This window comes from Erinaceus europaeus, chromosome 8, assembly GCF_950295315.1.
Source record: "Erinaceus europaeus chromosome 8, mEriEur2.1, whole genome shotgun sequence".
Taxonomy (NCBI): Eukaryota; Metazoa; Chordata; class Mammalia; order Eulipotyphla; family Erinaceidae; genus Erinaceus; species Erinaceus europaeus.
The window spans coordinates 109,200,112-109,488,469 of record NC_080169.1 but is presented as its reverse complement, the minus strand read 5'-3'; the positions used below and the strand labels follow the sequence as shown (position 1 = coordinate 109,488,469).

The following is a 288,358-nucleotide window of genomic DNA, read 5'->3' as shown; positions in this document are numbered from 1 at the left end:
CAGCAGGTGACTTTAATCTGGTTTAAGGAGGTATTATGACCCCTGAGGTGAAGCCTACATCCTCACCTGTTTGGAACAGTCTCAACTTGGGTAATCAATTCTATGGTCCACCCAATTATAGGGTTCATGTACAAAATGAAAGACTACACAAGCAGGACATTTAATGCAACATTAGAAGTGAGATGCTTGGGAGTTTGGTGGTAGACAGCAAGCTAAGAACAGGTGGCACAAAATGCGAGGACCAGTGTAAGGATCCCAGTTCAAGCCCCCGGCTCCCCACCTGCAGGGGAGTTGCTTCACTAGTGGTGAAGCAGGTCTACAGGTGTCTATCTTTCTCTCCCCCTCTCTGTCTTCCCCTCCTCTCTCCATTTCTCTCTGTCCTATACAACAACAACATCAATAACAATAATAACTACAGCAATAAAACAACAAGAGCAACAAAAGGGAATAAATAAATATTAAAAAGAAAGAAGTGAGATCAAGGACTCCATGGAGGAAATGTGTCCAGCTGATGCAGGCTAACAGAGTAAGGAAGGATGGGGATGACTGAAGAGAAGTGGCGGAAGGAGGACATTTCAAGCAGCGCTTACAGATTGACTAGATGGATTAATTAAAAAGCAAAACATGGGGAAGTCACAAACTCACAAAACACTTCATTTTCTACTGAATTATCTATAAACATTTGATGTTTGTACATAATGTGTCTTGCTGGTATAATTTCCTGGGAAATTACATGAAATAAAGAATTTTACTCATTTCTAAAATATAGAGATTGGACTATATGATGTCTATCATCTTCCTTTCCCTTCTCTTCCCTCCCCTTCCCCTCCTTCCCCTTCCCTCTCTTCCCCTCCCCCTTCTCCCTTTCTTTCCCTTCCCTTCCTTTCCTTTCTATACTCTCCTCTCCTCTCCCCTTTCCTCCCCTCTCTTCCCCTCCCCTTTCCTACCCTTTCCTTCTCACCAGGATTATCTCTGGGGCTCTGTGCCTGCCCAAAGAACCCACTGCTTCCAGAGGCTATTTTTTCTCTTTTTCTTTTAGTTGACATAACAGAGAGACATTGAGAAGGGACCAGGAGATAGGGAGAGAGAATGAGAGACTCTTGAAACACTGCTTCACCACTTGTGAAGCTTCCCCCCTGCAGGTAGAAACTAGGACTTGAATCTGAATTACTGTGTATGGTAACGTGTGCACTTTACCAGATGTACCGTATCCCAACCATTCTATGGTTTTAACATGATACTGCACAAAAGCCCACCCCAAACAATCTTGGAGAGACAGTCGTTAATGATCCCCCACTCCGAGCTGACAAAATAGATCACTTGGATAGTGTATTGCTTCGTCATGCTTGCAAGCCAGGATTGAGCCTGGTCCACATTGCATTGAAGGAAGCTTCTGTGCTGTGTTATCTTGCTCCTTCACCCTATCTCTATCTCACTTCTCTGTCTGAAAAAAAATCAGCCCTGAGTGATCCAGTAATGACAACAACAACAACACCTCACTCCTCCTTTACTCTTCCTCTAAATCCTCTTTCTTCCTATGTAGCCACTTCTTACTTCTCACTCTATACTGACTTTATTTCTTTTACTTGATTCACCATGCTTCTTGAAGTGCCATTATTCTTCTGTATCTTCCATTCTGTAGATATTGATGACTGGGAAATTGATTGATGAGCAGAAAATAGGGAAATTTTTTGAGGGGTGGGGCAGGAGGGTTGGTTTTATTATCTCTATCACAAAATGATTTTTTCTTCCTCATTTTCCAAGGCACTACAATTCTATGACTATCCATTTGTTACTCTTGTTGCTAATGGTTGTTTTTTCAACTTGTCTTTAATGGGTATCTTTCTTTTGTCTCTCTCACTCAGGACCTTCTGAGTTACTGGATATGACGGACAGCGAAACGTGAGTTTTATCTTTTTCTCCATAGTCTAGATTATTTTCTTCAAAACAGACGTCGAAGAAGAATATATTCCTTAGGGCGTATGCTACATTATCTAAATGTCAGTGATAAAAATTCCAATTTTAATTGCATTTATAACTGTGCAGGGAAAAATCACCTAAATAAAAAAAAGGCATGGTAACACATGATGTTACATATCATATAACTAATAACAAAAGTTCTAGAGTATTGATAGGCATGCTTATTGTTAGGCATTATCTAGAGTTTCCCAGATTCTTTGATCTCCCAATAAGTATACTTACTTTTCTGTTAAATCATCACAGTGACTCTTAACCAAGGCTTCTGAGAAAACTGAGCCCTGGTGCTCTTGGGCATCTTTTGCATGTAGAGAAGAAGATTCTCTGCTAAATCTAGGGTGATAGAATTGTGTATAGCATACACCCACTGGAAAGCTGAATCATAGTCACTCCAGGTATTCTCATGGTCTCTGGTTCAGCAGAGGCATCCTTCTTGAGATGAGAAATTCAACCATTCTAGAGAGACCTTCAAACTTATGATTTACTTTCCCATTTTTTAGTTTCTACGGCAGAAAAAATAACTAAATTTCCTCCAAAACAGAATGAAGAAAGCCTTAGATGTCTAGTCTCTCAAAACCATTTGAACCACTAGAGAAGTTCAAAGAAATTCAAAAAGGGGTGATGATGGGTGGAAAGGAATGGAGTAGGGATTGGTGGAGAAGGTAGAAAGAAGTAGTTATCTGAAGAAAGGGGTCTTGCTCTGAAATATTGGAAGTGCCCATGACTGCACAGAGCTTGTGCACCTACCACACATATTGTTGTCATCATCTCCCCAGCTTAATTTCACTGCTTGTTATCGGGATATAGGGAGGTATTTCCTCTTTGTCCAGTTCCTCTCTGTTTTTCTGGCACCTCTCACACCAAGTGGCTGATCTCAGGTCTGCTGTGGCTGTGGGGAGCATGAGCTCTTGAACTCCCCCAGAGTCTCACTGTGACTCTCTCTCTTCCTTCATCCCTCCTCCTCCACATCTGTCATTAGCTTTCTACTTGCAACTAGCGTAGACTCAAAGAGGAAGTTCAGAGTGGGTATTAATGGGATTCCTATGAGCTCCCAGGAACTATTCACTAAGACCCAGGGCTTGGTCTCCCCAGTACTGTGTAAACACAAGTGCCTGAAGGACAAGTAGTTTCCACTGCAGTTTCTCTTGCTCTGCCCAATTGTGACTCAAAAGGAAATACTTCCGTGTTCAGGTCCAGTCACACACACACCGGTCTTTGGAATAGTGCCACTGAGTATTGTGTCAGATATCACTGTTTCAAAGCAAGGTCACTCAACCCAATCAAGAACACTTCAGAAAAGACTCTGGAGTCAGAAATGATAGTGGTTGGGGTGTATGTAGGGGAATTGCTTTTTGGTAGAGCACAGAACTTTCATGTCTGAAATTCCTAATTTGATCCCCAGTGTTACATGTATCAGAATGGTGCTCTGGCTTCTCTCTCTCTCTCTCTCTCTCATGATTTAAGCAATGATAATAAATCATTAAAAATAAATTATGTTCCATGGGTAACTAAAAACTCAAGGTATTTTTTTAATGCAACCTGGGAAATGAACCCAGGATTTTATATATGCACAATATCACTGAGCTACCTTACCATAGCCTTTCTTTCCTTCCTTTTTTTTTTTTTTACCAGAGTACTGCTCAGCTCTGGCTTATGGTAGTACAAGGGATTGAACCTGGGACGTTGGAGCCTCAGGCATGAGAGCCTCTTTGTGTAACCATTATTCTATCTATCCCCAGTCTCCTTCTTTCACTCTTTCTTCTTTCCTTCCTTCCTTCCTTCCTTCCTTTTTCTTTCTTTTTCTTTTTTGTTAAGTATGTTTTTCATGTTAAAGATTTATGTAGGGCCTGTATGATGGTTCACCTACTTTGTCATGTATACACCCAGGTTCCTGTATGGCCCTCAACAAACTGGAGGAAGCTTCAGTGCTGTGGTATCTTCTCTACTCTCTGTTTCTGTGGTCTCTCTCTCTCTCTGTCTCTCTCTCTCTTCCTACATGAAAAAGTCTTTCTGGACTTTACTTGGGTAAAACTCAAGTAATGAAAAAAATGGATATATTCTGATAAAGGATGGGGGGGTGGGAGAGACAGATTGAAGACCAGAGCATGCTGAGCTCCAGCGTTAGGTGATGTCAGGGATTGAATTTATGGCTGCTGGAGTCTCAAGCAAGTTCTGTGCTTTAATAGACTGAACTCTCATGTCTGCTTTATTGTTTTTCAAAGATTTCTTTTACTTCATATGAGATATAGAGAGTGCTACATGTGAGATAAAGAGCAACTGGAACACCACACCAGTACATGCAATGCAATAATAGAACTGTGGTCTCAGTTTCTTTCAGTTGTGGACCCAGAACAGGAATATCTGCTTTTGCAAACTGCTTGTTACTGCCTGAGCTCTACTGGCTGAGATAGTTCCCTAGTAACTTTTGGGGGGTATCCTTTCTTTCTTCCTTTCTTTCTTCTTCTTCTCCTTCTTCTCCCCCCCCTCCTCCTCCGCCTCCTCTTTCTTTTCCTTTTTATTTCTTTCTTTCTTTACTTTTTCTTTGAGACAGAGAAGAGGGGCAGTGGTGCACTCATTTAAGTGCATATATCACCATTTTCAAGAATACAGGTTTGAGCTCCCACTCCTCACCTGCAGGGAAGATGCTTCATGAAAGGTTAAGCAGTTCTCCAGGTGTCTGTTTTTCTCTCTCCTGCTTTATCTCTCCTTCACTTTCAATTTCTCTGTCCTGTCAAATAAAAATAAAGTAGGAAGAAGTGAAGAAGGAGGAGAAGAAGAAGGAGGAGGAGGAAGAGGAGGAGGAGGAAGAGGAGGGATGATTAGAAGAAAATGGCCATCAGGAGCCCTGGATTCACTGAGCCCCAGCAATAACCTGGTGGCAATTTAGAGAGAGAGAGAGATATTGAGAGAGAGAGAGAGAGAGAGAGAGAGAGAAAGAAGGAGGAGGAGGGGGGAGGGAGAGGGAGAAGAGGAGGAAGAGAAGGAGGGGGAAGGAGGAGGAAGGATAAGAGGGTAAAGGAGAGACACCAAAGCACTGCTCCATCATCCAAGAATTATTTCTCCTCTTTACTGTGCATGGTGCTCCCATGTGATGCTGGGACTTGAACCCAGGCTTCCCCCTCAGTACAGTGTGTGGTTCCTACAATGAGCTCCCTCCTGGTCCCCTCAAGGCATTTTTAGACTCTCCTTTCTCACTTCTCTCCCCCCCCCCCCCCATTTTAAGGTTACAACCTCAGCTGCAGGCAGTTAGGGAAAAGAAGCACTTAGCTTCAGTATCAGGAGTAAGTGCTTCCCTGCACCACCATCTCTGACCCCTCCACCCATGCCCCTGCCCCCTCATTCCTCCCCGCAGCTGATGGGTGGTTTCCCTTTTCATCTTTGATTTAGGGGTGAGACTGCACTGCACAAAGCTGCCTGCCAGCGGAACCGGGCAGTGTGCCAGCTTCTGGTGGATGCAGGAGCATCTCTGAGAAAGACGGACTCCAAGGTAACTGGAGCAGCAAGCGCAAGCATCCCTGTACTCAGAGGGGTCACCAGCCCCTCTGCCTTCCCCTGTGCCCAGAGTAAAGGCATCCTTTCTGTGCTCATGGAAGTGCCTGGGGCTCTGGAAAAAAGGAGGAAAAAATAAAGTGCTTCATTTAAGGAACTACATTTTCAGTGTCTAAGTACAAAGGGAGGGTGTGTGCTTGCCTATGGGACTTTAGAATCCTCTCCTCACACTGGCCTTGGGACTTCAAGGCTGGACCCTGCAGAACGCCAATCCAAGTTGTGAGGAAAGTGAAGTTTAAAATACTGAAAGCCAGGGGTCAGGGTCCTATTCAGATGACGTTGAGCTGGTTACCAAAAAAAAAAAAAAAAAAAAGTCCCTCTGGAATAGCTGATATGATGTTTGTGAACCATATATAGATGTCAAAGTCATCGCCAACTTGCTTCCAGGATGATGATAGCTTTGAAATGGTTGCAAACCTTAAATCTAGTATATTTTGGTCAGCTATATTTTTTAAAGTTTTCTTTCCATTTTACTTCACACACACACACACACACACACACACAGACACACACACACATACACACACACACACACACACACACATATATATATATATATATATATATATATATATATATATATATATATATATACCCTAAATGTTAACCCCAGAATGATGGGAACTACTCTCATCAATATATGTAGAAATTTAAACCAGTGTGGAATTCTGTAACCTTAGACATGTCAGTTGCCCAATGGAATTTCATTTTTTCATATATATATATAGAGAGAGAGAGAGGGGAGAGAGAGAGAGAGAGAGAGAGAGAGAGAGAGAGAGAGATCTGCTACACTGTTCCACCCTTTAGGGAGATTCTCTTTTGCAGGTAGAGAATGGGGCATGAGCACAGGTCCTCACAAGTGGTAAAGTGTGTATTTTACTGGGTATGCCACCATCTAACCCCTTAAGGAATTTTAAGTAATATCTCTAAACATCCAAACAAATGGAAACCCTGTCTTTTTTTTTTTAACTCCTATAGTTTGGCTCATTTGAAGTATGTGTGTATACAACAACATTATAGTAGACTACAAGAGATTATATGGTCATTAAAATGACCATGTAGAATGTTTAATGGCAAATATTGACATATTCCTAAGTGAATAAACATATTATAGAATATGAAGTATGTTTTATTTAAAAATAGTCTGTAGCATGATAAAAGGCAAAATACTACTCTATGGAAGGTTTTCTTTAGGGGAAATTATTGATGGTTTTAATTTTCTTTTTTATGCTTTTTCCTAAAATTACTTTAATCAAAATCTATCACTTTTATAGTCAGAAATTAATGTACATTTGGAGAAGAGATCATTCTAAATGAGGGAGAACTTAACTGAAGCCTTTGGAGCCTTTTAGAATCTTTATACTAAACCCTTCCCCTTCATTTCTGCTTGGTAGTTCCCAGAGATTAGTGTAATTGAAAGCATCCTAGACTTGAATGCCTGCTTTCCTATTTACCTATTTGGGTAAAAGAAAAATGAATTTAGGTCCCAACATTCAACTGTGCCCGTTTTACTGCTGTATGCTCAGAACCCCCTTTCCTTAACTCACAGCCTAGTCTATCAACAATGTTCATCTCCTTTGAACATATCCAACTCAGTTGCATGATGTGATGCTCATGGCAGACAATAGGTGCACAGTGTCTTGTAAACTCTAAAGCAGTAAACATGAGAAGATTCTCACTGGGGAGTATAGGAACTCTTTCTGGTGTGTGTGTGTGTGTGTGTGTGTGTGTGTGTGTGTGTGTGTGTGTAAATAAGCTCCAGTTACTTTATTTCATATACACCCATAATTGGATTTTCATGTATAAAGAAAATTAGAATGTAGGAGCTGGGCTGTGGCACAGCCAGCTGAATATACATGTCATCATGCAAAAGGACTCAGGTTTGAGCCCCTACTCCCCACCTGCAGGGAGAAAGCTTTACATGTAGTGAAACAGACCTACAGGTATCTATCTTTCTCTTTCACTCTCTGTTTCTCCCTTTCAATTTATCTGTGTGCTATCAAATAAAATAGAAAGGAAAGAGAGAGAGAGGAGATAGATAGATAGATAGATAGATAGATAGATAGATAGATAGATAGAGAAAGAGAGAACAAAAGAAAGAGAGAGAAAAAATGGTCACCAAGAGCAGTTTATTTACAGTGCTAGCACTGATCTCCAGTGATAACCCTAGTGGCAATTAAAAACAAAAAGAAAATTAGAGTCTGGCAAGTATTTACAAACAAAAAAAATTTACAAAGAAGACACTTTCAAATATACTTTATGTATTTTAGCTTAGTGTGAAGTAAATCGCAAAATGTACTGTTATATTGAAGTCAACAGAGTCTGCAGTGTCTGACAATTGGCCCCACCTTTCAACAAACAGATAACAAACTTATTATAAATTCCAGGTTATGTTTGTGTCCATGTGTAGACAACAGTATCCTTCATAGAACCAGGGCTAGATCTTATAAGAAAAAAATAATGAGCTGATAAATGAGGGTCTCAGAAATAAATATTTACATAGATTTGCATTTTTTTCTTTAAAAAATTTTTTATTTATAAAATGGAAACACTGAAAAATCAGTAGGGAAGCAACTACAAAAGCCAGACCTTCCACCTTCTGCAAATATTTGTATTTTTTGCAACAACGAATGCAGTCTAAAATTGTCAGATTTTACTTCATCTTACCCAAAGTGTCTTCCTCTTCCCCTGTCTCCTTTAGGGTAAGACACCTCAAGACAGAGCACAGCAGGCTGGGGACCCTGAGTTAGCTGCTTACCTAGAAAGTCGCCTAAACTATAAGATCATTGGCCACGAGGACCTGGAAACTGCTGTTTGACTCTGGTGGACAGGCTAAGAGAATCTAATGAAGCCAATCACTTCTGCCCTCCCAGTGGCGAGCGGGCAGCTCCCCTGGAAGAAGCTGATGGAACCGGCACATCCGTCTCTCCTGCAAGAATCTCTCTGAGACCGCACCAACTAGTTTTCAAGGGCTAACGGAGATGTACCACTGAACAAGATAGCCCATGGAGGAAGAGGCAAGATACCTGGAGATTTGTGGACTAGGAGTCCCGCCAACATGGGATCCTTTTGCTTTCAGCAAGTAGCATGGACCTCTATGTTCACCTGTATAATTTATTTTCAATATTCAAAGGATGTTTGTGTAAAAGGCACTGCCTCAGTCCACCACCCCCCTGCATTTTTCTGAATCCCTGTACTACCCATCCATTTAAAAAAATATACATGGTATGTTCTCTTCCCATTCAGTTTTTTGAAGACCACCACACTGCTGAACGGTCTTTTAAAACCTCTCTGGATACCCTACAGAGATAAAACTGTAAAACCACTTCCATTTCTGAGATGAAATATACCATGACTACTTAATGACATTTTTTTTTTTTTGCATGTCTCTCCCTCCCCCCTGGTCCTCTTCCTTCTGTAGGACCTGGGAAGCACCACATGGATATTATGCCAACTCTGTGTTCTATCTCAAGGTATGGTAAGGTGGCATGGGCATTGTCTGCTTAGAGGTGGTTCTCAGAGTTGTCACCTAGGGCTCAGCCCAGGTAGGAAGCTGTAGCCCCTAGCCATGAGAATTGGTTCAGCTTGAGCTGCCTGCCCAGCTCTGTACTGCCTACGTGTAGCCAACTTTGCCTTTGGCTACAATCAGGATGAGCAGTCGATTAGACAAAGGCCTATAGCTAGCGAACAGAACCACTGGATCAGAAGTGCTGTTTAAATCACAGAGCAGAAAAGAAAAAAAAAGTGTGAAAACAGTGGTCACAGGGGATGGGATGCCATGATGTGTCTTTATTTCTAAGGTTTTTTTTTTTTTTTCTCTTGAATGAGAATAGAATGCTGGCTAATCAACTTGAAATAAAACAGAAAAGGGAGAAGCAGCAACACGTCAAAAATCACACACTTCAGCAAGAGAAGCAGTCACTGGAATGCAGCACAGAGGCTATTAAGTAGGGGCTTTGGGGAAAAGTGGTACAGGAGGGGCCCCATTTAGATTTACCTTTTGAGCATTTGGTTTGCATTACCCCATGTTAACCTTGTCTCAAGGACAAAGCCTTGTTTTATGGATTCCACTGCCAGTTTCCAGGATGCCTGGATCTTTCAATGTGTCACCTATTACTTGGCAGGTCCCAAGGTCATATCTGATAATGCTTCCTAGCCCTGTTTTCCATGTGTGGACTGGCTTACTATATTGTTATCTCTGTTCCCCTTATTAGTGCAAACCAGTGTGAGAACTCAGCTAGAAATATCTGTCTGGCAGTAAAATTGCAACTTGCAATCTTACCACTGATACTTATAGGGACATCATCTAGCTTTCAGTGAGATAGGCTTGACATGAGTATGAACCCAAAATGCAAGTGGGCAGTTGATGAGGAAGGGTTTTGCTTCAGACTAACAGTGCTGTCTTCTGAGCCACTACTTCCATTTGGCTCTTAGATACAAGCAGAGTGCTACCTTAGAGTGTCTGCATGTGAACATGACTGATTGTTTCTTTATGTTTAATGTAAAGGTCCAGTGGTGGCATGTTGCTTTTCTGAGTCCCATTCTCTTCCCATGTTGCCATTTTGAAAAGAAAGATACTATACACCATGTTAAGAAGGAATGGCCTCTCACTGGATGGGGAGGGATTAAGTCTCTTCTTAGTCATTTCAAAATCAAGCTGTTGGCATTATTTCCAGCTGGGGGGAGAATGGGTTTGTTGTGAGTAATCTATTTCCATACATCTGTCCAGAAATGAAGCTCTCTTTGAGATTTTGCAGTAAGGAAAGTAGGGAGGGTAGTAGATTGTTTCCAGAAGCTGAAATGAAATACGCTCCAGGAGAATTTAATCACAGGGAATTCTGCTGGGAGTTTTGCAGTGAGTGGGACTGTCAAGGAGATGTTATGATGACAGAAATATAATCCTGAAAACAGACTGGAATTTGACTTTGAGTGGTGCCTTCCAATACTTAGACATAGCCAAACATTTGGTCACTCTGTCATTTACTTTTCTGCCCTTTATGGGATGAAGGACTCTTTTTCCCCAACAAACTACCATCTCATATTTCTCTGGGATGCTTCAAAGCATCCCAGAGAAAAATTAGGGTAGAGGTGGTTATGGGCCAATTCAAACAGCTCTAAGTGAAGTCACAAGTAAATCCCTGGTATGAAAATAGATGAGGTACCGACTACTTCATGGATCCTGGTACACTTGGAAATGGTTCCAAACCAAAAGTAGAAGGGGAAAAAAAGGCATTAGGATCTTGCATTATTTATGGTGAGCAATGTTATGACCAAGAAGTATACATTGCTTTGGAAAAAAAAATGCGCTTAGGACTTAGGCTGTAAAAAAAAAAAAGTCAAAAATGAGCAGGAAAGTAACATATTTAATGGTTTCAACATTAAATCCACCTCCCATAGCAGCATTTAAATTGATCACTGCACGTGACAGTCCTGAGCTTTAGAAAGAGCTAAGACCTTATACAGCAGGAGATTCCAACCCAGCTTAGGCAGATAGTCTTCTGTTAATGGACGCCAGAAAGAGTAAAAACCACAAGGTCTGATCCCTAGTCTGAAAACTCATATAACTTTAATTTTAGAGACATACAATTATACATTCGTAGAAATATCATTTTCTCCAAAGACTGGCTTACTTAGCTGACGTCCCTCTGTGTTTGACTCAGAAAAAAAAAAAAAAAAACCTTCTACTGAGATGGTGGAGGCTCTGGGGTTCCATTTTTAGACTAGGCTGGTAAAGGAATGAAAAATAGAGAGTTATTAAAAGACAGCATTTAACACCTTCAAGGTAGTTCATATTTTCAAGTCTTATGTTCCAATATTGCACACTTAATGAAGTAGAATCCCTTAAAGCTGCGCTTTATCGCACCTGAGGACTTGATAAAGAATAGAAGCCAAGCAGGGAATAAACACCACAGCTAGAATTTCGCCTGGAGGGCTCTGTTTAACCTCCAGAAAGGGGATAACCTGAAACTAGGAAGGTTTTTGAAACAGAATGTAGCTGGCGTTTACACAGACTTGACATTTTGGCACAGACTTGACATTTGTAACAATTGAGGGAAAGTTTCACATGCCCAACTTCTCAGTGCCTTTCTTTTCTCCCTCCCTCCCTCCCTCCGTCTTTCCTACCTACCTTTTCCTTCCTTCCTTCCTTCCTTCCTTCCTTCCTTCCTTCCTTCCTTCCTTCCTTCCTTCCTTGCTACCTTTTTTCTTTCTTCCTCTCTTTCTTTGTTTTCTTCCTTTCTCTCTCTTTTTTTAAAAATATTTATTTGTTTCCTTTTGTTGCCCTTGTTGTTTTATTTTTGTAGTTATTGTTGTTGTTCTTGATGTCATCGTTGTTGGATAGGACAGAGAGAAATGTAGAGAGGAGGGGAAGACAAAGAGGGGGAGAGAAAGACAGACACCTGTAGACCTGCTTCACGGCCTGTGAAGCAACTTTGCTATAGTTGGGTAGTTGAACCAGGATCCTTATGCCAGTCCTTGTACTTTGCACCACCTGCCCTTAACCCGCTGTGGTACCACCTGACTCTCTCTTTCTTTCTTTCCCCTCCCTTTCCTTCATTCCCCTTCACCTTCTCCTTCCCCTTCCCTTCCCTTCCCTTTCTTTCCTTTTCACCAGAGCACTGCTCATCCTGCCTATTGTGTGTTAGGAGTTGAACCTGGGACCTTTGGTGACTCAGGCATTAAAGTCTTTGTTTTTGTTTTCTTTTGTTTTGCATAACCACTATGTTATCTCTCCAGGCCTTCCCTTGCCTTCATATTAGTGCTTCCAACAACTCTGTTTCCATGTAGAGATGTGTGACCGGTGGTTAATTTTCATTTGGATGTCATAGCAGTTTCTTTGCAGAATGGCTTTCTGACTTTTTTTATGAGACTCTTCATAATATCCAGGTCCCCAAAAATGTGGGGCACATGGTGATTTTATTATTGAAAATGTTTAGATTTTAAGTGGGAAAAAATAGGACTTCTGTTTGATGTGTGTATATTTGTTAAAGTTCTGTTGTCACATGCACAAACTAACTGCATCTTTGTGCTAGAGCAAGTGTGTTCTCAGCCACACTCACCGAACAACAACAGTGGTAGTTACACTGGTAAAGGCTGCTGTTGTTAGGTTACTTTGTTACGTTAGAAATGTCTTTTTCATACATCATACTTCCCCACATATAGAGAGAAATGCATTTATTTGTGTATACGTATTTTTACACACATAGAGTGAATCAGTTAAAAAAAACTTTAGAAGCATGCAACTCACTTATATATGTAGACTTAACATAAATAGACAAAACACAGAAAGTCACAACAACGTTTCCCTGTATTGTGATAGCCACCATTGCTAAGTCTAGCTCTGTCATGGCACTCCGGTTGCACTTGGCCTTTGGTTTTCATGGCCTGTGTCATAGGACTCATGAGCCAGAGGTTTTGTTGTATTGTCTTACATCCCATGAAATATGAGACGTACCTGTATTTTGGAGACATAACCTGTGTCATTTCTGCATCTCATGTGGCCCGTTTCTTCCTCTGTGATGCCCACACCACGTTCCAATGCTGAGTTTCCAAGGCTGACACTCAGTAGGCTGCCTCCTGGTATTTAATGAGGGCAGGTTACTGCAAGGAAGAGGTAATGACTTAGTTATGGGCTGAAGTCTGAGTAGCTTGGCTTCCTTCCAGTAAGAGTAGCTAATGAAATCCTGGGGAACAGTGTGATATTTTATCCAATTATGTTACTTAAAAATAAAAATAGATCATAGTGAAAATGGCTCATCATAAGCATCAGATGAAGCCACTAATTGCTCTGCTTAAATGGTTTGTTTTCATTTTAGGGGAAGAACATCTGTTAAATTAAGACAGCTTTCTGATTAATCTTTAACATTTATTAAGCATAGGATTTCTTCCACCCAGGTCTTAACAGAATCATATATGAACCTCTCTCATTTTTCTTATTTTCTGAATTTAATAGTCATCAGATTATTAATCCTTAAATCCTACACTTTTTTTTTTCTCTGCCAAGTCACTGTTAGGTTGACTTTAGTTTAGTTTTTTTTTTTCTCTTTTCTGTAACCTAGTATGCTTCTAATAAGTTTTCTGACAATGACAATCATCCTATCTCTGGACTTTTGGTCATTACCATTAGTGATTTTGCCATTTGGCTGCTAAAGTCTTCCCCAGATAGTTATGCTCAAAATGAAATCATGCTATGGAACAAGTGTTCACTTTCTCCACACCACTGGCCACTGACACTGATCTTTTGTTTATTTGTGTGTCTTAATTTTCTTCCCCTACAAGGGTTATGACAGGCATTGATGAGGACTCCATCACTCCTGCTCTCCTGCTGGCCATATTTTCCTTTTCTTTAATAAAGAATGAGTGAGAGGAGGGGAGAGATAAAGGGTAAGAGACAGAGAGAAAAGAGATAACTGCAGCACTGCTCTGCCAGTTGTGAAGCTTATCTACCAGATGAGCCGCTGCCACCCACCTCCTGACTCTGATCATCTTATAGGGTCATAACAAGCCATATTCTAGGGAGGGATTTGCTATATAGGTTTAGGCATAGTCCATTCAAGAAATCTTTCTGAACTCTAAGTCATTTTTACTTTTTTGTTTTGTTTTTTTTTATTTATATATATTTTAATTTTTATTTATAAAAAGGAGACACTGACAAAAAAAACATAGGATAAGAGGGGTACAACTCCACACAATTCCCACCACCAGAACTCCATATCCCATGCCCTCACCTGATAGCTTTCCTATTCTTTAACCCCCTGGGAGTATGGAACAAGGGACATTATGGGGTGCAGGAGGTTGAAGGTCTGGCTTCTGTAATTGCTTCCCTGCTGAACATGGGCATTGACATGTTGATCCTACTCCGAGCCTGTCTCTCTCTTTCCCTAGTGGTGTGGGGCTCTGGGGAAGTGGGGTTCCAGGACACATTGATAGTGTTGTCTGCCCAGGGAAGTTCAGTTGGCATCATGTTACCATCTGGAACCTGGTGGCTGAAAGCAGAGTTAACATATAAAGCCATTTTCACTTTTATGTCTTAGTCACATCCTGATAATACATAACTGTAATGGTTCCTTCCACAAGTTGTAAGGAAAGCAGTGTGCCACTCGAAGCCACCTGATGACTTGGGTTTATCCATGTGTTAAACCCCCTGGCCCTCTGTCTCCCCATGGTTGAATGAGAAATTCAGGCCTAATGTAGTGTTGCTAAGGATATAAGCTTTGATATAATAAACAAAAATCTTAACTCCATGGAGGTATTAGTCTCAATCCAAAGTGTCGGGTTGTGTACAGGAAGAACCGGAGGCTAGTAGCAGGTGTGTGCTAGGTATTCAAGCAAGTCCTGACTATGCCAGTCACTCAGTCAGCAGGTTTTCATTCTATGCAATATGAAATGAGATATAATATTTTGCATTTTCTTTGTCTTGGACTTTTAGTTATTGTTCTTACCAGTTTTTGAAACCAAAACTTTAAAATAGACTTAGAATCTTGGCTAGAAAAATAGCTCACTTGTTTCTGTTCTCCCTGGTCTAAGCTTTTAGGAAAGTCAACATTTCAAAGAACAAGTCATTATTAGAAGTGTAGTAACAATTTGAGACCACTGTTAAAATTCAGTCTGAGTACACATTTGAAGCCATAAGTGCCTAGACTGAAGGAACATATATTCAGCTTATGGTCTGTGCATTAAAAAATTTGAGACATTCAATCAGTTTTTACCCTCTCATATTAATTAAATAGTGATTTATGAAACTCCAAGTTAATAGGAGTGGACATCAACACCATTCCCACCACCAAGGGACTGTATCCCAACCCCCCTCCCCCCAGTGAAGCTGAACATCTTCTTTCACTCTCCACCCAGAGATTTTTACTTTGGTGCTCTACTCCAAACTCAGATCCTGCTTTGAGTTTCCCTTTCTGTTTGTCTTTCTCAACTTCTGCTTATGAGTGGGATCATCCCAGACTCATCTTTGTCTTTTTGATTTAGCTCAATTAACATAATTCCTTCTAGTTCCATCCAAGATGGGTCAGAGAAGGTGGGTTCATTGTTCTTAATAACTGCATAATGTTCCATTGTGTAAATATACCACAGCTTTCTCAGCCATTCATCTCACTTGTTTAGAGCCCTTGCTTTGCCATGCATTTGATCCAGGACTGAGCTCAGCCCCCACAACACTGGAGGAAGCTTTCTGTGTTGTAGTACACTTCCCCCTCTATCTTTGTCTCTCTCTATCTGAAGAAAAAAAAAACAGAGTAGTAATACCCCAGTAATGATAAAAAAAAAAAAAAAAAAAGAAAAGAAAAGAAAAGAAGGGAAGAGAACAGAACAGAAAAGGAATCATGAGTAAGGTCAGAACTAAAAGTATTTAATCTGTATCTTGAGGACAGGACTAGAAACTATAGGCAGAATTTACAGTAGGGTATGACTAAATATAAAATTAAAGCTTAGGGGCTGAGGCTACCTCACTGATAGATTACACACCTTACTATGTATAAGACCCTGATATGCACAACATGGGGAAGGGGCTTCATGGGTGTTGGTGGGGTGCAGTGGCAGTGGCGGCTTCTCTCTCCTAAAGCTGAAAAATACAAAGAAAAAATTCCGCCTAGAGTAGTGAAACCATGGAGGTATCAGACCCTCCCTACCCTCTAGTCCTACTAAGGTGTTAAAAAATGAAGTATAAATATTATTCAACTATGGAGTGGACACTCTTATAGGGTTGTACATTTTCAATCAGTGGAGTATTTGAGAGATGTTATAAGGAGGGATATGTGATTTGAGATCCTATGAGTTTTTATAATTATATTTTCAAATGACAGTTCATTAAAAAAATTTCTGAAACTCTTGGTTTCTAATCTTTCACACATTTCTTTATGGTAAGGTTTTTTTAAAAAAAATCTTTATTTATTCCTTTTTGTTGCCCTTGTTTTTTATTGTTGTAATTATTATTATTGTCATTGTTGGATAGGACAGAGAGAAATCGAGAGAGGAGGGGAAGACAGAGGGGGGAGAGAATGATAGACACCTGCAAACCTGCCTCACCGCTTGTGAAGCGAACTCCCCTGCAGGTGGGGAGCCTGGGGCTCAAACCAGGATCCTTTTGCCGGTCCTTGTGCTTTGCATCACCTGTGTTAAACCCACTTCACTACCACCTGACTCCCTATGACTCCCTTCAAGACTTCTAACCTTAAAGAAAGAACGGCTTTTGGTTACTGTTTAAAATTTTAAACCAACTAAAAATGAATTTAAAAACTAGTGAAAGCATTCAAGAGGTAAATCTTTACTCCAAAACACTTCTAGAAGCATTATGGATTTTGACAGATAGTCTCAGGCATTCCTAAATAAAGACTTATTAGGAATTTGTTTTAGTGTCTGTCTAAAATTTAAAGTGCAGTGATTTGATAGTCTTAGAATTAAATGTAATCTAATATAACCACAGAAGAAAAATCTGCCCAAAAAATACTCAGGAGCCAAGTGAAAGAACAGGAAAGGCAATCATGGAAAATGGTTAGTTTCAGCTATTGGCATGGTAATTGCAAGGAAGAACTTACCCATGGAAATAAGAAAGTAACGACTCTGGTTTCTCCCTATTTTCCAAAGTTTCAATATTTTGAGCCAAGTGGCATCTGCAATGGAACCTTTGGGGGAGGGAGTGACAATTGAAAGTATCTTGTTTCTCAGTCCTCCAGTGAAACACATACACTTTTCTACAGAAAATAGACCAAACAACTCAAATCTACATTGTTTAATGCTAACAATTTTAGTTTATTTTTAACTGTTAGTGCTTTAGCATTCCCCTTGCATTTGACACATTTTTAAAGCATTATTTTTTATTGCTACCAGGGTTATAGTTGGGGTTCTGTGCCTGCAGAAGCAATCTACCACTCAAAGTGGAGTTTTTTTTTTTTCATTTTTTCTTTTGTTTCCTTTTTCCCTCTTTCTTTCTCTCTCCCTCCCTCCCTTTCTCTCTTTATTTTCTCTCTGTTTCTTTTTTATAGAGACAGAGAAATTGAGAAAGAAAGGGGTGGATAGAAAGGGAGAGAGTAAGAGAGACACCTGTATCATTGTTTCATCACTTGTGAATCTTCCTTCCCTCCAGGATGGGTCAGAGAAGGTGGGTTCATTGTTCTCGATAGCTGCATAGTAGTCCATTGTGTAAATATACCACGACTTTCTCAGCCATGAAGCTCACTTGTTTAGAGCCCTTGCTTTGCCATGCATATGATCCTCGTGGGAACCTGAGGAGCTTGAGCCCAGGTTCTTGCACAGGGTAACGCCTGTGCTTTCCTGGGTGAGCCACCACCTGGTACCACACTTGACACTTTTGAGCTTTCAGTACAAACCCACCAGGTGAATAATTCATCTTTGATGAGTCAACAGAATCCCAGAGAAGTGAATTTGTGTAGTAAGCAGAACAGCAGCCAGAACTAGTATTATTAGGAATTATAGATTAAGTCATCTACAATAGATGTTTTCTACCATTGCTTTCATTGTTACTTTCCATCAATCATCCAGATTTCCATAATTTAGAAGGTACTTCTTAAAAAAGTATTTACCTAAGATATCTCAACAAGAGCTGGTTAGAACTGAGGGAGTATAGGAAGTAAGAAACTCGGACATTTTTGCTATCAAGTAGAGACTTACCAGCTTGGATTTATTTCAAAAGGTATGAAAATGTTTTAGTGCCAGGATTTCTCAGGGAAAATAAAAATATTTAATAGCATAGCAAGGAAGGTGACTTTCTGACTGCTGAATCTTAGCAAAAAAAAAAAATGTTCTTTTTTTTTTTTCTTTTAGAAAGCACGATTAGAACATTATTTCATAATTCTGGAGCAAGAAAGTGTTGAAAATGCACTTAGACTTAGTAGTCAAGATTTTCTTGCTCTGAGTCAAGAGGGAAGAGAGGGGGCAGGAGGGTATGCAAAGAAAAGTAGATTAAGGACAGTCACAGGCAGAGGGGCCCATTACACCTATGGGAAGTTATGCTGCACTTGAATGGAAAGGGGAAAAAGGGAACAGATTTGAGATATTCTTCAATTCTCAATCTCACATTGTAGAAGGCACCTATTTGGACAGATTGGTGACTATGTAGAAGAGAAATGTTTGATCTGCAGAAAAGGCATAATTAAGATTAAGAGAGACTCTGATTAAGAGTGCTATTTGTAGAGTAAGACAAAGAAAGAAGTAACAGGAGCATACAAGAAAAAAAATGAACTGTGAAATCGAAAGTGGGCTCATTACCCTTTGGCAAACACTGTCACCAACTTAGACAAAAATGGGATGGGTCATAGAATCTCATTTATTGCTGTTTGAGCCTGCAGTGGAGTCAGTAGTTATTACTCAAATCAAACCACCTTCCCCATCTACAGGAAGGTGATATTTATACAGGTAGGAAGAGTGGAGGTAGAAAACTAGGAGTTAGGTTTAGGCCAAAGCATATAGAGGTCTGCTTCTTCCACAGACTACAGGTTCCTGAATCCGTCTGTTAATTTCCTCCTAAAACAAACCTATAATCGGTCTTGATTTCTCTTTCCTAGGACATGGCAGAGCAGGAAGGAGTGAGGGATAAAAGCCCTAATGGGCGTCCTTTTGCTTCCCAAATTCAGTTTTCAAATATTAACCAATGGCAGAGTTCTGACAATTAAGTTCAATATAATTTATCAATTTCATGTCACTCCTCTCTCCCAGGGTCTGATTTCATGTCTGATTTCAGCTTTATGACGTAAAGAATTTTTCTCTCTCTCTCTCTCTCTCTTTTTTTTTTTTAACAAATTATATCCAGGGGAAAAAAAATGGATTGCTCTTTCTAAAAAGCCAAGTGAATTTTTTTCTTTGCTTTTCTTTTCTTCTTCTCCCCCCCCCCCCCCCCAGTAACTTAAGGAAAATGAAGGCACCAAATCAGGGTGTAGATTAGGGATCATGTTAAAGTAATTCTTTAATTGTGAGGGAGCTTGGGCTAAAAGATTTCTGTGATATTTTCCAGATTTCAATGTCTATGATTTTAGACTGGAACAGAACTCAATTAGAGCCCCTTTCCCTTTAGCTTCCTGCCATATAAATGGTTGTAAAAGCTGACTTGTAAAAACACTAGTCATTGCAAATATATTCCAGATCACGTGGAAGCAGATATTTCAGGACATTAACAAGGTTGTTCACTTTCTTGATTGAGTTCTCTCTCTCTCTCTCCCTCTCTGTCTCCACTTTGCCCATTGCTTGCCAAGCCCTAAATTATCTAAATAACACATATGTTTCTACCAAGAATGGTCACGAGTTCAGGCATTAAAGTGAAAACAAAGACTCTAGTGTTCACGTCTCTACTGTCTTACTCATTAGTTGAGTGTGTAGTTTCAATGAGGACTTGGAGAAGGGATGAAAAAATCTTAATATTCTCTGTTAATGATTTATGTCACTGCCATGAAAAAATAATCATTAGTTTCATATAACTAGAGTATATTTCTATTTGTGTGGGCTATTGTGTCAATCATCCATCTCTCCTTGCTTTTAGACTGATAAAGGTTCCTTGATGGAAAGTTAGGTGGTGAAGGAAGTCACTCCTGAGTTAAACCCTTAGAAATGCGGCAATATCTAGCATTTTATTTGGAAACCACGTCCCAATCATTTTCTCCCCCCATCCCTCCATCCTCTTTTTGAGAAAAAGGAAAGAACAGAGTTATGAGAGAAGGAAAAAAAAAATCTTAGAACTAGTATAGTAGGAAGAAACTAGTCTTACAAAGTGCCATAACAACCCATGAAAGAATGACACTTACTCACAGACAATTTTTGTTCAAGCAGATTCAGAAAAAGATGGAATGTGTTCAGAGTGGCCTCAAGTCATATTAGTTCTGAACTTTTCAATTTACACAGAGTGGAATTAGACTACGTGTAGAAATAAGGGAGAAAACAGATACAAAGAACTAATAGAAGAAAAAGTCACTAATGTAACTAAAAGAACTAATAGAAAGAACTTTCTATTAGAGCTTACTAAGGCTTGGGTTGGTTTTTAAAGGTTTGTTTGTTTGGGTTTGTTGTTGTTGTTACCTGTTTGTTTAGCATTTAGAAGAGTTATGCTGGTTTATGGTAAAATGTGACCAATATAAGGAAAATGTAGGAAGGTTTTCACAAACTGATAAATTTCCAATCCTTACAAATTCTGAGACTATTTTTTATTTAGGGGAGTTTACATTTAACATTTTACTTAAAAAAAAAAAAGTTTAAAGAGAGATGTTGACAGTGTTTTCAATTATAAAATAAAATAGATGAGATCCCTAAATTAGATTACCCTATTTTTGTTGTGGCTTGTTTTAAACTTAGATGTAATTCACTCAAAGATGTTGGCAAGATGTTTCACTTTTGAAAGAACTTCTAGATTTACTTTTCTGTACCTTGTTTCTGGCCTTTGGCGGGGGTGGGGGGGTTCATTAACCGTAAAAAATTTAATTTGCGGCTCTGTTCTCCCACTGACAGTATAAACAATATTTCCTACATATCTAAAATCTATGCTGATACTAACATCTGATGTGGATGGAAAAACATTAGCTTCTTATCAATCTGGGGAATAAGATTTGGAACTTTCTTTTTTCATTTCTAACGGTGTTTATTCATAAATTTTTATAGAGTCATAGGGAGTAACACAGATAGATCTCTTAGAGAGGAAACATTCTGATACAGTAGAATATACTACAGAACACATTTTTGAATAATTGGGGTCCAAATTCACCTCAGTAAAGGTAAGCCAGGCTGTTTTTATTGATTGGTTCTAACTCACAGTGGCTATATGGGTAACCACAAATTGGAACGTTATATAGACTCCAGCTGATTAAAAAGAGGGGAAACCCTTCCTGTAATCAGTTAAGAGAAAGATGGCAATCTCTGTTCCATAAGAATGCGTATATTTCATTTAATTTGATTTCTGAGCAGTAGAAGGTTCCTGGGAATCCAGAGTACCAGTGGTTGTGGGCCACCCACTCTCAAAGGATACATCTGAATGAGAAGTTGCAGTCAAGTTATCAAGGGCTCCCTCATGACTTCTAATTCTGCCCTATTACATACCAGAGCCATACTTTTGCAAAGCTGCCAGCTGGCAGGTGGAATCCTCAAAGTAAATAATAAATAAATAAGTAAAACAGCAGCTGTGGCAGTAGCATGATGAAGTTTTATTTCCAGGTAGAATGGGATGCAGACCATATGAATTGGAGGGAGTGGGAGGGTGGGTGGGAAGGGTGGGATGGGGAAGGGAAGAATGGAAATTTTTTGTAACAAAGTCATAAAGTATTTTTCCCTAATTTTCTTGCATTTCCTATTTATATAAAGTATCTTGATCACTGTGTTGCTCTACAGAGATTTCAATGGAATTCATTTGGGAGATTACATAATCTCTGAAAAAGAAATTGACTAGCTGCAGTTACTTTTTGGACACTTTTTCTGTATTGTGCATTGTGTGGAGATGTACAGAATAAAAATTAATAACTATAGTTGACATTCTTCTATTACTGGTTGCTAGCTAATCTGAATGCTATCCTTAAGAAGGCTTAAGAGGCTGGTGGTGGGACAGCCAACAGAATGCACATATTGCCACGCACAAGGACTTGGTTCAAGCACTCCTTCTCCACCTACAGAGGGAAGCTTCAGAAATGAAATAATAACTAATGAGGTGCAAGGTGAGATTTGAGCTGAGAGGCAAAAAAATCAAAAATTAAAGTAAAGGCATTGAAGTTATGCAGTATAAGGAACAGAAAGAAAGGGGGGAAAGGCAGCTTAATAAAGCCAGGTATTGACAGAAGTGAAGAGAGGCCATATAACTTGTAGAGGGGCCAGTTTGTGGCAACCTGGTTAAGCACACATATTACAATGCTCAACGTCCTGGGTTTGATTCTTCACTCCTCACCTGCAGGGGGAAAGTTTTGCGAGTGGTGAAGCAGTGTTGCAGTTTCTCTCTCTCTCTCTCTCTCTCTCTCTCTCTCTCTCTCTCTCTCTCTTTCTCCTCTCTCTCTCTCCCTACCTCCCCCTTCCCTTTCGATTTTGGGCTGTCTCTATCCAATATATAAATAAAGATAAATAAAATAAAACACTTGTAGACTCTAGGAGTTCACTTTCATTAGTGAATAGTATGAGAAAATCAGTAAGCAAATAAAGAACTTAAAATCAGTGTAAAACAGATTTAACAGACATACAGAACATTTCAACTAAGAACAAGAAAATACATTATTCTCAGGCACATATGGAGTGTTTTCCAGAGTAGCATATATCTTAGGCCACAAAATAAATTTTAACCAAATTTAAAATACTGAAATCATGCAGACTATCTCATTATATTACAAAAAGTATGAGGAAACTAGAAACTATGCATGGAAAACTCGACAACATATATCCAAGTCTGCTGAATATGTTTAAAGAGTGATGGAAAGAAATCACAAGAGAAATGGTAACTGGACAGCAATCAAAACAAAGCAACACAACATGTAAAAAAAAAAAAGTATGAAATACTAGAAAAAAGTGCTCAGAGGAAAACTTACATGTGTGTGTTACAGCAAAATTGAGGAGAATTGTAATGAGATAAAACAAATCCATATATTACTGGAGATTTCAATATCCTCAGACCAGAGAGATGATATGTTTATTTTACAATCAAATCATCAAAACCTTTCACAACACTATACTTCTTTTCTTCACTAAAACTAAGATGTTACATTCTGGGGTTAAGAGAAGCAAAAAAAATTGACAGTTGGCTTACCTGGTAGAGCACATGTTTTACCATGCACAAGGACATGAGTTTGAGTCCCGGGCCACCATACTGAAGTGCCTACAGGACAGAAGCTTAGTGAATTGGTGGTGCTCTAGTATCTCCCCTGCTCTTTATTTCTCTCTACCCATCTATATCTCTTTCTATCTCTCATATTTTGTCTGAAGGAAAGAAAAATAAATGGCCTGGATTTGTGGAATCTTGCAGGCACTGAGAAACAGGGATATCCCTGGTGTAAAAAAGAAAGCACTTATCTGAGACATGTAGTTTCAATGATGTGATATCACCTCTGTAAGAGTAGCTACTTGATTATATTTTTGTAACTATGATTGAACCACCACAGAACCATATTGACAAGGACTCCGGGGCTGGGGGAGGGGGGTGAGCCAGGCAGTAGCACAGAGGATTAAGCACACATGGTATGAAGTGCAAGGACCAGAGTAAGGACAAGGACTCCAGACCCACCACTGAGCAGAACAAACAGGTTAATGTAGCCTGCACAATGGAACCCTTTGTGACCTATTGTGTATGTTTCTAATAATGTTTTTCTGCCATTTTCTGTACATGCACTCTGTAATCATTGTATATCCCTCCACTGACAATGCCCACCTATCTCCTTCATTACTATGCAATATTTCCCAAAGACAACTCCTAAATATTCATAGACAATTATGTTATCTTGTCTGCAGTATCAGAACAGAACCCTAATTCCTTTTCTTTGAATCTTAAACCAGTCTATGCTATTTACAAGTTTCTCAATTCATTAGTAGCTTTTTCACCAATAAATCTCTTCTTTTCTATGTAGATGCTTTTGTGATTTATTTTTTTGGCATTTTAAAACTTATACACGGATGCTCATACTAACTTCATTTAAAATATCCATAACCTAGAAGAGATCCAAATGCCAGTCAACAAATTAACTTATTGTCAAACTGTGGCATATTGACAAAACAAAACAAAAAAGACCCAGAAACATAAATGAATAAATAGCAAAACAGAAAATAATGCCATAAGAAGGAATTTCAAAAATAATTATGCAACAAAGAAATTAATCTGAAAGTTTAGTGAGTACATGTTTTATGATTCTGTTTGTACTCTAAAAATAGAAACAATTCCACAATGGCATAAAACAGATGTGTAGATTATATGGGTGAAGCATGATAGAGACTAAGTGTGGAATTATACAGGAACACATGACCCCTTGCTAGGAGTAATGTGAATATTCATTGCCTTGGGTTTTTGTTGTTGTTGTTTGTTTGTTTATTTGTTTTTGTTTTTTGCCTCCAGGGTTATCACTGGGGCTCAGTGTCTGCACTACAAATCCATTGCTCCTGGAGGCCTTTTTTTTTTTTTTTTTCATTGTTGCTGCTGCTGCTGCTGCTGCTGCTGCTGCTGCTGCTGCTGCTGCTGCTGCTGCTGCTGCTGCTGCTGCTGCTATTGGATAGGACAGAGAAATTGACCTGCAGACCTGCTTCACCGCTTGGAGCCTGGGCTCAAACCAGGATCCTTGAGTGGGTCCCTGCACTTTGAACTATGTGTTCTTAACCCAGTGTGCTACTGCCCAGCGCCCTCCCAAACCAATTGCCTTGGTTTTGATGATGGCTTAATGAGTATCTCCATACTGTATAAACAACACTGTTATCCTTAGACCTGAGTTGTTCCATCCAGATTGACTATAACCTAGAAATGTATCAAAAATGAAATTTCTCAAATCCGATTCCAGATCAAGTAAATAAGATATATTGGAGGTGGGATCAGTAGTTTGTGTCCCAACTATCTTTCCAGGAGATTGTTGGGAATGTGAATATCTCTAAACTACTTCCCTGAAATGAAATGATGCAAGTAGATTGGTTCAATGTCACATTTTTAATTATTACCCTGCTTTTGAACAGAAAGTATGTGCTCAATTAAATATAGTTGATAAAGAGGAGAAAAAGGAGTAACTCTTGAAACTTGATTTTGTTTGCCTTTTGATTTTATTCAATGTCAGTTTGTCCTTGTTTATTTCCTCAATATTAATCCCTTTCACAGGTTTGCATTGGTACCCCTACCATCTACTTAAGACCATAACTTTTATTTCTTAACAGGCTATTGCAGTGTATTTTTGTCTTACCAACATAGTCTGGTTTCTCTGCTCTCAACAGCAGATACTAACATGGCATTTCACATGTGTGTCCTGTGTGCTATCATTGCACAATCTTCACAGTCCACTATGATCATTTTGTGTAAATCTTAGCTCATCTAACCTTTCTTTGTTCTCTCAACTTCTGTTACCAATATCCCTTGTCACAAAACTAAGCATCCCCCATTCAGCTCAGGGCCAACATTAGAAGTTCTGTGGGTTGTCAATTTTTTTATTCTTATAGAGGCAAAAGCCAAGAACTTGGTTTTCATGCCTTTAATGTGCTGACATTCATGTCAATAATAATACTAGAGAGGCAGACATTGTTTTACAGTTGCATTTCATTCTGAAATCTTTCAAGACAACAACTCCTAAACCAGTAGAAAATGACTTTCTTGCCATCGGAATCAAATCTTTTCATACATGTATTTTTTTATTTTTCTGCTTAATATTAGACCCTGAGATAACCTTGTTTTACTTGATATCTTCCATATGCTTCTTTGTTTCTGTTGAAAGATAAAGCATACACATTGTCCAACATAACTTTTTTTTTCCAGTATGTCATTAGTGTCAAAAGTAGCTTCCTACTCTTTCTTGGACACTATTCCATTCTTCCCCTGAAAGCTTTCTTCTCAAAGTCTACTCCCCTCCTCTTCTAATTTCAGTGAAATATTTCTGAGGCATGATGTACAATTCTCACATTAGCATTTTCTTCATTAGACTTCTGTGTTTGTTTTGGAACTTCTTGACTCAAATATTTCTTAGTCTCTTCTTAATATATTTTGTTTTCATGAGAAGGATTTATGGAGAAAGCCACAGAATAAAAGACCAGATCATTGCTCAGCTCTAGTTTATGATAGTGTTGGGGTTTGAACTTGGGACCTCAATGCCTCGGGCATGAAGGTTGTCTGTATAACCATTTTCTAGCTCCCCAACCCTTCTTAGTTTCTAAATTTACTAGAGTATAGAATAGACAATGTTTTCTTAAAACATAATGTCGAGTATATGCATGGCTGAAAATACATTTTTATTTTTTATTTTTGTTTATTTAAATGTAGAAAAGAGAATCTCTTCAATAAATAGTGTTGGGAAACATGAGTTGAAATGTGCAAAAAATGAAACTGAACCACTATATTTAACTAGAAACAAAAGTAAATTTCAAGTGGATCAAGGACTTGAATATCAAACCTGAAACAATCAAATACTTAAAAGAAAATATTGGCAGAACTCTTTTCCATCTAAATTTCTTAGTCATCTTCAATGATACAAATCTAATTGCAAGGGAGTCAGGTGGTATCACAGTGGGTTAAGCACAGGAGATACAAAGCGCAGGATACTGGTTTCACCCCCCCACACCTGCTCTCCACCTGCAGGGGAGTTGCTTCACAGACCGTGAAGCAGGTCTGCAGGTGTCTATTATCTTTTTCTCCTCGTCTTCTCCTCCTCTCTCTATTTCTCTCTGTCCTATCCAACAATGATGACATCAATAACAACAACAATAATAACTACAACAACAAAACAACAAGGGCAACAAAAGGGAATAAATAAATAAATATTTTTTAAAAATCCAATGCAAGAAAGACAAAAATTGAAAACCTTCTGCACAGCAAACCAAACTACGACCCAAACAAAGAGACTCCATACAGAATAGGAGATCTATACTTTTTATTTTTATTTTAATTTTTTAATTTTATTTAGAGTTTGTCTCTGGAATTCTGGTTCCAAAATTACTTTACTTAAGAAATCTGTATATTTCTTTTTCTTTTTTTTCAACAAAATATTAATCCTAACATTGTTTTATACACATGGTAGATTTTTTTAGACATATATTTTAGAACCATTTATGTTTTATGAGAAAGAAAAGGCCAGAGTTCTGTTCAGCTTTAATGTAATGTGGTGCTAGGGGATTGGATCTATAGCTTCAGGGACCTCAGGCATGCAAGTTCTGTACTCTCTATCCCTGAAATATATCCCTGGCATTAATATCTGGAGACTGGAAAAAAAGACACATGTGCATGGTCCAAAATAGAAGTTAATTCACAAATTTCAATAGATTAAGAGAGGCCTGGAAGAAGAGGATAAGGGTTATGCAAATGTATTTGGTGTCTAAACCTCTGAGATCTCAGATTCAATCCTCTGCACTACCAGAAACCAGAGCTAAGGAGTACTTTGGTGAAAAGGAGAGAGAGACAGAGACAGAGAGACAGAGAGAGAGAGATGGAGATATTAATTGACAGAGCTACATGTTCCATGAGCTATATGACTCACATTCAATCACAGAATCACAAAACAATGCCAGAAATTGTCTCAGAATAATCTCAGTTTGGTTCAAGGAGGCTAGAACATTCAAGATTTACAGCTACCTAGTAACAGGGAGACGTCAGCAAAGCTCAAGGACTTCTCAGCTGTAATTTGTTTACCTTAATATCATGCTCAAATGCTTTACATCTTCTTAAGATGCTATTAGGAGCAAACAAAGACTGTACTAGAAGAGAACACACTGAACCAGACAAGACCTGATTTCAGCCCTGGCTCAATTTCTGAGGAATTGAGTTTGTCTCTTGATGCACAGGGGTCCAAAATTTCTCATTTGTAAAGCAAGATTGTAGAACCAGTGAACAGGTGTTCTTTTTTTTCCCCTTTAAATGGTGGGATTTGTAATGGAGATCTTTTTGTAAGAGATACCTTAAAAGTAGGGAAAGCTTCAGAGTGACTTCCACTCAAGATCCTGACTGATCAAATAACTCCAGCCCCAAAATACATTATTTGATCAGTATTTGCCCTATCATTCATTACTACCTGGAGGTTTTTTGTTCCTAATGCAAAATAACTCTCAAATAATACAATTATAGTTTTAATTCTTGAGAATTTTGTGTGTGTTTGTTTTCTGAGATTTGTGTAGTGTTCCACTGATGAGTATTAACTCCCAGACTCTACAGACTATTACCTCAAATGTTTAAAGTGATTTCTTTTTTAATTTTCCTTTTTGATTTTTTAAATGATCTTTATTTATTTATTGGATAAATACAGCCAGAAATCAAGAGAGGAAGGTGTGATAAAGAGATAGGGAGACAGGGAATAAAAGTAAGTGTAAAGAGACCTTGAGAGAAAATGTGGAATAGTTTTTCCCTCTCATATTGCTTAAATAGTGACTTATATGACTACAAATTAATAGGAGTGTACATAAACATCATTTCTACCACCAAAAGACTGTGTCTCATCTCACCCTCTCTCCCTCCCAGCCCCATGAAGCTGAACAAACTTTTTAAAGCACATACTGAGTCTTTTTAATACATAGGCTGAGTCTTTGATATGTTGACTATCTTAAAAACTTAGTCCAGGGAGAACAAAAGTAACCATGGCATAGCTATCTGCAAATAATGTCACAGGACATAAACTATGGTGATGGTGTGTATGATACAGCAGATCCTAACAAAGGGATTTTACAAAGTTAACCCAGTTGCCAAACAATGTGATTATTGAAATAACTATCTATCTTCTTCTTAAACCCTAAGACAACAGGAATCCCCCACCTCCTCTATAGAGTCTATGTTTCTCCCAATTCTGTAGCCTCTGGGGTGGGGCTCACTTCCCTGCATTCTTCTCTCAAGTCACACCAAATGATATTGCATCTGCCGATTTCAACCTAATCAATGCAACAAGAACCACCTCAGCATGCTTCACCTCAGACTGTGTAGAGAGACGTCAGGCATGGAATGCCAACCCTTCACCCTCATCACTCAGGTGAGACCTTTCTTTTCATGGTATTCTCTAATTCCATTCCAGGAGGTTCACTTCCTAACAAAGTCCCAAAACCTAGATATAGGCCAGGTCCCATTAGATAGAGCATATGTTTACATGTATCCATAAATTAGGGCAAAATATATACCTGAAAGTAAAAATACACAATAGTCTGTAGTGAGACAGTATCAAGTTCATAATAAAATAGCATTCCCTTAGTCTTAGATACTCTCCTCACCTACTTCCTATTAAAGGAAATAGACCCCATAGGACATTGCCCTCAACTTGAATCAACAATGGTATAGAATGTTCCATCCTCTGAAGGGAGGATGGACAACATACTCTATGCTACTACACCTGAGGAAGATGGGTCAATACTGGGGCAGCATGGAATGTTTCTACTCATGACCACAGAATGTGAGCTCAGATCTACAGGGATGCAGAGGACACACAGACTCCTAAGCTAATTTTTGGGCCCCAGATCACATCAAATAGATGGAGTTTACAGTTAACAATATTTACACCCTTTTCCCGTATTAGGGAGCTACTCTCTTCCCTGATCCAGCTTTCTGGTCCTTTTCCAGTCATGTCATCATCTCCCCAGACAATAACTTGGATCCACCTGCCCTGCAGATCAGATTTCAGGCTCAGGCAAAAACAAACAAACAAACCCCACTAGTATAGCTACAGGCCCTTTGAAATATAACTAAAATATGCCTACTAGCTAACTACAAAATGGAGAATTCCCCCCAACACTTCATCTGCACTATTCCACCCTTATGTCCATGATTGTTCAACAATTTGCTTGGCTTTGTATGTTAACTCTCTTTTCAGCCACCAGGTTCCAGATGCTAGGAGGATGTGACCAGACTTGCCTGAACAGACAACCCCACCAATGTGCCTTGAAGCCCTTCCCCACTAGGGAAAGAGAGAGACAGGCTGGGAGTATAGATTGACCTGTCAACACCCATGCTCAGCGGGGAAGCAATTTCAGAAGCCAGACCTTCCACCTTCTGCATCCCACAATGACCTTGGGTCCATACTCCCAGAGGGATAAAGAATAGGAAAGCTATTGGGGAAGGGATGGGATACTGAGGTCTGGTGGTCTGGAACTGTGCGAAGTTGTACCCCTCTTATTCCTATGGTTTTGTCAGTGTTTCCTTTTTATAAATAAAAAAAAAATTTTTTTAATGTGGAATAAAACACCAAAAGTTTAAAAGTAAAATGGGGAAAAAATCTTTAATTTGGGGGCTTGGATATAGTCACTCAGCACAATGTGCATGTTACGAATGTAGAAGGCACATGTGCACATGACCATGTGCAAGGATCCAGGTTCAAGTCTGTAATTCTCACCATCAGAAGGAAGCTTCATGAGAGGTGGAACAGTGCTGTGGGTGTCTCTTCTTTTCTCTCTCTAAAAGATAGGAAGAACAGAATGAAAGAAAGGAAAGAAAGAAAGAGAGGAAGGAAGGAAGGAAGGAAGGGAAGATAAAGGGAGGAAGGGAAGATGAAAGGAGGAAGGGATGGAGGGAGGTGAGGAGGGATAGAGGAAGGGGGAAAGAAGGCTTCATAAGCCAGCATCATATTATGTTTGTTTGGACATTTCTGATTGAAGAAACTATCTTTTGCTTCAGAAATGCACCAATAGCAACCCACAGTAACTGAAGTCTTTTGGTAGTTTTCTTATTTAAAATTTGTCCATTTTAAAACTACCCTCAATCCTCCATGACTCACCCAGTTTCCAAACTCTGATGATATAGAGCCAGTCTTTTGGATGCTTTCATAATGTTCTAACCTCTGACAATATTTAAAAGATTGAAGTGATAGGTTCTATGCACTCCAGACATCCCAGAGGGGTTAGCTTCACTTTCCATGACTGGTTCCACTGCTGGAAGCCTCTCTTCAAATTCCCTCTACCCATAACTTTCAATTTGAACTCTGAAATTACACTTGGCCTGGTTTCTTGGATTTAGTGGATTTTTTTTTTATGGTACTTCACCCAAAAGGAAAATGCTTCTTCAGCCCAAATCTAAGGTTTTGCAGTGAGGAGCATGATACATTCATATGAATAAAGGTCTTTTCATTGTCACTGGTGATGGGTATGAAATACAGGCCTGTGAGCTGTTTTCAATTATCTGTATAGAAAAATCAATGGCAGTAGTTTGAACTGGCTGAGTGAGCTGCTGGCTCTCTGCAGGAAGAGGTTGCAGATGTTCTGCCTGCCTATGACACACTCCTCCCCTGACAGGAAACCAGCAGTGCTTCTGTCCCCATTAGCAGAAGCTTCTGGTAAAAATTTTCATAGTTAGCCACCAAACATGAAGTGACTGTTTATTTTTTAATATTTATTTATTTTTATTAGAGTTGTAACAGTGATTTATAAAATTATAAGGTAATAGGGGCATAATTCCATACAGTTTCCCCCACCAGAGTTCTGTGTCCAATCTTCTCCACTGGAATCTAGAAGTTCTCCCAAAGTAATCAGTATAGGCTGGTTCTATAACTGTATATACACATATATTTTTATTTTGTCAATGGTCTTGCCTTCATTTCCTTTATTTCCTTATTTTAAAAAGTGTATTAATGATTTAATATTGATTTACAAAATTACAAGATAAGGGGCCAGGGTGTGGTGCACCTGATTGAATGTACATGTTACGATCCTCAAACTCCTGGGGATGTCCCCACCTATGGGGGGAACACTTTGTGAGTGGTGATGCAGGGCTATAGGTTTCTCTCTATCACCCCCTTCCTTCTCCATTTCTGGCTGTCTCCATCCAATAAATATGTAAAGATAATCAAAATTACAAGATAACAGGGGTACAACTCCACACCATTCCCACAACAAGAGTTCTGAATCCCCAATCCTTCCGCTGAAAGCTAACAGCAGTTCTCTTAAGGTTGCAGATACACGTTAACTATTATTTATACAACTATCTGTCTATATTTGTTTATATATGCCCGTTTTTCTTTTCTTTTAAAAATATTTATTTATTCCCTTTTGTTGCCTTTGCTATTTTATTGTTGTAGTTATTATTATTGTTGTCATTGTTGGATAGGACACAGAGAAATGGATAGAGGAGGGGAAGACAGAGAGAGGGAGATAAAGATAGATACCTGTAGACCTGCTTTACTAGTGAGTCACTTGTGAAGTGACTCCCCTGCATGTGGGGAGCTGGGGACTTGAACTGGGATCCTTATGCCTGTCCTTGTACTTTGCACCACCTGCACTTAAACCACTGTGCTACCGCCCAACTCTGGCAGCACATTTTTCTTTTGGTCCCATATCTTTTTTCTATGGTCCCATATTCTCTTCCTTTCCAAGTCACACATACACCCATTGTTACATCCAAATGTCCCTCCATTTCCCCTCTTCTTTCTTTTTTTAAAAAAAATATTTTATTTATTTATTAATAAGAATGATAGGAGGAAAAAGAACCAGACATCTCACTAGTACATGTGCTGCTGGGGGTTAACTCGGGACCTCATGCTTAAGAATTCAGTGCTTTATGCATGTGCCACTTCCCGGATTACTTGTCCTCTTCTTTCTCTGGGACCTGATGGAGTTAAGAGTTCAGTCAACTTCCTGCTATCACTTCTCCCCCACTAGGAGTATGGATCAAAATTATTTTTGGGGGTGCATAAGGTGGGAGTTATGGCTTCTGTAAATGCTTCTTCACTGGACATGGGTGTTTGCAGGTTGATCCATACACCCAGCTTGTTTTATCTTTCTGTAATGTAGTAGGGCTCTGGAGAGGCGAGGTTTCCAGGACACATTGGTGAGGTTTACTGCCCAGGGAAGTCAGATGGAATCATGATAGCATCTACAACTTAGTGGCTGAAAGGCAGTAAGATATAAAGTGAGACAAACTGGTTAATGAACAGGAACCAAGAAGGAGGAATAGAACGGATGGGAATAAGGATCTTAGGGTGGAAAGAAGTCCCACAACTATTGTAGTTTTTGCTTGAGTGTCCTCATTTCTTTTCTAGTTCACCCCTACACCTTTACTACTTCCAAAGGTCCTTCTTTTTCCCCTCTTCTCTTTCAAATAAGGGAAACTGTGCCTGGCTCCTTCTGGTGTTTTCCAGATTCACCTCCCTTTCATTGATGCAATAAAAGTAAGATTCCTGGTGATCAACTGCTTCAGATTCTGGTGGATTGAGGATACAGAACCTTCTGGTTTACTTGCCCTATTGTTTATCCCTCTGGGAGTATAGATCAGAATTCTTTGGGGTACAGAAGGTGGGAGTTCTGGCTTCTGTAATTGCTTCTCTGTGGGACATGGGTGTTGGCAGGTTGATCCATATCCCCAGTGAAGTGATCACTTAGATAGTTAAGAACAACACTAAAGGAAGGGAACTTTCTAGGTCCAACCCAAATATGATTCATGGCTTACATTTTTGTGGATAGTTTTACAATATTTGTGCTATTATTTAAATAATATAAGAGCATTTTATCAGAGAGAGATAGAGACAGAGAGAGAGGAAAAGGAAGAGAGAGAGAGAGAGAGAGAGAGAGAGAGAGAGAGAAGTCAGGACTCCACTTAGGCTCACGTAGTGAAAATCAAGTGTCTTGAGCATGCAAGTTACGCATTCTACCAACTGAGCTACCTCCAAGATCGCTAAATTCATTTTTATCATACAATATTTTTCAACTAAGAAAAAGAAGAAAGGAGGGCTGGGAAGTGGTGAACCTGGTTAAGTGCACATAGTACCGTGAGCATGGACCTAGACACTGGTTCAAGCCCCCATTCCCCACCTGCAGCAGGGACACTTCACAAGCTGTAAAGCAGGTCTGCAGGTGTCTACCTTTCTCTCTCCCAGTATATCTACCCCTCCCCTCTCAATTTCTCTATGTCCTATCCAGTAAAATAGAAAAAATGGCCACCAGAAGTAGTGATTCCTAGTGTTGGCACTGAGCCTCAGCAACTGGAGACAAAAAAGAGAGAGAGAGAGGGAGAGAGAGAGAGAGAGAGAGAGAAGAAGAAGAAGAAGAAGAAGGAGGAGGAGGAGGAGGAGGAGGAGGGGGAGGGGGAGGGGGAGGGGGAGGAGGAGGAGGAGGAGAAAGGAGCAAAGATGATGAACAACAGATATTAAAAATTATAGCTGTGCTTCTTACTAGAATGATGTGCTAATCAGTGGCTTTAATAGGTCCACTCAAGGAAAAAAAAAAAACTCAGAGAATTATTGGTTCTGTTGTGATTTTTATTTTTAGAAGAAGGATAAAGAAAGATAGACTGGTGCCTGGCACATAGCTCTAGTAAAGTGAACACTTTACTATATTCAAGGACCTGAGCCCTAGACTACCATGTGAGAGCACCTTATCAGAGAAGCTTCACTAAAGTTAGAACAGAACTGTGACTTCTCTCCTTCTCTCTCTGCCTCTGCCGCCTGTGATGCTCTTTTCCTCTCTCCTTCTTGACTTCTATCTTAAAACATTAAATTGCATTAAAAGATCTTTCAAGATCAAAAGAATCATACAAGCACAAAGCCCCAGTGATAACTCTCATGGCAAAAAATCAAAGGAGAAGCTGTCGAAGTCTGGGTTGAAAGTTGTTCTACTGTACTCTCTGTTACTCATTATTAAAAGCAGAAATTCCATATCTGTGTTTCTGGTTAACTGTTATTTTTTATGGCGTCAATGAATAGACATTGAGGGCTTGAGTTGTCCCTTTCAATATTTGTCTTTCCTGTTGCTAATGGAACTTTAGTCCATATGAACCAAACAGTGATTTGACAAGGCATTTAAACCTTGGGGCTTGTATCTTTACTGAACTCCTCTTGGAACCCAGCACCATTACATAAGGCAGATCCCAAGCTAGCCACATGGAGAGGCGTGCAGAGAGACAGCTGTCTGGCCTGTCTCCATCTGTTTCAGTTGCTCCCTTGGAGGCCCCCATCAGGCATGTGATTGAAGAGGACATTTTGGATACACTAGCCCCAGCATGTGGTAGTGTACAACTGCTCTGAAAAACCTTGTCCAAAATTCAGAATCATAAGCAAATAAATGGCACTAAGTTCAGGGTGGGTTTATCACACAACAGTAAATTGAATGAGAATCTCACTTTCTGAAATTAGAAAACCTTACTGGCTTGATCTTTATATATTTTTATGTTATTGTTGTTGTCGTCACTAGAGCTTCACTGCTCCTGGATAAAGTTTTTAGATAGAGAGATAAAGATAGACATGAAGAGACTAGAGAGAAAGCCAACACAGCAGTGAAGCTTCCTTCAGTGTGGTAGAGGCCAGACTAGAACCCAGGTCATGTGCATGCATGTTTGAGCAATATTTAAATCAGCATTAAGAGAGTGGACTAACTCCCTACCTTCAGAGGGAAGCTTTACAAGTTGTGAAATGGGGTTCTCTCTCTCTCTCCACCTCCTCTTTCTCTTTCAATTTCTCTGTCTCTATTCAATAATATATATATATATATATATATATATATATATATATATGAGAGTAGATACACTACAGTAAATAATAATAGAACTAGAGTATTTGAAAGTCCTCTAGAGCACTTATTCACACTTTGAAGCTTTTGATTTTGTAGGTTAAAGCTAAACAAACAAACAAAAAGAAACAAGAGTCCATAAAAGGTAAGTTTGTAACAGAATCCAAATTTCTTGACTCCTCTTGTGATTGTCAACTAAGTTGACACCAGAAGTTTCCAGTACTTTTTTTTTTCTTTTTCTTTTTTTCCCTCAATACTTTTGTGGAAGGAGATCATGGCAAACAACATCTGGAACACTATAAATGCTAAACTGATATGAGTTAACTTATTTTTCTTGTGCTTTTCCTTCAAATAGTAATCTAAAGCTGCCAGAGACATGGCTCCGTGCATGTTGGAAAGCATAGTATATGCTGATGGTCAAGCCTTAGCTAGAGAAGGGCTGAGGGTCTAGCAGCAGAAAAATGGCTTCCAGCCACTCCTCTCTTCATCAAAGAAACAGATGAGATGGCCACTTGTGACTAACTTAAGTGCACATGTTATCATGCATAAAGACCCAGATTCAAGCCCTTGACCCCCGCCCACAGTGGGGAAGCTTCATGAGCAGTGAAGCAGTGCTGCAGGTCTCTCTCTCTTTCTCTCTACACTTCCCTACAAGAAGTACTTTTTGATAATTTCATTTGATAGGTAAGAAAGTCAAGGTTTAAAGCCTAAATAGTTTGTATAAAATCAAATAGATATTATATGAAGGGAATCGGGCAGTAGTGCAGCAGGTTAAGTGCACATGTCACGAAGCACAAGGACTGGCTTAAAGATCCAGGTCAGAGCCCTGGGCTTCCCACCTGCAGGAGAGTAGCTTCTCAGGCAGTGAAGCAGGTCTGCAGGTGTCTATTTTTCTCTCCCCTCTCTGTCTTCCCCTCCTCTCTATTTCTCTGTCCTATATAACAACAACAATAACAACAACAACAATAACTACAACAACAATAAAAAAACAAGGGCAATAAAAGGGAAAATAAATAAGTATAAAAAATTAAATAAAAAAGGAAATTGAAAATGTTGCTAACACGCAATATAGATAAAGCTGAACTCTACTTTAAAAAACAACAATGATAAAAATCGAGGTAGATGCAAATAGCTATGTTCATTCCTTGGGGAAGAGATCACACAGTTCTGATCTGTTCATGATGTCCACGTGGAAGGGAGTTTTCTAAGAGTCCTGTAATAGTTGTAGCAGTCTGTATGTTTGCTTGCTTCTCAACTGAGGCAGCAAGACAGAGAGAGAGTGACAGAGACCACAGTACCAGTTTCCTCCAACAGGGTAAAATCTAGGTTTGAACCTGGATTGCATATATGGCATAGTAGCATACTGTCCAAGTGAGTTATTTAACCAGCCTTCACTGTATTTATTGACTACCCAAGAAGGTTTCTTGCTCCATCTCCTTGGCCTGCCAGTTGGAAAGCATCATTAGTTTGCTTAATTTCTCTTCCTAATATGGTCACATATGACCCTGTGATGGCTAATAGCATGTAAGGAAATGACCTCAAGAAAGTTTTATCCTTTTTAAGTGAAAGAGACAGAGACATATTGGAAATATAAGGAGCAGGACAACAATATGGCAGCAACCATGCTTTTCTGAAGCACTGGACCACTGCCATCAAACATTTCTTCCCCTAAGTCTTACTGTGCTAGAGATAGGAAAGCAGGTTTTTGTTGCATGATTTTCATCGCCTTCTAAACTATTCCTAGAAATGGCTGTCAGTCTTTAGGAAATATGTTTATCTTCACATATGAATTTTATTATGATGATTTGACAGTTTCAAAAGTTAATAACCATATTGATTTTCTTCCCATGGATCAAAATGCTATAAAGTGTGACAAAAATACAGAGAAAAGATGAAGTCTAGAAGCAGTCAGCGTACATTCTGAGTCAAAGAGACACTCAAGCAAGAAACAAATGAAAACGAAGACACAAGTTATCAAAATATTTGGGACACAGCTAAAGCAGTACTGAGAGGGAAAGCCATAGCCATACAATCACACATTAGAGAACAAGAAAAAGCTTAAATATACGACCTTACCACATGCATTAAGGACTTAGATGAAGAGAAACAAAGGAACCCTGAAGTAACCAGAAGGATGGAAATCACTAAATTAGAGAAGAAATAAAGACATCAAAAAAAGAGAACCATACCAAAGATCAATGAAGCCAAATGTTGGTTCTTTGAAAACTTAAACAAGACTGACTAGCCAGACTCACTTAAAAAAGGAAGAAGACCCAAATAAATAGAATTGTAAATGATAAAGAAGATATAACAACTGACATCACAGAAATCCAGAAAATCATGTGAAACTTCTACAAAGAATTATACGCCACCAAGCTAGAGAATCTGGAAGAAATGGAAGAATTCCTAGAAATATACGCCTTTCCAAAATTGAACCAAGAAGTACTATACAATCTAAATGCACAAATCACAGACAAAGAAATCAAAACAGTTATTACGAATCTTCCAAACAACAAAAGTCCTGGACCAGATGGCTTTAAAAATGAATTCTACAAAACGTTCAGGAAACAGTTAATACCTATACTTCTAAAGCTCTTCTACAATTGAAGAAATAGCTTCTATGAAGCCAACAGCATCCTGATACCAAAAGCAAGTAGGGACACACAAAAAAAGGAAAACTACAGACCAATATCTCTGATGAACATAGATGCCAAAATATTAAACACAATGCTGGCCAACTGGATACAGCAGTATCTTAAAAAGATTGTTCATCATGACCAAGTGGAATTTATCCTACTAATGCAAGCCTGGTTTAATATATATAAATCAATCAATGTCATTCACCACATCAATAAAAGCAAATCCAAAAACCACATGATTATCTCAATAGATGCAGAGAAAGCCTTTGACAAAATCCAACACCCATTCATGCTCAAAACACTACAAAAGATGGGAATAGAAGGGAAATTCCTCAAGATAGAGCCCATATACAGCAAACCTACAGCCAACATCATACTCAATGGACAGAAGATGAAAGCATTCTCCCTTATATCAGGAACTAGACAGGGCTATCCATCATCACCATTACTCTTCAACATAGTATTCTATGTTCTTGCCATAGCAATCAGGCAGGAGAAAGAAATCAGATTAGAAGGGAAGAAGTCAAGCTCTAAGTATTTGCAAGTGATATGATAGTATACATAGAAAAAACTAAAGAATACAGCAGAAAACTACTGAAAGTTATTAGGCAATATAGCAAAGAGTCATGCTACAAAATCAATGTACAAAAATCAGTGGCATTTCTTTATGCAAACACTAAATCCAAAGAAGAGGATATGCAGAAATCACTCCCATTCACTGTTGCAGCAGAATCAACAAAATACCTAGGATTAAACCTGACCAAAGATGTGAAAGACTTGTATACTGAAAACTATGAGTCACTACTCAAGGAAATAGAAAATAACACCCAGAAATGGAAATCCCATACTCATGGATTGGAAGAAATAATATCATCAAAATGAATATTCTCCCCAGAGCCATATACAAATTTAACATGATACCCATCAAAGTTCCACGAAGCTTCTTTAAGAGAATAGAACAAAACTACAATCATTTATCTGGAACCAGAAAACACTTAGAATCACTAAAACAACCTTGAGGAAAAGAAATAGAAATGGAAGCATCACACTCCCAGATCTCAAACTATATTATAAGGCCATCATCATCATCATCATCAAAACAGCCTGGTACTGGAACAAAAATAGGCACACAGACCAGTGGAACAGAATTGAAAGCCCAGAACTAAACCCTCACACCTATGGAAATCTAATCTCTGATAAGGGGTCCAAAGTATTAAATGGAGAAAGAAAGCTCTCTTCAGTAAATGGTGCTGGGAAAACTGGGTTGAAACATGCAGAAGAATTAAACTGAACCACTTTATCTCACCAGAAATAAAAATCAACTCCAAATGGACCAAGAACCTGGATGTCAGACAGGAAACTATCAAATACTTAGAGGAAAACATTGGTGGAACACTTTCCCAACTAAACCTCAAGGACATCTTTGATGATACAAATCCAATTGCAAGGAAGACAAAAGCAGAAACAAATCAATGGGACTACATCAAATTGGAAAGCTTCTGCACAGCCAAAGACACTAACACACAAACAAAGAGACCCCTCACAGAATGGGAGGAGATCTTCACATGCCAAACATCAGACAAAAGACTGATAACTAAAATATACAAAGAGCTCAGCAAACTTAGCAACAAGAAAGCAAATGACCCAATCAAAAAATGGGCAGATGATATGAACAGAACATTCACTACAGAAGAGATTCAAAAGGCTAACAAACACAGGAAAAATTGTTCCAGGTCACTGATTGTTAGAAAAAAGACAACACTGAGATACCACCTCACCCCTGTGAGAATGGCACACATCAAAAAGGACAGCAGCAACAAATGCTGGAGAGGCTGTGGGGACAGAGGAACTGTTCTGCACTGCTGGTGGGAATGTAAATTGGTCCAACCTCTATGGAGAGCAGTCTGGAGAACTCTCACAAGGCTAGACATAGGCCTTCCTTATGACCCAGTAATTCCTCTCCTAGGGATATACCCCAATGACTCCATAACACACAATCAAAAAGATGTGTATACAACTATGTTCATAGCAGCACAATTTGTAATAGCTAAAACCTGGAAGCAACCCAGGTGCCCAACAACAGATGAGTGGCTGAGAAAGCTGTGGTATATATACACAATGGAATACTACACAGCTACGAAGAACAATAAAACCACCTTCTCTGACCCATCTTGGATAGAGCTAGAAGGAATTATGTTAAGTGCACTAAGTCAGAAAGATAAAGATGAGTATGAGATGATGCTACTCATAACAGAAGTTTAAGAGAAAGAACAGAAAGGGAAACTAAAAGCAGGATTTGACTGAATTTGGAGTAGGGTACCAAAGTAAAAACACTGGGTTGAGGGTGAGGGTGGATGTTTGGCTTCACTGGGCTGGGGAGGGAATGAGGATGGGATGAGACACTGTCTTTTGGTGGTGGGAATGGTGTTTATATATACTCCTATTAATTTTTAGCCATATAAATCACTATTTAATTAATATGAGAGGAGAAAATTGATTGAATATCTCAAACTTTTTAATGCACAGACCATAGGCTGAGTCGTTGATAAGTTGACTCTCTTAAAAGCTTAGGCCAAGGAGTCTGGCTGTATGCAGCGGTTAAGTGCACATGGCACAAAGTGCAAGGACTGGTGTAAGTATTCTGGTTCAGCCCCCAGCTCCCCACCTGCAGGGGAGTCTCTTCACAGGCGGTGAAGCAGGTCTGCAGGTGTCAAAAAAAAAAAAGAAAAGCTTAGACCAAGGAGAACAGAAGCAACCAATGGCTAAGATACAAATAAATAATGTCAAAGGACATACATTATGGTGATGCCATGTATGATACAGCAAATCCTAACAAAGGGATATTTCAAAGTTAATCCAATTGCCAAATAATTTGATTATAGCAATAACTATCTGCCAGGATAGCCTGAGGGTGCTTCTTCCCAAGCAAGTGCTCTCTGGGTTGGAGAGAACTCAACTAGAGCCAACCTAGGCTGCTATGTGGGAGAGGGATCAGGAACTCCTGCTGGGCCAGCTTCGCAGGAGAGAGACTCTGGGACTCTCAGAACCGGAAGGCAATTCCAAGTGTGTTTAATAAGAAGAGCAGCTGTATTTATACTAGCCAAGTAGGGTGGAAACAGGATGCGACATAGAGAGGGTGGAGCAAAAAGAGAGTGGGGGAAATCAGGGTGTAACTAGGAGAGGGGTTGGAGCAAAAATAGAGTATGAACCAGTGGGGATTAAACCAATGCCTTGTAGGCAGGGCGGTTCTTAGGTAACAGTGGTTATGTAAATAGACTGCAGAGTTAAGCAGGGGGAAGCTTGTGTACTGCCCAACAACTATCTACTGACTTCTTAAACTTTAAGGCAGCAGGAACCTCTCACTTCCTCTATAGAGCCTATATTTCCCCTAGTCCTGGAACCTCTAGGTTGGGGCTCACTTTCTTGCATGCTTCTTTCAATTCATACCAAATGATATTGCATCCACTGATCGCAAGCTAATCAATGCAAGTAATACCACCTCAGTATGCTTCACTTCAGACTGTCCAGAGATGTCAGGCATGGAATGTCAACCCTTCAGTCTCATTACTTAGGTGAGACCTTTCCTTTCATGGTATTCTCTAATTCCACTTCAGATTGTTCACTTCCTAACAAAGCCCCAAAACCTAGATATAGACCAGGTCCCGTGAGATAGAGCATATGTTTACATGTATCCATAAATTAGGGCAAAATATATACCAGAAAGCAAAAAGTACACAATAGTCTGCAGTGAGTCAGGATAAACTTTAGAATGAAATAGTGTCAATTTAAACATAGATACACTCCTCACTTACTTCCTATTACACTTCCCTCACTCACTCCAAAGCTAACCTTACCAAAGCAAGAACTGCAAAAGCTGAATAAGGGCAAGAGACTGGCATACTTTAATGATGATTCTTTTTGTTTTTAAGTTTTTTTACGTTTATTTATTTCCCTTTTGTTGTCTTTTTTTTATTGTTGTAGTCATTATTGTTGTTGTTTTTTAATTTTTTTAAAATTTATTATCTTTATTTATTGGATAGAGACAACCAGAACGAGAGGGTAGGGGAGATAGATAGGGAAAGAGAGAGACACCTGCAGCCCTGCTTCACCATTTGCAAAGCTTTCCACCTGCAGGTGGGGACGGGGGGCTTGAACCCAGGTCCTTGAGCACTGTAACATGTGCACTCAACCAGGTGTGCCACCACCCAGTCCCAATCATTATTGTTGTTGTTATTGATGTCATTATTGTTAGACAGGACAGAGAGAAATGGAAAAAGGAGGGGAAATCTGAGAGGTAGAGAGAAAGATAGACACCTGCAGACCTGCTTCACCACCTCTGAATCGACTCCCTGCATGTGCTTGAACCAGAATCCTTATGCCAGCCCTTGTGGTTCACCCCACATGCACTTAACCCACTGAGCTACCACCCGATTCCCTAACAATGATTCATTAGTCATTCTCAGGCCACCCCATCAGCTGGGGCCCTAGTCAGGGAGTCCTGAGATTTCAAAACAGACATGATGGGTCTAGACTTCAAATAAATCCCTCTTTCCATTGTTATTGGTCATCTCTATCAGGAACAACAAAATAGACCCCCTTTGTGGGCCCCCATAGGACCTTGCCCTCAACTTGGATCAACAAAGGTAGAAAATGTTCCATCCTCTGAAGGGAGGCTAGACATCATACTCTATGTTCCACCTGAGGAAGATGGGTCCTGAAATTGGGGCAGCTTGGAACATTCCTACTCATGACCACAGAATGTGAACTCAGATACAAGGATGCAGAGGTCACATAGGCTCCCAAGCTGAATATGGGCCCCAGATCACATCAAATTGATGGGGTTTATAGTCAATGATATTTATAAGCCTTTCTCATATTTGGGAGCTACTCTCTTCCCTGATTCAGCTTTCTGGTCCTTTTTCCAGCCATGACATCATCTCCCCAGACAATAATTTGGATCCACCTGCCTATCAGATTTCCAAGTCATGGGAAAAAAAAAAAAACTAGTATAGCCATAGGCCCTTTGGAATATAACTAAAACATGCCTACTAGCTATCTACAAAACAGAGGACCCCCCCCCCCAACTCTTTATCTGCATTATTCCAGCCTTTAGTTTCATGATCAGTCAACAATTGGTTTGGCTTTATATGTTAACTGTCTTTTCTTTTCAGCCACCAGGTTCCAGATGCTAGCATGATGCCAACTAGACTTCCCTGGACAGACAACCCACCAATGTGCTCTAGAGCTCTGATTCTCCAGAACCCCACCCCACTAGGGAAAGAGAGAGGCAGACTTGGGAGTATGGATCAAACTGTCAATGCCCATGTTCAGTGAAGAAGCAATTACAGAAGCCAGACCTTCCACCTACTTCATCTGACAATGACCTTGGGTCCATACTTCCAGAGGGTTAAAGAATAGGAAAGGAAAAAAAACATATATATGAAAGAAGACTCAAACCCATGCACCAAAGGTAGAATATAAGATGGTAAGGTGGTAAATTTGTAGATCTGGGAATAGCAAACATCTGTTTGAAGGTTAACTAGATATTCATTGGAATCATTATCTGAATGAGTAGGAAACAGGAAGGAGAAAGGAGAGGAAGATTTGTATATGAGCTCCCAAAGTTATCACATGAGTAGCAGACGACAAGCTTTTTATTTAAACAAAGAGATGACTTTCCTTTTCTTCAGTTACTCTGATAGAGACAACACCAAAATAAGGTCAATTTCCAGATTAGAAGAGACATTAAAAAGTAATCATCATGAAAGTTTCTCCTTTCACTCTGGACACAGAATAGAATCCTCAAAAAGATAAATGAAACATCCCTTTTAAAAGGGCAAGCTATAGACTTGAAAGAATTTTATTTTAAGGTTGAGAGATCTTTGCACAAATCGATTTAGGGAGACATAATAAATGAACTAATTAAAGCAAGTGGTACATGGTTTTGGATCACTCTTTGAAAATACATAAAAAACACATAAAAAGTGAGTTTAAAATTGTCAGTTTGTGCCACAGAACATACTTCTTCTACATCTTGTTTAAATGAAACATTTCCCATTTGCATACTTCATAAACCTCTACATTCAATATTTCTAAAGGTGGACTCTTTTTCTCATGGTCCAATCCTCTTCCCTGTCCCAAAGTATGACATCATCATATACACAGTTCAAAACCTAGGATTTACATTTGATCCTTATTTTTCACTATTCCTTTACTCTGTTGTCCTTTCATCAATGTCACTGTATTTATTCAGAACATTGTTATTTCCCACCCCCATACTACCTCAAACCGCTTTGCAAACTTCATTCTCACCCTTTCTCCTCAAACTTCTCAATATAGGTAGACTCACATTTTTTTATTTTAAATTTATAAAAAGGAAACATTGACAAAACCATAGGATAAGACGGGTACAACTTTGCACTATTTCCACCACCAGACCTCTATATCCCATCCCCTCCCCTGATAGTGTTCCTATTCTTTAACCCTCTGGGAGTATGGACCCAAGGTCATTGTGGGATGCAGAAGGTTGAAGGTCTGGCTTCTGAAATTGCTTCCCTGCTGAGCATGGGTGTTGACAGGTCAATCCATACTCCCAGCCTGTCTCTCTCTTTCCCTAGTGGGGAAGGGCTCTGGGGAAGCAGAGCTCCAAGGCACATTGGTGAGGTTCTCTTTCTAGGGAAGTCTGGTCACATACTCCTAGCATCTGGAACCTGGTGGCTGAAGAGAGAGTTAACATAAAAAGCCAAACAAATTGTTGACCAATCATGGACCTAAAGGCTGGAATAGTGCAAATGAAGTGTTGGGGAGTCCTCCATTTTTTAGATAACTAGTAGGCATATTTTAGTTATATTTCAAAGGGCCTATAGCTATACTAGTGTTTTATTTTTTGTTTGTTTGTTTGTTTTTGTTTTTTGCCTGAGCCTGAAATCTGATATGCAGGTAGATCCAAGTTATTGTCTGGGGAGATGATGTCATGGCTGGGAAAGGACCAGAAAACTGGATCTGGGAAAGGACCAGAAAGCTGCATTAGGGAAGACAGTAGCTCCCTAGTATGGGAAAGGGGTATAAATATTGTTGACACAAACCCCATCTATTTGATTTTATCTGGGGCCATAATTAGCTTAGGAGCCTGTGTGTCCTCTGCATCCCTGTAGATCTGAGCTTACATTCTGTGGTCATGTGTAAGAACATTCCAGGCTGCCCCAGTATGGACCCATCTTCCTCAGGTGTAGCATAGAATATGTTGTCCATCCTCCCTTCAGAGGATGAAACATTCCCTATCATTGCTGATTCAAGTTGAGGGCAATGTCCTATGGGGTCTCGCAAAGGGGTCTATTTTGTTGTTCCTGATAGAAATGACCGGTAACAATGGAGAGAGGGATTTATTTGAATTCTAGGCCCATCAAGTCTGTTGGGGAATCTCAGGACTCCCCAATGAGTTCCCCAGCTGGTGGAATGGCCTGATAGTGACTAAAGAGTTATCCTTAAAGTATGCCAGTCTCTTGCCCTTATTCAGCTTTTGCAGTCCTTGCTTTGATAAGGTTAGCTTTGGAATGAGTGAAAGAACTTTAATTGGAAGTAGGTGAGGAGAGTATCTAAGACTAAGGGAATGCTATTTTATTATGAACTTGGTACTGACTCACTACAGACTATTGTGTATTTTTACTTTTAGGTATATATTTTGCCCTAATTTATGGATACATGTAAACATATGCTCTATCTAATGGGACCTGGCCTATATCTAGGTTTTGGGACTTTGTTAGGAAGTTAACCTCCTGGAATGGAATTAGAGAATACCATGAAAAGAAAGGTCTCACCTGAGTGATGAGGGTGAAGGGTTGGCATTCCATGCCTGACGTCTCTCTACACAGTCTGAGGTGAAGCATGCTGAGATGGTTCTTGTTCCACTGATTAGGTTGGAATCGGCAGATGCAATATCATTTGGTGTGACTTGAGAGAAGCACGCAGGGAAGTGAGCCCCACCCCAGAGTTTCCAGGATTGGGAGAAACATAAGTTCTATAGAGGATGTAGGAGCTTCCTGTTGTCTTAGGATTTAAAAAGACAATAGTTATTTCAATAATCACATTGTTTGGCAACTGGTTTAACTTTGAAAGATCCCTTTGTTAGGATCTGCTGTATCATATACAACATCACCATAGTTTATGTCCTGTGACATTATTTGCAGATAGCTATGCCATGGTTACTTTTGTTCTCCCTGGACTAAGCTTTCAAGAGAGTCAACATATCAAAGACTCAGGCTATGTATTTTTTTTTTATTTAATAAAGAATTAACAAAACCATAGGATAAGAGGGGTACAATTCCACACAATTCCCACCACCCAATCTCCATATCCCACCCCCTTCCCTGATAGCTTTCCCATTCTCTATCCCTCTGGGAGCATGGACCCAGGGTCATTGTGGGTTGCAGAAGGTGGAAGGTCTGGCTCCTGTAATTGCTTCCCCGCTGAACACGGGCGTTGACTGGTCGGTCCATACTCCCAGTCTGCCTCTCTCTTTCCCTAGTAAGGTGGGTCTTTGGGGAAGCAGAGCTCCAGGACACATTGGTGGGGTCTTTAGTCTAGGGAAGGACTCAGGCTATGTATTAAAAAGACTCAGTCTGTGCTTTAAAAAGTTTGAGACATTGAATCAGTTTTTCCCCTCTCATAATACTTAGTGATTTATATGACTACAAATTAATAGGAGTGTACATAAACAACATTCCCACCACCAAAAGATTGTGTCCCATCCCACTCCCCACCCCCACCCCATGAAGCTGAACATCCACCCTTACCCTCCACCCATGGTTTTTACTTTGGTGCCCTCACATTTTTAAAAGTGAAGATTTGACCCAGCAGTTCCTATCCTGCGGATATATACAAAGTAAGTAAAGACAGCCATCTGAAAAGATATGAACACCTATGTTCATAGCAGCACACTTTGCAATAGCCTAGAAAACTAGGTATTCAAAGACCAGTGGAAGGCTAAGAAAGCTTATGGAATTCCACGAAGCTGTTAAAAAACTATGAATTCATACTTTTTGCCTCATCATGGATAGAGCTTGAGGCATTATGTTAACTGAGATAAACCAGAAAGAGAAGGATGAATATTAGATGGCCTCATTCATGGATGGGACAGGACTGGGGGGAGGTGGTGGTGGTGGTGGCGGCGGCACACCTGGTCAAGTGCACATATTACAATGCACAAGGACCTGGGTTTGAGCCCCTACCCCCGTTCCCACCTGCAGGGGGGAAAACTTTGTGAGTGGTGAAGCAGGGTTGCAAGTGTCTCTCTATCTCTCTCCCTCTCTGTCACCCCTTCCCTCTCAATTTCTGGTTGTCTCTATTCACTGAGTAAATAAAGATAATAAAAAATTAAAAAGAAAATAAAAGAAACAACAATAGGAAAGGAAAACTTAAAATGAAACTGGGACTGGGTGTGGTGTATTGCAATAAAGCAAAGGATTCTCGGGGAAAAGAGAATGAGAAAGTGTGGAGAGGGCACTGATATACTGATGCAAGATGATGTCAGGTGAACTATGTTGGGGAGTAAGAGTGTTTTGCAGATGTCAACATAGGGGAGATGAGAAATTGTACCCATGTGTCAACAACTGTTTTGTAAGCCATTACTCCTTAAATAAAGTATCAAAAAAAAAGTGAGTATGTTAGCACACAGAGCACCTCGGTTTGAACCAAATCTCAAGGAATACTTCTAACCTTAAAATGAACTATCACTTCTAAAGAACACAGGCAAGGCTATTTGCAGTTCTGACTTATCCCTTAAGATGTACTAATCTCCTTCTGAATATGACATGCGATAATAAAAGCAGGTAAACCTATAAGTGTCCCATTGTATTAGTTCAATTTTGGTTGTCCTCTCACATAGACCACAGAGATAGAAAGGAAAAATTATGGGTCTACATATTGCTTCTCCCTTCAAACAAAGCTTTTATTTTTTTGTCTAGCTATCTACCAAAAGCTCTGCAAACATCAATCAAAAATGTCAATGCATTAAGTACCAACCAATTAGTGAGAAAGAACAAGAGTGCTAGGAATTTGTTTTCTTAAAGCAATCACTATTCCTTTACAGTCTGAGAGAAAGTAAGATCTGAAAATGACATGCTATCCTACATTAACGCTGCATAGAAAAGTGAGGATGAATTGTGATTAAATGAGGTATTTGCAATTACAAAAAAATCGTGTTCAACTTAGTAGGACTTACTTTGTATTCTAGCTATGCATTATATTAAACCCAAGTCTTAGATATTATATTTCCCTGCCCCTCTCCCAGCATTCAAAATGAAAACTAACAAGTTGCAAATTATGTTTTCTCTAGTTTCTCGAGAAGAAGGCTTTCCTATACATTGAATGTGAATGGACACCGGAAGGCCAACATTCAGAAAGCAGCTGATTTGAGCATTGAGTTCCCAATAAATAATTCAAAATCTCTAATGGAAATCAGACCCAATGCTTCCCCTGTGGAGTGGCAGCCCATCTTGGATAACCAATATTCAGCTAACTACTCAAGAATTTTAGAAGCACAACAATGAAGCAAAAGGTTAAAACACATATGTGTATTTTAATGGTGCTCTAATTCTCCTGGGTTCTTTCTTGGCATGAAGTCCCCAACTTCCTGACAGCTGCTACCACTGTGAAGGGGTGTGCGGGGTGGGGGGGGATCAATATTTAAATCAGAAAGTTCAATGGGGGTTAGGTGCCAGTATGAACTGGTTTGTGTATGTGTTTGGCCTTTCAAAAGCCCTCAGTCTTAAGAGGAGAGAAGACATTTGAAGTAAGCAACTCATTAGGAATCGCCAGGAAAGGTTTAGTTAGCTCATGGCAAATGCATTTAATTTGAGGAGGAATATTCATGGGAAACTTTTGTCTAGAACTTTCAATAATAGAATGAGTGGTTGCATAAAGCAAAAGTAATATGCCCTCTCTCTTCTAAGTCTCTTCTCTTCCTTCACCCCTCCCTCAACAGGAAGAGAATATTGATTTCCCAGTCTTGGCAGACAGCCCCACCCCTTCTCACTGTAAGCATTGAGATGAATGAATGTGTGTCTCTAAAAGCACTAAGCAATCTTCAAGAGTACCGCTCATAAATTTAAAGAAAGCTTTATTATTATTGGGTAGAAATGTTAGAGAGAAAGTTGGAGCTCTTATCAAAGGCTGTTGGTGCCCCAACATTTGCTGTCAGCTCTGAAAAGGTGGCTGTGAAACTCATTGTATCCAATGCTGGTTGGCTCTGGGCCCAGCATACAGTGGAGCTTTCTGGCCAGAGGCCCCGTACAGTGGGATGGCTGGCACCTGGCCCAGGGATTAGAGAGCTTTCATTTCTTTGTCTCATTGATATTAGTCACAGAATCTCCCTTTTCATGCACAACCCAAACCCATGTGGGGGGCAGAGGAGGGAAGGGGGAGGCAGAATGAGAAATTGCTGTAAACTCTGTGTTCTACCCCGGGACCAAGGAAATTTCCATTTCCAACTCACTTAACCAACATCTGCGTCCTCTTCGTTATGCACACTTAGAAGGAAAGGGATAGTCTGGTACAGCCTTGAAAGGAAAATTGCTTTATAGATATAAGATACTGCAAGTTGACCTTGGGCAAACAAGGTATGCAGTATCTCAAGTCTTCTTGTGATTTCCCCCTTATCCCTTCTTTTTGCTCTTCCACTCTAATGAACTAATGACTATTCTGGAATTTCATCTCGAGGAGCAATTATGGTAAACATATTTTGTGGGCATATTTCCTTCCATTTGTAGATGTATGCGCATGTGCATAAGTCAACCATTTGCCAAAAGGCCATATGCAACATATCATGTGTTGACAGATTTCCTTTGATTCTTTCCTTGCCTGCGTGTGTGTATAATTGTGTATTTGCATGTAAGATTGTGGCGTACACTTTGCAGAATTCATCTGGACTAATATGTCCTAGAGCTATATTTTGCTTGAGTCATGAAACATGCCCTGCTAAGTTCCACAGGATATCCTTTGGTCTCAAATAATAATAATAATCTTGACTTAAATATGCATGTCCAGTGAAACCTGAAATCTATTTCCAACATAAAATGAAGACCATGAATTACTAAATAACAACTGATTTGAAAATAAACCACAGATCCCCAACATATGACGGAATGACTCAGACTTGCATCTCTTTGCCTAATTCCCCTAAAAATATCTACTGATATAAGAAAAGAAATGGTAATGTCTTAACAAAAATCTAAAATGAGTACATGTGCATAATCTGACTTCTTTTTCATTACATCACAGAACTGACATTAATGAGAAATCAGTTGATCTCAGGTACCAAATATGTACATTTCTAGAACAAAAAGGATGTCAGTGGCAGGCGGAATATATGTGGTGGTAGGGGGGAGTAGGGAGATGTCTAAATAACACATAAATATCTCAGTGAAAAGCCATTATTATCTTCTTTTGAGGATTAAACTGTGCTTCCTTAGCTATGAAGTAGAAATAATGGTATCTATTAAAGGATTCCTAACATGTATCACATGAGAACATCCAAGAGACAGACTTTGAAAAACTCGCATTATTGAAAGGGAGTTCAGCTGACCCTTGAACGATATGAGTTTCAACTGTGAAGGTCCATTTGGATGTTTTTATGTAGTTCTTTCCTTCCTCCTCAGCCTACTTCAATGTAAAAATAATGAGGACAAAGATCTTGATAATATTCCTTCCTGATTGTTCTTTCTTCCTTTCTTCCTTCCTTTCTCCCTCTCTCCTTCTTTGCTTCTTTTCTTCCCTCCTTCCTTCCTTCCTTCCTTCCTTCCTTCCTTCCTTCCTTTCTTTCTTTCTTCATTTCTTCCATTTTTTTTCTTTTTCTTGCAAAACACTGCACAGCTCAGCTCTGCATTTTGGTGGTGCCTGGGACTGAACCTGCTACTTTAGGTGCCTCAGGCATGTGAAACTTTTGCTTAAATGACTGTCCTAGCTTCCTATCCAAGGATTTATTTTTTTAATTTCTTTTTTAATATTTTATTTATTTATTAATGAGAAAGACAGGAGGAGAAAGAGAAAGAACTAGACATCATTCTGGTACATGTGGTCGGGAATTGAACCTGGGACCTCATGCTTGAGAGTCCAGTCCATTGTGCCACCTCTCAAACCACCCCAGTCTTTCTTTGTAATACTCAGGGCCTTATACACACATAATACCACTGCATACCTTCCTGGTCCAATAATTATATTTATTTTTTAATTGGATAGAGACAGCCAGAAATTGAGAGGGAAGGAATGATAGAAGGGTAGAGAGACAGAACAATCCTTCACCACTAACAAAGCTTTCCCCCTACATTTAGGGACTGGGGGCTCAAGCCTGTGTCCTTACACATTGCAACACGTGCGCTACCACCTGGGCCCCGGCGCAACTTTTATTCTCTAATTTTTGAGACAGGGTAATGAGAAGAAACGAAAGAGAAAGAAAAATGAAGTCAGGGAGAAAATGTGAAAACACTACTCAAATAGCCATAATCTCATTTCAATTTCCTGTTGCCTCTCTCTTCATTGTACTTGGAGCTGCTACAATGGGACATGGATAAAATCTCACTCCAGGTTTTCTCTTTCTTTGTTTTTCTAGGAGATCCATATTTTTATTTAACTTCAATAAATGTTCAAAAGTGAAAGATCAAATGGTATGGAAAATATATGTTTAATGTATGAGACACATCCAAGCAATTTTCCAAAGTGGCTGTACTGTTTTCTACTATCACCAGCACGTTGGATTATTAAGTACTTTTAAAATTTTTTTATTAATAAAAAGGAAACACTGACTAAACCATAGGATAAGAGGGGTACAACTCCACATAATTCTCACCACCAGAATGCTGTATCCCATCCCCTCCCCTGATACCTTTCCTATTCTTTAACCCTCTGGGAGTATGGACCCAAGGTCATTGTGGGTTGCAGAAGGTGGAAGGTCTGGCTTCTGTAATTGCTTCCCTGCTGAACATGGGCGTTGACAGTTAGATCCATACTCCCAGCCTGTTTCTTTCTTTCCCTAGTGGGGCAGGGATCTGGGGTAGTGGGGTCCAGGACACATTGGTGGGGTTGTCTGTCCAAGGAAGTCTGGTTGGAATCATGCTAGCATCTGGAACCTGGTTGCTGAAAAGCTAGTTAACGTGCAAAGCCAAACAAATTGTTGACCAATCATGGACCTAAAGGCTGGAATGGTGCAGATGAAGAGTTGGTGGGGGGTCCTCTGTTTTGTAGATAGCTAGTAGGCATGTTTTAGTTATATTCCAAAGGGCCTGTGGCTATACTAGTTTTTTTTTTTTTGTTGTTTTTTTTTCCCCTGAGCCTGAAATCTGATCTGCAGGTAGATCCAAGTTATTGTCTGGAGAGATGATGTCATGGCTGGAAAAGGACCAGAAAGCTGGATCAGGGAAGAGAGTAGCTCTCAAATATGGGAAAGGGGTATAAATATTGTTGACTGTAAACCCCATCGATTTGATGTCATCTGGGGCCCATATTTATCTTAGGAGCCTATGTGACCCCTGCATCCCTGTAGATCTGAGCTCACATTCTGTGGATCTATTAAATATTTTTAAGTTTAGTTCTTTGAGTTCGTACACATTGGTGTCTCATAAATGTCTAGTTTGCATTTATCCTTGACAGGATAAATGATGCTAAACAATTTTCCATATTCTGAATGGCATTTAATAACTTTTCTTCTTTTTTTAATCTTTATTTGCTTATTGGATAGAGACAGCCAGACATTGAGAGGATGGGGGAGATAGAGAGGGAGAGAGACAGAGAGACACCTGTAGACCTGCTTTACCACTAGTGAAGCTTTCTCCATGCAGGTGGGGGCTGGGGGCTTGAACCCAGGTCCTTGCACACTGTAAAATGTGTGCTCAACCAGGTGTGCCATCATCCAGCCCCTCTGAATGGCATTTACACATTTTCTTTCAGTGAACTATTTTGCCAACACTTTTTGAAGTGTCTATTGAGAGATTTTAGCCATTTGTTACTGAATATTGAGTTCTATGAAATCTTTCAAACCCTGGATCACAATCTTTTCCAATCATGTATTTCTTCTTCTTCTAGCGTTTGCCCTTCATCCGTAGCCAGTCAACAGCGTCAGGTTGAGCCTGATGTAAAGTTTCGAGACCTCCTTTGAATCAGGAGAGGTGGCAGTCATTGACTATGTGGGTCATAGTCTGTCTGTAGCCGCAGGGGCAGTTCGGGTCATCTCTGGCTCCCCAGCGATGGAACATAGTGGCGGCCATGGCCTTGTTCAATAGCGATTGAGGAGGGCCCAATCATAACGTGCTAGGTCAAAGCCGGGTTGACGCTTACAGGGGTCTGTGATGAGGTGTTTGTTCTTTACCTCAGCTGACTGCCAACTCTGTTTCCAAGAGTCTGGAACAGAGAAGTTCAGTGTAGGCATAGGGGACCAGACTGGGTGATGAGATGTCAAGCGTTGGGCAGGGTGGGCGAAGATATCCGCGTATATTGGTAGGTCTGGTCGAGCGTAGACCTGGGAAATGAACTTAGATGATGCCGCATCCCGACGAATATCTGGCGGGGCGATGTTGCTAAGAACTGGCAGCCATGGAACCGGGGTGGAACGGATGGTTCCAGAAATTATCCTCATGGAGGAATATAATTTGAAATCGACCAAGTGGACATGGGGGCTACGGAACCATACTGGGGCACAGTATCCTGCAGTGGAATAGCATAATGCCAGAGATGATGATCGTAGTGTGGAAGCGCTCGCGCCCCATGAGCAGCTGGCCAGTCTTGCAATGATGTTATTCCTCGTGCCCACCTTTGCTGCAGTTTTTATGAGATGTTCGTGAAATGACAGAGTGCGATCGAGAGTAATGCCAAGATAGACTGGCTGGGCTTCATGCCGGATTCTCGTATTGCCAAGCTGCACATTAGGCTCACGCGAGGCCGAGGCATGGTGTAGATGGAAAACAGATGATACTGTTTTTGCAGTGCTAGGGATTAGTCGCCATTTTTTTACAGTAATCAGATATCAGAGACATGTCTTTCGTGAGTGTTTCCTCGAGGATGTCGAACTTGAATGCCTGAGTTGCACAGCAGATGTCATAGGCGTAGATGAACTTCCTTGAAGAAGTTTCTGGGAGGTCATTGATGTAAATATTAAATAGCGTAGGAGCCAGAACAGAGCCCTGGGGGAGGCCACTTGAGACAAGTCTCCATCTGCTAGACTTGTCACCCAGATTTAAGAATAATTACTTGCATTATAATAATTGTCTTCGTGTTTTATATTTTTTAAAAAAAATCTATTCATTTATTTATTATTAGATAGAGGAAGAGAGAAATTGACAGGGGAGCAGGAGATAGAAGGAGGGAAATAGAGAGACATCTGCAGTACTGCTTCACTACTCATGAAGCTTTCCCCCTTCAGGTAGGGACCAGAGGCTTGAAGCCAGGTTCCTGAACACTGTAATGTGTGCCCTTAACTAGGTATGCCACTGCCTGGCCCTTTGTCTTCCTTTTTTTAGAAGAGTTCTTTCAAAGAGTAAAATTTTAATTAACAAAATCTAATTTGTCAATGTTTTAATAACAGCTTACACATTTTTTTTGGTCTTGTCAAATGTATTTTTGCTTACTCTAAGGTAACAGAGGTGTTTTTTTTTAATTTTTCTAGAAAATGTATAGAATTTTTTGTAGTCTGAGAGGTGGCACAGTGGCTAGAAATTTGAATTTAAAGGCATGAGGTCCATACTCCCAGAAGGATAAAGACTAGGGGCCCTTTCAGTGGAGGGGAGTGTATATGGAACTCTGGTGGTGGGATTTGTATGAAATTGTACCCCTCTTATCCCACAATCTTGTTGATAATTATTAAATCACTAATATTTTTTAATCACTAATAAAGTAAATGATCTAAAAAAAAAAAAAGCATGAAATCTGTTTGAGCTCTGTCATAGCAAATTCCAAAGTGATGCCTAGGGCTGTTTTCTCTCTCTCCTTTCATTAAATAAATATCTTTATTTTTTAAAAGGAAATGCATGGAGTTGCTTTTTAAAATTTACTTCCCCCCCTTTTAGTTATTATTATTATAGTTATCGATGTCTTTGTTGTTGGATAGGACAGAGAGAGAAATGAAGAGAGGAGAGGGAGACAGAGAGGGGCAGAGAAAGATACCTGCAGACCTGCCTAGGTGGTCTTTTTCACTAGTGGTAAAGCAGATGTGTGAGGGCCATTTATAGGAGAAAAGTATATTTCCCTCATTGAAATATATTTTGTTTTAGTTATGAATTCATACTATTGTTCTTCATTGACTTATACATCCATTGCTATTCCATCATTATATACCAGTCTTGACTATTTTTGTCTCTAAAGCAAGTTTTGATACTGAATAATGTCCCATCCAATTTTATTCTTAATTTAAAAAAAAAATCTGTTTCCTATTTGAGATGCCTTGCACTACCATAAACATTTCAGAATCAGTTTGTCAACTTCTATTATAAGGCTACTGAGATTTGTTCTGGACTGCACTGAAGTAAGAAGAGAATTTACATTTTAATTAACTAAATTTTCAAATCCATGAACATGTTGAATCTTGCCCCAATTTGTGTGTGTGTGTGTGTGTGTGTGTGTGTGTGTGTGTGTAATTCCACTGCTCTCAATGGAAATTTTTCATTCTTTTTATTTCAGAAAGAGAGCAAAAGTCCTAGAGGGGGAGTAGCAGAGGGAAGGGGACACACCACAATTTCACAAAACCATCCATGAAGCTTTCTCTGGCACTGTGGTACTTCTGTGTTGTGATGGGAACCCACGCAAGGTCAGGTTCTACTGTATAAGCCATCTTCCTATGCCTTGGCCATTTATTTCAGTGTTCTTTAACATCTAACAGAAATGTTTATTGACTTTAAGTTTCTTTGTTTTGAACATATTTTGTTAAAATTGCCTCACAAATATTTCATGCTATGTATATATGTATTTTTTTCATTTTCCAATTGTTTATTGGAAATTTGATTTTTACAATTTGAAGTTTCCTACGAAGACATTTAGTTCAGTCCTGAAAAATTTCTCTCACTAGTTCCTGTCAGATCAGATGAAGTACAATGTAAGCAAAGTAACTCACCAGAGAGAGATGGTGTCTGCTTCATCATACTGGCAACCCAAGTGTGAACCAGGCCTCCATTACACTGTGAGAAAATTTGGTGCTGTGTTGTTATTCCTTCTCTCCTACAGTTTCTCTACTTGTCTGTCACTTTATCTAAAAAAAAAAAAAAAATGTGGTCATACTGGAGAAGACCCAGTGACAATAAGAGAGAAAATACAATTTACTTTTTTCCCCCTGGCTTCTAATCTTAAGTGGAAAGAATTTAATTTTTTTTAATAATCATTTTATTTATTTATTCCCTTTTGTTGCCCTTGTTGTTTTATTGTTGTAGTTATTGTTGTCGTTTTTGGATAAGACAGAGAGAAATGAGGAGGGGAAGACAGAGCTGGGGAGAGAAATATAGACACCTGCAGACCTGCTTCACCGCCTGTGAAGCGACTCTCCTACCGGTGGGGAGCCGGGGGCTCTAACCGGGATCCTAATGCCAGTCCATTAATGCTTTGCGCCACATGGCTTAGCCTACTGTGCTACCGCCCAACTCCCGAAAGAATTTACTTTTACTATTAAGCAAATTTATTTGGACAGGAGGCTTTCTGTAGACATGTCTTATTATAACAAATAATATCAATTAATAAACTTCTGGAAAAAATTACCACCATTGGCTGTTCAATTTTTCAAATGTTTTCTCTCTATATAATAATGTGTTCATTTATTTCCCGTAATCTAGTAATATAATAAAGTATATTAGATTTTCACATGTAACAAAAAGTATGTAATGTGAGGATAGAAAACCTGGGTGGAAAAGAAAAAGAAATAAAGAAAACTTGGGTGGATCTTGAAGGAATTATGTGAAGTAAGATTAGCCAGAAGGAGAAAGATGAATACTAAGTGATCCCACTTACAGGTAGAACTCAAGAAACCAGTAAAGCAAGACAACATACAGGATGAAACTTGGACTACATGTGGTCTGTTGTGGCAAAGTCCAAGATATAGAGGATGGAGGAAGGAGGCTGAGAAAGCATCTTGGACCTAAAGCACAGGGATAGAAGAGGACCTAGGTTATTGGTGGGACTGGTGTGCAGACACATGTCACTGACAGGTGAGAAATTGTATCCATGTGATAACAAATGTTACATAAGTTGTTGCTTTTGAATAAAACAATAAAAAATAAACAAACAAAAAAAAGATACAGCATGGGGCTGGCAAAAATAACTCACATGGATAGTGTAATCATTTGCCAAATGTGTGAACTAGATTTTAGCCTGGTCCCCATCACACTGAAGGAAATTTTAGCTTCAGTATGGTTCTCTCTCTCCCTCTCCCTCTCCCTCCCCTCCCCTCCTCCTCTCCCTCCCCTCTCCCTCCCATCCACCTCTCCCTCCCCTCCCCTCCCCCTCCCCTCCTCCTCTCCCTCCCCTCTCCCTCCCCTCCCCCTCCCCTCCTCCTCTCCCTCCCCTCTCCCTCCCCTCTCCCTTCCCTGCTCCTCTCCCTCCTCCTCTCCCTCCCCTCCTCCTCTCCCTCACCTCTCCCTCCCCTCCCCCTCCCCTCCTCCTCTCCCTCCCCCTCTCCCTCCCCTCCTCCTCTCCCTCCCCTCCCCCTCTCCCTCCCCCTCCCCTCCCCTCCTCCTCTCCCTCCCCTCCCCCTCCCCTCCTCCTCTCCCTCCCCCTCTCCCTCCCCTCCTCCTCTCCCTCCCCTCCCCCTCCCCTCCTCCTCTCCCTCCCCCTCTCCCTCCCCTCCTCCTCTCCCTCCCCTCCCCCTCTCCCTCCCCTCCCCCTCCCCTCCCCTCCTCCTCTCCCTCCCCTCTCCCTCCCCCCTTCCTCTCCCTCCCCTCCCCCTCCCCTCCCCTCCTCCTCTCCCTCCCCTCTCCCTCCCCCCTTCCTCTCCCTCCCCTCCACCTCCCCTCCCCCTCCCTCCCCTCCCTCCCCTCCCCCTCTCCCTCCCCTCCACCCTCCCTCCCCTCCACCCTCCCTCCCCTCCTCCTCTCCCTCCCCTCTCCCTCTCCCTCCCCTTCCCCCTCCCCTTTATTTTAGCTTTATTTTTATTTTATTTTTTAATTTTATTTTAGCTTTATTTTCCCCTTTATTTTAGAAATTTTAGCTTCAGTATGGTTCTCTCCCCCTCCCCTCCCCCTCCCCTCCCCTCCCCCTCCCCTTCCCCTCCCCTTCCCCTCTCCCCTCTCCCTCCCCCTCCCCTCCCCCTCCCCTCCCCTCCCCTCCCCCTCCCCTCCCCTCCCCTCCTCCTCTCCTCCCCTCCCCTCCCCCTCTCCCTCCCCTCCCCCTCTCCCTCTCTGAAATTCAGAGGGATGGGGAGATAGAGACATAGAAAGACAGAGAAACACATACAATATTGCTTCACTGGTCATTAAGCTTTCTGCCTGCAGGTGGGGACCAGGAGCTGAAACCTAGGTCCTTCTTCACTGTAACCTGTGTGCTCAACCAGGTGCGCCACCACCCAGCCCCCTCTTTATTAATATTTTTTAATTTTATTTTTTTTTAAATAAATACAGAGAGAACTCAAAAAGGGGCGAGAAGATCAAGAAGAAATGAGACACTTGCAACACTGCTTCACTACTCATGTGACTTCCCAGCTGCAAATGGGGTTCAGGGACTTGAACTCAGGTCTTTGAGCATCATTAACACATAATGTTATAGGGGAAGATAGGGGACAGGAAGGCCGATGTTTGCTTCCCTCCATTCCCCCAGATTTCATCACGCATAATCTCTACAACGAATTGATGAGAGAGCATGATTATTCAGGTAAATTAAACTTTTATTGAAAACAAAACATGTTAAGGAAAGAGAAAGAGGTACAGAAAAAGAAAGAAAGAGGGCTGAGAGACGACTTACATGCTGTTCACATGGTAATTCAGGAAAAAGAGCAAGAGAGCAAGGGAAGAGAGAAATTTACATAGATGCTTTCTGGACTCAAGGGAGTCACTATGCTCTATCTCTGGGTTATAAACTCAAAACCCCGCCTACACCTTTTAAGCCACACCTGTAACCACTCCCATCTCTGGGTGGTACTTCCTCTTTCAGCCTTCTAGCCACACTTGTAACCACTTCTGTTTCTAGGTGGATTTTCCTCCCTCAGCATTCTAGCCACACCTGTAACAATTCCCACTTCTGGATGGTAACTTCTTCCTCAGCAATATGCTCTATCAGGTATGTCACCGCCTATCAGGTATGTCACCGCCCGATCTCCACCCTGGTAATTTTATAGACCACTATTAAATCACTAATAAAATCATGTTAATTTAAAAAAAATAATAGAGCAAAGACTTTCTTACCTTTGAAATGTTTCAAGGAAAGGTAGAGATATGGAACAATGGTAATCAACCTGTGAGAACATGACATATTGTTCCTTTGCATTCTAAGGAAACCGAAGGACTCAGAGTGGTTGTCAAGAGTCCAAGTATCCTGTATCCTGCCAAGTAGGTGATCCAGGGGGACATGCTGAGAGATTTTTCAACTGATCCCTTCAGATTTCTTAACTTCATGCTGATCCCACTTCTTACATTTGTCACAGCAAAAGCAACAGCCTCATTTCCAAAACACCTTGAGGACATGTTATAATCCCTCTGATTTCAGACCCCCTTCCATTAGCTATGTTAGTCTCCTAACAGTCCTGCAGGAGATTCATTAATAACACGTGGAGGGGCTGGAGAAGGCAGGCATGTGGCAGCCTAAATCACAGGCTCTTTCCAAGGATGGTGAAAGCGTGGAGGGACATATGTGGAGTTTTCTAATCTTCACAGGAAGCAGAGCTAAGAGGGAAACTTTTCAACAGTGGTCCAGGGCTGTGGTGGCACACCTAGTTAAGTGGACACATTACCATGCACAAGGACCCCAGATCAAGTCTCTGGTCCTCACCTGCAAAAGGGAAGTTTCACAAATGGTGAAGCAGTGCTGTGGATATCTATTCCTTTTTCCTTCTGTATATACCCCTGCCCTCCAGATTACTGTCTGTCTCTATCAAATAATAATAAAAACATTTTTAAAATAGCATATATGTGTATTAATAAAAAAAAAGTTGGAGCGTGGTATTGTACTCTTCCACCCATAACTCCTGGGTTCAAAACAATATAGCAGATAGACCCTACTAGACCAGAGATAGGTCTTGTCACTTAAATATATATTATTTGGTAGAAATAGTGAGAAATTGAGGAGTATGAGGGAAATAGATAGAGATAAACAATAGGTACTTGCAGCACTTATGCACATTCCTGAAACTTTCCCCCTCAAAGTAGGGACCTGCGTATCAGATGTCAGGCTCAGAAAAAAACTAGTATAGTCATGGGCCCTTTGAAATACACCTAAAATGGACTTACTAACTATCTCCAAAACAGAGACCCCAATCTTCATGTGCACTACTCCAGCCTTTAGGTTCATGATTAGTCAACAATTTGTTTGGCTTTATATGTTAACTCTTTTTTCAGCTACCAGGCTCCAGATGCTAGCATGATGCCAACCAGACTTCCCTGGGCAGATGACCCCATCAGTGTGTCCAGGAGCCCTGCTTCCCCAGATTCCCACCCCACTAGGGAAAGAAAGACAGGCTGGGATCAACCTGCCAATGCCCATGTTCAGTGGGGAAGCAATTACAGATGCCAGACCTTCCACCTTCTGTACTGCATAATGACTCTGGGTCCATACTCCCAGAGGGTTAAAGAAAAGGAAAGCTATCAGGGGAGGGGATGGGAGTTCTGGTGGTGGGAACCCTGTGGAGTTGTACCACTCTTATCCTATGGTTTTGTCAGAGTTTCCTTTTTATAAATAAAAATTAAAAAAAAAAGAAGGCAGGACATGAAGACCTGAAGGCCAAGGCTTAGAAGTTTTTTAATAAAAGTTTTTAAATAAAAAAAGGCATCAGCTTCTACAAAAAAAAAAATTAAGCAGTCAAGAAATCCTAGCTAAGTGAGTATAATTAATCACTTGAAATCTAAAGTCAATGGATATAGCAAAGGGTGAATTTGAAACTTGCAGTACAACTTTTCAGAATGAAGTGAAAATGCCTTAAACCTTGCTGCCAACAATAAGTTGAATTATAACTCCTTTCTTTCCCCTTTTCTTCTTTCTTCTTTCTTCCTCTTTATTTCTTTTTATCTCTCTCTTCCTTTCTTTTTCCCTTTCTTTAGCCAGCCCTGCCTCATTCCCAGTGGGGATGGGGGTAATTTCTTGTTTCCTAAAAAAAAAAGAACAAACACCTGTCTAATCTTTTTCTCATACATTTATTTTCTTCTATTTTTTTATTTTATTTTATTATTTTTCAACTAGAGCACAGTTCTGCTTTGGTTTATGGTGGTGCTGGGACTGAGTCCTCAACCCCAAAGCCTCAGGCAAGGAAAGTCTTTTGCATAACCATCAACTTATCTCCTGCCTTTCTCTTCACATCTTTAAATACAATGGTTAACAATACATGTCATGATCATTTATTTATTTTACTTTTTTTAAAAAAAGAGATTGACAGAGAAGCAAATAGGTAGAGTATGAAAGACATATCAACATCAAAATTTGCTTCAATTGGGTGGGGGCCAGGCTAGAATCTGGGTAATACACTCAGTGTTCCTTAGTCTTCTGTCTGCTTCTAAACTCTGTTGTGATATGTTTTCAGGATCCTATGCCTCTCTTCACCAGATTCAAGTAAATAAATAAATAAAATAAAATAAAATAAAATCCTCCGTCATCTAAACTTCTAAACTATGACAACTAAAAGTGTCTTCAATCATTGTCAAATATTTTCTGGATGGCAAAAAAAAAAAAATTACGTCCGGTTGAAAAGCGCTAATATATATATATATATATATATATATATATATATATAGCAAAAATGTAACACCTTGTTCAAATATTCCTATTTGAACAAAGTGTTAGATTTTTGCTACGATGGCTGTAATGAAGTGGAAATCATAACGGTCTCACTTATTCTAATAGTCCTATATAGAAATGTCAGAATGACACTAACATCATTCATGTAACTGGTAGCAAAAAACACATTACATTTGTAAATGTTAAAATGGGTTAGGGTGAGGGGCCAGGAAGTGGCACACCTGGTAGAGTTTATGGGTTACAATGTACAAGAACCCAGGTTCCAGCCGGGGTCTCTTCCTGCAGTGAGGAAGCTGCAGGAGTGGTGAAGCAGTACTGCAGGTCCTTCTCCCCCTCTCAATTTCTCTCTTAAAAATATTTATTTATTTTAATGAAAGATACAGAGTGAAAAATACCAAGAGGATGAAAAATAGAGACCAAAGCACTGCTCAGCTCTGGCTTATGGTGGTGCTAGGAATTGAACCTGGGACGTTGGAGCCTCAGACATGAAAGTCTTTTTGTATAATCATTAAGCTGTCTTCCCAGGCCCCTCACTTTATCTCTATCCAAATAAATAAATAAATAAGACATCTGAAATGGGTTAAGAAAAAAATAGCAAATGAATATATATATATATTTAAAGCCTGGAAACTACGAATTAATAATGAACATGGAGATGCCCCATTCAGTAAACAGCCTGGGGGAAGAAATCAAACTGGCAAGGTGACTTCTTCCATAACTTACACAGGTGCAAACCAATTGAAACACAATGTGCTGATTGCATGGAAAAAGATAATTAAAAAAAAGAAGAAGAAGAAAATCTAGTGGAAGTCTGTGTGCAGAAGGAAGATAATTCCTTACCCATCTGTTTCATCTGAAAACTATGTCTATGGTGTTTGGTTATATAGGCAGACTGGAAATATGTAAGTGACATTCTCTTTCTACCTTCTTTCCTCTCTTTCTTTTTCTTTCTCTTCCTTCCTCCTTCCTTCCTTCCTTCCTTACCAGATTATTGCACAGCTCTGGTTTATGGTGGTGCTAGTAACTGAATTTGGGGCCTCAGATGCTCAGACATGGAAGTCTTTTGCATAACCTTATTATGCTGTCTTCCCAGCCAGTAAGTAAATTTCTGATGCTTCCAGTTGGAGTCAGCAGAGATAGCTCACCTGAGAGGTCCTTTGCTTTTGCCAGGCAACTGGCCCAGGTTTGAACACCTTGTACTCCATGCGGGGCACACTAGGACCATTGTAGGGCTTCTCCCACTTTGACTATTTAAAAAATTAGACCCTGAGTGCTCCAGCCATGATACAAAAATTAACTGATTAAAAACTATTTACTATTTGTATAGAACCCCCTTTTTTTTTGGTCCTCAGTTGATCCCTCTATGGAACTAGACATTTGTCCAGATGGACAGTAATTCAAGAATCTTCAGTTCCCAAGAACTTCTTCTTTTCTTTTCTTCTTCTTTTTTTAATATTTTATTTATTTATTTACTAGCTAGAGACAGAGACAGAGAGAAATTGAGAGGGGGGGAAGATAGAGAGGGAGAGAGACAGAAAGGCACCTGCAGCATTGCTTCACCACTCCTGAAGCTTTCCCCCTGCAGGCAGGGACCAGGGGCTTGAACTTTTGCCCTTGTGCACTGTAACAGAAACGCTTAACCAAGTGCGCCACCACCTGGCCCCTTCTTCTTCCCCCCCTTTTTTTTTTTTCCTCCTCCTCCTCCTCCTCCTCCTCCTCCTCCCCCTCCCCCTCCCCCTCCCCCTCCCCCTCCTCCTCCTCCTCCTCCTCCTTTCTTTTTTAACCAAAGCACTACTCAGCTCTGGTTTATGGTGGTGCAGGGGATTGAATTTGGGACTTTAGAGCCTCAGGCATGAAACCCTTTTTGCATAACCATTGTGCTATCTACACCTGCCCTCCAAGAACTTTTGTCATAAAACAGCCCTTCTCATTTGGAGATTTAAATACACCGTTAAGTAAATGCAAGTCTTAAGGTGTGTGGTTAATAGACATTTATCAGATAAATGAAAGGCATTGTGCCTTTCTCCATAACTTACTACAGGAAGAGTTAAACCCCAGGAACTAGGAGAAATGGAGTGACATCATCTCACCTCATTGGGGTGGATGCCACCAAATAAAAGGGAAAAGACCAATGTAGAAATGATGTGTGGCAGGAAAATCTCCAAATTCACCTTTTGGGTTAATGATACATTTCTGAAGCAATTTAATCAATACTCTGGTCTCATCCACATCATATATTTTCATTTCTGTGTTACTCAAACATATAAAAATTATATAATTTTTGGCACCTTTTTTCTGTCAGACAAAATGGTACTTCTGGCAAGCTGGTTTTACAAACCTGAGTTTGGAGCTGCACTGGTTAATTCCTTAAATTCTAGGGTATCAAAGGCATGCTATTAACTAGGTCACTAAAGGCGCCAAGGAAGTTTAAGAAGAGGAAAAGCCCCCTAAAGAAAAGTGACATATAATTGGGAACTTGCAGACATCTGTCACTCTTTGTGACAAGAGCTTGAGAGAGTGCTGTGCACATTGTGTGACAAGGCAGGTGGGATTGACTGGCAGCTGAAGTGACTTCTGGAGTTGAAAGGAGGAGGGCGTGGAGGAGGCAGGAAGGAGAGTAGGGTTTGGAAGACTGTGCTTTTTCATCCCTGTTATTAATAAGGAAAAAAAAAAAAGCTAGGGTGGCAGTTGGAACAGAAAATACCCCTTTGAGATGCCATACCCCCAACCCTCTCTCCTTGCAATGCTGAGGTGAACAATCATCCAACAAGACTGGTTCAGGTCCTGCTTAAAGTTTGGGAAAAAAAGACGTGTTGAGTTGGGCCTTTGGGCTGCAAAAGCAAACAATGTTTCAGCTCTGGGGATCTGGGGTGCAAAGTGAGTGCAGGCTGGGACTGAGAGAGACTGCCCCTGGGGAAAGCAGCCTTTAATAAGCTTCCCAATCAGCTCTCTAGGAGGGCAAGGCGAGCTCGCTCCCGCCCCAGCCCACATCCTCCTCTCCTTGCCCGCTCCCCTCATCCCCTCCCATTCTCCATTTGCCTTCTGTTCCCTCCCTGTTGGGGCGGAATTGAATCCTAGGCAGGGATCAGGTTCCCCGCCTTCCAGTCTGAAAATCCCGCCAAGGGAATCGCAGAGCAGAAGAAAAAAAAAAAAAATCCGAGTGGAGAGAGGAAGGAAGAAAGGGACCAGTGTGAGCCACCAGCCATCCAGAAGGGAGGGCGCAGCGGCGCAGCGGAGCCTGCAGCAGTGTCTCCGCTACCTGGGTCCCCCTGTCTGAAGACAACCTCGTCCCCCAGCAACAAAGGCAGCCTGAGCTCTCAGAGCACGTTTGCAACTCAAAGTAAGTGGAAAGCCCTGGGCGATCCCCAAGGAGGCTCCTCCAATCCGGCTCCCCTACATCCACTGTCACTTTTCCGGGTGCCTGTAGACCATGGAGAGAGCCTTCCTTGTTCTCTCTGTTGCTGGGGCTGCTTTCCAAAGTGATCAGCTCCACCAGCACACATACCACACACCACACCACACCACACCACACCACACCACACCACACCACACCACACCACACCACACCACACCACACCACACCACACCACACCACACCACACCACACCCACACACTTTTTGGCGGGTGGGGGTGGGAGTGGGGGTTGGGGGAATCAGATTAGGATAGTCAGAGGAAGGAAAGAAGCATCGGGTTTGCATTCAGTCTGTCAGCTGGGGAACATCCAGCGATGGCTCTTCGCAAAACCTGCCTGAGTAGGTATGCCTATGACTGGGGGAGAGAGAGGAGACACAGAAAAGTAAGGCAGCCTAAACAAGCACGTTTTTTAAAAATTTTATTTTCCCACCTTCACCCCATCCTTGCACTGCTTCTCTCTGCGCCCCAGGGCTTGCTAGCTGATAACTCTGAGCTGGCATTTCTAGGTAAGACGTGGGCACTTGTTTCTTCCTCGAGGTGCCAAGGTGCCAGCTGACACAGAGCTCTCCTCGCCCAGACTGCCTGCTCAGGAATGGCTCCAGAAAGGGCTGAGCCCAAAGTTTGAAAAATACAACTTGAACCACACCTTTCACTTGAAGGATAATTTTAATACCTGCACCTACACACAAGTTGAACTTTTTCTTCACCCACATAAAACGGGGGTATATGTATGACTTTTTTTGCCAGGTACCTAGTTTCTGCTTTGTTAGCAGACTGTTTTGTTTTTTTCAACAGATTGAGGTATGTAACCCCTTCTCTTCACAACAGAGGACACAAAACTTCCTCTTTGTAATACACACACACACACACACACACACACACACACACACACACACACACACTCCATCTTTACAGGACACAAGAATGGAGTTTATATGCACTGTATTAATAACTCACCTCAGTCTTTGTTAGTAGCTGTTTTGTAAATTTGGGGAGGGGAGGGCCAAAGTGAAAAAAAATTAAATGTGGGGGGTGGAAGAGGGTGGTGATGGGAAGGACTAATGCACAAAGTGAGGGCTATCAAAGTTTCAACCTTTTAGCTTCTTTCATTTTAGTAAATATTTTGTGTGAGCAGTTTAAGAGGGGGAAAAAGTGTGTGTGTGTGTGTGTGTGTGTGTGTGTGTGTGTGTGTGTTGGAGGGAAAGGCTTGGGAGGAGAGTCAGGAGCTTCTTCAAGCTTTTGAACTAATAAGATAGTGAAGCAATTTCCTGATCTCAGGCAAATGTGGAATTAATGAAACAGCAGAGTTCATTTTAACCCCTGGATCATCTGGGGGTGAATTGCAATGTGGAAATATTAAAAGGTAATGGGAGTGAAACAAAAGAGAAATCTCCAGCCTGGAAAATAAAGGTAGTATTTTGATCTCCATTATGATCACTTGAAAGCAAATTATGCACTTGAAGGACCAAATCATTAAAGAGCATTTATAGTTCAGTACAAATAAAAGGGCCTCAGAATAGATCTTAACTCTCTTCTCCCCTTTGAGCACAAGTTATTTATACTATCTGATTGAAGTGAGATGTTGATATCTATGCTTTAAAGTGTTTCTAAAAGTCTTAATGCTTTTTATTTTGTGTTTTAAGAAACTTGTTGTGCTTTGAGTTCTCCAACTGTACTTTCACTTTTTGAAGGTGATCTTTCCTCTCATACTGTTCCCATGCTCCTTTCCACCCCCCTAACTCTCAACCCCCATTTATTGAAAGACTTCTGCAAGGAACGCCCACCTGAAGCTATATATAACAGACTGGCTGCTATATTCCAGCTGCTTGCTTGTCCACACAAATGCATCACATTCTCAAAGCTCTTGCTGTGAGAGAAATGAAACTATTGCTCATATATAATGTTTCATTATCTGACTTTTTAAATGCTGTATTATGCAGAATGAGAAAAAAATGACAATACATGTAGCATAGCAAATGAATTATGTTGTCTCTGAAGTCTATTTCTATAATGTGTGGGATAAGAAATGCACTTGTTTATAGAAAATGTTCATACATCTTGTCTTTTGGATTCCACAAACAATTTGTACAGCAGGTTTCAGATATTTTTTCCTAGTATTGGGACTTTACTGCTCAAGGTTGACTTTTTCAGACAGAAATACAGATAGAGAGACAGAGATAAAGCTATAATAACACAAAAGTGTCCTACAGTGCAGTGGGGGGGCATTTTGAACTTGGGTGACACCCCATAATGAAGCACCTTCACTATCCAAGCTGACTTCCTGGCCCCCAAATAAGTGATTTCTTTTTAATTTGGCATTTTAATTTTTTTTAGGTAGTGATAGAAAGCAGTAAGTCAGGGAGGGGTATGAAAGACACCACAGCACCAAAGCTTTTTTCATTGCTACGGGGGCCATGACAAAGCAACCTCACAATCCAAGTAAGCAATCATCCACTAAAACTTTTCTTTTTTTGCCTCCATGGCTATCACTGGGGCATGAAGCTGGCACTGTGAATCCAGGGCTCCTAGTGACCATTTCTTTTTCTTTTTATTAGGAAAGATAGAAATTGAGAGAGGAGAGAGAAAAGTAGACACCTGCAGACCTGCTTCACCACTTGTGAAGCGTCCACCTGCAGGTAGGGAGCCAGGGGCTCAAACCCGGATCCTCACATGGGTCCTTGTGTTTCGTACTATGTGTGCTTAACCAGTTGTGCCACCAGTTTGCCCCTAATATATATTCTTATTTTACTTCATTAAACCTAAATGTCTGGTCCAAATTTTCACAAAGCCTGATTATTGGAAAGAAACTGAGAGAAATCTGGGCCCTTAACCAATTGTATCAATAAACTCTGTGCTAGAGAGGACATATTTTAAGTTGAAATGCTTCTTTTTCCTTTAAAGATGTTCTTGCTTTCTCATTTAATTAACCTACCACGAATTCAGATAGTATAAATATTTGTCATATGGTGTTTTTATTAATATTCAAAATTTTCTTTGGAGGGTGTGCTTCAGTTGACTTGTTCAAGATGTGAGTTTGAAGACAGAGGGCCAGACGTCAGAATTCAGAATATAAGTTCCATTCCTCCAAACTTTTCTGCTTTTTCATGTGGTGCTGTGATGGATATGGGAAATTTTTGAATTCTGTCCTGAAGATATCCAGATTTAGGACCACAAAAAGTAACCAGGAGCAAATGCTTTCAACCCCCAAGGTCACCTCAGTTTAGCTGAAGATGTGTGGTTGAGTTTTCAATGTCAGGAGAGCTCGACTCCCTTGTTCCATTGCCTGGTTACTGTTGGGAACTTTGCTATTGGGTAAAGAAAGTCATCTCCTCCAGCTGTTCTTTCAGTGAATGATCAGAAGAGCTTTGGTCTCCCCTTTGCACATGGTCATGTCTTGGCCCTGCATTGAATAATGTTCTATTAGGGACTTTCTCTTTGTGAGCTGGAACTGATCTTTTGTTTCATACTGAGTCAATTTGATTGAGTAGAAATTGTTCATTCTTGGTGTTGCTGACCAATTCAAGTTTCCATCCACTGGATTATTTTTCCATGGACTTTAAGTCATTCTTGAGTATGGCAGAGTTTTCCAAGTGCCAAATGATTGCCAAATCTTATTCTAGATTGCCAAATTCAGCAAACCTTTTATCCATTTTCTATTTTAGTAATTGGTAACAAAAATAACCAAAGTTTATATCGTTTTAAAGGATAACTGTAGTAAAGGTTACTCTAATTATGACACAATTATGAGTATGACTAGGTAAATCATATTTGCTACTCATTTCTTCCTTTTAAGGCCAGACAACAGATGCACTGAGTAGTCCATGCCGGAGATACTTTGAGAAGTAGAAATTGACTTCTTGTACGACAAGGGTGATCAAAGTGCCATTGCTAATACTAGATAAATAAATAAATAAGTAAATAAGTAAAGTCATCATTCAAGTCTCCTCAAAGAATATTTTTACAAGTCCTGAGATTCATATTCTTCATTCTTAGTTTTTTTTTTTATCCCATGATCTATATTCATCTTGAAAGAAGTGAGTTATGTAAATGACACTTGGGCTCTTGTTTATAAGAACTGCTCTCAGCAAAATGCAAAACATGAAGACACATATAGCATCCTCTGTCCTACATCTTTCTTTTTTTCTCTCACTATGTCCAAATTTTACACTTACCCGTTTTCCCTCCTCTGGTTAAAGTTTCTCCTTTTTGTTAATGAGGTTGTTGTCATTTCCCATTTAACACTCCCCAGGTTCCTCCCCCACATTTGTGATGAGCTGTCTCCATTTTTTATACTTCTGTCAGGAAAGGTTGCACTGCATCTTGATATCTGGAATGCACTGGAAGGTTGGATGTAGCCAGCTGAAACATGGACTTTTTTTTTTCCATGCTGGTTCACAAAACTGTTTGCAGGGTCAATATACTCTTTGTAGATTATATTAGATTTTCTTTCTTTTTCTTTCTTAATGTTAGCTTCTACTTTCATCACTTCAAGTAAATGTTGACTTCATTCTCTCAGCTTCCTAACTTCAGTGAAACAGTGGGTCACAAGGACACACCCCTTCCCAAGACCTACCTCAACAGACAATATTTCTTGCTGCTATGGTAAGATCCATGTAACAATAAAGAACGCTGCTTATTATACATCTTCTGGATGTATAATACTACGCTGGATAATATTTTAGAAATCATGGTACAAGGTGACTTCTCTAGGACCCATAGTTTTGGTATTTCAAATACTTTGTGTACAGAGTGGTGCTAACTTGTGAGATTCTTTTCAGTGAAGAGACATAGAACAATGAAAATCCACTAGCCCCACTTCATCTTTGGTAATAATAAAGGAAGCATGTGACTATTATTTCATCAGAGACATTTTGTATTTCTCTCCTCTCCTTGTAACACAGCTGCAGTGCCTATTAGTCTGACATTGCCTTCCAATGAGACCTCCTTGATATCTTGCTATTGGAATTGTTTCTTGTCTCCCCAGCCCTGCTTTTCATCTTTCATTTTTCTCAAATTCCAAATGTGGATATTCATTCCCAAATATTTCAGCTCTCCCTCTCTTTTCTCTTTTCCCTTCACTTCATTCGTAATCCTTTTTCTCTATCTCCTTTCTACTTCTCTTTCTTCTGCTCCCTTTCTCTCCAAATGTGTGTTTATCAAGACTTTTTTTTTTCAACTCTTCTAACATTCATTGAATTCTCAATAAAATCTCAAAATCTCTCCATCTCTATTTAGTCCCAGCTTCACAGTTAAGTCATGTTGAATAAATACCCTAGGGGAGTGAGTTAAGTATAATCTTATTTGAGGTAGAAGGCTGAAGTAAAAGACTTCTGGCTCTTTTCTTCTTGTCTTAAACAGCCTTCTGCAGCTATCGGCTGGCCAATAATTGTCAAGTCGTGCAATAAAGGTCACAGAGGTTAATAAATATGCCTCTAGGCAATTTTTGTTCTACTCAGTGGGGATGGGACTAATACTACTAAAACGTAACTTACAAGACAACAAGGGCAACAAAAGGGAATAAATAAATATTAAAAAAAAAGAACATAACTTACTAAAATACAAGTTAGAACAAGCTACATACATACAACATTTTTGTCCTAAGCAGTTTCGGTGACAAAAGGATAAGAGCGTTTTTATGAGAAAATACAAACTAACTTACAAAAGCCTAAATGAGAAGTTGTTAACATTTGTTTCAAAGGCATCCCCAACTTTTCATATCGTGTTTATTTGTTATTACTATTATTTGATTTTTTAAATTATCTATTTATTGGCTAGAGACAGCCAGAAATCAAGAGGGAGAGGGGTGATAGAGAGGGAGAGAGACAGAGAGACATCTGCAATACTGCTTCACCACTCAAAAAGCTTGTCCCCTGAAGGTGGGGACCAGGGGTTTGAACCTGGCTCCTTAAGCATTGTAACATGTGCACTCAACCAGGTGTGCCACGACCTGGTCATTTTTTTAAATTATTTTTTAAATTTTTTGCCTCCAGTGTTATTGCTGGGGCTTGGTTCCTGCACTATGAATCCACTGCCACTGGTGGCTAGTTGTTCCCTTTTGTTGCCCTTGTTTATTGATGTTGTTACTACTGTGTTGTTGTTATTGCTGTCATTGTTGCTGGATAGGAAAGAGAGAAATCGAGAGAGGAGGGGAAGACAGAGAGGGGGAGAGAAAGATAGACACCTGCAGACCTGCTTCACCACCTGTGCAGCGACTCCCCTGCAGGTGGGGAGCCTGGGGCTTGACCTGGGATCCTTACACAGGTCCTTGTGCTTTGTGCCACGTGCGCTTAATGCCTTCATATTTCATGCAGTGTTTACCAGGGAATAGAGCAGAAAAACAAGTCATTGAAAGTGACATTCTCAGAATTTGGTCTACTGGGGCTGGGGAGATTTCTCAGCACAGAACATGTATGCTTGAGGTCCCGGCATCCATCCTGGGGCACACAAGTGCTGGTGCTGAGCACTGCTCTGGTACCGCTTATTCTTTTTCTCATACAAAATTAATGAATAAAAATCTTAAAAAAAATTCATGAGGACTGGGAAATGGTTCATTCAGTAGTAGAGTTCACACTTTACTCTGCGCGAGAATCTGGGTCTTAGGCCCTGGCCACCACATAGCAGCACCATACAAAAGAGAAACTTTAGGAGTCTGGTGGTATCACAGAGGGTTAAGCACACTTGCATGCAAATCACAAGGACCCTGGTAAGGATCCCGGTTTGAGGCCCCGGCTCCCCACCTGCAGGGGAGTCGCCTCACAGGCAGTGAAGCAGGTCTGCAGGCGTCTGTCTTTCTGTCTTTCTCTCCTCCTCTCTGTCTTCCCCTCCTCTCTCCATTTCTCTCTGTCCTATCCAATAACAACAACAATAATAGCTACAACAATAAAACAAGGGCAACAAAAGGGAATAAATAAATAAATCTTAAAAAAAGAGAAAGATTAAAAAAAAAGAAACTTCATAGGTGATGAAGAGGTGCTGTTGGATCTATCCTTTTCTCTTTCTCTATTTTCATCTCTTTTTACCCTCTGTCCAGAAAAAAAGAGGGTGGTAGAATGATGCAGATGTGAAATCTCAGCAATGCAATGGTAGAAAAAAACAAACAAACACACAAAAAAGAATGCTGTATGTGTTATTTAATGTAGATCTAATTGCCTTACTCTGCATGTTCTTTTTTTTTTAATTTTTATTAGTGATTTAATAACAATTAACAAGACTGTAAGGTAACAGGGGTACAATCCCATATAGTTCTCTTCACCAGAGTTCTGTGTCCCATACTCTCCTGAATGTTTTTTTTTTTCTTTTTAATTTTAAAGGAGATTAGAAAGGGTGACAGGATAATGTAGAAACAGAGGAAAATATAGGAAACCCTCCAAGTTCAACTGTAGTATTTGGGTGATACAGCAAATGAGTCAGTGGCTGAAGGTCCCACAAATGGTTTCTCTAAGCCATTCCTTCTGATAAGGAGTTCTCACCACCATCCCTCCATTTTCTAAGCTTTTCTGTCATGATTTTCAAGGGTTTCATCTCCTCCTTTTCCAATCAGTTGATTCTTCAGAGTGTATCTTAAGTCATGTAATTACTATTACTTCCAGCTCTATCCCTCTGCAGGCAGGGACTCTCTTCCATTCACCTCAAGAACATCAAAGATTTAGTATAGGGGCACTGAAAATGACCATTAATGTCCAATTGACAATAAAAAAGTCAAGAGATCTGAATATTATTTATTTATTTATTTATTTATATTTTTTGATTCTTATGCTTTAGTCCCTTTGGTCATGTCTTTTGCACCCAATCTCTCTCAAATGTCACTGATTTTCTGCTTAAATCCAAGCACCTCTGCTCTTGACTTTAGCTCTAGAAGAAGCTGCTCCATCTCTCTTCCCTTCACCTCCCTTTTCTGCAAGCTTCATAAAAACCCACCAATTCTCAGGGACTGGTTGGTGGCACTTCTGTTTGAGCACACATATTACAATGCACAAGGACACAGGTTCAAGCCCCCAGTCCCCACCCACAGGGGGAAAGCTTGGTGAGTGGTGAAGCAGTGTTGAAAGTGTCTCCTCCCCCGTCATCCTCTTCTCTCTTGACCTCTGGTTGTCTCTAGATAATAAATAAAGATTTAAAAAATAGACCCACCAATTCTCCAGAGTGTGTTCCTAATGATACTCTATGTTGTTGCTTCTAAAGCACCACATTTTGTATGGCTTCTGGTTCCTACTTGTGTTCATACTGGAAAATGAAATCCAACCTACCTCTCCTATAGCAGGTCACATTATTCAGGAGTCAAGATTGATCACTTTAGGCTTCTGATGTGACCAGAATGCCTTGAGTCTGAATTTGGGAGTGAGGGAGAGTTCACTCAGTAGGTCACATGTGTGATCCCAGACCAGTATCAGGTGTTTTATGACACCAGGAGAAATCTCTGGTGCTGTGGTGTCTCTCCTCCTCTCATCTTCATTCTGAAGTAAAAGAGAGAAAACAGTCAGCCTTGGGGCAGTGAAATCATGCATCCATGAGGTCCAATGCTGTGAAAACACTTTCAGAAAAATTTCACATTCATTATCTTAGTATATTTTCATAACAATTCTACTTGGGTATTAACAGAGTCTTGTGTAGACAGAGGATTTAAAAAGATATTTGAAAGCTTAGCTTGAAGATGTTAAACTGGCACACTTGGTTAAGCACACATGTTACAGTACTCAAGGATCTGGGTTCAAGTCCCCAGTCCCCACCTTCAGGGGGAAAACTTTACGAGTGGTGAAGCCGTATTGCAGTTGTCTCTCTGTTACTGTCCTTCTCTATCTCCCCATTCCCTCTCGATTTCTGGTTGTCTATCCAATAAATAAAGATTGTTAAAAAAAGGTTAAACTGGTCCCATAAATTCTATTATAGACATGACAACAAAGGAATCAAAATTCCTAGTGTATGTATTTTTCTCTCTTCTGTAATGTAATGTTGTCTTTTTTCTTGGGAGGGGGTGAATTAATTTTACGTCCCAGTTGCCTCTGAATATACATTAAACTTAGAATCCGTGGTACTATAGCAAAAGGAACAAAAAATGTAGTGACTCCCTATCTACAATGTTTATTAGAATAACTAGCTTCGAATTTTTGCATCAAGATAACTGAGGCTTAACCCAGAGATTATGATTTGAGAGATAGAATCAAGGAACCTAAAACACATCATAGACTCTGCTCTATGTGTAACGTTAGTTCCTGCAAGTTCACATAGACAGGGATGCAGAGGTTACACAGGCTCCTGTGCTAAATACGAATAGGCATGAGTTCTAGGTCAGATCTTTGGGGTTTACAGTGAAAAATGTTTATATACTTTTCTCATATTTGGGAGTTACTCTCTGCCCTGATCCAGCTTTCTAATCCCATTCCCAACTCTGACACTATTTTCTCAGACAATACTTTAGCCCACTTGCATGTTAGCTGTCATGCTCAGGCAAAATTAATAAAGTCATGGGCCCCTTGGAATATGCCTAAAATATACTTTCTAGCTTCTTCCAACATGAAGACACCAAATCTCACCAGCTATATTCTTACCTTTAGGTTCCTGGTTACTAAGCAATTTGTCCTGCTTTATATCTTAATGCTTTTCAGCCACCAAATTGCAGATGCTACCATGATGCCAACCTGACTTCACTGGGCAGATGACCTCACCAATGTGTCCTGGAGCCACATCTCCACAAAGCCCTACCCCACTAGGGAAATATAAAAGTAGCCTGGGAGTATGGATTGACCTGCCCATGCCCATCGGACAAGCAATTACAGAAGCCAGACCTTCCATCTTCTGCACCTTATAAAGATCTTTGGTCCATACTCCCAAAGGGACAAAGAATAGGAAATTTCCAGTGAAAGGGATGGGATAGAGAACTCTTGTGGGTATTGTATGGAATTGTATCCCTCTTATCCCACAATCTTTCTGATCATTATTAAATAACTAATATAAGAAAAGAAGTATTAGTTCTACCATATCGATGTCTGAGCTCCAAGGTCATAGAAACTGAGGTATAAATCACAGCTACATATCATTGTGATTACCATCACATATCAATCTTTCTTCAATTTCCTTTCATTTTTTTGAAACGTTGGATATATTTTCTGCTTAGAACCACAATTACCATAATTTAAATTTATTTTTTTACAAGACAGAGAGAAACCGAAAGGGCCAAAGGGAGATAGAGATAAAGAGACAAAGCAACACTTACAGCACTGCTCCACCACTTGTGAAACTTCTGCCCTGCGCGTGGGGACTTGCAACTTGAACCCTGGTCCTTGCACATGGTAACTTGTATGCTTAACCTGGTATCCCTCCATCTTGCCTCTTTAGTTTTTATTTATATTTTTAAAAATATGTATTCATTTATTATTAGATAGATACAGAGAGAAACTGAGAGGGGAGGGGGAAATAGAGAGGGGGGAGGCAGAGGGATACCTGTAGCCCTGCTTCATGGCTTATGACACTTTCCCCCTGATCTTTGCACAATGCAATGTGTGTGCTTAACCAGGTGTGCCACTACCTGGCCCATTCTTTAGTTTCTTTCTGTTCCAGAGAAAGAGCTCTGGTCAAACCTTCTAGGATTGACTTGAATGCTAATTGAGAAAACAAAATTGGAGTGAAACACAGAACCCAGTGCCGATTGCCAGAGTGTGTTCAATGATGATGAAAATGCTGGTCATGAGGAGGTACAGATTGTTGAAAATTTCCTTTCCTTGCTTCTTCCATGATTTTATTTCTCAAACAAACATGTGTAGAAAACAAGGTCATCCTTCTCTATCTCCCTTAATCCTCTCAATTTCTCTCTGTCTCTATCCAGTAATAAAAATAAGCAAATAAAGTTAACATTTAAAAAGAAAAGAAAACAAAGTCAGACTCTGCTTCTTGAAATGTCTCCTCTCGTTTCCTAATCTCTACTGGTAGATCCGAACTTTCTTTCTTTTAAAAAAGAAAGCCATAGAACCTTGTGATTTTGCTGAGGGAGGGGTCATTTGACATTTCAGGGGCCCAAATTGTGTTGTTAACCTCAAGTGTCTAGGAGAGCATTTTACATGCTGGACATTTGTTTCCTTCTTGCTGACAGCGATGTCAAAACCATGTGTTGCTTGGTTCTTGCTGCCACCATATCATCTGCTCAGAGGAAGGAGTTAGATTTGAACTTAGAAACATGTTTATTTCATCAGTCTCCCCATTGTTGAGTATAGGATGCTGAGCATGTCACCAAGTCCCCTGGAAACTTGGGTCTTTTATCTGTAAGGTGTCAGTGATGATGATGATGGTGACAGTATTACCTGATCAGTCTACCTGACAGGTTTATCATAAAGTTAAATTGGGATAATACAACATTTGTTCAATGATCAACTACTATACTAAATGTGAGTTCCTGTTAGTCAGTTAATGGAGCCAGTTCTTTCCTGGCCTTGTCCCAGTTCTGCTGCTTGTCCTTGTCATTTTCTCAGAACACCTAGAGATTGTCCTAAGATACCAGAAGGTAAGTTAGTAAGAGCAAAGGTGTGTGTGTGTGTGTGTGTGTGTGTGTGTGTGTGGCAGCTGTGAGGAAAAGGAAATCTGAGTCATAGAGAAAAAAAAGTGAGAAAACAGTTATAAATAAAGTCGATGAATGGTTATGAAACAGTTTGTTAAATATTATGTTCTTGTTCTTTTTGAGAGTTTTAAGGGATATAAACCAAAATTTTCTTTTTCTTTTCTTTTTTTTTTGCCTCCAGGGTTGTTGCTAGGACTGAGTCCGCTGCTCTGGCAGCCATTTTTTCCCCATTGTATTGGGTAGGACAGAGGCAAATTGAGAGGGGAGGGGAATATAGAGGGGAAGAGAGACAGATGCCTGCAGACATGCTTCGGCACTGCACTTGTGAAGCATCCCACCTGCAGGTAGGGGGTGGGGGCTCGAACTCAGATCCTTGAGGAAATCCTTGCACTTAGTTCTGTATGTGCTTCACTGGGTGTGTGAATGTCCAGCCCCCTGAACCAAAATTTTCAGTTGGTCATTCTCACTCAATGTAGGTCTTTGTAATTGGCTAGTAGCCCTTTTTACCCATGACCTAGAAGTCTTGCAAAAATACTGACTCTGAGTTCCAGGGGCTTTCAGTAGAATCTAATGTCTAATTCCCTCTTGGGTGATAGTGCTGCTGGTCTGGGAGCCTCAGGATGAGGAGCCAACCACCCACACTTGAGAATAGGAGGAGAACTAGATCTCTTCAATGGAGACGTCTGGAGCTTATTAAAAACTGTAGCATTGGCAGTAACATCTCTTGCTCTATGCAAAAGCTAATCGTACTTCAAGCTTCATGACCAAACAAAACTTGTAATGTCTGGTCATTTGCGAAAGATATTTGTAGACATTCCATGTATTGATATTGAGTTGTCAGGAAGCTGCATAAGTGTAAAAGGCCTGTGCCCAGCCAGGTCTGTACATGACTCTCTTTAGCAAGTACTCTATGAGCCTTTGCCAAAAGTTGGTATAAAGACTTTCATCTTAAAGGAGATGAAACATGTTTAGGCAGTTTATTCTTGAGGTGCAAAGGGTGTAGTGTTTTATTTTCTTTGTACTTATGCAATGTCTTCTTTTTCAGTTTTTTTTTTTTTTTTGCTTTTTTTGCAGCTTAATTATTTACAGCATGGTTGTTCACACATGGGGACAGTTTCTAATCTCATGAAAGATGTCTGTAGAATACTCATTCCCTCCAGCTGAGGACCTTTTCCATCACCATATATCAAGACCCCAGAGTCCTCTCCTCCTCCCAAGCCCTCTTTCCCAAGAGTCATTTGCTTTGGTGCAGTACACCCCATCCAAATCCACTTTTCATTTTGCATTTCCCTTTTCTGTACCTGTATTTTTTTTATTGTTGTAGTTATTATTATTGTTGATGTCGTCATTGTTGGATAGGACAGAGAGAAATGGAGAGAGGAGGGGAAGACAGAGATGGGGAGAGAAAGACAGATAGACACCTGCAGACCTGCTTCACCACCTGTGAAGTGACTCCCCTGCAAGTGGGGAGCCTGGGGCTTGAACCTGCATCTTTACCTAGTCCTTGTGCTTTGTGCCACGTGCGCTTAACCCGCTGTGCTACCACCCGACTCCCACTGTCCCTGTTTTTTTAACTTCCACCTGTAAGTGAGGTCATCTGGCATCTGGCCTTCTCTTTTTGGCTTATTTTATGTAACATATTGCATTTTACTTCCATCCAAGATGAAACAAAGGAGATGTCTTCATTATTTTTATTTTAATTTTTATTTATAAAAAAGGATACACTGAAAGAAACCATAGGATAATAAGGGTATAACTTCACACAGTTCCCACCATCAGAATTTCGTATCCTATCCCCTCCTCTTATAGCTTTCCTATTCTTTATCCCTCTGGTAGTATGGACCATGGGACATTATGGGGTGCAGAAGGTGGAAGGTCTGGCTTCTGTAACATGGGCATTGTTGGCAGGTTGATCCATACTCACAGCCTGCCTCTCTCTAGTGAGGCAGGGGTCTGGGGAAGCAGGGCTCCAGAACACATGGTGGGGTCATCTGCCCAGGGAGGTCTGGTTGGCATCATGCTAGCATCTGGAACCTGGTGGCTGAAAGAAGAGTTAACATATAAAGCCAAACAAATTGTTGAATAATCATGAACCTAAAGACTGGAATAGTGCAGATGAAAATTTAGGGGTCTCTGTTTTATAAATAGTATGCTTATTTTAGTTATATTCCAAAGGGGCCATGACTGTACTCATTTTTTTTTTTCTATTGAGCCTGACATCTGCTGTGCAGGTGGGCTCAAGTTATTGTCTGGGGAGATGATGTCATGGCTGGAAAAAGGACCAGAAAGCTAAATCAGGGAAGAGAGTAGCTCCCAAATATGGGAAAGGCATATAAATAACGTTGACTATAAACCCCATTGATATGATGTGAACTGGGGCCCATATTCAGCTTGGGGGGCCTATATAACCTCTGCATCCTTGAAGATCTGAGTTCATATTCTGTCGTCCTAAGTAGGAATGTTCTAAGCTGCCCCAATTTCAGGACCCATCTTCCTCAGGTGTAGGATAGAGTATGTTGTCCAGCCTCCCTTAAGAGGATGGAACATTCTCTACTGTTGTTGATCCAAGTTGAGGGCAAGGTCCTATGGGGGCCCACAAAGGGGTCTATTGTGTTGTTCCTGTTAGAGATGACCAGTAACAATGGAGATCTAGATCTTTCTTCAAAGTCTAGGCCCATCGTGTTTGTTTGGGAATCTCAAGGCTCCCTGACTAGGCCTTCAAATGATGGGGTGGCCTGATAGTGACTAAAGATTCATCATTAAAGTATGCCAGTCTCTTGCCATTATTCCGCTTTTGCAGTCCTTACTTTGATAAGGTTAGTTTTGGAGTGACTGAGGGAAGTGGTGAGGAGATTATCTAAGTCTAAGTAGACACTATTTTGTTAGAAACTTTATGGTGTCTTTTTAGATCTTTCTACTTGCTTGCTGCCTGTACTGACTCACTGCAGACCATTGTGCACTTTGTTTTCAGGTGTATATGTTGTCCTAATTTATGGATACATGTGAACATATGCCCTGTCTCCTGAGACCTTGTCTATATCTACGTTTGGGGGCTTTGTTAGGAAGTGAACCACCTGAAATGGAATTAGAGAAGCCTATGAGGAAGTAAAGGTCTCACACAAGTAATGAGGTTGAAGGGTTGACTTTCCATGCCTGACGTCTCTGGACACAGTCTGGAGTGAAGCATGCCGGTAGAGCTTATATCCCCCCCAGTCCTGGAACCTCTAGTGTGAGACTCACTTTTCTGCATGCATCTCTCAATTCATACCAAATGACATTGCACCTGCTGACCACAACCTAATCAACACAAGGAGTACCACCTCAACATGTCTTCATTATTTTTTTTTTAATTTTTCCTTTTCTTGCCCCCCCCCCTTTTATTATTCTTGTTGTACTTATTCTTGTTGTAGTTATTGATGTCGTCGTCATTATTAGGTAGGACAGAGATAAATGGAGAGAGGAGAGGAAGACAGAGGGGGAGAGAAAGATAGACACTTGAAGACCTGCTTCACCACCTGTGAAGCGACCCCCCTGGAGGTGGGGAGCCAGGGTCTCGAACCGGGATCCTTACTCCAGTCCTTACGCTTTGTGCCATGTGCGCTTAACCCTCTGTGCTACTGCCTGACTCCCTTCATTATTTTTTAACAGCTAATTAGTATTCCAGTGTGAATATATACCACATCTGTCTTAGCCATTTATCTGTTGTTGACCATCTGAATTGCTTCCCAGTTTAGGCTATTACAAATTGTGTTGTTAGGAACACAGGTATACATAGAACTCTTCTGGTAAGTGTTTTAATTTTCTTTGGGTAAATTCTATGTGTATTCTCTTTAGCTGTAATCTGTTACTTCCTTCAGTTGTTCCCTTCCATGCTATAATGAAAGCAGAGTAATGTCATCTATCTATGTGACTTCCTAGAAAACTCTGGGTAGCCATGAAAAGCAGTCAAGGATTTTTGCTCAGAGTCCAGATTCAGCCAGTAAGAAACCACATCTTGGTTACAATCCTAGACAACAGCAAAAAATTCTCACACTGGTTAAAACACATGGAGACTTTCATTTGTGGAGTGGTGCAGTAGATAAAGCATTGTACTCTTAAATATGGAGTTCTAAATCTGATCCTTGACATTGAATATGTCAGAGTTATGCTCGCTCTCTCTCTTTCTCTCATAAATAAAACTGAAAAGAAAATGAGACTACCAAAATTTTGCAACAATGCTTTCACTATGAACTTTTTGTATTCTACTTATTTATGACAATACATGTTTTTATATGTCATTTTAAATAATTGTTGTGCCCAGAAGTTCGAGTCCCGATCTCACACAAAGATAACCAGAATCACATGCAATAATAGCAAGAGCCTTTATTAGCAAGCTAACGCTTGGGCCGCCGACACCCTTCTACACAAGGGGAGAGTCTTGCTTTGCGTGTGATTCTGGTCTTCCTTGTGTGAGATCAGGACTTGAACTTCTGGGCACAACATTTGGGGCTTGTCTGGGATCACCGTCTCACTAAAGGAACGCCAGCCTCGCTGAGCCTTCAGGTCAGGTAAAACTTCAGGTATCTACAGACCCTTGGAGCCTTGGAGCCGAAGGCGGATGTGCTGGGCAGATCCGGGTCCAGGGTCCTGGGAGAAGTCTCAGGCCCTGCTGTAGGGGATTGGATACCCCTTGCAAATTTGCAAGGGGAGAGTGGATCACACCCACCAAGCAGCAAAAGGCTGTTCTCCCATCTGTAGGGAATCAGTGAGAGGCTGTTCTCCTATCTGTTGGTGCAGAGTGTTGGCGGCTGGGCCGCTGGAGTTTTCTTTGAATATGTTGTTGTCTCTGTATTCTCTTTGTGTGTGTTGTCTCTGTATTTTCCTTGTGTGAGATCAGGACCTGAATTTCTGGGCACAACAATATTCATATTGAAAAAATTATCTCTCTGTGTGTGTGTGTGTGTGTGTGAGAGAGAGAGAGAGAGAGAGAGAGAGAGAGAGCAACAGCTCTCCTGGAAAGTGCCTGCTTTCATCTGTCTAAGACTGACCCTCACTCTACTAGAAAGCTTCAGTGCTGTGGTATCCCACTCTTCCTTCTGCTTCTCTCTTTCTCGTCAGAAAATGCATCCTGAAGTGGTAAAGCCCCAGCAGTGACAAAAAATTAGAAAGGTGGAGAATCTCACTTACTGTTCTCCATAATAAATTTTGCTATTAACAGACACTGCTATTATTGGGATCTCCAGCAACTGGAACCTTAAATGATTTTCAGCCTTTTTAAATAGCAGTTTTTGATGCAGATTGCTCTGATAAGTGCACTCTGCTATACTTATTATTTTTTTTTTGATGCAACTTTTATTTATTAGCTTATTTTTTTTTCTGGAGCCAAGATTTAACACTATATGATCACACTGCTTCAGACCATTTTTTTTTTTTTGAGAGAGAGAGAGGAGGAGAAGGAGAACAAACACCAGAGCTTCCTTAGGTGTGATGACACTTACCATGTGGTGCTGGTCTCTGCATCTGGACCTCACACATGGCAAGACACGTGACCCAACCCAGTGAGCTTTCTTTCTCTCCAGACTTTTCATGTTTATTTTCTTCCAGTGTAGGCATTTTCTTTCTTTCTTTCTTTCTTTCTTTCTTTCTTTCTTTCTTTCTCTCTTTCTTTCTTTCTTTCTTTTTTTTTTTTTTATTATTGAGAGGTTAGTGGATTGCAGTACAGTTCTTGACACATACATATATTTCCTCTCCTTGTGATAAGTATCTGCAAGGCACTCTTATCCCCAGTTTAGGTCCTTTTCCACCACTTGCTTATGTTTAAGTGGGATTTATTTTATTTATACATATTACAGAGAGAGTTTCATACACACACATACACCCATGTCTGGTATAGTTGGTGCTGGGAGCCAATTTTGAAGCTTCAAACATGCAAATTCAAAGCTACCACCTACACCATTTATCTAGCCAGGAATGCAACCTGTAAATGTGGTGTTTAAGAACTTCCCCAGAGACCCACCTTACTAGGGAAAGAGAGAGGCAGACTGGGAGTATGGACCGACCAGTCAACACCCATGTTCAGCAGGGAACCAATTACAGAAGCCAGACCTTCCACCTTCTGCAGCCCACAATGACCCCGGGTCCATGCTCCCAGAGGAATAGAGAATGGGAAAGCTATCAGGGGAGGGGGTGGGATGTGGAGATTGGGTGGTGGGAATTGTGTGGAGTTGTACCCCTTCTACCCTAAGGTTTGTTTTGTTAATTTATCCTTTCTTAAATAAAAAAATAAATAAAAAAAGAACTTTCATTGTGGGTGTGGTATGAAATTATAATCCTGTAATATCACAATCTTGTCACTATTAATCACAAATTGAAAAAAAATCAATGTAAAAATAGAAGTAGTATGTGAATAATTAGTTCTATGTCCAGTTTTTAAAGTTTACACTACACTTAAGCATACTTTTGATATCATTAAAATTATTATTATGAGAAAAAGATAGATATTGGGTCTAGGATGTCCTTTTAAAAATTTATTTATTTATTTACTTATTTTACTATTTATTTTTAGGTGGAGCCAGATGGCAGTGTGGTGGAAAGAGAGTTAAAGAGAGCAAGGCACTAAAGTTACTTTCAATGTGGTGGGAACGGGCTCGAATCTTGGCTTTGCACATTGCAAAGCAGCTCACTATCTAAGTAGGGTATTTGGTTGATTCCAGAATACTCTTTAATTCTGGTATATTTAGTGCCTGGGGATAGAATCTGGTACATAGAGGTTTTGTTCTTTAATGAATTGAATAGTTCAGGTTGACTGAACTGTTAATTTCTATATCTTTGAATAGCTTAAAGTGTACAGTTGAGTCTACTGAATGGGTCAGTTAGAATGGAGATTCCATTTACTTTGCTTGACGAGAGTCTATATGAATCATAAAAAAGAATATTGCAAAGTACGATTATAGACTACTATTAAAAAGTTGGAAATGCAAGTGAATTTAATCCCATGAAAAGAACAACAACAACCACAACAAAAATTCTGTCCAAAGGACATACTGTTTTGATGGGAACAGATGACTTTGTAGATCTTAGTGTGTACCAACTGAACATCAAGCTGAGTAAACATTATCTTCTATTCTTACTCTTGAGGACCCTACCAGATGCATATCCGGGGGTAAAAATCCCCCCCACACACAGGAAGCCACAGCTGCCTGATCCAATACAGGTCCCAGCTAACCCCTTTTGCATGTGCCAGGAGCCTGGGGCACCCTGGGGCTGCCTGGGGACTGGAGGAGGGGCCTAAGGCTTACTGCTGGTGGAGAAAACTGCAGGGGTAGCAAAACTCTTTGATGCATGTCACTGGAGGGCTTGACACCCTTTGGGGACTTATTTGCTGTTCTATGACTCAGAATGATTAATGTACAAATTGGCTCTAGTTTAAAGTAAGTCAGATCAAAATTGGGTTTGACAGTCACATTCCTGATTGCAGAGGAGGGTGAAAGGCAAATGCTTCTCATTTCTGCCAATATTGGGCTTCCCACCGACTTTAGTCTGAGGTAGTTTTTCTTTTAACTTTTTTCAAATAGTGCTTTTGTTTGTTTTTGTTTTTGTTTTTAAACTTGGGCATTAGCTTTCACAGAATTTTCTTCTGATCTGTGATATCTTGTGATTTGAAGATTTGCTTCAAATTTCTCATCAGTGAATTTGGTTTGGAGGAAAGCTGGAGAGCAATTCAGCAGGAATAAGGGGACAGAGATGGATTTCTACCACTGTTCCTAAAAGTAGGGACACGTGTGTCTGACATCACCTTCTACTCTGTGCCTTTTAATGGGTAAATTTAAGCTGTTGACATTTATTGATATTAGGGAATACCTGACATCACATTGAGTGATTTTTCTCTTGTGAGAAACTGAAATGACAGCCAGAGACTCCAAAGGCAAGAGAACCAAGAGAATGAAAGAAATAGGAGTGACTTGGATTTGAGGAGTGAGGGAAAATATTCAAGAATCTGATAAACAGAAGTCCTGTGCATGGAGAAAGGGACTTCAGACCTCACACAAACTCTGGCAAATAACCTTGTGATTGTCTTTTCTTCCTATGAACTACAGAGTAACTAACTACCTTGAGTTCTTCAGCTGTGGTTGGCTCATTAGGATGGGCTCATTAGGACAGTAATCTGAGTGCTGATTTTTCTTGTTTATTTCCCAGATCTCTTGGATGCTATATGATTCTTAGTATTTAATTACACATGCCTACTTTCACTGCTCCTAGGTCAACTATTTTCATGTAGGTAGAGGAGAGAGGGTCTCTACACCACCACATGGAAGTGCTGGACTACATAAATGGACAAACAGACGTCCTACCAGGCAAGCTATCTCACCAGGCCCTAGATGTTTCTTGATATAGTAATGACATATGCTCAGTCCAGTTCTGTGAGTGTGCCTTGTGCCTTCTTTGTTCTCAGAAAAAAAATACTTCATTGTTTTGTTTGTGTTTTCCAGAGCACCGATCAGCTCTGGTTTATGCTTGAGAGCCCAGTGCTTTATCCACCTTCCGGACCATCTCTCAGCTCTGGTTTATGGTTGTGTAAGGGATTGAACCTGGAACCTCGGGTTTAATAGTCTCTTTACATAACCATTATGCTGTCTACCCCACCTCCCTCCCCAGAAGAAGTCGTTCCAGTGAAAGCTTCAAATAGGAACTGAATCACCTTGGATGAAGGTCTACCAGTTAGACAGTCAGGAGGCAAGTTTGCCATAGAAGTGCTTGACCTCTAGTCATTTGTTTCAATTCATGTCTTTCCCACCCTGAGTGTGAGATCATGTGGAAGGACTAAGTAGGAGAGTGAGAGATCTAGAGTTCAGCTGCACACAGGCCAGTAAGCTTCAGAGGTTAGATTACTATCTTGATCTCTGTTTCCCAGTGATGTCATATAAAATTAATTATCCTGTTCACATCAGGAAAAGTTCAGAGTTGAACATGTTCATTAAAATGTCCGATTTATTTGGAAGAACAAATACTATCCTCTTGCCTTTTTTTCAGCCATGAGTCAATCACTTCCTTTTCTGAATTAAAGACGATACCAAGATATATTCCACTTAACCATCATCCCACAGAACTTGAGCAACAAGTGAAAACAGTTATGGAACGGGAGAAGGTGCCTGTAGTTCTCTGAAGCTGATTGATCATTACTTTCTTGAAGAGGATCAGTATTAGAAGGCCACTGTCTTAGAAAGGAAATTCTTTCACTGATAATCTAAGGTGATATGGAGGGACGGGTGATGGCACACCTGGTTAAGTACATTACCATTTGCAAGGACCCAGGTTCAAGCCCCTGATCCCCACCTGCAGGGAAAAAGCTTCATCAGTGATGATGCAGTGCTGCAGGTCTCTCTCTCTCTATTTAATCTTCCTCTATTTTCCCTTTTCATCTCAATTTCTCTGTTTTACCAAACAAAGTAATATTAATACAAATATATACTTTAAGGTGACACAGAATTGCTTATCTCTATTTTGATTAGGACTTAAGTGAAATCACACTTTGTGCCTTGGAGATGTTCAAATATTTGTATTTGTTATGACTTTCAGTGCTGCATTGAGATTGGAGTGCCCCTTAGACCCAATGAGAGAACAGAACCTCTTAACTGAAAGGGGTGAGAAATTCAGGTAATCAAGACTCTATTAACTAGCTCCAGCCTTTGTGCCTACATTATGAAACCACTGCTTCTGGAGGCCATTTTTTCCATTTTGTTGCCATTGTTATTGTTGTTGTTGTTATTGCTATTGTTTGATAGAACAGAGAGAAATTAAGAGAGGAGGGGAAGACAGAGGGGGGAGAGAAAGATAGACACCTGTAGACCTATTTCACTACTAGTGAAGTGACCTCCCCTGCAGATGGGGAGCCGGGAGCTTGAACCCAGATCTTTAGGTAGGTCACTGTGCTTTAACCTTGTGTGCTTAACCTGCTGTGGTACTGCCCAGTCCCCTATACATTTTTTTGTTTGTTTGTTTTGTTTTTTTGTTGGATAGGGCAGAGAGAAATGGAGCGAGGAAGGGGAAGACGGCGGGGGGGGGGGGGGAGAGAAAGACACCTGCAGACCTGCTTCACCGCCTGTGAAGTGATCCCCCTGCAGGTGAGAGACATTTATTTTTTTACTGAGGTAAGAATGAATAAATAACCAATGAGCATCATGAGCAGTTGACAGAGTATATTCTAAGAAAGAGAAGAATGGGTATGTTGAAGCAAATCTGCAGGTCTAGATTCCTGAAGATAACATCTGACTGACACTATTGTCAGTTGCAAGTCTTTGTTATGTCTTTATACATTTGTAAATCTCTGTATGAAGTCACTTAAATTGTCCATCAGCTTAGACTGTAGGTCTTTTGTAGTTAAGGGAAGCCATTATATTAATTCTGAGTTTCAATGGCCATGAGTCTTGTCACTATCCATATGCCTTAAGTCTTACTGTTCCTTCCATATTGATAATTATCTCTCTCTATAGAAATAATTATTTCACTTTATCGGTGTCTAAATGACAATTGGCACATAATAGATGCTCAAGTCATGCTTGCTGTCTTATAGATGGAGAAAACCTTCTACCTAGTTTCTGTTCCACTTCTTCATGTTTCACCAGTTCTGGTTATTCTTCTTCTAGCGTTTGCCCTTCTTCCGTAGCCAGTCAACAGCGTCAGGTTGAGCCTGATGTCTGCTTGTTGCTGGCTTTGAAAGTGACTAGGATCCATGTGGATTCAGTCGGCTAGGAAGGATCGTCATTTTCCCTAATAAATGGGTACTCATGGGATGCACCACGAGAAGGTCGATCCAATGCATCCCAGTTCTGGTAAGATTGAAGCATTAATACCTTCTCCTAGCCAACAGTGGTGATATGAGCAATGCTTTTCTTAGGCATTTCCATTTTCCCCCTTCTTTATTCATCCTACGCAGAGGATATTCTGTTGTCAGTGGCCAGACACCCAGAGTCCCAGTCCCTGCTATTGTAAGATGACTTCTTCATTCTAGACTTCATGTAGGTCATTGGCATTTCTAGCTCTGGGGACATCTGTATGTCCAGGGACACCTGGCAGTAATCCCAGACTAAGTACCTGCCAACTGGTCTAAGCCACTATTTCTAAAATTGTTCTGTATCACAAGAACCTTTTAGAAGCTGAGGAACCTGGTTTTCCTTTCTATAATTCCTTTTACTTTTTCCTTTCTGTTCAGAGCTCATTAACCTGTAACAACCACAACTAACATTTATGGAGTACTTTCTCCATGAGGAATAGTGCCAGAACTTTACATTCAGAGCTGGATTAAATATTCCTAATAAAGCCATGGATAGATAACTTTTTTTAAAAAAAATTAGTTTAAAAGTGAAGGACATGAACTTGTCCATGATCACAAGCTAGTAAGAAGTGGAGCTGATATTCTCACCAAATATATCTAACCACAGTGCTCTCAAACATCCTGCTCTTCTATCTCAATTCCTTTGATCTATGACAAAGGCTGGTGAATATTTGAAGATATTTTTGTTCAATATTTCCTAACCCCTAGGTGCTCAGGGATGCTCTCATACTGTGTCTTTTCTTTCTGCAACAATACAGACAGGAAAATGTACCTTTTAGGACAAAGAGTTCTGTCATTAAGCTAAACCTCTTAATGACACATTCTGGTGTATTGTCACATTCTCTATTAACTTCTAGAGCATCACTTTGCCTGAACTGAAGGACCAGTTGCCCTGTGTTAAAGGAGGCAGTAGGAGGAATGTGGGCATGAGGCATCAGAGTGAGACTCTGTCTGCTCCTGCAGCCTGCTCTCACCTTTCTAAATGGCTTGTTGGATTGCTGTATTCCAGCCCTGAGGGAGGCCACAATGCCGTGTTTGTTTATGTATGAGAGTCACTGGCTTTGATTAGCAGCTAATTCAAGTGCAGCTGAACATACAATAGGGACTAAAGGATGAGGAAAAAAAATCCAGCTACAGTTTCCCACTGGAACATATTCAGTGTAGAAGCTTGGACATCTAACAGTGGGGCACAGATGGACAAGAGGCTGGGAAAGGTTAGGTGATGGATTCTCCATGCCCTGCAGCCTGGTGCTTGTGAAAAGACTTTGCTTTACAAGGAAGGAGTGAAGTCTCTGTTCCTCTAAATGTCTTTTCTGATTAAGATTTGGGACTGGTGTTGATGTAATTTGAGGGGGGACAAAGCCTTGAAGGCTGAGAAGTATGAAGGTGCCCAACATTACAAGGACTAGGGCCAAACTTAAAGGACGCTCTTAGCTTATTCCTCTGACTGCACCAATAACCATAATTCTGTGCATGGAAGAGGCAAGTAGCTGTTTTTCTTTCTTTTTTTTTAATGTAAGTAAAACTAGCAGATTTATAACAAAAATGTGTCCATAACATAATTTTATCTCTCCTTATTATATTAAATTTCATATCTATCACAAGAACAAAACACACACACACACACACACACACACACACCCCACAATAGCACTCCACCAAGGCATGAAGTTTCTCCAGTTGCTATGGTTTTGTCTTGTGGTGTTGAGGTTTGATCCTGGGGCCTCAGATGTGGTAAAACACATACTTTACAGGGTGAGCTATTTCCTAGACCCAAGCTACTGAGACATTTTAATCAATTGAATATTGGAGACATTATAAATATTACCAGAAAAAGACACCATCTAGTAGACTAGCCAGTGGGCACTTTATCTGGGTCTTTCTGAAGGAGGATAAAACAGAGAATTACTTAGAATGCATACATGATTCAATGATGAAAGAGTGGTTTCATCATTATCTAGAGAAGGAAGGTATTCTCATCTGGAGAATTGTTCAGACTTTCAAAGACAGAGTGGTTTTGTGTGTGGCAGAAAAGCAGGTAAGAAACATTTAAGGCCATGGATAGAAAAAAAAAAATTCCAAAGAAGTGATAGAAAATCAAGGCTCTGGGAACAAATTTGATTTGATTTATGCAGCAATAGGTGGCCAGAGTTTAAGTGTTAGGGTTAGGAAAAAAACAGGTAATTATAGCTGTCTCTCGTGAACTCTGTTCTGTTGGAGTGTAAGGAATTGTGGCAGGTTCTCCACAAGTATAGCAGGTTAAAAAAAAAAAGATTGGTTAAAATAGAAGACAGGGTAGATTAGTTTCAGGGAAGCTACCTATTAGAGGTAGAGAGAATCAATTAGCTTGGTAAAAGTAATCCTCTGATTGTCTCACCCTCTTCCCCCAAACCCCAAATCCTTGATTTTTTCTTAATTGCTGGCAATCCTATTTATGCTTCAACACTTTACTTAAATATCATCTCCATAAAAATTGTATTTATTCCTCTAGTGAAAATTAAGACTTACCCCCTTTTCCTTTCCATATCTTTCTATGATTTTTCTTATACCATTTTTATTCACTTATGAACTACTAATTAATTCAAAAATGTGCAGGAGGCACAATGTAGCAGGCTGTACTTTCAGCACCAGGATTACTGATGGTGAGTTTGACACAGTCTCTGTTTCCAACTCTCAGTCTACTTGGGGGACAGGCACATGAATAACTAATCAGTAGAGCAATTTAGATAGACAGGATTGAAAGCCCTTAGGGGAGACACCTCATCCAAGCTGGGAGTGGATTCAGGGCAAACTTCCAAGAGGAAGTGTCTCTTCATTTTTGCTTAATTAAAGACAAAAATAAGATAAAGAAAGTGGGAGTCCTAGTTAGAGGAGATAGTGTGAATCCTGGCTTCATTCTGGGCATATAGCACTATTCTATCAATTATCTATCTGCTTATCTACCTATTAGCAATACTGTGGCTCCAGTTTCGCAATCGGTTAGCGCGCGCGGTACTTATACAGCAATACTGTGAAGTGAAGTAACTTGAGAATGCATGATACCTTTGAGTAACATCTCAGTCCATTTTTCTTTCATGTTTAAAGTTTTTTAATTATATTTTTATTTATTAGATAGAGACAGAGAAATTCAGAGGAGAGGAGGAGGTAGAGAGGGAAAGAGAGAGAGATTCAACACTTGTGAAGCTTTCCTCCTGCAGGTGGGGACAAAAGACTTGAACCTGGATCCTTGCACACTGCAGTGTGTGTGTTTAACCAAGTGTGCCGTCATCTGGCCTTTGCTTATTTTTGAAAGACAGAGAGAGGTAGCACAGACACCACAACACAACTCCACCATTCATGGAGCTGATACTGTCCATAGTGCTTCCTGTGGTGCTCGAACTTTGAATCAAACACTTATGCATGAGGAGGAGCCCTTAGCTCAATGCTTTGCATAATAATAGATGAATATATGACATATATGAAGGATAAACAAATTGCTGACAGCTTTGTGTTAGGGAGTTCAGAAGAATCCTTACTGGAGACACTATGAAAGAAAACAAAAGCTTTCTAAAGTCTTGACCATGGTATCATGTTCAGAACTTGAAGGCATCATGTTGACTGAGGGTAAGCCAGAAAGAGAAAGACCAATACAAAATGATCTCTCTTCTAGGTGGAACTTAAAGAGCATAGAAAAATAAGAGAAGGCACAAGGTGAAGCTTGGACTGGGGATGGCATATGGCACGAAAGTAAGGGAGGGAGAGGCCAGGAAGAAGGGATATTGGGGTCTTGTGTCTCCTGCACACCAATCAAGAGGCGATGAGAGCTTAGTGTTAAAGACTATACTGTAGACCATTTACCCTCTAACGAAAATTAAAAAGTAATAAGAAGCACATTTCTGACCTAAGAATTAAAAAAAAAAAAGCTTTCTAAAGTCTAGACATTAAGATGGAAGTTAGGTATGAGGGTGAGTGAAAAAGAAGATACTGAAGTTAATCAGTTTGGGGGAAATTCTAGTAGCACTGGCAGAAAGAAAGCCTGGAAGGAAAGCTGTTTTGGCAGAAGAAGTGAGTGTGCTGGGTTTGCAGGGATCACAGAGGGACAGAATTATCCTGTGAACTGAGCATGATCTGGAGACGGTTTTATTCTGTCCTTCTGAACTTTGGGCTTTTGCAGAGTCCAGGGAGATAAAAAATAGCTTCAGACATATAGAACTCAATCATTGAAGTCACATTATTCAAAGAGGTCAGCTGGTCTGTACTTTTGACAACTGCATTTTAGATGTGCACAACAGCTACACTGAGACACTTGAACTTATTGGGGAAAAGACTCATTCTTGGGCCTGGTGGTGGGTCACCCAGTATGAGTACACACATTACCATGCACAAGGACCCGCGTTAAAGTCCTCATTTGAAGGGTGAAAGCTTCATGAACCATGAAGCAGTGCTACACGTTTCTTTCTTTCTTTCTGTCTATCCTTTAGTGAAAAAGGAGAAAGGGAAAGAAAAAAGAAAAAGAAAGGAGAAGGAAAAATAGCCAGTGGGAAAGGTGGAGCCATGTAAGCACTGAGTCCCATTGACCACCATGGGGGGGAAAAATAGAAAAAGAAATAGAAGGTTCATTCTCTTTTGTTCATGTGAATGATCTTCTGCCAGGTCTGTAGAGAAACATCACCTCTCCAGCTTTTGGAATAAGTATTTCTACATGAAAGTTACCACCAGAGTGACCTGAAAGTCAAATCATTAGGGTTTAACAAATACTGATTAAACTATGTGGAAAAAACAAGACAAAACAAAGTGCTGGCTTCTCCATGGGGAGAAGTGTCTTCTATTCTTTGTTGAAAGGGCTCCTGTCCTGCAAGGCTATTCGGTAAGTTTGTTGCATCTCAGCTCCCCAGAATCAGAGCCTCTTCCTCATACACCCTGCTGTTATATGAAAAAAAAAAAAAAAAAAAAACCATGTTCACTTCCTTTTATCTATTTTCTTTATCCAATTCCAGGGCTCCTCCATAATGAGGGCAGAGTCAAGGTAAATGGATCATTTTAATTTTTATTCCTTAAGCGTATTTGTTCAGCTTTGCTAGAAGAAAATAAGGTTCAGGAAGTCTACATGTTCGATTTCTGATCCCCAGTTCCATGTAGAATCAGAAGAGGCAGGACATGTCCTACTGATAGAGATACTTCCTAAGCCTTGAAGTCCCAGGTACATTATATTCAATGTTGTCTACGCTTGTCTATAATGAAACTCACAGCTAGCACACAAGTAATATTTTATTCCTTGCAAATTGCTTGCACACATTTGATCTTTCTTCACTTCCAGAACCATTATATATGAGAAAGAGTTTTAACCCTTTCACCTTTGATGTAGATAAGAGGAAGGACAAAGGGAGTGGAGACATAGCCATGGTTACTCCAAGAAGGAAGAATGAGGATGATTACCTCCTCCCCCACATGGGTAGTGGTGGTGGTGGTGGTGGTGGTGGTGGGGTAGGAGATGGAGTTGGTCACAGAATCAGTGGAAATACTTTATGAGCAAAAGTTAAAGAAAATGTAGCATTCTCTTGATTCCCCATGCATAGAACGCTTAATTTTGTAATGTTGGTTTATACAAAGCCAGGGGCAAGATTAGTCCACCTGCACGGGAAGAAAAACATGTTAAAGGATAAACAGCTCTAGAAAGGAGGGTAACAAGATGACTAGGTGTAAAAATATATACTCATTTTTTTTTAATTTAAAACAAATTTAGTAATTTTTATTTATTTTTAATTTTTATTTATAAAATGGAATTGTTGACAAGACCATAGGATAAATGAATCTCTTGGGGCTTTTAGTCGTTTGCCACTAACATAATCAAAACTTTTCGATGAGGGCTTGGAAATGTTAATGTATAACTAGACTCCACTGAGCTACTTTTATAGGCAGTGAAGTTTCCAACCATCTTTAGAATACTGAGACAGAGTCATTTATGCAATTCTGAGCCAGAGCCCAAGATTGACTAACTTCGCAGTTTAATTAAATCACTTAAATTCTACATGCTTCTATGGCTTATATGGTAAAGCAAGGGTCTTAACCAACATGATCTTTCTGATGCCCTGTGATGACAGAATAGCCTTCTGATAGGGGTTGAGTCACTGTGTCTCCAGCATAGTTCCTGGAACTACAATGTCACTGTTAACTCATTGTAAACTGGCTCACCCAGTTAAGCCACATAGTTCTGAGTGCAAGAACCCAAGACGCTCCCCACCTGCAGCAGGAAGCTTCACAAGTGGTGAAGCAGGTCTGCAGGTGTCTCTGTCTCTCTCCCTATCACTCACTTCCCTCTCGATTTCTGGCTGTCTCTATCCAATAAATAAGTAAATGCCAAAAAAAAAAAAAAAGAAAATGTCATTTCTTTTTTTTTTTAATACATGATTTCCTTAGACAAAAACCCAGTTGTCCATGCTTCCAGAGTAGAGTCTCCCATTTAAAAAGTATATGGAAGGTATTGAGAGATCATATGAAAACTTGGCAGAGAAATGAAAAATTCAATTAGAAGCAGTTTTTGCTTTTTACGGTTTCGATATGTATTTGCTGTGGTTGCTAAGGTCTAGTTAATTAACACCAGTTCTCAAGTAGTAGGGTTTGAGTTTTAGTATGTGAACTACAAGTAATTTCATGGAGTACAAACTCCACTGCTAGCTACTCGATCTGCAGATCATTTCATAAAGAGCAGATGTGCTTTCTAATCAGGGGCCAATCACATCCCTTCCTTCAAACTTGGTCTGTAATTGCTTACTCTGCATCTGCTATTCATTTTATATCCAGACACTGAAGCATGTTGTTTTGTGGCCTCCTTGTCTCCCAGGATAAACCTATTTGACATTTTCCAAAACGGAATGATTAAGGGGAGAAATTGGCCGACTAAGATGAAAGCTCAGGAAAGAAATGAGAAGTGATTTAAAACTGGAAGCGATATTCAAACAGAGCCTAATAGGAGTTAGGGAAGAAATAACTAAGGGGGGGGGGGTTGACATTGCTGTGTTTCCAAGTCCACATATGCAGCTACAGACACTCAGTGAAGATATTGTAACAGAAAATGAGGATAGAGTTGTTAGTACGATGAAGAATCACAAGGAACTGATGCTGCTCCCACTTCCCCAAGCTTCTTACCCTTCATTACTTTTAAAAATCACACTGCTGGAACTCTAGAGCATTATTTAAGACATCAAACATGGGAAGAAAAACATGTTAAAGGATAAACAGCTCTAGAAAGGAAGGTAACAAGATGACTAGGTGTAAAAATATATACTCATTTTTAAATTTAAAGCAACAAATTTAGTAATTTTTATTTATTTTAATTTTTATTTATAAAATGGAAATGTTGACAAGACCATAGGATAAGGAAGGTATAATTCCACACAATTCCTACCACCAGAATTTGGTATCCCATCTCTTCCCTTCCCTTGATAGCTTTTCTGTTCTTTATCCCTCTGGAAATATAGACCCAGTATCATTATGGGGTGCAGGAAGTGGGAGGTCTGGCTTCTGCAATGCTTCCCAGATGAACATGGGCATTAACATGTCAATCCATACTACCAACCTGTCTTTCGCTTTTCCTAGTGGGGCAGGGATCTGAGGAAGCTGGGCTCCAGGACCTATTGGTGGGGTTGTATGCCCAGGGAAGTCTGGTTGGCATCATGATAGCACTTGGAACCTGGTGGCTGAAAAAGAGTTAAGATATAAAGCAGAACAAATTGTTGACTAATCATGAAGCTAAAGGCAAGAATATTACAGATAAAAAGAATATTACAGACCAAGAGGTCCATGACTTTACTGGTTTTTGCCTGAGCCTGACATTTGATATGAAGGTGGACTCACGGTATTGTTTAGGGAGATGGTGTCATAGTTGGAAAAAGGACTAGAAAGCTGGATTAGGGAAGAGAGTAGTTCTCAAATATGGGAAAAGTATATAAATATTGTTAACTTAATCAAATAGTTTCTACTTAGATCTAGATACCCTCCTTACCTACTTCCTATTTCACTTTTCTCAACTACTCCAAAGCTAGCCTTGTCAAAATAAGGACTACAAAAGCTGGATAAGGGCAAGAAACCAGCATACTTTAATGATGGCACTTTGGTCACTACCAGGCCACCCCATCACCAGGGCACTTAGTCAGAGAGTCCTGGGATTCCCACACAGACATGATGGGCCTAGACCTGTAACAGATCCCTCTCTCCACTGACACTGGTCATCTCCATCAGGAACAACAAAGTGGACCCTCTTGTGGGCCTCTACAGGATCTTGTCCTCAGTGTAGGTCAATATTGGTAGGGTTGCCGCATTCTCCGAAAGAGGTTGTGTCAAAATACTCTACCACTCGAGGAAGACAGGTCCTATAGTGAGTGCAACCTAGAAGGTTCCTAGCCGTGATCACTTTATGTGAGCTCAGACCTATTAGGATACAGAGGTTACACAGGCTTCTGTGCTGTATATGGACCCCAGATCAAATTGATGGGGATTTCAGTGAACAGCACATAGTTTTTAAAACACAAAGAAGAACAGAGATATACTTTACTGTGTAGGGCACACACTTTGCCATGCCTACAGCCAAGCTGAAACCCTTATACCCTATATAAGGTGCTATGGCATCAGAGGAAGCTCAGGTGTTATGTATCATGATTCTTCTTGTCTTCATGAAAAAAAAGTGAATCTTAGAGCAACAAAATAACACACACACTGGGCCATTGCTCTGAAAAATAAATAAAGTTCCAGGAATCATTGAAGAATTAGCACTAATTAATAAAGTTACTTTCAATAGAGTTTAAAATATCATTTTTATGATACCATATTACAGTGCAATGTAAGAACTGACCGTACATCTGTCTATATAGCCCTCCTACAAATAACTGTACTATCTCATAAGTTCATGGATCTCACTGCTTGAAAACATCCATCCAGTTATTCACTCATCTATTTATAGAAGGTCGATATACCATCTTTCTAAAGCCTGCCACACAGGGAGGGGCAGGTAGAAACACGAAAGGTAGCTGCTTCCATTGAGCTTTCATGCTTGATAAATGCAGGGCCTGATAAGAACATACAGTTTCCATTAGAGACCTGGGTACTGGGTGAAATGAAAAAGGGTGCAGAGATCAAGATGAAGAAACTAATAATCAATATTAAATACTTTTTTCCCCTTTATTGTAGTCCTGTATGACCTTTGTTAAGGAAAAAAGTCTTAAAACCTAATGATAAACCTATAAGACCCTGAACTAAAGACCCCAACATTCTTTTTTTTTCATAGCTTAAGCATTAAGCAGTATTTATGATTTTTGTTATATATGTTTTTTTACAACTTCTGAAGTCAAAGGTTTGAATACCAAAACCTTAATTTACCTGAAAAATGAATAGTAAGCATTATTTTGACAAGAGGAAGGAACTATATCACAATGATTATAAAACCTGATTTTTAGTCAATAACTATAATAAATAATTTTGTTAAGGGAGAAATCATAAATTCGTATATACAATATATTCTGTCAAATGTCATCTAAGAACTTGGCATAAAAATAAACACTACTGGAGCTGGGTGGTGGTGCACCTGGTTGAGTGCACATATTACAGTGCACAGGGACCCAGGTTTGATCCCCTAGCCCCCACCTGCAAGGGGAAAGCTTTGCTAGTGGTGAAGCAGTGCTACAGGTCTCTCTCTCTCTCTCTTCCTCTCTACCTACTCCTTCCCTCTCAATTTCTGGCTGTCTCTACCCAATAAATCAATAGTAAAAATATTAAACAAGCATTATTAATAATAACAGAAATATAGGTAATGCTTCCATTAATGGATTTTGTAGTTAGCATGTAGGCATGAATACAGACACTGAATTACCTTTTTAAGTGGGGAAGTGTAGAATTGTAAATATCAGTATATTACTATCATCTATCTAAATGATATATCTATCTACTTAGAAAAAGGGAAAGATCTATATAAAACCATTTGTTTGAAAGCTATTTTAAAGCCAAGCAGAAATCCAAAGCATATTTGAGTTAAAAAATTTTAGCGTTACCAAACAAACATCTTTTTGATTTTTGGCCCAGCTGTGAGCAAGTATAAAGCCTGCCCTAAAGCCAGTTTGATGAGTCTTATTAACGTTAGTGTTTGAAGGAGAATGAGTGAACATGGGCAGGCTGGTCTGTTTGGATGCGCATGTGTTACATGATTCAGGCCCTCCTGGGGCATGAAACTAAGATAAACAAACGCAAGGGAGGCCTACCAGCTGTAGCTTCCTGTCCAAGGGCTTGGATGCTCTGGATAGGGCACCTGTAAGACTCACAACCCATGGTTGAATACACAGAAAGCCACTGTGCAAGTGAACCACAAAAGCTTACTCTGCATCTATGAAGAATGAAGCCAGAAGTGATTACCTGTCCATAATATTCTTCCAATCCCAGCTAGCTCTGCACCATGAATGACGACCACCCTAACACCCCTAACACGTCTGAAGAAGAATAACAAGATGTCCACTGAGTCTCAGGACCTGTGAATTCTACTTTGTGGGAAGCTACTGCTGTTTAGGATGAGATGCAATTGAGAGACCAGTGCCAGAAAATCAGGAGGAAGCATATGCTTCAAACTTGAGTAAAACGGGAAGTGTGGTAAAAATTTGGTTGTTTTTCTCAATTTAGCTTCTGCTGTTCTTTTTCTTTATACAGTGGTCCTGATTCCTGCCTTAGCTCTTTCTTCTGTGTAAATACCACCTAGAGATGTGTTCCTCCCTTCTTTTATCTCTCTCAACCATAGCTGTTACACATAGTGTGTGCACTCTTTATAATACTAAATCTTCACTAAATAGATGGGCAGAGCCTAAATTCTAAAAGAGAAATGGATAAATTTTCTATAAATGTAAAATGAGATCTAGTGTATAATTCCAGTAGGGTAGGTAGCCTAGTAGCCTAGTTATCAAATACAGTCCTAATTTTTTTTTAACTTAACACAGACATGTTCTGCATTAAGGAAAGATGTTCACACACCCTGTACCACTCTTACTCTTGCTATGAGTATGTGAGGGGTGAGTCTGAACAAATGAGAGACTGTTTTCTTCCTGCATAGCATAAATGGTTCACCAGCATTATTGCATTATGGTGATTAAACTGAGGTTGCTCAGTGGTTTCCATTTACATAAACATTTATGTGTTTGTTACATCTAAACCAGCAAACCTATTCAGCATCTATTCCTGACAGTATCCTGGCAGGAAATTTTAGAACTAGAAAGTGTGTGTTGGGGGGGTGGTTGGTGGTGTTGTGTGGGGAGAGGTTCTTTCTTTCCACTAGGTCCTCTGTCCCTTTGACTTTTTGATGTCACTTAAATCCTACACTAAATACAGGGCAACAACTTCAGTGAGTTCTAGTAAGTCTGTGAGAGATTAGAAAACAGACTTTGGTGAGTCGGGCGGTAGCACAGTGGGTAAAGGGCCTGAGGTGTAAAGTGCAAGGACCGAGTAAGGATCCCAGTTCAAGTCCCAGGCTCCCCACCTGCAGGGGAGTCACTTCACAGGCAGTGAACAGGTGTCTGTCTTACTTTCCCCCTCTCTATCTTCCCCTCCTCTCTCCATTTCTCTCTGTCCTATCCAACAACAATGACATTAATAATAACAGCAATGAAAAACAAGGGCAAGAAAAAGGGAAAATATATTTTAAAAATTAAAAATATAAAATAAAACATTAAGAAAAAAGAAAACAGACTTTGCCCACTTCAGCACAACACAGAACTTAATACCCAGCTTCTACATCCTAACATCTTGGCAATTTCTACTTCTGGTCTGTGCCAGTTTTGAATACCCTTTGTGGATGCCTAGCCAGCCTGAGATCTCAGTCAGATTCAGATAAAAAGGAAAACAAAACCCTACAGGGGAAAAAAATCCTATGTTTTCCATTTCAATGACTACAGAAGAAGCTGAACAGCCCCCCAGCAAACCCCACCCCCCTAAAAAAAAAGAGCAGTGAACTAACTGCAGGGGGACTGCTTGTCATGGTGAAATGACAAAGGAATATTTGCTTTTGCTTTTAGTGCCTTGGAATGCTTCTTTGCTTCATTGTCAAGTTTAATATATATATATATATATATATATATATATATATATATATATATATATATTCAAAAAAGAGCTTTCAGGTTATGGGTATTACAGCCATGCCCTCTTTACAGATGTAGCTTCCTGAGAAGAAGTAGACAGGAAAAAAAAAAAAAACCTAGCTTTTGTTATCCTTCTGTTTTTACACCAGGATCAATGACAACAGCTTTACATATATGGCCTCAGTTAATCCTTACAATGATTCAGCTAGGCATGGAAATCCATCAGTGAATCATACATATATGATTCATTATATATAACATATGCCATTTTTTAGTTTATTATTATTATTATTTTTTACAGATGGGACAGTTGAGGAGGCTGAGAGTTATTAGAAAACCTCTTCAAGGTCTTTGCATTAGTGAGTGAGATTTGGAAGCAAGTGTGTGCATTATCCAGAGCTCTAATCAAGGAACAGTGCCAATTTTGTTTTAGGACATCCTTGTTCTGGACTGACTTTTTTCAGGTATAAAGACACATAGGCAGAAAGACACCAGAGCACCAAAACACCTTCCAATGTAGTGATAGTGAGGGCCAGATTTGAACGTGGCTGAGCCACTTACATTTCAAAGGTAGTGCACTGTATAGGAGATCTATTTTTGACTAAATTCCTAATTTTTCAAGATAGGAGAGGGAGAGAAAGAGACATCACCCTGCTATCTGTGGCGTCAGAGACTGAACCCTGGTCCAGAAACATGCGTGTTTTGTAGTCTACATGATTTACAATCTCATCACTGTGGCATAAGGGGCTGGAATGATGGCTTACCAGGTAGGCACAAACCTCAGGGCTTCATGGGAGCTTCAATGGCATTGGAGCCAGTTTCCCTGCTTTGGTGCCTCCTCTTTCTCTCTGCCTGAAGAAAATGACTGTAGTGACACAGTAGTAGGCCAACATCCTACAGGGCTTTACAGTCCGCATGTTCAATGCTCCATGTATAATCCTTCCCCTGCATTCAGATACTCTTTTTTTTAATATTTTATTTTATTTATTTATTCCCTTTTGTTGCCCTTGTTGTTTTATTGTTGTAGTTATTATTGTTGTTGTCGTTGTTGGATAGGACAGAGAGAAATGGAGAGAGGAGGGGAAGACAGAGAGGAGGAAAGAAAGATAGACACCTGCAGACCTGCTTCACCGCCTGTGAAGCGACTCCCCTGAAGGTGGGGAGCCGGGGTTAGAACCGGGATCCTTATGCCGGTCCTTGTGCTTTGCGCCACCTGCGCTTAACCCGCTGTGCTACAGCCCAACTCCCCTCAGATACTCTTAAGAAGGCTCTATGGGGTGTGGTGGAGCACCTGGTTGAGCCCACATGTTATGTGTTCAAGCTCCTGGTTCCCACCAGCAAGGGGAAAGCTTTGGGAGTGGTGAAGCAGTGTTGCAGGTGTGTCTCTCTTTCTCTCCCCATCTCTATCACCCTCTTCCCTCTTGATTTCTGACTTTATCCAATGAAGAAAGAAAGAAAGGAAGAAAAAAAGAAAGAAAGAAAGGAAGGAAGGAAGGAAGGAAGAAAGGAAGGAAGGAAGGAAGGAAGGAAGGAAGGAAGAAGGCTTTGTAAATCTAGAGTTGGGAAGGAAGGAAACCCTTGGTTCTCTTCGCTCTTGCTCCTTGCGTAGATGTTTTGGGTGTGGGATTGGAAGAGTCTGAAGTTTCTGGGATGATTGGGTAGGAAGTTGGTAAAATTCCAAAGGCTACAAGGGTTCCCCAACATTGATACTTCTGTCTATGTAGTTAGGAGATTGGGGTCTAAGGGTTGCCACTCTGAGGAGCTCTGGTTTACCACATTTTCTCAACTTTGCTCAGCCAGAACTCACTCTCTCTCTTTCTCTCTCTCTCCACTCTCTCTCTCTCCTTCCTCCCTTTTCTTCTTTCCTTCCTCCTCCCTCCCATTCCTCCCCTATTTCTTTTTTCTTTTCCCTTTCTTTTCTTCTTGCTTTAAAGAATATGAGGTCCTGTGTATGCACAGTTTCACTGTTCCAGGGCTGTTTTTGTCATTCAGTTGGGGAGACAGAGAAAGAAAGAAGGAGACACACTACAACATCAGTGCCTTCTCCAGTGTCACTGACATCTACCATGTTGGTGCAAGGACTCCAGACTGGGCCTAAGTGTGTGGCAAAGCATGCACATTATGCAGTGATCTATCTCTCTAGCCCTCAGTCAGAAAGTATAAAGAAGCAGTGATGATGTCCACGATGCACCATTCTTGATACTTAAACGGGACTCTGAGTAGCCACATGGGAAGAAATCTAAGAATCTCATCCTGTTTTCAGAACCAGGGCTGTGGCTATGGATGGGCAGAATGACATAAGCCTTGCAGCTCTGGCAGTGAGAGCAGGCAGGAGAGAGAATACAGAGCCAGAATCCACATTCCCAGATCTCTGCTCTCATTCTACTCAGTCCTCCCTCTTTTCATCAACTTGACACACTCAGTGATGGATTCCTACCATAGTCTCAAAAAAAAAAAAAAGAAAAGAAGAAGAATAAAATAAGCAGGTGACTGATGCAATTTGGATTAATATTGCTATGCATGTGAGGAAATAAGGAAGACTGAGGGGGAGAAAAGGGACAAGATGGAGAGGGGGGAAGGGGGGACCACCAACCTGGGAAGAACCCCATGTCCCACTGAGAGGCAGGCTGGGTTGACAGACAAAGCGGTTAATTGTGAGCAGTTGCACCAAGGGGCCTGGGAAACTGGAGCACAGAGGAGCGGCTGTGACCCATTTGGCACAGGCAAAGTTGGCCTCGCATATTTCAGCGTCCTGGCGGGCCCCACACCTGGCTTACCTCATGAGTGCAGCCGTGTTCCAAGAGATTGATGATGTTGACCAGATCTGGCAGCTGGCTAATTTGTAGGAAAGGTAATGCTTTGGGAACCCACTCTGTAACTCAATGCTTCCAGGGGAGGGCTTTAGTTCCCCTTATTATTGTTCCTGCTGAATTACTCAGTCCAGTTTCCAAAGCACAGAGATTGCCTTGCCCTCTCCTCTGGTCCCTCTTGATCGTCAGGGGTGATATGATGCTGGCCATTTTGGAAACCAACCCCCCTCCTGTTTGAAAGATGCAAGGGGCCCTCTGGTTGTTAATGCCAGTTGACCTTGGCCTTCCTCGATCATGCCTTTTCTCCCACTTGACATACAGAATCGTGGAAAACTCCTCGCTCTGCATTTCTCAGGAACGCTAACTGTTTGTTCTCCCTAGAGATGGTCTTCTGTGGTGAATGTTTTCTTCTTACAGTAGAGGTTATCAAGGTTAAAATTCCAGGGACAGAAAAGAAAGCCAGGGAAAGGAACCTTGCCCATAGCCAATGTGTTGCAGATTGAGTGATAACAATGTGAACTCAAGAGTCTTGAGGTTTTTATTTTTTCTGTTTGGCTTTGACAACCTGGGGTCATGGGCACGCATGAATTCACTTTTCCTCATCTTTCTTTTTTATTCAATTACATAGTGATTCAGAGACAAAGAGACAGATGGAGACTGTAGAGGTGGTGCTTCCTCTGGTGCTAAAGTACTTCCCATGTGGTGCCAGCATTTAAATTCTGGTGCCCTGCCTGGGGATCTATCTCTTCAACTTCAAGAGGATATTAATATTTAAAAATTAATTATGGATTTACTGGAAAATTGAAGCAGAAGAAGAAGAGGAAGTGAGAGGGAGAGAACCAGATGATAACTCTGGCACAGGTGGTTTTAAGGATTGAGTTCAGAATATCATATATATGAGTCCATTTCTCTACCTATCACTGAGCCACCTCCCCATTGATCATTTTTTAAAAATATATATTTACTTATTATTGGATAGAGACAGAGAGAAATTGAGAGGAGGAGGGGAGATAAAGAGAGAAAGAGACAGAGAGACCCCTGCAGACCTGTTTCATCAGTCATGAAGCGTTTCCCCCTGCAGGGGTTGGAACTCTGGTCCTTGCACACTGTAATGTGTGTGCTTAACCAAGTGCACTATGCCTGGCCCCTGATAGTATTTATTTTATTATTATTATTATCATCATTATTATTATTTACTAAATCTTTAGTTCTTGGTCTGAGGGCTATATTTTAAGGATAGGAAGTTTTAGACCTGAAGAAAGAAGCTTAAGAGATTACTTTATTTAGAAGTTGGCTGACTCTGTCCATGAGAGTCGTGGGTTCTATAGAGTTGAAATAGTAAATGGGACTACAACATAAAGCAACAAAAGGGGATAAATAAATATTTAAAAAAAGAAATAGTAAATGGGGCATCTTTTCTCTTGGGTACAAAATAATATCAGTCTTATGCATTGGAATGGTATGCACAGCTTTGATAAGAGATTTTGTGACTTAAAGCTAAAATGAGGGTTCAGGAGATAGTTCTTCTTCTAGCGTTTGCCCTTCTTCCGTAGCCAGTTAACGGCGTCAGGTTGAGCCTGATGTAAAGTTTCGAGACCTCCTTTGAATCTGGAGAGGTGGCAGTCGTTGACTATGTGGGTCATAGTCTGTCTGTAGCTATGTGTGAGACCTGGGATTCAAACTTCTCTACCACTTGGGGGCACCAGGGAACACATGGCAAAATATATATATTTTGCCTCCAGGGTTATTGCTGGGGCTCAGTGCCTGCACAATGAATTCACTGCTCCCAGAGGCCATTTTTCTCCCCTTTTGTTGCCCTTGTTGTTGTAGCCTTGTTGTGGTTATTATAGTTGTTGTTGATGCTGTTTGCTGTTCGATAGGACAGAGAGAAATCAAGAGAGGAGGGGAAGACAGAGATGGGGAGAGAGAGACAGACACCTAAGACCTGCTTCACAGCCTGTGAAGAGACTCCCCCTGCAGGTGGGGAGCCAGGGGCTCGAACTGGGATCCTTACGCAGGTCCTTGCGCTTTGTGCCACATGCAATTAACCCGCTGTGCTAGCGCCCGACCCTGCAAATCATATCTTAACTTATGCATAACGGAACTGGCCAAGTTATAAAATCAACATAAGTTTGAAATTCTGTAATCCTACACACAAGTATATGTTGTGCTTGATTTTTCAGTCAAACTGGTCCATTTTGTAGAAAAAAGATTCTTTTACATCACCACTACTCTTTTTCATTTGTGTAAGAATTTGATCTTGAAATCAACACATTTTTTTTCTTTCTTTTTTTATAAGTTTGGAGAGTCCAAACTTATTTTTTTTTAATATTTATTTTATTTATTTATTCCCTTTTGTTGCCCTTGTTTTTTTATTGTTGTAGTTATTCTTGTTGTCATTGTTGGATAGGACAGAGAGAAATGGAGAGAGGAGGGAAAGACAGAGAGGAGGAGAGAAAGATAGACACCTGCAGACCTGCTTCACCGCCTGTGAAGCGACTCCCCTGCAGGTGGGGAGCCGGGGTTCGAACCAGGATCCTTATGCCAGTCCTTGTGCTTTGCGCCACCTGCGCTTAACCCGCTGCGCTACAGCCTGACTCCCTTTGTTTTTTTTAATACTCTCAGAGTATTCAACTGACCCATCCTAGTTCACATGGTTATCATTGCCATAAAAAGTTTAGGGCAGCAGTCATATAAGGTCTCACAAGAGTGAGAGCTCTCTGACAACTAACCACCAGTGCTCATTTGATGAATCAAAGTACCATAGCATTCCATACATATTAGCATCCTGGATTTTGTCTGTTTAGGTTTTGCCACCAGATTTAGAACTGGGGCTGCATGCCTGAACACTTCTCTTGGTGGCCATTTTGTTTTCATCTTTCTTTGGATAGAAGGCGAGGCAAAGAGAGAGGGAGAGAGGACTGAGAGAAGGAAAGCACTTGTAGCACCTCTACACTGCTCATGAAGCTCCTTTCCTGAAGCTGAGAACAGGGGGCTTAAACCTGGTATATGGTAATACATGTTCTCTCCCAGGAGAGCCACCACTTGGGCCCCAGCATCTGTTTTCATAGGCATAGAACCCATCACTGTGATCAAACCTACAGACACAACCCAGCTAATCCTAAATGCCATGTGTGAGAGTCTAGTTGTCTATCTATATATGATAACAATTCTGTTAATCAAGACCAAGAAACACATCATGTCAATGATCTTAACTTAGAGAGTGAATAAACATTAGTTTTTAACTATGTGTATAGCTGTTAGTTAGATCACTGTAAATAAACCACAAAGGGCTCATGGAGTATGCCCAAGTAATATTTAGAAGACTTGCTTTGACTTAAAAGTTAATTTAAAAATAAGCATAATGTATATTGTATATATGTATATGATTTAAAAAAATTTTTTTTTCTTTCGTTTAAATGAAAAACTGCACAAGAATGAAATTTATAACTGCCTCCAAAGGATTCTCCCATTCTACCCCTATCTATGGCCTAGATTTCATTTCACCTGCTTCTCAGGGAATCCAGTCAAGCCTTCGGCCACACCAAACCACACCAAACCACACCAAGCTCAGCAGTGTGCTTAGGCCTTTAATCTCTAACTGCCTGTCACACTCCATCATTGCCTGTATATGATTTTTCTTGACTTCTAACTCTATCAATTTTTCTGAAATAGAGCCTATCTCCTTCCAAAATTTTTCATATACTTCTACAAAAACCACTTTTCCCTTTTATTTTTTGTAATCATTGCTTGAGATCAGCTTTTATTAAGTAAAAGGGAGACAGAGGGACAAAGGGAAAAAATACCATGACGTCTAGACTTTCTCTAGTGTGGTGCAGACCATGCTCAAGCCTAGACTGTATACTTATTTAATGTCCATTTTGAGCTGTAGTATAAGTGCCTCTCTTCCACTAACAGTGGATACTCAGTGGTGGCTCTTCTCTACCATGCCCCATGATCTAGGGAACAAAGTAGGTCAACAGTATAGAAAAGAAGAATGAGTCTTGATACCGCTGTGTTGCTTTAGTTCATCAAGTATTCAATATAGATTTTCCTTTAGTACTAATACTAGTAGTCTATCCTTTAGAGAATTATCCAATTTCTGAAAATTTTCACTCTGTTGACTCTATTAAAGGTTTATTATAGTGACCCCAAAGAGAAATGGGGTGCTACAGTAGTCTGGCTCAATACTTCACATTCTAACGTATTATTTTTCATTGGAGACTTACTAAAACTGAACGATTAAAATTGACATTAAAAGCTATCTACATAAAAAAGAGATAACACTTAATATTCTGCCTTTTCAGATCACACTACTTTTCTCTCCTGTGGGCAATGTCTAGTAGGTATTATTATTATTTTTTTAAATTTTATTTAACAAGACAGAGAAATTGAGAGAGTAACGGGAGATAGAGACAGAGAGACACCTGTAGACACTGAGTAATAGAAATGTTTACCTTTATGATGAGAAGGTTGGGAAGGCACCGAAGTCTGCGTGTGGTATGTGCCCAGGTGGACCTTTAGGAGTTCATACAGTGAGACCTAAAGTCCTTAAGAAGCTGTTGAAGACCAAAAAGAAAAAAAAGGATGTCGGTCAGCAGGGCCTGTGGTGGTTCCATGTATGTCAACTGCGCCCATGACAGAATCAACTGTGCTTTCCTTATTGAGGAGCAGAAAATCGTCCTCAAAGTGTTGAAGGTGCAACCATAAAGTCAAAAGACTAAGTAGGAAATGGAGATGTTTTGAGTAATAATAAATAAAGAAACAATTAACAGAAAACCTACGTCAATCTGTCTTTGAATACAATGACCAATCAATGATGTAAACTATTTTCTTCAAGAATTCCAATCATTCATTTCACAAAGAAACTAACTCTTAGTCTTTTTTTAAAAAGTCTTTTTAAAATTACCTTTATTTATTGTATGGATGCAACCAGAAACTGAGATGGTGGGAGGAGATAGGTAAAAAGAGACACCTGCCGTACTGCTTCACATCTTGTAAAGCTTTCCTTCTGCAGGTGGGTAAGGGAGCTCAACCCAGGGTCTCAGAACATTGTAACCTGTGCTCTCAATCAGGTGTGCCACCCCCAGCCTCATAATAATTCTCAGTCTTGATGCTGCTCTGAGTTCCATTTGCTATCTATTTTTGTTCCCATTTTACTATTTTTCTCTATGAGTCTCATCTTCATAAGCCTATAAGAATTGAGAATATAAGTCAACTACTCAGATCTGGAGGCAAAGCAATTTCCATTTGAACTTGTCCAGTGGAACAATATCAATCATAGACAATTCATGAAAATCCAGTAAAGTTAGGATTAGTAAATTGATTCAAACCTTGTTCATCCTTAATATTTGCACTCCTTAGAATGACATCTGTATTGCAAGAAACTTACCAAAAGTCAATATGCTTAGGAAAGATGGAGAGATCGATCTTTGGATAGGTACATCTTATTTTTGAATATTCTGCTTGCTGCAAAGATTTTTGACCTCAACTAATTTAGCATCTTGACTATAATCATGATCAGGTAACTCCAGTTGTGGCAGTTGTAGTCTGTACTGTGAAAACTTAAAAAATAATTGACTTAGTAAACTCTAAGCTATAGGAACTCATCAGTGACATTTACTTTTGAAAAAATATTTATTTATTTATACCCTTTTGTTGCCCTTGTTTTATTGTTGTAGTTATTACTGTTGTTGTTATTGATGTCGTCATTGTTGGATAGGACAGAGAGAAATGGAGAGAGGAGGGGAAGACAAAGAGGGGGAGAGAAAGACAGACACCTGCAGACCTCCTTCACCGCCTGTGAAGCGACTCCCCGGCTCAAACTGGGATCCTTACGTCGGTCCTTGCGCTTTGCACCACGTGTGCTTAACCCGCTGTGCTACTTCCAGACTCCCTACGACATTTACTTAACCATGGAAAAGAAAAAGAAATACAGATGACCTTTTTTATTAATCACTTGACTTGAGGACCCAGTTAGCATGTATGTAATGCATGTATCTATGTAAGTATGTCTGAATATTTCTGAAGTAATGATGTGGAATAGACACGTTAGATCTGCACTGACTCTTTTTTGGTACTGGTAGATCTAGTTTCCATACATGCATGAATATGCATTTCTGTGAAGTAGTGATGTGAAATAGAAAGATGCATTCTGTTTAATTTCTTACTGGTAAATTCAATTTCACTGTAGTCCCTTTCCCTTTGAGTTGCTAGACAAAAATCACAATGCAGGACCAGTGAAATGGCTCATTTGGATCGCACACTGCTTTGCCTCGTGTGCAGCCCAGGTTTAAGTCCGGCCCCCAACACACTGAAGGAAGCTTCAGTGCTGAGGTCTCTTTCAGTCTCTTTGCCTCTCTTTTCTATCTAAAAGCAAGCAAGCAAGCAAACAACAACAAACATAATGCAGTCCTCAAGAGGACTGATCTAGAAGATGACAGGAAAGAAGATAGAAATTTATGACTTTTGAGTAGCAATCAGTTTTTGGAGTCTTCACTGTCATGAGAAATTCAGGACATACAAGTTATAGCAATAAATAAGTTCAGCAAAAATGTATCATTCTTTCTTTCCCTGGACAAAAGAAGGATTTTATAGACTGCATGGAAAACAAGTCAGAGGGCACAAGACTAATAAGATATAGATGTGTTCTTCTGTGTGGATCTTATCACTACTCCCTTTTTGGGAAAAAACTGCACAGAAAAAGATAATAGTAGCTAATTTAAAGGTTCTACGAGTGGATGGATCTGCTTCTCACTCTCAAATAACAAAAGCAAAATGTGTATCTTTTATTCCAGGCCCTGACACCTTTTGTGGAACAAGAACACTAATGGAAGTAAATATGTAGGGGTTATATGGGTAATTCAAAGATATATACTCTGGCACAGGTTGTTTGCCTTAGCAATGACTTTGGATAAATTACACAACATCTCTTTCTGTTGGGTAGTACAGTTGTGATTACCAGTTGGAATACTGCTGTATGTTGAAGCAAATAGTCAAATCTAAACTCAGAATTCTAGCTCCTATCACACACACGGAAAATAACAAGTACATGCAAATAAGTGAACTTTTTAGCAGAATCTGGATGTAGCATTCTAGGTAGCCTTTACTATGTAATCAGTTATGTATTTTAAAATTATATTTTAGGGTGGGGCTGGAGGACCAGAGCAATGAACCCAGTGCCAGTGCCTACCCTGGCCTTTTTTTCTCTCCATTAAATTAAATTAATTAATTATTTTATTTTATTTTAGAGAGCCTCACCATCCCTGGTATTCCCTTGGTAATTCTCATTGTCTTCCCACGTTGTACTAATACTTAAATTCAGGGTCTCATGTATGATAAAGCACAAACTCTAATGGTTCAACCACCTTCAGGTCCCAACAATGGATTATTACCATGAAACCCTAATACAAATGTCACCTTCCTAAAACATAAATTGTATTTCATCTTGCAGATGGATTTGGACATCTGAGCAACTCAGGAACTGTCATATTTAATGACACGAAGTAAACATACATAGATACTGACAAGAAGATAAATTTAGAGTACATTTCCAAATCTTCTGGAAGATATAAAAATCAGCTATTAAATAAAGAAAAATAAAGTCAGCTATTAAATAAAGAAAAATAAAGTCAGCTATTTTTGTTATCCTTGATCCAGGATTTTCTGTTTCTATAAAAGAAAAATGTGAGTTAAGCTGTGTAACCACTGGCTTTGTCACTTTTTCTTCCAAGGGTTTCTTTAATTTTGCAGAAGACCTCATTTATTCCTAGTTCTCCCTGCTCCCAGGAGGTTTGGAAACTCAGCCAGGGCATCTGATTTATATAATTAGCCTTTCGTGAGTATGGATGGCCTCTCATTCTAGCAAGAAGTGAGATGGATTTGAAGAAAAACACTCTCCCTTTATATCTTCCTTATTCCCCCTCTGAGTCTACTTCTCATAACCTGATTTGCCAGAGAAAGTCGTGATTCTATAGTCCAACACAATCTCACCATGAGAGCTCTCAGCCAAAGAGACTCTGAACCCATCCATTTCATAATAATGGGTGTATAATGATGAGACCTTTTGGTATTGCTCTCACTCAAATCCCCATTTAGAGCTGGCAACTGTTAAGGACAAAGGCTAGTGTTTCAGGAAGGGCAGATTTAGGGTAGATCAGCCATGGAATTCAGCACTGGTTCACATGTCCAACAAACATCTAATGAGAACCTGGCAGAGACCCAGAGGGAACTGAACCCACTTCACCTCTGCATTCTAGTCCCCAGTTTAGTGGTTTTCCTGGGAAGCTGTAGAATTTCAGGGGGAAAGAATGAGGGAACAGAGCAAAGAAGGGACAATCAATGCAAGAATATTTCCTCATATTGTTCTCCTTTTCCTTCCTTCTTCCTTCCTCCCTTTCTTTCTTTTTTTCCTCCAGAGTTATTGCAGGCACTTGGTGTCAGCACTATGAATCCACCACTCCTGGCAGCCATTTTTTTTCCTCCCGATTTTATTGGATAGGACAGAGAGAAATTGAAAGAGTAGGGGAAGATAGAGAGGGAGAGAGAAAGATAGACTCCTGCAGACTTGCTTCACAGCCTGTGAAGTGAAGGCCCTGCAGGTGGGGAGCCGGGATCCTTAAGCCTGTCCTTGCGCTTTGTGCCACATGAGCTCAACCCGCTGCACTACCGCCTGACTCCCTATCTAAACTTTCTGTTGGCCCGTCCTCATTTTGTTCCCAGTCAAAATGCACCAGCTTCTTCATGCATGTTTTCCTGCTAATGGGTAATCTGACAGTGAGTGCTAAAAGATGAAGATATAGGGCTAGATGGTGGGGCACATGAGAGAGTATGCATGCCACAATGTGCAAGAACTTTTCTTCAAGTCCCTGGTCCCAAACTTCAGGGGGAAGCTTTATGAGTAGAGAAGCCATGCTGCATGGCTCTCATCCTCTTTCCCTCTCTATGCTCCCTCCCCCTTCTCTCAATTTCTTTCTGTCTCTATCCAAAAATAAAATAAAATAATAAATAAAACAATAAAATAGATGAAGGTAGCAAAGTGTCAGTAGAGATTTCACAAAAGGGGTTTGAGTGTGAAAATATTTTGGGCCAATACCACATTTTCTGGCAAAATAGTTTTAGATCTATGTATGCTAATCATACTCCTTAAAATATGCCAATGGGGAAGCAGAGAGATTTTCCTTCCTGCAAAGTTGTTCCTCTCCAGCTATAATGATGTTGGCTGTGTGCTGTTGGTGGGAAAGGAATTGACTGAAAGCTGTATTTTCTTGTCCCGAGACAAGAAAGTTTTCTTGTCCTTTTTTTTTTTTAAGTCTAAAACACATATGCTTTCTTTGATTCACCAAAAGTGAAATTTTTGGAAATCCTAATTTCTCCCAAATAGCAATTATGTTAATCCAGTGGAAATGTAATATGTCAGATGGTTAATGAGTTTGAGACTAGTTATATCTTGGGGAGGAGGAAATGTAGTTAAGTTCTTCTTCTAGCGTTTGCCATTCTTCTGTAGCCAGTCAACAGCGTCAGGTTGAGCCTGATGTAACGTTTCGAGACCTCCTTTGAATCTGGAGAGGTGGCAGTCGTTGACTATGCGGGTCATAGTCTGTCTGTAGCTGCAGGGGCAGTTCGGGTCCCCAGCGATGGAACATAGCGGCGCACCGGCCATGGCCTGTTCGATAGCGATTGAGGAGGGCCCAATCATAACGTGCTAGGTCAAAGCCGGGTTGACGCTTGCAGGGGTCTGTGATGAGGTGTAGTTTTGTAGTTAAGTAATACAAAGTTATAGAACTTTAAGTGCTGATTTTTAAAATTAATTTTATTCTCATCATTTATTTTTTATTTTATTTAATTGTTGTTATTATTATTAATTATTTGGCCAGAGCACTGCACATCTCTGACTTAAGGTGGTGCTGAGGAATTGAAGTCGGGACGTTGGAGCTTCAGGCATGGAAGTTGTTTGCATGACCATTATGCTGGCTTCCTTGCCTTTAGTGCAGATATATATTTTTTCCCATCTTATAGTCTTATAAAGTACATTTTGTTAACTTTCTATGTTATTATCGAGAAGATGTTTGAAGGACAATCCCAGAGGCCCCATGGCTTCTTCTCTCAACAGTATTTTAGGTGAACTCATGTTTTTTTCTTTTTTTTTTCTTTTTTTTTTGCTCCCAGGGTTATTGCTGGGGCTCAGTGCCTGCACCACAGTCCACTGCTCCTGGAGGTCATTTTCCCCCCTTTTGTTGCCCTTGTTGTTGTGGTTATTATTGCTGTTATTGATGTTGTTCATTGTTGGATAGGACAGAGAGAAATGGAGAGAAGAGAGGAAGACAGAGAGGGGGAGAGAAAGATAGACTCCTGCAGACCTGCTCCACCGCCTGTGAAGTGACTCCCCTGCAAGTGGGGAGCCTGGTGGCTTGAACCCTGGATCCTCACCGCCTGTCCCTGTGCTCCACGCCTCTTGAGCTTAACCTGCTGGGCCACCACCCAATCCTGGAACTCATGTTTTAAAAAGATGATGTACTTTTTCTTTTCTGCTAAGTGAAAGAAAATTACCAGACAACCCCCCCCCCCACACACACACACAGGGAATATAGGTAAAATATCTGGCAAAACACAATGAAAATCAGTTTTAGATACCATGGAAAATACGATGATTACCAAAAGGATAAGGAAAGAAGGAGTGAAAAATGTCAAGAGGGTGTGATTTTGACAGTACAGTGACACTAGAACTTTTGTCAGTGGGATTTGGTGAGACTTATACATGAACAGTGTACGAAACTGAACTCCAAAATTCCAGCTACTATTACAAACCAATGGCACATGAATATAGACTTTATCAGAAATGTATCTCTCCAAAACAATGGAAAATATGAAGTGTAATGCCAAATGGTGGGCAGTGTTGAAACGGTTGACTCCTTGTAGAGAATTCAGCTAGCAGATGCATGTAATGTTGCTGTTCATCTCCAAAATTTTTATTTTTGAGAACTCAGACCATGTGCTCCAAGTGAGTTCCTCACTCCTTCCCACTCCCCCGCCCCATCCCTCCTCTTTCTCCTTCCCTGTTTCTTAGCTTCCTTTTCAGCCAGTGCTTTCTTTTTCACCTCCTGCTTAATGATGAATGAGTTTCATTCATCTTTCTTGCTCTCTCTCTCTCCCTCGCTCTCTTTGGTGGGGATTGGGGAGCAGGATGGTCTGTGAATAGCTATAGACATTGCCTGCTCCCATTTTTCCACTTGGTTATTCAGTTCCATGGAGACAGAAAATGGAGGGGAGCAGCAGGGGAGCAGCAGGGTGGGAGGCACCAGGGTCAGAGGTCAAGAGTAGCCACCTTTTGAATTAAAGCTTCTGATTTCCACTGGGGATAACATATTGTAACCCAAAGCAACTGTGCAAGTACTTGACTGTCAGAAGACTTAAAGAAAAGGGAAAGGGGAGGGGAGAGGAGGGGAAGATCAGAGAGAAAGGGAGGGACAAAAGCCCTGAGGTCAGTTAGCTTCATTTGAAGTGCTTTTTAAGATAGTGTCTGGCGACTTCATAGGCAAGCCAATATACTTTGAACTGGTCTACTTGTCTTCTCAGGGGTCGGCCATATATATGACTATTGCCTTCTTAACTTATAGACAACTTTACTTAAAATCATTTAAGTGACAAACTTTGACAACACCAAAGCTTTAATTAGGGAGTATTATGTTATGTCACACATTTTGTCACTTTTTTAGAAACTTGCCAAAGACCAGCACTCAGGTGATCATTTGTAGCTTATATATGTCCATATTATGTGCACTTTTAAATCTGTAAAAAAAATATAACTAAATACTTAGAGAAACAGTTCAGTGAAGATATGCTTGACTTTTAATTCATGTATTGTTTTATGTCCCCAAATGCGATTTTGATGAAACATGGACTAATATCAAAGTCAAATTGTTCTTTTCTAAGCTGAATTTCATGAGAGAATAATTCAGAGAGAAAGACCAGAGCACTGCTCAGCTCAAGCTCACAGTGGTGCTGGGGATTGAACCTGAACCTCAGACTTGAAAGTCCTTTTGCAGAATGATTAGGCTACCTATCTCCCTAACCCTTAACTGAAATTCTAATGACTTCATTTCCATTCCTATTCATCCTTTTGTCCATAACACAAATCTCAGCTGTGTTTAATAGTTGTGTGTAGAAACAATGTCTAATAGATAAAGGATATTTAATACTTTTTCAAACACTTTAGGTGCAGAGCATATCAAAAAGTCATAAGTAGAAAGTCACACAAAGAAAAGTTGTTATGTTATTCAATTTGCCTTTTCAAGGCAGATAATTCCATTCTAATATAATAATAATAATATGCTCAAATATATAGTAATTGACTATAGGCCTACAAGAAAAGGCTAAAATGCCAGATTGAACAATTATTTGAAAACATGGCAACCCATCAGAATTGCTTAGGAAACTCAAATATTCTTCTTTCTGGGTTTCCTAACTGGTGATTCTGTTGTAAACTTATTTTGTAGACTACTGTCATACAGCAGACAAAGCAGGGAAAGGAAAGAAGTAAAGTTTTGTATATACTCTCCAAGTCAAGTCAGTCTCAGAGCCATATTCAACAAGATTTCATTAAAAGTGAATGCTAGAAAGTGAAAGTTCTATAACAAAGCTCTTTCCATGTCTCATGCAGCTGGCCCATAGAAACAGTGCCTTACTGATATGATTACAGTAAATACTACACAGTGAATAAACATGAACATCAAGTGCTTTCTCTCTGAGGCTCTATATGCAATAACTATTGCTTCATGAGAGAACTGAATTGCAAACAGATGACAATGAAAGTGGGGTAAGTAGAACTGAAGAGGTGCACCTTATTTTTTAAAAATTATTTATTATCTTTATTTATTGGGTAGAGACAGCCAGAAGTCAAGAGGGAGGGGAGTGATAGAGAGGGAGAGAGACAGAGAGACACCTGCAGCCCTGCTTCACCACTCGTAAAGCTTTCCCCCTGCAGGTGGGGACCAGGGGCTTGAACATTGTAATACATAACCAAGTGCTCCACCACCCGGCCCCGGTGCACCTTTTTTTTATCTTATATTTTTGAGATTTCTGTCTGTCAAGAGTAGAGATGCAGGGTTGTCTTTAATTTGTCAAATTTAATTCCCAACTAATATTCAAAATGTCACTGAAGAGACTGCTTGTATAACATTAGAAAAGGGACAAGTAGACATTCAGTCTACGGCACAGAGGGAAAGACCAAATGAGATTAAGATGACAAGAGCAGGGTAGAAAAAACTTTGTACAGTATTCTGAATCAGATTTAATTTTTTTAGAGGGACAGAGAGGTAAAGAAGAAGACATGGAGAAAGTAAAAGAGACAACAACATCAAAGCTTCCTTCAATTTCATGAAGACTGGGCTCAACCCTGCGTTGTACGCATATAGCAAAACAACATACTAATCAAGTGACCTATTTCATCAGCCCAACAATTCAATTTTAAAAATAAAATTAGGACTGGAAGATAGATAATGTAGTTAACGTGCTTGCTTGGATATGTGCATAATCTAGGCTGAAGTTCTGGCCGCACCACACTGGAGGAAAGTTCGGTGCTGTGGTATATCCCCCTCTCTTACCCTTTTGCCTTTCTGTCTCTGTCTCTATCTGAATATATATTCAAGAGTGGTGAAGTCCTAGTAATGATAACAAGTGAATTAATGAATTAGCCCTACTGGGCAAGGTATTGCTCAGAAATAGGAGTTAGAGTCACTTGTGGTGAAGTGGAGGAAAAATCAGATCCCTGTGAAAATAACCTGAGACATAGAGAAGATCTGCCTCAAATTCTAACTATGACGCCCGCCCTGCCCTATCTGATTTTTTCTTCTCTTTGACCCTTCACTTGGTCTACAGGTACATTGGGCAAAGTAGAACTGCCAGGTTTATCATTATGTCACCTACCTAATGACTGTTCATCCATCCAAGTTCCACCAGGTTTATCACTTCTGAATCACCTCATCCCATCTCCCTCCCACCCTGAAAGACTTACATTCTTGTTCTACTCTGTTCCCATGATGCTCTGAAATATGCTCTATAGCTATTGGCTTATTATTTAAAAAATTTTCTTTATTGGGGGATTAACGGTTTACAGTCAATAGTAAAATACAATAGTTTGTACATGCATAACATTTCCCAGTTTTCCACATAATAATTAATTCAACCCCCCAAAAGTCCTCGTCTGCCATCATGTTCCAGGACCTGAACCCTCCCCCCACCCCAGAGTCTTTTACTTCAGTGCACCCAACTCCAGTCTAAGTTCTGCTTTGTGTTTTCTGTCTGGTCTTGTTTTTCAACTTCTGTCTATGAGTGAGATCATCCCATATTCATTCTTTTGTTTCTGATTTATCTCACCTAACATGAATGACTGTTGGCTTATTTATCAGCTTCCTTTACCAAGTTGTGATCTTATTGGGTGTGGTACCATGCTGTGTTTTACACTGAGTCTCTGATTTTTAATGTAACAGCTGAGACCTATTAAGTGCTTAATCAGTATCCAGAATGAATACATGATGAAATCAAGGAATGACTGTTACATTAGTTTGATATAGCTGCCATTTCTCGACTTCTCAAATTACTCTCTGGGGATCAGCTTCCTGTTTTAGGCCTTAACACCGTTCTGATGACCATAACATTCTGAGTCAAATGGTAAAAATTTACAAGAGTGTTTATAAATAAGTTTTAATACAATTTTTTAAAACATAGAGATACATGCATGCTTGTCCATATTATGTATGTATATATATGTACATCTGTTTATTCATATTTCTTTTTTTAATTACATATGGGTTTATCACTAGAGTTTATTTAGTGTCTGCACTAGGAATCCACAGTCCGGCCAGCTACCGTCCTGCCTGTCCTTTCTTTCTTTTTTTTTTTTTCAAAGAGACAGAAATTGAGAAGGAGGGAATGATAGAAAGGAAGAGCGAAAGAGAGACACCTGCCGCACTGTTCCACTGCTCCTGAACCTTCCCCGCACGCAGGTGGAGACAAGGGACTTAGACATGGCTCCTCCTGCATGGCATAACGCAGTCTTCCATGTGCTCCATCACATGGTCCCAAGATTATAGTAATTTAAAAGCCAAAATTGTATTAATGCCAGAGGATGGGTGTATGCTATATGCTCTTAATTCTTAACAAGGCATTTTCCAAAGTTCTCTCATTGTTTCTGGCTCATCAGGGGCTCAGCAAGTGTCACCTGGAGTGGAACAAGTCTCACTTGGACTCTGGAAAGGAGCAAGCGTTGCAGTCTGGCTCGATGTCACTAACCAGGCCTGAAGCCAGGCCGTTTCTCCAAATCCTGGGATATATTACAGATCTTGCTTCAGTCCTTTGCTCACAAGCTAAGATATTGGTGAAGAAACCAAAACAGAGTTAGCTTTTTTGAAGTTCCTGGCAATGAACCCTAACCCCTGTGGAGAGGAGGTGCCATTGATTAAACGGGGTTGAAAGAGTTGGACGCTTTCTGCTATTTGGGGCAGGAAGACAGGAAATAGTCTAATAATTATGGGCAAAAAGGTTAGGAAGCAAGTGAGGATTCTATGAAAACAATTTGTTCTCAATGCAGTGTGCTGAGCCACTAAGAATGTGTTTAGAATTTTGACTAGGCCACACTCACCAGTCACCACTGGCCATACATTTATTCCTGTGATCTTTGATAAGACTATGAGAATTCTGGAACTAACATTTTAGTGTTAAATCTATGGAAAATTAAAATAGACAAATTGAATGAATAATTTACTTTAAAGAAACTACTTTTTGACATGGCTGGGAGGTTTTTTTTTTCTTCCCCCATTGAAAGTCTATTCAGACATTCAGCTGGCTTTTAGAAAGTTTAAGTCAATATCTGGGTAGTTCTTGAGAAAATAAAAACTAAAACATATCTACTCAGCCAATTAGTACAGAGTTTGGGATTGGTTTGTTCAAAATTTAATCAAAATTTGGATTAACACAAATCTTAAGATTGTCAAAAATCTAGGATCAGAAACAATTATGTTTTTACATCTAGGAGTTTCCATAATACTCTTATAGCTAGGTATATGTGGTCCTATTACTTTTCTTTAAAATTTTTTTATATTTATTTATTTTTCCTTTTGTTGCCCTTGTTTTTTATTGTTGTTGTAGTTATTGTTGGTGTTATTGATGTCGTTGTTACATAGAACAGAGAGAAATGGGAAGACAGAGAGGGGGAGAGAAAGACACCTGAAGACCTGCTTCAACGCCTGGAAGCAACTCCCCTGCAGGTAGGGGGCCAGGGGCTCGAACTGGTATTCTTACGCAGGTCCTTGTGCTTTGCGCCACGTGTGCTTAACCCTCTGTGCTACCACCCGACTCCCATGTGGTCCTATTTCTAACTCATTCTTGCTCCTTGCTTTACCTCTCCCATGCTGTATTGTGATGGCTTGTAACTGTTCTTTGCCACCTCTAAGTGAGCTAGCTTTGTCATATGGGTAATTGTAAATACACTCATGGCCAGCATGAGACAGAAAAAGTGAGTGATAGGAAATGACCTCATAAACATGTACCTTTGCCTGCCCACTAAAAAATTTTATAACACTTCTGTACTTTCCTTATCTTTTTTTTACTTTTTAAAAATATTTATTTATTTATTCCTTTTTGTTGCCCTTGTTGTAGTTATTATTGTTATTAATGTTATTGTTATTGAATAGGACAAAGACAAATGGAGAGTGGAGGGGAAGACAGAGGGGGGAGAGAAAGACAGACACCTGCAGACCTGCTTCACCGCCGTGAAGCGACTTCCCTGCAGGTGGGGAGCCAGGGTCTCGAACTGGGATCCTTATGCTGGTTCTTGCGTTTTGCTCCACCTGTGCTTAACCTGCTGCGCTGCCGACCGACTCCCTCCTGATCTATCTTACTGGATCTTTTTAAAGATGTCTTGTCTCCTCTAGCCTTCAACTTCAATCTCTTTTTAATTTTTTAAAATTGTGATTAATTAATTAATTAATTGAATAAAGGCAGAGAAGAAGCTAAGAGGGGAGAGAGAGACAGAAAGGGAAGGTGACAGAGATACCTGCAGGGCTGCTTCACCACTCATGAAGCTTTCCTCTGAAGGTTGGGACGAAGGACTTGAACCCGGATCCCAAGGACTTGAACCCGGATCCCTGCACACTGTAATATGTATGCTTTTTTTTAAAAAAAATTTATTTAAGAAAGGATTAATTAACAAAACCATAGGGTAGGAGGGGTACAACTCCACACAATTCCCACCACCCAATCTCCATATCCCACCCCCTCCCCTGATAGCTTTCCCATTCTCTAGCCCTCTGGGAGCATGGACCCAGGGTCATTGTGGGTTGCAGAAGGTAGAAGGTCTGGCTTCTGTAATTGCTGAACATGGGCATTGACTGGTCAGTCCATACTCCCAGTCTGCCTCTCTCTTTCCCTAGTATGGTGGGTCTCTGGGGAAGCTGAGCTCCAGGACACATTGGTGGGGTCTTCAATCCAGGGAAGCCTGGCCAGCATCCTGATGACATCTGGAACCTGGTGACTGAAAAGAGAGTTAACATAATATGTATGCTTAACCATGTTTGCCACAGCCTAACCCCTACAATTTCAATCTCTAGCTTTCTCTGCTGACCTTTAAGGAAAACCGATTTTTTTTTTTTTTTTTTTTTTTTTACCATCTGGCTTCTGGTTGTCTATGGTCCATAGAAGTTCTGTCCAGAGAGCTGAAAGAATGATCTTGCCTTTTCACTGTTTTATCACCCTTCCTGCTTATTTGTGAGTTTACAGAGGTAGATTCTCTTCATATTGTCCCTTTCTGGGTACTTCTAGCTTAAGGTGCTGACAATAATCTCTTCTGCTTTCTACTTCCGGCCTAGTGGAGTTGAAACCTTACTGTAATTGTTCATCCAAATGAATGTTTTACAAGACCTTCCCTGGATTCATCTAGTTCATTTTTCTTCCGTATTGTTCAATAATGTGTTCATTAAATGCTTTTCAAAGTATCCCTTTGACTATTTCACCTGCTTCTTGCTGAGACTATGCCATACCATGGAATCTTCCTTCCATAAACATGGAGTTCACTCAGTGTGTGTGTGTGTGTGTGTGTGTGTGTGTGTGTGTGTGTGTGTGTGTGTGTGTGTGTGTGTGTTATTGATAGGCAGAGAGACAGAGAGAATGAAAAGAGTCTAGAGCATCAAAGCTCCCTTCAATGTAATGTGGGCGGGACTTGAACCTGGGCTCTGCAAATGGCATATCACCATACTACCCAAGTGAACAATGTCACTGGCCCACATTTTCTTAAATGTCTTCCTCTGGGGTTTTCTCACTTCCTCCTATAGACTGCTCCATGCTTCTCATAACATGAAATCACACTTAGTCAAATTTAACTAACCATACCAAAGGGAAGTGAGGGTACACATTCTTTGGGAAAAAATGATGGTCTGGTATTTTATTTTGACTGTGAAAATATATTATTCAGTATTTTGTATTTGCTCACATCTCAAGGAAGTTTTCTTTTGAGTGAAACACATTTCTTTCAATTCTATTCCATCTTCCCAGGATGCCAAGTCCTTTGTCATGCATATTAGAAAATGAATTTAGCTATTTAAACTAGCTCTGATTTGTATCACTTTTTTTTTTTTTGAGTCTTTGCAATCAAGAACAAAACAGCCTGCTTTTTCCACATAGGAGCACATTTTTATGACTATAACATACCCAGGCTAATGACGACATCTGAAGCCACCAGGCCTGCCTTCATTTTTAGGATCTGAAGGAGACTAAAAATGTTGGGATCCACTCAGACACTCAGAAAAATAATCATGTCTCTGTGTTTCACTAGTATGCAATTAAGTGGTGTGGTGCCTGGTATTGCTAACTTAGAGAACACACAAAGTACCCTCTGTTTCTATGAATTTCAGTTTATGCAATGTGAAATCAGAGATCTACCACCCACCATTTGCTAGCACTGAAATATTCAATTAACTACACTATAAATACGGTGAGCTTTTTAAATTTTCTTATTTATTTAATAAAGGAGACATTAACAAAACCATAGTATAAGAGGGGTACAACTCCACACAATTCCCACCACCAGATCTCTGTATCCCATCCCCTCCCCTGATAGCTTTCCTATTCTTTAACCCTCTGGGAATATGGACCCAGGGTCATTGTGGGATGCAGAAGGTGGAAGGTCTGGCTTCTGTAATTGCTTCCCCAATGAACATGGGCACTGACTGGTCGATCCTTAATCCCAGCCTGCCTCTCTCTTTCCCTAGTGAGGAAGGGCTCTGGGGAAGCAGGGCTCCAGGACACATTGGTGGAGTTGTCTGTCCAGGGAAGTCTGGTCAGCATCATGCTAGCATCTGGAACCTGGTGGCTGAAAAGAGAGTTAACATACAAAGCCATATAAATTGTTGGACAATCATGGACCTAAAGGCTGGAATAGTGTTGAAGTGTTGTGGGGGGGGAAGGGGCTCCATTTTGTAGTTAGCTAGTAGGCATATTTTACTTATATTTCAAAGGGCCTGTAGCTATACTAGTTTTTTTTTTTTTTCTCTGAGCCTGAAATCTGATATATAATTGGATACTAATTATTGTCTGGGGAGGTGATGTCATGGCTGGAAAAGGGACAGGAAGCTGGATCAGGGAAGAGAGTAGCTCCCTAATATGGGAAAGGGGTATAAATATTGTTGACTGTAAACCCCATCGATTTGATTTGGTTTGGTCTGGGGCCCATATTCAGCTTAGGAATCTATGTGACCTCTGCATCCCTCTAGATCTGAGCTCACATTCTGTGGTCATGAGTCTGAACATTCCAAGCTGCCCCAGTGTCACCATCCTCCTCAAGTGTAGCATAGAGTATGTTGTTCATCCTCCCTTCAGAGGATGGAACATTCTCTACCTTTGTAGATCCAAGTTGAGGGCAAGGTTCTATGGGGGGCAATGGGGTGAGCTTTTTTTAAAAAGAAATCAGTATTGTTTTAGTGAATAAATAAGACCAGATTTATTAGAAAGGTCAATTAATAGCAAAGTGATTACTTTGATATTTGCATCTAGCTGTTGATATAGATGTGAGCTTCAAAACCAAATTGTTCTTACCAATTTTTTTAGAATTAAATTTTTTGATATTATCTTTTTATTTGTTAATTGGATAGAGACAGTCAGAAATCAGAAGGGAATGGGGAGTTAGAGAGAGAGAGGGAGAGAGAGAGAGAGAGAGAGGGAGACATCTGCAGCACTGCTTTGCCACTTGCAAAGCTTTCCCCCTGCAGGTAGAGACTTGGGGTTCGAACTTGTGTTCTTGCACACTGTAACATGTGTGCTTAACCAGGTGTGCCACCACCTGGCCCCCTACCTAATTTTTTTTTCTTTTATGTGCCTCTACTGCAAGTCTCAAATTCCCTAACTTACCACTTCCTTTTTCAACCATATTAACTTAAACATGGGTATGAGAAGATTTTGGTATAAATGTTTTGCACCTCCCATAATTTTCCCAGAATTCTAACATTTTACTCTTTATCTTACAAATTTTCTGGATTCTTTACAGAAGTATTTGTTATGCTAATTACCAGAAGTGGTGCTAATTACATGAGGGCTTAAAGCTTTTCCACTGGCTTCATGTTGATGATACTCACTACAATTTTATAGGTAACAAAGAAGCAGACTTAAAAATATTTATTTACTTATTTGTTTACTGCCTCAGGGTTATCGATGGGGCTTGGTGCAGGCAATACAAATCCACTGCTCCTCCTGGCCATTTTTTCCATTTTGTTGGATAGGACAGAGAGAAATTGAGAGGAAGGGAAGATAGAGAGGGAGAGAGAAAGATAGACACCTGCAGACCTGCTTCACTACTTGTGAAGCATCCCCCTGCAGGTGGGAAGCTGGGGGGCTCCAACCAGGGTCCTTGTACTTTGTACAATGTGTGCTTAAATCAGTGTGCCAGCTCCTGGCCTCCTTCAAGTATATTTATACCTGAGAAGATAGTGATTTCTACATGATTTGCTCTTTACCTGCCAGTGAGAACTTTTAAACCAGCTGAATTGGAGGCTTCAAACTAATAGCTGCTGCCTTTCAATTGCATCATGCTACATTGATTTAAATCATGTTCATTAATTGCTCCAGGTACAGAAAAAAGGGACAAGGAAAGGTATTTTATGGTGTGCTAGGTAGGATCATATTCTCCCATTAATGTCCTGGATGGCTACCTCCATCTGGTGTGATTATATGCACTGATATAGTGGAAAAAACTCAGCACACAATTATACTGGCCAGGACAAATATTCTTTGAGTCACATATGTAAACTCACTTTTCCTTATATCCACATTTAAAAAATATAAAAGGGAAACAGGTGAGATCAGTTTCAGCATAATGTTTTATTTAATCCACATTTAATATCTTCTTACCATATAGTCAGTATATATATAGTCATCTCTGGGACATTGTGTGTATTTTACATTTATAGCATAACTCAGTTCAGTCTAGTGGCATGCTCACTTAGGACAAGTGGCTGTTTTATTCTTCTTCTAGCGTTTGCCACTGTTTTATTGAATAATGAGACTAGAGACCAATGAAAAACATCACCTTTTCCAGGTGGAAGTTGGTAGTCTTATACTTTTATGCCCTTGACAATGAAGTAGAACTGTGGTATAGAGTCACGGACCTCAGATAAGAAGCTAGCCAACAAAAGAAGAAAAGTTTCCAGAGCTACTAGATATTAACCTTTATGAGGACCAGAAATGTCCTTCTCCATTGCTCTATTTTAATGATGAGTACAGTATCCAAATTTTGAATAAATAAGTTGTTGTTGAAATATTTGAGATTTCTGTTGTCCATAAAGGTCTTCAAATTCTGGTGTGTATTTCACACTTAAAACTCATCTTAATTTTGTGTACTCAAGGGCCATACATGGTTAGTGGCTATTATATTTCATTGAGCAGAGACTGATTATTGGGATATCAGAATGACTCTGTCACCAACACCAAGTGTGTCAAACAGGGAAGATCTCCTCTTCCTCTCCTCTCTCCTGCCTTCCCCTCTCCTTAACCCCTCCTCTCCTCATACCCTCTCTTTCTCTTCCCCTCCCCTCCCCTCCCCCCTGCTCATCCTCTCTCCTCCCCTCTCCTCTCCTAGTCTCTTCCTCTCCTTTCCCGTCCCCCTCACCCGTTCTTCTCACCCCCTCCTCTCCCCTCCCCCCTCCTCTCCCTTCCCTTCCACCCTCCTCTCCCCTCCCCTCTCCTCATCTACTCTCCTCCCCTCTCCTCTCATCTCTTATTCATTATTCCTTCTTTTCTTACCCTTCTCATTTTTTGTCAAATTTTCTGAATGCATTGTTTACAATTAAAAATTCCAAATCACATTATAACAGAGGAAATAGACTGTAGATAGCTAACATCCACATCTAACTCTACATTTGCAATTACTCTACTAGGCAATTATTATGATCTTCATTAACCACACCAGTGATGTGTCTATAGAAATTATATATATATAATATTGATAATATATATATACATATATATATACATATATATATATATTACTATTTGCCTCACTCTCCCCAAAATGTACAAATATACAATACCACAAAGCACACAGCTAGAAGCCCCAAAATACACTGAAGTTGAAGATGTAGTAAACAATGGAGTTTTCAGTAACTGTAATTTGGCCTCTCTGCTGGGGGCTGGGGTAGACAGCAGAGAAATTTGCTCACAGGCCAGACTTTCTGGTGGAGCTAAACAGGTCCTGGCACAGAGAAATTGGTTCTAATTTGGCTTCAGACTAGAAATTTCACTGCCAAATGAAGCAGCCAGGAGCTAAATTAAAAAAGAAAAAAAAAAAAAAAAAGAATGAGGACATAGGGCTAAGCGATGGCTCCAGGGGTAAATCTCATGCTTTACCAACATAAAGTCTTGGGTTTGAACCCTGGCAATACATAATAACACTGCGGACAAGACCAGAGGACTTCCATGATTAATGGAACGGAACAGTGCTTTGGTGTTTTGCCTTCTCTCCCACCTTTACCTGTTTGTATCCTTGCCTCCAACCCCACTCAAGGATATAGATGCTTTCTCTTCTTCTTCTAGCGTTTGCCCTTCTTCCGTAGCCAGTCAACAGCGTCAGGTTGAAAGCTGTCAGGAGCTACTTGTTGCTGGCTTTGAAAGTGACTGGGAGCCATGTGGATTCAGTCGGCTAGGAAGGATCATCAGTTTCCCCAATGAATGGGTACTCACGGGATGCACCACGAGAAGGTCGATCCAATGCAACCCAATGCTATCTCTTATTTTTGTTGTCAGTGCTTCAATGCTCTGGACTGACTTTTTCAGAGAACAGAGAGAGACAGGAGACTCTGTTGAGATCATATATCTATGCATGGCAACCTGGGTTCAAGTCCTCACTCCCCACTTTAAGAGGGAAAGAAAGCTTCAGAAGCAGTGATACAGTTTTGCGGATACCTCTTTATCTTTTCTTCTCTACCACACCATCGGCTCTCAATATATCTCCATCTTTATTCAAAAGTTAAAGGATAAAAGAGGGGAATAGGACTGACCACTGGGAGAGATGGATTAATCATGCAAGCATCAGGTCTCATTGATAAACTGGTGGTAATAAATTAATCCATTAACCTAAGCAGTGCTCTGTCTAAATTTTTTTAAAAATTTCAAGGGGCAGAGACAGAGACAGGAGAGAGACAGATGGACACTATATCATCAGGTTTGACAATTCAGAAGCTTTGCACACACCTTTTGGAACGAGCAGGTATCTTACAGAGAAGCTCTGTAAGTAGAGCTAGCTAACAGCAGCTCTTGCTAAGTTGTGCATATGAAATGCTAGGAATGAAGACAAAAGCCATGACATCATCTCCCCAGACAATAACTTGGATCCACCTGCATATCAGATTTCAAGCTCAGGGAAAAAAAAAAAAAACAACTAGTATAGCCACAGACCCTTTGGAATATAACTAAAACATGCCTACTAGCTATCTACAAAATGGAGATCCCCCAACTCGTCATCTGCACTATTCCAGCCTTTAGGTTCATGGTTAGTCAACAATTTGTTTGGCTTTATATGTTAACTTTCTTCAGCCATCAGGTTCCAGATGCTAAGATGATGCTGACCAGACTTCCCTTGGTAGACAACCCCACCAATGTGTCCTGGAGCCCTGCTTCCCCAGAGACCTGCCCTACTAGGGAAAGAGAGAGGCAGGCTGGGAGTATGGATCTACCTGTCAGTGCCCATGTTCAGCAGGGAACTAATTGCAGAAGCCAGACCTTCCACCTTCTGCATCCCACAATGACCTTGGGTCCATACTCCCAGAGGGGTAAAGAATAGGAAAGCTATCAGGGGAGGGGATGGGATAAGGAGATCCAGTGGTGGGAATTGTGTGGAGTTGTATCCCTCTTATCCTATGTTTTTTTCAGTGTTTCCTTTTTATAAATAATAAAAAAAAGTTTTACTAGAAAAACAGGAGGTAATTTTCTTTGTAGGAGATAAGTCTCTCTCTCTTTCTCTCTTTTTTTCTTTCTTCGATATACTAATTTGAGAGCACACCAGAAGAATGCAATTTGAAAGTATGGCATGGGCTTGCTATTGATTTCCCATCACAACTCATAGATGAGGTATATTCCTTAATAAACAGGCAAACTAATCAGGCTTCACAGGAAGTTAATTTCTCATCTGCCTTGCTTATTTACTTGCTATATCATTGAGGGTAAGTTATTAAATCTTCCAATTTTGTAGTCTAATAACTTCAGATTACAATGTCCACCCTTGTTCCTCTCAGTGATTTTTGTGCAACTAAACTAAATAGACTCATACCATTTTGGGGATTGAAAAAGTAGGTGGTGGCTATTTAGTCTGATCAATACTTTTAAAAATAACAGTGCTTTAGAAAGCATGATTTTGAATCATTTGCGCTACTTTGAACATCGAAGACCTTAGACCTTCTAATTTTTTCTTTCTTTTTTTTGCCACCAGTGTTATCATGCTGGCACTACAAATCCATTGCTCCTGGCTGCCTTTTTTTTTTCTTTCTTTCTTTTCTTTTCCTTTTTTTTTTTTGGCTTTCTACTTTATTTTTATTTGATAGGACAGACAGAAATTGAGAGGGGAGAGAGAAGTAGAGAGGGAGGAGAAAGACAATTGAAGACCTGCTTCACTGCTTGTGAGGCGACCCCTCTGAAGGTGGGGTGTGGAGGCTTGAACCTGGATCCTTAAGCATGGTAATATATGTGATTAGTCAAGTGCGCCACTGCCTGCCCCTGCCCATTTTTTAAAATTAGTTCTGAGTCATTGCTACATATATTTTGTTTGTTCTCCTGAGAGCATTGCCTCATCTCTATTATTTTCATCCAATCTGGTTCCTGGCTTACAGTACATATTTACATCATGAATTTATTCTCACTAAATGAATGATGAAATGACTATCAAAGTCTTGACCTTGGAGTAGAGTAGTCTTATAATGTTTTCTGAATTATTCCCTTTCATGTTCATTATGATGTATATCCATAAACTGAATATAGTGTGCTCTGTGTACCACACTGGGGATATTCTGTAATTGTAGGTAGAAGCTGCTGGAAGCTAGTGACATGAGTTGCTAGATTAAAAAAGAAATGTGAGTGGAGTGAATATTCTGGAAGTAGGATAAAACTCAAGCTGTAGCTTCCCAGAGGAAGGAAGTCAGCACAAGCAATGGAGTTGGGAGTTTTTGTTTTGTGTTGTTTCTTTTAGAACTAAAGATAATGTGTCTACATTCTATTATTATTATTATTTTAGTTTTTTAATATTTATTTTCCCTTCTGTTGCCCTTGTTTTTCATTGTTGTTTTAGTTATTGTTGTTATTGATGTCGTCCTTGTTGTTAGATAGGACAGAGAGGAGTGGAAAGAGGAGGGGAAGACAGAGAGGGGGAGAGAAAGACAGACAATGGCAGGCAGACCTGCTTCACTGCTTGTGAAGCGACTCCCCTGCAGGTGGGGAGCCAGGAGCTCTAACTGGGATCCTAAGCTGGTCTTTGTGCTTTGCACCACGTCCACTTAAACTGCTGTGCTATCGCCAGACTCCCTATTGTTATTAATTTTTAATGAACTCTGCGGGTGAGGTGTAGTCGTGTCAAGTTGTGGTGCATGTTTTCTGATTTTGCCAGGCATAATGCTTTATAAATATATTTGTCAATCTCCCCTTCCCATCTCAACTTCTCTCTGTCCTATCAAATAAATAAATAAGTAAAATAAGTAAATACAGTATCTCCATTTATTATTTCAATGCTGAGGTCAAGATAATAGTATTATTTTTTGTGTTTCTCACTAACTCTGGATTTGAATGTCAGACAGCAGCTTTCAGAATTATGTGTAAAATGCTAAGGATCACTTCTTAAGTTTATTAGTCATATGATATTTTATTGGGTTTGCCTACTGAATCTTTTAAGTTCCATCCATTGGTTCAGTTAGCAGTATTTGCAAGTGCCTAGTACAAACAGCCAAGGAGACAGAAAGTTATATAGGAGACAATGTTTTACATGAAGTTTCTGAAGTGAGATGCCATTACAAAAGATGCTATATGTGGTTTTATAGAAATATTATCTATGTTAAAAACTGAAACTGCACAGTAATAACCACATTGGGCATATTGCAATTAGAGTTAATTTTGCATCTTATTGTCTGTGTATGAGTTACCAGTAATTCAACCTCTGGCCTCTCTAAGACAAATGAAGTGGGATTTATAGTGAACTTAATTTCACTGAGATTCTCACTTTGTGTACAGAAAAACATTCTAACAACTTGAACTTTTCACCAATGTGCTAATTGGGCTTGTTTTTCCACCTTCCTTTATTATATTCTACCTCACATCTGTGAATAAGTAAAACCTTCACTGTGATCTGTAAGTAGTTGTGAAGCAAGTCTTCTGTCATTTAAGCTCTTGATTTGAGTACGTACAGGGATAAGGCTTCTCGATTATATTAACTCTTAATTAACTTGTTTAAAATTAATATTGTAATTCATTGATAACATAATCAATCATGATTTTATCACCAGTGTACTTCATATGTGTCTCGATTTTAAGTAACATATAGCAAGAGAGTCATTGTCCTCGTTTCCTTTCTCCCTCTCTCTCTTTTTTCTTTTTACGTCCAGGGTTATCACTGAGGCTCGGTACCAGCATTATGAATCCACTGATCTTGGGGGCCATTTTTCATTTTTATTGGATAGGACAGAGAGAAATTGAGATAGAGAGGAAGAGAAAGAGAAAAAGAGTGAGAGAGAGACCTGCAGACCTGCTTCACTGCTTGGGAAGTGACCCCCACCCCCGCCACAGGTGGGGAGCTGGGGGCTCAAACTGGGATCCTTGTGAAGGTGCTTTTGTTTCTATTATGTGCACTTAACCCATTGCACCACTGCATGTCCCCCTTAATTTTTTATTTGCTACATCAGAGAGGATAAGGAGAGACAGCTGCAGATCTGGTTCACTGCTTGTGAAACATCCCCCCTTGCAGATGGGGAGTGGCGGCTCGAACCCTGGTCCTTGTGCATGATAATATATATGTACACTCAAGAAGATGTGTCACTGCTCTGCCCCCAAGTGACCTGTATGTTTAAGTAGAGTTTACCTTATTATTTTATTCAATTTGTTAATAGTTATAGCAGTGCATAGTGACTTAAAGAAAGACTCTTGTGAACTTTTTCTAGGCATCACACTTTTATGAATTTCAATAGTAGTCTTAGTCTTTAGGTTATTTCTAGAAAGTTGGGAATTCACTAAGTGGGGCATTAGATGCTCTCAAAGAAAGGCAGAAACAAACTAAACATCAATAACCTCTTTCCTAACATATATATATTATTATTATTATTTAAATTTTAACCAAGACACTGCTGTGCTCTGGTTTATGGTGGTGTGGGGGATTGGTCCTGGGTTTGAACCTTGAAGCCCTGGACATGAGAGTCGTTTCACATAACCAACCTTCTTTAACATGAAACACCTGCAGGAGATTTTCAGAGGCTATCTGAATGGCAAGAAGCCTTTGACTTCCTGTGCTGTTGTGAGGCCTGAAGACCATGTCCACGGTCACTGATTGACAGTGCTCCTAGGAAATCACTTGCAAAAGGAGATTGTGTAGAACTGTGTGTATGAGAGAGGAAAGTGGTGGGAATGAAGCGAAAACAACCCTGTGTGCAGAGAGAAAATAAAGACACTTAAATGTCAAAGTGAATGAACAGAACCATAATCCCCGATTTAACTGTTTCTCATTTCCAGTATGTTATGCTAGTTTCAGTACCTACAGACTTCCCCATTGCTAAAGAATCATGAGGAATGAGAGTGTGAATGGAGGGCAGTGAGGTGCTCCAGCCAAACTGCAAGAGCACTCAAATACTTTCAACTCCAAAACCACTTGATGTCATATCTGATTTGGGATGTCACTAGGTCTCTAATGAAGTGAATTTGCCAGGTTTCTAACAAGATTTTCCCTTTTCCCAAAGCAACACTATGCATAATCAACGGGACCATTTCTTGATGTCTTTCATTTTTGTTTTTTTAGTTCTTTGTTTTATTATTTATTACTATTATTATTGTCAACGAGCTCAGTTCTAACTGAAAGCTGGAGTTGTATGAACTGAATCAGCGGGAAATAGTAGCTGAGAGGAGTGCAAATCAAAGCTGGCAAGTTTCAGCTCTTCCGTTCTTGAAGGAGAGGCTGACTTCAATCCAAATGGATTCCTGGGCAATCATTTTGATTATTCCACAGTTCTGTGCTTGGTAGAGAATCAGACATTAATATCCCAGCCTTTGTAAGCTAAACCACTGAATTACACATCACATCTTTACCTTGTAATGGCTTAGTTTCCTTTTGGATACTTCCTAGTGGTGAGGGAACTGTGTAGGAAGGGATTTTGCCTTTACATGAGGGTATGTGGGAGTAGAGAGCTAGTCTTCAAGTTCTTTGATAGTTCCTGTTCCAGCCAAATAAGATCAAAGATGAGTCATTTGATCATTTGATGAGTCAGTCTTCTCTGCTTTGGAACTTATATCAGGAGGCAGGAGCAGTAGATAACTAACAGTTTTCTATATGATATCTACATATTACATGTGAGGGAAATAATATTTGTAACTTCTTTTTTTTCTTTTTAAATTAATTTACTGATTTAATAATGATTAGCAAGACTGTAGGATATGAGGGGTACAATTCCACACAATTCCCACCACCAGAACTCCATATCCCATCCCCTCCACAGGAAGCCTTCCTATTCTTTATCCTTCTGGGATTGTGGACCAAAGATCTTTATGGGGTTCAGAAAATGCAAACTCTAGCTTCTGTTACCGCTTCTTCAATGAAAATGAGCATTGACAGGTTGATCCATACAACCAGCCTGTTTCTATTTTTCCCTAGTGGGGCAGGGATCTGGAGAGGTGAGGTTTCAGGGCATATTGGTGAGGTCATCTGCCCAGGGAAATTAGGTTGGCATCATGGTAGCATCTGCAATTTGGTGGCTGAAAGTTACTAAGATATAAAGCAGAACAAATTGTTTAATCATCAGGAACCTAAAGGTAAGAATATCGCACATGAGACTTGGCATCATCATTTTGGAAAAAGCTAGGAAGTCTATTGTAGGTATATTACATGGGACCCTTAATTTTGAAAATCATTTGTCTTCACATAACTGATGTCATAATTAACTCTATGTCTATTGAAGATTTTTTATAAAGGGAGAAGATCTAATGCAATAGTGTTTTTGCAAACTCAGCAGATTTCATTACTACTTAACATTGCACTCTATGAAGTTGACACAATGCTTCAATTGGTAGCCATTATTAAATGCTAACTTCAGTTTGTGCTATTTTAATGGTTTAGAGACCTTTACATTCACTTACTGAACATGTTTGAAGACCCTCTCTCCCAAAATCCAAAGTGCCTGATAATCTGTATATAGTTGGCAATAGATAAAAAGACTGAATAAAAAGGAATTCACCTCTAGACTTTTATTTGGCTTCTATTAACAGGTTTTTTCTCTCCAACAGTTTTTTTTGTTTGTTTGTTTTGCTTCCAGGGTTATTGCTGGAGCTTTGAAACCAGAGCTCCCAGCAGCCAGTTTTTCGATTTTTATTTTTTGGATAGGACAGAGAAATTGAGAGGGGGGGAGATAAAGAGAGAGAGAGAGACAGAAAGCAACCTGCAGATCTGCTTCACTGCTTGTGAAGCGACTTCCCTGCAGGTGTGGAGCTGGAGGATCAAACAGGGATCCTTGTATGGGTCATCAAGCTTCATACTATGTGCACTTAACCTGGTGCACCACTGCCTGGCCCCCTTTCAGTTCTGTTCTCTTTTCTGTTTTTATTTAATTGCCCTCTGCAGAGCCAGGCCTTGCACATGAGCACTTTCACTGTTCTGGAAAACTTTTTTCAGAGAGAGAGAGACAGAGACACAGACATGGAGAGATAATTACAGAGAGGAGAGACTATGTTTTATACAACTGTAACATGATGCCTGAATTCAAACCTGGATGAACACAGAAATACAGGTATTCTACCCAAAAAAGTCTACACTTTTGAAAAACAAACTTCCAGGTGTTTTAGGGGTCCTTAGAGGAATACTTTAGTAGCATGAGGTGGGGGCGGGGGTTTACATGAGAGCTGTCATCTTTAGAACTTCATATCTGTGACCTTGGGAGAAGTACTGCAGTCTTCGATGGAGGGGTATAAAAATCTGGTTGTAGGAACAGTGTGGAATTATACCCCTGATATCTTATAATTCTGAAAATTCTTAATAAATCACCAATTTTTTTTAAAAAAAGTGTTCAGCATTCAGGACTCCTTGAATCAAAACTCTAAGCATCAAGATAATCTTTTATTTTCTTATTCTTTGATGAGAAAAGTATTCCTCTCTCTAACTTAAATTACCCGAAAAAGTCCCACAAGATTCTATCTTTGAAAGGAGTCATTGTCTTTGGCATTAGTTTGAGTCAACTTAACTCCCTTAGCAGGCATCTAGTCCCTTGACTCTGAGACAATCTTTTCCATTATCTTATGTTGGTTCTCAAAGCCTTTCATTATGCCACCATGAATATTTATTAGACTCTTCTAACATAATAACTTGGACAAGTCACATAGGCTATCCAAGGGCCAAGAAACAGTCTCTAAGGTTATCTTAAGGATTGTTTCTGAAACAGTATTTGCTTTTTTTTAACTGGCAGTCTTACTAAAATGTATCTCATTAAATTTACTAGTGACTTTGCTTTTCTTGTCCCTTGAGTTTCACTGCTCCAGGCTGACTTTTTTTTCAGATAGAAAGGAAGAACTATCTTGTTAGCCCAATGTTGCTTTTTTTCTAAAATATTTTTTAAAAAAATTTATTATCTTTATTTACTGGATAGAGACATCCAGAAATCAAGAGGAAAGAGGATGATAGAGAGGGAGAGAGACAGAGATACCTGCAGTCCTGCTTCACCACTCACAAAGCTTTCCCACTGCAGATGGGGGTTGGGGGCTCGAACCTGGGTCCTTGAGCATTGCAACAGGTGTGCTCAGTGCAACCTGACCCCCATTTCTTAAATATTTTTAAAATATGTATCACTTCATTCTTTATTTGGTAGAACAGAGAGAAACTGAGATAGGAAGGGAGATCGAAAAGGAGAGCAAAGCACTACTAATCCACTGCTCTTGGAGGCCATTTTTTTATTGGATAAGACAGAGATAAATTGAGAGAAGATGGTGACATAGGGAGAAAGAAAGATAGACACCCGCAGAAATGCTTCACAGCTTGGAAGCAACCTCCCTGCAGGTGGGGAGTTGGGGTTCGAACCTGGATCTTTCTGAGGGTCTTTATGTTTCCTACTCTGTGCACTTAACCTGATGCGCCTCCACTCAATCCTCTCTCCCCAGTTTCCATTTTTCTGCTTATGATATTTCATTTATTGTGCTATTTTGATATTTACATAAATCATTGACAATATTTTCATATCCATAGTATTCTTAACAGCTATTCCATCATTTGTGTCATCTGGGAATAGATACTTTGTTGGCTATATTTTCTCTTTATTTTACCCCACTTCATCATTCTTTGGTATCTACTAGCTTAAGTCGTTCTTGTTGTTGTTTAAGTTGGCATAACACAAGCTGCACATATGTAATCTATTTGGGACTTTGTGTGTATACTTGTGAAATTGTCACCAGTATCAAGCTATCATTTCCAAGAATTCTTTCATCCTTCCTTGTCATATTTCTCTCATACCTCTCCCAGTAACCCAGTTTCTATATCCATGAATAATTAGTTTTGTCACTATATGAATTCACATATCCAGAGCTTTATAGAAACAAAATTGTAGGGCATGCATTATGATTATGTCTTGCTATTCAAGCCTTCATTGCTCTGGGTGATTTTTTTCAGTTAGAAAGAGTGAGTACAGCAACAGAGAAAGGGAGGGAAGACACCACTGCACTAAAGAAGCTCTCCACAGTATGGTGGAGGCAGGATTGGTGCCTAACCTGCATGGATAACAAAGCAGGAAGCTTTGCAGATCAGCTACCGTGCTGGCTCTGCAGTGTACATTCTTTTTGAAACAACTTATTTTAATCACCTTCATCACTGTGATATGAAGCACAATATTGCTGATCAAAAATTTTCTTCTTGACTAGTAGGAAATTTTAAGAATTTGCCAAAACTTAAAAAAAATACATTTTCTTAATTTATTGGGTAAAGACAGAAAGAAATCAAGAGGGAAAGGAGAGAGAGAGAGAGAGAGAGAGAGAGAGAGAGAGAGAGAGACCTGCAGCAATACTTCACGACTTGTGAAGCTCCCGCCCCACAGTTCGGGACTAAGAGGTGGGGCTGGGACCTAAACCTGGGTATTTCTTATTTGCACATTTTAACTTGTGCACTCAGTCAGATGTGTTGTTGCCCAGCCCAAATTCACCAAAATTATTAATTTACTAGTTGATAAATATTTGGATTATTAAAAAATATCTATTTGGATCGTTTCTTCTCTCTTCCTTTTTTTTTTTTCTGCCTCCAGGGCTATCACTGGGACTTGGTGCCAGCACTATGAATCTACTGCTTCATTTATCTATTTATTTATATATATACATATTTAATTTAAGAAAGGAGACATTAACAAAACCATAGAATAAGAGGGGTACAATTCCGCACAATTCCCATAACCCAATCTCCACATCCCACCCCCTCCCCTGATAGCCTTCCCATTCTCTATCTCTCTGGGAGTATGGATCCAGGGTCGTTGTGGGTTGCAGAGGGTGGAAGGTCTGGCTTCTGTAATTGCTTCCCTGCTGAACATGGGCGTTGACTGTTCGATCCATACTCCCAGTCTGTCTCTCTCTTTCCCTAGTAGGGTGGGGCTCTGAGGAAGTGGCGCTCCAGTACACATTGATGGGGTCATCTGTCCAGGGAAGTCTGGTCAGCATCTTGCTGGCATCCAGAACCTGGTGGCTGAAAAGAGAGTTAACATACAAAGCCAAACAAATTCTTGAACAATCATGGACCTAAAGAATGGAATAGTGCAGATGAAGTGTTGGGGGTATTCCCTGCATGCTCTTGTGTACTTCTGCTTTCAGGTATATATATTTTCCCCTAGTTTATGGGCACGTGTGAACCTATGCTCTATCTCAGGGGACCTGGACTATATCTAGGTTTGGGGACTTTACTGGGGAGTGGAACACCTGGAATGGAATTAGAGAATACTATGAAAGGAAAGGTCTCACCCGAGCTGAAGGGTAGTCATTCCACACCTGAAGTCTCTGGTCACAGTCTGAAGTGAAGCATGCTGGGGTGGCACTCGTTGTGTTGATTAGGTTGCAATCTGCGGATGCAATATTTTATTTGAATTGAGAGCAGCTTGCAGAAAAGTGGGCCCCACCCTAAGTTTCCAGGACTGGGGGAAATATAGGCTCTACAGTGGAAATGTGAGGTTCCTGTTGTCTTAGGGTTCAAGAAGACAATGGATAGTTATTGTTATCATCACATTATTTGGTGATAGGGTTAACTTTGGAAAGTCCCTTTGATAGGGTTTGGGGTATAGTACCCAGCATCTTGCATATAGCTGTGCTGTCAGTTGCTTCTGTTCTCCCTGGTCTAGGCTTTTGGAAGACAACATATCAAAGACAGCCTATGTATTAAAAAGACTCAGTCTGTGTTTTAAGAAGTTATAGACATATCATCAGTTTTTCGCCTCTCATATTAATTAAATAGTAGTTTATATAATGTTTAAACTTTAATAGGATTGTACATAAACACCACTCCCACCACCAAAAGACTGTGTCCCATCCCCACCGCCCATCCCTGCCCCCCCCGCCTTCCACTGTGCCGGGAAGCCCAATGGCCACCCTCCTCTTCACCACAGTGTTTTTACATTGGTGCCCTGCTCTCGATTTAATCAGATCCTGCTTTTAGTTTCCCTTTCTGTTCTTCTTTCGCAGCTTTTGTTGATGAGTGGGGACATCCCATACTCATCTTTATCTTTCTGACTTATCTGACTTAACATAATTCCTTCTAGCTCTGTCCAAGATGGGTCAGATAATGTGGGCTCATTGTTCTTAATAGCTGCATAGTATTCCATTGTGTATATGTACCACAGCTTTCTCAGCCACTCATCTGCTATTGGGCACCAGGGTTCCTTCCAGGTTTTAGCTATTATTAATTGTGCTGCTATGAACATAGATGTACACACATCTTTTTGGTTGGGCATTATGGAATCCTTGGGGTATATCCCCAGGAGAGGAATTACTGGGTCATATGAAAGGTCTATGTCTAGCCTTGTAAGAGTTCTCCAGACTGCTGTCCAGAGAGGCTGGACCAATTTACATTCCCATCAGCAGTGTAGAAGGCTTCCTCTGTCCCCACAGCCTCTCCAACATTTGTTGCTGCTGTCCTTTTTGATGTATGCCATTCTTACAGGAGTGAGGTGGTATCGCAATGTTGTCTTTATTTGCATCTCTCTGACAATCAGCGACCTGGAACAGTTTTTCATATGTTTGTTAGCCTTTTGGATCTCCTCTAGAGTGAATGTCTTGTTCATATCCTCTGCCCATTTTTGAATGGGGTCATTTGCTTTTTTAGTGCTAAGCTTGCTGAGTTCTCTGTATATTTTGGTGATTAGTCTCTTGTCTGATGGTTGGCATGTGAAGATCTTCTCCCATTCTGTGAGGGGTCTCTTTGTTTGTGTGATAGTTTCTTTGGCTGTGCAGAAGCTTTTCAATTTGATGTAGTCTCATTGGTTTGTTTCTGCTTTAGTCTTCCTTGCAATTGGGTTTGTTTCATCAAAGATGTCCTTGAGGTTTAGGTGGGAAAGTGTTTCACCAATGTTTTCCTCTAAGTATTTGATATTTTCTGCTCTGGCATCCAGGTCTTTGATCCATTTGGAGTTGATTTTTGTTTCTGGTGAGATAAAGTGGTTCAGTTTCATTCTTCTGCATGTTACAACCCAGTTTTCCCAGCACCATTTATTGAAGAGAGCCTCCTTCTTCCATTTAATATTTTGGGCCCCCTTATCAAAGATTAGATGTCCATAGGTGTGGGGGTTTAGATATGGGCTTTCAATTCTGTTCCACTGGTCTGTTTGCCTATTTTTTTCCAGTACCATGCTGTTTTGATGATGATGACATTATAATATAGTTTAAGATCTGGGAGTGTGATGCCTCTGTTTCTGTTTCTTTTACTCAAGATGGTTTTGGCAATTCTAGGTGTTTTCTGGTTCCAGATAAATGAATGTAGTTTTTGTTATATTTTCTTAAAGAAGCTTAGTGGAACTTTGATGGGTTTTGCATTAAATTTGTATGTGGCTCTGGGGAGAATATTCATTTTGATGATATTTATTCTTCCGATCCATGAGCATGGGATGTCTTTCCATTTCTTGGTATCAGTTTCTATTTCCTTGAAGAGTGACTAATAGTTTTCAGTATACAAGTCTTTCACTTCTTTGGTCATCTTTACTCCTAGGAATTTTATTGATTTTGTTGCAACGGTAAATGGGAGTGATTTCTGGATGTCTTCTTCTTCAGATTTAGTGTTTGCATAGAGAAATGCCACTGATTTTTGTACATTGATTTTGTAGCCTGATACCTTGATATATTGCCTAATAACTTCTAGTAGTTTTCTGCTGGATTCCTTAGGTTTTTCTATGTATACTATCATGTCATCTACAAACAGTGAGAGTTTGACTTCTTCCCTTCCAATCTGTATTCCTTTGATTTCTTTCTCTTGCCTGATTGCTATGGCAAGAACTTCCAATACTATGTTGAAGAGTAATGGTTATAGTGGGGAGCTCTGTCTAGTCCCCGATATGAGGGGAAATGCTTTCAGCTTCTGTCCATTGAGTATGATGTTGGCTGTAGGTTTGCTATATATGGATTCCACTATCTTGTGGAATTTCCCATCTATTCTCAATATTTTGAACATGAATGGGTGTTGGATTTTGTCAAAGGCTTTCTCTACATCTATTGAGATAATCATGTGGTTTTTGGCTTTGCTTTTATTGATGTGGTGAATGACATTGATTGACTTACATATGTTGAACCAGCCTTGCATTCCTGGGATGAATCCCACTTGGTCATGATGAACAATCTTTTTGATATGTTGCTGTATCCGGTTGGACAAGATCTTGTTTAGTATTTTGGCATCTATGTTCATCAGAGATATTGGTCTGTAGTTTTCCTTTTTTGTTCTGTCCCTATCAGCTTTTGGTATCAGAGTGATGTTGGCTTTATAGAAAGTGGATGGGAGTGTCCCTGTTTCTTCAATCTTATGGAAAAGCTTTAGGAGTATGGGTATTAACTTTTTCCTGAAGGTTTTGTAGAATTCGTTTGTGAAGCCATCTGGTCCAGGACTTTTGTTGTTGGGGAGATTCTTAATAACAGTTTCGATTTCTTTGTGATTGGTGCATTTAGATTTTGTAGTTCTTCTTGGTTCAGTTTTGGAAGGGCATATGCTTCTAGGAATTCTTCCATTTCTTCCAGATTTTCTAGCTTGGTGGCGTATATAGTTCTTCATAGAAGTCTCACATGATTTTCTGGATTTCTGTGGTGTCAGTTGTGATATCTACTCTATTATTTACAATTCTATGAATTTGAGTCTTCTCCCTTTTTTGTTTAGTGAGTCTGGCTAGGGGTTTGTCAATATTGTTTAATTTTTCAAAGAACCAAAATTTGGCTTGATTGATCTCTGTATGGTTCTCTCATTTTCGATGTTGTTTATTTCTGCTCTAATTTTAGTGATTTCTGTCCTTCTGGTTGCTTTAGGGTTCCTTTGTTCCTCTTCCTCTAAGTCCTTAAGGTGTGCAGTAAGGTTGTTTATTTGGGTTTTTTCTTGTTGTTTAATATGTGATTGTATGGCTATGAGTTTCCCTCTCAGTACTGTTTTAACTGTGTCCCAAATATTTTGATAGGTTGTGTCTTCATTTTCATTTGTTTCCAGGAACATTTGAATTTCCTGCTTGAGTGACTCTCTGACCCAGTGGTTCTTAAGCAGTATGTTGTTTAGTTTCCAGATTCTGTGACTTTTAATAATTTTCTGTTTGTTCTTAAATGTTAGTTTTACTCCACTGTGGTCTGAGAAGATACTTGGGATGATTTCAATGCTCTTGAATTTATTGATGCTGTCTTTGTGGCCTAACATGTTGTCTATGCTTGAGTATGTGTTATGTGGATTTGAAAAGAATGTGTATTCCAATTTTTTTGGGTGAAGAGCTCTGAAAATGTCCAAGAGGTCTAGTTTGTCCATCTCTTCATTTAATTCTCTTGTTTCTTTGTTGATTCTGAGTTTTGTTGATCTAAGTGTGAGAGTGGGGTGTTAAAGTCTCCCACTACTATTGTATTACTATGATGCATTTTTGAAGTTCTTTGAGAAGATGTTTGATGTATTTAGATGGTCCCTCATTGGGTGCATAGATGTTAATAATTGTTAAGTCTTCTTGGCTGATTGATCCTTTAATCATTATGTAATGACCTTGCCTATCTTTTTTTACTTTATTTAATTTAAAATCTATTGTGTCAGAGATGAGAATGGCTGTTCCTGCCTTTTTTCGTGGACCATTAGCTTGTAGGATAGTTTTCCATCCTTTCACTTTAAGTCTGTGTTTATCTTGTTGGGTTAAGTGGGATTCTTACAAGCAGCATATGGTTGTGTTATGTTTTCTGATCCATCCTCCCACTCTCTGCCTTTTGATGGGTGAGTTTAAGCCATTGACATTTACTGATATTATGGATTTAATGTGTGGTAGTGCCATTGTTCAACAAGTTTTTATTTGGTATGTTGCAAGTATTATAGTGATGTTCTTTTTTATAAGAGGTCTTTTAGAACCTCTTTCAGGGCCGGTTTTGTGATAGTTGCTTCCTTTAACTGTTGTTTGAGAAGGTTTTGATGACTTCATCTAGTTTGAATGAAAGTCTAGTAGGATATATTATCATTGGTTGAAACCCTTTTTCATTCAGGGCTCGATAGATATCTTGCCATTCTCTCCTTGCCTTTAGAGTTTGGGTAGAGAAATCTGCTGATAGTCCTATAGGTTTTCCTCTGTATGTGATTTTTTGTTTTTCTCTTGCATCCTTTAGGATCCTTTCTTTATCCTTACTTCTTTTCATTGTGACTATGATGTGTCTTGGTGTCTTTAGGTCTGGGTTGATTCTGTTTGGGACTCTCTGAGCCTCTTGGATCTTAATGTCCTTTCTGTTGTTCAGTTCTGGGAAGTTTTCTTCTATAATTTCCTCTAGAATGCTTGCTTCCTCTTTCTCTCTTTCTTACTCTGGCAGTTATATGAATGTTACTTCTTTTGAGATCATCCCATATGTCTCTGTTGTTGTTTTCAGTGTCTCTCAATCTCTTTTTGAGCTCTTTCACCTCTTTCTTAATTTTCTTTAGCTCATCCTCTGTCTGGCTAATTCTGTTTTCTGCTTCTGTTAGTCTGCTTTCCCTTCCCTCGGCTTCTTTCTTCATTACAGCTATTTCAGCTTTCAGTCCTCTAATTGCCTCAAGGTAGTTAGTATTTTCCTTGAATGTCTCATCTGTTGTTTCCCTAATACTGCTATTCCTTTCCTCCAAAGTTGTTTTCATTTCTGTGATTAATACGTTTATTATTGCTTGCATGCTTTTCTTATCTATGGTTACTTCTGGTTGATTTGTAGTTTCTCCTAGGCTCTTGTCTTCATTCACTGTATTAGCAGTTTTATTTGCTCTTGATCTACCCAATGTTAATGTGTTTTTTATTTTTATGTTCTGTTGTTCCTCAGTTGCTTTGTTTTATGTACAAGCCACACTATACTAAATACCTTTATGACAAATGCAGTCACCACCCTCAGAAATTACTATAGTAACTAAAGCAATGACTATAGCAGTTTAAGCAATACCAGTTAGTCCCACACTGTCTCCAGTTCAAGAAAAAATAGCAACCAAATCTAAATGAAAAAGAAAGAGAAAGTAAAAAAGTGATAGCAGGAATAGACAATTATGCAAATCTACTGTCCACTGTAGATTCTAGGGATAGCAGGAGGGGAAGGGGAAGTAGAGCAGAGACACACACAAAAAGAGTCTGCTCTGAGTCAGACTTCTTCCCTGAAATAGTTCACAAATAAGTATCAGTGAATTCAGAAGGCAGAGGGGGGAGTAAGGGAGAAAGGAAGACAGGGGAAAAAAATAGAGAAAAGAAAAAAGAAGAAAACAGAAAAAAAAAGCAGTGAAAGGAGATTTTGATATATATATATTTTTTAATTGGCTTGGAGGTGGGAGAAGGGTGATAGTGTATAGAGGAGGTATGAAAAGTGAGATTAGTTTCTCTCACAGTGGGTGGTAATTCTTGTTGTCTAGCAATGGAAAGTATACTAAGAGTTAATTTTGGTCACCTGAGGGGGGGGAAGGGATATGCGTGTATATATAATAGTATCTGTAAAATGAACAGAGTAAAATGCCCAAGCAGTGGGTCTACAACTTGGACAGCTCCCTGTTAGCCTATGTACATTTAGTCTAGAAAACTTATTGAGAAAGAAAACACAATACAAAACAAAGGTGAAAAAAAGAAAAAAAAAACTTTCAAGCAGGCTGGGTGAGGCTTGCTTGATTAGCTAATGGTCACTTGAATGGGTCTAAGTCCCTTACTCAGAGGAACAACAGAAATAGCCTAGAAATTTGGAAGCAGGGTTTAATGGCTCCCTGTTGGGCCAGGAACCTTGGTATAGAAAGGAGCTCCACGGGGAGCCTGCTAGCAGCAGCTCCCTACCCCAGGGGTCTGCTTATGGGGAGAGGGGGCTGAGAGAAATAATCAAGAAATTTCTTTTCTTTTTGCTTTAATTTTTAACCCAAATTGAATTATAATCACCTCCCTGGTCTACCTTTTGGATGCCTCCTTGCTTGTCCCACTGAAGGCCAGGATTTCAAGGCTTTCTAGCAGTTGATATCAGAGCCCATGGGTGCTGCTACATTCCATCTTGGCTCAGCCTCCTATTTATATTTTATAGGACAGAGAGAAATTGAGAGAGGAGTCGGAGATAGAGAGGGACAGAGAAAGACAGACATCTGCAGCCTTGCTTCACCACTTGTGAAGCTTCCCCCCTGCAGGTGGGTAGTGGGGGCTTGAACCCGGATCCTTGCATGGGTCTTTGAGCTTAGTTAGTGCTATGTATACTTAACTGGATGCACCACTGCCCGGTCCCAAGGATTATTTCTAATATGTGCTATGGTTAATAATGCAAGCTCATGGGGCTGGATGGTAGCACACTAGTTGAGTGCACATGTTACAGTGCTCAAGTCCCTGGTCCCCACCTCACTACAGAAACTTCACAAACAGTGAAGCAGTTCAGCAAATGTCTCTTTTTTTGTACCTCAGTTTCTTATTGTCTATATCCAATAAATAAATAAAATGTTTTTTTTTTTTTTTCATAAAAATAAAAACTCACAGGAATGAAATGATATCTCATGTACCAACCACTGTATTTACTATAAAGCATTCCTGCAGGGGTGGTGGGACCAAGGGCTTGAACCTGGGTCCTTATGAAATGTAATGTATTCACTTAAGCATGTTTCTTAAACAAGTTCTAATAGTTGACTCTTTTAGATTTCTTTCTTTATTAACAAGATGCGAGCACACATCATGACGTGCAAGTCAGGCAGAAAACATCAACCCTAAAGGCAGACAATGAAAAATCAATTAAGGTTCCCAGAGTTCCTCACTAGTGAATTGGTTGACGCCTACACACCAGTTAAGGTACAAATGCTCATTTGAGTAAATCTATCAGCAATCTTTGAGGATCTAGTTGGGTGACTGCTGCTTAGAATAACCTCTCTTGCTGAAGTTTTATGAAAGCCTTTGACATGGAGTGTGGTTTTTATTGTGTGCATATATTATTGTGATAATGCAGGTCCATGTGACCAGCTGCAGTGAGCTCTAAAGACAAATACAATTTTGAGACCTTAGCTAAGCCTTCCTTAAAATTAAATCATGAAATAATAGGCTAGAAAAAAAATCTTCCACTTCCATGGAACATCATGCATAAACATTGTAGTGAGTAGGTCAGTGTTTCTTAGGATAGATAATCATACGTACTTTTTTCTTAATAAAAATGTATAGATTGGGTGTGACATTCCAGAGGAGAGACTGAAGGGTATTCCTGTGAGAAAGAAATGTTTTGAGATAGTTTAGGTGTTTTGTTTTGGGGAAAATTTTGATCAGTGTAAGCCCCAATAAAGAGATCGTGAAAATGAGCTAATGGTAAGACTATAAACTAGCAAGGGTGGGTGGTTGAGGGCTTTGACTGGATTACCAATTTTTACCCAATGAAAATGCAGTGGTATACATTCTGTTGTAAAAAAACATCAGGACAAGTTAAACTGAAATAATCATGTGTTGCTTTGGTATATAGTTAGTATTGATGAGATGGGGGATAGCAATGTAAGTTAAGAAAGTTTCAACCCATGAAATTTTGAGAAGAACACAGACATTATCCACTCTATACTATACAGTCAATAATCATTAACAACTAATGGCTGTCAGTATGAAAGAACCAAAGCCAAGTGTTAAGCATCTCTTGGTGACTAAAATACTGCAACTTATTGCCTTGCCAAAACCGAGTCTGATGAAGTCTTGGCAACCATCTGCCAATTTGCAAATAAGTAGGGGAATATTGCATTGTACTATGAATTTGCAATCACAAGAATCCAGAATGTAGGATATAATTAGTGAAGTGATATGATTTTTTTTTGTTTTTTTAAAATGTAAAGCAATGAATTAGAGGGAAGAAGAATATATTTATACAATAAAAGTAATATAAAGTACATACCAGTTTTTTTTTATTTAAGAAAGGATTAATTAACAAAGCCATAGGGTAGGAGGGGTACAACTCCACACAATTCCCACCACCCAATCTCCATATCCAACCCCCTCCCCTGATAGCTTTCCCATTCTCTATCCCTCTGGGAGCATGGACCGAGGGTCATTGAGGGTTGCAGAAGGTAGAAAGTCTGGCTTCTGTAATTGCTTCCCCGCTGAACATGGGCGTTGACTGGTTGGTCCATACTCCCAGTCTGCCTCTCTCTTTCCCTAGTAGGGTGGGTCTCTGGGGAAGCTGAGCTCCAGGGCACATTGGTGGGGTCTTCAATCCAGGGAAGCCTGGCTAGCATCCTGATGGCATCTGGAACCTGGTGATTGAAAAGAGGGTTAACATACAAAGCCAAACAAATTGTTGAGCAATCATGGACCCAAAGCTTGGAATAGTGGAGAGGAAGTGTTAGGGAGGTACTCACTGCAAACTCTAGTGTACTTCTGCTTTCAGGGATATATTTTGCAGTAGTTTATGGGTACATGTGATCATAAGCTCTCTCTCACAGAAACTGGTGTATATCTAGGTTTTGGGACTTTGTTAGAAAGTGAACCACTTGAGATGAAATTAGAGTGTACTATAAAAGGAAAGGTCTCACCCGAGTAATGAAGCTGAAGGGTTGTCATTCCACACATGAAGTCTCTGGACACAGTCTGAGGTGAAGCATGTTGAGGTGGCAATCGTTGCGTTGGTTAGGTTGTGATCGGCGGATGCAATATTATTTGATATGGATTGGCAGAGGCATACGGGAAAGTGGGCCCTATCCAAGGGTTCCAAGACTGGGGGAAGTAGGGGCTCTATATTCTATAGTGGAGATGTGAGGTTCCTGCTGTCTTAGGGTTCAAAAAGACAATCAATTGTTAATGTTATCATCACATTATTTGGTAATTGGGTTAACTTTGAAAAGTCCTTTTGTTATGCTTTGCTGTACAGTACCCAGTATCTTGTATATAGCTGCGCTATTGGTTGCTTCTGATCTACTTGGTCTAGTCTTTTGAGAGAGTCTGCATATCAATTACACAGCCTATATATTGAAAAGATTCAGTTTGTGTTTTGAAAAACTTCGAGATATACAATTAATTTTCCCCCTCTCATATTAATTAACTAGTGATTTATATGAGTACATTTTACTAGGAGTGTACATAAACACCATTCCCACCACCAAAAGACTATGACCCATTCCTCCCACCCACTCCCACCCCCTACTGGTCCAGGAAGCTGCATGTCTACCCCTCACCACAGGGCTTTTACTTTAGTGCCCTACTTACAATTTGGTCAGGTCCTGCTTTTAGTTTCCCTTTCAGATCTTCTTCCTCAACTTCTGTTGATGAGTGGGATCATCCCATACTCATCTTTATCTTTCTGACTTAACTCACTTAACATAATTTCTTCTAGCTCTGTCCAAGATGGGTCAGCGGAGGTGGGTTCATTGTTCTTGATAGCTGCATAATATTCCATTGTGTATATATACCACAGCTTTCTCAGCCTCTCATCTGTTGTTGGGTACCTGGGTTGCTTCCAGGTTTTAGCTATTATGAATTGTGCTTCTATGAACATAGGAGTACACACCTCTTTTTGGTTGGGTGTTATGGAGTCCTTGGGGTATAACCCCAGGAGAGGAATTACTGGATCATATGGAAGGTCCATGTCTAGCCTTCTGAGAGTTTTCCAGACTGCTCTCCACAGAGGCTGTACCAATTTACATTCCCACTAGCAATGTAAAAGGGTTCCTCTGTCCCCACATCCTCTCCAGCATTTGTTGCTGCTGTCCTTTTTTATGTATGCCATTCTTACAGGAGTGAGGTGGTAAAAATTTTAAAAATTTAAAAATTTTTTTAAAATTAGACATTATGAGGGAAGCAAATTTGAAGAAAGCCCTTGAGAAATGTAAAGAATTGATTATTAAGTAACATAGTTTTGAAGAATGGTGACTGGAATATGAAAGACATAAAACCTTCAGGATGTGACTGAAAAATTTTCTATAATTATTCACTAAACTATATGGTTTTTCATAGTTTTTGTATGTTTATTTTCTCTAGGGGAGATTAAAGTTTTATAGTAAATACAGTTGTTGGTACATGAGATATTTCACTCCTGTGAATTTTTATTTTTATGAAAAAAACTAAAAATTACTATTCTGAAGTTCAGGCAAATTCTAGTGATGTCTGATGCGCAGAAGCATTGCTCATAACTCAATGAATACACTCCTTCAGGTATGACACCACTTTATGCCCTGCTTGGCGTTTTCAACCCAAAGCCCTCAGGGACATTCATATCACAAGAATAGAAATTAGCTGTGACATCTATCATTACCGCATGAAGTAGTGGAAAATTAAGTCCATCCAACAACATATAGGGTAATTAAAATATTCTGAGTAATCTCTATGTTTATATCTGGCATTTTTATAACAAAGCTCTTAAGTAATCATTATAATCATTCCCACTTTTCAAATGTCATAACAGAGGTCTAAACAGTTGTCATTTGGCCAAGGATGTTTTACAAAAATGGACAAGAGTTGAAGTTTTTACCACATCTTTTATGGCTAAGTGCCATATTAGCCCTCCCAAACATATCACTAAGAGAAATAGTCTATGCCATTGCTTTGTGTTTACATCAAAGTTTGAACAACTCAGAAGAATTCTGGATTTAATTAAAATGTTTTTTTAAAGGAAACTATCTTTTTCTTCTAATCAGTTATATCTTTAGAGAAGAGGTCAGGATTTAATAAATTAACACCTTTCCCCAGAGCTGGTTTCTTTTACTTTAATTTTCTTTGATCTACAAATGTCAAACTTATTAGAATTGATATATCTCAACAGTAATTTCAAGACACCAATCCTCTCCACAATAGTCTTCAGCTTAACTGTTAAATTTCATCAAATTAAATCCAGGAGGGCAAGTACAAAGAAATATGACAGTAGGGGGGAACTAAAATCAAGTAAATTATTAAATGGAACCAGTCAACTTAGCATGTCTTCTTTTTTACTGTTTTATTTTCTTCAGTGTGAAAAATAAGCCATTATCTGGACCACTTGAGGATCAAAGCACTTGCCTGTACATTCATCTTGCAGTGTATTAGAGAGCTTAGGGTAACTAAACAATCAACTATGCAAGAGGAACTGTTATTCCTACATGGACTGAGTAGTTCAGTGCTGACTGTGACTGCATAAGACAGGAACTTGCTAGTGAGGTACTGGTTGGGCACACTTGAATGGAAACGATATTATTTTGTGATTTACAAGCTTATAATAAGATAGCAGGGGTACAGTTCTAGATCTCATCTACCACCCAATTTCTGTAGACCTCTTTTCCCATGATCACCACCAGTGACTTTTTTTTCTTTGTAAGTTCTTTTTTTTTTAAATTTTTATTTTTTATTTATTTTATTTTATTTATTTATGCCCTTTTGTTGCCCTTGTTGTTTTATTGTTGTTGTCATCGTTGTTGGATAGGACAGAGAGAAACGGAGAGAGGAGGGGAAGACAGAGAGGGGGAGAGAAAGATAGACACCTGAAGACCTGCTTCACCTCCTGTGAAGTGACTCCCCTGCAGGTGGGGAGCCGGGGTTCGAACCGGAATCCTTATGCCGGTCCTTGTGCTTTGCGCCACCTGCACTTAACCCGCTGCGCTACAGCCCGACTCCCTCTTTGTAAGTTCTAATGCTTCAGCTATCTATACTGACTTTCTTACTTCACTAAGCACAATCATCTCTAGCTCCAACCATTTGGTCCCTAAACCACAACATCATCTATTTTTAATTGCAAAGTAGTACTCCATAGACTCTATATCCCCTAACATTTATCCAGGCATTTAGGCTGCTTCCATATTTTGGCTATTCCAAATAATGTAGCCGTGAACATGGGGCTGCATATATCTCTTTGAAATAACTTTTTATGCATTTTGCATAAATGTCCAAGAGTGGTATTGCAGGACCATAAGATATTTCCAATTTAATTTGTTTAAATATTCTCCATACTATTTTCCATAATAGTTACACCAGTTTGCATTCCCACCAACAGTGCAACAGAGTACCTATTTTCCACATTCTTGTCAACACTTGTCATTTCCTATTTTGTAGATGTAGGACATTCCCACTGGTATGAAGTAGAAAGCTAACCATGACTTTTCTAATATCATATCTCTCTCTCTCTCTCTCTCTCACACACACACACACACCCTTATTCATTTTCTCTATTAAAAAAGTCCAAGATGTCAAAATCCAGAGTTAGGCAAAAATGACAATCCAAACAGGTAGAGGGAAAAAAAATGATTGAGAAAAAATAAAGGCTTCAGTTAAAATTGATTATGGCTAAAATCCTCAGAGCCTATGACCCATGGCGATTTCTCTCTCCATATATATGTGGTGGGGGGGGGTGAGGGATGTGGGTGTGTGTATAATTTGATTGAACAGAGAGAAATTGAGAGAGGAAGGGGAGACAGAAGGAGAGATAAAGAAAGGCAAATGTGTGCACTGCTTCACCACTTGTGAAAGTTCTCCCCTGCAACTTGGTCTGCCCATGGTCTCCATCCTTGTCATTTTTATTTGAAGAATAAAACACCAGGAGCACAGTATATGTAAACAGTCAATGGCAGTGGAATTGTTGTGGCCAGTGATTTATTGTAGCCATTGAAAATTATGTTTCCCTTGCGTAAAAATGAGCTGAGACTTCTTCAAGTGTATACACAATGGCAAGTTGACCATTTTGTTAATCTACTCCCACAAGTGACTTCAGGTTCTGGAGAAAACATTCTAATGCTTGTTGTTAATCTTAGTTCACACTAATGTAAAGAATTTAAATTGAATGAATGTTAAGACTTCATTATATCCTAGACTTTATTTTCAGTACATGGAAAATTTAAAAATGTGTTATTTATACTTCTGTGTTATTTCTTATGTACATAAAAGATTAATGGAGCAATGATGATTGTGATAGAATGATAAAAATAAGGACTACTGGTCAAGTTGATGATAACAGTGTTCATATACTTATACAGATAATCCACTTATTTTGTCCATCTGAATTATCCATGTGAATTTTAATACCAACATTATATCAGGCAGGAATTTTTTCAGAGCTGTGAAGATGATATAGTTTCTGACATTGCCAGAAGATATTGTGAAAATTTACTGTAGGGATCTACTCAGATGCATACCACACAAATTCTCTTCTATAATTCTTGAATCGTAATAAGCAAATGGTTGTGTAAGATTTTTTTTTTATGGAGAACTGCTTTGTTTTGTCCATCAAATATATGACTGGTTGTTAAAAAAAAATAAAAAGCATTTGATCTTAATTCTTAGAGAGAAACCATAAAATTCTGCTCAAGATGTTTGGTCTATAAATCTTTCTTAAAAACTGACTATTCCAGAAATAGAAAACAGAGGCTTTCATTAAGGAATTAGATTTGTTCTGACATCTGCTAATGCCACTTTCTGTTTCTCTGTTGATTCCTAGAATGCAGTCCCAACAATACCAGCAACAGCGTCGAAAATTTGCAGCTGCCTTCTTGGTGTTCATTTTTATATTGGCAATTGTAGACACTGCTGAAGCAGGGAAGAAAGAGAAACCAGGTAAGGGGCAGATATTGGTTTTGTTTCTATTTTTACTGCTTTTAGAAGACTTAATCTTTTTTATTTTAACTTTATTTTTATAATCTTTATTTATTTATTGGATAGAGATAGCCAGACACTGAAAGGAGGAGAGAGAGAGAGAGAGAGAGAGAGAGAGAGAGATCTGTAGCCCCACTTCATCCCTGTCAAAGCTTTTCCCCTGCAGTAGGAACCCAGGTGCTTGAGCCAGGGACCTAGCACATTGTCACACATGTGCTCAACCGGGTGTGCTACCACCTGCCCCTCTTTAATATATTATTTTAAGTTTTATCTATTTATGTATTGGATAGAGACCAAGAGAAGTTGAGAAGAAGTGGGAAGAGACAAGACAAATAAACAGAGACATCTGCAGTACTGCCTCAGTACTTGTGAAGCTTTCCCCTTACAGGTGGGGAGGAGGATCTTGAACTTGGGCCCTTGAGCATTGTAACATGTGTGCTCAACCAGATGCACCATTGCCTGGTCCTTATTTATTTATCTTTTTAAAAATACTTTTATTTATTTGATAGAGACAGAAAAAAATTGAGAAAGAGGAGGGAGATAGAAAGAGAGAGAGAAAGAGATACCTGCAGCATTGCTCCACTGCTCCTGACTTTGACCCCGTGGGTGTGGACGAGAAGGTTGAACCCAGGGACAGAGTTTTGAAGACATGACACTTCATTGATTAATGCCCTCCTAACTCCATCACCTGCATCTCAACCATTCTTCCTCCTTTCCCTCGTCCTTCCAGCCCTTCCTCTTTTTCTTTTTCCCTTCTTCAACCCCCTTCCTCTTTCTTCATTTTTGTCCAAATATTTAGAGAAAATTAAACAGTGTCCTTTTATTTTTCTATGCTGTAAGTCCTAAAATGTAGTGACAGTCTTTAAGTTATGTTAGCATTGCTACACACAGAACATTAACCAGAAGGAAAGTTTTCTGCTTATTGTGACACACACATGCACTTGCACACACACACACACACACACACACACAAACACACACACACACACATGCACTTGTGCACACACACACATTCACACTCACAGGCACAGGTAAACACACACGCACACGCACATGCACACACATGCACGCTTCCTGAAATTATCTTTGTTGTAGCTATCTTTGTTGTAGCCAGATCATAGGGAGAATACAGGTCCTATTTTATGCTAGTCTCAGCTCTATATCCTGAGTGGGCTATAGATTTAGAAATCTTTTTTTTAATGTTTTGTTTATTTATTTTTGGATAAAGACAGAGTAAATTGAGAGGTGAGGAGGAGATAGGGAGAGAGAAAAAGAGAAATTGAGAGATGAGGAGGAGAGAGAGATTAAAAGACACTTGCAGACCTGCTTCACCACTTGTGAGGCTTTTCCCTTGCAGGTGTGGACCAGTGGCTTGAACCTGGGTCTTGGTACACTATTATGTGTGAGCTTAACCAGGTGTACCACCGCCTGGCTCCCCAATCTGGAAGTCTTAAATCTCAGATTCACCACATGTATTCTGTTTCAGCAGAATTTTTACAATGGCTAATGTGACAACCCCTACTTCATATAGAATACTTTCTCATTCTCACAGTTTAACTATTTTTGACTGTCTTTTGTAAATAGACTCATTTACTACAAAGGAAAAAATATTAATAAATCTCTTAATAATAAATTTCAGAATTAATGTTAGTTCTACCACTTCCCTCTTTTTTCTCCTTTCTCATTGATTTAATCACAAAGTATTCCCTCTCTAGTTTCTTTTTTAATTTTAATCTTATTAGTCATTAATTTGGATTTATAAAATTATGAGATAACAGGGGTATAATTTCACACTGTTCCCAAAACCAGATTCTGTGTCCCCATTCCCTCCGTTGGAAACTGCAGTAGTTCTCCCAAGGTTATAGATATGGGTTGACTATTACTTTTCTAACTGTCTAGATTTATATACATTTTCCTTTTGTTTCTATGGTCCTTCCTTCTCTTCCTTTCTAAGTCACACCTGCATCTACCACTACTTCCAACTGTCTTTCCTTTTTTTTTCTCTTCTCTCTCAGAGTTCTGATGGAATTGGGGTCCAGAGCCTTCTAGTTATCTTCTTCTAACATTTCTCCTCCTCTGGGAGTATGGACTAAAATTCTTTATGGGGTGCCAAAAGTATGAGGGCTGGCTTCTGTAATTGCTTCTCTGATGGAACTGAGCATTGGCAGGTTGATCCATATCCCCCTATCTTTCCCTATTGGGTCAGGGCTCTGTTCTCTCCAGTTTGTATTATTAACCAGGCACCAAAGGCAAAGGCCAAAAGTACAGACCCTGAAATTAAAGAACAAAAGGATGAACTTGGTTTATTACTCAAGCTTAAGTGCCTTCTGAACACCAACGGTTTTCCTTTACAGAAAAAAAAGTGAAGAAGTCTGACTGTGGAGAATGGCAGTGGAGTGTGTGCGTGCCCACCAGTGGGGACTGTGGACTGGGCACCCGGGAGGGGACCCGCTCAGGAGCTGAGTGCAAGCAGACCATGAAGACCCAGAGATGTAAGATCCCCTGCAACTGGAAAAAGCAATTTGGAGGTAAGCCCCACCCTGATGCTTCTGTTGACCCAGTCTACCAACAAATACCTCCTTGAGGTTGATTGCTGTTTATGTTAAATACCTTTATTTTATGGAATACAAACTAAATGCCATTTTGCCAAGCTAGTTGTTCTCAATATCAACAGCTGCCCTTTGGGGATGGCTGGATGATTTTCCCTTTCACAGGGCTGTCCCGTGAATTGTAGGAAACTTAACAGCATCCCTGGCCCAGTGGTTTCTGGTTGTATCCCTCTGTAGCCAGTGACAACTAAAAACAAAGCTGTGACAACTAAAAACAAAGCCCCTTTATATTGCCAGATGTGCACTGGGAATCAGAAGAATTTCTGGTTGAGAACCACTGCCTTGCTATTAAGAACATAAAATACATTCTGATCCCTTCAAATTATGTTCATTGATTTAACTTTTTATTTCTATTATATTGCTTGCCAGGGGCCAGCCCCAGCAGGTGATTAGAATGTCCTGGAGGAGGAGGGGCGTTGACATAGAATGAATGAGAGGTCAGTGAGTTGATGCTGAATCAAGCTCAAGCAGACATCTCTGTCAGACTTAAGTAGAACTTTATTTTTATAGTCTCATAGGCTTATATCATTAAAACAAAAATCACCACGGTATAGATTATTAAAAAAAAATCACCAAGGCTTTGGTCACTAATACAAAAATCACCAAGGCTTTTATTATTAATACAAAAATCACCAAGAACAGCATGGGTAGGGAACACCTCCTGCTTTGTGGAACATTCACATCCCAGGGGCACTTTCCTCCCTAGAGATCATATCACAGTTTCTATGTCTTTTGTTATTCCTGTACCTGTGTGCTAGGTAGATGTCCTATTGATTAAGATTAATATTCTTCCTGTCTGTTTATGCCATCATCTTGCCCCTATGCATCAGAAGCCAATGCTTCATAGAAAGTTCAAGCTTGTTATGTTTCTAGGGGCCTTAAACCAATTGAGCAGCCCATTTTTCATCAAATCTGTTCCATTGTTTGATCAAGGAGTTTTGTTTTGTTCCTTACTGAGAAGGCACCAAGGTGGTGCTGACCTGGCCAACCTCTCCATAAAGTTAAGCTCTCTAGCTGGAATCCATCTTCTGTGTATGCTCACTATGTGACCTATGTTCTTGTGTGCTACTCCTGCATAAGGAAGTGGGAGCATAGTGGTGGGTGGTAGATTAAAAGGCCCGTTGTATCTAAGCAGGTACCATAACTTTCCATTTATTAATTATGCTATGTAAGGTGGCCCTCCACTGCGGGAACCACCAATCGTTCTCTATATTTTAGGGAGAATTCTAAAGGAAGTGGTGTAGATAAAGGAGAAAACATTTTTTTCTAGTGGAGCCTCCTGAAAAATTCTGCATTACTGATATTGCTTGTTCCATTATGATCAATCTTACAGAGTGCAGTGCAGGTTTTGTCATTATTTTTGTTATTGGTCATGCTCTGAGGCAAAGATTGATAAAGTAAAAGATTAGGTAAAGATAGGTAAAGATTAATAAGACGACAGAGAGCTTGATCCCAAGCCCTATACATGGCAAAAGGCAAGATGGTTTCAGTTTGGCCTTGAGAGTCCAGCCGTGCTGAACTTCCTGTGATGTGGTACCATGTCAAGCAGCTCATATGGTGGTGCCTTCAGCAATTGTTCCTTCCCCCTTTTTCTTATTTGTTATCTTCTCTCTCCAAACCTGTCTTCTATTACCTACATATATTATCTCTCTCCATTTTGATACCTCCCCAACTCTCTGCACTGGCTCTTAGATTTACATGAAATTTAGGAGGGGGAACATTAAAGTTCTTTTTTTATTATTTCTATTTATTTATTGCATAGAGGTAGGCAAAAGTCAAGAAGAAAGGGGGTAACAGACTGGGGGAAAGGCAGAGAGAAACCTGCAACACTGCTTCACCACTCACAAAGATTTACCCCTGCAAGTGGGGACCAGAGGCTCGAACCAGGTCCTTGCACATTGTAATATGTCCGCTCAACCAAGTCCACCACTACCCTGCCTCGAAGAGTTTTCTTAGACCTTTGACTCACTGATTATTACTTTTCCAGTATCCTGTTGATCTCATCTGTTTGAGAAGAAATATTTCAACAGAACTTTAAAACAACCAATGAATACATATTTTTTTTTCTATTCTAGGTTTGTTTTAAGCCTTGGTAAGATATAAAAGCTCAAGTGCTTCTCTATTCTAAACACAAGTACTCAGACTATAGATTAGCAAAGAAAGACAATGTCTTTTTCATTGTCTTTAAACATTGGACTGCTTTAGTTTAGCAGAGACAACTTCTATAAACAAATGAAAAAACATCCAGTATACAGTTGCCTTATACTGTACTTTCAGATCATAAAGATACATCCATATAAATTCCAAATGTTTCCAAAAGTATTTAAATCTAGACTATATAAAGAATCCTCAAAACTTACAGTGCAGTTAGAAGTTGGGCAAAATGCATGAACTGACATTTCAATGAAAGACGATATGCAGGTGGCAGGTGTGTACCTGAAAATCTGTTCAGTAGTTTTTCCCATTGAAGATAGCATTTCACTACATGTTCTATTCCTCTTCAAGTAGTCAAAATTAAAAATATCACCAAATGCAAGTACCAAAGCAGTAATTATAGATTATGATTGCTGATGAGAATGCAAAATGTTTCAGTAATACTGAAAAATACTGTCTTATAATATTTTATGTATACATGAATATATATGTATATGCAGCTATATTTATTATATATAGAGTAAAACTAGTGAAAATTTGTTTATTGCCACTACTGTTATTAATAGGGCTTATCATCCACAAAATGACACTGCCTCTCCTTATAGCCATTTCTTTTCTTTTTTTTTCTTATAGATACAAGCAAAAGAGGGAGAAAGAAGAGTGAGTGAGAGAGAGAGAGAGAGAGAGAGAGGGGATACTGTTCCACCATTTACAGTGGCCATTTTTTTGGTAGAGGGTGAGAAACAGAGAAAGATTGAGGAGAAAGAAGTAAAGACAGAGGCAGACACCTGTTATCACTGTTTCACTGTTTAGGAAGCTCCCCTGTTACCTTCTGCAGGTGGGATCCAGGGGCTTGAACCCAGGCATTCTATAGGATGTTTCACTGTTACACCTCAGCTGGTGAAGTTTTTACACATACTGCAACAGTTGCATTCTTGAGCATTTGTTCTAGAGAAATAATAACCCCTGTCCCCACAAAAATCTGTACAGCAGTAAATATAGCAGCTTTATCTGTGGTGAATCCATGCCATGAAAAGCTTTTCAGCCACAAAAATGAGTAGACTATCAGTAACACAGCTTTGGCAGATCTTCAGAAATGTGTGCTGAACAACAACAACAACAAAACCATCTCAAAGATCATATATTCCATAATTATTTTTAATTTTTAAATTGTTATTTTTTTAATTGCTTCCAGAGTTATTGCTGGAACTTGGTGCCAGCACTACAAAAACTAAACCACTGTCTCTGATGGCCATTTTTTTTTCTTTCTGATTTGTATTAGATAGGACAGAGAGCAATTATGTGTGTGTATGGGGGGAGTCAAATAGAAAGGGAAAGAGACAGAGAGACACCTGAAGAACTTTTTGTGAAACATTACCCCTACAGGTAGGGAGCAGGGGCTTGAACCAGGGTCAGGCATGGTAATATGTGCACTTAACTGAGTACTGTGTTATTCTTACATGTAAATCTATAAACATCTCACACAAAAGCATCCTAAAGACAAAAATGTAAGTCTGTATTCCCTTGCTACTAAACGAGGATTTCAAAGATTTCTACTTGATCCTTTAGCAGAGTGCAAATACCAGTTCCAAGCCTGGGGAGAATGTGACCTGAATACCGCCCTGAAGACCAGAACCGGAAGTCTGAAGCGAGCCCTTCACAATGCCGACTGCCAGAAGACAGTCACCATCTCCAAGCCTTGTGGCAAAATGACTAAGCCCAAACCTCAAGGTAGGTTCTTTTTCTCACATCACAGTTTCCATATGATTAGATTGTTGAACTCAACTGGGAATTTTTAGGTGCAGATACCAGAATTTTCTTAGATACATTACTTTAAGCAAAGACTAGGGAAAAGAACTAAGCATATGTTGAGCATCAGATCAATGTACTGCCAGTAGGAAGTCAATGAATTCTACTTGAAATCAGTCTTTGCATATTTGAGGGCTCAAGTTCAACATCTGGGTTCTCTCTCTTTCATGAAGTAAAAATAATGAATTAATTAAAAAGAACTTGGAGTTACAAAACCATGGCACCCTTTATACAGAAGAAAGGACTAATTGAGTCTTCTAGCGCGAGTTATCAACTCAAGACAGACATGGTGAGGCCATTGTATGGTTACTGTATGTTTCAAAGCTTAGACTTGTATTGCATCCTGGAAAGTGTACAGGAATTTTGATGATCCTAAGAAAGACAATCTGTATTATCTTTTTAAAATTTTTAAAAATATTTATTTATCCCCTTTTGTTGTCCTTGTTGTTTTATTGTTGTAGTTATTATTGATGTCGTTGTTGGATAAGACAGAGAGAAATGGAGAGAGGAGGGGAAGACAGAGGAGATAAAGATAGACACCTGCAGACCTGCTTCACTGCCTGTGAAGTGACTCCCCTGCAGGTGGAGAGGCAGGGGCTGGATCCGGGATCCTTATGCCGGTCCTTGCGCTTTGCGCCAATCTGTATTATCTTTTACATCGATTGAGTGAGATACTTCCAAAACTTGGAGAGCACAAAGATAACCTTTTCAAATTTATTGATTACAATGCCATTAGAAAAATCAATCTATTCACGGGACCGGGTGGTGGCACACCAGGTTAAGTGCAAAGATCCCAGTTGGAGCCCCTCAGCTCTCCACTTGCAGGGGATTGCTTCATGCGTGGTAAAGCAGGTCTGCAGGTGTCTATCTTCCTCTCTCACTTTCTTTCTTCCTCATCTCTCTGTCCTATCCAACAACAACAACAACAACAGTAATAACAACAATTATAATAGCAACAACAACAACAATGGAATGAAAGATGGCCACCAGGAACAATGGCTTCCTAGTGCAGGCACCCAGCCCCAGTGATAGCCCTAGAGGCAAAAAAAAAAAAAGAAAAGAAAAAGAAAAAAATCAAGCTATTCATCATAAAGAGAGCATAGGAAAAAAAAAAGTCAATCTGTGTTACACATAAGAAGTTTTTATAGGGGGCCACGTGGTGGCGCTCCTGGTTGAGTGCATATGTTACAAAGCACAAGGACCCCATCCCCACTTACAGGGAGAAAGCTTCTCAAGTAGTGAAGCGGTGCTGCAGTGTCTCTCTGTCTCTCTCTCTCTCTCTCTCTCTCTCTCTCTCTCAACTTCCCCTTTCTTTCAATTTCTGGCTGTCTCTATCAAATAAATAAAGATAATAAAAAATAAAATAAAAAGAAGTTTTTATATGAATTTAAAAAAAATCCCAAATATAAACCGGACCAGCTAAACTAAGAATTTGAAAAATTAAAGTGCATTTTGAAATATTTGGATAGTAAGTGAAAATAAGCGCTATTCTAGAATGAGCTTAATTGAGAGAAAACACACAGATGAATGAATACACACACACACACACACACGCACAATCTTTGTTTTCTCTGTGGATTAGAGAAACTGCAGATTAATGAGGGAGGTAAAGATATAGCTATCAGAAGGGCCAGTTGGTGGCTCACCTGGTTAAGTGCTCACTGTACTGTAAGCAAGGACCCAGGTTCAAACGCCTGGTTCCCACCTGTAGGGGGAAAGTTTAATGATTAGTGAAGCAGAGCTGCAGGTGTCTCTCTAGCTCTCTCCCTCTCTATCTCCCCCTCCTCTCTCAGTTTGTCTCTGTCTATTCAATTAAAAAAAGTTTATTTTAAAATAGACATAGCTACCTGTGGAAGACTCATGGGCTGTGTAAATGTGAAAAATGTTGGAAAGTTTACAATAACAATGTCAGAGTGGAAACAAGATTAAAATAGAGCCCTGAGAATATTTGGTAAACACATTAAGTATGGATTCCTTTTTAATTAGTAACTTCACTTTAATTTTTTTTTCCATCTGGCAACATACATTGAAAGTTAAAAGTATAGTTCAGGCTCTCAGTTGAGAAATGGTGGCAAAAAAAAAATCCCTAATGAACAGACATTCTGTAATTTGAAATCTTATTTCGAAGTAACAGCATTACAGTTTTGTGTTGTCGCACGTGTGCATCTGTAAATTAACACGCGTGTGTGTGGTTGCCTTACAGAGATTATTACCTTGAGTTCTGACAATCAGACATTATACAGATCATTAATGCAAATTCCTCTGGATGCAGCATATACTTCAGGAAAACCTATTGATTTTTCTCTCCAACAGTGGAGGGTTTCATGAATGTGGCTTCACTAGACAGTCTAATAATAAAAGCTCATGCTGGGGGGAGGGGTCAGTAGCGCATCAGGTTAAGTGCACATGGCACAAAGAGCAAGGACCAGCATATAAGGTTCCCAGTTCAAGTCCCCAGCTCCCCACCTGCAAGGGGGTCGCTTCACAGGCAATGAAGTAAGTCTGCAGGTATCTGTCTTTCTCTTCCCCTCTCTGTCTTCCCCTCCTCTCTCCATTTCTCTCTGTCCTATCCAATAACAACGACAGCAATAATAACAATGATAAACAAGAAGAGCAACAAAAGAGGAAAAAATATCCTCCAGGAGCAGTGGATTTGTAGTGCAGGTACCAAGCTCAAGCTCCAGCAACAACTCTGGAGGCAAAAAAAAAAAAAAAAAAAAAAAACTCATGCTAGGTTTTAAGTTAGGGAGTTGTGTCATCTAGAAGATTTTATTAATGGATTCAGACACTTTATATAACATGGTTTCTGATTTAAGTGATATATATGTATAATATATATTTCATATGTCTATACTAGTTCTCTCAAATAGCCATGAGTGAAGATTCCATAAAATAGTTATCCATTCAATAGTCATAGAATCAGCTCCACATTTTATTCTCTGTCGATGTCATTTATCTCCCTCATTCCCATTCCCAACCTTTTTTTTTTTCAAACTTGGAAATTATAGGAAAGGGTTATTTTCTAGCTACTAGACTTTCCAAAATAAATAAGACAGAGTACTAGGATCTAGAGAAAAATCAGCATTTTGTTGAGATAGTAATTGAGTTATTTCATATAACACAGTCACTGGCTTTATAGTTATGAATGTTTTTCCCCCATCACAGTCCTTATCAAATACAAGTCTCTTAGCTCACTTGGATAGTGGGCTGCTCTGCCATGCATGGACCCCTCTTGGAACCTGGCCCCCACTGCATTGACAGAAGCTTCAGTGCTGTGGTTTCCTGCACACACTCTCTGCCTCAAGCAAAAAAAAAAAAAACAACACACACACACACAAAGAGAAACAGCAGCTTCTACCTTTCTTTCTTCCTTCCTTTCCTTCCTTCCATCCTTCCTTCCTTTTTCTTTCTTATGTTTGTTTTTTTTTTTTTTAAAAAAAAAAAAAAACTCTGCTTGTTTTTTGGCTTCCTTTGTTTTGGAAAATGATAATGGATTAGTATGGAAACATGATTTTCATTATGAGAAACATACTAGACAAGATAAGATAGGAAAGATTGTGACTGAGGAGAGTTAAAGTGAGGAAGGCCTGTGAAATGACTACTGAGAAGAATTATTCCTGGGGCTGGGTCATGCGGCTCCAAGTTTATCTCACATCTTACAATGCACAAGGACCCAAGTTTAAGCCCCCAGTCCCCTCTTACACTAGTCCTTGTGATTTGTGCCATGTGTGCTTACCCCACTGCACTACCACCCCCATAAATAAAAATATTTAGAAATTTCTGTGTCATGATGGCAAGATAGTTCTACTGAATAGTGCACCTGCTTGCCACAAGTATGACCTAGACCTGAGCATGACTCTCATCATCTTAGAAGAAGTGGTAGTGCTGTGTTATAGTTCTATCTCTTTCTCTGTCTGGAAAAAGTAGATTCAGAGTCGTGAAACCTCAGAAATGACTAAATTAATCTACTTAAAATTCTTTGTATCCATCTGGGATGTCCAGATGTATTAAAATCTACTCTAGCAAGCCAAACAGAAGTAAGCGTGCTTCAAAGATTTTGTTTATATATCTCAGAGGACTTCAGGAAGCCAGCAGCTTTGGTCTGGATGGCACATTCCCAGGAAGCATGCTGTAATTTCTAATTTTATCACAATGACTGGTGTAGTGGAAGTCCTTCTGCCTCAGTGACCCACTGCTCAGAATCATAATGTTAAGGGTCAAACATGGGATACATCTCCATCGTTGTACGTTGTACCGTCAAACACAGACACTCCTGCTCTTCTCTTGCCAGAATATCAAGTCTCCTTAAATTTTGATAATTTTTTTACTTGTTTACTTCCACCTCCAAATTTCCTCTAAGCATTTCGATTTGCTACAAGCAGAGCTTCTTGTAAGCTCTTGCTGCGAGGAAGTCTGCAAATTTAACTTTAACTTCCAAACTCATTAATTTCCCTGGAAGAAAGTAGCCAAACCATGTGGAATGATCAGGATGGGTCCATCTGTGGAGGAGTTGAGCTTCAGTCTGTATCAGCGGGTGTAGCCCAGCAGAATGGACTTCTGCTATTATCACTAGAGTGTCTGGTTCATATGAAGTTAGAGGTGGGGAGCTGGAGTAGAAGACACCTGTGTGAACTGAAATTTCCCCAGAGCTTCCAGATAATATGAGCTAATCCTAATCATCATCTGGAAGTATTCTAAAGTCTTGAGTTACTGTTCCCATTAAAATTACTATCTGTGTCTTCTTGAACAAGACACAGACATAGGATACACTGTTAAAGGGAGTCTGGCGGTAGCGCAGCGGGTTAAGCGCACATGGTGCAAAGTGCAAGGACAGGCATAATGATCCCGGTTCGAGACCCCGGCTCCCTACCTGCAGGGGAGTCGCTTCACAGGCAGTGAAGCAGGTCTGTAGGTGTCTGCCTTTCTCTCCCCCTCTCTGTCTTCCCCTCCTCTCTCCATTTCTCTCTGTCCTATCTAACAACGACGGCACCAATAACAACAATAATAACTACACTAACAATAAAAAACAATAAGGGCAACAAAAGTGAAAATAAATAAATAGATAAAAAATTTAAAAAAATAAATAAATAAGATACACTGTTAAAATCAGGTTTAATTTTCTTTATTTGATTTGAGGGAAAGAACTCAGGACTTTATACATGCTCACTATTGCTTAGCAGTCTTCCTGGACCATTTTTGAGAGAGAGAGAGAGATTGCCAAGAGAGAAAGACAGAGATAAGAGAGAGGTAGGAAAACACCTAAGCATTGTTCCTCTGTTTGTGAAGCTGCCTTGATACTGTCCTGGGTACTTCCCTGTGATGCTATAGTTGAACCCAGGGCCTTAAACATGATAGGGGTTTGAGCCATGCACTTCTTCACTGAACTATCTCCCACCCCCTCAACTTCTTTTGATAGCACAGGCCTACATGGTATTCCTGTCAGTCTTCAGTTTTGTCTATATAGGAGGGTATTCTTAGATGGTTTCCAAAACAGTCGGAGATGGGTCTACATGGATAAAGGTCTAAAGGTCCAGGGGAAAGATTAATCCCTCCTGCTATCTTACCTATCAGTGTGTGTGCTCTGTTGTTACCAGGTCCTCACTCAGTCTCCCTGCTTATGATAATTCCAATTCCTTTTTTTTTTTTAACTTATTCTCTGCTATTTTGAAAAGTTTTGCCATCTTGCTGCTCTTTTTGTTGGAAAGCTGCCTAGCTCCCCCCTTAGGTCTGACAATTCATCTTGAAATATCAAAAGAACAGCAACTGTGTCAGTGGAAGACTCAACTATGTGCGGGACACAGCACTTGGCAGCTGATTATTACAGGGAGAAAAAGGGTCAGGAGAGTGATGTTCCCAGCACTCTCGATTCTCTCCCTGCTAAATAGATTCTTTTGTGAGTTCTTTTTAAAGATAAAAAAGTTTCTAACCTTTTTTTTTTTTTTGTCTCTGACATCCCTGAGGAATGAGTGTGGTGTAAGGGAGGGTTTTTTTGTGTGTGTGTGTGTGTGATTGGGAGACTTAACTGTGTTGAGAGAGGTGACGGGGGCAGAGTCCCACTGTAGGCTGCTTTGGGATGGGATCCCCACTGAGAACTCCCCCCTCTCCCAGGGTAGATGGTTTCTGCTCTTGGATTTTACCAAAAAGAAGCAGCATGAATGCCTTGTGGGGATTCTGTTCTTCATCAGAGGGAAAATGTCTCTTATGCAATTTGAACTCATGGTTTAGATTTCTTTTTTTTTTTCCTTCCTTACTCCCTTCCTTCCTTCCTACCTACCTACCTGCCTTCATTCATTCATTCCATCCTTCCTTTTTGTTAAGTTTTTAAAAAATATTTATTTATTCCCTTTTGTTGCCCTTGTTGTATTATTGTTTTCGTTGTTGAATAGGACAGAGAGAAATGGAGAGAGGAGGGGAAGACAGAGAGGATGAGAGAAAGATAGACACCTGCAGACCTGCTTCACCGCTTATGAAGAGACTCCCCTGCAGGTGGGGAGCCGGGGGCTCGAACTGGGATCCTTAGGCCGGTCCTTGCGCTTTGCACCACTTACGCTTATCTCACTGCGCTACCGCCTGACTCCTCATACTTCCTTTTTTTAATCTGCTTGTGGAAATCTTTCAGCATCTGTATTCTATTTTCTATCTGGGAAACTGTACATGAACTGAGTGGGTCTAACTCTTCCCCTTATTAGAATGACAAGCATTTTGTCTGCTATAGAATAAAGTCCGAGGTGAATGTCTCATCACAGTGCTGTAAAAATGAGGTGAAGCTATAGATGTGAAATTACTGGCACTACTTGCCTTATTTGCCAGGACTCCTACCTTCCAAATGGATTTATGAAAATGGTATTTCCCTCAGCATCTTTTCAAGCAAAATAATTATGATGATTATAGTTTATACTATAGACTACAGTTTTTATTCATTGAGTTTGATGTATTTTGAGCTATGTTCCATGAATTGCTTATATATTGTACACTGGAAATTCACAAAAGAACCTCTGTGAAATAGTTACCATATCACCTCCATTTACATCTGAAGGAACTGAGGTTTGGGGTGATAGATGACGTATAGAAGATATATACTTTATAGAAGTATAAAGTTGTATACTTAAAAATTAGAGGGAGCAGGACTTTTCAATAAACAAATTGTTATATATTTCATTTATTTATTTATCTTGAAGAGAGACAGAGAAATTGAGAGGAAGCAGGGAGATCAAAAGAGAAAGAAACGGGGTCTGGGCAGTAGCTCAGTGGGTTAAGCACATGTGGCATGAAGCACAAGGACTGTCTTAAGAATCCTGGTTTGTCAGTCAAAGTTCATGGAGCCAGTATGCCGAGCTAGCTTCACTGCGGGAGACAGACGACCAGGGACACATGGCTGAGCGGAGAAGCAGTATTTCTGTATTTACGAGAGAACGGTTCAAAAAACTAATCTAATCTAATCACAACCCAATTTTGTCTTTCCTCTCTCTCCTCCAGCGGCAGAGTCAGGAACCAAGGAAGTACATAGGATAGGGGGCGGGGAGAAGCAAGAAGCAGGAAAAGGCAAGGACTAAACCAAAATATCTCCCTGAGGCAGCGGGAGTGAGACCAAACCAATGTAACAGAATGACCTTGTAAATAGACCACAACGTCCAGCAATGTCACAGAAGGGATCCCAGAAGGAGAACTAGAAGTACTTGAACACTGGTTCAAGTCCCCAACTCCTCACCTGTGGGGGTTTGGGGGTAGCTTCTCAAGCGGTGCAGGTCTGCAGGTTTCTATTTTCCTCGTCCCTTCTCTGTCTTCCCCTCATATCTTGATTTCTCTCTTTCCTGTCCAACAGCAGTATCAGTGATAACAATAATAACAACAACAAGGGCAATAAAAATGGGGAAAAATGGCTTTCAGGAACAGTGGATTGATTCATACTGCAGACACTGAGCCCCAGTGATAACCCTGTAGGAAAAGGGAAAAAAAAAAAAAAAGGAAAGGGAGAGAGAGACACCTGCAGCACTGCTTCACCACTTGTGGAGCGTCCCTCCTATGGGAGGGGCATGGTCCTGAACCTGGTTCTTTGAGCATTGTAACATGTGCTCTCTACCAGGTGTGTCACAGCCTGGTCCTGAAGGGACAGGGCTTTATTCCAAGTCAGCCTGTTTCTGTATGTCTGATAGTAACAATATTCCTTCTCCTATACCTATTAAGTACAGATATCTTGGCTTCTCATCTAAGAACAGTGGGGAATTGTAGATCTACTTAATGTTCCTAAAATCCCCTTTTCACCATGGCTTTCTGTAAGCAACAGATTCTGATCCCAGCTACTGAGTGGGATCTGCTGTTCAGTCACCATCTGAATCGACTCTTGTCTGATCCTTACTCCAGATGTCACAGACATACTCTGCCTAGCCATGCCAGACTCCCGGATTGGTTCCTCCATACCCTTCCCTCTGCACCTGTGGTTCCCTCACCCTAGCAGCTCATAGGTTGCTGCTGCTTATTCTACAAATACTAATTTTCCATTTAGCAAATACAGATTAAGTGAATTCTATAAAGTAGCATTAACACCAAGGATAAATTGATGAGCTTCATGAACTTAAAGGACAGTGAGAAAAGCAAAGGCATAAATCCCAATGCACTGCACACAGTGAAAGATCCTGGGGAAGTGAGAAGTGTGTGGTCCTTTGGCATTGTTTCCACTTTCATCATTTATTTATGAAGTCAATTATAAAGTCTGCAGTGATTCAGGAGGTGTGTGAGGTGACAGTGGTATGAAACATGAGTCCTGGGGGTCAGGCGGTGGTTCACCGGTTAAGCACTTACACTACAAAGCGCAAGGACACGAGCAAGTTCCTTGGTTTGAGCCCCCAGTTCTTCACCTGTAGGGCGGGCGGGTTTACTTCACAAGCGGTGAAGCAGTCTGCAGGTGTCTATCATTCTTTATCTCCCCTGCCCTCTCAGTTTCTCTCTGACCTATCCAATAAAATGAAAAAAATAAAAAATAAAAAGAAAGAAAGAAAGAAAGAAAGAAAGAAAGAAAGAAAGAAAGAAAGAAAGAAAGAAAGAAAATGTGTCCTTCCCTCTGGCTGGGTAGATAACCAGTCAGTAATTAACAAGATAGTTACATGGCAACTGAAGTGGGCTTAAAATCTTCACGCAGGAACTGGAAGATAGCTCAAAGAGTAGGGGGTCTGCTTTATTATGCGCACAACCCACATTAAAGCCCCAACACCACAAACAGGTGCAGCAACACTGACAAAAGGTCGGGAATGGAATCAGCTCTCTCTCTCTGTGTCTCTCTCTCTCTCTGTCTCTCTCTCAAAAGTAATTAAAGAGGCTGCCAGGCGGTAGTGCAGTAGGTTAAGTGTACATGGTGTGTAGCATAAGAACTAGCCAAAGGATCCCAGTTCGAGCCCCCAGCTCCCCACAGGTGGTGAAGCAGGTCTGCAAGTGTCTGTATCTCTCTCCTCCTCACTGTTTTCCCCTCCTCTCTTGATTTCTCTATGTCCTGTCCAACAATAGCAATGATAACAATCAATAATAACAACAACAAGGGCAACAAAAATGGGGGGATGGCCTCCAGGAGCAGTGGATTTGTAGTGCAGGTACCAGCCCCAGCGATAACCCTGGAGGCAAAAAATAAACAAATCAATAAAGAGTCAACCAAGAAGTGATGAAATCTCACATGTTTTTTTCCTGGCCTTGATAAAATTTAAAAGCACCTTATCATCTCAGTGTCTTTCTGAATGAATAAGCAGGCCAGATCACTGTATGGTGAAATCATGCATGTGCGTGGTTCTAGCTCCATAAAAAATGAAAAATGGAAAAAATTAGTACTGTGGAGATAGAATAATGGTTTTGCAAAGAGGGTACTTTGCCTGAGGTTCCCAGGTTCAAGGTTTAATCCCCAGCACCACCATAAGCTTGAGCAGTGCTCAGGCTTCCCACCCACCCCCTCCCACCCCCTCCCTCACCTCTCTCATTAAAATAAATCATTTTTATATTTATTTACTTTTCCCTTTTGTTGCCCTTGCTGTTTTTCATTGTTGTTGTGGTTATTATTGTTGTTGTTACTCATGTTGTTGTTGGATAAGACAGAGAGAAATGGAGAGAGGAAGGGAAGACAGAGAGTGGGAGAGAAAGATAGACACCTGCAGACCTGCTTCACCACCTGTGAAGCTACTCTCCTATGAGGATCCTTACACCATTCCTTGTGCTTTGCACATGTGTGCTTAACCCGCTGCACTACTGCCCAACTTCAAAAATAAATAATTTTTTTAAAATAGCAAAATCTCACCAGATTTCCCTTCCCATGCATTAAGTCTTTTCCTTCCCTTTAGGGTTCATTCCCCTAATAAGATATTCATTCATTCATTCATTCATTCATACATCCCCTAATAGGATATTCATTCATTCATACATTCATACATCCCCTAATAGGATATTCATTCATTCATACATTCCTCCATAGTGTGTACTTCCCTTTTCAACACTGAAACTCTTTTATTATTATAATTTTTTCATTATCTTTATTTATTGGATAGAAACAGCCAGAAATCAAGAGGGAAGGGGGAGACAGAGAGGAAGAGAGACACTTGCAACACTACTTCACCACTTGCAAAGCTTTGCCCCCTGCAGCTAGGGACCAGGGACTTGAACCTAGGTCCTTGTGCATTGTAATATGTGCTCTCATCCAGGTGCGCTACCACCTGTTCCCCTACTTGAAACTCTTTAGGAGTGAGATTTAGGAGCTACACTGAGGGGTTTCTAAATCTCACTCACCTTTGTAAATTCACTATACCTCCTAGCCTCTATTCTTTGAAGATTTCAGTGAATAAATAACTCTGACTTCTTTCAGTGATTTCAAACTGCAGAGAAATCAGTGGTTGAGCACAATGTGTTCATCTGGGAGAAAAGTCCGCCGAGTAGTTTATTCCCGTCTTTGTTAGAGAATTTGATCTTCTAATTTCCAGGACAGACGCATCAACTAAGATCTATAAATATTTGTAGGGTTTCACTCTCACTGTGTGTCTACTTCCTTCTCCCCTGGTAAATTCCATGCTCAGAGGCTCATTATCTGTACACACACAAAACCAGGTATATAATAATTAGTTTATTAGGGAAGGCTGCCTAATATAACAGTGTTTATACACATTAGTTATCAGGTGGAGGGTCCCTTTATCTCCTGAAACTTTTGCATTTATTTCTTCTTCTTCTTTTTTTTTTATTTAAGAAAGGATTAATTAACAAAACCATAGGGTAGGAGGGTACAACTCCACACAATTCCCACCGCCCAATCTCCATATCCCACCCCCTCCCCCGATAGCTTTCCCATTCTCTATCCCTCTGGGAGCATGGACCCAGGGTCATTGTGGGTTGCAGAAGGTAGAAGGTCTGGCTTCTGTAATTGCTTCCCCGCTGAACATGGGCGTTGACTGGTCGGTCCATACTCCCAGTCTGCCTCTCTCTTTCCCTAGTAGGGTGGGTCTCTGGGGAAGCTGAGCTCCAGGACATATTGGTGGGGTCTTCAATCCAGGGAAGTCTGGCCGGCATCCTGATGACACCTGGAACCTGGTGACTGAAAAGAGAGTTAACATACAAAGCCAAACAAATTGTTGAGCAATCATGGACCCAAAGCTTGGAAAAGTGGAGAGGAAGTATTTGGGAGGTACTCACTGCAAACTCTAGTGTACTTCTGCTTTCTTAATTTGGTGCCATACTCCAAACTCAGTCAATTTCTGCTTTACGTTTCTACTTCTTTTTTTTTTTTTTACATGCATAACATTCCCCAGATTCCCATTTAACTAGTTGCAGATTGAGAATTTCTGCTCAATATTTTAAGTTGTAACTATCACCAGCAACAGTTCTTCAGCATCATAAAGATGGCTGCTATTCATCTGAGTTTTTGTGATTTGAGAAACATACTTTAGTGTGCATTGTCTTGCTTAATCCCCATAGCATCTCAGAGAAGTTGCAGCTTGCACAAAGTCCTCTAGGCATTGAAATTTGAATTTGAAGCCAAGCCAATCTCTTTCCATAATTCTTTTCTATTATACCAATGCCCTCCCTAACTGAATACTCCCTGAGAGATCTCTTTGAGGATTCTAAAGTAAACTAATGACTGTGCTTTAATGGTAATCCCCAAATATTAATATTAGAAAACTTGGGCCCATTTATAAAGGAGTCATGTCTGATGATCATCATGTCTTGCCTCTGGATGCTTTTTATATAATAACTGCACTGAACTAAATGATAACCTTGGCTGCTACACTTCTTAAGCTGGACTTCTTCCCTGGGTTGCATTCTTAGTGGTGTAATGCAACCTGTTATACCCTGAAGTCTCCCAGACTGGGGTCTGGACTGGATCAATAATTGCTTCTTCTCCACTGTGGAGTTTAATGTGACCTGGGACTGCACAAGGAGCTTGAGCACTGCTGTCCTAGTAACAAGTATTGTCATTGGGGATATTTCAGACTCTCCTGATTATTTCAGCCAGCCTTGCACTGATGTAAAGACTCTGGGACTCTCTAGGGAAATCTAAGTGGGCTGGTTGTTGCTTAGCATGTAGAGACAAGGGAAGGAAAAATGTTTTGCTAGAGGAATAATACAATATTTGTAGACTGACTCATCCAAAGAGTTGGAAACAGGTGAATTTTTTTTCCTGGAATCTTACTTGCTGGACACATTGGGGTAAGACCCAAAGTGAGGTTACACAGTCATAGCCCTGGCTCCTGAAATAATTATTTTCATTCAGGAAATAAAGGACAGGATTTGCGTGCATGATATTTGATCCAAGGTACTACATGTGTCAGTGCTGAATAGTGCTTTGATGTCTCTCAGTTTCAAAAAAAAAAAAAAAAAAAACCACTAAGCAGGCTTTGGGGCAAGGTTGTATAACAGTAGAGCAAAGGCTCTCATACAGGGATCACCAAAAGTCCCCAGGGAAATAACCTGAAGTGCCATTTACCAGAACTTGTCAGTGTCTTTCCTGTATTGTGCCTCTAAACTTAGGCTGTTCCAATTGAAGTGGACCAATGGGGGACTTTAATGAGTGGTGCCAAGGCAGGAAGTCTAACCAGATGGATTCTAGGTGGATCAGTGAGTTATATATTTAACTCTCCACCAGCCTCGCCATCAATTCCTAAAGGACAGCTGGCATGAAGTGAAGGAGTAGTTATTCCTTTGCAATTGCACTGATAATTCTTCAGCCAAGGTGGGTTCTTTTAAATAGGCTCATAAAACATTAAGCAGATCTTTGTGAAATCCAGATTTAGGGGCAGATTTACATAGTGATAGCACTGTTTGACAATGCTTTGATCCCTTTCTTCCACTGGGTTCTCATGGTTCATTGAACAGTGTCCCAAGAACAGCTTTTGTAGTTCGCTGTTAGGCCTCCAGCTGTCTCTATCCAGCTGCCAATCTTGACTTGGGAACCTGCAGTTTTCATAAATTTCTCCTGTACTAGTCTGACCTTGTAAATGATGCAAAGCTTCTATACCTTCTCTAATAAGTCTTTCCTTCCAGTGGATTAAGGCCTGAAGTCACTCTCTTTAAGTCAGTAACAAACATTGTTTCACTTGCATTGTTCAAACCCAAGCTCCTTTCAGTTATTTCCTCTCTTATTATTATTATTTTAATGATTTTGATACACACTGCAGATCATCTGTAAAAAGGGAATCAAGCCCAAGAACTTTTTCTAAGATGTGAGGTAAACTCATTTTAGAATTCTCAACTTTTCTACTTCTTGGAATAAATTTGCTTGAGGTTTTTGAAAAATCTTAAAGTTGATGTCTTTCTTTCAAGACCCACTCTTGATGCTATTTCTATTAATTTTTGACTACTTAAAAGAAAGTGATGACTGATATTTTTAGTATAAGTAGAATGCTGAGTCTCATATTTATTTGCCACCAGAGTTGTCACTGGGGCCTCGTGATATGTGGCTTTCTCTTCCTTGGCTGCTTATTAATTTCCCTTTTCTTTAATTTTATAGTAGTGATAGAGAGATGGGGAAGAGAGAGAGCGAGGAGAGGCATCTGTAATACTGTACTATCACTTATGAAGCTTCCCCAAGCAAATGGAGACTGGGGTCTGAGCCAGGTTCCCCACAAATGGTAACATGTGCTCTACCCACTGAGCAACCAACAGGTCTAAATAATTGTATTTCTAATATGACTTATGAATAGATGGAAAAGAGATGATGTGGGTTGTTTGTTTGCCTTTTGAGAACAAATTTGTAGTGATAAGGTATCACCTAAGTTGCTGATGAGAATTTGTTAGTCCTTCCATTCAAAAATGAAATTTTGGGGGCTAGGTGGCGGTGCACCTGGTTAAGTGCACACATTACAATGCAAAAGGACACAGATTCAAGCCCCTGGACCTTACCTGTGTCGGGGGAAAGCTTCACAAGTGGTGAGGCAGGACTGCAGGTGTCTCTCTGTGTCTCTCCCTCTCTATTTCTGCCTCCCGTCTCAATTTATCTCTGCTTCTTCCCAATAATAAGTACATAAAAGTATTTTTTTTAAGGAAATTTTCTGGTATATAGTGAAAACTTTAAAAGATGCCCTGACCTCTGACCTAGGTGATTATTTGATAATAACCTATATGAAGGAAAAATCTAGGCATACACTGATTTATCTAAAAATACTGAAACGTGGGGGTCGGGCGGTGGTGCAGTGGGTTAAGCGCACGTGGCACAAAGTGCAAGGACAGGGCGGTAGCCCAGCGGGTTAAGTGTATGTGGCGCAAAAAGCAAAGCACAAGGACCTGCATATCAGATGTCAGGATCAGGGGAAAAAAAGAACAACTAGTATAGTCAGGGGCCCTTTGGAATATAACTAAAATAGGCCTACTAACTATGTATAAAATGGAGACACCCTCCCACTCCCAACTCATCATCTGAACCATTCTAGCCTTTAGCTTCATGATTAGTTGACAAATTATTTGGCTTTATATGTTGAATCTTTTTTCAGCCAATAGGTTCCAGATGCTACCATGATTCCAGCCGGACTTCCCTGGACAGATAACTCCACCAATGTGTCCTGGAGCCTTGCTTCTCCAGAGCCCTGTCCCACTAGGGAAAGAGAGAGACAGGCTGGGAATATGGATCAACCTGCCAATGCCCATGTTCATTGGGGAAGCAATTACAGAATCCAGTTCCTCTACCTTTTGCATCCCACAATGATCTTGGGTCCATACTCCCAGAGGCTTAAAGAATAGGAAAGCTATCAAGGGAGGGAGGGGATGTGATACAGAGTTCTGGTGATAGGAATTGTGTGGAGTTGTACCCATCTTATCCTATGAGTTTTGTCAGTGTTTCCTTTTTATAAATAAAAATTTAAAAAAATAGTATCTGAGGGACAAGAGACATTAGCAAGATGAAAGTAGTGGCAGAAGTGTGGGATTGATGGCTAGTGAAGAGAAAGTTTGAAGGCCAAAGGTGATGTGCTTGACACATTGAAATAAGCACAGGTGCAGACTCAAATAAAAGTTGTCTTGAAGGATGAGTATGATGTGAATGCAATATAAGGCCCACAGACACCACAAATGTGATAGGTAGGAGGAGACAGTTCTGTGTTATTTGAGAAACCATAGAAAGAGGCAGAGATGGACCTCTTCTCTCTGATTCTGCCACTGGGGAATTTATTGCTGACCTGGAGGAATCACTGACCTTTTTTGATTTCCCCTGTTTCATCAGTTACATAGATAGTTCTTGTTTCTTTCCAGATTCATAAATTCCACAATATGATTCAGAAATCCTCAGGTAGATTAGGTAAAGCCTGAGAGGTCATTCAGAAGTTAGCAATTTCACAGAGACAAGTTATGATAAAGTTCATGTAGTCTGTCTGTAAAATGTTAAAAAAAAATACTGAAAACTGATTTTGATTGGAAGCAATACTACAGACCTGACCTATTTTATTGGTTTATTTATTTTGTCTCCAAGTTTATCACTGGGTCTCAGTGTCACCACTATGAATCCACTACTTCCAGTAGCCTCTTTGTTTTCTATTTTATTGGATAGAACAAATAGAAACTGAGAGAGGAAGGGGAGATAGGGAGAGAGAAAGATAGACACCTGCAGACTGGCTTTGCTGCTCTTGAAGTGTTCCCCTGACAGGTGGAGAGCGGGGACTGAAACCCAGATCCTTGAGCAGGTCCTTGTGTTTTGTACTATGTGTGCTTAAGCAAGTGTGCCACTGCCTGACTCCTCTCTATTGCTTTGTAAGGTTTGCAATATGTCAAAGCCCTGCCATGATGACTTGCCATTTGTGTCATAAAATAACTTGATTGGTCTTGCTCAGGTTAAATGGGCAAATGTTGATATCTTGTCACTTAGCAAGTTGTTAATTAGTGAGTACAAAATAAAATTCAGGCTCAGGTAACAGGGAGTGGATGTGTTACTTGGCTTTTCTAAGAATAATTGAGGAAACATTCCCATTCCCAAAGCATTTCCTCAAACGAAGAACAGGTATTATTAAATAAATATATACAAACAATTAGTAGGATATCCATTCAGATTTAGGTATAACATATAAATATTCTATCAAAAATTCAGAGAAATACTGCTGTAAACATCCAGTTAACGACATAATACTGAGGTGTCCTAGTAAGAGGTATAGAGACATTGGGGCAAGTGAAAGGAAACTTTATCTTGAATGGCATCATTAAAATCTTTGACTATTGTCTAGTTTACCATCCTAATACACAGATATTACTTAAAATGTCAACCAAAGACTAGGAATTATTAAATGTTTAGACACCATTATAAAGGATTTAAGAAAAAAAAAAAAAAACCTTTGACCTTATAGGTACATTTGAATTTGGAGAATCTGATCATGTCACCTTTCACAGGACAAAGAAAAAATATTTAGAATGACAAGGAAAAAAACAGAGTAGAAGGGGGTCGGGCGGTGGCGCAGAGGGTTAAGCGCATGTGGCGCGAAGCGCAGGGACCGGCGTAAGGATCCCGGTTCGAGCCCCCGGCTCCCCACCTGCAGGGGAGTCACTTCACAGGCGGTGAAGCAGGTCTGCAGGTGTCTATCTTTCTCTCCCCTTCTCTGTCTTCCCCTCCTCTCTCCATTTCTCTCTGTCCTATCCAACAATGAATTGCGTCTACAAGGGCAATAATAATAGCCACAACGAAGCTACAACAAGGGCAACAAAAGGGGAAAAAAATGGCCTCCAGGAGCGGTGGATTCATGGTGCAGGCACCGAGCCCAGCAATAACCCTGGAGGACGAAAAAAAAAAATTAAAAAAAAAAAAAAAACAGAGTAGAAGATTAATTGTTTTCAGTATAGAAAGGGCAAAAGTTGAACATCAACATGATTGAAATCATTACATGTGAGTAGAGAACTATCAAGATTTTAGCAACTCCTTACCAGACAGTGAATAGTGCTGCCTTGAAGTTTGAGTAATGGAAGCTTAAAATAAATACTTTGCATAGTAATAGTTTTTTTTCTTTTATTTATAAAAAAAGAAACACTGACAAAATCACAAGATAAGAGGGGTACAACTCCACACAATTCCCACCACCAGAACTCAGTATCTCATTCCTTCCCCTGATAGCCTTCCTATTCTTTATCCTTCTGGGAATATGGACCCAAGGTCATTGCCGGATGTAGAAGGTGGAAGGTCTTCTGTAATTGCTTCCCCGCCCAACATGGGCGTTGACAGGTCAATCCATACTCCCAGCCTGCCTCTTTCTTTCCCTAGTGGGGTGGGGCTCTTGGGAAGTGGGGCTCCAGGACACATTGGTGTTCAGAGAAGTTTGTTTGGAATCATGCTAGCATCTGGAACTTGGTGACTGAAAAGAGTTAACATATAAAGCCAAACAAATTGTTGACTAATCATGAACGTAAAGGCTGGAATAGTGCAGATGAATATTTGGGTGTCTCTGTTTTGTAGATAACTAGTAGACCTATTTTAGTTATATTCCAAAGGTCCCATGACTATACTAGTGTTATTTTGTTGTTTGTTTTTGCCTGACATCTGATAAAAGTTGGGGTTTGTACGTGAAGTTGGCAACCTTTGCCTTAGAGTCTTCTTGGACACAGGTCTGTGATTCAGAGAACAAAACTGTGCTGACGACCATATTTATTCTGGTATTCCTATGTAGCTGAAGGCATCCAGTGCCCTGTCATTAGTGCCCAATATGTCTGAATGAAGAAGAATATTAACTATACCAAGAAATGACCTCTTCATCATAATCCCTTACCAGGAGATTGATCATTGCTAAACTTTACTGAGCATGCACAATTATTTCACATTCCTTTTTAGTGGATTTTATAGGATATATTTGATTAAGGTTATTAGTGCTTTAGAGTGGCACTCTTTATATGCTCACTCACAAGTGAAACATCTGAGACAGACAGAAATGTTTAACTTTCCCAGGGATTTAGCGTAACTTGCTGATAGAGCCAAGATTGAAATTTCTGTCATCTTACTACACAGGTGGAACTACCCCATACTTGTCTGTCACTACTGTGAATCAAATGGGGGAAGTAATCTAGAATGGTTTAGTAATATCATTTCACATGATAGCCCCATATTTCTGTTCATTCTCGTTTTTGGAACATAGTTGGTATATTCTCTCCTATACTGCATTTCCTATAATTATGAAAGGTGAAATTCGAAGATGATTTCATGGAAATTACACAGACTTAATTCAGATTCTCATAGATCTCTTTAGTGTGTCAAGCTGTGGTTATTGCATTTTATCTGCTTTATCTGAGACTTGGCATCTTAAATGTTCACAGCGTCATGGGGCTCATAGGTGGTCATTCTCAAATGAGTAGCTGGCCAAATAAACCAACAGAGGTCAATTAGGCATAGCATCAATTTTAAATTTTGAGAGAAGAAAGTTAATTAACTGACCCATGGCAGATATAGACTAATCAAATCCCTTGTAGCTTTCTAATAAAACGTCAGCCACCGGATTGAATTATTTAGATAAGGCATATATGTTTTGGTTTTCTAAGTGTAACCTCCAGACACTATTTTTTCTGTCAGTAATGGACAACCAATAAAATAAGAGGCATTTATTTGGAGATAGATCATATGATTTCTGGCTGTTTTCATAGATACTTGGTAAACACACACAAACACACACACACACACACACACACACACACACACACACACTTATCTATCTAACCATTTCACAGAAGGAGCCACTAGCCCAGCCAGATCTCCTATCTAACCATTTCAATCCTTCCCAGTAGTAAGAGTATTTTCCTCTCCAATCTGTGTTGCTAATACTATTCTACTTTCTCTCTTTTTAAAAAACAGCAGAATCTAAGAAGAAGAAAAAGGAAGGAAAGAAACAGGAGAAGATGTTGGACTAAAAGATGTCATCTTCTGTGGAACATGAAGAGAACATGAGCAAACAGGATCAGTTATCTATTGCATTTATACCTACCATAGGAATTTCATCATTTTATTCAAAATATCTATAGCATAAGTACATGATAGGCAAAACAAAAAAAATGAAAAAAAAATTTGTAGTAGCATTTTTAAATGTATACCATAGGATCACTAGTGGCTGATAATAAAGGAGTGTAATCCTCTTTAGAAAGTTGACTTATAGTACATGATAAGTGATAGAAGTTTGAGGTAAGTTTTTTTGAAGTTATGTGATATTTTACATTTAAATTTTTTTTTTACATTTATTTCTCTTGGCAGCGATTTAAATGTTGTGACTATGTAAACTACTTCTCTTGTTAGGTAATATTTCACCTAGACTTTTTTTCCAATTGAAAAAAATATACTAAACAAAGCAGCAATAAAATATAATCATACTTGAGGAAATATCTTTTTTTCTGCCAGTGGATTTATAAAAATGTCTACTTAACAAAATGGGAGTGAGAGGTTACTGAGCATGCTCAAATTCAATGTTGACTTTTTTTTTTAAAGAAAAGTGTTAAGACACAAAATTCTATCATTTGGCAGAAACATTTGTTTTCTTGATGAAATTATGTTTTCATCTGAGGGGGGAAAATGACTGGGAAAATAAATCAAGGTGATGCTGAAAAATAAAAAAATGACTTTGTGTGCAGTGATTTGATGTTGTCACCTTTCTTATCTTGTCACTTGTACTACCTATACTCCCCCAGTTGACAGTGAGAATTCATCATACAGCTTAATTAATTAAATCTCTCTTGGGTGTAAATGTTATAAAATATATAAAGAAATATCAAATTGATATACACCTACAAATGTAGCTGTACTGATAACAATGTCTTTAAACTTTCTTTTAGTATTTCACAAATTAGACTGGTGCTACTGAATTGAACAAAACTTTCAAAGTAATTCTCAGCTTGGAGGAATAGAAAGATGCCCTTTTTATATTGAATAAGTTTAGGTTTGCACAGTCCAAATCAGGATTCAAGTACCAAAATTCAAAATGACAGTTGTGCTTACTTTCCATAAACCAAAAATTCTTGCTCTGTTATCTTCCATATGTATGCCAAAGAAAATTTGTTCAACTCACTTGTCTGCTGGACTCTAATCCTAGTGTTTAAGTAAACAAATCTGTGCTCCCACTATCCAGAGAAATAAAGTCTCAGAAACCAGCTGGGATTATAGTCTTAAGTCTTTCTCTTGAAGTAGCCCCCTGCAATTTTAAGGTGATAAAATCCAAGGGACACTTAGTTATGGACTCCAAGTCCGTTTTCAGAAATGTTTGTTTCAATATACCTTAAAGCAGTCATTGGATTGCTACAAAATGGTCTAGTAATGCTTTCAAAGTGAAACTATTTTCTCCATGTAGAAGACTCCACTTGAGCTTGGAATGTTGAGGGACCCATGGCTTCTCACTGAGTCTCAGTCAGTTGACAGTAGAGAGTTGGACTGCTGGCCACCTATGCATAGTATTTTATAGATTTTCTGCTTAATGCATTCACAGTGCCTTGGAAAGTACAAGTAGCTGAAACATAAAAAGGAAATGCAGTTATTTTACCAGAAGATTATAGCAGGAAAAGAAATAGTACTTGTGAAGATAGAAGAGCAGAAAGAAATTCATTGTAATAGATATTTTGATAGCCAGTTCCCACAAGGAGAGAGAGGGTAGAAGAATCTACAGAGAATTTTGTTAACCTCTGGCTGCATATTCTTCCTCCATCTCCATTTAGCTAATGCTGATGGGCTTAAATTGTCATGAGTTATGGTGAATTAGAACAAAATCTCCCAAAGGAAAAGCAGGCATGTAAATTATCAGAGTGCCTCCTTTCTCTTTAGTAGCATTGGATGACAAGAAGTGGAACAGGACTTCCTGCTAAGCTGAGGGTGATTCCTGACAAAGCGCATAGTAATTCTTGGAATGTTAGTCTTTTCTGCACTGGTAGAAATTACACTTTGAATCTCAAGGATGACCCCAGTCTAGTGACCTGGGAAACACTGTAGTGGCAAAGCACAATATTTGTAGGTATAAGATCCCAAGTTCAATTCCTGACATTACATGTGCCAGAATGATGCTCCGATTCTCCCTCTCATAAATGAATGTCTATATAAAAAAAAGTTTTATCCTACCTTAGCTAAGCCTGGTTTTAACATCTCTGTAAACCTCAATCTCAATGAGTTATTGGAAATATATATATGCATATACATGTATTCCCCAAACCACTAATTTTCATTTAAAAAAAGACCATCTTCAGGCACTGCATCATGGAGTATTCCTGACAAACCCTTTTCCTAAACTGAAAACTATTAATGAAGCATTCAGATAGGAAGGGAACAGTAAAAAGTTAGTTGTGTGTTTTAATTTGTTTACTATATACAATTTTATTTTTACTTTTGTATTTCCAGTGCTAAGAAAGGCACCTAATAGTCTCAGGAAAGCCCTAGTAAAAATACTGCAGGCAGTGTCTTTGTTCAGATCAAGTATTCATCTTGTACACTTACACTATGGCTCTGGTAGGCCTTCTGATTTACCTTAGGACCTGAAAGATGCCACACTCAATATGCATAGTTCCTATTAGGAAGAGGATTTTGAATAAAGACATTTTGACTTTTTATTTATTTATTTATTTTTTAAATATTTATTTTATTTATTTATTCCCTTTTGTTGCCCTTGTTGTTTTATTGTTGTAGTTATTATTGTTGTTGTCGTTGTTGGATAGGACAGAGAGAAATGGAGAAAGGAGGGGAAGACAGAGAGGAGGAGAGAAAGATAGACACCTGCAGACCTGCTTCACCGCCTGTGAAGCGACTCCCCTGCAGGTGGGGAGCCGGGGTTCGAACCGGGATCCTTATGCCGGTCCTTGTGCTTTGCTCCACCTGCGCTTAACCCGCTGCACTACAGCCCGACTCCCCACATTTTGACTTTTTACGTTCCTTTATGACATTCTGAGGGTTTTAGATTTCTCTTTGGAATCAAACACTTCAATGATCTACATGATTATTTCTTAAAAAAAAAAAAAATCTTTTTTTTTCTTTTATCAGTAAAAGAAGACAGTGAGCAGAGCAGTGCACCATTGAGTCATATGCAAGCAAGACACACATATTGCCACTCAGTCACCACCACAGCCTCTGCAAGATTATTTCAGAGTCGGAAGCTTTCTGTCTGTGTTTTCCCTGTATTACAATGCCCCCTCCCCCGCCTTTCCTTTACTATATAACTTTACTGCTACCACCCTACAGATAAAAAGAGAAGGGAGAATTTTTTTTCCCCCTTGCATCTGGAAATCTCAACAGCGGGCAATAACTGCTGCAGGACTGTCAAAATAGATGTATTTTCACACTACTTTTCAAAGAAGACTTACAGTCTTGGAACACATTTACATAAGGAAAGAACTTTCTAGAGCATCTAGCAAGTAATGCCTATCTTCAACTTATGTGGATTCCAATTCCCCTAGAAATGAAATGCATGGGACATTTTTATCAGAGAAATATGATCATAAACTTAGATTTATAGCTCCTTTCTCAGTGTTTATTTTTATATATATTCACAATGTTTTTATCCTTTATGCAAAAAAATATATAAAGTGAAATGCTCTATGCTCTTAGGGTCACAGGTAGAATAATTTTAATTTTAAAATAAAAAAAGAGAAAAAAAACTAGTATAGTCACAGGCCCTTTGGAATATAACTAAAATATGCCTGCTAGCTATCTACAAAATGGAGACCCCTGCAAAGTCTTCACCTGCACTATCCCAGCCTTTAGGTTCATGATTGATCAATAACTTGTTTGGCTTTATATGTTAACTCCCTTTTCAGCCACCAGGTTCCAGATGCTAGCATGATTCCAAACAGACTTCCCTGGACAGACAACCCCACCAATGTGTCCGGGACCCCCACTTCCCAAGAGCCCTTCCCCACTAGGGAAAGAGAGAGGCAGGATGGGAGTGTGGATCAACCTGTCAACGCCCATGTTCAGCAGGGAAACAATTACAGAAGCCAGACCTTCCACTTTCTGCATCCCACAATGACCTTGGGTCCATACTCCCAGAGGTTTAAAGAATAGGGAAGCTATCAAGGGAGGGGATGGGATACAGAGTTCTGGTGGTGGAAATTGTGTGGAGTTGTACCCCTCTTATCCTATGGTTTTGTCAGTGTTTCTATTTTTTATAAATAAAAGCAAAAAACTAACAAAAATATATTGCCACACGAAGGAATGCACATTTAAGAAGACAAAGCATAAATAGACTTCATTTATCTAGATTCTATAAAGTGTTTTATTTGCATGATACTACCATAAGAGGCAGAACATTGATGTATTTTCATGTATACATCATTACATCTGTCATATTAAATTCCTTACAATGTTGACTAAGGAGTCTATAGATCCAGATTAAGGCTACATATTTCCTTCTGTTTTGTTGAAAACATATACTTTACATTTGGTAGTGGGAACTCCTGACATCATATCCTTAAAGTTGTGGGAATAGATTGATGGTTTGTAGACTATGAGAGTATAGTGATTATGGTCATATACTCCACTTTCTCTTAGCAGAAATGTAAAGGTTGCATAGAATAATTGATGCCAGGTAGTGGTGCACTGGGAGGTGTTGCACTAGGTTAAGCATACATAGCACCGTGCAGCAAGGACCCTGGTTCGAGCCCCTGCTCCCCACCTGCAGGAAAGACACTTCATAAGCAGTAAAGCAGATCTGCAGGTGTCTTATCTTTCTCTTTTCCTCTCTCCCTCTCCTTCCCCTCTCAATTTCTCTCTGACCTGTTAAATAGAAACAGAAAGAGGAAAAATTAAAAAATAAAACAGAAAAATAGCCACCAGAAGTGGTGGATTCATAGTGCCATCAGTGAACTTCAGAGATAGTCCTAGTGGCAGAAATAAAATAAAATAAAATGATATTTGATGTTATCATTTCCCTCACACAATATAACCAGGTCTTTGGGAAATATTATCTGATCCTGAATGATTCAGCCTCCATGACTCAAGTAAATGAGTCAAATTCTTATTCACCCCATCACCACTCTGTGTCAGGGTGTCTTAGCTTCCCTTTTTAACTATTTATGTCAGTCGTATTACAATATTTTATTTCATCATGAGGACTTCACCTCTCCAGGCCTTTTTTTTTTAGATAGATGAAGAGAGACTGATTTAGAGACATAGAGAGACACCACACCACCAAAGCTTCTTCCAGTGTAGTGGGGGGGGGGAGCTGCAAGTCCCAAGGCTTTTTATGACAAGTTGACTCAATACATATTTCATTACATTCTATAAGTTCTAGGGTACTGCATTCTTCCCTCCTCCACCTCCAATAGCCCCCCCCCCATGCATTTACATTCATTTCTGTATTCTTGTGTGGTTTGGTTTTCAGATCAGATAAAATCGATGGGTTTATAGTCAACAATATTTATACACATTTCCCATATTTGAGAGCTACTCTCTTCCCTGATCCAGCTTTCTGGTCCCTTTTCCAGCCATGACATCATCTCCCCAGACAACAACTAGGATCCATCTCCATATCAGATTTCAGGCTCAGGGATAAAGAAAAAACTAGTATAGGCACAGGCCTTTTGGAATATAACTAAAATATGCCTACTAGCTATCTACAGAAGGGAGGACCCCCCCCCCTCACACACACACACACACACACACACACACACACACACACACACACACTCTTCATCTGCACTACTCTAGCCTTTAGGTTCATTATTAGTCAACAGCTTGTTTGGCTTTATATGTTAAATCTCTTTTTAGCAACCAGGTTCCAGATGCTAGCATGATGCCAAACAGACTTCCCTGGAGAGATGACCCCACCAATGTGTCCTGAAGGTCCAATTTCCCAGAACCCCACCACACTAGGGAAAGAGAGAGGCAGGCTGGGAGTATCGATCATCCTGTCAATGCCCATGTTCAACAGGGAAGCAATTACAGAAGCTGGACCTTCCTCCTTCTGCACCCCACAATGACCTTGGGTCCATATTCCCAGAGGGTTAAAGAATAGGAAAGTTATCAAGGGAGGGGATGGGATACAGAGTTCTGGTGGTGGCAATTGTGTGGAGTTGTACCCCTCTTATCCTATGGTTTTGTCAGTTTCCTTTTTATAAATAATATAATAATAAATAATGCTACTATTCTTTTTAATAATATTTATTTAGTTATTCCATTTTTGTTGCCCTTGTTTTATTATTGTAGCTATTATTCTTGTCTGTCTTCGTTGTTGGATAGGACAGAGAGAAATGGAGAGAGAAGGGGAAGACAACGATGAGGAGAGAAAGATAGAGACCTGCAGATCTGCTTCACCACTTGTGAAGTGACTCCCCTGCAGGTGGGGAGCCAAGGGCTTGAACCAGATCCTTACATAGGTCCTTGAGCTTTGCGCCATGTGCGCTTAACACATTGTGCTACCACCCGACTCCCAAAGCTACTATCTTCAACTGGTGTGTGTGTGTGTGTTGTATAAAAATTTTTATAGGAATGCTAATGTCTCAGAGTTGAATAGACATGTCCTAGGGAAGAACTGAGCATCAGAGAAACATTGAGACTGATGATAGATGCAAATATTCTGAGCTTCTGAAGATTCCAGGAATTCTTCACATGGCTTAGTTCCCATCATTTCTGTTCCTTCTTTGGCCTTCAGTTCATGGAGACTGCATTCCTTCCAGCAAAAGAACTCTGGCTGACCTAAGTCAAGTTCCAGCATGTCTATTGTCAAAAAAAAAAAAAAAAATCCTAATGTTCAGTTTTGGAACTCAAATTATCCATGAGTGAATAAAATACTGTAATCTTGAAAGATAGACAAATGTCTCAAATAAAACAGTTAATGGAATAGAAACACAACAAACAGTTTAATAACTTAAGTTACATTGATTAATAAACTACTAAAAAACAAGTAGTACTAAAAAGTAAACAGTGTCATGGATCCAAACTGTATTGCACAGAAATGTGAGAGCAAAGAAAAGGAGCTTGTCAGGCAATAAAAAGCAGTTGATCTTCCAGTAGAAGACTGAAGTGACTAACAATATTTACACTTGAAGAATTTTAGTCTGTCACCTGACAGTGGTTTATAAGATAAATTTTAATACCAAGGCACTAAAAATGAGGAGACAATTTAAGAAGTTATTGGAATGTTTCAACTGAGAAATAATGAAACCCATTTGGATCTGTCATACATTTTGCCTCTGGCCACCTAGTCATTTTCTCTGTTGATTATTTCTTTTTATATCTTCTTTAGTCACTGTTGCCTTATTGTTTTCTTGGTGATCCAAGGAGGTCTGACTTAATAAGACATTTTGGCTTCATGCTTTAGGACACTAATGTCATAAAGCATAGGCATTGTTCAAAGATTGAAGCAGACTTACAGAGCTGACTAAATATCATACAGCTCCTGACTTTGACTTTGTATCCTTCTATTCCCATTGACTTAGGTCACCTTTATTATCATGTTTAATCCCCATGTAGGCTTTGTGACCCATAAATTGCAGAATTATTAGAGATTATTTGTTTCAGCAATGAGTGTAATAAAAAATCTAAACTGTACAACTCTGTATTCCCTTTCTTTCTTATCAAATCTGAAATGGATTCTCTAAGATCAAGAAAACAAAAGAGAAATGTTTACACTGATTAGAGATTTGTAATTTACATAACGTAATGAGTCCTTTCTGTCAGACATGACATTCTTTTGCTTTAGATTGATGAGAAAAAAAATCCCTGTATTGCTAGCACCCCAGGCTCCTATTCTACCATATTTTTCACATTACCAAGGTATTTTATTTCCTAATGATAACTTATTGTGAATTAGATCATCTCTGAAAATCAACCTATCATGTAATAGAATTGCAGCAAGAAAGTAAATCTCCCTTTGCTATAAGTCATCTATTTCTCCCCTATTCAGTTTTGTTTTTACCTCAAATAGATCTTTTCCATAGTCAGGACATGCTGAGACACTTTGATAATGACAGTCTCTACACATGTTTTCCATAAGCTTTTTACCCAGCTCATAAAAATATTGTAAGGAGTGTCATCCCAAAGCCTGTTAAATAGCTCACTTGGATAGAGTGCTGCTTTGCCATGTGGGTGGCCCAACTTCTAGCCTAGCCCTCATTGTACTAAGAGGCTTTGATATTGTGATCTCTCTCTCTCTCTCTCTCTTTGTCAGGAACTTGGTCCAATTTACATTCCCACCAGCAATGTAGCTGAGTCCCTTCCACACCCCCTGCTTCCTCATAGCCTTTCCAACTGCTGATGAGTCTGTGGTCTGTTACCTCCTCAGGATATGTGAAGTGTCTGCAAACCGCTATCACAAACAACCCAAGTCCTTCATTATCCTGCAGTAGTTACCTGATGCCTTCACCCTCTCTCTCACCTATTTCAGAGCTCTTTGGCTTTGATAAAGCCCTTTTTTCTATTCAGCTGACCCCAACATTTTTGCCTGACAGAATTATGGTATCCAGAAATTCTTACTTCTCTTATACTTTGCATTTCACGTGTTAAGAACTGGGGTCAAAACCAGAGAGATACCCCAGAGGCAGTACACCAGACTTAAAAGCCTGAGACTCCAAAGACCCCAGACTTCATCCCCTGCCCCTCAGTATGTCAAAGCTGAGCAGTGCTCTGGTATCTGTCTCACCATGATATGAAAATAAATTATTCTGTAAAGAAACTAACTAAATAAATAAAACACATAAAAGAACAAATTAGGTTCAAGTTTTCCACATGAAGTGAGCTAAGACCTCTCACTTACATTAATTTAACTTGTCCTGAACTACTTTCACTGTGTTCAGCCCAACATTCAAGCCTTGCATGACTATTTTTCCCTTTTTCAGTCTTCTTCACAAACCATGCCATCGCCAGTCCAGGTGTAAGGGCATCACGCCTGGGACATCTGGAGCTTCAGACATGCAATTTCTGTGTTTTGATGTATTTTCCCCCACTGTTGAGTAGCCCTTATTCTTTTAAATGTACAACAACATCTCAGTTGTTGAGATGAGGGTTAGGTCGTCTGGGGACATGGTGTAGCAGCAGCACACAGAACTTGCATTTCTAGACTAGATGTCCCAGCTTCTATCACCAGTGCTACCAATAACCTGAGCTGACTAGTCCTCTCATAAAAGAAATCTAGGCAAAAGAAGAAAGAGAGAAATAGAGAAAGAAAGGAAGAAAGAAATAGAGAAATAGAGAAAGGAAGAAAGAAATAAAAAGAGAGAGAGAGAGAGAGAAGAAAGAAAGAAAAGAGGTGGAAGGAAGGAAGGAAGGAAGGAAGGAAGGAAGGAAGGAAGGAAGGAAGGAAGGAAAAAGAGAGGATCAGGTGGTGGTGCATCCAAGTTGAGCACACACAGCTATATGCAAAGACCTGGGTTTGAGCCCCCCCCACTCCCCACCTACAGGGAGGATCTTCATGAGCAGTGAAGCAAGTCTGCAGGTATCTATACTTCTCCTTCTTTCTCCCTTTCTCCTCTCAATTTCTCTCTGTATGATCAAACAAAATAGAAGTGGGGGGGAAAGGCTCTGGGAGCTGAGGATTTGTAGTATAGGAATCAAGCCTGTAATTAAGGCAATTAAAAGAATGGTAGATTTTAGAGATAGATAGATGATAGATAGATAGATAGATAGACAGATAGATAGGGAGAACTCTCTGTCTCTCTCCCTCTCTACCACCTCCTTCCCTGTCAATTTCTGGATGTCCCTATCCAATAAATAAATAAGTAAATAAAAATGTTTTAAAAAGCCTACATGGCAAGAAAAAAAAGAGAGAGTTACAGATAAAGAAAGATAGAAATTGAGATATGGTACAGAAAAAGAGGGAAAGTAAAAAGAAAACAAAAACAAAAACAGAGATTAGACTATCAAAGAAGTTGAAAAAAGTAAAGAAACTAAATATGTATATGTAAGTCTGAAAATGAAATGAGTACAGCATCAATACATTTAGATAGCTGAGGTTCAGACACCGTGACATACTGAAGCTTCTTGCTCTGTGTAGTTGTGTTCAACTATAGCTAGAGGATGCTACAATAGCAAAAGCTGAAAATGAAAATCAATTGGACAGTAAATAGAATTGTAGAGAAATTATCAGATTCTTCACCAGTCCTCCCAAGTCTGTTTTTATATTTAACACCCTTTTTCTGTGACTAAGATTCTTTCCAAAGCAGGATTCATTCTTCTTAGAATGATTCCCCCTGGGCTTCCCTGGCTTAGGTGATGGATAAAGTGCAGTTAGTCTTGAAAAAGCAGACATTAATCATCACATAAGAGGAAAAATTCATCCCTTGTGCAAGTGATTATTCTAGTGTGAGAGGTTGTTATTTTTTCTTCATTACAAATTAATACCATGGTGGGTAATTTGTTTATTTTATGGGATTCTCACTACTTATCTTCTTCTGTTGTTTCATGTAGGTGATTAGTGTGCAATTTTCGGTGGTCACATTACAGTCAAAGGTCAATAAGTCATTTCTTCTGATGTACTTTAAACTCAGTGAGTTCAGTACCTAACAGTTATGAAATATGCTTCCTAATAATCATGATTCTCTTTTCAGGTTACCACTTCATTTTTCTTAATATTAGTAGTTGGAGTCTGTAGAGAAGTAGACTTTAATAATTTAAAAATGTATTATGTTTTATTTTATATTTTAAATTAAAGTGTGTATACCTGTGCCTTTTTTAGTCAAACTTTAAAAAAAATTGAGGGTGTTAATGGTTTACAATAAATACAATTGTTGGTACACTTATAACAGTTTTGTATCATTTTTTTACTTTATTATTTAATATATTACATATCATTATTACTATGGAACCAGAGCTTTACATTCATGATATCACCACTCCTGAATCTGCCCCCCCTTTTTTAGCAGATAAAGAGGTGAAGAGAGAAAACAGCGCCCGCGCGCGCGCGAAAGAGAGAGAGAGAGAGAGGGAGAGAGAGAGAGAGGAGCATGAGATTTAATTGGTGCTATAAAAATTCCCATGTGGTACTGGGCTTCTTTCTTTATTTTTTAAAATTTTTTATTTATAAAAAGGAAACATTGACTAAACCATAGAATAAGCGGGGTACAACTCCACACAGTTCCCACCACCAGAACTCTGTATCCCATCCCCTCCCCTGATAGCTTTCCTGTTCTTTAACCCTCTGGGAGTATGGACCCAAGGTCACTGTGGGAATAAGAAGGTGGAAGGTCTGGCTTCTATAATTGCTTCCCCGATGAACTTAGGTGTTGACAGATCGATCCATACTCCCAGCCTGTGTCTCTCTTTCCCTAGTGGGGAAGGGCTCTGGGGAATCAGAGCTCTATGACACATTGGTGGGGTTGTACATCCAGGGAAGTCTAGTCAGCATCATGATAGCATCTGGAACCTGGTTGCTGAAAAGAGTTAACATACAAAGCCAAACAAATTGTTGAACAATCATGGACCTAAAGGATGGAATAGTGCAGATGAAGAGTTGGGGGAGGGGGATCCTCCATTTTTGCAGATAGTAGTAGGCATATTTTAGTTATATTCCAAAGGGCCTGTGGCTATACTAGTTTTTTTTTTTCTTTTTTTCCCCGGATCCTGAAATCTGATATGCAGGTGGATCCAAGTTATTTTCTGGGGAGATGATGTCATGGCTGGTAAAAGGACCAGAAAGCTGAAACAGGGAAGAGAGTAGCTCCCTAATATGGGACAGGTGTATTAATATTGTTGACAGTAAACCCCATCGATTTGATATGATCTGGGACCCATATTCAACTTAGGAGACTATGTGATCTCTGCATCCTTGTAGATCTGAGCTCACATTCTGTGGTTATGAGTAGGAATGTTCCAAGCTGCCTCAATTTCAGTACCCATCTTCCTCAGATGGGACATAGAGTATGTTGTCCATCCTCCCTTTGGAGAATGGAACATTCTCTACCATGTTGATCCCAGTTGAGAGCAAGGTCCTATGGGGGTCCACAAAGGGATCTAATGTGCTATTTCTGATAGAAATAACTGGTAACAATGGAGAGATGGATTTATTCGAGGTCTAGGCCCATCATGTCTGTTTGGGAATCTCAGGACTCCCTGACTAGGCTTCCGGTACTAGGCTTCTAATATGTCTTACTTTTTTATTTCCTTTTTCTTTCTCTTTCTTTCTTTGTTTCTTTTTTTTTTTTTTTTTTGCCACCAGGGTTATTGCTGGGGATTTCTCTCACAGGCCATTCCTTTCCTATTTCTTTCATTTGATAAGGTAGAGAGAAGCTGAGAGGGTGAGAAAGATACAGAAGGACAGAGAAAGAGAGAGAGAGAGATATGTAAGTCTGCTTCACTGCTCATGAAGCTTCTCCCTGCTTGGGGATCCAGGAGTTTGAACCTGGGTCCTTGTGCATGGTAATGCATTTGCTTTATCAGGTGTTCCATGGTCTTGCTTCTGTCTCAGACATTTTAAAGTATGTGAGCTGTTGACATTTACCCTGACCTCTGAAAACTGATTCTAAAAGGAAATAGAGTCCCTTCTAAAAGCTAAATCTATGAAGTAACTGCTTCATAGATTACAAGTAAAGGCAATTTAAAATAAATGTGTGCCTGTTATAACAAGAATCTGGGAAGTTGGGCGGTAGCGCAGCGGGTGAAGTGCAGGTGGCCCAAAGCCCAAGGACCAGCATAAGGATCTTGGTTTGAGTCCGTGGCTCCCCACCTGCAGGGAGTCACTTCACAAGCGGTGAAGCAGGTCTGCAGGTGTCTATCTTTCTCTCTTCCCCTCTCTGTCTTCCCCTCCTCTCTCCATTTCTCTCTGTCCTATCCAACAACGATGACATAAATAACAACAACAATAAAGAAATGGGCAACAAAAGGGAATAAATAATTTTTTTTCAAAAAAAGAACAAAGATCTGAGAGATGCAAGACTGATGTTACATGTTATAGAAAAAATATATCTGCGGCTCCAAGTGTTACAGCTCTGAGTGTTACAACTCAAGAGTGATACAGCTTCAGGTGTTTCAGGTGTTACCGCTCAAAGCATAGCAGATACTACTGGGTGCGTACTTAATTGGGTGGTTTTAGATAAGATACATATCAGTTAGTTACTGGGTGGTTACAGGGTACACCAATCAGGTAAAACAAAGGTGGATTGGCCACATTCCACACCCAATCTGGACTGACAAAATACAAGTGCATTCGATTTAGTTAGTGAAAAGATTTGTCCTGATTGGTCACTTCTAGTCCCCTAGGTTTACTGAAATGCAGGGACAGCAGACTCGCCTGCCTGCCTGTCCTCCATAACATTTTATTTCATTACAAAGTCATCAAACAATGATGTCAATCAGAGTCAGGAGTCTGGGTGCCTTAAAGTGGGTAAAGATGGCTATCATAAGGAAAGGGGACTTAAAGACACCTCTCATAGTCTATACCCACTGATTTGATTAGACTGGCCTCACTGAGAAACTTAAGGGATATATATGAGGAAAACTATGCTATGCTTGGTTATGCAAACAGACTCTCATGCCTGAGGCTCCAAAGTCTCAGGTTCAATCCCTTGCACCATCATAAACCAGAGCTGAGCAATGCTCTGGTAAAACCAAAACAGAAAACAAGAACAAACAATGAAAAATAAACCAAAACAATGCTACATCAAAGTACTATATCTCATCTGGCAGGACATGTGCTATGCCAGGCATGTAACCCACATTGGAGGTCAGCCACCACTCAGGAGGTGTCAAAGCACCAGGAAGAGGTCTTGAGCTTTTTTTCCTTTTTTTTTCTTAATAGTTCTTTTTATTTCTTTTTAAAAAATATTTATTTATTTATTCCCATTTATTGCCCTTGTTGTTCTATTGTTGTAGTTATTATTGTTGATGTTATTGATGTCATCATTGTTGGATAGGACAGAGTGAAGTGGAGAGAGGAGGGGAAGACAGAGAGGGGGAGAGAAAGATAGACACCTGCAGACCTGCTTCACTGCCTGTGAAGCGACTCTCCTGCAGGTGGGGAGCTAGGGGCTCCAATGGGATCCTTATGCTGGTCGTTGCGCTTTACGCCACATGCGCTTAACCTGCTGCACTACCGCCTGATTCCTGTGCTCTTGAGCCTTCATCCGCACTCTGAAATAAAAAAAAAAAAAAAGGAAGCTGGTATGGAAGTAATGAAACTGGGTCTGTTCAAGTCCCCAAGAAATTACCCCCCACCCCACCCCACAAACACTAATACAAAGCAGAAGTTTCAGTCTGAGATATTATTCTCTTCATCACTATAAACAAATACAGGACAATCATGATGTGTATTTAATATTCCTATGCTGACAAATCAGTCTTTGAGTGAGAGTAGATCCTTGAATCAGGAGCTGCTGTTGGCTATTCATGTAGTACTATCTCGTGAGTTACTTCATACCATTCAACTTACCTTTTTGAAGAGATATTTCTATTTCCTGTAACATTTTTTTAAATTTCCATAGTTGTTCTAGGTCATTAAAATGACTGGAGTGGAATGGATATTTGTTAAAATATAATCAACTTCATAACTGTATAAAAATATATTGATGGTAAAAAATGTAATTCTTTAGTGTCTATAAGGAAAAGTAGAATTAATTCCAAGTTAAGGAATCCATCAAAATTAAATTAGCAGGAAATCTCATTCCCAACCACTGAACTGTAAAACAAACTTTAATAACCTTCAGAAAGACTTAGATTCCATGAGAGTAGAAAAAAGAGATTTCAATTTGATTAGTATAGAGAGGATATTTCTTAAAAGTCAAGAAAAATATTCAAAACTGAAATTATACTTTATTATTTTTTAATCTAGACACACAGACACACACACACAGACACATATATACAAAGAGAGGGGGGGAGAGGGAGAAGGAGAGAAAAAGAGTAATAGAGACCACAATACCAAAGCTTCCTTAATACAGTGAGGGCTGGGCTTCAACCTGGGTCACCCACATGGCAAATCCGCTGAACTATCCAATTGCGTTATTTAACAGGTTTTGGGTTGACACTCCTTACAATATTTCTATGAGCTGAATAAAAGGCTTATGGATAATATGTGTGTAGGCTCTTAACATCAGATTGTCTTACCATGTTCTGACTATGGAAAAGATCTATTTCAGGTGAAAAATTGAATAGAGGAGAGAATATAGCAAAAGGAGACTAACTTTCCTGTGGTAATTCTGTTGCATGATAGGTTGCTTTCTAATGATGATCTAATTTCACAATAAATTATCACTAGGGAATAAAATACCTTGGTGATGGGAAAAATATGGTGGAATATGAGATGTGTCTTAAGTAAATGTATAGAATAATTAAATAAGTATCTTAATTTGAATAGAAGCTAACAACAAAATTAATTAGCCCTATAGATTTTTCAGTAAATTCTCTGTTTAAGAGCTCTAAACTATTCTAACCTTAAATTTATTTGAATCATTACTTAGATTAGTGCTCCAATTTACTGCCAAATGAGTGGGCATGACATATACCACATAACACACACATACATACTTTGTTGCCTCATAGAACAAAAGAGCATCTGTGTTGATAGAAAAGCTAGCTTGGGCTATAATAACAGTCTGAGTGTATGTATTAAATAATGAGCATTTGTCTTACAGTCCCAGTGACTGGGAAGTCCAATACCGATGTGCAGGCAAATTAGTATTTGGTGAAGGTCTTAATACTAAATTATTACTTATCAAGAAAGACAGCAATAGACAGGAAGAGAAAGAGACTCAAGTTTAGTTTGTAGAACCATTGTTTCACTGTACCAGCAGAATGTAGGAGTTTCAGGAAGTTTAAGGTCAGTCTGCTAGTTAACTGTATCTTTCTGTCTGAAAACTTCTAGTATTTTTCATTCACACATTTAAAACAATTTCCAGTTTGTAAGGACAAAAGAACCCTCCTGCACTGATAGTAGGGATGCAAATTGACCCAACTCCCTTTGGAGAGTAGTCTGGAAAACTCTTAGAAGACTAGAAGTGGACCTACCCTATGACCCTGAAATTCCTCCCCTAAGGAATCAAACACACCCATCCAAAAAAGATCTTTGTACACCTATGTTCATAGCAGCACAGTTTGTAGTAGCTAAAGCCTGTAAGCAACCCAGGTGTCCAACAACAGATGAGTGGCTCAGTAGGCGGTGGCATACACAAAGGAACAGTATTCAGCTATTAGAATGTGAGTTGACATTTTTCAGACAGAGACAGAGAAGGAAAGATAGTAGAGTGTCTGAGTTTCCTTCTGTCTTGTAGGAGCCAGGCTCAAACCTGGACACATTAGGCCTTTATCCAGATAAACGATGTTACTGGCTGTGGCTTCCACCAGTTTTATGTGATATATCTAGATATGGCTTGTTTCCCCAGATACCCAGAGGACAGTTGGAATATGTAAGTGATTTATTTGTAAAATGTTTACTTACTTTTTTGTTCTAACTGTTTGCTTAATGACTTTGCTATTCTTCTTCAGGAAAATGAATTACGGAAATCTGATTTCCTTTTGTCTTTTATTAAAGCCTGCCACTTCTCTAGGATATGTTGTAATTCTTTACGGATCTCATTTTTCTGTTTTTAAAAATTAAAATTTTACTAACTGCATTGTCTTCTGAACATTGATTTAGTAGTATTTTACTAATGTAATTTTGTTCCTTGGTGTTAGCAAACTCAGAAGCATTGATCCCAAGCATCTTATTAGACCACAGTGAAATTAAACTAACACTTAACAAAAAACAAAACAAAACAAAAAACAGAAAATTAGTAAAAATCTCAAAACAGGAAAAGTTGACAGTATACTGCTTAGCAACTACTGGGTCAAAGAGGAAATTAGGGAAGAAATTAAAATGTTCCTAGAATTCAATGAAAATGAAGACATGAGTTATCAAAATATTTGGAACACAGTTAAGACATTATTAAGAGGGAAATTCATAGTCATATAGACACATATTAGAATACAAGAAAGATTCAAATGAACAACCTGAGTACACATCTTAAGGTCTCAGAACAAGAACAAAGGAATACTAAAGGAAGCAGAAGAAATGAAACAATTAAATTAGAGAAGAAAATTGAAAATAAAGAAGATTGAAAATAAAAGAACCATACAAAAGATCACTTAAGTATTGTCTCTTAAAAGGATAAACAAAGTTGACAAACTTTTGGCCAGACTCAATAAAAAAAAAATGTGGGGGGGAACGGATGGAGGGAAAGATTCAACTAAATATGATTTTAAATGAAACAGGAGACATTACAACAGACACCACAGAAATCCAAAGTATCATGCGAGATTTTTATGAACAACTATATACCACCATGCCATTAAACCTGGATGAAATGGAAAAAAAAAAAAAACAAGATGAACTAGCATCATGAACAGGCCAATCATAACCAAATAATTGAAACAGTCATTAAGAACATACTTAAGAACAATAAGAACAATTAAGAATAACAATAAGAACAATAAAAGTCCAGGCCCAGATGGTTTTATAATTGTTTTATACCAATCCTTCAGGGAAGAGTTAATACTTTTCAAGCACCTCCAAAATATTGAAGATTTAGGAATACTTCCATTCACCTGCTATGAAGCCAACATCATCCTGATACTAAAACCAGACAGGGAGACAACAACCAAAAAGAAAACTACTACTAATGCCTCTTATGAACACAGATGCTGAAGAATTGATTTGATTTTTTTTTAACTATGCAGTTTACTTGTACTCTGAATTTTTTCCTCTTGGGGTTGGGGCCATTCCAGAGTCTTGAGATTATAAGACTGGTTCACTGCCTGCTGCGCTAAGAGGGTGACCATTTCAAAGATTATTAATTTAATTGTAAGGCCATACCTTAGTTTTTCTTTTAAATCTTACTTCTTTGATATATATCTTATTTATTTATAGCTATTTGATACTTTTTCCCCAACTCTACAATTAAACATATGTATTTTATTTCTTTTTAATTTTAAAATTGCATAATATTGCATTTCTTTTATAAAACGAGTTATAAGCTTAAAGTGTATTTTAAAGAAGTACTATCAGAAGTAGTATACATATAGTCTTTATATTTATTAACTTATTTATGCAGTTATCACTGGAAATTCACTGCTCTGGACCGCATTCTTTCAGATCTTAAGAAAAACAGAGGCAGAGAGGTAGAGGGAAAGATACCAAGCACCAACAAGTCCCCCATTTAGTTGAGTCCTGGTTGAAACCTGGGTCACATAGATGGCAAAACTGACATCTTCCCAGGTGAATTATTTTTCAGCCCTAGATCTACTTTTGATCAGACCATCAATAGTTCTGTTTCCTCCCTAAACTGTAGTACTCAATCTGTCATTTACTACCACAGAAAACCTGCCTACCATGGGAACATTCTCTTGATCCAGTTATGCAAACAAATTGAACTGTGTACTTTATTATGGGCTTTGAATGAAATATATTGGTAACCAGCTGGGACCCAGGCAGTCATCAATGTCTCCCATTACCTTAAATCTTAGACGTAATTTTAAAATCAGCTTCATGTCATGTTAAGGAAACTTGAATCCCTATAGTAACAAAGCTGTGGTTTCATTTTATTCCTTGAAGTATTACTTTCTACAAAGTCATCACATTCATACTGAATTCGTGAATCTTTATTGCTACTAGGAGAAACAGGTTTCTGTAAAGCCTGTTCATTATGACTGGTAAAAAAAAAAAAAAAAAAAAAGCCTTGTTTCTTGTGTGTTTCCATTTAATGACATTAAATCTAGAGAGTTGACATGGGGCTAGGTGGTGGTGGTGCAGCTGTTTAACTACACATATCACCATGCACAAGGAGAGAGCTCAAACCCTCATTTCCTACTTGCAGGGAGAAAGCTTCACAAATGGTGAAGCAGAGTTGCAAGTGTCTCAGTCCCTCTCCTTCTCCCTCTTTATCTCCCCTTCCCATCTCAATGTTGTTTCCTTTTTTGTTTTTTGTACATATATTTATTTATTTATTTTTGGGTAGAGACAGAGAGAAACTGAGGGGGAGGAGGAGATATAGAGGGAGAGAGACAGAAAGACATCCACAGCCCTTCTACACTAGTCATGAAGATTTTCCCCGGCAGGTGGGGACCAGGGACTTGAACCTGGGTCCTTGCAGACTGTAATGTGAGTGCTTAACCAGATGCACCAGCACCCAGCCCCTCCCATCTAATTTCTCTCTGTCCTATCAAAATAAATAGATAAATAAATATAAAAATATATACACACATATATATGTATATACATATATATATGGTTCATTACTATTAAACTTATGAGCCTATGGCTCATGCTGTATAAAAAGGTATTTCATCTATAAGAATCTTGAACTTAAGTACACAAGATTGAGTTGCTGAGAGTCTATTGAAGAAAATATTGATTTAGCATCGGTTTATAATGGAATACAGTTTCACATCTCTATATCTATAAAAACCTCACTGCACTCACCAAGACTTTTTTATTAGCTTTCTTAAATTTTATTTGATTTGTGTTTATTTATTTTTTATTTTCCCTTTTGTTGCCCTTTTTTATTGTTGTAGTTATTACTGCTGTTGTTGTTGTCATCATTGTTGGATAGGACAGAGAGAAATGGGGAGAGGAGGGGAAGACAGAGAGGAGGAGAGAAAGATAGACACCTACAGACCTGCTTCACTGCTTGTGAAGCAACTCCCCTGGAGGTGGGGAGCCGGGGGGGGGCTCGAACCCGGATACTTAGCCAGTCCTTGCGCTTCGCACCATGTGCTACTGCCCGACTCCGACCACCAAGACTTTTATAGACCTCCTTTAGCAAACTGATTTCTACTCACCCCCTCCATCGTCCCCTGATGTCCCCTTCCCCTGGTAATCATCATATTTTTGCAGTCTAAGAGGTGATTTTTAATAACTAAGTTCTTTATATTCCAGATATCATAATATTCTCTCACTCTTAGTTTGCTGGGCTTAATCATGGCAAGTTCCAAGGAGGTTTTTACAAAGCTTTTTCTGATTGAGTAGTATTAAGTGGGTTTCTGGTTTAGACTATTATCCATAATGCTACTATAACATAGGATCCCATATTTTCCCCAAATTATTATTTCCAGTTTCTTTAGATAAACACCTATTGTTTTTCTGAGTTGTATGTATTATTATTTTTTTTTTCAATTTTTGAGGGATTGTGACACCAAAGAATTGGACCTGTTCATTTTCTGACCCAAAGAGTATAACAGTATCCAGAAGCAACTGACAAAAGCAATAGGACTTGAGGCCAGGAATTCACTACTATAAAAATCATTTTGTTCAAAACAAAGAGGATAATTTTTCTCAGAGGACCATTGCTTTTGTGCATTTGCCTGGTTCTGTCACAGTTCATAATGCAGAATTAAAAGAAAAAGTCGGATGCAATAGTTTCTTCCAGGAATGTCCTTTCAATGAGGCTCACACACACAAAATCTTCTAATTCAGAGTCCCTTTAGCCCAGACATTCTATCTTTCTAGTTTATTAATCCCATTCTAGCATGCTCCACTCTTATTGAATGCTCACCTCAGTGGTCTCAGTGCTGAATGTGTTTACCTCTTTATATCTTTCTTTTTTTCTTTCTTTCCTCCCTCCCTCCCTCCCTTTCTTTCTTTCTTTCTTTCTTTCTTTCCTTTTTTCCTCCTTTCTTTCTCTCTCTTTCTTTCTTTCTTTCTTTCTTTCTTTCTTTCTTTCTTTCTTTCTTTCTTTCTTTCTTCTTTCCTTCCTTCCTTCCTTCCTTTTGCTTTCTTTTCATTCATTTGTTTATTTGATAGGACAGACAAACATTGAGAGATGAGAGGAAGATAGGGAGAGAGAGAGAGAGCCTGCAGCCCTGACTCACCCTTGTGAGGCTTCCCCTCTTCTGGTGGGGAGCACTTGCACACTGTAATGTGTGCGCTCAAACAGCAGTGCCACTGCCCAGTCACCACCCAGCCACCGCTCAGCCACTGCCCAGCCTTCTGATGTTTCTGGTCTATCCTTTAGCAGTGATTTCTTCCTCTGAAAATAGAAAAATTATCATAATAAGAGAAATGGAGCTTCAACAAATGAAGGGCAAAAAATGAAGAAAAATGGTTGACTTAATTCTATCTTTAAGTTTGTGGTAAACATATTTTTTCAAAATGGCATTTTCCTCAGGACTTATGTAACTTGGAAGTAATTTGATCCTTTAACACATTAAAGGTTGGGGGGATGGGTGGTGGCAATCCTGGTTGAATGGTTGAATGCATGTGCTACAATAGGCAAGGACCTCTGTTCAGAGCCCCTGGTTCCCACCTGCAGGGGGAAAGATTTTCAAGTGGTGAAGTAGTGTTTCAGATGTCTCTCTGTCTCTCTCACTCTCTAACATTCCCTTTCCTCTTGATTTCTGGCTATTTCTAACCAATAAATAATTAAAGATAATAAAAAAATAATCACAGGTTTGGCAACACAGCTCACCTGGGTAGTGTGCTTGCTTTGCCAAGCAAGCAGCCCAAGTTTGAGCTCTCAGTTGTCCTGCATGGAAGAAATCCGCAGTGATGTGATGTCTTTCTCCCTCTCTTTCTGTCTCTTCTTGTATCTTTCTGTCTCTTTCTATTGGAAAAGCTCTTCTATATAGATGGAAGTGCCATCTCCTTTTCAGTTTTTGGAGAGTTGAATTTGTGATTTTACAAGGTAAAAAGCCATTGCTCTAATCTTGGTGAGGATGATCCTTTTTAGATGATTATGATGTTTCTTGTATGAAGTTCCTTGTTGCCTCTTCAGTGGATGTGGGAATCTTGCTTCTAGACTGCTCAGGCTAAAATCACAACTTCAATTCTTGCCTTTAACCTCCACTAATCTGAATTTTCTTATCATAATAACAGTGACACCAAAGCTGCCAATTTCATAGATTCTGTGAACTAACCAGAGAAAAGTAGTTAGTTTAGCATTGTTTGTGACATTTCCTAGATGCTTAAAAACTTATCAGTCCAATTGCTATTATTAACACCTATCATACTCAATAACCCATAATAAAAAGTAACAATATGTGAAAATTATAATACTATGGTTTATTTGATGCATTATGCTCAGTTATAGTTATTTTCACATTTAAGAAGTATATCTAATTTTGTTCTTTCCAAATTAAATCCTTGAAATTTTGTGTGTGTTTTGCTTCAGCTCTCACTTCATCTAGCTTTTATTGTGTATCTTCCATATTATCTTTCAAGTTTCAGTTGAGTGAGAAAAATACTGAACAGAAAAATCAAATTGAAACCAAAACACAGTCGTCTAAATTAGAACATTGAAAGTATTCCGATAGTTCACTGTTTCTCTGCAGACACCATGACATTCACAATCCCTGTGTCTCAGCCACAGACTTGAGTCCAAGGTGAAAACCTCCACCATTTGAGGAGAATGCTGGCATGTTAGCAGCTGTTTAGTTTCAGGAGCTTGAAACCCAGGCCAGTGAAACTCTAGCACATAGAGGGAACTGGAGTCCAGTTTGCGGAGACAAGGCCACCATCATGTGGAACCTGGTGGAACTGCAGTGAGATTCAACATTCATTTCGTCTCGGCAAGAGCTTTTCTCCTGGGAGAATGCTTTCAGGATGCTTGCTCAGCATCCATAAGACATACGGAAAAAAAAAAAAAAAAAACACAAAACTTAAAAAAGATATAGAGAAAGTAAAGAAAAGATCAAGCTCTCTTGTGAATAAAGAAAAGGCAAATCAGAATAACTAGCTCAAGTGTGACTAGGGGTATAGATTGACCTGTTAACAGCCATGTCCAGTGGGGAAGCAGTTCCACCTTCTGCACCCCTAATGATCCTGGGTCTATAGTCCCAGAGGGATAAAGAATAGGAAAGCTTTCAATGGAGGGGGTGGGAAACAGAACTCTGGTGATGGGATTTACATGGAATTGTATCCCTCTTATCCTACAGTTAAATCACTGATAAAAATATTCTAGAATTAAATCACTACTAAAAATATCCTAGAATTAACATGGCACTTATATAGATCTCTGTATGCTTGTTAAAATCAGGGTTTACCTGGTAATTTTAAAGGTGTTTTAATAGAATAAATTCACACTTTTTAACAGGAAAACTTGATTGTGAGAGTAAACAGTTTTTAAATCAAGGGAGTGCTATAGGGTGGTGAATTATTTTAGTTAGTTATTAGGAGGATCTGAACTGACAAGATGTCTTCCAAATAACAAAGTCTTGGCAATATTAAGAAACTGTGTAGTTCTAAGAGGATTCCTCATATAGTTTATCTTCTAGCTTTAAAACACTGCATAACTATATATAAGAGAGTTACAAAATATTCACACACTTAAGGTGTAGGCTTTTGTAACTGTGAAGGTAAGGGAATGAGCAAGTTAGATGTGCTGGGGAAGGCAAGCTTGTACATACAAAAACATGGTACTGAAAATAATATCAAGATGTGTCCATTGTACACTTTTCAATCAAAGCTCTGTGCTGTCCTTTCTCCAGAAACAACACTGCCAAACACACAAATATTTTTCCCTAAAAAAACCCAAAACATGTTATTAGCTAACATCTTTTCTGAATCTGTAGAGAATATTATGTGATTACCAGGAACCTCTATGTATTCATTAAGTACCTGTAAGAACAAATCAACCTATTTCAATATGGCTGATGTGTAGGATGCAGTGATTTCTACATGACACTTAAATATAGTCTTTCTTCCTGATTAATAATATGGTAGAATAAAATTTGTGTTATTTCCTTGAAATAATTCAACAAAATTTCCAGAGACATTTAGTCTTCTTATAAGAGGAATTTATTTAAAAAAATTGCTAAACATTGTGATTTCACTTGTCCTTTTTAATATTTTACCAGTGACAGGACCAAATGCCTAGAAAGTGTGGTTACCAAATGAGCAGATGGCATGTATAGTTTGGAGGCGAACCAATATAATAGATGTCAGAGTTAAGTTTTAAAAATGATTGTGGCAGGTCTAATCCAAAGTGGTGAAATTTAATAAAGATAAATGACCTTGTATTTTAGTTAAGGCAGTAAATTTTACAAAAGTCGAGCATTTTCTTTGGAACAATTCATAAAAAACACAAACCAGCAGTTTTGTTTATCACAAAATAAACACTTGGTTCCACCTACACCACTTTAGTTTACTTACGAGGAATTACTAGACTCAAATAAAATTGGGTAATAGCCTTACTACACCCTGTATTATCCAGATAACATCAAAGGTATTGTGCTTATTTTTTAGTTACATTTTGAGCCAAATTGCATGGTATGTATAAAAAGCATTTTGAGTGGTTGGTGCTACAGAAATAATTTTTGTAAAGGTCCATTTTAATGAACTCTATTTTCAGTACAACAGAGTGGTTAAGGTCATAGATTTCTGAATTTGAGAGAATGGAATTCAAGTTCCAGAATAGTCTTTGACTCTGACATACTGACCCTGGGCAATTTATTTAGTTTTCTTGAGCCTAAATTTACACATCTGTAAATTGCTGATGGCAATGATGATAAGGAGGCTAGAAGCCAGCAGAAGTATATTATAAAGCCAGAGAAAATGTACTGAAAGTAGAATATTCCACTTAGCATTATACAGCTTAAAAAAAAAAGGGGGATTTCAAGTCATTATATGAGTAGTCATATTAATAATCTAAATTACTCAATTGATAATTTAATGAATAAATTAAATAATTTAATTAAATGATCCAATAAGTTAAACTACTCAAATTAAATTTATAAGTTATCAGCTCTTAGTCCCTGGCACTATTCAACAATTGATATGAATTACAAATTCTCAATGGAATATGGACTGTTATTTGGAAGTTTGACTACATATGGGCACTAATTATTATCTATATTGTTTTGTCATTCATTCTTTCATCAAGCAGACATTATAACCAGAGACTACACACACAATAGTCAGGTGGCCTATCTTTGAGTCTAATGGATATAGACATATGTGCTCAGACTATTACCCTGGGATAAGGGACGAGCAGTGATTCCCTTCCCCACTTTTTCCTTTTATAGCCTCTAGGGTTATTGCTGGGGATTGGTGCCCACACTACAAATGCACTGCTCCTGGCTTGTCCTTCCTTCCTTCTTTCCTTCCTTCCTTTCCTCCCTCCCTCCCTCCTCTCTTTCTTTCTTTCTTTCTTTCTTTCTTTTTTCCTTCTTGTCTATCTTTTTTTTTTCTCTCTCTCCTTTTTTCTTAATCTTTCTCCTTTCTTTGGTTCATTACATTTTTCTACTTCTATTTTATTTCCTATCAAAGAGACAAATTGAGAGAGGAAGGGGAGCTAGAGAAGGAGATAAAGTTAGACACCCCCCCCCCACCTATGGACATCTAATTTTTTACAAAGTGACCCAAATTGTTAAATGGGGTAAGGAGGATCTCTTCAATAAATGGTGCACTTGGAAAACTGGGTTGAAACATGCAGAAGAATGAAACTGAACCACTTTGTCTCACCAGAAACAAAAGTCAACTCCAAATGGATCAAAGACCTGGATGTTAGAGCAGAAACTATCAAATACTTAGAAGAAAAAATTGGTGGAACACTTTCCCACCTAAACCTCAAGAGCATCTTTGATGATACAAACCCAATTGCAAGGAAGACTAACACAACAACAACAACAACAAAAATCAACAGGAGTACATCAAATTGAAAAGCTTCTGGGGAGCTAGACAGTGGTACAGTGGGTTAAGCACACATGGAGAAAAGCACTCTGACAGGCATCGGGATCCTGGGTTTGAGCCTGTGGACCCCCACCTGCAGGGGGTTCACTTTACAGGCATTGAAGCAGGTCTGCAGGAATCTATCTTTCTCTCCCCCTCTTTGTTTTCCCCTCCTCTCTCTATTTCTCTCTGTTCTATCCAACAACGACAGCAATAAACACAACAGTAATATAATAACAACAACAAGGACAATAAACAACAAGGGCAACAAAAGGGAAAAAATTAAAAAAAAAATGCTTCTTCACAGCCAAAGAAACCATCATCCAAATAAAGAGACCCCTTTACAGAATGGTAAAGATCTTCACATGCTACACGTCAGACAAGAGGCTACTAACCAAAATATATAAATAGCTCACCAAACATAGCAACACAAAAACAAATAACCCCATCCAAAAATGGGCAGAGGATATGAACAGAAGAGATCCAAAAGGCTAACAAACACATGAAAAATTTCTCCAGGTCTCTGTCAGAGAAATGCAAATAAAGACAACATTAAGATACCGCTTCATCCCTGTGAGAATGTCATACATCAAAAATGAAAGCAGCAAAAAATGCTGGAGAGGTTGTGAAGACAAAATAACCGACCTGCATAGCTGGTGGGAATGTAAATTGGTCCATCCTCTGTGGAGAGCAGTCTGGAGAATCCTTACAAGGCTAGAGATGGACCTTCCATATGGCCCAGTAATTCCTCTCCTAGGGATATACCCAAGGACTCCATAACACCCAACCATAAAGATATGCATACAGCTATGTTCATAGAATCACAATTAGTAATAGCTAAAACCTAGAAGCAACCCAGGTGCCCAGTAACAGATGAATGACTGAGAAAGCTGTGGTATATATACGCAATGAAATACTACGCAGCTATTAAGAAGAATGAACCCACCTTCTCTGACCCATCTTGGATGGAGCTAGAAGGAATTATGTTAAGTAAGATAAGTCAGAAAGACAAAGATGGAGGTGGGTAGATAGCATAATGGTTATGCAAACAGACTCTTATGCCTGAGGCTCCGGAGTCCCAGGTTTAATCCCCTGCACCACCACAAACCAGAGCTGAACAGTGCTCTGGTTAAAAAAAAAAGAAAGACAAAGATGAGTATGGGATGATCCCACTCATAAAGAGAAGTTAAGAAAGAAGAATAGAAAGGGAAACTCAAAGCAGAATCTGACTAAGTTTGGAGTAGGGCACTAAAGTAAAAATCTCTGGGTGAGGGTAGATGTTCAGTTTCACTGGGCTGGAGGGGGTAACAAAGACTTTTGGTGGTGGGAATGATGTTATTATACACTCTTATTAACTTATAGTCTCACAAATCACTATGTAATTAATATGAGAGATGAAACATGGATTGAATGTCTCAAACATTTGATGCATAGACCATAGTTGTGAATATATGTTCCTTCAATCTAAGCACTTAAAACTTCAAATTGGTAATCAGATTGAATTTTATCAGTGGGCTCAAATTGTTAATACATTCCTAATAATGACTTGTTCTTTGGAATTTTAAATCTCCTAAAAGCTTAGACTATAGAGAACAGAAGCAATTGGTGGCATTACTTTATAAGATACAGCTGTATGTAAATAACATAAAAGGACATAAATCTCGTGAGGACTTGTATGATATGGCAAATCCTAACAATGAGATTTTCAAAGTTAGCCCAACTGCCAAATATTTTGGTTATAGAGATATGTTGCCTTCTTAAACCCTAAAACAGCAGGAACCTTCCCCTTTCTTGATAAAGCCCATATTTCTCCCAGTCCTGGAACCTCTGGGGTGGGGCTCACTTTCCTGCATGCTTCTCTCAATTCATACCAACTGATACTGCATCTGCTGATCCTAGGCTAATCAATACAACCATTACCACCTCGACATATTTCACTTTGTACTGTGTCCAGAGGCATCAGGTGTGGAATGTCAACCCTTCAGCTTCATTACTCTGGTGAGACCTTTCCTAGCTCATAGGACTCCTTAATTTGATTTTGGCTGGTGCACTTCCTAACAAAGTCTCTAAACATGTTCAGTAGAGAAGCAATTACAGAAGCTAGACCTTCCACCTTCTGCACTCCATGATACTGGGACCATACTCTCAGAGGAATAAAGAATAGGAAAGCTATCAAGAGAAGGGATGGGATACCAAATTCTGGTGGTGGGAATTGTGTGGAATTGTACTCCTCTTATCCTATGGTCTTGTCAATATTTCCATTTTATAAAAAAGATACATAAACAAAAAAAAATTAGACACCTACAAACCTACTTTACCACTCATAAAGCTTCCACCCTGTAGATGGGTATCTGGGGTTTGAACCTGGAACATCATCCTTTAGAATTAAAACAAGATGAATTGGGTTTTTTTTTCAATTGATCTGCAACAATTTCTATTCTCTAAAACCCAAACTTGACTTTATATTTTCCTCTTTCAAACTCTTCCTGGATCCTTTATATAACAAATTTTAAATATAGTAGAGAAAACAGCACCATATGTTTCCAGGATCATTCTCTTTCTTACTGGCAAGCTTGTTGTTGTTGTTGATGATTTTTTAAAAATTTCCACCAAAGTTATTGCTGGGGCTCAGTGTTGGCACTATGAATCCACCTCTTCTGGTGGCCATCTTTTTTCTTTTTTTCTCATTTTTAAAATTTTTATTAGTAGAACAGAAAAAAAATGATAGGAAGATAGGGAGAAAAAGAGAAAGGGACCTGAAGACCAGCTTGCCTACTCACGAAGAGGAACCCCTGCAGGTAGGGAGAAGGGGCTGGAATCCAGGTCCTTGCACTTGTTAATATGAACTTTTAACTGTGTGCAGCACTGCCCACCCATTATAACTATTATTTTGTATGGAACCTGTATCGGCAATTTCACCACTCAGGCTGCTTACTCATTCAGGTACAACCACAGAACTGGAACTTCCTCCACTGTTGTAACATCTTAGATCAGGATTATGCTTTTGTTAGTATAGATAACCTACTTGATGAGTAGCTCTTTAAACCGAATATTATTTTAAACAGAAAATTAGTAGAACAGTTGTTAGCAGGGAAGTAAGGATGAACCTATGACTAATGTCTCCAATGTTTTTCATCCAATTATTAAAATACTCTCCTTTCCAAGGCATAGTGCTGAAACCATTTTAGCCACATTTGAGTGTTCCACAATTGTTTTGGTTTCATGAAAATGCCTAAATGTCTGCAGGCTCCTAACTTCATTCTGTGGTTGCCTGTACACTTATCCACATTTTCCCTGTCAAGCTGTTGTCTATTCTGACTTTCAATAATGCAACATGAATTAAAAAATTATCTGATTTTGGAAGGAATAAAGGGGGAAATCCATTTCTATAAATAAAACCATTTTATCATGATTTGGGGGGGATTTCTGAGAAGAGAGGGGGTGAATTGGCCTTGCTATCTCTTTACAAAGGATGTTTCTAGGCTTTAGTTGTGCACCAAATTTAAAGCAAGAGAAGAATTCCTCACTGGAGAATGAAATAAGCTTGCCATTGACTTAGGATGCTGCTGTTTAAAATAAAACTTTAACGTAAGTCACATAACATCTCAAATAATTAGGGCCTTGTTGTTTCCACTTCTTCCTCTGACTGCTGAATCCATTCCACATTCAGTACACACATTGATTAGATAATGAAGATGTCTAATCAATCACCAGTCTGGTGGAAAGACAGGGAAGGCATCTCAGCCAGTTCTGTCTCATGCCTCAGGAAAGAGGATGTGCTGAAACTGGAGGGTGGCCAGAGAGAAGCAGTTCTCTGGGGAATGAGGAAGTTTGAAACATCTTTCTCCTCATATGAGACACACCATCAGCTCACATTTGAATACTTGCAGTATTGCAAAGGCTATATCATAGTCATTTAATTCGTAGATCCTTCTGGTACATTTTATTTCAAATACTGGTTTAATTTCTAGTTATCAGAGCTTATGCTTGGCAAACGCTAGAAGAAGAAGAAGAGCTTATGCTGTGATAATTTCTGCTCCATGACATTTACTGATAACATTTGAAGACAATTACATGGCTGGCCCTTGTCAATATACCAAGAGCTCTCAAGTGAGAGTACTCTTTCATTTTCATTATAGATTAAGACCAAAGGGAATGGGTGTTAATGGATGATTCCAGATCATGACTGAAATAAAAGCTACAGCTAATTTGTAATGACTGTGAATGTATTGTGTTAATCTGTTCACAGATTAACCTGATAAAATCTGCAGGAATTTACAAGGTTGTGTACAGCCCTTTTTCCTTCCTGAACTATCACTAAACATATATATGCTAATTCAGCTAGGTTTTCTAGATATACTGTCTTAACATCTTCAAGTAGCTATTGAACTCACTTTTCTGGTTTCTGACACTATTATTGCAGAGAAGTAGTCTAAGGAAGGGGATTGTGTCCCTTGTTTGTTTGTTTTTTCCTTTTGTGTAGTTATTTTTTTAAATCCTTCATACTTATAAACATTTCTTACTTGTTTATTAATTTCTTTAATTTCATTTTTTTACTATTTTATTTTATTTTATTTATAAAAAGGAAACACTGACAAAACCATAGCATAAGAGGGGTACAACTGGGGGGCAGAGCCAATTTGGTGACCAAGATGGAGCTACTGGCCTGAGTCCCCATAACAACTGCTGGAAATGGTAGGATTTATTGCCTTCAGAAGGACAATAAATTCGGGGTCCTAGCTGTGACACCAAGTGGGTGAATATAGCTCAGTTTGGGTTAGAATATAGAGGAAAAAAGAAAGGAAAAACTTTTTATTATTCCTGAAGCACACCCCTGCCTCCCCCCCCCCCCCAACCAGACCCTGCTCCTAGCAGGCACCCTCCCCTGCTGAGTTTCTTTCTTTACCAAGATTCCTGGCCCAACAGGGGTTCCATTCCTTTCCTATTCCAAGTGGTCAACTGGACCTACAAAAGGGAAAGACTGCCCTGAAGTGTTTTTTTCTTTTTTCTTTTTTTTTTTTTTTTGGCTGTTTGCTTTACTTTACTTTCTTAACAATTAGCTGCCTCTGCTCAGGCTGCTTGAGGCAATCTGTAACAGGTTTTTTACCCTGCTCTATTTTATTATTAATATATATAGGTATATCCCTTTGCCCCCTCCTTTAGGTTGACCAGAATTAACTCTTAGTGTATTTTCCAGTGCTAAAGGACTGGGCAGCTTACCCATTACGAGAGGAACTTGTTTCACTACTTCTACCTCCTCTACCCACTCTCCCCTTCTCCCTCCTCCTAGCTAATCAAAAAATAAAATAAAATAAAATAAAATAAAAATCTTTCCTTTCACTGCTCTTTTAATACAGTCCTTTTTCTTATCTTTTCTCTCTCTTGTTTTTCTTCTTCTTCTTTTCATGTCTTGCTTTCTTCCTTCCTCCTTCTTTGGCTTTGTGAATTCACTGATATTCATTTGTGAATTATTTTGGGGAAGAAATCTGACACAGAGTGGACTCTCTATGTATGTATCTCTGCTCTACTTCCCTTTCTCATCTTGCTAACCCTAGAATATATAGGGGATAGTAGATTTGCATAACTGTCTATTCTTGCTATCCCTTTTTTTCCTTTCTCTTCTTCTTCACTTGGACTTGGTTGCTATTTTTTCACGGACTAGAGACATTGTTTGGCTAACTGGTAGTGGTTAAACTGCTTCAATCCTTGCTTCAGTTGCTATTGTAATTTGGGAGGTTGATGATTGCATTTGTCTTAAAGATATTTAGTATAGTGTTGCTTGTACTCAAAACACAACAACTGAGGAACAACAGAATATAAAAATAAGAAACACATTAATCAAAAAACAAATGGAGAGATCAAGAGCAAATAAAACTGCTACTACAATGAATGAAGACAAGAACAGAAGAAACCACAAATCAGCCAGAAGTAACCATAGATAAGAAAAGTATGCAAGCAATAATAAACTTATTAATCACAGAAATGAAAACAACTTTGGAGGAAAGGAATGGCAGTATTAGAGAAACAACAAATGAGACACTCAAGGAAAATACTGATTACCTTGAGGCAATTAGAGAACTGAAAGCTGAAATAGCTGAAATGAAGAAAGAAGCAGAGGGAAGGGAAAGCATACTAGCAGAAGCAGAAAACAGAATTATTCAGACAGAGGATGAGCTAGAGAAAACTAAGAAAGAGGTGAAAGAACTCAAAAACAGATTGAAAGACACTGAAAACAACAACAGAGACATATGGGATGATCTCAAAAGAAGTAACATTCGTATAATTGGCCTGCCAGAGGAAGAAAGAGAGGAAGGGGAAGGAAACATTCTAGAGGAAATTATAGAATAAAACTTCCCAGACCTGAATAACAGAAAGGACATTAAGATTCAAGAGGCCCAGAGAGTTCCAAGCAAAATCAACCCATACCTGAAGACACCAAGACACATCATAGTCACAATGAGATGAAGTAAGGATAAAGAAAGGGTCCTAATGGCTGCAAGAGAAAAAAAAAAGTCACATACTGGGGAAAACCCATAAGATTATCTGCATACTTCTCCAATCAAACTCTAAAAGACAGAAGAGAATGGCAAGATATCTATCGAGCCCTGAATGAAAAAGGGTTTCAACCAAGGATAGTATATCCTTCTACACTTTCATTCAAACTAGATGGAGAGATCAAAGCATTCTTAGACAAACAACAGTTAAAGGAAGCAACCATTACCAAACTGGCCCTAAAAGAGGTTCTAAAAGACCTCTTATAAACAAGAACTTCACTATAATACTCGCCATATATCAGAGCAAATAAAAACTCAGTGAACAATGGCACTAAAATACATTAAATCCATAATATCAATAAATGTCAAAGGCTTAAACTCACCCATCAAGAGGCACAGAGTTGGAGGATGGATCAGAAAACATAACCCAACCATATGCTGCTTGCAAGAATCCCATCTGACACAACAGGATAAACACAGACTTAAAGTGAAAGGATGGAAAACTATCATAAAGGCTAATGGATCACAAAAAAAAGCAGGAACAGTCATTCTTATCTCTGACACAATAGGTTTTAAATTAAATAAAGTAATAGAAGTTAGGCAAGGACATTACATAATGATTAGAGGATCAATCAGCCAAGAAGACTTAACAATTATTAACATCTATGTACCCAATGAGGGACCATCTAAATACATCAAGCACCTACTGAAAAAACTTCAAAAATACATCAATAGTAATACAATAGTAGTGGGAGATTTTAACAACACACTCTCACACTTAGACAGATCAACAAAGCAGAGAACCAACAAAGAAACAAGAGAATTAAATGAAGAGATGGTCAGATTAGACCTCCTGGACATTTTCAGAGTTCTTCACCCCCAAAAACTGGAATACACATTCTTCTTAAATCCACACAACACATACTCAAGGATAGACCACAAGTTAGGCCACAAAGACAGCATCAATAAATTCAAGAGCATTGAAATCATCCCAAGTATCTTCTCATACCACAATGGAGTAAAACTAACATTTAACAACAGAAAATCATTAAAAGACACAGAATTAGAAAACTAAACAACATACTTCTTAAGAACCACTGGGTCAGAGAGTCACTCAAGCAAGAAATTCAAATGTTCCTGGGAACAAATAAAAATGAAGACACAACCTATCAAAATATTTGGGACACAGCTAAAGCAGTATTGACAGGGAAACTCATAGCCATACAATCACATATTAAACAACAAGAAAAAACAAGAAAAAGCTCAAATAAATGACCTTATTGCACACCTCAAGGAATTAGGGGAAGAGTAACAAAGGAACCCTAAAGCAACCAGAAGGACTGAAATCACTAAAATTAGAGCAGAAATAAACAACTTCGAAAATAAGAGAACCATACAGAAGATCAGTGAAGCCAAATTTTGGTTCTTTGAAAGATTAAACAAAATTGACAAACTCCTAGCCAGACTCACTAAACAAAAAAGGGAGAAGATTCAAATTAATAGAATTGTAAACTATAGAGGAGATATCACAACTGACACCACAGAAATACAGACAATCATGCAAAATTTCTATGAAGAACTAAACACCACCAAACTAGAGAATCTGGAAGAAATGGAACAATTCCTATGACTTTCCAAAACTGAACCAAGGAGAATTACAAAACCTAAATGCACCAATCACAGACAAAGAAATCAAAACCATTATTAAGAATCTCCCCAACAATAAAAGTCCTGGACCAGATGGCTTCACAAACGAATTCTATAAAACCTTCAGGAAACAGTTAGTACCCATACTTTCAAAGCTTTTCCATAAGATTGAAGAAACAGGAACACTCCCACCTTCTATGAAGCCAACATCACCCTCTTGCCAAAAGCAGAGAGGGACACAACATAAAAGGAAAACTACAGACCAATATCTCTGATGAACATAGATGCCAAAATATTAAACAACATCTTGGTCAACCGGATACAACAGCATATCAAAAAGATTGTTCATCACAACCAAGTGGGATTTATACCAGGAATGCAAGGTTGGTTCAACATCCATAAGTCAATCAATGTCATTCACCACATCAAAAAAAGCAAAGCCAAAAACCACATGATTATCTCAATAGATGTAGAGAAAGCCTTTGACAAAATCCAACACCCATTCATGCTAAAAACTCTACAAAAAATGGGAATAGATGGGAAATTCCTCAAGATAGTGGAATCCATATATAGCAAACCTACAGCCAACATCATACTCAATGGACAGAAGCTGAAAGCATTCCCCCTCAGATCGGGGACTAGACAGGGCTGTCCACTGTCACCATTACTCTTCAAGATAGTATTGGAAGTTCTTGCCATAGCAATCAGAAAAGAGAAAGAAATCAAAGGAATACAGATTGGAAGGGAAGACGTCAAGCTCTCACTATTTGCAGATGATATGATAGTATACATAGAGAAACCTAAGGAATCCAGCAGAAAACTGCTAGAAGTTATTAGGCAATATATCAAGGTATCAGGCTACAAAATCAATGTACAAATATCAGTGGCATTTCTTTATGCAAACACTAACTCTGAAGAAGAAGACATCCAGAAATCACTCCCATTCACTGTCACAGCAAAATCAATAAAATACCTAGGAGAAAAGCTGACCAAAGAAGTGAAAGACTTGTATACTGAAAACTATGTGTCACTTTTCGAGGAAATAGAAACTGATACCAAGAAATGGAAAGACATCCCATGCTCATGGATTGGAAGAATAAATATCATCAAAATGAATATTCTCCCCAGAGCAATATACAAATTTAATGTGATACCCATCAAAGTTTCACCAAGCTTCTTTAAGAGAATAGAACAAAAACTACAATAATTTATCTGGAACCATAAAACACCTAGAATTCCCAAAACCATCTTGAGGAAAAGAAACAGAAATGGAGGCATCACCCTCCCAGACCTCAAACTTTATTATAAAGCCATAATCATCAAAACAGCCTGGTACTGGAACAAAAATAGGCACACAGACCAGTGGAACAGAATTGAAAGCCCATATCTAAACCCCCACAACTACGGACATTTAATCTTTCCTAAGGGGCTCCAAAGTATTAATGGAAGAAGGAGGCTCTCTTCAATAAATGGTGCAGAAGAATAAAACTGAACCACTTTATCTCACCAGAAACAAAAATCAACTCCAAATGGGTTAAAGACCTGGATGTTAGACCAGAAACAATCTAATACTTAGAGGAAAACATTGGGAAAACACTTTCCCACCTAAACCTCAAGGACATCTTTGATGAAAGAAACCCAATTGCAAGGAAGACTAAAGCAGGAACAAACCAATGGGACTACATCAAATTGAAAAGCTTCTGCACAGCCAAAGAAACTATCACACAAACAAAGAGACCCCTCACAGAATGGGAGAAGATCTTCACATGCCATACATCAGACAAGAGACTTATCATCAAAATATACAAAGAGCTCAGCAAACTTAGCACCAAAAAAAGCAAATGACCTCATCCATAAATGGGCAGAGGATATGAACAGAACATTCACTCTAGAGGAGATCCAAAAGGCTAACAAACATATGAAAAACTTCTCCAGGTCACTGATTGTTAGAGAAATGCAAATAAAGACAACACTGAGATACCACCTCACTCCTGTAAGAATGGCATACATAAAAAAGGACAGAAGCAACAAATGCTGGAGAGGCTGTGTGGACAGAGGAAGCCTTTTGCACTGCTGGTGGGAATGTAAATTGTTCCAGCCTCTCTGGAGAGTAGTCTGGAGAACTCTCAGAAGGCTAGACATGGACCTTCCATATGACCCAGTAATTCCTCTCCTGGGGATCTACCCCGAGGACTCCATAACACCCAACCACCAAAAAGAGGTGTGTACTCCTATGTTCATAGCAGCACAATTCATAATAGCTAAAACCTGGAAGCAACCCAGGTGCCCAACAACAGATGAGTGGCTGAGAAAGCTGTGGTATATATACACAATGGAATACTATGCAGCTACTAAGAACAATGAACAATGAACTTAACTTCTTTGACCCATCTTGGTCAGAGTTAGAAGGAATTATGTTAAGTGAGCTAAGTCAGAAAGATAAAGATGAGTATGGGATGTCCCCACTCATCAACAGAAGTTGAGAAAGAAGACCAGAAAGGGAAACTAAAAGCAGGATCTGATGTTGGATAGTATGCCAGCTCCCCCTGGCTTCTGCTTAACCATATGCCTATATAGGGATAGATTTAATCCCATTCAAAGCTTTGGTCTATTTACATAAATCACTTTTACATTTACATAAAGCACTCCAGGACATTGGTGGTTCAGTGATAGGATTCTCGCCTGCTCTGCCCCCTCCTTGTCACACTCTGATTTTCACCAGTCACTTTTCTCTCCACCCTCTCTATGTCACATCCTGTTTCCACCCTACTTGGCAAGTATATATAAAGACAGCATTGTGAGTTTTACGATACTTGAGTTTAGCTTAGCTCGTTTTAGATTGTGCTGTGTCCTGCATGAATAAAGAGATACTGCCTACAGCTCAACCATGAGTCCCTGGTCGTCTGTTACCCACCCGTGAAGCCAGCCCGGTGAAAACAACCTAGCCCGGCGAAAACAACATAGCCCGTGCAAAACAACAATCTGACTAAATAGAAAGTATGGCCCCAGAGTAAATATCCCGTGGTGAGGGAGAGGATGGACATGTGGCTTCCTGGGCTGGCAGGTGGGGGTTGGGTTGGGGGAGGGGGTGGGTGGGTGGGATGGGACACAATCTTTTGTTGGTGGGAATGGTGTTTATGTACACACCTATTAAATTGTAGTCATATAAATCACTATTTAATTAATATGAGAGGGGGGAAAATTGATTGTATGTCTAACAAAGAGACTTTTCAAAGTTAACCCAATTACCAAATAATGTGATGTTAACAATAATTATCCATTATCTTCTTGAACCCTAAGACAGAAGGAACCTCACATTTCCACTATAGAACCTAAACTTCCCCCAGTCCTGGGACCCTAAGGTACGGCCCACTTTCCCATATGCTTCTCCCAATTCTTATCAAATAATATTGCATCCACTGATCGCAACCTAATCAACACAAAGATTGCCACCCCAGCATGCTTCACTTCAGACTGTATCCAGAGACTTCAGGTGTGGAATGACAACCCTTCAGCTTCATTACTTGGGTGAGACCTTTCCTTTCATAGTATTCTCTAACTCCATTCCAGGTGGTTCACTTCCTAACAAAGTCCCAAAACCTAGATATAGACCAGGTTCTAGGAGATAGAGCATATGTCCACACGTATCCATAAACCAGGGCAAATATATACCTGAAAGCAGTAGTACACTAGAGTTTGCAGTGAGTACCCCCCAACACTTTATCTCCACTATTCCATCTTTTGGGTCCATGATTCTTCAACAATTTGTTTGGCTTTGTATGTTAACTCTCTTTTCAGCCCCCAGGTTCCAGATGCCATCAGGATGCTGGCCATGCTTCCCTGGACTGAAGACTCCACCAATGTGCCCTGGAGCTCTGCTTCCCCAGAGACCCACCCTACTATGGAAAGAGAGAGGCAGACTGGGATTATGGACCGACCAGTCAACGTCCATGTTCAGCGGGGAAGCAATTACAGAAACCAGACCTTCCACCTTCTGCAACCCCCAAGACCCTGGGTCCATGCTTCCAGAGGGATAGAGAATGGGAAAGCTAGTGGGGAGGGGATGGGCTATAGAGATTGGGTGGTGGGAATTGTGTAGAGTTGTACCCCCCATCCTATGATTTTGCTAATGTCTCCTTTCTCAAATAAAAAAAAAGTTAAGAAAGAGGGGTACAACTCCACACAATTCCCACCACCAGAACTCCTTATCCCATCTCCTCCCTTGATAACTTTCCTATTAATATCCTTTTATTTTCCCCTTTGTTGCCCTTATTGTTTTTCATTGTTGTTGTAGTTACTGTTGTTGTTATTGATGTCGTCATTGTTAGGTAGGACAAAGAGAAATGGAGAGAGGAGAGGAAGACAGAGAGGGGAAGAGAAAGATAGACACCTGCATACCTGCTTCACCACCTGTGAAGTGACTCCCCTGCAGGTGTGGAGCCACCCAGATCCTTAAGCTTGGCGCCATATGCGCTTAACCCACTGCGCAACTGCTCGACTCCCAACTTTCCTATTCTTTAACCCTGTGGGAGTATGGACCCAAGATCATTGTGGAATGCAAAATGTGGAAAGTCTGGCTTCTGTAATTGCTTCCCTGCTGAACATGGACACTGACAGGTCAATCGTACTCCCAGCCTGCCTCTCTCTTTCCGTAGTGGGGTTGGGTTCTGGGGAATCTGACACATCTGTGGGTCATCTGTCTAGGGAAGTAAGGTTGGCATCATGCTAGCATCTGGAACCTGGTGGCTGAAAAGAGTTTTGTAGATAGCTAATAAGCATATTTTAGTTATATTCCAAATGGCCTGTAGCTATACTAGTTTTTTTTTTCTTTTCTTTTTTTTTTTTCCCTGAGCTTGAAATCTGATAGGTGTTGCTTGGGCTTCACTGTTCTGAGCTGACTTTTAGAGAGACAGAGATAGAGACAGAGAGAGAGAGAGAGATGCATCCCAGAATGAAAGCTTTTTCCAATGTTGTAATAATCTTACATGGAGTACTGAAAGTCTTGAACTTGGCAAAGCAGGAAACATTCTAGGTAAACTATATCCCTGATCCCAACTTTTGTGCTTTTAATTACAAGGAAAAACAAATGTGTTTTGAATATTTTTTTCCATTGAGTTCTCTGATAAATGATGAATGCAATTTCATCTTAGTGCTCATGGTTTTCTGTTTGATTGTTAGCTAAGTTAATGCTAATTAAGTTTCTTCTTATGGGTTTGGATCCAATTATTCTGTGGCTCATTCAGGAACAACTGTCATGCTCAGTTTTCATCTTCATTATTTATTCTTCTTGTCATGTTTGTTTTTCATTATTTTCTTTTCAACTTCAAAATCATTTTGTGGAGGGAATATTTTTCATCATTTTCTTATCTTGTCTTTTACTTTACTTTTACCTTATTGCAAAGTTTTAAAATTTGTCTGGTGTATTACACAATTTCCAACAATTATAACTCTGTTACTATTTGCTGCCAAAGAAAATCATCATTATGGGGCCAGGCAGTGGCATCCCTGGTTAAGCACACACATTACAGTGATCAAGGGTCTCGGTTCAATCCCCTGGCCCCTACGTGCGGTGGGGGGGTCACTTCACAAGTGGTGAAGTAGAGCTGCAGGTGTCTCTCTCCCTCTTTATCTCCTCTCTCTCAATTTCTCTGTCTATATCTAAAAATAAATAATAAAATAAAGTTTACAAAAGAAAGAAAATCATTATTATTTGAATTTCCATAAACTCATTACTTATAATTTTATGTGACAGAGAATGAGTAAATGCTTTTTAGTTTTTTTTAAAGATTTTTAAAAATATTTGTACATTTTCTTTTGTTGCCCTAGTTGTTTTTATTGTTGTTGTAGTTATTATTATTGTTGCTATTGATGTCATCTTTGTTAGACAGGACAGAGAGAAATGGAGAGAGGAGGGGAAGATAGAGAGGGGAAGAGAAAAATAGACACTTGCAGACCTGATTCACTGCTTGTGAAGCAACCCCCCTGCAGGTGGGGAGCCGGCTCTGGGATTCTTACACTGGTCCTTGTGCTTTGCACCATGTGTGTTTAACCCTCTGAGCTACTGTCCTGCTTCCTAAATGAGTTTTTCTTTTGAGTCACCTTCCTGGCCCAATTTTTATTCAAGAGTTTTATAAATGAGGTATAGTGAGAAAGATATAGTAGGAAAGAGGTAGGACAAGATGATGAAGGAAAAGTACCCTCTACCACTCATGGAGTCCCACTTATCTCTCTTCTTGTGCTGTTGTGGTGGTATAAGTTGAACTCAAGACCCCATACACAGAAAGGAAGAGCTTTTCTCACTGAGTCACCTTTCTTGTTCCATGTCTTCTTACCTTATTCTACCACCTTTGACATATCATATCTTGTTAGGTCTTTGAACCTACTCATACTACTTATCTGATATTTTTGCTTGCTTCACAGCAGTCATTTTAATTAACTTAGAAATTTCAAGCTTTTTTTCAATAGTTTCTCTAATAGTACACAAATTCTAGGGGCTGCTCATTTTTGAAATGGATTGCACTTAGAGTGATTGAGGAAGTGAAATAGGGAGTAGGTGAGGAAGGTATCTAGTTCTAAGTGGAAAATATTTGATTCAGTATCTCCAGTGTTTTCTTTCTTTTGTGTGTTAACAAGGTTATTCTTTTTAATTTTTATTATTTTTTATTTATAAAAAACAAACATTGACAAAACCATAGGATAAGAGGGTATAACTCCACACAATTCCTATCATCAGAAATCTGTATCCCATCCAATCCACTGATAGATTTCCTATTCTTTATCCCTCTGGGTGTATGGACCCAAGGTCATTGTGGGATGCAGAAGGTGGAAGGTCTGGCTTCTGTAATTGCTTCCCCACTGAATATGGGCATTGATTCTTAGTCCCAGGCTGTCCCTCTCTTTCCCTCGTGGGGAGGGCTTCTGGGGAAGCTGGGCTCCAGGACACATTGCTGGGGTTGTCTGTCCAGGAAAGTCTGGTTGGCATCATGCTAGCATCTGGAACCTGATGGCTGAAAAGAGAGTTAACATATAAAGCCAAACAAGTTGTTGACTAATCATGTACCTAAATCCTGGGACAGAGCAGATGAAGAGTTGGGGGGGTCTCTGTTTAGAAGATAACTAGTAGGCATATTTTAATTATATTCCAAAGGGTCCGTGACTATACTAGTGTTTTTCTTTCTTTCTTTCTTTTTTTTTTCTTTGCCTGAGCCTGAAATATGTTATGGAGGTAGATCCAAGTTATTGTCTGGGGAGATGATGTCATAGAAAGGACCAGAAAGCTGCATCTGGGAAGAGAGTAGTTCTCAAATATGGGAAAGGCGTATAAATATTGTTGACTATAAAATCCTTTGATTTGATCTGATCTGGGGCCCATATTCAGCTTAGGAGCCTATGTGACCTCTATATCCCTGTAGGTCTGAGCTTAAATTCTGTGGTCATGAGTAGGAACACTCCAAGCTGGCCCAATTTCAGTAGCCATCTTCTTCAGATGAGACATAGAGTATGTTGTCCAGCCTCCCTTTGGAGGATGGGGCATTCTCTACCCTTGTTGATCCAAGTTGAGGGCAAGGTCCAATGGGGGCCTACAAAGAGGTCTATTGTGTTATTCCTGATAGAGATGACCTGTAACAATGGAGAGAGGGGTTTATTTGAGGTCTAGGCCCATCATGTCTGGGAATCTCAGGACTCCCCGACTAGGGCCCCAGCTAATGGATTGGCCTGATAGTGACTAAAGAGTCATCCTTAAAGTATGCCAGTCTCCTGCCCTTATTCAGCTTTTGCAGTCTTTGCTTTGATAAGGGTAACTTGGGAGTGAGTGAGGGAAGTATAAAAGGAGATAGGTGAGGAGGGTATCTACATCTATGTAGACACTATTTCATTATGAACTTCATGCTGACTCACTGCAGACTACTGTGTACTTTTGCTTTCAGGTATATATTTTGTCCTAATTTATGGATACATGTGAACATATGCTCTATCTCATGGGACCTGGTCTATATCTGGGCTTTGGGACTTTGTTAGGAATTGAACACCTGAAATGGAATTAGAGAATTCTATGAAAGGGAAGGTCTCACCTGAGTAGTGAGGCTGAAGGGTTGACATTCCATACCTGGCTTCTTTGGACATAGTCTGAAGTGAAGCATGCTGACATGGTACTCTTTGCATTGATTAAGTTGGGATTGACAGATGCAATTTGGTATGAATTGACAGAAGCATGCAGGAAAGTGAGACCCACCCTAGAGGTTCCATGACTGGGGGAAATATAGGCTCTATAGAGGAAGCAGGAGGTTCCTGCTGCATTAGGGTTTAAGAAGGCAATAGATAGTTATTGCTATAATCATGTTATTTGGCAATTGGGTTAACTTTGAAAAATCGACAGGGCTATCCTTAACATTCCTGATGACTACTCAAAATATGTCATCCAATATTTTCCTTGACATTCCTCTTACTTGTTTTCCAGAAATTGTGTCCCACCTTTTGAAATTCAGGTGGGATAAAGTGAAGAATAGCCTGCCAATAGCATAAACACTTGTCCTCAGGTAGTAAGATCTTAATATTTTACTAACTTTCTGGAAGTTATTGTCCAAGAAGACAAAAAGGGTGGCAGAAGTTGATTATCAAGTCCATTGTTATTTCTTTATCTTTTCTCTAGCCAGTTTTTAAATTTTATTTGTGAGTAATAACTGGGTTACAAGATTATAAGAATATTATTATGATAATATTATTATAATTATTTTCCTACCTCCAGGATTATCACTGAGGCTTAGTGCCTGAACTATGAATCCACTGATCTTGGAGGCCATTTTCTCCATTTTGTTGCCCATGTTGTTTTGTTTTTGTTACTGTTGTCACTTCTGTTGTTTTTGTTGGATAGGACAGAGATAAATCAGGAGAGTTTTCTTTCTTTCTTTCTTTCTTTCTTTCTTTCTTTCTTTCTTTCTTTCTAAAAAGGAAACATTGACAAAACCATAGGATAAGAGGGGTAGAACTCCACATAATTCCCACCACCAGAACTCTGTATCCCATTCCCTCCCTTGATATCTTTCTTATTCTTTAACCTTCTGGTAATATGGACCCAAGGTCATTGTGGCATGCAGAAGGTGGAAGGTCTGGCTTCAATAATTGTTTCCCCACTGAACATGGGTGTTGACAGGTTCTTCCATACTCCCAGCCTGTTTCTCTCTCTCCCTAGTAGGGTGGGGCCCTGAGAAATCGAGCTCTAGGGCATGTTGGTGGGGTTGTCTGTCCAGGGAAGTCTGGTTGGCATCCTGCTAGCATCTGGAATCTGGTGGCTGAAAAGAGAGTTAACATGCAAAGCCAAACAAGTCGTTGATCAATCATGAACTTAAAGCCTGGAATAGTGCACATGAAGAATTAAGGGGTACTCCATTTTGTAGATAGCTAGCAGACATATTTTAGTTCCAAAGGGCCTGTGGCTATACTAGTTGAACCAGGATTCTTATGACAGTCCTTGCGCTTCATGCCATGTGTGCTTAATCCACTGCGCTACCACCTAGACCCCCCCCACACCTCTCTTTCTACTATGTGTGCTTAACCGGCTATGCTACCTCCCAGCCCCCAAGGGTGAAGTTATAAACTAAACCAAAATCTGTGCTCCTCACCTTCCAAAGATAACCACCATACTTCTTATAAAGTCTTAAAAAGTATTTTCTTGCTTTTGTTTCTATTTATTTATTTACTTTTGTAAATTCATGTTTCAGTTCTCTAGATTCCACATGAGTGAAACCCTACAATAGTTGTCTCCTACTCTTTACTTATTTCACTAAACATAATTAGCCCCAGTACCATCCATTTTGCACCAAAGGACACAATATTATCTCTTTGATTGCAGTGTAGTATTCCATGGGGTATATGTTTCATAATATCTTTATCCATTATTCTTTGATAGACAGATGGTTTCTAGTATTTGGCTATTATAAATAATGCAGCTAAGAGCATAAGAGTGTTTATGTCCCATAGGCACTGTTATTTCTAATAACTTAGTGATAGTCGCCTGCCACTAATAACATGATTTTATCAACCATAAAACAAATGCATGACTGTAATTTTATTACACTATGACTTTGCATACTCTTATTTGGGATTTCATAATGGTAGAAATAAAGAGGCTGGGGAACTAGCATAATGACTATGCAGAAGACTGTCAGGCCTGAGGCTCTGATGTCACAAATTTAATCCCCATAAACCAGAGCTGAGCAGTGTTCTAATCTCTCTCTCTCTGTCTCTCTGTCTCTCTCTCTATCTCTCTGTATCCCTCGATGCCGGGATAGCCTGAGGGTACTTCTTCCCGAGCCGGTGCTCTCTGGGTTGGAGAGAACTCAACTGGAGCTGATCTAGGCTGCTGTGTGGGAGAGGGATCAGGAACGCGTGCTGCACCAACTTCCGCAGGAGATACACTCTGGAACTCTCGGAGCCGGAAAGCAATTTCCAAGTGTCTTTAATCAGAAGAGCAGCTGTTTTTATACTCTTCAAGTAGGGTGGAAACAGGATGTGATATAGAGAGGGTGGAGAGAAAAGTGACTGGTGAGAATCAGAGTGTGACAAGGAGGGGGCGGAACAGGCGAGAATCCTATAACTGAACCACCAATGCCCTGGAGTGCTTTATGTAAAAGTGATTTATGTAAATAGACCAAACCTTTGGATCAGTAAATCCCTATATAGGCATATGGATAAGAAGAAGCCAGGGGGAGATGGCAACTACCCAACATCTCCCCCTTTCTTTTTAACTTTTTGCCATAGTATCAGGAGTGTGGGGCACTTTGTGAGGCAGGGAGACTGATAAGAGGCACACCTTTTTTGGGGTTCTACTGTCCCTCCTTGCTCAACCTCTCCGTGGAGAGAGAGACTAACAGGATTGACACACCCCTCAGGCTCAAGCCCTTCCAAGCTCAACCATATCCTCACAATTCCCCAACATCTTCCTCTTACTTAATGGCCATATATAACTGGGTCAATGTCTGTAAAAGGCTTCATTTCTGTCAGGGGAATAGCAGTGTAGGGGTGAACGGAAACCTGTTGGGAAGAAAGCAGAATGATAGTGTGTAAGTGTCTTTAAAAAGAACTAGCACAAGACGGAGGGATAAGTAAGAGTAGCAAGAGACAGAGTGAGCCTGATGGGTGGAGGAGTGGGGGCCTGATAAGCCGAGGGGCTAGAGGGGTGATCTGGCATTGCAAAATCCCGAGTCAGCCTGCTACAGTCATTCTTCAAGAAGTCCAGGAGTATAAAAGGAGTGTCCAGCAAGTTCTATAGAAGCATCAGTCCAATGTCAACGGCCAGGAAATAAATGCCACACGTCTATCTTGATGGAGGAGGACGGCCACCGGAACTTTTCTTCTCTGTAGAGAGTGACCTGGAACCGCCAAAACATGATGGGCGAAACAGAAGCAGGAAGAGCAGACACCGATGGTTGAGAGAAAGGCAGTAGGAAAGTCTTGTCCTTCAGAGTCTGTGAATCAGGTTCTCCAGATCGTGTCAGGTCACATCATGGGTTTCTGGGGATGGCTGTAATTGTGGGTGATGTCAGAGGTCAGGGGTCCAAGATGGATTTCTGGGGATTCTATATGAGCAGATGCTTCTTTATGCGAAGGCTTGTCATAGCTGTAGTCAATTACTTATGAAAAAACTTTGTAACAAATTAGAAGTTTACTACAATTGATAACTCAATGATTATAACTGGTTTAGGTATCTTTATAATTTTGTGTAAAGGTCATCTTACGTGACCTCATGTAGCAGTCTTTATATAGCAAAGTTTTCATACCGAGTTTAAGTTACATATATTGATTCTTGACTATTTTTACATTGGGTTTTTAAGCAAACTCAGGTTACTAGAGTTAACACATTTTAGTGACAATTTTTTTTTTTTTGGTACATTTACAATATCAGATTGATGCCAAATTTGTTGTGGATTAATTTCCACAAGATAGCTTACAGGACATTTTTGGGGGCCCTCCAAAAATGTCCTGTATAGAGAATTTGTATTTTAACTTAGGAGATGATGAATTGTCACATTGAATATTTAGAGTTTTACCTTAAACACTCAGTTACTTAAATGAATTGATTTTACCTCTTCTCGTAAAAATGTAACTTTGAAGTTACGATTTAACTGTCAAGTTAATGTTTACCAAACTTGAAACACGCATATTAAATATATAGTTTATAACACACAGGAGGAGAAAAACTTGTAAATAAGATATATCATTTCAAATGTGAATTTAGAACTACTGTCATAGTTGAACCATCTTTACTCACACAGTTTAAGCCTAAACATTTCATATTGATATCAAGACTTAAAAAAGAAATCAAAAGGGGGAATGAACAATTTTTGGACTGTTTCTGGACGTCTCCAGAAACCATGGCTGCGTCCAGCCATTTGATATAAAGTCAGTTAACTTTCAGAGTACTCTGAGCACAATGGGTCATACAAAAATTTTGGTCACTCAACTCACTCAATTTTTTTTTTTTTTCACTCACTCACTCACAAAACACAACTGGCCAGTCATAGCATAAGACATTCATTCGGGGGGGGGGGGGAGAGTTCTGTGAATCAGATTTTTTTTTTTTTTGATTCTGCCATGCTGTATTATGGATCCTGGGGTGTATCCTGTAGCCAGTCCTCTTGCAGCCAGTCTTCTTGCAGTGTTTCTTGTTCTTCAGGGATATCAGCACCATCATGTGGGTATTGCCGGACATGGCGGGCAGGAACCCAAACAGGCTTGGAGTAATTTTGTGGAAAAATACATGCGAAACCCCTCCCCATAGTCAACAGGGGGTCAGGTCCTTTCCAAATTTTATCAAGTGGGTCTTTCCATTTGACTTTAATAGCTGGGAGGGTGGGTGGTGTTTGCCAATGAAGAATTATAGGAGGTTGGTCGGAGTTTTTGTAAATATTAAAGAGATTTAATGTAGTTAAGGCTTTTGCCAGCTGGATATTAGGGGGGTACATTTCCCCTTTTTCTTTATTTAATTGAGCCTTAAGAGTTTGATGGGCCCTCTCAACAATGCCTTGTCCCTGTGGATTATACGGAATGCCTGTAGTATGAGTAATGTTCCAGAGGGAACAAAAATCTTTAAATTGTTTGCTGGTAAAAGCAGGTTCATTATCCGTTTTAAGTTGAAGAGGTAAGCCCATTACAGCAAAACAGGAGAGCATATGGCTTATAAGCTTTTTTGAGTTTTCTCCAGTCTGAGCTGTAGCCCACATAAACTTAGAGAAGGTATCAATTGAGACGAACACATATTTTTGTTTGCCAAAGTTAGGTATGTGGGTAACATCAATTTGCCAAAGAGCGTTGGCTTTTAAACCTCGAGGATTAACCCCCAGAGTCTGAATAGCAGGTGTTTTGATTAGACCTGCACAGGAGGAACATGTAGCAAGAATACGTTTTAACTGTGGCAGAGGAATATCAGGAAATCGAGCTCGAAGACCTTTAAGATTAACATGGGTTAGGGAATGAAAGTCAGCAGGATTAGAGACAGAGGCTAGGAGAATTCCTGTGGAGGCAAGGCGGTCAGCTGCAGCATTCCCTTCGGACAGGGGACCAGGAAGAGGGCTGTGGGAACGTAGGTGCTGAACATACAGTGGATGGGTTCGAGAACAGAGCATAGAGGCAATTTGAATTAAAAGAGGAGAAAGTGGGTTGTCATCAATTCTTACATAAGATCGAGCAAGCCATGGAAGTAAGTTAACAGTATACACACTGTCAGAAAAAAGGTTGAAGGATTCTGGTACAGCTTTTAATGCAAGGAAAACAGCATAAAGTTCTTTGTACTGAGGGGAATTATCAGGAAGTTCAGTAAAGAGAGGTTTGGGGTATTGCTGGTCTGGATAATATATAAGGGCAGCAGCTCCCTTTTTTCCACCATCAGTGAACACTGTAGGAGCAGAGGGGATGGGATCTCGAGAGAAAAGTTTAGGTACTAGTAGAGGCAACAGAGGTAAAGAAGCTATCAAATTATTAGAGGGAAAATGATTATCTAATTGTCCTGGAAAACCCATTAAACTTATGGCAAAATGAGAATGGTGGCGTATGAGCCATTCTGTATCAGTGAGAGAAAAGGGAAGAATGATTGAATCTGGTTCCCTTCCTAAGACCTGAACCGATCTGTTTCTTCCTTGGCGAACCATAAATGCTAAGGCATCAATCTCGGTAAGGAGTCTTGGAGCTCCGCCTACTGGCGTATGAAGCCATTCGAGAACGCCATGTTTCTGCCACAATGCCCCCACTACCGTGGGGGTGGAGTTAAAGATTAGAAGATTTACTGGAGAGGAGGGGGAGAATCGAACGAGGTGCATGTCCTGGAGAGCCTGGTTAACTTTTTCCAGAGCCAAGGATGCTTCGGGGGTTAACATACGCTTTGAGGAGGGCTGTTTGTTTCCTTTTAACAGATCGAACAGTGGTTGCAGGCAGCTCGTAGGCAGATAAAGATACTGCCTAAGCCAATTCAAATTTCCAAGAAAACTTTGTAAAGAAGCAAGAGTGAGATTAGAAGGAAAAGTAACACAAGGTTTTAAAGGACGAATCTGCGTTAGGGAAATCTCTGAGCCTAAGAAAGATATTGGAGGGATTAGCTGTATCTTCTCAGGAGCTACATTAAGTCCACTTCTCTTTAAGGCAGGGATTAGAAAATCACGTAGGGCGGAGAGATCTGTATCTAATTCTCCCCATATTAACACGTCATCCATATAATGAAAAACCTTAAGGCCCTTATGAATATATGGAAAAAGGGCAGATTTAACAACCTCTTGACAAATAGTAGGACTATTAGCCATGCCCTGGGGCAGTACCACCCATTCAAATCTATCGGCAGGGCTGGCATTATTAATAGAAGGAACAGAGAAAGCAAAACGTTTACAATCTTGTGGGTGTAAGGGAATAGAGAAAAAACAATCCTGTATATCAATAGCTATGATTGGAATTCCTGTGGGAATTGCGGAAGCAAGAGGCAAACCCCTTTGGGGGGAGCCCCAAACCTGCATGGTTTTATTAACTGCACGAAGATCTTGGAGGAGGCGCCATTTTCCTGAGCGCTTTTTAATTACAAAGACTGGAGTATTCCATGGGCTCCGAGAATGACGAATGTGTCCCAACGATAACTGCTCTTGGACGAGTTTTTTAAAAATTTCTAGCTTCTCCCTAGGCAAAGGCCACTGTTCCACCCAGACAGGCTCATTAGAAAGCCAATCTAAGCGGGGAGTTCTGTTACGAACAGTGGCAGTTAGTATTGGGGGTGCTGGTTGGGTCTAGCAGTCTCACAGGAGTGAGTGTGGTGTCCTGCAGAGGTGTCTGAGGATATCACTACATCTAAAGATTCCAGCAAGTCTCTTCCCAATAAATTGGTGCTTATATCAGCTATTAAAGGCTGAAAGCGTCCGGTAGTCCCTTCTGGATCTTCCCACACAAGGGAATCTCGTGTGCGGAATGCCTGAGTCAATCCTCCAACACCATGTAAGCGTGGTCCTGGGAGGAGTTCCCAACTCTGGGGAACCTCTGCTTGTCTTAATATTGTCTTATCTGCTCCCGTGTCAATCAAACACTTAAAAGGAATATTACCAATCTTTACTGTCATAGTTGGGTGACCCCTTTCTAAAACAGGGGTGGTCCATAAAATCTCAGGCTCTGAATTCGAGCTGTTCTCTTGCTCCAGCCGGTTATTTCTATGCTGGAAGTTCCCACATACCACGGGTTCCTCCTTCTGCTCACCCTCTGTTATTGTTACTTGGCGTGGTGGGTATAGCGATGGATTGGGTCCCAAGCTGGGCTTCTGTTTGTGGAAGAAGGGCACAGCACCAAGCGGGCGACCTGCTTCCTTCCCTCTTGGGGGCGGGGCTAAGGGAAGCCCCATACCTAGTTTAAATCCCTGTTTACATTTGGCAGAGGCGTGCCGTTCCTATGGAACCTTGACCAACAATCTCTCCTCCAGTGAAATCCTTTCTGGCATCTGGGACAAGGCATTCGTGGTCTCTGATTCCCTGTCTGGAGGCGGGGTTGCCCTGATTGGAGGCGGGGTTGCCCTGACTGGAGGTGGGGTCGCCCTGACTGGAGGCGGGGTCGCGGTCTATTTTCTGGACATTGGTTACGCCAATGCCCTTGGCGACCGCACTGAAAGCAAGCTCCTTTTTGCTTATGTAAGGTAGCTGCATAGGCCTGTAACATAGGTCCTTGAAAAGAGCTTGATCTGAGATCCTGTGTAGCTAGAATCCAAGTATCTGGGTGTTCATTTTTAAGAGTGATACAGGCCTGTCGAAAATGCGGAAGCATTCCATCCCAGACTATGGATCGCAGTAGGAGAAAACGAGCGTCAGGATTATAAATCTTCCTTTCCAAACTCGACTGGACCCTGGCAATGAATTTAGCGAGGGATTCATCAGGTTCTTGTTGCAGGGAGAGAATGGGGGCTGAGGCTGCTCCCATGGGTGGTGTTAATCGCTCCCATGCTTTTAATGCACACAGGCGTACTTGATCAAAATACCCCGCTGGAAACTTGGCTTCCGCCTGTTGAATCCCTGTTTCTAATTGGCCTGTTCCAAACAATGCATCAAAATTACCCTCTGGCTGATTTTGAATATTTTTCCGCGATTGTTGTAAACATTCATCGCGAAAGAATGCCTCCCATTGCAGGAAGAGGGGGCCTGGGAGCGTAGCACGAGTCACATCTCTCCAATCTTGAGGGGTATTAAGGTTCTGAAGCAGGCCTTGTAAAATGGACCTGGTCCATGGGGCATGAACACCGTCATCTTTGATAGCCTGGCGTAGTTCCTTCAGGTCTGTGGCGGAATATGGATACCAGGCCTGAGGTTTTTGTCTATTGGGGGCAACATTGACTGGAAATGTGTGGACTTCCTCTGATAAGTGTGTAGCGGTAGGAGGAGTCACTGAAGTGGAAGCTTCTGGACAAGTGGCCGAAGAAGTGGTTTTGGAGGCTACAGGAGAATTCGGACATGTGTCTACCAAAACAGGGTGGGGTGAAGAAGCAGCCGTGGAGGCAGCAGGAGGTTCCGGACACGTTTCTGCCAAAGTGGGGGTGGCCGAAGAAGTGGCTGTGGAGTCCAAAGGAGAATTCGGACACATGTCTGCCAAAATAGGGGCCTCAGGGCAAGATGCCAAAATAGGGGCCTCAGGGCAAGATGCAGAGGAATTAGGGTGGGTCAAGATCACGACAGGCCTTTGCTTCTTCTTGTTTTTAAGGTGCTGGTTAAGTTCTATGATTACTTCCTTTATCTCTTGGACCTCAGCCTCTAGTTTCTTAAGCCTTTTGAGAGGTTGCCCTATATATCCCTTAAAAGCTGCTATGATGATCAACAGGATATAAGGTGAAGCCCCGAGAAAAATGTCCCAGATATATAAAAATTGTATACTGGAAAAAGAATGCAGGATTTGGAAAAGATTTTCCATGGTGGAAAGATCTCCGGAAAACAATAAAAAAGAAAAAAAAAATCACAGTGCCTTAACACAATATTGCAGATACCCAAAAGGTGTGTACTTATCTAAGATGTCTTCTTGTAAATCTGCTGCTTACGGGTCCCTGTTCCGGGCGCCAGATGCCGGGATAGCCTGAGGGTACTTCTTCCCGAGCTAGTGCTCTCTGGGTTGGAGAGAACTCAACTGGAGCTGATCTAGGCTGCTGTGTGGGAGAGGGATCAGGAACGCGTGCTGCACCAACTTCCGCAGGAGATACACTCTGGAACTCTCGGAGCCGGAAAGCAATTTCCAAGTGTCTTTAATCAGAAGAGCAGCTGTTTTTATACTCTCCAAGTAGGGTGGAAACAGGATGTGATATAGAGAGGGTGGAGAGAAAAGTGACTGGTGAGAATCAGAGTGTGACAAGGAGGGGGCGGAACAGGCGAGAATCCTATAACTGAACCACCAATGCCCTGGAGTGCTTTATGTAAAAGTGATTTATGTAAATAGACCAAACCTTTGGATCAGTAAATCCCTATATAGGCATATGGATAAGAAGAAGCCAGGGGGAGATGGCAACTACCCAACACCTCTCATTAAATAAATACTTTATTTATTTTAAATTATTTTATTATTATTATTATTTTTTTTTACCAGCACATTCTCAACACTGGATTATCATGGTGAGGGGGATTGAACCTGGTACTTTGGAGTCACAGGAGTGAGAATCTCTTTACATAACCATTATGCTATCTATCCCAGCCCCATACATAAATAAATGTTTTAAAAAGAAAGACAGACAACCATTACCCATAGAGAAGGATCCAGGCTTTGTGGAGCTTGAGAATTTCACAATTTTCAAAACCGTTATCCTTTTTCAGTGTATTGACTAGATATTTGTGCTCCCTCAAAGCTTATGTTTTATAATCCTAACACCAATTCTACTGCTATTTGGCATTGGAGCCTTTTGGGGAGCCAGAGATGACCCGAACTGCCCCTGCGGCTACAGACAGACTATGACCCACATAGTCAACGACTGCCACCTCTCCAGATTCAAAGGAGGTCTCGAAACTTTACATCAGGCTCAACCTGACGCTGTTGACGGGCTACGGAAGAAGGGCAAACGCTAGAAGAAGAAGGAGCCTTTTGGATGTGACTAGACCCAAGGATGGTGCTTTCACAAATGGGATTAGTAGCCTTATAAAGAGATCACAGAGAACCCCTACACAGAGATGCCATTTATGAAGTATCCGTTATGTGAATTTGCAACAAGATACCCATCAATGTACTAATAAGGTTCCTCATTAATGGCAGAATCATCTGGTATTTTGATCATAGACTCCAAATCTCTAAACTCTGAAGAATAAATCTTATGTTAAGTTCTTCAGTCCATGGTATTTTTGTCACGGCAGAGTGAACATTCAAGACAGTTACCAATTAAGCACAACATGAATGTTTATTCAGAAAGGGAAAAACTGTCTACCCGTTAAAATTAAAAAGCTGTCAAATATTTGTTAAATGGCTATGGTCAGGTAGGGGATGCCAGCCTTTTGCTTATCAGCTTTTAATGTTTCTGGTTAAGCAAGTCATGAAGTATCCATGTCAGCTGCTCATTTATCTTGTCACTGGAAATATCAGAGGTGAGCTTTTCCATTTTACTGAGCAACAGCAAAGCACTCAGAGAAGGCAGAATATGGCAATTAGCACTCTTCCCTCTTTTCACATGGGCAGCAATAAAACCATTTCACAGTAGAACCATAGGATGATTTCAATTTAGAGTAGTCTGAATACCAATGATAGTATACAGATATACAACTGAGGTTTGCAATCGCAGTATAATGATGGGTCAAAACATTAAGTCTAGGGGGCCAGGCGGTAGCGCAGTAGGTTAAGCACATGTGGCGCAAAGCACAAGGATACAGGGTCCAGCCCCTGGCTCCCCACCTGCACAGGTGGTGAAGCAGTTCTGCAGGTGTCTTTCTTTCTCTCCCCCTCTCTGTCTTTCTCTCCTTTCTGTCCTATCCAACAACAGCAATGGCAACAATAACAATAATAACAACAAGGGCAACAAAAATTGGGGAGGGGAATGGCCTCCAGGAGCAGTGGATTCATAGTGCAGGCTCCGGGCCCCAGCAATAACCCTGGAGACAAAAAACAAAAATTAAGTCTAGTCATATAAAGAGGGAAATAGGTTATAAAATACTATTTAGTGCCGTAGCTAAAGCATTAGGGAGATTCAGGTAATTTAAATGGATGTTCATTGTTGTATGATGAATGTCTCAAATAAATCATTTTGGGTTTTGAACTCACTCTTGGAGTATAATTAGGGGGGCCAGGTGATGGGTGGTGCACCTGATTAAGCACGCATACTACAGTGTGCAACGATCTGGGTTCAAGCTTCTGGTCCCCACCTGCAGGGGGAAAGCTTCATAAGTGGTGAAGCAGGGATGCAGGTGTCTCTCCAACTTTCTCCTTTTCTATCTTCCCCTCCCCTCACATTTTCTCTGTCTCTATCCAACAATAAATACATTGAGTTTAAATTTTTTTAAAGCATGTAATTATGCATTGACAGGTATTTTAGATTGTTTTAAACCATGACCTTTCTTGATTTAAATTTGAAAACCACAGTGAATCCTATATGGATAATATACTCCAAATAGGCATCCGAGTCCCCAAGATGCTATTTCTTCAAATCATAATGACTGGAATTGAGTGCTAAAATTTTAAACTGAATGTGAGCTCAGTCCTACAGAGGTGCAGAGGTTACATAGACTCCTGTGCTGAATATGGGCCCCAAATAAACCAATGGGGTTTACAGTTAACAATATTTATACACTTTTCCCATTTTAAGGAGCTACTCTCTTCCCAGATACAGCTTTGTAGTCCTATTTCCAACTCTGACACCATCTCCCCAGACAAAGCTTTTGGTCTACCTGTATGTTAGCTATTGGGCTTAGGCAAAAATTAGTAAAGTCATGGGCCCCTTGGAATATCTCCAAAATAGACCTACTAGCATTTTTCCAAGACGGAGACCCCAAATTCACCTGCTATATTTTTGCCTTTAGGTTCCTGATTATTAAACATTTATTCTGCTTTATATCTTAATGCTTTCCAGCTACCAAGTTGCAGGTACTACCAATATGCCAACCTTATGTCTCCGGGGATTTGACCTCACCCATGTGTCCTGGAACCCCACCTCCCCAGAGCCCTGCTCCACTAGGAAAAGATAGTAACAGGCTGGAAGTATGGATCAACCAGCCAACACCCATGTCCAGCAGAGAAACAATTATAGAAGCCAGACCTTCCACCTTCTGTACCCTATAATGATCCTGTGTCCATGCTCCCAGAGGGATAAAGAACAGGAAAGCTTCCAATGGAGGCAATGGAATAGAGAACTCTGTTGATGGGAATTGTTTTTTTTTAATTTTAATTTTTTTTATTTATAAAAAGGAAACATTCACAGAACCACAGGATAAGAAGGGTACAGCTTTGCACAATTCCCACCAGCAGACCTTTGTATACCATCCCCTCCACTGATGGTTTTCCTGTTCTTTAACCCTCTGGGAGTATGGACCTAAGATCATTGTGGGATGCAGAAGGTTGAAGGTCTGGTTTCTGTAATTGCTTCCCCACTGAGCATGGGCGTTGACAGGTGGATCCGTACTCCCAGCCTGTCTCTCTTTCCCTAGTGGGTAAGGGCTCTGGGGAAGCGGAGATCCAGGGCACATTGGTGGGGTTGCTGTTGGTGGGAATTGTATGGAATTGTACCCCTCTGATCCTCTGGTCTTGTCAATATTTTTATTTTAGAAATAAATTTGAAATTTTTTCAAACTGATTTTTATAGAGCACCATAAAGTTTTTGACAGCACTATCACCGAAGACCTTAAAAGTTCTCCTTAAGGAATGTTTTTTTTTTCAAGTAAAACTTGTTAAAAATAAAATTTAAATAGAAACTATTATACTAAGAGACAGATTCAGAGCCCCAACTTTGCTTTATTTCTTCAAATTATGCTAAGTTTAGCACTTGCAATTGATTTTTTTGAGAAAATAAGATATATATATATATATATATATATGCACTATATATGCACATATGTACACACACATCTGTAAACATAGGAGGAGAAGGGGGCAGAGGAGAAATGAGCATCTAGGTATTTCATCCTGAAAGGAAATTCAGCCCCATTTTTCCACCCATGAAACAATTTTTGTCTGTCTTGTAACCATTTTCAAACACAATTGTTAGTTGCAGGTTGAAGGGACAATTTCAGTTCATATAGATCCGAATGAATGTTTCATGACTCACTATCTCTTTCCTTAAGGCTACTGAAACTCAGATTTTGATAGATTAGGGCAGTTTTTACTTAATCCAGTTTTATTTAATCTGGTCCCCACCTGCAGAGGGAAAACTTCCCCAGTACTGAGTACAGTAGGCCTCTCTCTCTCTCTCTCTGTTTTCCTTTGACCTCTTAATTTCTCTTTGTCTCTGGAGGCAGGGAGATAGTTCTCCAGGTTGTGTGCACACAGTACAATGTGCAAGGACCCAGGTTTCAGCCACTACTCCCCGCCTACTAGAGGGACGCTTCACAAGTAGTAAAACAGGTCTGCAGGTGTCTACTTTTCTTTTTCCCACTGTATCACTCCTTTCCCTCTTAATTTCTCTCTTTCCTATCAAATAAAAAAAAAAACAGAAATAAAGGGAAACAACAGGATACAAATATGAAGAAACAAAATGTCAAACTATATCTGAGACGATGGGAGAACTATAGTGGTTATCTATGGGGGTGTTGTCAGGCTGGCTTCACTGACTGGAGACAGACGACCAGGGACTCATGGCTAGGCTGTACGCAGTATCTCTTTATTCATGCAGGACGCAGCACGATCTAAGCCAAGCCAAACTATACTAAAACTAATATACTTTCCAAGTAGGGTGTAAACAGGATGTGATGTAGAGAGGTTGGAGAGAAAAGTGACTGGTGAAAATCAGGGTGTGACAAGGAGAAGGGGCGGAGCAGGTGAGAATTCTACCACTGAACCACCAATGCCCTGGAGGGAGGGTGGTGCTTAGTTAATGGTTATGTAAATAGAATACAGTGTTAAGCAGGGGGGATTAAACCAAATAAAACAGGAGGGGTTTTTAGAAGCAGAATTAGAAGCATACCAACAGGGTGTGGTGGGGGTGGGGACACAGACCTTTGGTGATAGGAGTGTTGAAAAAAATGCTATACTATAAACCATTACTCAATAAAGCTCTAAATAAATAAATCAACAAGCAAGCAAACATTAAGGACACAAAAAAGAGCTAAAGACATACCCCCCATCTTTTAAAGGACGTTCTTAGAACACACCAAATGATATAATTGCACATATGACCAACCAAAATTGTGGTCCTAAGATTAGACTTCATTTCAAGAAAAGGGGGACATTTAGCTTGATGTCAAGGTACCCAAGTAAAATTATAACTATTACTAAACAAAAAATGGAGAATGAATGATGAGTTCAAAGAGCGGAAATATGTGTGCAGTTGGTCATCATTGAAATAGCACTTACTAGGTCAAGGACCTAGGGAAATAAAGCCTGTATCTTCCTAAGTTTCAATTTCAGTTTCAAAATCAGGAGATATGGCTACTCATGTGGCCTGGCTCTAAAAATAGAAAGGGGGTAGAGGAGACAAAAGGAAAAAGTGGCTGCCTGGAGTGGTGGCTTTGTAGTACCAGCACCGAGCCTCAGCAATAACCCTGGTGACAGTAAATAATAACAATAATAGTAATAGAACATGAAAACAAAAAATAAAAACAAATAAAACAATTTAAAAGAAATATAAAAACAAAATAGACTAGAACCAATGTCCCCAGGACCAGATTATTTATTTATTGTATTAATGTCAATCACATGCAAGTTAAATTTCCATATATGTTATACAATACATAGTTAGCCTAATTCTATGTTATGCATAATGTTCAGTGTCCACTAATACAAATTAATATCACACTATCAATTGATCATAGAAAAATACATTGCTTCTTGTCCCTCACTGCTTCCATAGCTACGTTGTTCAACTTGCAGTTGTTTTTTTGTTTTTTGCCTAGTTTCTTGGAAGCACAGGATCTTCTTTTTTTTCTATATTTTCTTTCTTTTTTTTTTTTTTAGTATTTACTTATTTTCCCTTCTGTTGCCCTTGTTGTCTTATTGTTGTAGTTATTACTGTCACCATCGGATAGGACAGAGAGAAATGGAGAGAGGAAGGGAAGACAGAGGGAGAGAGAGAGAGACAGACACCTACACACCGGCTTCACCGACTGTGAAGTGACTGCCCTGCTGGTGAGGAGCCTTGTGCTTTGCGCCACAGTGAGCTTAACCTGCTGTGCTACCGTCTGGCTCCCTTTTTTCTATATTTTCTAGCTACTGCTTTACCAGTAGCTGTCTGACTCTTTCACTCTACTTCTCAGTCAAAACATATCTCTTCTCAAGGCCACTACAAACCTCTGTTGACAAATGGCATGGGTATTTCCAAAGTCCTTATTATTATTATTTTTAAAATTTCATCAGCAGGAAGAGTGAGAAAATGCTGACAATTCCTCTCGATAGAAGTCATCTAGAACTTTTCTACCAGAGTCTGGCCTTTATCAGGTTTTTAAATTTATCCTGGATTATTAAATAAACGAGTAGACAAAATATAAAAAAAAAATGCTTAAGCAGACTGAAAATCTAATTTCATTTACATGAAGTATATTTTGAGAATGAAAGACCACAATATTTATTTATTTATTCCCTTTTATTGCCTTGTTGCTTTCTTGTTTTAATTATTATTGTTGTCTGTCTTCATTGTTGGATAGGACAGAAAGAAATGGAGAGAGGAGGGGAAGACAGAGAGGAGGAGGAAAGATAGAGACCTGCAGACCTGCTTCACTGCTTGTGAAGCCACTCCCCTGCAGGTGGGGAGCCGGAGGTTCAAACCGGGATCCTTCCACTGGTCCTTGCACTTTGCACCACGTGTGGTTAAGCTGCTGTACTACTGCCTGACTCCCAACGACAGTATGTCTAATCATGACAGAATACTTGCAATAAACTAGAATATATGATAAGAATATCAAAGGGGCCTGGTGGTGGTGCACATTGTTAAGTGCACACACTACAGTACTCAAGGGCCTGGGTTCAAGCCCCTGGTCCCCACCTTTTGGGGGAAAGTTTTACAAATGGTGAAGCAATGCTGCAAGTGTCTTTCTGTCTCTCTTCCTTTCTATCTCCCCCTCCCCTCTCAATTTCTCTCTGTCTCTATCCAATAATAGTTAAATATTTAAATAAATTAAAAAAGAGAATATCAGGATATATGGCTATACCGTGTTCAACAGCTTTATGGTAATAAGTATTTAATGGTTTTTGGTCTTTGTAATATCATGATTAGTACTGTGACTAATTCTCTATTATCTAATATCTTGTGTGCTTATCTGATGATCAGTTTAGGAAATATTTCTGTATGTGACCAATGGATATGTCAAAGGATATGATTGACTAAACTTTAGCCAGATGTTTTCAAGATATTCTCCAAAAGATTGTATATTTTTGCACTTGGATTTGAAGTATCAGTGAGCATATCTTCCTGACATTATTTTTAACATAGGTAAGATTATTATTTAATTCTCTTCATATTACTTTTCTTATTTCTCCCTTTTCCCCCCACCAGGCCTTTTGTTGGAATTCAGTGTCTCCCTGAGGAACCCACTACTTCTGTCATACATTTAAAAAAAAAAATTTTTCTCTTCTTTCTTTCCATTTTTCAATAGAGATAGAGAAGAGGGAATGGGAAGATAAAGAGGGAGAGAGACCCACGTTTCTCACTGCTATCACCGTATCATTGCTCATCAAGCTTCTTCCCTGTAGGCAGAAGCAAAGAAATGCTGTGGTGTCTCTCCCCTTTGTCTCTCTTTCCTTCTCGGTTTCTCACCTTCTATTTGGAAAAGGGAAACAAAACATGTCTGACAAGAGTGGTGGGGTTACGCAGGCAGATAGTCCCTGGCAGGAAACAACAAAAAAAGTTTAAATACATAGACTGACTTTACACTAATACAGGCCTATGCTATAAAGTAATCAGAAATCCTTCCCTGCCTCCATTGACTTTATTGGGAGGGTAATGTTTTACAGAATAGTTGTTGACACTTGGTGACTGTTTCTCTTCTCCCCATGTTATCTGCCTGCAAAACAAACAAAACAAAACAACCCAACCCACCAACCAAACAAACATAACCAAGGATTGAAAGGGAAAACACAAAGCACTAAGGCCTTCTTACTTCCCTTCAAAACATGATTGACCATGCTTCACTTCCATATCTTCAAATATGGGTTCAAGCATAATTTTACTAAACACTCTTCTTAGAGTCTACTCATATTTTTTGTTTCCTGTTTTAGACTTCCTTTCAGCTAAATCTGTATTTCCCCAACAGAGTAAATCTGAATGTCTGCTATTGATTAACTTTTATGTCTCCTCTTCAAAGCATCCAGTGATGTTCTATGTCTTATGTAATTTAAAGCCCCAGCGCCTGGAGCATAGTAGGTGTCCAATAAATACCTTTAAGTGAATGAGTAAGTTTGTTTTATGGAATGTTGTAAAATGTTCAAGAAAGGGAAAACTCATTGTTCCCTTTAATAATTCAGAACAGTTTCAACTAGAGTCCTGAGCCAAATGGTAAATTATAGAAACCAGAGAAGTAAGCAAAAGCTCCACTTTTGTTAATATCTGCAGCAGTGGGAAATGGGAAGCAAATGATTTCATGGCCAACTAGCAAACTCTTCCTAATGGGAATATATTTTAAAGTGGTATGCCTGAGGGAATAGAGCACACACAAAGTATATGCTTTGTTGAAGGGTAGTAAGAACAAGATGTGTTTAACCATTGTAGACTAGCATTTAAATGCTCACTTCCTAGAAGTAGAATTCAGGTCTTGCACCATAACAACATGAAAAGTTCTTCCACTTAGGATAATAGAAATATATTGTGCTTAAGAGATAAGGGAATGGGCATTATGCTTTACAGTATAGTTGTTGACACTTGGACACAATTTCTCATCTCCTCATGATATTTATCTGCAAAACAAAACAAAACAACCCAAGCAACCAAACAAACAAATACAACCAAAGACCAAAAGGGAAAACACAAAGCACTAAGGCATTCTTACTTCCCTTCAAAAAACAATGATTATTTTGCCTACAGGAAGCAGAGTAGAGGAGTTTAGAAAACTAGTATTTGGGAGTCAGGCGGTAGCGCAGCAGGTTAAGTGCAGGTGGTGCTAAGCACAAGGACCAGTGTAAGGATCCTGGTTGGAGCCCCCGGTTCCCCACCTACAGGGGAGTCTCTTCACAGGCAGTGAAGCAGGTCTGCAGGCTGTCTTTCTCTCCCTCTCTCTGTCTTCCCCTCCTCTCTCCACTTCTCTCTATCCCATCCAATAACTACAACAATAAAACAATAAGGGCAACAAAAGGGAATAAATAAATATTTTAAAAAAGAGAAGAAAACTAGTACTTATTGCAATCATCACTGTAATAATTAAGTTTTCACATTAGAAAAAAAAAACTCAGGCCATTAATGACAAAGGGTTATTATTCTCAGGTAATTTCTAACTCTGAGAACACAATTCTCTAACAGACATTTATTTCTTTCATGCTCTTTGAGATTATTCTAAAGAATACACTTATGAGAAGCTAAAACATAACAAAGAGTAGTGTGAAATATTTGCCTGCACCTAGATTAGGGTGTTGTAATCTCAGTCGACTAATGAGAAATAGGGGCTGGTGATTAAATTAATGTTCATTCAGTACAGGGAAAGATGAGCTAGTGTACACTTAGTCATTTTTTATACTCTCCTCTCTGATCTTTATTTCTAGCCAATTGCAAAGTTAGTGAATGATTGATAGTTTAATTATTATTTTTCTAAGCAACAATCCCTTCCCATGTGTTCAACCAATAACACATAGTCAATTTTCCTTTCTACTGTGTTCATTTTATTCTTTCTAGGGTGTCATTGCTCCCGTACAACTTTTTCACATAGAATGAAACAGAGGGAGTGAGATAAAGATGAAGGTTCTCCCTAGTGCTGTTGGGGACTGTTTGAGTTCTGAGTCTCCTATGACAAAGCAGGCATTGTCTTAAGTAAACTCTCTTGCTGGCCCAAGCAGCTCATTATCTAGTAAAGCCTACTGACATCACAGCTATGGTAACTCAGAGGGGTCAAAATTATTTTATTAAAGTTGTTCTGGATAACCCAGCATTATCCTATAGTGTTAGTGTGCCTGAGTTCATGGAAGCCCCAGGTACCACTCCTGACAAAATTATATATTGTACCTGGGTGGTGGTCTGGTCTCTCTCTCATAAATTTAATTACTAAGCTAATTAATTAATTTAAAAAAATTAAAGTGTTACTTGAAGCCTAGTGTAGATGGGATTCAGCTCTTAGTATTTTAAAAAGACTTCTGCTCTGGACTTCTGTCTGATATCGTAACTTTAAATAAAATTATGCTGTTCTGGGGCAATCCAGGTTAAGAACCACAAGTCTATGCAGGCCAGTTATTGAAAATTTTATCATTACTAACAACAACAACAAAAAACCCCAAAATGGTTGCTGTTGAACAAACAGGTCTTTCCGAAATCTACCTAACCTCCATAGACACTAAAATATTGATCGCTTTAGTGATATTTAAGTGTTCAATCCTATTTGGTGTTGAGGAAACAAGTCTTAAATCTTGTTTCTTTCCTATGTGTTAGCTCTAGTCCACATAAAAAGACAAAGTGCAATATAAGTATTGGATAAAAGAAAAGTGTCTGCCTTCATATTATCACTGCTTTTTATAAACAGTGTCTTTAGTTTTTTTTTTTAAATAAATTCATTTACACTAGAAATATGGCTTGCTTGGACAGTGCACCTGCTTTCTTTCAAAGGTGATCTAGCTATGCATCAAGCCCCTACCACACTGGAGAAAGCTTTGGTTCTATGCTCTCTTCATCTCTCTCCATCTGTTTCTCTCTCTCTCTCTCTCTTTTCTTTATTGGAGGTGATTAATGATTTATAGTCAACAGTATAATACAGTAGTTTGTACATGTGTGACATTTCTCAGTTTTCCATATAATAATCCAACCCTTCTAGGGCCTCTTCTGTCATCATATTCCAGGACCTGAACACTCCCCTTCAACACAGAGTCTTTTACTTTGGTGCAATACACCAAACCCAGTCCATGTTCTTCTTTCTGTTTTCTTATTTTTCAAATTGTTTTCTTCTTATTATTATTAGTGATTCAATAATGACCAACAAGATTGTAAGTTAAGAAAGGTACAATTCCAAATAATCCCCACCACCAGAATGCCATATCCCACCTCCTCCATTGGAAGTTTCCCTGTTCTTTATCCCTCTGGGAGTATGGATCAAAGATCCATGGGGTGCAGAAGGTGGTAGGTATTACTTATGTAATTGCTTCTTTTCTGGACATAGGCATCGACAGGCTGACCCATATCTCTAGCCTGTTTCTACTGTTCCCTAAACGGGTAGGACTCTGGGAAGGTGGGGTTCCAGGACACAATGGTGAGGTTATCTGCCCAAGGAAGTCAGGTTGGTGTCATGGTAATCTTTTTCAACTTCAAACTATGAGTGAGATCATCCCATATTAATCTTTCTTTTTTCACTTAACATGATTCCTGTAAGCTCCATCCAAGATGAGGTGAAGAAAGTGAAATGACCATTTTTAATAGCTGAGTAGTATTTCATTGTGTATATACATACTACATTCTCTCTTTTTATCTGAAAAAAGTAGACTTGAAGGATCCCAATAATGACAAAATGAACTAAAAATATTTAAAGTTAAATAATCACATAATACACACAGTGAGAAAACCAGAGTATCACTCCTGTATGTGTAGTTTTAGTATTCAAACTCAGGATTTCATCCTTGAAATTTCCTATCTCCCTCTGACTCACCTTCAGTGAGTGTTCATTAGATTTGATCATCATATATATATATATATATATATATATATATATATATATATATATATAATCTTCCTCCAGTCAGACTTACAGATGACTGACATCTAGTTTAGTAGTGAAATGTTAAAGTTGGAGCCATCTGGGCATAAATGGTATGCTGAGTTTTAGGTGTGCTATACTCTTTGACCCCGTTTAAAGAACCATTAAGTCATTGACTCATTAACAGGCACAGAAATAATGCCAGTGATGCCATGGCTCTTGTCTGCATTTATGCATACCCTTCCCTTGTCTGACTGGAAACCCCCTTCCACTCCTATGTGTTAATGCAAGCACACAAACACACAGACACTTAATATACCCCACAACAAACAAATCTAAATATCTAAATGTCACACAAATGTCCACTTTTTATATTTTTATTGGAAGACTAGAAAATTCTTCAGTCTTTTTCTTAAACAATCAGGTCAACAGCAGTCAAAAGAATTGAGAGCATCCCCCCCCTTCCTTTTCTCTCTCTGGCTGCCTCCCAAGAAACTAAGCTATGCAGTTCTGGATTCTGTCTGACACATCTTAACTACTGACATTTAGCAGATGTTTCTCCAAGAAATGGGGAAGGGCGAAGGTGAAGCAGGAGTGTGATCTAAGTAATTACACTAAGGATGTCTCAATTATCAAGATGTTCCCACAGTGGCCCCTTCTGTGTTAGCAAATCTGGAATAGGAAGGCTATCCTGAGGGAAGGGAGGGTGAAGTAAAAAGATACACTGATTTAGGTCTACAATAGGGTGGAGCCAAAGGGGAAAATAAAGGTGTAAGTCCAGTTCTTTTGACAATTAATAAGCAGATAAATCTAAGTCTTACTCCATATGAGATCACTCAACTCTCAAAAATAGATTGATACAGACACTTTAGTTTTATAAGCCCCTGATCTCCAGTCCAGTGATAGAACTAATTTCTGTCTTCACTAATGTTAGTGTTAAATAATCCACCAGGATCTTTCTGCATGCGGCTTACAAATGAATTATATTTTTGTAGAGTATAAAGCTGTTTGAGTTTTGTTGCTCAGCTCAACAATTTAATTTATTCAGTTCACCTCAGAGTTGCTGCATACATCTGCAAACACATTTCAAAATTCCTAAATGTTATAAATGTATAGATTATAAATCTGTATTTTGTGTTCAGTTTAAATAATATGGTTGTGGCTACAGACTAACAGCAAATAACAAAGACCCCCCCCAAAAAAAAAAATACTGACAACCATGAACTCTACAAACCTCAGTAAATTTCAACTGGGACATCCTCAGACTTTGAGGCCTCAGTTGTGTGCTGGTATATGATGGGGACGAATTAAGAGGGGACACAGGACTGAAGCCAAATACCCAGATTTTGGCAGCTCCCGCAACCAATAGCACTATTTAGTCTCTGAGCAACAACATTCAAGGCTATGCAGGGTAATGACTGTAAGAAGGGTTAACCTCTGAGCTTTGGCCTATGGCCTTGGGGGTGAAAGTCTGCTGAACTGGTGGTGGGGTCACACCATATTTGTAAGGGATTTGCCAGACTAATGTGGTCTGTCTCCCCTACTAAGGCAGGCATTGAAAAGGCAATTTGTAACAGCTGGCAAATAAAAGGTAATAGGTAGCAGCCAATGGACAAATGGTAAACTGAGCCCTACTTTTCCAAACACAACTGCTACCTAGTAACAAACATGCATGGCTTGAATTCAGACTGAAATACTATAGTATAGAAGCCAAATATACTACAAAGAATTAAAAAACAGCTCAAGGGGATAATAAGATATTTAAACCCCAACTCCCCTATCCCCCACCATCTAATATATAAACAAGTGAAATCTAGTAATTATAATAGACCACTTGTTGGCTCAGCAATAGCAATCAGAATAAATGTGTGAAAAATGGAGAAATAGCAAAGACAAACTTGAAGACATGACTACTCTGAAAGACAGAGATGACACAGAAGGGCTCCAGGAAATTTTAGATGTAGAGGGACTATTGAAGAAGATTATAGAAAACAGATTATGAGCATACTCAATATTTGAAAGAATATTTTATTAAGGAGATAGAAAACACAAAGAGCTCCAACCAGAGTACTCCAAGCAACTAGAAAATAAGAAAAAAAAGGCATGTACAAACTATTGTATTTACTGTCAAATGTAAAGCATTAATCCCCCAATAAAGGAAAAAAAAAGAAAATATGAAAGAAGAAATTCAAATAGAATTCACCGGGCAGTTAGAAAGCATGAAGGGAAACTTCAGGTAAAATTTCAGGCTGTGAAAGATACTTTGATAGCAGTACAAGCTCAAGTATCAAGCTTCACAAGTAGACTCACTTAGGCAGAGGAATGTAGAAATGATAGAGAGGGAAGGTATAGAAAGAATGAAGCAACCCTCTGTGTGAAGCAACCCTCTGAGACAACAGAGTCCATCAAAAGGTCAAATTTAAAAGTGATAGGAATTCCTGAGGAAGAGGGCAGGGTGAAGGGAACAGAGGTTATAATTAGAGAAATTGTAGCTGAGAATCTTCCTCACCTATGCAGTCCTGAGAACATAAACTTCCTAGAAGCAAAGCACCTAAATCCAGGCACCTAAATACAAACAGACCAACACCAAGATATATCGTAACGAAGCTATCAAAACTCAAGGAGAAGAAAATATTTTTGCAAGTTGCTGAGGAAAGAAAAGAAGTGACATACAGATGTAAAGTTATCAGTCTGTCATATTTATATTCACAAACCCTAGAGGCAAGGAGAAAATGAAATTACATATTTAAAATACCAAAAGATAAGTACTGCCAGCCACATATTCTCTGTTCTGAAAAGTTGTCCTTAAAATATGAGGGATAAATTGAAGTCTTTTCAAACATTCAAAAGCTAAAGAAAATTAGCAACCCTCAACACCAACTTGCAGGAATTGCTGAAGGGACTACCACTAGAAAAGAAGAAGCAAAGGTTATAAATTTTAAGTGAGTTGAACAACAACAGAACTAAGATCACAACAGAATAGGGAAGAACAAGAACGTAGGAAAGGAATAGTAGAAAGTTAATGGAAAAAACAGTAATATCAAATACTAGTCCAAGACATAAAGAAATACAGTGTTAGTTATTACACTTATGATAACCAAGGAACTGAGATTTACAAAAAGTACTAAGTAAATCACCACAGAAACCCATCCACACAAAATGATAGAAGCAAAAGGGAAAAGAATCAACAATATAAAACAACCTTAAAATAAAAATCAGAATGGATGTTGGTAAACCATATATATAAACATAAGTATGACTAGCCTAAATTTGACTGTCAAAAGACTCAGAGCAGCTAAATGCTATTATATGTCTCTAAGAAACACATATTCAAAGAAAAGATAAGCAGAAATTTAATGTAAGGGAATGGAACAAGATGTTCTAAGCCAATAATGCAGAAAAAAGGGCAGGAACAGTAGTTCCATTCTCAGATAAAATATACTTTCAGGTAAACTATATATATATATATATAGAAAGAGAGAGAGAGAGAGAGAGAGAGAGAGAGAGGGAGAGAGAGAGAGGAGAGAGAGATTACATAATGGTCAAAGGATAAATCCAATAAGAAGACATTGCCATTATAAATACATATGTTCCAAATTTAAGTGCACCCTAATATATAAAACAAGTACTCATTGAACTTAGGGGAGGGAGAAATTGATATAAACACAATAATAGTAGATCTTAACACACCACTCACAGTAAGAGAACAATCATCTGTACATTCAAAGAAGAAATAATAATCATTATCCCTAAACTCTTCCAGAAAATAAAAGAATATGGAATAAACCCAAACACTTTTTATGAAGCTAATATCACTCAGATCCCCAAAGTAGGAAAGTATTCCACCAAAAAGGAAAGATATAGATCTATATCTCTGATGAACTTTGATGCAAAGATCCTCAACAAAATCTTGACTTATTGAATACAAATATATATTAAGAGGATAATCTATAATAACCAAGTAGGATTCATCCCTGGGAAACAAGAATGGTTTACCATCCACAAGTCAATCAATATAATCTACCATATCAACAAAAAGAAAGATAAAAATCACATGACCTTATCAATTCAGGCAGAAAAAAGCATTGCATAAGGACTAACACACATTTATAATAAAGGCTTTCAAGAAAATGGTAGTAGAAGGAAAACTTACCAATATAATAAAGACTATATATGAAAAACACATGGCTAACATCATGCTCAACTGGGAAAAATTGAAATATTTCCCCCTAAAATTTGGAAGTATGCAAGGATGCCCACTCTCACCACTCTATTCTACATAGTCCTAATTGTTCTCCCAATCATAATCAGGCAAGAAAGAGATATTAAAGGAATCCAGATTGAGAAGGATGAAGTTCAATTATCATTATCATTATTTGCAGATATGATATACTTTTATACCTAGAGGACCCTGTTGTTAAAATTTGGGGGCTCTAGCTGGGCGGGCTAGCTTCAATACATCAAAAGAAAATTCCACAAATATAAAAAGGAAACTCAGCAAATGGGAAAAGATATTTACATACTATACTTCAGACCAGTGGTTAATATTGAATGTCTATATAGAATTTACACAGCTCAACAAAATTAAACAAACAAAAAAAACCAACCCAATAAAAAGTGAGCAGAACATGTGAATAGATGGTTTTCTAAAGAAGAGATACATATGACACACAGACATATGTGGGAATGTTCCAAATCAATCATCATCAGAGTAGTACAAATCAAAACCACACTGAAATTCTACCTCACACCTGTGAGAATGGGCCCTATCAATAAAACAGGAGAAGATAAGTGTTGGAGAGGATGTGGAGAGAGAGGAGCTCTATTACATTGCTAGTGGGAATGCCAACTGGTACAGCCACTATGGAGGACAGTATGAAGAATCCTTAAATAAATATAAATGGAAAAGTTATATGCTCTAGCAATTCTACTACTGTAGGCATATACCCAACAGATATCTGTGATTTGAAGTGAAATAAGCACCTCCATGTTCATAGCGACTTTATTAACAATCGTGAAAACTTGGAAAAAACCAAAATGCCCTCAACAGATGAATATATAAAAAAGTTATGGGACATTATTATGATGATGATGTCATAATATTGTTATTGTTCAGCAATAAAAAGATGACATTGTGTTCTTTAGGATAAAGTGGATGGAATTCGAGAAGAATATGCTTAGTGAAGCAAATAAGGAGGTGAAGGCCAACTACAGAATGGTTTCACTCATTTGCAGAATATAGAGAATTAAGTATACATATGTGAAGAAACAAAATATCAACCTATATTTAAAACTGGAAAAAATATAGTGGTTATGGGAGTCGGATGGTAGTGCAGCATGTTAAGCACAAGTGGCATCAAATGCAAGAACCAGTTTAAGGATCCTGGTTTGAGCCCCCAGCTCCCCACCTGCAGGGGGGGTACTTCACAGGTAGTGAAGCAGGTCTGCAGGTGTCTATCTTTCTCTCCCCCTCTCTTTCTTCTCCTCTCTCCATTTCTCTCTGTCCTATCCAACAATGACAACATAAATAACAACAAAAATAATAACTACAACAATAAAACATCAAGGGCAACAAAAGGAAATAAATAAATATTAAAAAATATATAGTGGATATTAATGAGGTGGGGATGGAGGGGCAGACTTCTGGTGATAGGAGTGATAAAAAATAAAAGAACCATTTTTCACATGTATTGTTTTTCTCTTTAATTAATGAGCTACCTGACCTATTATACATTTTCTTGTTCTATAATTCTCTAAGTGCTGTGTTCACTTTCAATGATTATCTTTTAATATATAAGCTTTTCTCCCTATATTTCAGTTACTTCTATTACTTGTACCAGAGTTATAACAGTTATATCTATGACATAAAAGATCTTTTTTTTTTTTCCAAGAAAAATTCTACTTAGCAAAACAGTTCATACTGGGAAAGTTGCTTTGTTTATTTTTGTTACAGGTATCAAAAATAAAAATGTATTAAATAGTGAAGTAGCCTTTTCAAAATTATTCTATAACTAATTGAAAGGAAATAAATGGTATTGAGACTAGTCATTGAAACTTCAGATAATCATTAAAATTAAGGTGTCACCATTGGAAGTATTGTTTTTTCAAGTCAGTTATTTGCATTTTCATCATCTTTAGGTAGTACTCTTGTAGAATAAATGTCTCTCAGTGTCTATGATTTCATCTATATTTATTAATGAGCATCCAAAGTGTTCTTTTTTCTCTATCACTATAGCATTATCTCATGACAGAACTATTACAGTGTCCATGATTGAAGTTTTATATTGTTCTCATGTGCTAGGTTTTTGGTGTCTTAATTTCAGAGTGAAAATCTCAACACACCTCCCCCCCCCCCACACACACACATACACACTGTTGACTGAGTTACAGCTGCTGTTATACATGGTTGTATTGTGTGTCAATTTTGTTGATTTCAGAGTCTGACTTTTTCTGAACTTGTCATAAGATTATGTGTTCTGTTCCACTTACAGTCCCAGAGTCTCATAACTACTGGCTATAATGAGTATAATTCCAGAAATCTGGCAGGACCACAATAGAAAACACCGAGGAGTCTGGATTTGTTGCATGAAGACATTAGGGACCTCTGTTATTTAGGCATTTGAAAATCAGAATGCCTCTTAGGACAGATTTCTACTCCCACTGTGAAATTAAGGGCACCATCAGCCAGAGATTCAATTTAATGCTGCATAAATGGAAACCTTCAGATTTTAATTAATAATAGCTTCAGAGGGACTATTTAAAGATAGTATTAATATAATACTCTATTAGAAGGGATTTTCCTTGTATCTTTTTATCATATGCTAACTGCTGGGATTGTCAGGATGCTACGATGCCCCCCAACTTCTGTCTATGGTATACATGAAATGTATAGTTATTTCACCTTTAGTGTGGTGGGGAGCTGAAAACATGATCAGGTAGCAGTCAAGTTATCAGGTAAAATGTCAGTAGATTTTGAGAGAACAAAAATGGAAATAACCACAATTGGGCCTTATTTAATTAGTTGACTCTTTAAAAGAAGGAAGCCAACTTGTTTTTTGAGCTGAAGTGTCTGTAGAGGAGGGTAGCTATGACCTGACAAGACTGAGAGTCATTTCCCATTGAGCATCAGCAATGAACTACATGCTTCACTCCTCAAGAAACTAAATTTTGCCTACACACTGAATAAACTTGGAAGATTTACCATTCACTCCAACAGAACCCTCAGAGGCACAGTGAAATAGCTTACTTGGATAATGATTTCCTGATGAGATCGGACATATTCAGGGTGGTATGGCCATAGATGATATTGCTTTTTGTACCATGTATATGACCCAGGATCTAGCCTGGCCCCACTGCATTGAAGGAAGCTTTAGTGCCGTGATTTCTTTCACTCTATCTTTTCAACTCTCTGTAATGATCTAATACAAAAGTATAGAGGAACCCTGAGTCCTGTCAATACCTAGATTTTAGCCATAGAAGACAATGAGAAAACATAACACAATGTTGAGTTTCAATAGGCATATCAGCATAAACCATGAAATGATGAGTGGGTGTCATTTTACCACATTTACTTTGTCGTAATTTGTTATGCAGCAATAGAAACCTCATATAACAACTCTCAAGAAACAGAAATTATAGAACTAGAAGAACCTGCTTATTTAAATTCAGCTTTAATCTGAAAGTAAGGACAAGTGGAACCTCAGAAAAGCCATGTTAACTTTAATTATGTAAATTTAAGCCAAGTTGAGTTGGGTTAGGTTGGTTTGGATGGACTAGGTTAAGTTGAGTTAGGTTAACAAGGGGCCTGGGTTAGATTGAATTGGGCTGTGTTGGGCTGACTTAAGTTGATTCCACAGAGTGAAACACAGTCAGCTAAGGATATCTTGAAACATTTGTTCAAATGTTATCAATAAGAATTGATGAGCATTGCCTAAAGCAGTGCTTTTCATACAAAATTTGGAGCAGGGCCAATCCCAGTCTATCGTGGACTGGTCCTTTTGTCATACCCAATAAACAAAAATGAGCGGAAAATTAATGTTTTTTTTAAAAAATATATAAGAAATACAATGTCATTTAAAATTATGTTACAGACATAAAATTACTTTGTCAGCTTGCCATACAATTTCCTCCCTGCTAACTCCCAATTTTGGTACTTATCACATTGCAGCACAGTTACAAGCAACAGACCAATGAAGCACATTCGGAGGAGTGTTACAAAGTGACATTAAAATGCCCTCATGCATCTATACCTGGAGCAGATAACCAGAGGGCAACAAAGATAAGTGGACATATTCAGAGAATACTGTCAAATGACCCATGGATATTTCCAATTTAGGGGATAGCTGGACATTATTTTGTTAAATAGTTCCTTGCTGGGCTAGCGTCACGGGCCAGAGACAGTTCCTAACATTTACAAGAAGGAAGAAAGAGAGCAGGGGAGGAGAGAAAGAGAGAGATTAGGAGTTAGAGAGAGGAAGAGAGGTACAATTGTAAAACAGGTACAATAGCTCAGTTGCATTACTTTAAAAACCTGGGGGTCTTGGCAACTCCTTTTGTTTTTTTAAGACTTTGTCTTATTTATGAAGAACTAGCAATAATAATAATAATAATATGTTTTATACGGCTGTTAAGAATTATGAGGTACTGGATGTGTATGTTTTGTGAGCTGCTAAGTACTCTACTCATGTATGAATTAATAGTATTCTCATTCTTACATTCTCCCACACTAACTCATCTAATCCCAGCATGCTCTGTGCAGAGGATGGGAAATAAAACAAATACGACCTTGTGGTCTTGCCATTGCTATTTCTGGAAATGGCTGGAAACTAATGTGTGTATAAACTGCAGCTTCTGCAAACATCTCTTCGTTGTGTTCATAGTGGTTTCCTCTACACACCTTGTCTATGTACTAGAGGGTTCTCTGTTAATTAATTGTCACTGAATCTCACCCTTTACTCTTTGACACCCATTCTGTAGTTATTTTCAGGGATATATTAAAAAGGACTCAAATGACTCTCACCATACTATTTAGTATGATATATAAACATTGTAACATCACAGGAAACAATTAACTTGGAGAAATGTACTAGAGGGAGAAATACAGCTGTATCAAACTTTAGAGTCCTGAGATCTGAGTACTACTCTATTGTATCCATACATACTATATATTTAATTCAATTATCTGTTGGTGGATATTTGAATTGATTCTGCATCTTGGGTATTATGAGATTTCTTTTTATATATATTTATTTATTATTTATTTTGTTGCCCTTGTTGAGGTATTAGGAGATTTCATCTGCTATTTTCCTACCTTTCAGTTCCCATTTATTAAACAATATATCCTCCTTTATATATATCTTACTGTCTTTCAGCCCACTATGATGCTACTATGATTCCAGATGACCTTGAAATAAAATATTCCCCAGTTCCATGAAGGACAGGCATGAGGGTCCGCTGTTTCTGCATTTCAGCAAACCTAGGGGACTAAAGTGTAACCAATCGGGTTGAATCTTTCTGCTAACTAGCTAACTAAATTGTATGCACTTATATCTTGGCAGTCTGGATTGGGTGTGGAATGTGGCCAATCCGCCTCATCCTTTGTTTTACCTGATTGTTGCACCTTATAACCAATCAAAATGTATCATTTCCAAAACCACCCTGTAACCAATCAACAGCACATCATGCAGCTTTAAGGGTATATAAGCAGTTTTCTAAATTAGACGAGTGATCTATCATGGCAGGAGAGCACTCCATCCAACCAGTGTGATAAAGTATCTCCTTTCTCTTCACACTATTTAGGCCTCAGACTCATTCTTTGGGTCTGCTACAGCTAGCTGGAGTTGTAACATCCTTGAGCTGTAACACCTGAAGCTGTATCACTTTTGCGCTGTAACACTCAGAGCTATCACTCTTGAGCTGTAACACTTGGAGCTGTTCTGTGGATATATTTTCCTTAACAACCTCACAAATGTGTCTTCAAGTCTTACCTCTCCAGAGCCCTATCCTACTAGGGAATGATAGAAACAGGGTGGAGGTGTGGACTGACCTGCCAAGCCCACATCCAGCAGAGAAGCAATTACAGAGGCCAGAACTCCACCTTTTGCACCCCCCCCCCCCAAAGAATCTTGGTCCATACTCCCAGAGGAATAAAGAATAGGAAATCATCTAGTGGAAAGGATGAGACACAGAACTCTGACAATGCAAACTGTATGGAACTATACTCTTAATAGCTCATAATCTTGTAAATAATTACTAAATCACTAATACATAATAAAAAAATAGTGTTGTGATAAACAGGAATTAATGTATATGGTCAAAGTCATACCTTTGGATATATACTCAGATGTGGGGTTTACGAATCATATGGGGGATATATTTTGAATTGTTTTTTTAAAAAGAATTGTAATATTTTCCAGAGTAGTTTGATTAGTTTGTATTTTTTCAACATTGTATATATAGTAACTAAAAAATAAAAAGCTTCACGTGGCTTTGAGCTAGGGGTTAAATGGGAGGTTTATTAAATTGCAGTTATTTAGGTACAGGAAAATAGACAATGGGACAAAAACAGTTAGTCATGATGGCAGGGAGCCATAGTTTTTAAAGTTACCAGCAGTCAGCTCCATGAGTTTAGGTCCAGGGAAAGTGTCATGGCAGGTCCTGAAGAGGAGAGCAGGCACCCAGACTCCAGGACACAAATTGGATTTCTGATAGACACTCACTTAATTAACTTATGCTCATCAGGCTGATGTCAGCTGCATGGCATTTATGCTCAGGTGGTAACAGTTTAAGTATTTTTTTTTTTACTTTTTTTTCTTTTAGGTATATTTTTAATTTTTTAATTATCTTTATTGGGTAGAGACTGCCAGAAAACAGGAGGGTAGGGGGATATAGAGAAAGAGAGAGAAAGAGAGACACTTGCAGCACTGCTTCACCATTTGCAAAGTATTTCCTTTGAGGTGGGGACCAGGGTCTCAAAGCAGGGTCCTTGTGTTCTCAACCAGGTGTGCCACCACTCAGTCCCATTTTAAGTGATTTTTTTTTTTTTGGCCATCTTCCTATCTGCCCTTTGGAATAATATGATGGCTCTTGAGTCATCAGTTAAACCCTGTAAAAGTATTCTTCTCATTGCTGTGAGGAAGTAAAGATTCCTGTGGTAAAGTGACATCTTAGTTCAGTGTACCTCTACTTTTGCAGACACTTCTGATTGTCCTTTCATCTCATTTACATTCTCCCACTATCAGGTTCCTCTCTCTTGTATTTTTACATAACTTTCTCTCATTTTCTTGTTTGCATTTTGGCTATTTTTTCATGTTTCCTCTTTATGTTGACATGTCTCTGGTGTCTCACCTGCAATTAGAAACAGTACTAATAACTTCTGTAAGCCCTAGTTCCCACAAGATTTCAGATCTTCCTGAAGATGCTGCTGGGACTGGGAGACAGCATAATAATTATAGACAAAGCTGTCATGCCTGAGGCTCAATCCCTGGCCCCACCATGAACCAACACTGAACAGAACTTCGGTTTCTCTTTCAGTGTCTTTCTCTCTCATTAAAATGAAATACATGAAAGTTTTTTTAAAAAAAATGCCATGTAATAAGGAAGTATATGCATAAAACTCTTTAGAAGAAAAGCTATGTGAACGGGAATTTTTTTTATTGAGCTGAAAAATAAAATAAAATAAAATATTTGAAGTATTTATAGAAATGAGTTAATAAAAAAAACTGTTGATGCATTATGATCATAACACTATGAAAATACCTTTAAGCACAATTAAGACAAATTGTTGAATGGAAAAATGCCACTGAAGAAAAGTGGTTGAAGTTTTTTAAGAAGCAGGAGAGATAACTACTTATATTGATGAAAGGAATATGATTTATTTTGCTTTGCCTGACTGGTTGTGAAGTGGTTTTTGATGAAACTGTAAAGGGGTTGCTCACGTAATGCTTATAACAAAGAATGTGCTACATGATTTTTATAACATTACTTATTTATTTATTTTTATTACTATTTTCAACAGGGTTATCACTAGGGCTTGGTGCCTGCACAAAGATCTGACTCCTGGGGGGTGATGGTGTCATTCTTTCCTTTTTTTAACCTTTGTTTCATTTGACAGAATGGAGAGAAACTGAAAGGGAGCAAGAGAATTAGAGAAGGAGAGAGAAGAGGAGACACCTGCAGCACTGCTTTATGGATTGCAGGTGGGGACCAGGAGCTTGAGTCCAAGTCCTTGCACATGGTAACATGGTGCTCAACTGGGATGCATGACCACCAGCCAATAACATGACCTTTCTTTAGCTTCATTGAGGCACCGTTTACTTAAAATAAAATCTACTTTTAAAAAGTAAATAATTAGGTGAAGTTTGGTAATGGAACACATTTCTGTAGTGAGGACAAAAATCATGACACATAATAAGCTATGAATTTTTCACAAATGGTCTTTATCAGTGTACATAAGTCCCTCTTTAATCCTAGCTTGTTGAGAGATTTGTCAGATTCAGAAGTTGATTTGGCTCAAATGTATTTGCACATCTGTTGGGATTACAGGATATTTTATTTAATTTCTTTTTTGTTTGCAAATATATTGAGTAGCATTAATGAGTTGCTGAATAATAAATCAATCTTCTATTCCTTCAATTAATATTGAACATATTCAATATTACATATTAAAATTTTTGTATTTTTTTTGCCTTTTTGCCACTTGGGTAATTGCTGGGGCTTAGTGCCAACACTACAAATACACTGCTCCTAGAGGCCATTTTGTCCTTTTTTTTTCTACTTTGTTATACAGGACAGAAAGAAATTGAAAGAAAATGAATTATTATCTCAGACACAGTAGGTTTTCATTTCAAGTCATTTGATTTGAGATGATGATGATGATGATGATGATAACAAACAGATTTTTCCCCACCCAGGCCATTGCTGGGGTGCTATGTCTGCATGGTGAATGCATCATTCCTGGCAGACATTTGTTTTTCTTTCTTTATTTCTAACTGTGATAGAAATAGGGTGCGAGGAGAGGAAAGAGAAAGACAAGTACCTGCAGCACTGCTTCATCAGTAAAATGTCCTATCAGCTAATTCTGTTTTCTATCTTATTTCTGTATTGTTTTCAGGGAATGGATTTATAACTTTGTCATTCATTTTTCCTTGTTTGTTTGCATACTGGGTAATTTTTGATTGAAGAAAAACACTATGTATCTTATCTTGCTATCTGCAGAGTTTTATGTTTCTATGAAGCACTTATTTTTACTCTGGATTGCAACTTGGTTAAATTGAAGGTAAATGATGTTATTGATTACTGCTTTTTAAAATTTGACAGTGAAGATCAGAGTGGTGCTTAGTCTAGTGTGAATTAAAAAGCAAAATGATGCCTATGTATTCTAACAGGGTCTAAGAAGCCATTAGGAATTTCAGATAAATAGGTACTACTACCTGATTTTCTTGGGCATTGGATACTCTTACATATCATCCTTCTTAGTATTCTTTTCTTCATTTTTTCTTATTGTTTTATCAGAGCACTGCTCATAACTGGCTACTTTTGGAGCCCAGGACTGAACCTGAGGCCTCTCACATGCAATTTCTATATTCTGCCACTGTGCCTTTCTCCCTAGTTCCGAGGTGTTTTGTGTGTGTGTGTGTGTGTGTGTGTGTTTCCTTGGCCTCATTTAATTTTCACATCTTGAAAACTCAAGGGAGGTCCTTTGTATATCTCAAGCATTCTCTACCTATGTGAAAATATCTTCTCTGCTACCATGTCTTACAGATTCTCCCTGAACTCTATTTTTTTTTACATTTTTATATTTATTTATTTATTTATTTTCTTGTTGTTGTTGTTGTTGCCCTTGTTCTCTAACATTGTTGTGATTATTGATGTCGTCGTTGTTGGATAGGACAGAGAGAAATGGAGAGAGGAGGGGAAGACAGAGAGGGGTAGAGAAAGACAGACACCTGCAGACCTGCTTCACTGCCTGTGAAGCGACTCCCCTGCAGGTGGGGAGCAAGGGGCTCAAACCGGGATCCTTAAGCCATTCCTTGTGCTTTGGGCCACATGCACTTAACCTGCTGTGCCACTGCCCAACTCCCTCTTTTTTAAAAATAATATTTATTTATTGGCTAGACAGCCAGAAATTGAGAGGGGGGATGGAGAGAAAGAGAGACAGAGAGACACCTGTAGCCTTGCCTCACCATTCCTGAAGCTTTCCCTCTGCAGGTGGGGATGAGGGGCTCCAACTCAGGTCCTTGCAAACTGTAACAAGAGTGATCAAGCAGGTGTGCCACCACCTGGCATCCCTCTCTGGACTCTTGAAATTCTCCCTGATCAACACAAGCACAAATGATGTAGCTGTGATGTTACGAATGGAACCCCAAAGACATTTTTATATTATTATTTTTTATTCCCTTTTGTTGCCCTTGTTGTTTTTATTGTTGTAGTTATTATTGTTGTCATCTTTGTTGGATAGGACAAAAAGAAATGGAGAGAGGAAGGGGAAGACAGAGAAGGGGAAAGATAGACACCTGCAGACCTGCTTCACCACTTGTGAAGCGACTCTCCTGCATGTGGGGAGCCAGGGCTCCAACCGGGATCCTTATGCTGGTCCTTGTGCTTTGAGCCACCTGTGCTTAACCCTCTGCGCTACAGCCCGACTCCTTGCCCTTGCCTTTTTTTATTGCTGTAATTGTTGATGTCGTTGTTGTTGGATAGGACAGAGAGAAATGGAGAGAGAAGGGGAAGACAGAGAGGGGGAGAGAAAGATACCTGTAGACTTGCTTCACCGCTTGTGAAGCGACCAACCTACAAGTGGGGAGCCAAGGGCTCGAACCCAGCGCCACGTGCACTTAACCTGTTGCACTATGGCTGGCTCCCCCAAAGACATTTTTAATATGTTTAATAAGAAGATTTTTCTGGTATTTTTTTCCAGAAATAAAGAATCACAAAACAATTTACAATTTAGTTATAAATTATCCCAAATAGGATACTTGGACTCCAACAGAAATTATTTGGAATCCTAGGCTTTCTGTTCCTGGTGTTAGATAATGGACCCAGTTACGGTGTCAGAGTGTTTCAGGGACACTTGTTTTGTTGAGATGAGAAATTTCATACATGTGCCAGCAACTTTACTGTACACCACTAATCTCCCAATAAAAAATAAAGAAAAGTTGTTGAAGACTTCTTATCCCAGTGAAAAAGTCCACAGGCTTTTCACAAGGAAGTTATAATATAGAAAATAGGATTAATACCTTCAGTTCCTGATATTAACAACTTTAGAAAATCACATAGTTTTGAGGGGGCTTAGTTTTTTAAATTTTAAATTTGGGAAGAGGGGATATATGAATGCATCTGATGATCAGCTATACAGTAGCTTCAAAAGCTCATTTTTCTATAATTTAAGATGTACATTGTTGACAATATAATTATATTATGTTACATAAAAATAGCCTTAGTTTCATTGAAGATGCTAATATACAATGTAGACTATAATCCTGCTAAAAGCAAATTGAATTCGTTGGCTGATTATTAGAGACAATGAATGGAAGTTTAACTTAGACCCCAAAATGATCTGATCATCTGTAAGTCTTTGCAGTATGTGTGAAGGATATCTTTCCACTTTTATTTCAATTTTGAGTCAATGTAATTATGAATAGGAGCCAAACCCAGAAAACTGCTAAGCAGAGGGTGGCGTGGATATAATTCAAAGAGCTCTTGTTGTACTTCTTAGAGTTCAAATTGTTATGGTCATTCTTTCTCCACTAAAATGTGTTATTCATTCATTTATAAAAATTCTGGATAAAATGTTAGGAAAAATGCAAGTTTTATTTTATTTTATTGTTGGTAAAAGAAACAATAGCACTTAAATCCATTTAAGACATAATATTGCTTCGGATTTTGGACTTCAAAGCTTTCTTGTAGTACCTCCTACTCCTCAAGTGAGTATATTTTCTCAATTACATTATTATACGTAAAAATTTATAGTATTTGAGGACAGATAGGGGATATTAGATATTTTTAGCCTTATCTGTATTTAACTATAGTTTACAGTGTCAAAAGAACTTGAACAAATTTATGTAATTAAAATTATTGAATATATCAACATTTGTGACATGTTACTTGTAATTATATTTGTATCTTTTACATACTATTGTGAACGAGGGCAACTCTGAGCTTAGCTATGTTATTAAATAATGTGCAAGTGATCTGATGTACCATGATTCATAATGTTCAGTTGCCAGAATTTGACATTGGCTAGTTTTCACTTTTTTCACTGTCAAATGTGACATTAAAACTTGTGTCCACTCTCTGTCATTATTTTCTTAGAGTTGTTTTTGAGAACTTTATACCCTTAGCATAACTAATAGGTATTCGGGAGCAAAATCAAACCACCATCCGCTGCGAGGAAGCAAAAGATTTTATTAACGAATTCGAATCCGGGCTGAGTGGCAACTGACAGCAGTCCACCAGCTCGACCCTGAACAAGGCTCAAACCACACAATTTATAGGAATTCAGACTACACTCAGGGAGGGGGAACACATCACCTTATCAGCCTATATCCAATAACATGCCATAGAAAACGCAAAATCCAATCATTTCAAACTTAGCAAAAGCATGATCCATTCAAAGCAAAGCATGAGCTAGTTCTAAACATCACACCATGAACCAGACCAATAGGACCCGGCCACAGTGGGGGTCGCCACATTCTTTTGCTGTCTGCTGGAACCACCTGGCCATCTGTTTGCAATTTATCCGGCCATCTGCTGTAACTATTCGGTAACAGCATTCCTCAAACCCTATGCAAAGGCCCTGATAAGGCTTGCCCGATGCAGGGTCTTTCAAGCAACTTGCAAAATAACTGATGGCCTTCACTGATTAGGTCCTGTTTGTCAAGGGGAAAAGGGCAAGGAATTTTCCACCTCACTGGGCAGGAGGGCAAAAAGCAACTATACTTAAAACTGCCTCTAACAATAGGGTATAAAATCATAATAATATGTAGTTGCAGTTTTTGTATTAGCCTATTGTCCTAATGAATTCATACATTTATTCATTAATTTTTCAATTCACCATTTTTTTCTAAAAAAAGGCAATATGCTTACCAAAAATGTCAATATACTAAGTGAAAGACATAATTTAATGAAAACTAAAATGGATAAACCAATAAGAACTACACAACATGAAAATACAACAGTATACTAATAGGAATATCAATCAAAAGCTATCTCCCTAAAGATGATAGCATCTGTAGTGGGTCATACTTGTGATGGGTTATTTATAGGCAGTAAGTCACATTAACTATTAAAGAATAAATCATCTAGGAAATGCTTTATATTTAAGTGAAAAATAAATACTATCTTTTTAAAAATATTTATTTATTATTTGTTCCCTTTTGTTGCCCTTGTTTTATTGTTGTAGTTATGATTGATGTCCTTGTTGTTAGGACAGAGAGAAATGGAAAGAGGAGGGGAAGACAGAGGGGGGAGAGAAAGATAGACACCTACAGACCTGCTTCACCACTTGTGAAGCAACTCCCCTGCAGGTGGGGAGCTGGGTTCTCGAATCAGGATCCTTATGCTGATCCTTGAGCTTTGCGCCACCTGTGCTTAACCTGCTGTGCTATCGCTTGACTCCCAAATACTATCTTTTTATGACATCTTATGTCCCTTTCCCCCATAGATTTGTGATTAACATTTTAAATTTATTTTGGGTAGAAACATAAAGAAGTTGAGAGTTGAGGGGACGATATAGAGGGAGAGAAAACAAGACACCTACAGCAGCACTTTTCCACCACTACTGAAGATTCCTCTCTGCAGGTGGGGACTAGGGACTTGAACTTGGCTCCTTATGCAGTGTAATGTGTGGGCTCTGGCAAGTGTGTCACAGTCCTCTCCCCTATAGATTGTAACTGTTTCATGAATGGGATAGTCTGTGAATGAGTGAATGACTTTCAAAAGCAGTGAATTAGAATATCATTATCACAGCAGCAACAACAAAATGTCATTACAGTAAACATATGGCCTTTACAAGTTATCCTTAATTGACTTGACTTGTCTTACCTTATGAATTTCTTTCCCTTGACCTTATGTTCTAGCCAGATCAAAATCTTCACTGCTCCCTGGAGATATCTCTGTGCCAGGTAGGTAAGATTACACTATGAGATAAGGTGCAGTTGTAAAAACCAATGAAAAATTACTGTCTATTTAATGCAAAAAGTTAAAGTAGAAAGAGAAAATTAATAAATTCCAAGATTCATATTCTAATACCATTTATGAAAATTAGAGTATTTGAAGTTTACTTTTTTTATTATAATGAAGACCTGTTCAGAAAGATTATCCTAAGCAGAGATAAGACAATAGGATGACAGCATAACCTTCATTATCATGCTATGCTAATTAACCTGTTTAAGGACCTATAGACTCTAGGGACATAAACTTTTGTTTGATTTACCATTGATTAGCAGCATTTTTCAACTCTTTAAAGTTGAATGTCATTTTGTCAGAAAATTAACTATATGCAAATGAACTTTCCAGATAAGAAGATACACACACACACACACACACACACGCACACACACACACACACTTTTTCTTGCTAGGGCTTCAGAACTCTGAGCTGACTTTTTCAGGCAGACCTGGAGAATGACGGTCAGCAAATTAACTCACTTGGCTAGTGTGCTGCTTTGCAAGTTCATCCCCAGTCCCCAATGCATTGAAAGAATTTTCAGTGCTGTGGTCTTTCCCCCTCTATATCTATAATAATAATTACAATAACAACAACAGTAATAATGAACAATCAAATATCAGTTTTGTTTATTTTTTAAATTATCTTTATTTATTGGATAGAGGCAACCAGCACTCAGTCAGGTGAGCCACCACCTGGGCCCTCAAATATAATTTTTTAAAAAATATTTATTTATTCCATTGTTGCCCTTGTTGTTTTATTGTTGTAGTTGTTATTATTGTAATCATTGTTGGATAAGACAGAGAGAAATGAAGAAAGGAAAGGAAGACAGAGAGGGGGAGAGAAAGATAGACACCTGCAGACCTGCTTCAGCACTTGTGAAGCAACTCTTCTGCAGGTGGGGAACCGGGGGCTTGGGGGCTGGAAACTGGATCCTTACGGTGGTCCTTGCGCTTTATGCCACCTGTACTTAACCCACCGCACTACTGCCCGACTCCCTTAAATATCATTTTCAAACAAGTAAAACAGAAAGAAAGAGAGGGAGAGAGAGAGAATAGCACCAAAGTTCTTTACCAAGCAGAGGTTTCCAGGTTCAAACCAGATCATGTCTGTGACAAAGTCTGTCACACTGAGTTATTTTGCTGGCTCAAAGAAGCTATATCTAAAGTCTATACATTTTTTTTTCTGTGCACTGAACAAACTTCGAGTGTTATTTAGAAATTTTATTTTTTCAGCATATAAATATGCAGTATGTAAACATGTATATCTTATGTATATGTGTGCATTTATAATATTTTATTGATACAGATTGATTATTCTAGCAAATATCACATGAAATGATGAATGAACTAAGTAGCTTTTTGACATATTTATGCTACATATATATGCATAAATAGATCAATATACATATACACAGAAAAAATATGTTGAGTTTGCATAGAACTTTAAAACATTAACTTGGAATTAAAAAAAATTTTTTTTTATTTAAGAAAGTATTAATTAACAAAACCATAGGGTAGGAGGGGTACAACTCCACACAATTCCCACCACCCAATCTCCATGATAGCTTTCCCATTCTCTATCCCTCTGGGAGCATGGACCCAGGGTCATTGAGTATTGCAGAAGGTAGAAGGTCTGGCTTCTGTAATTGCTTCCCCGTCGAACATGGGCGTTGACTGGTCGGTCCATACTCCCAGTCTGCCTCTCTCTTTCCCTAGTAGGGTGTGTCTCTGGGGAAGCTGAGCTCCAGGACACATTGGTGGGGTCTTCAATCCAGGGAAGCCTGGCCAGCATCCTGATGGCATCTGGAACCTGGTGATTGAAAAGAGAGTTAACATATGAAGCCAAACAAATTTTTGAGCAATCATGCACCCAAAGCTTGGAATAGTGGAGAGGAAGTGTTAGGGAGGTACTCACTGCAAACTCTAGTGTACTTCTGCTTTCAGGTATATATTTTGCAGTATATTTTTCAGGTATATATTTTGCAGTAGTTTTCTCACAGAAACTGGTGTATATCTAGGTTTTGGGACTTTGTTAGAAAGTGAACCACCTGAGATGAAATTAGAGTATACTATGAAAGGAAAGGTCTTACCCGAGTAATGAAGCTGAAGGGTTGTCATTCCACACATGAAATCTCTGGACACAGTCTGAGGTGAAGCATGTTGAGGTGGCAATCGTTGCACTGGTTAGGTTGTGATCGGCGGATGCAATATTATTTGATATGGATTGGGAGAGGCATACGGGAAATTGGGCCCTATCCAAGGGTTCCAGGACTGGGGGAAATAGGGGCTCTATAGTGGAGATGTGAGGTTCCTGCTGTCTTAGGGTTCAAAAAGACAATCGATAGTTAATGTTATCATCACATTATTTGGTAATTGGGTTAACTTTGAAAAGTCCTATTGTTATGGTTTGCTGTACAGTATCCAGTATCTTGTATATAATTGTGCTATTGGTTGGAATTTTTTTAAAGATTTTATTTATTTATGAGAAATATAGGTGGAGAGAGAAAGAACCAGACATCACTCTGACACCTGAGCTTCCGGGGATCGAATTCGGGACCTCATGCTTGAGAGTCCAAAGCTTTACCAATGTGCCACCTCCCAGACCACATTAACTTAGAATTTTTAAGATAATTTCCTATGTCAAAAAAAAAAAAGTATAAGGGGCCTGATAGTGGCACACCTGGCTAGGTGAACACATTAAGAGGTGACAGAGCCTGGGTTTGAGCTCCCATTCCCCACCTCTAGGAGGCAATCTTCCTAAGCGGTGAAGTAAGGCTTCAAGTGTTCCTCTTTCTCTCACCCTCTCTATCTGTCCTCTTAAATTAAAATTTCTATCTGTCCTCTTAAATTAAAAAAAAAAAAATGAGGAGCGGGGCTGAAGTCAGGGGACTACCTCCAGGAGCAGAGGATTCATCCTGTGGTGCAGGCCTCAATGCCAGATAACCCTGGTGGCAATGAAAGAGAGAGATAGAGAAAGATAAAGAAAGAACATACCTGGAATGGTGAAATCATGCAGTCACAGAGGCCCAGAGATTATCCAGGCCAAGACCAATAACTAACTAACTTGGTATATTAATAAGTAAAAAAATATATACTAAATTCTAAAGAAAAAGAAGATAGCTGTCTAATTTTGTAACTTAAGACAGACAAATCTTTTTTTTTTTTTTTTTTTTTTTTTTACCAGCACACTGCTTAGCTGAGATACCTGAGGGGGCCAGAAATTAAACCCTAGATGCCTCAGGCATGAAGTTATGTTGCATAACCATTAAAATAGCTCCCCTAACAAGATACTTTTAAGGCAATTAGATTAACCAGGTAGGGCTAGGAAATAGTATAATGGATATGTAAAAGACTTTCTTGCCTGAGGCTCCAAGGTTCTAGGTTTTGTCCCAGGTACAAACAAAAGTCAGAGCTGAGTGTGTGTGTGTGGGGGGTTAGTTTGTCTTAAGTTGAATTTCAATACTGTTTTGTGCTGAGAACATATGTATAATGATAGAACATAATGGAAAATTATTCAATAAATGTAGCATTCAAATAATATATCTATCTCAAAATTTGGAGTGAAGTATTTTATTTCTATGAGGTTAAGAAGCTTGAGGTATACTAAGATTCTTGCAGGGAGTAAATTCTGAGCAAATATTTAAAAATGAAGGACCAGAGAAAGAAAGAGACCTCACGCGACAAGGGATCCAGCTTGCTCTGTACATGGTTCTAGTTCCAGTTCTTAAACTACAGGGGTTGTTCTGTGTCACCAGAGGAAACTTCAGTGCTGTGTGTCTCCACCCCTCATTGTGTCTCTGCATGTGATTTTTTTTCTATCTATCTTAGTGAAAATGTCCTGCTTCAGGAGAGGTGAAGTAGGGCTGCTGGTATCTGTCTGCCTCTTTCTGTCTCTTTCTCCCCTCTCAATGTCTGTCTGTGTCTATCCAATAACAAACCAATCAATAAATATATAAAGGTTTAAATTTGTTTTAAAAGAATGAGGTGACTAAAGTTAAAATTCAACATTAGTAGCTTAATGAGTGAGCTGTCATAGTTTTCAGTATCCAGAAAACCTGCAAAATATGGAGAAAGATCCTGCAGTGTTGCAAATGACATCCAACTAAAATTACTTGTCAAGGCAAAAAATAAGGAGTTGAAGCAAGGCACTTATTCTTTTGCAAAAGGATGTGCCGCCAACATGGTAGTCAGGGCGCCCCTCTCAGCCTTCTCCCATCTTTTATACCTGACTCAGAGCTATCTCCTCCACCCCTGGGCTGGGCTTCAGAGCTCACAATCTCTCCTTAGTAAGGAAAGGAGGAAGAGAATCTGAGGGTCTCTGCTGGAGGGTTAGCAAGCACTACAAGGAACTAGGATCTGACCTAAAGAATACAAAACTACTGGCTACAGGGGTTCATAGGTAACAATTAATAAAAAGAATTTTTGTACTAAGAAGTTGTTTTATATGTGTTCTTTTGAAGAGGTGACCTAACTATCTCTCACAGAAGGAAAACAGAGGACAGAACACTGAAAATATCACTTGCAGGTCATTTTTCTAGAATGGGAGAGACACAGAAGAGCACAGAGAAAGCAACAGATTAAAGATTAAGTCTATGAACAGGGGTTTCAACAGCTGCCAACCTTAGCAGACTCACTGTCTGCTGTTGTACTCACGTGAACTCACAGTTAAAACAGAAAACATTGCTCTTCAGAGTTTCTCTAACGCTATTTTGATTATAATGTCCAGTAGTCAGTGCAAATAAAATAGATGTAGGAAGGAAGAGAATATTAAATAATACTAAAGAAAAATATATGTTCTATATAATAGAAGAAATAAAAATACTGTATCAGTCTCTGAAATAAAATGTGACTTAAATAAAAGTATATGTGACTTGATAATGGATTAGAGGTTGTAAATTGATTTCTGGGTTGCCATATCTTAATAACATGAGAAAAAAGTGAGGACTAGAACTTGGAGCACAGGTCATAATTTGATTCTGAAAAAAACAGGAAAAAATGCTGATAGGAACTTTAAAATCCAGAGATCTAGAATTCATGAGAGAGCCCAGTATTTGAATTGCAGATTGCAGAGCTTGGTTCTAGGTATGCAAATTTCATTTATAATCACACGTTGAGTACTATCTTTTAGAGAAGATTTATCACCTAAAAATAAAAGATGAAAAACACAAAGATGAATAGCATCCAACACATGCTTATATGTATTTTAAACATATTTTTATTTTAATTTTTATTTATAAAAATAAAACAATGATAAAAAACATATGATAAGAGGGATACAACTCCACACAATTCCCACCACCAGAACTTCGTACCCCATCCCCTCCCCTGATAGCTTTCCTGTCCTTAAGCCCTCTGGAGTATGGACCCAGAGTCATTATAGGGTGCAAAAGGTGGAAGGTCTGGCTTTTGTAATTGCTTCCCTGCTGAACATGGGCGTTGGCAGGTTGATCCATACTCCCAGCCTGTCTCTCTCTTTCCCTACTGGGGTGACATTCTGGAGAATTCTGTGAAACGAAAGGTCTCACATGAGTAATGAGGCTGAAGGGTTAACATTCCAGGCATGGCATCTCTGGTCAAAGTCTGAAGTGAAGCATGCTGAAGTGGTTGCATTGATTAAGTTAGGATCAGCAGATGCAAAATCATTTGGTATAAATTGAGAGAAACAGGCACGAAAGTGTGCCCCACCCCAGAGGTTCCAGGACTTGGGGAAATAGAGGCTCTATAGAGGAAGGGGGAGTTTCCAATTGTCTTAGGGTTTAAGAAGGCAGTTGATAGTTATTGCTGTTATCAGATCATTTGTCAATTGAGTTAACTTTGAAAGTCCCATTGTTGGGATTTGCTGTATCATATACAACATCACCATAATTTATGTCCTTTCACATTATTTGTATATAGCTGTGTCTTATAAAGTCACCAGTTGCTTCTGTTCTCCCTGGACTAAGCTTTTTTTTTATTATTTTATTTTTTTATTTAAGAAAGGAGACATTAACAAAACTGTAGGATAGGAGGGGTACAACTCCACATAATTCCCACCACCTGATCTCCATATCCCATCCCCTCCCCTGATAGCTTTCCCATTCTCTATCCCTCTGGGAGCATGGACCCAGGGTCATTGTGGGTTGCAGAAGGTGGAAGGTCTGGCTTCTGTAATTGCTTCCCCAATGAACATGGGCATTGACTGGTTGATCCATACTCCCAGTCTGCCTCTCTCTTTCCCTAGTAGGGTGGGTCTCTGGGGAAGCAGAGCTCCAGGACACATTGGTGGGGTCTTCAGTCCAGGGAAGCCTGGTCAGCATCATGATGGCATCTGGAACCTGGTGGCTGAAAAGAGAGTTCACATACAAAGCCAAACAAATTTTTGAACAATCATGAACCCAAAGGTTGGAATAGTGGAGAAGATGTGTTGGGGGGGGGGTACCCCCAACACAATAGTCACTGCAGACTATTGTGTACTTCTGCTTTCAGGTATATATTTTGCCCTAGTTTATTGATACATGTGAACATATGCTCTATCTCATGTAACCTGGTCTATATCTAGGTTTTGGGACTTTGTTAGGAAGTTAACTACCTGGGACAGAATTAGAGAATACTATGAAAGGAAAGGTCTTACCCGAGTATTGAAGCTGAAGGGTTGTCATTCCACACCTGAAGTCTGTGGACACAGTCTGAAGTGAAGCATGTTGAGGTGGCACTCGTTGCATTCTGGACTAAGCTTTTAGGAGACTCAACATTTCAAAGACTCAGCCCATGTGTATTAGAAAGCTTGAGACATTTAATCAATTTTCCCTCTCATATAAATTAAGTAGTGATTTATATGACTACAAGTTAATAGGAGAGTACATAAACACCAATCCCACAACTAAAAAATCCTTTTCTTTTTGAAGGGGGCTAGAGCTCTAGTTGAATGACGGAATAACTGACCAGTCAGGGCCCCTGGGAAAGACTAACTGGAGTTTCTTCTTCTTCTTCTTCTTCTTCTTCTTCTTCTTCTTCTTCTTCTTCTTCTTCTTCTTCTTCTTCTTCTTCTTCTCCTTCTCCTTCTCCTTCTCCTTCTCCTTCTCCTTCTCCTTCTCCTTCTCCTTCTCCTTCTCCTTCTCCTTCTCCTTCTTCTTCTTCTTCTTCCTCTACTTCTACTTCTCCTCCTCCTCCTCCTCCTCCTCCTTCTTCTTCTTCTTATAATTGGTTGTCTTTGCTTTATTTAGGAGAGGACCAGGCTGCATACAGCCAATCGGAGAGATCGAAGCTGCAGACTAACTGTTAGGTTTTTTTTTTTTCTATTTTATTCTATTATTACTATTATTATTTACGCTTGTCCCTTTTCCCTCCTCTTCAAGTTGACCAAAATTAACTGTTGATGCTTTTTCTATTGATATGTGACTGGGTGTCTTATCCATTGTGGGAGGAATTTGTTTCTCTCTCCCAATTTCCTCCATCCTCCTTTTTCTCTGCTCCTAGCTAATTAAATATATATATATATATTTTTTCTTTCACTGCTCTTTTTTTTTTTCTTTCTGTCTTCTTCTTCTTCTTCCTGAGTCTTTGAAACGTTGAGTCTCTTAAAAGCTTAGTCCAGGGAGAAGAGAAGGAACCAATGACATTACTCTATAAGACATAGCTATATACAAATAATGTCAAAGGACATAAATGTTGATGTTGCGTATAATACAGCAAATCCTAACAATGGGACTTTCAAAGTTAACCCAATTGCCAAATGATTTGATAACAGCAATAACTATCTATTGCCTTCTTAAACCCTAAGATAATTGGAAACTCCCCTTTCTTCTATAGAACCTCTATTTCCCCCAGTCCTGGAACCTCTAGGGTGGGGCACACTTTCCTGCCAGCTTCTCTCAATTTATACCAAATGATATTCCAGTCTTTACGTTCATGATTAGTAAACAATTTGTTTGGCTTTATATGTTACCTCTTTTTTCAGCCACCAGGTTCCATATGCTAAGATGATGCCAACCGGATTTCCCTTGGCAGATGACCCAGCCAATGTGTTCTAGAGCTCCACTTCCCCAAAACACCACCCTACTAGGGAAAGAGCGAGACAGGCTGGGAGTGTGGATTGATCTGCCAATGCCCATATTCACTAGGGAAGCCATTACAGAAGCCAGACCTTCCACCTTCTGCACCCCATAATGACCCTGGGTCCATATTGCCAGAGTACTAAAGAATAGGAAAGCTATCAGGGGAGGGGATGGGATATGGATTTCTGGTGGTGGGAATTGTGTGGAGTTGTACCCTTCTTATCCTATGTTTTTTGTTAGTGTTTCCTTTTTATAAATAAAACTTGAAAAAACAAAAAGGAAAAGGCTTGGAATGACACCCCTTCTGAGCCAGGAATCTTGGTTAAAAAAAAAAAAAATCTACAGAAAGCCTTCTAGGAGCAGCTGACCAGCCCCTGGGGGCTGCTTCTGGGGTGGGGAGGGGAAGGTGAATTCAGAAATTGTCAAGCCAAAGACTTTCCTTTCTTTGTCCTTTTGGCTTCTGTTTGCCAGCCCAAAGATGGGCTATAGGACTCCTTTTTCTTTTCTTTTTAAATTATGTATTTATTTATTTATTTATTTTTGTCTCCAGGGTTATTGCTGGGGCTCAGTGCCTGCACTATGAATCCACAGCTCCTGGAGGCTATTTTTTCCCCTTTTTATTGTTCTTGTTATTTATCATTGATGTTTTTATTATTGTTGTTGTTGTTATTGCTGTCATTTTTATTGGATTGGACAGAGAGAAATGGAGAGAGGAGGGAAAGACAGAGAGGGGGAGAGAAATACTGATACCTGCAGACCTGCTTTTCCATTTGTGAAGCAACTCCCCTGCAGATGGGGAGCCGGGGCCTCGAATTGTGATTGTTATGCCAGTCCTTGTGCTTCAAAGGTTAGGGTTAGGTGGGGAGCCTAGGACTCTAACTGGGAGCTTTATGCTGGTCCTGTGTTTCATGCCATGTTCGCTTAACCCGCTGCACTACTGCCTGGCCCCTTGTAGAACTCTTTTTTGGTATCACCCTAACCACCTCTTATTCACCCTTTCCATGGAGGGCCCAGATATCCCACCCTCTCCAGTGATCCCAGGTTTTTTGTTTTTTATTTTATTTTATTTTTTTTATTTAAGAAAGTATTAATTAACAAAACCATAGGGTAGGAGGGGTACAATTCTACACAATTCCCACCACCCATTCTCCATATCCCACCCCCTCCCCTGATAGCTTTCCTGTTCTCTATCCCTCTGGGAGCATGGACCCAGGGTCATTGTGGGTTGTAGAAGGTAGAAGTTTCAACGCCCGCTGAAAATGGGCGTTGACTGGTCGGTCCATACTCCCAGTCTGCCTCTCTCTTTCCCTAGTAGGGTGTGTCTCTGGGGAAGCTGAGCTCCAGGACACAATGGTGGGGTCTTCAGTCCAGGGAAGCCTGGCCAGCATCCTGATGGCATCTGGAACCTGGTGGCTGAAAAGAGAGTTAACATACGAAGCCAAACATGTTGTTGAGCAATCATGGACCCAAAGCTTGGAATAGTGGAGAGGAAGTGTTAGGGGGATACTCACTGCAAACTCTAGTGTACTTCTGCTTTCAGGTATATATTTTGCAGTAGTTTACGGATACGTGTGAACATATGCTCTCTCTCACAGAAACTGGTGATCCCAGGTTTTAAGCTTCTTCTTCTTCTATCTCACACCAGGTGTTGTCTCCAAGTCGTCATCTTGGCACCCCCCCCTTTAAACATATTTTATAGATTTTTAAATTGAAGTTAGCTAAAGTTTATTTGTGAATCATCCTAGTTGTTTTACTTTTGTTAGTTGGCTTTCTGTTTATGGATATTGCTTTCACTTAGTCTTTATACTTTTACTGCTTTTTGGTCAGTCAGAGCACTATTCAGCTGAATATGGGTCATTTAATTGGATCCTCTGTCCTCTAACATTGAGACATGTGCATTGTCCTTATTTTTCCCTCCTTAGAAAATATTTTGTAATTTGCCAGGTGATGCTTAAGTTTATTTTTTTCTTCTCTATGAACACAGGTTTAATTCTGGAATCATAATTTAACAATTTTTCGAGGTATAATTAATATTAAAAGTATATGCTTTTATCTTACTCACTAAAATGCAAAGGTAAGTAGACATATTTAATGTATGTCTACTTTAAAGCTCTCACTGAAAAACACTTCTGTTTTGGCATGGGAGCTGCCATGGCACCTTGGGAAACTCTGGCATTCTTGTGACTCTCCCTTTCCCTGATTTCTGAATGAATGAATGAATGAATGAATGAATGAATGAACAGCCCAGTCCTGGAGATAAAGTCATGCATGTGCCAGATCCTGGTTTCACAAAAAAGAAATTGAAAATGCAGCATACAGTATATTGACTTTGTGTACATATTCAAATTATGAAACCATCACAATCATAGTGAAAGATATCTTCTGCCTTCCTTTCTTCCTTCCTTCCTTTCTTTCATTACAATAAGGGTTTCACTAAAGCCACTTGCTATTTTTTAAAAGAAAGAGAGACAGAGAAAAAAGTTAGCATAGCATCAAATTTTTCTCCAAGATTTGCTGAGACTGTTTCTGTATCCTCTCTTGAATTTTTCTATCAACCAGGTCTGATTTTTATTGTACTTAGCAACTTAGAACTCTGATTTATACCCATGACTATTTTCTAATGTTTTAAATTGCAGTCTCTGGTCTAGTGCCCAGTTTTGTTTTGTTTTTTAATCTACAAGCTCATGCTTCTCACTGGGTCTAATCCAAACACAGTAGGAAGTGACTCTCTTGAGTATTCATCTTTTTTTTTTTTCCGACTACATTTCTTATGAAGTAAAGAATCAATGCAGTATTGCTTGTTGCCTGTTTTTTGCTTTATTTTATTTTATTTTATTTTATTTAGGAAAGGAGATATTAACAAAACCGTAGGATAAGAGGGGCGCAGCTCCACACAATTCCCACCAACTGATCTCCATATCCCATCCCCTCCCCTGATAGCTTTCCCATTCTCTATCCCTCTTGGAGTATGGATCCAGGGTCTTTGTGGGTTGCAGAAGGTGGAAGGTCTGGCTTCTGTAATTGCTTCCCCACTGAACATGGGCACTGACTGGTTGATCCATACTCCCAGTCTGCCTCTCTCTTTCCCTAGTAGGGTGGGTCTCTGGGTAAGCGGAGCTCCAAGACACATTGGTGGTTTGTCAGTCCAGGGAAGTCTGGTTGGCATCATGTTGGCATCCGGACCCTGCTGGCTGAAAAGAGAGTTCACATACAATGCCAAACAAATTGTTGAACAATCATGGACCTAAAGGCTGGAATAGTGCAGATAAAGTTTTTGGGGGGAGTACTCCCTGCAGACTATTGTGTACTTCTGCTTTCAGGTATATATTTGTCCTTGGTTTATGGGCATGTGTGAACATATGCTCTATCTCAGGGGACCTGGACTATATCTAGGTTTGGGGAATTTATTGGGGAGTGGACCACCTGGAATGGAATTAGAGAATACTATGAAAGGATAGGTCTCACCGGAGTGATGAAGGTTGTCATTCCACACCTGAAGTCTGTGGACACAGTCTGAAGTGAAGCATGCTGAGGTGGCACTCTTTGCGTTGATTAGGTTTCAATCTGCACATGCAATATTATTTTATTTGAATTGAGAGAAGCATGCAGGAAAGTGAGCTCCACCCTAAGGTTCCAGGACTGGGGGAAATATAGGCTGTATAGTAGAAATGTGAGGTTCCTGCTGTCTTAGGGTTCAAGAAGACAATGGATAGTTATTGTTATCATCACATTATTTGGTAATTGGGTTAACTTTGAAAAGTCCCTTTGTTAGGGTTTGCTGTATAATACCCAGCATCTGGTATATAGCTGTGTTACCGGTTCTGCTCTCCCTGGTCTAGGCTTTTGAGAGAGTCAAGATATCAAAGACTCAGCCTATGTATTAAAAAGACTCAGTCTGTGTTTTAAAAAGTTCTAGACATATCATCAGTTTTTCGCCTCTCATATTAATTAAATAGTGGTTTATATGACTACACTCTAATAGGAGTGCACATAAACACCATTCCCACCACCAAGGATTGTGTTTTTTGCTTTTTAAAGAATGTTGTCTTAAGTAGTCCTGAATTAAAGGGAAGAAAGATCAGGTTGATTCACGGCCTCTAGATTTCCCAGCTGTAGTTTCAATTGGAATTTACCACTATTCTCAGTTTGATCATGTCATTATAACTGAGTTAATCAGATTTGACAATACCGACTCATGCTAACAAGTTGCATGCCAAGTATAAAAGCAGAATGTTGATTTACTAAATTTCATTGTGAATTATAGCTAAAGGGAGAGAGAGACAGAATGTTCTTATCTCCCTAGTTGTTACGTTCTTATTTCTTCTGAGTAACTCCATAGGAAGATAGTTTATTAGATGATAATTTGTTGAGCATGAATCTCAATAAAATGAGTTAGTGTGATGTTGAGGATGTTGAGTAGTGTTGGGTCTAATGTTTATTTGCCTTTATCTTTACTATAAGATGTTATCTGTCAGAAATGATTCCATTAGTAATGTTTCAACAAGATCAGTCTGAATTTATCTCCATCAATGTCTGTACCTAGTTTTTCCCTCTATATTTCTCCAGCCCTAACTCCAGACTTTTATTTGATACACAAAGTAAAATATCATGATGAATTACTCTATACTTTTTTTTTTGTTACAGCCTTGTGACAAAATTGTACCTCCTTAAACTGCTGAAGTTAGACATAAACATACAACATGTTTTGAAAATTCCTAAGAGCCAACATGTGGTCTGTTACACTTTCCTTATCCTTCTAGGCTGATTAGTGAGAACATCAGCATCCTGCTATTATCATCTTCCATTTTTCTGTGAGGAAGACTTGGAGGAATCTCAACCCAACCCAAATCATGAGTGATTGTTTGATGTGTTACATTTCTGGACACAATTCCAATTCATATGGTGTGTGTGTGTGTGTATGTGTGTGTGTGTGTGTGTTGTCTCTCTGTGTGTGTTTCTATGTAATTTATCCTACTTCCAACAAGAAATTCTTTGAAAACAACTTAACTCAATTTTTTAATGATCTGTATAAAGTAAGCATCAAATTCCAAAGATCAGAAATTTGAACTGGGCTTGTCCCAGCTCAGAACCCTAGATCTTACCTGGTCTTAACTAGTTTGGGGCAATCTTGCTCAATTGTCTCAGTTTGTGGTTGTGATTCCTTAGTGAAGTCATATGTATAGATTAGAGTAGAGTAGTCTCCAGTTTCCATAAATACCACTATAGATTGTATTATGGGAAATTCAGTTAAAATTTCAGCAAAATATTTATGAAGTTGGTCTTTTGATTATGATATGTCTAGAGGTGTACAAAGACCTAGTAACAAGACATTCTAAGATAATACAAATTAGGGTATTATGAAAGCTATAGAAAATTAACTTCTATAATATAAATACAGTACCTGACTCATACATAAGTGGAAGTGAAGTATATGTTGGCAGTATACTGCAAACTGAAAGTGAGAGGAAGACCTCCTTAATGAATAGATCTGATATTTAGCCACCTGGAAAAAACATGCCCTCCAATATTGCAAAAAGAAACACCAGTCCAAGAGAAAAAACAATTACCAATACAAAAAAAAAAAAAACACAAACAAAAACAATTAAAACAAAAAATATATCAAACAAGATAAACAAGGCATTAGGTCTAAATGAAACAGAATATTTATTTAGACTACATTGGAAGTAAAGTCTTTTCCTTGTCAGCAAAAAACTTTTAAGTAAGCTGAAAATGAGTCTCAATATTGAAGGATTCTAATATGTTAAGATGATAAAGAAATAGTTTCAAGAATAACAACAACAAAACACATATCCAAAGAGACCTGTGTATACCTGTGTTCATAGCAGCACGATTTACAGTAGTACAAACCTAGAAGCAATCCACGTATTTCATGAGTGTCTAAGAGACTTGTGATATATATACATGATGGAGTACTACTCAACTGTAAAAAATGATGACATCATCTTTCTTGCTTCATGTTGGATGGAGCTTGAAAGAATCATATTTACTGAGATACGCCTAAAAGAGAAGGATGAATACAAGATGATCTCACTCATAAATGAAACTTAGGAAAGCAGGACTGAAAGCAAAAACAGATAGTAAATCTTGGACTGGGTTTTATGTATTGCATCAAAAAGAAGGACCCTAGGGAAGGAATGTAGGAGTTTGGGAGCAGGATTGGTTCATGATGATGGAAAAGAACCTAAATCTGATACATATCATGATGAGATGAAAAATTATACCTATGTGTCAATAGCTGTACTGTAAACCATTAACCTCTCACAATGAAATGCCATAAAAATAACAAAAATAATAATAAATTCTAGATTGAAAATAAGTAAATCACTGACACTAGAGACCTTCACTATATACAAAAACAAATAAGAAAAAAATAACCAGTAAACACAGGAAGATAACCTATACATACACACACACACACACACACACACACACACACACACACACACACACACACACGTTTATCACAGATAGAGTTAATTTTTCCAGTTGTGGAACACATGCTCATTTTTACTCCCACATAATTCAATGTGTATAAATAGGAGTAAGTTCACAAAAAGAGATGCACACATACATATAAAATAACACAAGACAGAGAAATAGAAATAGGAAATATTCCAGAAAATAAAAATATAGAAATGTGGCCTTTAGGTTCATGATTAATCAACAATTTGTATGGTTTTAGATGTTAACTCTTTTTCAGTCAACAGGTTCCAGATGCTACCATGATGCCAACTGGACTTCCCTGGGCAGATGACCCCACCAATGTATCCTGGAGCTCCACTTCCTCAGAGCCCTGCCCCACTAGAGAAAGAGAAAGACAGGCTGGGAGTATGGATCGACCTGCCAATGCCCATGTTCAGCAGGGAAGCAATTACCTTCCACCTTCTGCATCCCATAATGACCCTAGGTTCATACTCCCACAGGATTAAAGAATAGGAACGCTATCAGGGGAGGGGATGGGATATGGAGCTCTAGTGGTGGGAATTTTACCCCTCATCCTATGGCTTTTGTCAGTGTTTCCACTTTATAAATAAATAAATTAAAAAAGAGAGAGAGAAAGAAAATAAAATATTTTATTGGCTAAAAAAAAAGGAATTAGTGGATTAGGAAAGGTAACTAGGCATGGATGAATTAATATATCAATGGAATTAAAAAATTAACTTCTCATGAAAGAATTAGGTTAAAAATAAATGAAATGATATGACCATACACTGGTAAAGACTTTAAAAGGTAGGCTCAGTGATTAGCAAGGCTCTGCATATAGAATCATCTTCATTTCTAGACATATTAATATATTCCATTTTCTCTACTTCTGCTTATTTGCTCAGCTTACAAAAACATGCAATGTGACACCCCAAATCTTGGAAGCTGTGAAATAACAATCATCACTTCATAGGTGATACTTGGCAACAGAAAGATGTAGTCCAGCACTGGGATTTGCTTCAAAAGAATTGTTGAATAGTGAAGGATATAGAAAACTTGAAGTGTGAATTTTCAGTATCAAAAGACTTATATACTTCTGAAAATCTAAAGAGGAAATAATCAGACATCTCTAGAGAATTTTTTTTTTTAAATTTACAGTGTGGTTTCATGAAATCTTGTTAACATATTGTTTCTATCTCCCTTTGCGCTTTTGGGAAACAAAACAAAACACTGCAATTGTTTGAAATGTAGATATTTTCCAGCATCTGTGATGTCTTGGATTAGAAATACTTACTCATATCCACAGTCCTGTCCTGTAGTAGCACAATATGTGGTTTTTGTTTCTTTCATACACAATGTTTGAAGAGGATTTGACCTGAAAATGTGCCTTTGAAATTCAGCATAAAAAATTCTCAAAGCATCTGTGCCTTGAGGTATCTAGGACACATTCTTTTGGAAATACTTGCAAGGAGAGGACAGAAATGAACCTAGCACCCATGTATTAGTCATAACACATGCTTGCCAGGAATAATATTATCACTGTAGTTAGAAACTGTTTAAATTAAGTTAAATATGTAATATTTGCATGTCAAGGAAATCAGCAGTTTTCAATGGGAATAGCATTAGTTCATAAAGAATAATTTATGGTAATAGTTTTGGTTGTTACAATAAGGTGCTACTGCATTTGGTAGTTAGGATATTAGAAAGTCAGCTATTGATCTTAGTATCAAAATATGGATAGGTTGAGTTGGAAACATTAATTGGAGTAATTGGATTTAAAATATTTTACTCTTTAAATTGTATTTAAACATAGCAATGAACTTGAGAACTCTTGGTATTTGTAGAGCTTCACTGTTACTTTAACTTAGTTTACACATTTTTTTTCTAGTTTAAGAAAAGCAGCATCAGGATGCCAAAGCACCTCTCCTCCGGGCCTCCACAACAGACAGACACAAAAAACCTCTCAATTTCCTTTTCCACAGTTCTTCTGTGATGGTGGGAAAGGACCTAAGTTGGGGGGTAAGCATATTTTGTAGACACCTATTGTAGGGAGATAAGAAATTGTACTCTTGTCAACAACTGTACTTTAAAACATTAACTCCCTAGTAAAATATTTATTTTTATTTTATTTATTTTTTTTTAAAGATTTTATTTATTTATTAATGAGAAAGATAGGGGAGAGAGAGAGAAAGAACCAGACATCACTCTGGTACATGTGCTGCCAGGGATTGAGCTCAGGACCTCATGCTTGAAAGTCTAGTGCCTTAGCCACTGCGCCACCTCCTGGACAACTAAAATATTTATTAATTAAAAATTTTTTAGATTTTTTATTTATACAATGAAAATATTGACAAGACCATGGAATAAGAGGGGTATATTCCACACAGTCCCCACCACTAGAACTCCATATTCAATTCCCCCTCCTTGAATGCTTTCCTGTTCTTTAGGATAATTATGGAGTTCAGAAGTTGTAAGGTCTGGCTTCTGTAATTGCTTCCATTAACTCCCTAATATTTTATATATATATATACATGTATATATATGTTGTTTATATATGTATATATATATTTCTTTGATATGTATATGTATATAGGCTAATTTATGGAAGCTTTATTCTTTATTTAGAAGAACAGGATATTGGGAGTCGGACAGTAGCACAGTGGGTTAAGCGCAGGTGGTGGAAAGCACAAGGATTGGCCTAAGGATCCCAGTTCAAGCCCCCAGCTCCCCACCTGCAGGGCCGTCACTTCACAAGCGGTGAAGTAGATCTCCAGGTGTCTATCTTTCTCTCCCTCTCTCTGTCTTCCCCTCCTCTCTCCATTTCTCTCTGTCCTATCCAACAACAATGACATCAATAATAACTACAACAATAAAACAACAAGGGCAAGGAAAGGGAATAAATAAAAAATATTTTTAAAAAATTAAATAATAATAGAATGTTGACAAAATATAATTTATGGTGTTTAATATATAATACATAACATAAAATATAAATATAATATATAATATACTGTTGTTATGCTTCTAAATTCTGCTTCTAAGACCCCTTCTGTTGCATTGCTTGACCTTGTAGTCTATTTACATAATCACTGTTTTCATTGGTTTAATCCTCACTGGTTCACAGCTACTTTCCTTCTCCCCACCCCTATCCTATGTACTTCCTCTTCCTGACACTTCTGCCTCAGGAGATATAAAAGACAGGGCTTCCTAATGAAGAGAGATTAGCAGAGAGATTAGATTGTTGAACTGCATCCCTGCTTATCAATAAAGACTGAACTGTGTTCCCAGCTCAGCCATGAGTCCCTGGTCATCTGTCTCCTGCCCACGAAGCTAGCTAGACCGGCAGGGCTCCCCACCTGCAGGGGAGTCACTTCACACGCGGTGAAGCAAGTCTGAAAATTTCTGTCTTTCTCTCTCCCCCTCTCTGTCTTCCCCTCCTCTCTCCATTTCTCTCTGTCCTAACAATGACGACATCAATAACAACAACAATAACTACAACAACAATAAAAAACAACAAAGGCAACAAAGGGAGAAATAGCCTCCAGGAGCAGTGGATTCCTAGTGCAGGCACTGATCCCCAGCAATAACAATAACCCTGTGCTGGGATAGCCCGAGGTTGCTTCTTCCTGAGCAAGTCTCTCTGGGTTGGAGAGAACTCAACTGGAGCCAAACTAGGCTGCTGCGTGGGAGAGGGATCAGGAACTCGTGCTGAGCTAGATTCACAGGAGAGAGACTCTGGGACTCTCAGAGCTGGAAGGCAATCCCAAGTGTGTTAAAACAGAAGAGCAGCTATATATATATTCACCAAGTAGGGTGGAAACAGGATGTGACGTAGAGAGGGTGGAGTGAAAAGAGACTGGTGGGTGGAAATCAGGTGACTACGAGAGGGGGCAGAGCAAAAAGATATCATGAACCAGTGGGGATTAAACCAATGCCCTGCAGGCAGGGCAGTTCCTAGGTAACTGGTTATGTAAATAGATCACAGGGATAAGCAGGGGGAATCTGGTGTACTGCCTAACAATATACCATTAATATATTATATATAATTAATGTTTAGTGAAATACTGCTTTATCACTATACATTTTAACCATTGAATTTAGTGTTCCATGATAACTGAAAAATCTCTGACTTCTTCATTATGCCTGTCAGTATAAATTTAAGTCTTTATTACATTGCAAATTATTAATTATATGTTATACTAGATTGTCTCCCATCACTGGTAAGCAGTACCACTTCTTTTTTCCCCAGAAAAGAAACACATTAGCTTTATTAAAAACTGGGCCAGCAAGATAGCTCATTTGGATAGTACACTTGCTTTGTCATGCTCAGGACCCAGGATCAGCCTGACCCCCACAATACCAAGAGAAGCTTTGGAGAAAGCCTTCTTCCCTTTCCACTTACCTGAAAGAAAAAAAAGATCATAACCTATAATGTTGGTGCTACAGTGACAATCAGATACTATTAAAAACTCATAAAATATATTTAAATATATTAATGAGAAATTTAAAACTTTAATCAATAAACTAGAGGATAAGAGATGACCAATTCATTATCTTGAAAACTGTAAACAAAACATCTTTCCATTTTTCCAATAATAATTAATAAATCACGTACAATTATTATCAAGTTATGGTAAATAAACTTCTATGGCATTGCTTTAGCAATTAAACATAACTATTATATCACAATAGCAATGTTTTGAAGTCCAAGTGAATCAATAGGATCTAGGAATTCAAACTTGGTAGCTGCTAGTATCAATATCATAAAAGTAGAACATCCAAATACTTCGTGCTTCTAAGAAAACACAACACACACAGACCATGCCTTATTTGACTAAAGGAGTTCAGTATAAGAATAAGAAAGCATCTGGCTCTAATTAACTGCCAATTTGCCAGAAATTTGAAAGGCTAATCAACAACATGTGGTAAGGTAAAATAATCTTGATAAAAAACCAGAAGAAATTAGCAAGATTATGACAATATTTATATGTAAAATCAATGGACAATGGACATAATTTAAAAATTCAAGAAGAATGAATTTAGAGAACATACATTAATTGAATATAAGATTTACTAGGAGCGAATATATATATACAAACTGGAATGCATATTTCAAAGGTAATTTCATATATTTCAATCAGTTTAATACAAAATTTTCAGTGGGGACAATTTTCTTTTCAATGAAATCTTCTGGAAGCGTTAGCTATCCATGGAACAAAATGGAAATAAGTTCTCAAATAGAACATGAATATAGATGTAAAAGCTAAAACTACTACATTTCTGGAAGTAAACAAAGAAAACCTTTGTTCCCTTGATATGAAAAAATATCAAAGAAAAATTACAAATAATTTTAAATGTTGATGATTTGCACTTTAACAAAATTAATCCATTTCAACAACAACAAAAAAAACTTCTAACAGCACTGGTCAGACATTTAGGTAACATTTGTCTGAAAGATAGCTTAATGTTTATGCAAATACTTTTCATGCCTGGGGTTCTGAGGCCCCAAGTTCAATCCCCAGCACCACCATAAACCAGAGCTGAGCAGTACTCTGTTTTTTCTCTTTCTTTCCCTCTACCTCCCCTGCAGAGCCCAGCTCCACAAGGGTTGAAAGGAGGGGAGGGAAATGAAAACACTCAGAGATAAGGAACCTTGAAACCACTGAGTTCATGGCCTGGAGTGGAATGCTGAACACATACATTTATTGATATATATATATATATATATATATATATATATATATATATATATATATATATATATATATATATATATATATATATAATTGTGTTAAACTTCCCCATGAATTTGAATCCTAATGTAATTATGTACCTAATTATGTAATTATTTGTCTTATGGGTTTGAGACATTCTCTCATTCTCTAATCTAGTTTAGGAGGTCAGAAGCAAATGGTGATGGACTCTTCTCCACATAACCTCAGATATCTGTGTGAGTTTCAGCACATAGCACACTGAGAATTTCCTCAGAAAGCTATTTCAGCTGCATGTATCACCGTGGCACTAGCATGTGGAGGTTTTGCCTCTGATAGCTGCTCAGCTGTGTCATGAAGGATTTGTCTCTAAAGCTGATTCACACTGAGTTTCATCTCAGAAAGAGTTTTCCACTGTTTCTCTCTTTAGGTTAGTATGACCAGTCTCCTACACCCCCCTTTTCTCCCTCTCCCTCTCTTTTGTTTGTTTTATTGTTTAATAGAACAAGGCAGAAGTTGAGAGAAATGAGAAGGGAGGGGATATAGAGAAGAACTAGGGAGACTCTTGCAGGACTGTATCACCTTTTGCAAAGCTTTTCCCCTGTGGAAGGGGATCCAAGACTTGAGCTGAGGTTCTTGGTATTGTAACATGTGCACTCTACCAAATTTGTAATCGCCTTACCCCTGCTCTGCTCTCTATCTCTTTTTCATTAATTAATAAATAATGGGGGAATTGGGCACAGTGGGTTAAGCGCAGGTGACTCAAAATGCAAGGACTATCATAAAGATCCCAGTTCAAGCCCCTGGCTCCCCAACTGCAGGGGTGTCGCTTTACAAGTGGTGAAGCAGATCTGTAGGTGTCTCTCTCTCCCTCTCTCTGTCTTCCCCTCCTCTCTCCATTTCTCTCTGTCCTATCCAACAATGACAACATCAATAACAACAAAAATAACTACAACAATAAAACAAGGATAATAAATGAATATATAAAATAAATAAATTAATTAAATATTTTAAAAGTAATTTAAGAAAAATGACACACAGGGAGAAGAATGTCATAGTAACTGTATTCAGAGTGTACAAAAGAGTATTTTTTAAAAAGTCAGCAGAGTGCATAAATATTCAACAAATAATTGGACAGTTTTACATGGATACTTTTCCAAAGATAACACTCAAAACATGATTACTATCTTCAGTTATAGGTAAATGCACATTAGAACCACCACAGACTTTGGTCACACACAAAACAGAATTACTCTAATTTGAAAAGACTGAACATGTAAAGTGTTTTCTAGGATGTGAAGTTTCTAAAACTCACAAGTTGCAAGTGGAGATGTTAAATGCTACAGTCATTACTTAAATCAGCATTGGATAAAAGACTAGACAAAGACAGTTCAAGAGTACTCTGTCATCTGTCTCCAACAATACCCCAAGTAATCCATTAATAGAATTTCAATAACAGTGCAGGATTGTTTTTCAATTACTTTATGTAACTGGAAACAATTTGAACTGTTGCGGACCAGGTGGCTGCACTGTTGGACGAGAACACACACTACAATTTCAACTGTTACAGAGAAAGCCCAAGTTTCTTCCTTTCTCCCTTCCTTTCTTCCTTTTTTTCCCCCTCTCATAATGTTGGTCTTCTGATTGTTAGCATTGAGCTTCTACATGTATGTCCTTACTCAGATCTTAAAGAAGCATATCACATTGGACAACTAGATATTTATTTACTTGCCCTTCAGATTCTGTAAAAGATACTGTATCTTAAGAAATCCTGGAAAGAAATGGACACATCAGATAGTAATTACATAAAAATGCTGAATATGTCCACAGAGCTATGTTAATAATTAACACATTTGTAGCAATGAGAAGCAAATTTAAGTTGAGGGTCCATCAGTCACACTGATCTTGGCAGCATCTGCCCAGTATTCAAGCTCTTACATTTGACTATCATTGAACTTTGATGCAGAAGCTCCCAGTCAGATACACTAAAATACTGTTTCATAGATGTCTCACACTCTTAAAGGGAGCTTAGTGGTAGATCCTATCTGCTAGGCTAGTCCTATCTAGAACCAGCAGTTCCCGTTACTCATTTGCATGTTCACCTGCATCTAATTCTTATCACTGTTTACTGCTTTTATTTTTGGTTGCGACTATTTCCATACAATGGCAGGTCTCTGCGTTTATCTGACCAATCTGTGACCAATCTTATCTCCGAAATACAGCTCAGAACTTGTACTCATCTAAAGATTTTTTTCTTTGCCAATTAACCTCTCACTTATGAATATTTTATTTTGTATGGCTCAGTATTTAATAAATAATAAGAAATTGGGGTCCAGTTGATGACTCACCTAGTAGAGCATATGTTTTGCCAAAAAGAGCAGAATTCAAATCCCTGGTCACCAGAAAGGTGCATTATGCAAGGGGGAAGCTCCAGGAGCAGGGAGTCACTCTGTTCCTTCTCTCTGGATCTCTCCATCTGTGCTTTCACTTTCTCTCTGAAAATGAAAAATTTTCTGCCAGGAGCAGTGTAACCTAGCAGGGACAAAGGCCCAGTAAAGCCCTGGTAGCATGGGAAATAAGAGAATTAAAACAATGCTAACTTACACAGTGATGTTTGAACTGCTTTTTTCTACAGATACTGATTTTATGTTCTATTGAGGGTTTGTGTCAACCACTACCTACATTACTAGGATTAAATATCTGTCTTTTTATCTATGTACATGTCATCAATCATTGATCTATCATATATCCATTCTGTATAACCCAGATTTATCTCTTTTCTTTGGAAGGATTTAGTATAACAGTTAGCCTTCTGGATCCCTTTAACATATAAAATTAAATAGTATGTTTTGCTAAACGATGACTCTACCCTTGAAGTTAGATTATTTCTGTGACTTTTTAAAATTTTATCTTCTTTCTTTGTCATTTCTTGATCTATCATGGATGCTTAGAATGTGCTTTCTTGTATCCCAGTTCACAGAAAATGTGTCACTTCACTCCACCGCCAAATGCCTTGACATCTCAATGCCAGCATAAATATTGCATAGTTTCCTATCCCTACACACACTTGTACTCCTTGTATTTTAGTTACCTTCAAAATGTCGGCACGATACTCTTTGGCACAATTTTTCTTACATTTTAAATTTTCTTTCTTACTGTCTACTTATATATTGTGAGCCCCCACCCTCTATAGAAAATTACTTGTGTGCAGAAGATCTTGCTTTCTTGGGTAAAATGGTCAGAAAGTACAAATTGCAATCTTAGTCCATTCTAAGGGGAGATCTAATTACCCAGCTGGCACTGGAGAATACAAACATTTTCACTCTGGACAGTGTTTATCTGGTTTTTTTTTTTTTTTTGCAAGTGCATCACTTTAGAAAGCTACTTGCTCAGCTAATCTGTAACTGTCATGGAAATGTAATTTTCTCTCTACCAAACCAGTAAGAGGCACCTGATAAGACTGCCTGATGCACCCATGCATTCAAGCTGAATTGTTTCCATGGAAACATATAAAGCCCCTGTGCATCTTGCCACATTTTCCTTTCTCTATGCTGCTCACCCCCCCCCCCCATTTATTTAGTGGGCATGAATGTGATTACAGGGTTTTGCCATGACTTTGTAATATCCTTTTCCATTCTTGTCCTTGTTAGGGAATCACTCATGCCATGTTAGCTGGCAAATATTTGGTCTTACTCCATGGATAGCCTATCAGTGCTTAGTCCAATGTCATAGGCCTATTGGCCAATCAGTGAATACAAGTTGACTTTCAATGGATGAATGACTTACTGCCTTTGTTAGTTTTACTTTTGTGATACCTAAAATCTGCTCACTAAAATCTTCCTAGAGCTACAGAAGGTGGAAGTTCTAGCTTCTGTAATTGCTTTTCTGCTGGGCATGGGCAGGTCAATTCAGACCCCTAGCCTGCTTCTTTTTCCCTAGTGGGGCAGGTCTCTGAAATGGTAAGGTTCCAGGACTCATTTGGTGATGTTGTCTGCCCAGGGAAGTCAGGATGCCATATGTCATGGTAGCACCTGCAACTTGGTGGCTGAAGGGCAGCCAGATACAAAGAGAGAAAAAAGGTTAATGAACAGGGAAAAAAAAAAAAAAGTAGGAGTAGAGAAAATGAGCATAGGTATCTTAGGATGAAAGAAGCTAGGAAGTCCATTCTAGGCATGCTGTTAGGGTCCCATGATTATTGCAGTTTTTTTGGTTGAATTTGATAGCTAACATGGAGTTGGACAAAAATATATTCTAAGAAGATAGAGATAGAGTAGAGTAGAGAAAAGGGCTAGGAAGTTGTGTTAGGGAGCAGAGTAGCTCTCATTAGCTTAAAAAATGTGAGTAAAGTTAACTGTTTACCTCACCCACCTGATCCAGGGCCGATATATATATTTATAATAACAGAGGCACCTGTGTAACTTCTAATTCTGTATTGGTCTGAGCTCGCAGTTCAAGGCCACATCTGGGAAAATTGCAGACTGTGCTCATTTCAGGACCAATTTTCCTCCAGTGGCAGGGCAAGATTTCCCAGGCTTCCTTCAGAGACTGGGGCAGTCCCTACCAATGTGGGAGAAAAAAAATAGGGAGGAAGGGAGACCAGAGGGCTCTGAACTCCAACTTCACCAGGAACTGGAGAGAGAGGAGGAAAAAGAAAGGGACATTTTGGATGTAATAGTACGTGTCTGTATAACCTGGAGAAGAAGAGAAGAGGAAAAGGCTAAATATATACAAATGTAGACAGATGGTTATAGAAATCATAGTTGATCCACATCTGCACCTTGGGAGAAGTGCTGTAACTTACAATGGAGGGATTGGTGATCCAGAACTCTGGTGGTGAGAATGGTTCACTTATATCCTTATTATCTTTTAATTTTGTAAATGAATATTAAATTTCTAATAAAATATAAAATAAAGGTCTTCTTAAAAGAGTGATTGGAAAAACAAAAAGACCTTACAGACTAAAAGCAGAGTTTCAGACTAAACATGAATCCTCTCATATCTTGAGCATTTTAGTCTCTAAAATTCAGAAATAAGGGGAAGGAAATCAGCATTCACTGAAAAAAATCCTAAATGCTAAGTACTCAGTGATCACTTCTCTATTATATTGAGTTCTATTATCATGATAGTGACTGAGTACTAAAAGCTTAGGCTGTGCAGCACAAGAAATTTGGTTGATAGTTTATAGACTTAACCTCCTAAGCTCCTTAAATATGCAAAATGTCCCAGAATTTGTAATCATGTATTTATCTGTGAGTGGCAGGGTTAAGAATCATAAAAATTAATTAATATAAAACTTAGAACATTTTTGGAGGAAAAGATAAAATATGCAGGGATAATATTATTTAAAATCTTTAAAAAATTCAGTAATTATGGAAACTAAGTTGAAAAATGAGACATTCTGGAGAGATTACTTTAAACTTGAAGTATCCCAGCATATTAAATAAAATAGCAATTATGAGGTCTTATATATGAGGTCTATTATAGCTTAGCCTGCAAAGGGCACACCTTGTTCTTGGCTGGATCCTTAGAGCAATAAGCCCTCTTAACTTCTCTCTTGTTCTCTTTCTCTCCCTTTCTCTTTCTCCCTTCCCCTCTCCCTTTCTCTCTCTCCCCAGTCATGAAACTCATTGTCTATAAAATATGAAGAAGCCAATTTGAATTCCGTGGGCATATGACCTCACCAATGTGTCCTGGTACCCTACCTCCCAAGAGCTCTACCCCACTAGGGAAAGCTAGAAATAGGCTTGGGGGTATGGATTGACCCGTCAACATTCATGTCCATTGGGGAAGCAGTTACAGAGGCCAGAACTCCCACCTTCTACTCCCCCTAAAGATCTTTGGTCCATACTTCCAGAAGGATAAAGAATAGGGAAGCTATTCTTTATCAATGGAGGGCATGAGATATGGAGTCCTGGTGGAATTATGTGGAATTGTACCCCACTTATCCCACAGTCTTGTTAATCATTATGAAATAAGCAATAAAAACTAGACTTTAACAGTAACTAAAAACCCATATGAAGCAAATAAAATAAATTCTAAAAATAATTGCTATAAAAGTGTGGTAAAGATAATCATTACAAAGGTGCGATAAACTGAGGAACAAAACAATACAGCAACAATTAATGAAAGTTTACTATTTCTTGATCATCTTTATGGTTTAAGTGCTGTAGGAGGAGTTTCAGATAGAAAGAATAAGACAGGATATATATGAAAAGAGAGAAAGAGGGTAAAAGAAATAACACTGAAGCTTCTTTCAATTAAATAGAAACTAGGCTCAAATTTGAGTCACCCACGTGGCAAAGCATGACACTCTTTAAGTGCTGGCACCATAAAAAGTACTTATCTTTATTCCTTCATTCATGCATTCATTCATTATACCAAAGCCATTTAAATAGGGGTCAAGAGATTACACACCCTGTGGAATGTACATGTTACCATGTGGGAGGACCCAGGTTGAAGCTTCTGCTCCTTACCAGCATGAAAGGCAGGGAGAAGGGTTCTTTTCACCAGTAGTGGAGAAGTGTTCAGTGGTCTTTCTCTGTGCCTCTCTCCTTTCTATCTTTCTGTCTTACCCTCTATCAAAAGTTAAATGAATAAGGATGGCTACTGGGAATCAGTGGAGTCATAGTGCAGGCACTAAGCCCTGGTGATAACCAGGTGCTAAAAAGCTTTAGTAAAATAAAAGACTCAAACTAATAACTGATCAATAGTCAAGTGATGTTATTTACTTAATTATTATTTATTTTGGATAGAGGTAGAAAGAAATTTACAAGGAAGGGAAGAGAGAGAACAAGACAGAGAGACACCACCCATAGCCCTGCTCCACCACTCATGAAACTTCCTTTCTGCAGGCTCCTGTAGGTGGGGACCAGGGGCTTGAACCTCAGTCCTTGCACACTGTAACATATATTTCTACCAGATGTGCCATGACCTGGCCCGGATAGTCAAATAATTTTTTTTGTAAACTTTTTTTTTTTTATTTGGGACTTTTGTGCTATGAACTGGCATTGTGATCAGAAATTTCACAATATACAAACCTACAGGGTGTCACTAGCTTTTATTTGTTTTTGCCACCATGATAATTATTTGGTTTCAATACCTGAAAGGCTCTACAGCACCTTGCAGCCATTTTTTTTTTTCCTTGTCTTTCCTCTAGGTACAGGGTAAGAAGTAGAGAGACAAAGAAGGCAACAGAGGCAGGAGAAAGAGAATAATGATAGCACTTCTCCACTGCTCTTGAAACCCACTTCCTGCCAGTGCTCATATGTGGAGGCTAGGGGCTTAAGCCTCATACCTGCACATGGTAAGGTATACACACTACATGGAAATTAATCTGCCAGCTAGTCCCTGTTGGTCATTTTATTTTTTTAAATTTATTATTATTATTATTATTATTATTATTGCCTCCAGAGTTATTGCTGGGGCTCAATGCCTGCATTACAAATCTATTACTCCTGGAGGTTGTTTTTTCCCTTTTTATTGCCCTTGTTGTTTATCATTGTTATTATTATCATTGTTATTGCTGTCATTATTGTTGGATAGGACAGAGAGAAATGGAGAGAAGAGGGGAAGACAGAGGAGGAAAAGAAAGACACCTCCAGACCTGCTTCACCACTTGTGAAGTGACCCCCTCACCACTGCTGTTGAGGAGCCAGGGGGTTTGAACAGGGATCCTTAAGCCAGTTCTTGCACTTTACACCATGTGTGCTTAACCTGCTGCGCTAACACCTGGTCCCAAAGCATGAGTTTTTATTAGTAGAGACTGCCTAGTGAAGCAGAATTCATAAAAGCTCTCTGCCAGGCAACCCCTGTTGGTCATTTTAAATGCATCAATTATCTAAAATGATCTGAAAATAAGTCAGAGCAAGGATCCAGTGGGTAAGAAAGAGGGAGGAAATGACATTTGTCTTGAAAGTACTTTCTGTGCTTTATAAACTTGAGTTTTAACTGTCATAATCCTAAATTATTGGGACAAATTGACAGCTAGCCATAGGAAGATACTCTTAATAGTATAATCTCCTAAATAGAACAGAAACCAAACTTGTACACGATCATTTTAAGTGCGAATATACTTGTCTCTTCAGAGCACTACCATGAAAACTTATTTTAGTTGTCTTGGATGTAAATAGAGTAGAAAAATGTTACTGCTGAAAATTTACATAGGTTTGTAGTTAAGAATTCCACTGTCTCTCCTCTCCTGGGTCAACTAGGAATACCAAAAACGACCACCTGGGACTGCAACAAGGCACGACTAGAATGACTTCAGGAACCCACCAAATAACTGGTGAGTGCAAATACATGTGGCTCATGGACAGAGAGGAGCCTAGGGAGAGATTAAGTGGCTAGTAACAGTCTTGCAGTTTACTGGTTGAGGCAACACATCCAGTCTGTTTTACCAACAAAAAGACTGCTGAAGGGAGGAATGGACTCTCCGAAAACTCAACAAATGCAAGTCTGAGTATTGCTACTGCTCTTAGAAGCTGGAGCAGGAACAAGGAGGCCCTGTGCTGACACTGGGGGACAAAGAACTGACCAGGAAACTCAGGAGAAGATCTACACTTTGGTGGCCTAGTGGTGGGGCTGTGTGGTGGAACCTTTCCACACTGTTCTCCTGATGAGAAGAACATAATGAATAGTTGCCTCAGAACCAACAGACTATAAATGGTACTTGTTTAGGAACTCACAGGCCCCAGTAGATCTGCCTAGCTTGGCAGAGAAGCTGAATTGAGCTGGGAGCTTTGGATCCTTGGGGTGTGAGAGTCTCTTTGCATAATCACTGGATTATCTCTCCCCCACCCTGCTTTATCTCTTGGAGTGAGGGGTTAAGCTAAGAAGCCTACTTATAGTTTAAAAGCCTTCAGGCTTACATAGCCTAAAGGGAAGAAAAATAACAAAAGAGGCATTTAAGCCACTGTGCTCCAACTTAGGGATTGAAATAATATTGAAACAACTTTCAGTTTCCACAACTGTGAATGCTTTAAGTACCTTACTTAGATACAAGTCAATCCAGGCAAGAATAATCAGTAATTTTAAAAATTCTGAGAGAGGGACCTCATAACACACTATATAGAATGGTCAAACCAACAAGAAGAAATAGTGGAGAAATGAACTAGAACAAGAGTCCAGCTAAAAGCTGCCCAAAGGGTGAAGCACAAAATAATGAAGTAAACATCCAAACACTAGTTAAGGAAATAATCACAAGAGTGAGTTTAAAATAATTTAAGTTTAAAAGAATTATCATAAGAAATGCAGAAACAACAAATGAGACTCTGGAAGAAAACACTATCTCAAGGTCATTAGAAAGCCGAAAGCTGAAATTAGCTGAGCTAAGAACACAACTATTGAACAAGCTAATACAATATCAGAACAGGATAACAAAATAGATGAACTCCAGAAAACAGTAGAAGGGAGAGATAATAGAATAAATGAGGCTGAAGACAGAATTAGCAAGATCAAGGACAAATTAGAGACAACTAAAAAAGAAGTCAGAGATCTCAAAAAGAGATACTGAAAACAACAACAGAGATCTATGGGATAACTTCAAAAGAAATAATATACGCATTATTGGCTTACCAAAGGAAAAAAGAGAGGGAGGGGAAGAAAGCATTCTTCAGGACATAATAGCTGAGAACTTCTCTAGTCTAGACAACATCAAAGACATAAAGGTTCAAGAAGCCCAGAGGGTCCCAAACAAAATTAACCCAGACTTGAAGACACCCAGACACATCATATTTAGAATGGAAAGGAATAAGGATAAAGAAAGGATCATGAAGGCAGCAAGAGAAAAACAAAGAGTCACCTACAGAGGAAAACCCATAAGATTAGCAGTTGCCTTCTCCACACAAACACTACAGGCACAAAGAGAATGGCAAGATATCTATTGGATGTTCAATGAGAAAGGCTTTCAACCAAGACTGGATCCTGCTCGACTGTTAGTCAGACTAGATGGAGGCACAAAAACCTTTTCAGACAAGCAACAGTTGAAGGAATCAACTATCACCAAGCCTGGCCTGAAAGAAGTTCTGAAAAGTCTCTTATAAACAGTTAGACCACCATAACTATTCCATATATCAGAACACTCTAAAACTCTACAAGAATGGCAAAAAAACCCTTCAATCTTTGATATCAATAAATATCAATGATCTCAGTTCATATATTAAAAGACACAGAATAGGAAGATGGGCCAGAAAACATAACCCAACAATATGCTGTCTACAGGAAACACACCTAACTCAATAAGACAAACACAGACTCAAAGTGAAAGGATGGAA

The 288,358-nt window shown here is 39.3% G+C and overlaps 2 protein-coding genes across 5 annotated transcripts in view; both read left to right on the top strand.

Moving 5' to 3' along the window:
• Window positions 1-9,197, top strand: part of DGKI (diacylglycerol kinase iota) — a 593,672-nt gene extending 584,475 nt beyond the window's left edge. For both annotated transcript variants that reach the window (XM_060196647.1, XM_060196646.1), the window contains exons 31-33: window positions 1,866-1,902; window positions 5,365-5,464; window positions 8,228-9,197. In XM_060196647.1, coding sequence (XP_060052630.1) covers window positions 1,866-1,902; window positions 5,365-5,464; window positions 8,228-8,344 — 254 coding nt within the window. In that variant the 3' untranslated portion in view covers window positions 8,345-9,197. The remainder of the gene's footprint in view (window positions 1-1,865; window positions 1,903-5,364; window positions 5,465-8,227) is intronic.
• Window positions 9,198-65,125: 55,928 nt separating this feature from the next.
• PTN (pleiotrophin) lies at window positions 65,126-177,261 on the top strand. Of its 3 annotated transcripts, none has more exons than XM_060196644.1 (5): window positions 65,126-65,442; window positions 150,508-150,623; window positions 153,017-153,190; window positions 156,998-157,156; window positions 176,496-177,261. In XM_060196644.1, exons 2-5 carry the CDS (start codon window positions 150,509-150,511, stop codon window positions 176,549-176,551), a joined length of 504 nt encoding a protein of 167 aa, XP_060052627.1. In that variant the 5' UTR covers window positions 65,126-65,442; window position 150,508; the 3' UTR covers window positions 176,552-177,261. The 3 variants fall into 3 exon arrangements, with proteins under 3 accessions (XP_060052627.1, XP_016047343.1, XP_007531567.1); XM_016191857.2 differs by having other exon boundaries at window positions 65,128-65,442; window positions 156,995-157,156; window positions 176,499-177,261; XM_007531505.3 differs by having other exon boundaries at window positions 65,135-65,442; window positions 156,995-157,156.
• Window positions 177,262-288,358: the final 111,097 nt, after the last annotated feature.

What these genes read in the sequence shown, in the direction of transcription:
- PTN (XM_007531505.3), top strand. Translation starts at nt 150,509, where the DNA reads ATGCAGTCCCAACAATACCAGCAACAGCGTCGAAAATTTGCAGCTGCC. An exon ending in AGGGAAGAAAGAGAAACCAG is followed by an intron (nt 150,624 to 153,016) that starts GTAAGGGGCAGA and finishes TTTCCTTTACAG; the next exon opens with AAAAAAAAGTGAAGAAGTCT. An exon ending in GACTAAGCCCAAACCTCAAG is followed by an intron (nt 157,157 to 176,495) that starts GTAGGTTCTTTT and finishes TTTAAAAAACAG; the next exon opens with CAGAATCTAAGAAGAAGAAA.